At 49.1% G+C, this 232,851-nt stretch overlaps 7 protein-coding genes across 9 annotated transcripts in view; 4 read left to right on the top strand and 3 right to left on the bottom strand.

Moving 5' to 3' along the window:
- The window catches only part of LOC309400320 (lysine-specific demethylase 6B-like), a gene marked incomplete at its 5' end in the record, with an annotated part of 35,155 nt that extends 750 nt beyond the window's left edge, over positions 1-34,405 (top strand). The window contains 18 exons of the mRNA XM_081968733.1: positions 761-989; positions 2,120-2,215; positions 4,342-4,509; positions 4,809-4,958; positions 6,641-6,979; positions 8,440-10,391; positions 11,474-11,600; positions 19,858-19,963; positions 20,325-20,530; positions 20,686-20,750; positions 21,677-21,748; positions 23,070-23,218; positions 24,182-24,296; positions 24,529-24,716; positions 26,355-26,496; positions 27,505-27,631; positions 32,123-32,293; positions 32,837-34,405. Coding sequence (XP_081824859.1) covers positions 761-989; positions 2,120-2,215; positions 4,342-4,509; positions 4,809-4,958; positions 6,641-6,979; positions 8,440-10,391; positions 11,474-11,600; positions 19,858-19,963; positions 20,325-20,530; positions 20,686-20,750; positions 21,677-21,748; positions 23,070-23,218; positions 24,182-24,296; positions 24,529-24,716; positions 26,355-26,496; positions 27,505-27,631; positions 32,123-32,293; positions 32,837-32,860 — 4,426 coding nt within the window. The 3' untranslated portion in view covers positions 32,861-34,405. The remainder of the gene's footprint in view (positions 1-760; positions 990-2,119; positions 2,216-4,341; positions 4,510-4,808; positions 4,959-6,640; positions 6,980-8,439; positions 10,392-11,473; positions 11,601-19,857; positions 19,964-20,324; positions 20,531-20,685; positions 20,751-21,676; positions 21,749-23,069; positions 23,219-24,181; positions 24,297-24,528; positions 24,717-26,354; positions 26,497-27,504; positions 27,632-32,122; positions 32,294-32,836) is intronic.
- Positions 34,406-36,424: 2,019 nt separating this feature from the next.
- Positions 36,425-44,851, top strand: LOC309400820 (transmembrane protein 88-like). The gene is made up of 2 exons (XM_081969511.1): positions 36,425-36,750; positions 44,017-44,851. The coding sequence occupies exons 1-2, from the start codon at positions 36,475-36,477 to the stop codon at positions 44,290-44,292; spliced, it is 552 nt and encodes a 183-aa protein (XP_081825637.1). The 5' UTR covers positions 36,425-36,474; the 3' UTR covers positions 44,293-44,851.
- A 4,800-nt stretch (positions 44,852-49,651) lies between these two features.
- Positions 49,652-55,962, bottom strand: LOC309400511 (N-alpha-acetyltransferase 38, NatC auxiliary subunit-like). The gene is made up of 3 exons (XM_081969045.1): positions 55,783-55,962; positions 51,345-51,528; positions 49,652-50,280 (listed from the first exon to the last, which is right to left on the bottom strand). Exons 1-3 carry the CDS (start codon positions 55,954-55,956, stop codon positions 50,168-50,170), a joined length of 471 nt encoding a protein of 156 aa, XP_081825171.1. The 5' UTR covers positions 55,957-55,962; the 3' UTR covers positions 49,652-50,167.
- Positions 55,963-56,027: 65 nt separating this feature from the next.
- LOC309400510 (cytochrome b5 domain-containing protein 1-like) lies at positions 56,028-59,324 on the top strand. Its single transcript, XM_081969044.1, has 4 exons — positions 56,028-56,219; positions 56,859-56,935; positions 57,523-57,741; positions 58,369-59,324. Exons 1-4 carry the CDS (start codon positions 56,090-56,092, stop codon positions 58,597-58,599), a joined length of 657 nt encoding a protein of 218 aa, XP_081825170.1. The 5' UTR covers positions 56,028-56,089; the 3' UTR covers positions 58,600-59,324.
- A 6,581-nt stretch (positions 59,325-65,905) lies between these two features.
- On the top strand, positions 65,906-176,464 carry LOC309400816 (chromodomain-helicase-DNA-binding protein 3-like). 3 transcript variants are annotated; one of them, XM_081969504.1, is made up of 40 exons: positions 65,906-67,308; positions 85,376-85,494; positions 87,326-87,499; positions 88,548-88,669; positions 98,291-98,559; positions 101,117-101,247; positions 103,288-103,435; positions 106,711-106,886; positions 110,187-110,411; positions 111,532-111,735; positions 114,719-114,930; positions 115,866-115,997; positions 116,808-116,901; positions 117,385-117,576; positions 125,311-125,511; positions 128,165-128,302; positions 128,427-128,548; positions 132,559-132,732; positions 134,754-134,895; positions 135,987-136,118; positions 136,800-136,917; positions 138,109-138,233; positions 139,724-139,955; positions 141,931-142,097; positions 143,593-143,770; positions 144,771-144,836; positions 146,023-146,108; positions 146,982-147,115; positions 153,894-154,038; positions 155,817-155,982; positions 158,780-158,898; positions 160,580-160,733; positions 162,527-162,622; positions 165,397-165,537; positions 166,162-166,270; positions 170,532-170,664; positions 171,504-171,699; positions 173,617-173,780; positions 174,580-174,706; positions 175,430-176,464. In XM_081969504.1, the coding sequence occupies exons 1-40, from the start codon at positions 66,990-66,992 to the stop codon at positions 175,525-175,527; spliced, it is 6,180 nt and encodes a 2,059-aa protein (XP_081825630.1). In that variant the 5' UTR covers positions 65,906-66,989; the 3' UTR covers positions 175,528-176,464. The 3 variants fall into 3 exon arrangements, with proteins under 3 accessions (XP_081825630.1, XP_081825631.1, XP_081825632.1); XM_081969505.1 differs by having other exon boundaries at positions 125,311-125,515; positions 128,169-128,302; XM_081969506.1 differs by having other exon boundaries at positions 65,907-67,308; positions 103,300-103,435.
- A 1,697-nt stretch (positions 176,465-178,161) lies between these two features.
- LOC309400774 (RING finger protein 227-like) lies at positions 178,162-183,436 on the bottom strand. Its single transcript, XM_081969431.1, has 2 exons — positions 182,841-183,436; positions 178,162-179,411 (listed from the first exon to the last, which is right to left on the bottom strand). Exons 1-2 carry the CDS (start codon positions 183,415-183,417, stop codon positions 179,359-179,361), a joined length of 630 nt encoding a protein of 209 aa, XP_081825557.1. The 5' UTR covers positions 183,418-183,436; the 3' UTR covers positions 178,162-179,358.
- Positions 183,437-200,104: 16,668 nt separating this feature from the next.
- LOC309400818 (voltage-gated potassium channel subunit beta-3-like) lies at positions 200,105-226,959 on the bottom strand (the record flags this gene model as incomplete). Its single annotated transcript, XM_081969509.1, is given in 16 exon segments — positions 200,105-201,418; positions 202,605-202,693; positions 205,269-205,389; positions 206,446-206,540; positions 207,639-207,759; positions 207,869-207,954; positions 214,522-214,608; positions 215,414-215,457; positions 215,902-215,946; positions 216,655-216,699; positions 219,953-220,032; positions 221,618-221,655; positions 222,364-222,407; positions 226,706-226,756; positions 226,758-226,828; positions 226,831-226,959. Coding segments are annotated over 16 exon segments (1,236 nt in total). The 3' UTR covers positions 200,105-201,328.
- Between the last annotated feature and the right edge of the window lie 5,892 nt (positions 226,960-232,851).

Raw genomic sequence — 232,851 nt, 5'->3', positions numbered from 1 at the left:
GTCCTGCGGTCTCTTTGCTGCATAGCTCTGTCCTTTTCGGCTTCTCTGCTGCCCTCCTCCCCCCCCTCCATCCCTGGCTCTCCCCTCTCCTTTGCTGGGTCCTTCTTAGATTCCCCCACTCCATATCTGCAGGAAGCCCCCCTTCCTTTGAGACTGCTCCTTGTGGCCCGCCAGAGGCAGCCGATTCGGAGAGTGAGGAGGTTGGGGAGGAGCCTGGGCCGGTCCTGGAGTCTGGGGAAGGCTCGGACGAGGGCTCTGTGTCGGAAGCAGAGATGGGGCCTGGGCTGTTTGCCAGTTATCAGCTGCCTTCAGACATCAGTGGGGCAGAAGAACAGCTGGAGCCTGTTCCCAGGGTGCGCATGCACAGAGTGTCCAGACGAAGGGAACAGCTAAGGAACAAGGGTCGACTTGGGAGTAAGGCCACACGATGAATGGCCCCTCCCAGAGGAAATAAAAAAGGGAGCGCCAGGGGAGTGGAGCTTGCAGGAGACCGTTAGTTCGCTTCATTGGTTTGGAGACTCCTGGCCAAGTTCTGCAGATCTCGGCCTGGCAGCTCTGCCAGCCAGATGAGGTCGGTGACCGTAAATCCTCCCTGGAAAGACTTTGAAGAAGCAGAATTCACAGTCGATTAATAAAAGGACAAGGAATTTGCTCAGGCTCTCGGGAACGCCGCAATTCCCAGGGAGCCCACCGCACCCCCTGTCTTCTTCGCTGCCCTGCTCATTGCGTCCCCCCTCTTATTCCCCCCTCCCCACTCCAGGAACCTTCCGCCCCGCCCCCTGCACGGGAAACTGGAGGCCATCCACGGCTGCGTCCAGGCACTCCTCCGCGACCAGGGCCAGCCTCACCTCTGGGAACAACTGGGGGAGATCTACGAGTCCGAGCAAGACTGCGAGGAAGCCATTCGGTGCTATCAAAATGCCGCCCGGTACCAGCGCGACTACGGGAGCTACGGGGAGATGCACGCACGGATCGGGAGGCTGCAACAGGTAGGAGGGCCGCGGGGCGGGAGGGGGATGCCAGAGGCGAGCGTCAGGCCTCGGGGAGGAGCAGCAGAGGGGGCTGTGTGTGTGTGTGTGTGTGTGTGTGTGGGGAAGCCGAGACGTTCCCATCCTTCTATGCCAAAATTTCAAGGCGGCGAGCTAATTTCGCAGACCTTCCTCCTCCTATTTTCTCCACCACGACAACCCTGCGAGGTGGGTTGGGCTGAGAAAATGACTGGCATAACAAGGTCACCCCAGTGGACTTTGATGCCTAAGATGGGACTAGAACTCACCGTCTCCTGGTGATTGGCCCAAAGTCACCCAGCTGCCCTTGAGGTTTAAGGTGGGACTAGAACTCACCGTCTCCTGGTGATTGGCCCAAAGTCACCCAGCTGTCCTTGATGTTTAAGGTGGGACTAGAACTCACCATCTCCTAGTGATTGGCCCAAAGTTACCAAATTGGCTTTCTTGCCTAAGACTAGAACTCCCAGTCGCCTGGTGATTGGCACAAAACAACCCGGCCGGCTTTTATGCCTAGGGCGGTACTAGAACTCACTATCTCCTGGTGATTAGCCCAAGTCACCCAGCTGGCTTTTATGTGTAACATGGAACTGGAACTCACCATCTCCTGGTGATTGGCCCAAAGTGATTCAGCCAACTTTGATGTCTAAGGTGGGACTAGAACTCCCAGTCTCCTGGTGCCCAAGATCTCCCAATCGACTTTTTTTGCCGAAAATGTGACTAGAACTCCCAGTCTCCTGGTGTTTGGCTCAAAGTCACCCAATTGGCTTTTGTGCCTAGGACAGAACTAGAATTCACCGTTTCCCGGTTTCCTATTTGCTGCCTTAACCATTCCACCAAACTGCCATAAATATTATTGGTCAAAGCAAAGAAGGCTACCTGTTTCTTTCTTAAATCAGCCCCTTCCCCAGATTAAAAAGCCAAGTAAAGAACAGTCTGGCCTGGTCGGTTTGTTTGGATGGGTGACCACCAGGAGATATTACGACGACTCTTCCCAAGAAAAACCCTTCCCCAAACTCTGTGAAGAAAATCTTTTAACTTTTCTTTTTTAACGTGGTTTCCGTCCCTCCTTCTTCCTCTTCCCCCTACCCTTCCCCCCCCCTTTTTTTTTTCAGGCTCAGCTGTGGAATTTCCATTCGGGGGGGTCATCTCATCACCGGCACAAGGTTTTACCCCCTTTGCAACAAGTCTGGAACCTGTTACATCTTGAGGTAAGAAGATGTCCCATGTTCACCTCCAATCCCCACCAAACGGGGGGCTCCATCTGTGCCCCCCCTTAACCCCCGGACCTTAATTCGCCTCCAAAGTCACCCTTTCATCCAGGCAAAGCTGGTTGGCCAAACTTGCGCCATTTGGGACTTACTTAAGCTGAAGGAATATTTGGGGGTTTCTGTTACTTTTTAAAAATTCTATGAGTCATTCGATAGCTTTTCAAAAGAAATGTTTTGGACCGATTTTCTTCCGTTCCGCAGTCTGTCGTGTCAATCACTGTTTCCATTTTTATTTTTTTGAGAACTCCTCTCTGGGGGAAAGTTAATATTTTTCTGAATATTAACGAAGGAATGTAAAAGAGGAAGAGGGTTTTTTCCAGGACTCCTGCGTGAGTTTTTTAAAAAATCTGCATCTTTTATTCAAAGAAAATGGCTGAAACTCCCCTGTATCTGATTGGACAAGATCAATGATGTTTGAGGGGGGGGAACTCCTGCTTGGAAAGGGGCTTCGACTAGATGACCTCCAAGGTCCCTTCCGGCTCTATTGTGATTATATTACATATTTATGTCAAATGGTGCAGGGTCTCCTGCCTGAGCGGGGGGTTGGACTAGATGACCTCCAAGGTCCCTTCCAACTCTGAAAATGCTGCCTTTGCGTCGTTGCTAAAAATAAAGGAATGGCAAAATTGTCCGGGAATACGGATAGTCCTCGACCGTGACGGAGGCCAAAATTTCCGTTGATAAATGAGGCGGCTTTTAAGTGAGCTTTGTCCCATTTTACGACCTTTCTTGTCACCGTGGTTAAGGGAATCCCTGCAATTGTTAAGTGAGTCACACGGCTGTTTAATGAATCCTGCTCCCCTGTTGACTTTGCTGGTCCGAAGGTCGTAAAAGGCGATCAAAGGACCCCGTGAAACTGCAACCATCATAAGTGTGAGTCGGTTGCCAAGCATCTGAATTGTGATCATGGGACTGGCAGCAACGGTCGTAAGTCTGAAAAGCGGTCATTAACAGAGTTGGAAGGGACCTTGGAAGTCAGTTTTTTTCAGTGCCATCGTATCTTCAGACAGTCACTAAACGACTGGTTGTAAGTTGAGGACCTCTTGGGTCTGGATGAGTTTTGTGGACATCTTTTGGCCTTGAAACAAGGAGGAAAACTTGGACGCCTTGTTTATTGCCTCCTTTCCCCGAGGCTGGATGGGGGATTCTGGGAGTTGAAGTCCACATGTTTGGAGAACCCCCTTCCTAAAACAGCGTTTTTCAACCTTTTTAGATGTGTGGACTTCAACTCCCAGAATCCCCCAGTCAAGATGGCTGCCTGAGGGATTCTGGGAGTTGAAGTCCACGAGTCTTAAAAGCAGCCAAAGTTTGATGCTCGTGTCCTAGAACAGCATTTTTCAATCTGCGTATATTTTAAATTGCATGAACTTCAACTCCCAGAATCCCCTGGTCAAGATGGCTGTCCTGAGGGATTCTGGGAGTTGAAGTCCACGCGTCTTAAAATCACTGAGTTTGGAGACTCCAGTTCTACAATGGTGTTGGTTTTTTTTTACCTTCTAAGATGTATGGACTTCAACTCCCAGAATCCCCCAATCAAGATCTGGGGGATTCTGGGAGTTGAAGTCCACAAGTCTAAGAGCAGCCAAGGTTGGACACCCCTGTTCCTAGAACAGCATTTTTCAATCTGTGTCTTTTAAATTGCATGAACTTCAACTCCCAGAATTCCCCTGCTGGCCATCTTGAACTGAGGGATTCTGGGAGTTGAGGTCCACCCACCTTAAAATTGCTAAAGTTGGACTGGCTGAGGAGTTCTGGGAGTTGAAGTCCACGCGCCTTAAAAATCACTAAGTTTGGAGACCCCTGTCCTACAACGATGTTGTTTTTTTACCTTTTAAGATTACCTTTCAACTCCCAGAATCCCCCAGTCAAGATGGCTGGTTGGGTGGGTGGGTGGGTGGGGATTCTGGGAGTTGAAGTCCCCCCCTCTTAAAAGCGTCCCAGATCTTCCCTCGAGATGCCCCGTTTTTGCGGGAAGGCCTTGCGAGTCGTCTCGTTAGCCGAAAAAGCCCATTTTCAAGGTCCAATCCCCTCTCTCTCGCACCTTCCCCTTCCCCCCCCCACCCCAGAAAAGGAATTTCTCGGCGAAGCGCAACCCCCAACTCAAGAGGCCCGGCCCCCCCATGGAGCCCCCCGTGGTCCAGCCCATCCCGCCGGTCCAGCATCCAGCCCACCTGGGCCACAGCGAAGAGATGCCGGCGCCCATGAAGAGACGGCGCAGCACCAGTCCCGATCAGGTAGAGAAGCCCCCCACCCGCCTCCCGCTGGCACTCTGCGCATGCTTCATTCCCTCCCTCCTCTGCGGCCGCTGCTTTCGCCTTCTGCTTGGGGGGCTGCTGGCTTTTTCAAAAGAAAGACGAGGGAGAAATGGCTCTGTAGGTGAGATTCATCTCTTCCTGGGACCTTCCCCCCCCCCCCCCCCTTGATGGGGAAGGATGTGGGGCAGCTGGGAGGGGGGAAGGAGGAGGCGGTGGGGATTTGGAGGCTGTGACCCACTCCTCTTGCTCTCTTTCTGCCCATGCCTGCCGGGGAGCAGAACGGTGTTAATGGGGGAGGCCAGCACCTCTCCGGTCCCGGAGCCCCCGGCAATCCCCACTATCAGCTGCCCAAGCCTGGATTATGGAGCCCCCTGCATGGAGACCCTTGGGTCCAGGAGCGCAAGAACTTGGCCGCCCCAGAGAGACAAGTAAGGCCGACGCCCCACTTCCAGGCCTCCCCACCCACCCCGGAAGGAGGGAAGGGAGGAGGGGGAGAGGGAGGGAGACAGATATTGGGAGGAAGAAGAAAGTGAAGGAAAGGGAGAGAGAGCATGAAAGAGAGGGGAAGAAGAAGGAAGGAAGGAAGGAAGAAAAGGAGGGAGGGGAAGAAAGGAAAGGAAGATAGAAAAGGGAAAGGAAAATAGGAGAGGAAAGGAAAGGAAGAAGAAAGAAAAGGAAAGGGAGAAATAGAAAAAGAAGGGATGGAAGAAAGGGCATGAGGAAGGGAAGAAAGATGGATGGGAATGAATGGAAGGAAAAGGAGAAGGGAGGGAAGGAAGGAAGAAACGAGAGAGAGATGGAGCAAAGAAGAGAGGAAAGGAAAAGGGCAAGGGAAGAAGGGATGGAAGGAAGGAAGGAGAAAAGGAGGGAGGGAGGAAGGAGAGAGAGGTGGAAAAAAGATGAGGGGAGGAAGGAACAAAGAGACGGAGGAAAGAAGAGAGGAAAGAACAAAAGGGAGGAAGGATGGAGGAAGGAGAGTATGACAAAGCTGATAATCCAATGTTTTAAATGGGGGGGGTCCTTGTGGAGGGCGGGGGGGGTCCCTCCTCCCTGTCCTTTGTATTCCCAGGTATACGGCCCGGAGTCCCGGCTTCTTGTGGGATGGGCGGCTGTATACATTTCATCACTATTAGCCCCCCCCCCCCCCCAATCTAGTAACCCACTGTTAGTGTCCCCCCCCCCCCCCCCGGGCGAGGGTGGGCAGCGGAGGCGAACGGGGGGGGGGGGGGAGCTTCCCTGCTCTGCCTGCTGCTGGCTGCCCGCTTGGCTTGGCATTTGCAAAGGCCCGATTCCAGGGGGGCTGGGGCTGGGGGGGGGAATGATTGGGGGGGGGGGTCAGCCCAGATCGCTTCATCTTGCAAGAAGGATCTTAATAGCAAGAACACCTGAATTTATTTATTTATTGTTTTCTTCCTTCCTTTCTTTCTTTCTCCTTCCTTCTTTCCTTTTCTTTCCTTCCTTTCTCCTTTCTTCCTCCTTCCTTCTTTCCTTTCTCCTTCCTACCTCCCTTCCCTCTTCCTTCCTTTCTCCCCCACTTTCTCCTTCCTTCATCCTTCCTTTCATTCTTTCTTTCTTTCTTTCTTTCTTTCTCCTTCCTTCCTTTCTCCTTCCTTCCTTTCTTCCTTCCTCCCTCCCTTCCTTTCTCCTTCCTTCCTTTCTTCCTTCCTCCCTCCCTTCATTTCTCCTTCCTTCCTTTCTTCTTTCCTCCCTCCCTTTCTCCTCCCTCCCTCCCTCCCTTCCTTCCTTTCTCCTTCCTTCCTTCCTTTCTTTCTTTCTTTTTCTTTCTTTCTTTCTTTCTTTCTTTCTTTCTTTCTTTCTTTCTTTCTCCTTCCTTCCTTTCTTCCTTCCTCCGTCCCTTCCTTTCTCCGTCCCTCCCTTCCTTTCTCCTCCCTTCCTTCCTACCTTCCTTTCTTCCTTCCTTCCTTCCTCCTTCCTTCTTTCCTTTCTCCTTCCTACCCCCCTTCCTTCCTTTCTCCCCCACTTTCTCCTTCCTTCCTTCATCCTTCCTTCCTTCCCTTTTACCTTCCTTCCTCCCTTCCTTCCTTCCTCCTCCCTCCCTCCCTCCCTCCCTCCCTTTCTTTCTCTCTCCGTCTTTCTCTTCCTCCCCCAGGAGCAGAGGAATTCAGTGGCTCACCCTTTCCCCTACCCGTCACCCGCCTACAGCTCCCACCCGCCTCCTCACCGCCTGCCGGCCATGGCGCCCCCTCCCCGCACACCGCCAGCACATCGCGCGCCCCTTGAGCCCCACGGCTGCTCAGCCCGGCCCAACGGAAGTGACCTTAGAGACGGCCGAGTCTCCCGGGTGCGTCCAGAGTCCACCACCACACCAGCAACGTCCGCCTGCGTGCCTTATGCCCCGCGCCCGACCCCGGGAGGACCCACCACCACCACCAGCAGCAGCAGCAGCAGCAAGACCACCTCACGGGGGCCCCTGGCCTCGGAAAGCCTTGTAAGTGGCCCCGGGGAGACTCAGGGAACGCTTGGGCACGGTGGGCCGTTTGGGCAGAGTCCTTGAAGAGGAAGGGGGTAGGGATGACCGAGGGAGGGAGGAGAGGAAGGAAGGAAGGAAGGAAGGAGGAAGAGAAAGTGAGAAGGGAGTGAGGAAGGAAGGAAAGAGAGAGGAGGGAGGAAAGGAAGGAAGGAGGGAGGAAGAGAAAGTGAGAAGGGAGTGATGAAGGAAGGAAGGAAGGAAAGAGAGAGGAGGGAGGGAGAGGAAGGAAGGAAGGAGAGAGGAAGAGAAAGTGAGAAGGGAATGATGAAGGAAGGAAAGAGGAGGGAGGGAGGAAAGGAAGGAAGGAAGGAGAGAGGAAGAGAAAGTGAGAAGGGATTGATGAAGGAAGGAAGGAAGGAAAGAGAGGAGGGAGGGAGAGGAAGGAAGGAAGGAGAGAGGAAGAGAAAGTGAGAAGGGAATGATGAAGGAAGGAAAGAGGAGGGAGAGGAAAGGAAGGAAGGAAGGAGGGAGGAAGAGAAAGTGAGAAGGGAGTGATGAAGGAAAGAAAGAGAGGAGGAAGGGAGGAAAGAAAGGAGAGAGGAAGAGAAAGTGAGAAGGGAGTGATGAAGGAAGGAAGGAAGGAAGGAAAGAGGAGGGAGGGAGGAAAGGAAGGAAGGAGAGAGGAAGAGAAAGTGAGAAGGGAGTGATGAAGGAAGGAAGGAAGGAAAGAGGAGGGAGGGAGGAAAGGAAGGAAGGAAGGAGAGAGGAAGAGAAAGTGAGAAGGGAGTGATGAAGGAAGGAAGGAAAGAGGGAAGGAGGGCGGGAGGGGTGAACGAAGGAACAAGAGAAGGGGAGGGAGGAAGGAAAGAAAAGATGGAAAGAGAGAAGGAAGGAGGGAAGGAAAGGAAGGAAAAGAGGAAAGGAAGAAGAGAGGAGGGAGGGAAGAAGGAAGAGAGAAGGGACGAAGGGAGGAAGAGAAGGGATTAAGGAAGGAAAGAGGGAGGAAGGGAAGGAGGGAAGAGAGGAAAGGGAAGGAAGGAGAAAAGAAGGGAAGAAGGAAGGAGAGAGGGGAGGGAGGAAAGGAAGGAAAAAGAGGAAGAGAAAGTCAGAAGGGAGTGATGGAAGGAAGGAAGGAAAGGAGGGAGGGAGGAACGAAGGAACAAGAGAAGGGGAGGGAGGAAGGAAAGAAAAAATGGAAAGAGGGAAGGAAAGGAAGGAAGGAAAAGAGGGAGGAAGGAGGGAGGGAAGAAGGAAGAGAGAAAGGAGGGAGGACGGAAGAGAATCAAGGGTTTAAGGAAGGAAAGGTAGTAAAGAGAGGGAGGAGAGCGGGAAGGAGGGAAGGAATGAGGGAGGAAGGGAAAGGAAGGAGAAGAGAAGGGAAGAAGGAAGGAGAGAGGGGAGGGAGGAAAGGAAGGAAGGAGAGTTTTTGAGAGATTTTATTTATGTTATTTCTCCCCCCCTTCTCCCCCCCCCCATAGGCTTCTTCTAATCATTACCAAACACCCGCTATGGAGTCGTCCAGTCCCACGTCGGAGAACGGTGGACGCAAACGGGCCCCGCCCTCCCGCCCCGCCCCTTGCCTCGCCCCCCGCAACCTGCCCTGTGCGCGCATGCAGCCCCCGCCTCCCAACCTCGCTGGGCCGCCGCCAGCCGCTGCCCCACCCCCTCCCTCAGCTCCCCAGTGCCCCCCAGCCCCGCCCCCTCCTCCCCCTCCCCCTCCGTTGCCCTGGCTGAACAAAGCGGGGGAGGGCAAGGCCGAGGACGAAGACCCCCTGGGGGACATCCTCTTCGGGTGCGGCGGGGAACCCTGCGGGGCCGACCCTCCGTCCTTGGCCAATTGCGACTCGGGGTGCGGCTTCCAGGATTCGGGGCCCAGCAGTCAGCAAGGGAGCTTCTCCCGCCCCCATGAAGGGGCTGGGGAGACTCCCGGGCCGGCCAGCCCCGAGCCTTCGCCGGCCCCCCAATTCTGGCTTTCCGAGAGCAGCCGGGAAGAGAACGGATCCGGGGGTGCCAGGCCCCGGAATCCGAGCCCCTCAATTACCTCAGGAACCTTCAGGTCCCCAGAAAGCCCCCCTCCGTTGCCGGTGCCCCCACCGCCACCGCCACCACCCCCGCTGCCTCCACCGTCCCGGGCCTCGTATCCAAAGACGCCGGAGCCGCCAGGGGTGCCCCCTGCCATGGAGGCATCCTCCGACCGCCTCTTTGGCTTTGCCAGCCCTCCGTTAGAAGATCAGTTCGAGGAACCCCCCGAGTTCTCCAAGATTTTGCCGGACGGGCTGGCCAACATCATGAAAATGCTGGACGAATCCATCCGCCGCGGGGAAGAAGAGCGGGAGGAGAGCTTTCCACCGCCGCCACCCCCTGCCGCCCTCCTCCCTAGCCCCCCTCCCCTGGCAAGGCCCAAGCTGCCCTCGGCCTCCGCTGGTTCCTTCGATTACCCCAAACCACCTGGGCAGGATCCCCCCGAGCCCCCTTGCCTCTATCGCTTCGGCAAGCGGGACACGGAAGAGCAGCGTCCCCCAGCAATGGCTGGCGCAGGCTCCGGCGGGGCGAAGTTCGCCCCCCACAACACCCCGTCCCTTCTCAAGTCTTTGGCCAATGTGCTGGAGGGGCAGAAACACTCCTATCGGCTCAAACCGATAACTCCCCCAGGTGCTAAGATCTCCCCCCCAGCCGGTGCGAGCCAGAGCCCCCTACCCCAATTCACTACCTCAGGCCAAGCGTGGGCTGGGGCCCCCGGCGGTGCCACGGAGGAACGCGCCTGCACGCCGCCACCCCTGCCCACCCCTCGGCCCGTGAAGTCCGAGTCGGAAGTGTTGGAGGAGATCAGCCGCGCCTGCGAGACCCTGGTGGGACGAGCAGGACGGGAGAAGAGCCCCCCGCCTCCTGTCAGTCCCCCACCTGTCCCGGCCTCCCCTCCGCCCGCTCCTCTCCTGGCCACTGTGCCTCCAGCGCCCCCGCCACCGACCCCTCCACGCCCCAAGGATGAATCCCGTAAGCCACACATGGAACACCGCCGGCACCGTCGGTCCAACCGTGACGGCTCGCGGAGACACCGGGACGGTAAAGCTCGCAAGGTTAAGAACCGGCAGATCCTGGGCAGTTTGGACGTGCAGAGCGCCGAGGGCCAAGCCCGGGAGAACGGGGCCAAGCCCCCACCGCCACCCCCACCGCCTCCACCCGAGCGGAGGTCTCCGGTCAAGAAGGAAGAAGGCCCGGTGGGCTCAATGTCCACCATGGTGTGCTCGGCCGACCTGCTGAAGCTGCGCTCCTTCACGGAGGGTCCCCCCAAGGAGCTGAAGATCCGGCTGATCAAGGTAGAGAGCGGGGACAAGGAGACTTTCATCGCCTCCGAAGTCGAGGAGCGACGCATCCCCCTGAGCGAGGTCACCATCAACCACTCGGCCGCGGAGGTCGTGAGGGCCAGCAAGTGAGTTTCCTCCAAGGAATTCCCAGTTGCTCGATACAAAATGCAGATCCACTGAGTAGCCTTCAACTTACATCAGGGGTGTCAAACTCAAGGCCCGTGGGCCGGATCCACCCCGTCGGGTGCTGAGATCTGGCCCGCAAGGCCACCCTCGAAACAGTAAAGGACCGGGCCACGGTGCTGTTCCTAACTGAGGTCCGTTTTCTGCTGCGACGCCTCCCTGCAACTCTCTGCGAGTGAAAATGGAGCTCGAGAGGGGCGCGTGTGAGCCTCCCGAGCTCCGTTTTCGCTGGCAGAATGCTCCGGGGGCCAAAGGGTCCCCCCCCCGACACGAGTGATGTCGAGCTGGCCACGCCCATCCTGGCCACACCCACCTGCACACACCCCGCACCCAAAGTCAAACACAACCCTGATGGGGCCCTCAATGAAATCGAGTTTGACAACCCTGACTTACAACCACAAATTAGGACCAGAATTTCTGTTGCTAAGTGAGACAGTTGTTAAGTGAGTCCTGCCCAATTTTATGACCTTTTTTGCCATGGTTGCTAAGTCAATCCTTTATTTATTATTGGGGTGACACAGTGGCTAAGTGGTTAAGACGCTAGTACTTGGGTTCGAGTCCCGAGCTCTGCGCGACGGGTTGAGTGTTCCTCGCTCCAGCTACTTTCCACCTAGTAGTTTGAAAGCATGTAAATGCAAGCAGATCAATAGGTACCACTTCAGTGGGCAAGTAACAGCACTATGTGATGTCATGCTGGCCACACGACTGCGGAAACGCCCTCGGACAGCGCCGGCTCAACGGCCTTGAAACAGAGGGGTGCACGCCCCCCACTACAATCGGCAACGACTAGCGGACTAACTTATCCACCGTGGTGATTCACTTAACGACCGTGGGAGGAAAGGTCGTAAAACAGGGCAAAACTCACTGAAGAAAGTGTCCCCCTTAGCAGCAGAAATGTTGGGCATGATTGTGGTCGTAAATCGAGGACTTCCTGTACCGAGAAAGGAGATTTTACGCAGCTTTTATCCATGCTCATATCGTCTCCTCTTCTCTCTCCCCCCCCCCCCCCCTGCGCTCTGTCCAGGCACGCCAAGGTGAAAGGGAAATTTAAGGAATCGTATTTATCCCAAAGTCACTCCGTTAAGCCGCAGATCAACATGGACGAAAAGCTGCCCCGGGATAAACTCAACCCACCAACGCCAAGCATCTATGTGAGTGTCCGTTTTGGGGGGTAGCTGGAGAGGGCTCTAAGTGAGGAGGGGGATGTCCACAAACTGTCTTGAGGGGGTTTTGTGTGTAAAAATCAGGGGTCTTAGGGCCTCTTAGTACGCAAACTGGGCCTACTGGCGGTGCTTTTAAAGTACCGATCAAAACAACTGCAAAGTTTCTAGCCCTCATGGCTGAAGAGGTCGATCTTTTTTAAAGAAAGAGAGGGGCAGGTCTTTCCTGGCAGACGTTCGAGAGCCCCAACGGGCAGAGAGGAAGGCCGTGAAATGAGGGAGGGGGAGAAAACCCGACTTAAGAAGGCGACAGTGGTCGTCGTTCATTACTCCGTGTGCACGGGGATTTGGGTCCTTCATTTTGGGGCAGAGGGGGCAGGCAAACAAAATGGCTCCCCAACCCCCCAAAAATGAAAGAATCATGGACTCTGGAGATTGGGGGCGGGGGTACGTTAGGATGCTGGGTCGTTTGACCCGGGGGTCTCCAGCCCAATCCACGAAATGAATGAAGCAAAATCAGTGTTTCTTGATTTTTAGCCACTTAAAGAGGGGTGGACTTCAACTCCCAGAATCCCCCAGCCAGCTCTTTTTTTTCTTCACTTTGCTGAAGTCAAGATATATTACGCTTATTGCATACCCACCGTCTATTAAGAAAGTTACTGGCTAGGGGATTCTGGGAGTTGAAGTCCACACGTCTTAAAGTGGCCCAGGTTGGAGACTCTGCATTTAAGACGTGTGGACTTCAACTCCCAGAATTCCCCAGCCAGCTCTTCTTTTCCCCTCACTTTGCCAAAGTCAAAGATATATTACGCTTCCTGCATACCCACCGTCTATTCAGAAAGTTACCCTATGCGGCTGGCTGGGGAATTCTGGGAGTTGAAGTCCACGCGTCTTAAAGCGGCTAAATATGGAGGAGCATTGAGTCAGATGCTAACTAGGAAAACTTCAGTGCACTCATCAGATTTTTGGAAGAAAAACCACGTTGATTGCTCTCCGTCTCCTGTTCTTGAGTGGATCGCCTCACGCCATCATCCATCTCACCTTCGTTCCTGGGTTTCTTTCTCAGCCCTGTCCTATTTCGTTCTGATTTCCGTTTTTCTTTCTTTCTTTTTATTTCCTCCTTTCTGATTCTTCCAAACCAGAATTCATTTCTTGATTCTTGGCCCAGTTGGGAAAACTAGAGGTGGGGAGGAAAAATAAAAAAAACTTAGATAGACAGCCACGAGATCATCGTGCTGAAAAGGGCCCTTAAGTGGTCATCCAGCCCCAACTCCCGTTAGACCGCAGGATTGGCAGCAGCCACGCCGTTACGCTAAATGACTGTGGAGCCTCAGTTTGAAAACCTCCAGCGAAGGGAAAGGAATGGCTCTGTGTCAAATCAGTTCCTCTGATTGACAGCTCTTCCTGTCCGCACGTCCTTCTTAAAATCTATTGAAATCTCATCTCATTTGGCCTAGTCTGACTCTCTGGAACCGGTGAGAATAAGTTCGGAACTATTATAGCAGTATTTCTCAAGTTTAGGAACTCTTAAGATGCATGGACTTCAACTCCTAGAATTCTGTGATTGAGATCATTAGACTTCAACTCCCAGAAGTCTGTGCTTAAGATGCATGGACTTCAACTCCCAGAATTCCGTGATTGAGAGACTTCGGCTCCCAGAATTCTGTGCTTAAGATAAATGAACTTCAACTCCCAGAATTCTGGGATTGAGATCATTAGACTTCAACTCCCAGAAGTCTGTGCTTAAGATGCATGGACTTCAACTCCCAGAATTCCGTGATTGAGAGACTTCGGCTCCCAGAATTCTGTGCTTAAGATAAATGAACTTCAACTCCCAGAATTCTGGGATTGAGATCATTAGACTTCAACTCCCAGAAGTCTGTGCTTAAGATGCATGGACTTCAACTCCCAGAATTCCGTGATTGAGAGACTTCGGCTCCCAGAATTCTGTGCTTAAGATAAATGAACTTCAACTCCCAGAATTCTGGGATTGAGATCATTAGACTTCAACTCCCAGAAGTCTGTGCTTAAGATGCATGGACTTCAACTCCCAGAATTCCGTGATTGAGAGACTTCGGCTCCCAGAATTCTGTGCTTAAGATAAATGAACTTCAACTCCCAGAATTCTGGGATTGAGATCATTAGACTTCAACTCCCAGAAGTCTGTGCTTAAGATGCATGGACTTCAACTCCCAGAATTCCGTGATTGAGAGACTTCGGCTCCCAGAATTCTGTGCTTAAGATAAATGAACTTCAACTCCCAGAATTCTGGGATTGAGATCATTAGACTTCAACTCCCAGAAGTCTGTGCTTAAGATGCATGGACTTCAACTCCCAGAATTCCGTGATTGAGAGACTTCGGCTCCCAGAATTCTGTGCTTAAGATAAATGAACTTCAACTCCCAGAATTCTGTAATTAACATGAATGGACTTCAATTACCAGAATTCCGTGATTGAGATAATTAGGCTTCAACTCCCAGAATTCTGTTAAGTTATATGGACTTCAACTCCCACAATTCTGTGCTGTGTTGTGTGCACTGTAATTCCCAGAATTCTGTGCTATGTTGGGAATTCTCTTACCTCCGTCTCTATATTGTTGGAAGCTGCTTTTTCCTTTAAAGCAACGTTTCTGCTTGCACAAAACTTAGGGTGGCATTTCCTGGTCATCTCCAAAAGTTCTTAGGTCTCCCTTTCTTTCTTTCTTTCTTTCTTTCTTTCTTTCTTTCTTTCTTTCTTTCTTTCTTTCTTTCTTTCTTTCTTTCTTTCTAAAAAAATCCTGTTTTTGTGGCTCTTAGCACTTTGTTTCTAGGGGTGCAGCTGCCCCAGATCTCCCTTCCTGGAGCCCTGAGATTTTCTCTCTCGTCCAGGAGAAATCTTTTGATCCCCCCCCCCAGAGGGATCCCCCCAAGCCGTTTGTCTTCCTTCCCTTCTGCGCAGCTTCCTTCGTCTTCAGTTTGTCTCCCGTTTGCTATTCAGGGGAAACCTCCCATCTCCTGAAAAGCCAAACAAGAGGGGTTTGTGAGGCTTCCTCCCCCCCCCCCCCCCCGAGACGTTGGCTCTCCTGGTTGCTGGTTCAGGGACCCTGTCTGATGACTCGGTCTCCCTCTTTAGAAAGAAGGAAGGAAGGAAGGAAGGAAGGAAGGAAGGAGGGAGGGAGGGAGGGAGGGAGGGAGGAAGGAAGGAAGGAAGGAAGGAAAGAAAGAAAGAAAGAAAGAAAGAAAGAAAGAAAGAAAGAAAGAAGAAAGGGGGGAGGAAGGAAAGAAGGAAGAAAAGAGACAGAAAAGAAAGGCAGAAAGACAAAGATGGAAAGAAAAACAGACAGGGAAAGAAAGATGGAAAGATAGAAAGAAAGAAAAGAAAAAGAAAGAAGGAAGAAGGAAAGAAAGGGACAGGAATGAAGGAAGAAAGAAATGAAAGAAAGACAGAGAAAAAAAGATGGAAAGACAGAAAGACAAAGAAAGAAAGACAAGGAAAGATAGAAAGAGGAAAGAAAGAAGGAAAGAAAGAGGGGGAGGAAGGAAGGAAGAAATGAAACAAAGGCAGAAAGACAGAGAAAAAAAGAAGGAAAGAAAGGAGAAAGAAAGAAATGAAAGACAGGCAGAAAGACAAAGAAAGATTGACAAGGAAAGATAGAAAGACTAAAGAAAGAAGGAAAGAAAGAAAGGGGGAGGAAGGAAGGAAGAAATGAAAGAAAGACAGAAAGACTAAGACAGAAAGAAAGATGGAAAGACAGACAGAAAGAAGGAAAGACAGCAAGACGGAAAGACAAAGACAAGAAAGACAAAAAAGAAAGAATGGAAAGGAAGGAAGAAAGAAAAAGAAAGAAAGAAAGAAAAAGGAAGGAAGGAAGCTCTATTGTGGGGCACTTTTGACAGCTTCCTTCCTTTCCAGGCAGGGCCCGGCTTTTGTAAGAATTAGTCACACACACACACACACACACACAAATACACACTCTTCCTTGTGTGGCATTGCGCACTCTCTATGCCTCCTCTTGGCATAAGAGGAAGAGCAGAGCCTGGGCTGGTTTGCCAGCCGGGTAAAACCTGGCAGGATTCTTGGCAAAGGTCTCTCCAGATGGGCATAATGCTCGGGAGCCTTCCTCAAGTGAAACATGCCTCTGTGGTTGAGGGTGGAGGATGATGGGTTGACTGGGAAAGGATGAAGCAAGAGGGCCAGGGCAGAATAACAAAACAACTGAGTTGGAAGGGACCTTGGAGGTCTTCTAGTCCAGCCCCCTGCTCAGAATAACAAAACAACTGAGTTGGAAGGGACCTTGGAGGTCTTCTAGTCCAGCCCCCTGCTCAGAATACAGAACAACAGTTGGAAGGGACCTTGGAGGTCTTCTAGTCCAGCCCCCTGCTCAGAATACAGAATAACAGAGGTGGAAGGGACCTTGGAGGTCTTCTAGTCCAGCCCCCTGCTCAGAATAACAAAACAACTGAGTTGGAAGGGACCTTGGAGGTCTTCTAGTCCAGCCCCCTGCTCAGAATACAGAACAACAGTTGGAAGGGACCTTGGAGGTCTTCTAGTCCAGCCCCCTGCTCAGAATACAGAACAACTGTTGGAAGGGACCTTGGAGGTCTTCTAGTCCAGCCCCCTGCTCAGAATACAGAATAACAGAGTTGGAAGGGACCTTGGAGGTCTTCTAGTCCAGCCCCCTGCTCAGAATACAGAACAACAGTTGGAAGGGACCTTGGAGGTCTTCTAGTCCAGCCCCCTGCTCAGAATACAGAATAACAGAGTTGGAAGGGACCTTGGAGGTCTTCTAGTCCAGCCCCCTGCTCAGAATAACAAAACAACTGAGTTGGAAGGGACCTTGGAGGTCTTCTAGTCCAGCCCCCTGCTCAGAATACAGAACAACAGTTGGAAGGGACCTTGGAGGTCTTCTAGTCCAGCCCCCTGCTCAGAATACAGAACAACAGTTGGAAGGGACCTTGGAGGTCTTCTAGTCCAGCCCCCTGCTCAGAATACAGAATAACAGAGTTGGAAGGGACCTTGGAGGTCTTCTAGTCCAGCCCCCTGCTCAGAATAACAAAACAACTGAGTTGGAAGGGACCTTGGAGGTCTTCTAGTCCAGCCCCCTGCTCAGAATACAGAACAACAGTTGGAAAGGACCTTGGAGGTCTTCTAGTCCAGCCCCCTGCTCAGAATACAGAACAACAGTTGGGAGGGACCTTGGAGGTCTTCTAGTCCAGCCCCCTGCCCAAATAGGAAACACTGTACCCTTTCAGTCAAACAGTTGTCCAGTCTCTTCTTGAAAGCCTCCAATGAGGAAGCCCCCACAACTTCTGGTGGCAAGCTGTTCCACTGGTGAATTGTCCTGACTGTCAGGAAATCCCTCCTTAATTCCAGGTTGCTTCTCTTCTAGGTTAGTATTAATGCCCCCCCCCCCCCCAATTTGGCCGGTGCTCCCCTTTATTTCCCGTTCCCCCCCCCCATCCCACCTGGAATCTCGAATGTGGAAAGAAGGTTTGTTCTTAGCTACCATTCCTGGCCAAGCCACGATTGTCCACCCTCGTGAAGAGGCTCTGATATTTTCTTCCTTTCCTTCACTCCCCCCCCTCCCACACAATTCATTCTCATCTTTATTTTTTTTTCCTTCTCTTCTTCTTTTTTTCTCTTAATTTCAATTAATTTGGTGCCATTCCACAAGACCTCTTCCTTGTCCTCTTAAGCCTAACCGCCTTCTGCGTGCTCTTAGCTCAGTCCGGCGTCCCAGAAGATCCCCGCGCGGCTCCTAGCTCCTGAGAACGAACAAAACGCAGCCCCAGAACTCTGACTGATGTACTTGACTGCCACTGGCATGGGGGATGTGCAGAGGAGAATCCCGTCGCCAAGAAAGACACTTTTTCCCCCTCACCGCCGCTCTCTTCCTCCGGTTTATCTTGCGCTTCATGGCAAATGATCCTCAACTCCTAGTGGTCTCCTTTCCGTTTTTTTTTCCTCGGGAGCAAGACGAAAGGAACGGATGTTGGCCCAGTTTTATAGGATGAAGGCATCTCTTCCCTCCCCTCCACCCCCACCCCTCCGTCTGGATTTATGGACCCGTTTTGCACCCCCGCCGTCCGCTTGTCCCCTTTCGAACTCGGAACCGAGGTGTCGTTTCTCCATTTGGATTTTGTTTTTTAAAAAAAATCCCGTCATTGTACTCTTGGGAGCCTCTCTGGACCGTCTTTGGCGATGCGATGGGACTACGGCTGTCCTACGATGATGAGCCAAGCCGGGACGCGAGTCGCGATTAAAAAAAAAATCTCGGAATTTTCTTCGGCAACACGCCTGTCCGTCTTGAATTTTACGCGCCTTGGCGAAGTCCGACGCCTGCATTTCAAGAGAGAGGATCAGGCCTGGATTTGGGGACCCTTTTAAACTGGAAAACAGCCTTGGATATCCTTGATTCTCTCTAGGGGGGCAGTCGCTGGTTGAAAAGGAGGGATTGGACGCAAATTAGAATGGGCTCACCAGCCTCAAACGGGGGGATTTGGAGCAGAGGGGCCCAGTGGCCCCAACTGGGAACCTGTGGTCGTGCGCTAGGCTTGTAAGGGTCCAATCTGGGTCGGTCACCAGGACCGGAGGTTTTGCCTTTCGAGCTTTCGGAGTCGTGCTGGAGGCCATCCTCGGGGAACTTCCGTCGAACGGAGCGTGCACTGTTTGGTGCGTGGTATTTATGCGATGCCCGTTGCGCGTGGCTTTTTAGATGGTGATTGCGGTGTCAAGGGCTGGCTTTTAAGTTGTTGGCGGTTGGCACCTTCTAAGCTGGTGGTAAATGAGCACTCCTGTTGACTGACAAAGAGCCCGTTTCCCAGGTTGCAATCATTTTCCCTGGCTGTTTTTGTCCCTGCTCGGCCAACAATCTTAGTAACTGCATCATTGAATGTTTGTCCTTGTTCATTGCAACACAAGGCTACCAATGAGATCAGGTGTTCTCGTCTGACCGCTCGCTTGTGTTCTTGCAGTCTGGCGGTTAGCTTACTACCTGTCTGTCCTGCATGACAACATACAACAGGCGCCACATAAATACCACACATGGAACAGCGCGCACACACTGCTAATCACTTCCCTGGTTGTTTTGGGGAACATGTAACACGTACAGTGTGTGTGCTGTTTCGTGTGTGGTATTTATGTGGCGGCTTGTTGTATGTGTTACGTAGGACAGATGGGGAGTAAGCTAACCACCAGACTGCAACAAGCGAGCAGTCAGACCAGGAGACCTGAACTCATTGTTAGCCTCGCGTTGCAATGAATAAGGACATACATTCAGTGACGCAGCTATTAAGATTGTTGGCTGAGAAGGGACAAAAACAGCCAGGGAAAATGATTGAAATGTGCGAAACGGGCCCCTCGTCAGTCAAACAGGAGTGCTCCTTTACCACCAGCCCAGAAGGCAAGGGCCAGCTATTGACAACATCTAAAAAGCCACATACGACGCGCACCACATAAATACCACACTCAGAAAAGCGCACACTCCGCTAGGTAGAAGTTCCCTGAAGATGGTCTCCAGCACTTGTCCGAAAACTCTCGTCCCGGTGACCGACCCAGATTGTATCCTGAAAAACGTTATCCTGGGACATGCATATCCACCTTCGTATGGGCATTAGGCCGGTATAATTTAGTAGCATCTTCGTAGGTATGGACCCAAATAAATATCAGTTAGGCCTTTTCCTACTTGGTATTCTAATTACATGCAGTCCTCAACTTACGACCATTCAAAGTTACAACGGCACTAAAAATGTGATTTACGGCCGGTCCTTACTCTTATGATTATTGCGGCATCCACACAGTTACTAATCAATCAAAATTTGGGCGTTTCACAACTGGTGTGTGTTTATGACGGCTGCAGCATCCCGGAGTCACCCTTTTCGACCTTCCCTGCTGGCTTCCGACAAGCAAAATTAACGAGGGAAGCCTGATTTGCTTAACGGCTGCCCGATTTGCTTAACGACTGCGATTCAGTTAGCCAGCACGGCGAAAGAAAATTGGGCACAACTCGCTTCACTGCCTTGCGTCGCCACAGAAATTTTGCCGCGGTCGTAAGTCGAGGATAAGCTGTGTCCTTAATGCTAGTCTGCCGAACGGGGATTTCCCCCGCCGCTGGGGATTTTAGGAGGCGCAATCCAAGACACTCGGGAGGGCAACCGAAATCGTTCTGATTGTTTTTTAAAGATTGGTGGGTGCTTTGTGCTTGGAGGAGATGGGTGGGGGGATCCAGACTGGCCCGGGGTCCTCTGACGGTCTCCTCCTTCTTCTCCAGTTGGAGAGCAAGCGGGATGCTTTCTCTCCCGTCTTGCTGCAGTTCTGCACCGATCCCAAGAATCCCATCACCGTCATCCGTGGCCTGGCCGGATCTCTTCGACTCAGTGAGTATGACTCTGAATCCAATCATTTATTAGGAACAACATGTCGGCCCGTACCCAAGTGAAGCCAGCTCTGACCCCGTGTAATTTAGGGCCCAATCAAGAGCAGGCCAGGAATTCTTTGCGAGTTGACAAAAGATGTTTTTCCTCCCGATTTGGAGAATGGCCGAGGATCTTTGTAGTTCCTTAGGAAGTCGATCTGGGTGGAGAGGAAGCCAACTTTGATTGTAGACGTTCGCCTTTCCAAACGGGGGGATGGAACGAGGAGTGTCGGGCCAAGGGGAACTCGCAACACACCTTTGGTGTGTGTGTATAGTGAGGTTCTCCAGCGTCCGGTTACTTGACTGCTTCCCCTCGCCCGCAGACCTGGGGCTGTTCAGCACGAAGACGCTAGTGGAGGCGAGCGGCGAACACGCGGTGGAAGTCCGCACGCAGGTGCAGCAGCCGTCCGACGAGAACTGGGACCTCTCAGGCACCAAGCAAGTTTGGCCGTGCGAGAGCAGCCGTTCGCACACCACCATCGCCAAGTATGCCCAGTACCAAGCGGCTTCGTTCCAGGAGTCGCTTCAGGTGAGATTGCCAACCTTGGTCTCTCCGTCCTGTCCCGCCCCTTGCGTGGACCAGACCCAATAGATTCCCTGCCCCGCGAGGGCCGCACGCCGAAGGCCCTCGCTTAACTCTCGGCGGGAAGGTCTCCATTTTGACTTCTCTCTCTGTTGAGGCAGGAGGACAAAGAGACCGATGATGAGGAGACCGAGGAGCCGGATAGCACCACAGAGACACCGCCCAGGTAGAGTACCCCTGCCTCTGCCTGCTCATCGGGTGACTTTTGTTTTACTCGATAGAGGAGAATAATTTTACCTCAGAGTTGAAATGAGACGTTCTTAGTGCTCCCTGAACTTGGTGGTTTAATTGCAGATGTTTCACGACCCAACTAGGGAACATCATCAGTGCTAGAAGGGAGGGAGATTTGCAAGCGGGAGGAGGAGGAGGACAGTGGGGTCCTTGTTGGTCTCTGAGCTTAGTTGTTTTCTCCCAGACATCTCATCACCCAACTAGGTAGCATCATCAGTGCTTCTTTTGATCCATTACAGGTTGTCCTCAAACTTACGACCATTCATTTAGTGACCATTCAAAGTTACCACAGCACCGGAAAAAAATGTGACATGACCATTTTTCACTCCCCCCACCCCCACGGCCACGTCATCAAAATGAAGCCCATTTGGCAACCGACTCGTCTTTATGACGATCGCGAGATCCTGGCTTCCCCTCGCGGCGACCTTCTGACGAGCTGCGTCAGCGAGGAAGCCCAGTTCACTTAACGCCCATATTTTTACTCGCTGAAGAAGGCGGCGATTAACTTCGCCTCCATGGCAAGGACGCGCTCTTTCAAAGGGTTCCAAATTCACTTTAACGACGCTCTCGGGGAAACGTTAGGTTTTATGGTGGTCATAGGTTGAGGACTACCCGTATAGTTTGGATTCGGGAGGGTTTTGTTTCGAGAAACGGCGCATAATGGCGAATAAAAGAGAGGAAGGGAGGAACAAGGGAGGGAGGGAGGTCACGTCGGGCCCAGGGATGCACAGGATGCTGGCGGGGGGGGCTCACATTGTCCTCTTTGCTGGGGGGGGGCAGAATTGGGGCATTAATGCGTTCTCCATCTGGGAGGAAACGGGTCATCGCGGCTTCCCGTCCTCAATTTTTCCTTTCCGTTAGCAGCAACCCGGATCAGAAGCCGCACCAAATAATCAAGTTTGGGACCAACATCGACCTCTCGGACGCCAAGCGGTGAGGATTGAGGGAGGGAGGACGGAGTTCCGTGGGCCCCTTTTCTCCCCACCCCTCACTTTCCTCCCACCCCCCTCCCCGATTTTCCATTTCCTGCTGTGGGTGTTTGCAAAGCTACAGCAAGCAGAGAATTTGGGGGCTAGAATCTTCTTGTTTTGGGCTGCCCCCTTCCGGTTGAGACCTGTCACTGCAGGCAAAACGGTTTCGTTTCCTAGAGCGGGCTTCGTCCCAGATCTTTGCGGCCGCCTGGTGGCCGCTCATGGAACTGGGGGACCAGCCATCCCTTCCCCAATCCCGTGGCAGAGCTCTGTTGTTGTCGCTCGCTGTTGCCCCCTGGTGGCGATGCATGAGAATTCCAGAAAGAAAGGGCTCCGGGGGGGATAGGCTGCCTCCTGGTGGCCAGAACTCATCGGTGCAGTTTAAAAGACTTAAAAGGAGAGAAATGGACAATTAGGGCCCCTTTAAGTCCTGTTGGACTTCAATTCCATAATTCCTGGCTAGGAGGGGCAGCGATGTTCTCGGAATTCCAAGCCCCATGTTCAGTAGTACAAATAGTCCTCGACTTATGATGAGTCACTTAGTGACTGTCCAAAGTTGCAACCTGCCTGGAAAAAGGGACTGGGTGTGATCTTCCGACGGTCGTGGGACTGAGACTTGGCAAACCAGTGACAATTACAGTCCTTCCGGTTTTCAGCAAAGCCACACAATAGCGAACAATGGGTTCATTTAACGACCATCACATTTGCTTAACACCTGTGGGGGGGGATTGCCCTTAGAGTCACCACGCTGGCTTAACAATGGCTGCAAACAGCGTCGTAAAATCACAGGTAATTTACAGGCAATCTTCGACTTTCAACAGTTTGTTTATTGACAGTTTTTCACACTTACGACCGTTGCAACCTCTCCGTGGTCACGCGATCAAAACGCTTGGAGAGGGACTCGTATTTATGATGGTCGCGATGTCCCGTGTGTGTGTGTGTGACATGATCCCCTGTTGCAACCTCCCGACAAGCAAAGTCAATGGGGAAGCCTGGTTCGCTTAACGACCGTGTGACTAATGTAACAACTGCTGCAATTTGCTTAACAACTGTGGCAAGGAAGGTGGCAAAATGGGGCAAGCAGACGTCTCACATAGCCACCGAAATTTTGAGTTTGGCTGTGGACGTAAGTCGAGGACTACTGAACTACTGTTGGCGCAAAGCTCCCTTGCGGTCGTAACTTTGAGGAGCAATCCTAGAGGATTTCTATACCGAAGGGTGGTCAGGCTAGTTGATCTCCCAGCCCCTTCTGAGCGTGGCTGACCTGTTGGTTTTTCGGACAGATGGAAACCGCAGCTCCAGGAATTGCTGAAGCTGCCTGCCTTCATGCGAGTTACGTCGACGGGGAACATGTTGAGCCACGTGGGCCATACCATTCTGGGCATGAACACGGTGCAACTCTACATGAAGGTCCCTGGCAGCCGTACTCCAGGTGAGAACCGCCCGGTCTGAGCATGAATGGATTGGGCTCTTTTTCCCGCTAGGAGTCGGCAACCGATGGCTCCGGAGCTGCATGTGGCTCTTTCATTCCTCTGCTGCGGCTCCCTGTCGCCGATCGGCTCCACAATTGATAAGGCTTTCGGTTAGGACAGGTAGAGGAAAAAGGACGCCGAACTAGGAGGAGACTCTATGGTGGGGAAACCAGACTTCCAGTCAGCAGAAGAAAAATGACGCCATGCTAGGAAGAGACTCTATGGTGGGGGAAGTAGAATTCCAGTCAGCAGAAGAAAAATGACGCCATGCTAGGAGGATACTCTATGGTGGGGGGAAGTAGAATTCCAGTCAGCAGAAGAAAAAAGACGCCATGCTAGGAGGAGACTCTATGGTGGGGAAACCAGACTTCCAGTCAGCAGAAGAAAAATGACGCCATGCTAGGAGGAGACTCTATGGTGGGGGAAGTAGAATTCCGGTGGGCTCCAAAATTGAACGGGGGGCTTCCGGTTAGGACCTTTGCGGCTCTTTGAGTGTTTAAGGTATCCGGCCCCTAGCTAGGAGAACAAAACAGAACATGGAGGTGGAACCTCCAGATCTCAGAAGAATCTACCTTTGAATCCCACCTATGGAGGGAGGCAGAGAAAGACTCTTAGGTCCTGCTTATGGGAACAGGTTGATGGACAGGAGGGATGCTGGGTTAGTCTGAAACTGGGCATCCTTGTTGGTGGCTAAGAACCAGAAGAAGGGTCTCCAAATTTGGCCCCTTTTAAGACTTGTGGACTCCCATCTCCCAGAATTCCTCATTCCTGGCTGAGGAATTCTGGAAGTTGAAGTCCACAAGTCTTAAAAGTTGGGCAGGTTTGGAGACCCCTGGATGAGATCTTCTGAGGATCTCTTGGTGCCTTGAAGAGTCTCGACTTGGGCTGAGCTCCTAACTTCTCCTCCCGTGGCTCCTCTGTAGGTCACCAGGAGAACAACAACTTCTGCTCCGTGAACATCAACATTGGACCCGGGGACTGCGAGTGGTTTGCTGTCCACGAACATTACTGGCAGAACATCAGTGCCTTCTGTGACAGGTAGGACTTCTTTGGGGATCTCCAGGAGGGATCTCCTCAGACGTGGGGCAAGGGGGAACTTGGCCAAGAGAAGAACCTTCTGAGGACAGTTGAAGGAGCAGCAAGTGGAGAGGAACCATCTCAGTGGAGGTCCTGAGCATGGGCCACGGTTTGGCGTATGTGAGGGTCAAGTTGTGGTCTTCGGGACTCTTGTATCTTCTGCCCAACGGCCTCAACCTGGGTTTTCTTGTAGGCATGGGGTAGATTATCTCACCGGCTCCTGGTGGCCCATCCTAGAAGACCTCTACCAGTCCAACATCCCCGTCTACCGCTTCATCCAGCGTCCTGGAGACCTGGTGTGGATCAACGCCGGGACGGTGCACTGGGTGCAGGCCACGGGATGGTGCAACAACATTGCGTGGAACGTCGGTCCCCTGACAGGTAGGATGTGGGACGGGGCTGGAGAAGGAAGATGTTATACGGTCCGTAGCGGACTCCGAAGGAGAAGGTTGACCGGTTTTTGGAATAGCTTTGGCCCTTACAGGCCTTAGAAGCTGGCCATCTTCCCACCTTCCAAGTGCCTGGTAGATCTCATGGGACTTTAGAAGATCGAGTGCTCCTCAGTGCTGGATCCATTTTAGTAGAACATCTTTGGTAGGTGATCATCCAGCCTTGGTTGGAACGTGATGGCCTTCAACGAAGGAGAACTCAACACATTGTGAGACAGTTTGTTCCACGGACTGTGATAGATCAAACATTCAGGATGTTCCTCTTGAGAGAACTTCCATTTTTTGTCATTTCAACCCAACGGAGATGACCCTACGCTCTGGGCCAACGGAGAATAGAGGTCCATTCCTCCGTCCTTGTGACCACACCTTTTAGAGCGCTGTGTTTGAACCCTCGGCCCCTTTAATTTAAATTTAATTTGGCGGATTCGTTCTTAAAAGTCTGCCGCTCAAAACTGGACGTGACCCTATTCTGACCCAGTGCCCCGAACATGACAAGCCTTCTGAACCCAAAGATTCCTTTATTATTAGTGCCGGCAGCCTTGGCAAAAAAGGTTCTCACCGCAGGCTAACAAGTCTGTCTGCCACACTTATTCATCTGCGCCCCCTGCTTTTTATCCGCAGAGCTAGGGTGGGGCTTCGCTAGCAGTAGTGGCTCTTTCGTCCCGAGGACCAGCCCATAGATTTCAACTGCTCTCCTCTCCTCTGCCACATCTATTCATCTCTGACCCTTGCCTTTTATCCCCAGAGCTAGGGTGGGGCTTCGCTAGCAATGGTGGCTCTTCGGTCCCGAGGACCGGCCCATAGATTTCCGCTGTTCTCCTCTCCTCTGCTTTCTGCATAGCAGGCACTGGACCCAGCTGTTCCTCCTCTTTCTCATCAGCCACCTCCAGACCTGGGGGCTGTTGACTCTCAATCTGAGGGCTGACAGATGGCCCAGTCTCTGCCTCTCTCTCTGTCTCTCTCTCTCTCTGCCAGCTCCATTGTCAGGGTTCCAAATAGCATCCAAGTCCAAGGCAAAGTATTGCTCAAAGTTCCAATTTATTAAGAGAGCCATGTTGGCACATCGGGGAAAACCTGAATCTGAAAGCTTCCCGGTTTTCCCCACCCAGTTGAAAGTTCAAGATCTTGCCCCCTCATCCACAAAGTCCATCCCATGGTCCAATCTCCCACTGCCATGTTGGCAACTTCCACCCATCCAGTTCCGGTCAGGTGCAGAGATGCAGAGACAAAGGATGACCTTGGTTTTCTAGAAAGAATTTTGTTATGACTACATATCGTCTAACTCCGTACCATCCTCCCTCCCATTTCCCCACAATAGAAAATGCATTGTAGGATAAACGAAAGTGTGGCAGGCCAAAGATCCTAAAGGAAAGATGGCTGCACATCCATTCTCTCTTCCCCCTGAAGCTGACCCTGACCCTCACGCTTCCTCCTCTGATTGGGATGGACGAAATGCAGGATGGACTCTCCCCGTCCACTCGCATCCAGAAGTTTGACCTGGCCCTAATTCCGGAGGTCTTGAATTTGCTGTGGATTATGGAAGTGGCCAACCTGAATTTGTTCCCCGCAGCGTACCAGTACCAGCTGGCACTTGAACGCTACGAATGGAACGAGGTGAAGAACGTCAAGTCCATCGTGCCAATGATCCACGTCTCCTGGAACGTCGCGCGGACGGTCAAGATCAGCGACTCGGACTTGTACAAGATGATCAAGTGAGTTGGTTGTTTGTTTGTTTTTTTACTCTTCCGGGGTCCCACCTGAGCCAAGCTGGCCTTCCCCCGTCCTAGTATGAGAAGTCCTCGTTGTTAGGGTTCCGAATAGCATCCAAAATTAAATCAGAGTCTGAGGCAAAGTATTGCTCAAAGTTCCCATTTATGAAGAGAGCCATGTTGGCACATCTGGGAAAACCCGAATCTGAAAGCTTCCCGGTTTTCCCCACCCAGTTGAAAGTTCAAGATCTTGCAACACCACACCCACAAGTCCATCCCATGGTCCAATCTCCCATTGCCACGAAGACAGAATCCACCCATCAATTTCCGGTCAGGTGCAGAGGTGCAGAGACAAAGGATGACCTTGGCTTTCTAGAAAGAATGGTGTTATGGCTACATAGCATCTAACTCCGTACAATCCCCGCCTCCCATGTTCCCACAATAGAAAATGCATAGAATAATAGAAAGTGTGGCAGGCCAAAGATCCGAAAGAAAAAATGGCTGCAGGCCTGACACTCGTACTTATGATGCCACCTTTGTTAAGCGAACCAGGGCAGCCGTTAAGGTAGTACGACAGTCGTTAAGCGAATCTGGCTTCCCTGTTTACTTAGTTTGCCAGGAGGTCACAAAAGTGGATCACGTGACACCCCCCTCCCCCAGATACTGTGACCGTCATAAATATGAATCATTTGCCAAGCGTCCGAAATCCGATCACGTGACCTACGCAGATGGCTGCAACTGTCGTAAGGGTGAAAAACGGTCGTAAATCCCTCCCCCCCCCCCCCAGTAACTTTGAACGGGCGCTAAATGCACTGATGCAAGTCGAGAATTGTAAATGTGAGGACCGGTCCTCAATCACCTGTTTTCAGTGCCGTCGTACCTTCGGACGAACGCTCGTCACTCGAGGACGGCCTGTACGGGAGCCCAGGATCCTCCTGGCGGGGCCCCGCGTGTGTCGATTGTGTCTCTCTGTGTGTCCCTGTTCGGGCTCACCTCTTCTCCTCTCTTTAGGTACTGCCTCATGCAGTCCATCAAGCACTGTCAGGTCCAGCGGGAAAGCCTCGTCCGATCCGGGAAGAAGATCGCGTACCAAGGGAGAGTGAAGGACGAGCCGGCCTACTACTGCAACGAATGCGATGTAAGAGCCCACCTCGGAGGGCTGAGGGTGTCTCGGCCGCTGTGGTGGCTGCAGATTTGACGCAACGCGGTGTAACCTTCCCTCCGTCTCTCGTTTGAGTCGGCGGGGAAAATATTGGCTGTGGGGTTCGGTCAGCTCTAGGGGGTTGAAGGTTCTTCCTCTTCTCATCCTCTCTTCTCAATTGCTTCTTTTCTGCAGCTGATGATGGATTATGGGTTGGGTGGTCCTTAACTGGTGTCTCTTCTGGGACTAGATCCAATCCATTTGCAATCCAGTTGGGTCCAAGGATGAGCCTTGGTTGTATCTCCTCCCTTTAACAACCCCTACCTGATCTTCTCAGATCCCATCTTAAGAGATCCTATGTGTCCTTCAAGGCTTGGTTGGTTGGATGTAGGGACAAGTTCTCCTGGCCTCTCTCCGGTGTGGCCTCTGAGATGGATCCATAGGTCCTTCGTCATCCTCGTCATCATCTCATTTCCCCCCCCCCACCCCCAAAGGGGTCCCAGCGAAGGCTTTCGACTGTGGGGGGGTGGGGGGGTCTCTTGTGTCTCTAAATTACCTGTATACCTCCTGTCCCATCTCCAGTAAGGGATTTTTTAATCCCCCTCCCCACCTCCTGCCCTGACAGTGGTGGAGACGAGGAACCGTAGCAAGGTGAAGAGGTCAGAAACAGTGAGTATGACTGTTATGTATGGTTTTGTAAGAGGAGAAGATAAGGAAGAAGGAAGGAAGGAAGAACCTCGAACCGAGAAGAAGAAGAAAACGTTGGTCAGGATTATGGTGACCAGGAAAAGAAGTTGGGTCAACACTGGTATGGAACTGGAAGGATTACTGAGGAGAGGAGAAGCTTCCTCGGCGGAGAAGAAGGATTAGAAAGTCTTTGATGTGTCAACACAGCTAAACGAGTAAGAGGAATCTGAGCAGCAATTTTAGTTGAAGAGCCTTGAAAATCAGAAGTAGAGCTACCACCTTAGAAGGCTTAGGAGGTCTACAGAATAGAGGAAGCGCCATGGATGAGCGCGAAGGCTTGATGTGACAACTGAAAGATATCTCAATTGGCCAGGAAGGAATCAAGCAATGATACAGTAGCTTCCCCGCTGGTTGATCGGATGTCCCTTGGAAAGAAAAATCGGAGAATCTCTGGTGTTCGTGGGCATACCTGGATTCGGCAAATGAGGTTGCTGGAATTCTTGGGACCCCATCTCTTTTACTCTCAATCTTACTCAAGAGAATATTATTCTTGAAAAGAAGACATCTCCATTTTGGGCATCTGCTGAAGTAGATGTGGAGAACGGTGGCCCTTTTATGACTTGTGAACTTCAACTCCCAGAATTCTCAAGCTAGAATGAGGAACGGTGTCCCCTTTATGACTTGTGAACTTCAACTCCCAGAATTCCCAAGCTAGAATGAGGAATGGTGTCCCCTTTATGACTTGTGAACTTCAACTCCCAGAATTCCCAAGCCAACATGGGGACCGATGGCTCATTTATGACTTGTGGACTTCAACTCCCAGAATTCCCAAGCTAGAATAAGGAACGGTGTCCCCTTTATGACTTGTGGACTTCAACTCCCAGAATTCCCAAGCCAACATGGAGACCGATGGCTCATTTATGACTTGAGGACTTCAACTCCCAGAATTCCCAAGCCAACATGGGGACCGATGGCTCATTTATGACTTGTGAACTTCAACTCCCAGAATTCCCAAGCTAGAATGAGGAACGGTGTCCCCTTTATGACTTGTGGACTTCAACTCCCAGAATTCCCAAGCCAACATGGGGACCGATGGCTCATTTATGACTTGTGGACTTCAACTCCCAGAATTCCCAAGCCAACATGGGGACCGATGGCTCATTTATGACTTGTGAACTTCAACTCCCAGAATTCCCAAGCTAGAATGAGGAACGGTGTCCCCTTTATGACTTGTGATTTCAACTCCCAGAATTCCCAAGCCAACATGGGGACCGATGGCTCATTTATGACTTGTGAACTTCAACTCCCAGAATTCCCAAGCTAGAATGAGGAACGGTGTCCCCTTTATGACTTGTGGACTTCAACTCCCAGAATTCCCAAGCTAGAATGAGGAACGGTGTCCCCTTTATGACTTGTGGACTTCAACTCCCAGAATTCCCAAGCTAGAATGAGGAACGGTGTCCCCTTTATGACTTGTGGACTTCAACTCCCAGAATTCCCAAGCCAACATGGGGACCGATGGCTCATTTACGACTTGTGGACTTCAACTCCCAGAATTTCCAAGCCAACATGGGGACCGATGGCTCATTTATGACTTGTGAACTTCAACTCCCAGAATTCCCAAGCTAGAATGAGGAATGATGTCCCCTTTATGACTTGTGGACTTCAACTCCCAGAATTCCCAAGCCAACATGGGGACCGATGGCTCATTTATGACTTGTGGACTTCAACTCCCAGAATTCCCAAGCTAGAATGAGGAATGATGTCCCCTTTATGACTTGTGGACTTCAACTCCCAGAATTCCCAAGCCAACATGGGGACCGATGGCTCATTTACGACTTGTGGACTTCAACTCCCAGAATTTCCAAGCCAACATGGGGACCGATGGCTCATTTATGACTTGTGAACTTCAACTCCCAGAATTCCCAAGCTAGAATGAGGAACGGTGTCCCCTTTATGACTTGTGGACTTCAACTCCCAGAATTCCCAAGCTAGAATGAGGAATGATGTCCCCTTTATGACTTGTGGACTTCAACTCCCAGAATTCCCAAGCCAACATGGGGACCGATGGCTCATTTATGACTTGTGAACTTCAACTCCCAGAATTCCCAAGCTAGAATGAGGAACGGTGTCCCCTTTATGACTTGTGGACTTCAACTCCCAGAATTCCCGAGTCAGGGAATTTTAAGGAAGGCTAGTTCAGAAGAGCAAATTCATTTGAACGGCCATTGTCTCTAGCCAAACATCTCATCAATAACTTCCAGGATGGTACCCTCAGTCTAATGCAGGGGTCGGCAGCCTTAAACACTCAAAGAGCCACAAAGGTCCTAACTGGAAGCCCCCCTGTTCAATTCTGGAGCCGACTGGAAGTCCGGTTCCCCCACCATAGTGTCTCCTCCTAGCACGGCATCCTTTTTCCTCTTCCTGTCCTAACCGAAAGCCCTATCAATTGTGGAGCCAACCAGTGACAGGGAGCTGCAGCAGAGGGATGAGAGGGCCACATGCGGCTCCCGAGCCGCAGGTTGCTGGCCTCTGGTCTAGTGGATATGAACAGTTCTGACTTCCTCTCCTTGAAGAAAGTTGTTGAGGAAGAGGGGGAACCACAGTTAATCAAGGTTTATCGTTGTGACCTTGGATTCGGACACGGCCCCAGGAAAGAAACGGCATGTTGATTTTATGAACCAGCGATGGTGACACCTGGATGGAGAGACCGGGCTGTACCTGTTCCCTAAACTTCTCTTGATGTTGGCTTCTGTAAATCCCCCCCCCCCCCAAAAAAAAGCAAGATTGGGAACTGGAAATCCTGTTTAACTAGGTTTCCACTCCTATCTAAGTTTGGAAGGACAACTTCGATCATCAGATGACCCTTTTTGGAGGGCTCAGACCTCGGCGTCCTCCGCTGTCATGTTCGGCTCGTCTCTGAAACCGCAGGGAGAGGTTATCAGCCGAAAATAAAGATACTAAAAAAATAAAAAAAATGTATTTTGTACTATATGTTGTAAGCCACCTGTAGACGATGAATAAAGGAGGGTGAAAAGGGGGGCCGAGTTCTGTCTTTGATCCAAGTGGAGTCAAATCAAGTACCTTGGGACTACAGCACCCATTGTCCTCAGCCAGACCGTGCCCACGGAGAAAAGACGAAGGGAAGCCAAGTGCCAGTGGCCATCTTGGCATTGCAAAGTATAGCGATTTCTTTGGGCGGTGATGGGCAGGGGTCTCGGGGAGGTGGGGGGCTCATTTTCTGGTGTCTTTAAGGGGGTTGCCGGTGGCACAATTCCTTCTCCTGCATGAGGGCAGCGCCCCCCCCCCCTTTGGAATTTTCAAACTCTGGGCTATGGGGCAGGATTAGTGTTGAGGGTTTTTGGAAGGTCTCAATGGGGCAGGGAAGTGGACTTCCGGAGGGAGAGACGGTAGAGAAGATGTTTGTCGGCGTGGTACAGAATAAGAACGTTGAAAGGGATCTTGGAGGTCTTCTAGGCCAACCCTCTGCTCAAGCAGGAATCCCTGTACCGTTTCAGACAAGTGGCCCTCCGGTCTCTTCTTAAAATCCCCCACTGATGGAGGAGCACCCACAGTGATGGTTCAGGGGCTCACCACAACGACCGGAGCCGAGCTAGCGGCCTTTCAAATCCCATCTGCCGATCCGCGGCTTCCATTTTTAAGAGATTCCACCCTGTGAGATTATTTCGAGGAGGGGGGGGGGGATTCCTGGCTGCTGCCCTCCTATCTTGGCTAGGCAAGGAAGGGGGGTCTCCTGCCTCGTAGGAGGAGAACTGACCCCTCCCCATCTCATCCTCGCAGGTGGAGGTGTTCAACATCCTTTTCGTGACCAGCGAAAACGGCAGCAAGAACACATACCTGGTGCACTGCGAGGCCTGCGCCCGGAAACGGAACTCGTCCCTCCACGGCGTTGTGGTACTCGAACAGTACAAAACCGAAGAATTGATCGCCATCTACGACAGCTTCACCCTGGTGAGTGTCTGGGGTGTGTGTATTTGTGTGTTTGTGCGTGTGCATTTATGGAGATTCTCAGCCATCCACGTCACGGTTGCCGCAAACTGGACTTTCTGGGGTTTTTTTTTTCTTTGAGGAGGTTTCGCTTCTCCTCCAAGAAGCTTCTTCAACTCTGCTATATGTCTCTGTGGACCCTTTCGCGGTCGGGATGAAATCGGGAGGATCATTTTACAGGGAAAGGTTTCCTCTCCTCTTCCTCCCCTTTGTATTTCTTTAAATTAATTTTCTCCCTACCCTCTGGACAGAGGTCCCTGCACTTCCGACGGGGCAGAGCTATTCAGACTAATTTAGCCGCACAGGCCGTCCTCGACTTACGACTATTCGCTTGGTGACGTTCTCAGTTACAACGGGACTGGAAAAAAGGGGCTTAGGGCTACATGCTGATTCGGCCCTCGAAGAAATCCAGTTTGACACCCCTGGATTAGAGAAAGAAGGAAAAAAACGAGGATTGGGAAGGGGTCTCTGATTAACACGCGTCCTCTTCTCTCTCTTTTTTGGCAGGCCCCGACGCCGAGTTCAAGATGAGCCATATCACGCCCAGACACCGATGTCTGGGCTCGCTTTCCCATGCTTGTTTCTCCCACTCCTCTGTGAGTGTTTGGGGCAGAAGGTGCTGTAGCCCCCTTCTCTGCCTCCACCCACCCCGAAACCGAGCCACGATTTCCCCTCCGTTGCTTCCTCGCAAGCTGTCCTGAGCCGGAAGGGCACGGAACCGATCACAAGCTTCGTTTCTCTCCCCTCCTCCATCCGGATGGACGCTGTCTTTTTAATTTATTCTTCTTCAAAAAGAGAAAAAAAAAACCACAACAGACCTCCTTATATATATATTTTCTTTTTCTTAATTTTCATGGGTGGTGCTGATTTTTTAAAAAAACAAAACAAAACGAAAAGAGGACAAGAAAAGAAATAGAAGACGATAATAAGTCCTGAGAATTTTAAAAACAAAAATAAAGGGGCGAAGAACAGTTTGATCCAAAAGGATAAGGATGATAATGATGACTCCGTTCCTAGCGGGAGGGGGAAAATCGGGAACTCTGCGAGATCCCGGCTTGCATCGGACTTCCGCGTGCCTTCCCCGCCAACCCCCCCTCCCGTGCCCCCCTCCCCATCCTGAGACGAGCATCATGGGTTTGGAGGAACGGAACAAGACACCGGGAGGGTAGCCCGTTCACACGAGCATTACGGCCCACTCGTGCGCGAGTGGATTTGGTGGAATAGAGACAAGTTGGTGACTTTTGCTGGGGCTGCCCGGCGTGGTGTTTTTGTTGGTTATTATTTGATAATTTTTTGGGGGGGTCGTTTGTTTAATTTACCATGGTTTTTTTTTTCCTGGTTGGAAATTTTGAGAAAGAAAAAAGTTTGGAAAACAGACAAAAAAAAAAAAAGACAAAAAAACCAACGCAAGCAAGCAAAAAAGAAAAAAATTAATACGGGTTTCTTAACACAGGACTTTTTATGGGTTCAGTTCTCTTTGGGTGAATTTCTGGTTTTTGGGGGGCGGGGGGTGGGCGGAAGCAAGAGAGTGTAAATTGATTTATATATATATATATTGGCTGGGCGGGGCCAGGGACGATTGGCGTGTGTGTTTTTTAATTATTCGGATGGACGTTTTGATTTCTTACATCCTTTTATATATTATATATATATAAATATAAGGAGAAAAAAAAAGGTTTGTATTAGAAACTGCTTTTAAAGACGAAAACACAAAACGGACAAAAAATAGAGATTATATATAGAGAGACAAGTGCAGTCGAAAGGACCCCGTCGGCGGGAGGCGGGGGGAAATGGAACCCTGCCAAACGCCTCTGGATAGTGAAAAATATACAACCCGGTGCAAAAAATAAATAAAAGGGTATTACGGTGCTTGCCCCCAATCAAAGACACAACGGACGGGTAGGGATGGAGAAAATTTTGGCACAACAATCTGGACGGACTTCCTTAAATTCAGTGTCCTTTTCCCGCTCCCCGCAATTTGTTCGCCTTTTTGCCGATGTGAATCTATTTAATTGTGGGTTTTTTTTTTCCTTTATCGAATTCATCGCTTCTCTTGATTTTTAATATTTCTCTTTTTTTTTAAAAAAAAAAATAAAGCTAGAGGGTTCTCAGTCCCGGTTCATTGAAAAACTAAAACAGAAGAAAAAAGAAAAAAAACCAAGAATGTCTGAGATTTGGGGGTAATTTTTTCCTCTCTGGTTTTTAATTTCTTTTTTTTTTTACCTCCGCGTGTCAGAAATGTTTTTAACAGTTGATAAATGTTCTCTCTCTCTCTCTTTTTAATTTATACGTCTTCTCTTTTGTTTGTTCGATAATGATTTATCTCTATTTATTGGTCCTTTATTGGGGCGGGCGGGGTGTTGTCGATTAAGCTTTTATTTTTATTTTGTTTTTAAGAAAAATCTTTTTTAAAATGTTGTACCTGTTGTGTGTGTGTGTGTGTGTGTGTGTGTTTTTTTAAAGACACGTCTCTCTTTCTCTTTTTCGTCGTTCCTTTTTTGAGTTTCTGGAATTGTTAATGGCGTTTTTTTTTTTTACAAGTTTTGCTTTTTTGTCAGCCGTTTCCTGGACGTAAATGTTGAGTTTTCTCACGGGGGAGGGGGGGGTGTTAGATGGGGTGGGGTAGGGTGTGGGAAATTGGGGTGGGGTCGGGAGGCGGGCGAGAAAAATACAAGATGGATTCTCATAGCATTGGTTGATTTTCCTCCTGAACAGAATCTCATCCTAATCCGACGCTGTAAAAAAAAATAATTTTTCTTCCGAAACCTGCACTTTTTGAGAAAAAAATTTTTTTCCCCCTTTCTCGGAACACACTGTAATGAAAACAGATGAAGATCTCAAGTTAGCTTTTCTTTTCTTTTTGAGGAAAACACACACACACGCACACACACACACAGACAAACAAATGGATTCTTTAATGTACTGTAGGGGCGGAGGAGAAAGCAAATCTTATTTTGTAAATGTAAAAAAAAAAAGAAAAAAATTAAATTAACTCACAGAGATTGAAATAAACCCACCTGGTTTTTGTTGTTCTTGTTTCTTCCTCCCCCCCCCTTCCCCTTCTTCTTTCTCTTCCTCTCCTTCTCTCCTCCTTCCTCCTCCCCCCTTCTTCCTCTCCCTCTCCTCCTCCCCTTCTTCTCCCTCCTCCTTCTCTTCTCCTCCCCTTCCTCTCCTTTTCCCCTTCTCCGTCCTCCTTCTCCTCCCTCTCCTTTTCCCCTTCTTCCCTTCCCCTTCTTCCTCTTTCTCCTCCCCTTCACCTTCTTCCTTTCCTCGTCCTCTTCCCCTTCCCCCTTCTTCCTCCTCTTCTTCCCTTCACCTTATTATTCTTCCTTTTCTCCTCTCCTTCTCATTCTCCCTCTTCTCCTCCCCTTCCCCTTCTTCCTCCTCTCCTCCTCCTCCTTTTCCTCCTCCTCGTTCTCTTTGTTGGCGTTTTAATCTATCAGTTGGTGATGGCCTGCAGGGCATCCTAACCCCATTGTTAAAAGGGGGGGACACGTTGTGGGGAGGGGTCTTCCAAGGGGAAAGGGAGGCCTTTTCCAACCTGGAAAATCTTGATTTCCAATGCAGTGGGGGGTGTCTCTCTGCTTTGGGAGTCTCACACCCAGATGGCTGGGTTCTAGCCCCCCCCCACTTCCTATTCCTCCAATTAACCCCAGGGCCATGCTTTTGCCCTATAAACCAGCACCCTAAAATTTCAGGACCTCTTTGGAGCCTCTCCGGATGGGCTCTCTATTTCCTCCCCCCCCCAGATTTAAAAATGGGTGGTGGGTTGTCTTTTTTCCTCCCTCCAAGCATCAACATCTGGCCTAGGTGTCCGAGGGGGGGTTCTGTCTGTGCCATTTTGGGCAGAGGGGGTGGGTGGGTGGCCGAGGGAAGCATCTCTGGAATCCAGAGGGGAGGAGAAGACCCTTCCCCTACTGGGAGAGGGGAGGGGGCGTCTGCCTTTTAGGAGCATCCTGGGGAAGGGTCGGATTTTGCAGCTGGAGCTGCACTGGTGCTGCGTGCGTTGCACTGTGTGTGTGTGTGTGTGTGTGTGTGTGTGTGTCTTTGTGCATTCCTAGCTTATCCTGGTTGGGGAGGTGGGGAAGGAGGAGCGACTATAAAAGCCCAGTCTAGCCCAACCAGAGAGTTAAGAAGCCACCAGGATGAGCTTAGACCTCAGCTCCCCCAAGCCTGGGCCGGGGTCCCTGGAATGTGAGGGAGGGGTCCCTGGGACCTCGCCGCTGACCCCCCCTCCTTATGCCGGGGAGGGGGCTCTGGAACTCCGGGGGTCCCTGGATTGCTGGGCTTGTGCCGTGCTGGTCACCTTGCAAAACCTCCTCGTCGGAGCGCTCAACCTCCTCCTAGCCGGAGCGGTCTTCGGCTTGATCCTGCTGCCAGCTGGAGTTCTTTTGGGCTTCGGGTTTCTCTGCCACTCTAAGGTCAGTGGTCCTATGGGGTGGGGAGGGGGCTCAACACTGGGTCCCAATGTAGGTCGGAAAGGCGCAGGATTTGGGGAAGGGGGCGACGAACGCAAAGCAGATTTCCTCTTCTTTTTGCAAACTCCAGTGGGGAAGGGTCGACTCTTCAGGGGGGGGAAGGACTGGGTCTGGGGGTCCTGGGCTTGGAAACACCCCCGCCAAAGGTTTTGGGGGGGGGGGAGGCTTGCAACAGTCCCGCCTGCGGACGTGCGGGCGGAGGTGCCTTGCTTGCCCCAGGTCTGGATCCGTCCGACGTTGGAAACTTTGGGGAAAGTTTAGAAAAGAGCCAATTTAAGATGATTTAAAAGCCTGGAGACTAAAACATACGAAGAACCCTGGGCAGGATTTGGGTTTGGCCAATCTAGAGAAAAGAAGGACTAAGGGGGACATGATAGCAGTCTTCCACTATTTGAAGGGCTGCCCCAAAGAAGGGGGGGTCGTCAAATTATTCTCCAAAGCCCCCGAAGGCAGGACAAGAAGCAACGGATGGAAACTCATCAAGGAGAAATTTCCTGATAGTGAGAAAAATCAATCAGGGCTTGCCTTTTGAAGTTGTGGGGGCTCCATTACGGAAGGTTTTTAAGAAGAGATTGGACAGCCATTTGTTTGAAAAGGTAGAGGGTCTCCTGCTTGAGCAGGGGGTTGGACTAGAAGACCTCCGAGGTCCCTTCCAGCATTATTCTGATTGTGGCAGGCAGTCGCTGCTCCAGATCGTCAACGAATAGAACAGAACATAAAAATAGAATAGAATTCAGAATTAGGCTAGAATTCAGAATAGAGAATTAGAATAGAATTTAGAATATAGAAAATAGAATAGAATTCAGAATTAGAATAGAATTAAGAATAAAATGTAGAATATAATGGAATGGAATAGAATAGAATTCAGAATTAGAATTTAGAATGGAATGGAATAGAATAGAGAATTAGAATAGAATTTAGAATATAGAAAATGGAATAGAATAGAATTCAGAATTAGAATAGAATTAAGAATAGAACTAAGAATAGAATTTAGAATAGAATGGAATGGAATGAATAGAATAGAAATCAGAATTAGAATAGAATTTAGAACGGAATGGAATAGAATAGAGAATTAGAATAGAATTTAGAATATAGAAAATGGAATAGAATAGAATTCAGAATTAGAATAGAATTAAGAATAGAATGGAATAGAATAGAGAATTAGAATAGAATTTAGAATATAGAAAATAGAATAAAATAGAATTAAGAATAGAATTTAGAATAGAATGGAACAGGATAGAATAGAATAGAAAAGAGAATTAGAATAGAATTTAGAATATAGAAAATAGAATAGAAAATAGAATAAAATAGAATTAAGAATAGAATTTAGAATAGAATGGAACAGGATAGAATAGAATAGAAAAGAGAATTAGAATAGAATTTAGAATATAGAAAATAGAATAAAATAGAATTAAGAATAGAATTTAGAATAGAATGGAACAGGATAGACTAGAATAGAGAATTAGAATAGAATTTAGAATATAGAAAATAGAATAGAATAATAGAATAGAATAGAGAATTAGGATAGACTTTAGAATATAGAAAATAGAATAGAATAGAATTATGTGAGTGGATGGAGTTTGTCTTCGGTGTACATAAAAGAGAGAAATCACGATCATAGTCATCATAAAAATACACCATGAATCCTAAGACACAACACTTAGCGATAGTCATAGGATACTAAATAAGCCATCAACATAAATCATGTACTGGGAAGCTAAATAAAACAATACAAATCGTGAAGATGCACGCAACGAAGATACAGTCCTAAGTAGAAAAGGAGGCAGGTAGTAGGAAGGACGAGAAGAAGAATAGTAACACAGCCTTACTAAATACTTTAACAGTGTTGTGGGAATTGGTGGTTGGGGACAGTGATGGCACAGGGGAGGGGAAAAAAAACCTATCCTTCTGTCTAATTGTTCTGGTGTGCAACGCCTTTTCAGCATCGTCTTGATGGTAGAAGTTGAACCGATTCAGGGATCATCCAGGGGAGGCTGGAAACTGTTTTTTTCCCCTGAATCATCCGTTGTGGAATGTTTTTTCCACCTTGGAATGAAATACGAGGGATGTAAAAAGCTGCTTCCAGATTCTTCCTGATTTGGGGCTGGGGTAGATTAACTCATCTCCTTCCCCTTCTCCAAGGTTCAAGCCAGGCCAAATAATGTCGTTCTAATTTGCAGCCTGCTAATTAAAAAAATAAAATAAAAATAAAGCAGGCATCCTTAGGTTTGGGCTGCAGCGATGGGGGGAGAACCTCCAGCTCTCCCAGGTTAGGGATGACACATGGGGAGGGGGCTTCTGAAGGCTTTGATGTGCTCTTAAAAGGGGCTGGGGTAGCCCGGCGTGAAAATTGAGGCTTAGGAGGAGGCACTGATGTGGCCAGCGGTGTCTTTGTGTTGGGGGTGTAAATCTCATTTTGGTACAATGAGGGAAGAGTCACACTTTACATACAGAATAAACAGAGTGGGAAGGGACCTTAGAGGCCTTCTAGTCCAACCCCCTGCTTGGGCAGGAAACCTTACAGCACCTTCAGTGAAGATGGGCAGCGCACAAAATGCAATCAAGAAAATAAAATAAAATTTAAAAATAGGGCATTATCAGTCACTCCAATAAATGTAAACATCTGGCCTCAAAGCAGCCTCCAAAGCCAGAGGTAAGGAAGGAGGGCAGGATCTCCTCCGTCCTGCGTACCCGCCAAAGTTGGCTTGAACCCCTGTGTGTGTGTGTGGGGGGTCTCCCCAGTTCCCTGCCTCGTGCTTCTGACGCTCAAATGCCTTCGCCCCAATCGTGAATTCAACTCTCGAGATTACGTAGAGTGGAATTGCAGCTAGGCAGCAAATATATCAAGCGAATCGATAAAATTCATTTGCAAAAGGGGACAAAAATGGACTTTTGAACAATGGAATAACAGAGTTGGAAGGGACCTTGGAGGTCATCTAGTCCAACCCCCTGTTCAAGCAGGGGGTCCTACACCTATTCAGGCAAACGGCTGCCCAGTCTCTTCTTAAAAACCTCCGGCGAGGGAGCACCCCACAATGTCTGGAGGCAAGCCAGAAGAGTAGCGTTGGAAGGGGCCTCGGAGGTCTTCTAGTCTGACCCCCTGCTCAAGCAGGAGTCCCGATATCATTTCAGACAAAACGCTTGTCCAATCCCTTCTTTAAAAAAACTCCGGTAATGGGGAGGAGCACCCGCAACTTTGGGGGGCCTGAAAAGACCTTAAAGGGTGTAGTAGCGGGATGAGCCGAAGGCACTCTGCACATGCTCCGGTTCCGACAATTGGCAGCGTTAAAAAGAAAACACGCTGCTTTTTTTAAAGAGCGGCTGGAGTTTTTCCAACAAAGCTTCTGGCGAGATTTGGCCAGATCGTATCCAGATCTCCAGACCAGGCCCAACCCTGGAATTTAGGGGTCCTCCTAGCCCCCCTCCCCCCAGAGCCAACCCACCTACCCCTCAATTACGGGAGTCCTGCTCCTTCCCTCCAATGCCCCCTCCAAGGTTGGCGTGGCAACTGCGGGGTGGTCTCTCTCTCCCCCCTCCCCCTGGAGAGCTTTGGGAGTGGGGGAGAGGCAAATGTTTTGGGGATTAAGGCTCCGAGCTTAAGATCTGAGAGGTGGGGGTGGGGGGTGGGGCTGTTGCACATCCCCCTCTGGGTGGAATGCAACATGTGGGCAAGTGGAGGGTCGGTTAGCCCCCTGCTCCTTTTTTTTCTGGGCAGGGGGTGCGAGGGAGGTGTCAGACAATTTATCTGGAGTTGCAAGATCTTATCTCTCTTCTTGGTAATGAAATGAGCATCTGTTGACTAGCACTGCTCGGGGTCTTGACACTCTTAATTCCCCCCCACAACCCCCCCCCCCAAGCGGTTGTGATGGGGGTGGGATGTTCAGGAATGGAGCAGCGTCCTGCTTGTGAGAATAAGACAATCCCCAGGTCATGGGATCGTCGGTGGCACTCAAAATGCCCAGTTTTGCATGGCTAATTCAATGCAAAATGTTAGCATAGGGGCATTCAAGCTTGGTCACTTTTAAGACCCGTGGACTTCAAATCCCAGAATTCCCCAGCCAGCCACGTAATTTTCTTTACAAGTCTTAATTGCGGGGTCTCCAACCTTGGCCACTTTAAGACGTGTGGACTTCAACTCCCAGAATTCCTCAGTCAGTGATGGAGGGTAACTTTCTTAATAGATGGTGGGTATGCAGGAAGCGTAATATATCTTGACTTCAGCAAAGTGAAGGGGGAAAAGAGAGCTGGCTGGGGAATTCTGGGAGTTGAAGTCCACAAGTCTTAAATCAAAGTCTCCACCTTTGGCCACTTTAAGAACTGTGGACTTCAACTCCCAGAATTCCCCAGCCAGCCACGTACAGTAACTTTCTTAATAGACGGTGGGTATGCAGTAAAAGTAATATATCTTGACTTTAGCAAAGTGGGGAAAAAAGAGCTGGCTGGGGAATTCTGGGAGTTGAAGTCCACCAGTCTTAAGGCAACCAAGGTTGGACACCCTTGTACAGGTAGTCCTCAACCTACGACCACAATTGAGGCCAGAATTGATGTCGTTAAGTGAGACATTTGTTAAGTGAGTTTTGCCCCATTTCCTTGCCACATTTGTTAAGCGAATAACTGCCGTTGTTAAATCAGTACCACCGTTGTTAAGTGAATCTGGCTTCCCCCCTTGACTTTGCTTGTCAGAAGGTGACATTGCGACCGTCATAAATGTGAGTTCTCAAGCGTTGGAATGTAAATCACGCGATTAGGGAGATGTTGCAATGGTCATAAGTGTGACAAATGGTCTGAAGTCCCTTTTTTCAGTGATGTGGTAACTTTGAACGGTCACTAAACGAACTGTCATAAGTCGAGGACTCCCTGTATTCATGCACATTCTGGAAGACAAGAGTTGTAAACTAATGAAATCAACGTCCGAATTATTTCAGATATTGATGACAAAGCGGCTTTTAAGCAGCAGTGCAAACCCACCGAGGTTTTGTTTTATTTTCGTATTTATTTCAACAATATGGGTCTCAAATAGGATTATAACTTCTCCAGCCTCACGAAACCTAACCGAAAATTAAAATGTTTAATAACGTTTGAAACTTATTGAGACTTGAACGAAAGATTGCAGATTTGATGTTTGAAAGGATCCTGCAAACGCACCGCTCCAAAGGGAATTATTCTTACCTATCACTCATCGCCTTAAATTTAAATGAATATAAATTGAATTTAAATTTAATCTTTCGAGCCGGAATCGAGTTTTTCTCAATGCAGGAGTGTTTAAAAAAAGATAATTAAACTCGTATTTGCACGAAATTATGTGTGATCGCTTGTGTAAGCTACAACACTACCGAAGATGTGTAAAGAGCAGCTTATAAGTAGAAACGGACCTGTAGGGTTTCCTGCCTGGGCAGGGGGTTGGACTAGAAGACCTCCAAGGTCCCTTCCAACTCGGTTATTCTATTCTATTCCTTCATTTGTGGTAAATGCAGGCAAATTTGACCATTTCTCATTTTTGATTTTAAAAAAGGGATCGAAATTCAGCTTACGTTCCCACCTCACAAAAGTACACTTGACATTTCCCCAACATTCCCGTCGTTAAATGAGACATGGGTGAAGTGAGTTTCGTCCCATTTTACGACCTTTCTTGCCGCCGTTGTTGAGTGAATCCCTGCCGCCGACAAGCTAGCAACCCGGTTGTTAAGTGAATCCGGGTTCCCAACTGTGACTTCGCTGGCCAGAGGGTCGCAAAAGGTTGACCCCGGGGGAACCCTGCGACCGTCCTCAATACGAGTCGGCGGCCGAGCGTCTGAATTTGGATCGCTTGAGCGTGGGGAAGGCTGCGAAGGTCGTAACTGTGACAAAGGGCCCTAAGTCACATTTTTCAGTGCCGTTGTAACTTTGAACGGTCACTAAATGAACTGTCGTAAGTCGAGGACTGCCTATCATTCTGAGAGCCGAAGGTGGTGATTTTTAATGTTGACCCACCTAGAAATCAGCAGAAGGAAAGGTTGTTGAGCTTAGCGAAAAAAAAGACATAAATGATTATTTATCTGCCCGTTGTGGAATATTACGCTGGGCACCAATAGGGCATCGAGTCTCGGGGGGAGGGGTGGAGTCAGAGGGGGGATCCCCCCAAATTTAAGAAAATATTGTGGGGGGGGAATCCAGTTTGCAGCTGGTCACCGCCCTTCCGAAATGGAGCTGGGCCCAGAGTGACTTTCCTGTGATGTGTCTCAGCCAGTCAACAGGAAGCCCCCAGGCCCGCCAGCCGCCAGCCGGGAAGCTGCACCGGTTGGCCTCCCACCTTTCTCCCTGTCCCCGGACGGTGAAGCAAGCCAGATGCCCAGGCTGGGGGCTGATAACCTCGGGGGGGGGGGGGGTGCATTCCAGGCATAACCCCGGCAGCCCCCTCCGCCCCCCTTTGCTGCTGCTCTGTCTAAGGAGAGTGGGAGAGGTGGCCTTTAAGGATTTCTGTCCCTCTTCTGCCTGCCTCCTTCCTCCTCCCCCCTTCCTTCCTTCCTTCCTCTTTCCTATCTCCTGTCTTTTTCTCCCCTTTTCTCCCCTTCTTTCCTTTCCTCCTTTCTTCCTTGCTCTTTTCTCTTTCCCTTCCTTTCCTTCCTCCTTTGTAGTCTCTTTCTCTCTTCCTTCTTTCCTCTCTTCAAATCTCAGAATTCAACCCTCCCTCCTTTTCTCCTTCCTTTTTTCTTTCTCCTTCCTTCCTTCCTTTTTCTTTTTCTCCTTCCTTCCATTTTCTTTCTCCCTTCCTTTTTTCTTCTTTCTTGCGTTCTATCTCCTTCCCTTCTTTTCCTTGCCATCGCTCCCTCCCTCTACTATCTCCATTCCTTCCTTCCTTCCTTCCTTCCTCTTTTCTCTCCCCCTCCTTCTTGTCTATTCCCTTCCCTCGTTTCCTCCTCCCTCCCTTCCTTCCTCCAGGAGCGAGGCTACACCTCCCCTCACCATCTCCTGAGCTGGCCACCCGGATGGCACCTAAAGGAGCCAAAAGGGAAGCGTTGAGGTGTGTGTGTGCTGGGGGGGAAGCTTCCGCTCCTGGGACAGGAAGGAGATGCACCCCTATAATGTGTGCCTTTGCACCCTGAGCAGCCGGCTTCCTTGGCGTGTGTGTGTGTGTGTGTGTGTGTGTGGTGTGCGTGCTTGTGTGCGCGCATCAGAGCCCGGCCTGTGGGGAGATTCCTAACAGATTCCTTTCCCCTTTTCTCTCTGCAGTTCCTGAACACGCAGGAGCACTACTGCACAAACCATTTGCACGACGCGGCCGCCGTGGGCCTGTTGGTGGTGGGCTTCACCCTGCTGGTGCCCCTCCTGGTCCTGGCCCTGGCCGCCTACTGCCGCCTGGCGCGTCGCCTCCAGCTCGGCTACTGCCTGGTGCCCTACAGCAAAGCCATCTACAAGAACCTGCCCGCCAGCCGCTACCACAGCGTGGGCTGCTGTGGCTGCTGCGCGCAGGACCTGGACGCAACCGCGGAAAAAGTGTGGGTGTGAGGAGGGGCAGGGCGAAGTGGGGGGGGGGCTGGGGATGGGGGGGAGAGGAAGCGGAAAGGCCTGGCAAAAACACCTGGGTGGGATGGAAGGGCTTTTCTCGGGCACGGAGGAGCTGGCTGGCACAAATCCCCACAATCCTCGCATCCGTCGAGCGGAAGGAAGACGAAACGGGTTTATTTTCAGCGCCAGGAAAAAGAAAACGGACCGTTTTGATTCGGTCGCCTAAGCGAGGACCTTTGAAGCTTCCCCTTCTCCACCCGGCGAATGGACCTGGAACCGCCTCTCGAACTCAGAACACGCCTGCTTGTTGGTCCCATGTTGCTGCTTTGCTAAGTGGTGTTTGCCCAACTCGCCGACGTTTGAAAAGGGATGGACTTCAATTCCCAGAATCCCCCAGCCAGGCATTCTGGGAGTTGGAAGTTCATCTCTCCGAAAGGGGCGGAGATTGGAAAACACGCCGCTAATGCATTTACGGAAGTTGTTGCTGCGAATGAATTAATCAGAATGTCTTTATTGTTATTATTATTATTATAATTATAATACACTTTGTACTTCGAGACTGCTGGGGCTATACTTTTTCTTTTAGGTGGGGGAAAAAAAGTGAGAAGTTTACTGTCTACAAGAAGAGAATAGTCAGTCCTCGATTTATAACAATTTGTTTAGCGACTGTTTAGAAAAAAGGTGACTCACCATGGGTTGTTGTGCTTACAACCCCCTGGTCACGAGATCAAAATCCAGCTGTTTGGGCAACCGGTGCTCTGGCCCACCAGTAGAGCAGGCAGTAGATTCAGACAGTGAGGAGGGTGGGGAGGAACCTGGGCCAGTCCTGGAGTCTGGGGAAGGCTCGGATGAGGGCTCTGTGTCGGAGGCAGAGAGGGGACCAGGGCCGTCCGACAGTTATCAGCTGCCTTCGAAGTCAGACATCCGTGAGGTAGAAGAACAGCTGGAGCCTGTTCCCAGTGTGCGCATGTGCAGAGCGGCCAGACGAAGAGAGCAGCTAAAGAACAGGGGTTGACTTGGGAGTAAGGCCACAGGTGGACAATGAATGGCCCCTCCCAGAGGAAATAAAAGAGGGAGCGCCAGGGGAGTGGAGCTTGCAGGAGACCATTAGTTCGCTTAGTTGGTTCGTGACTCTCCGAGACTCCTGGTTAACTTTTGCCAATCTCGGCCTGGTAGCTCTCCAAGCCAGATGAGGTCTGTGACCGTAAATCCTCCCTTGAAAGACTTTGCTGGATGTGAAGGAGCAGAATTCATGGGAAATTAATAAAAGGGTTTTTTGTCGGGATGAGGAGTAACAACCAGCACAAATTTTGTGACACCTGCACAATGCAAATGTTGTGATCCACATTTATGAGCCTCCCGGCTGTCTTACGACAAGCCACGTTCACGAGGGAAGCTGGACTTGCTTAACGACTGCATGATTCACTTAACAGCTATGGTAATTTGCTTAACAACGACGACGAAAAAACCCTCAAAACCAGGCATGGTTCGCTGAACATCCGCCTCGCTTAACAACGGAAATTCTTACCCTGATTGTGTCGTTAATTCGTTAAGTTGAATTTTTAGCACAAATTTTCATTTTGCCAAACGTGAAGATGGATTTTGAGGCGGGCTGAAATTCAACCGATGTTGTCCGTTGTGATTTTGTCACAACTGACAATGGACACGGTTGAAACCCTGAATCCCATCCCTCTGGAATTCCCGTCATTCCAGACTGGTGCTGAAGTTTTCCCAGTTTGCGATGCTTGTATTTGACGCTCAGGCGCACCGATGTTTCAGTTTAATGGCCGTTTTGAGTATTCCTGAAACTGAAATTTGAGGGCGTTTCCCCCTTTCACAAACCCCAGAGTTGGTTCCCCAAAGGAAGGTAACTTGGCTCCATTTGGGATTTTCAGGAGAGCCAATAAAAAATAAATCAGTGTTTTTCAATTTTGGAAGTTTGAAAAGTTGAAAATTTTCAAATTTTGAACTTCCAGAATTCCCCAGCCAGTAAAACAAAGCTGGCTAGGGAATTCTGGGACTTGAAGTCCACCCCTCTTAAAGGGGCTAAATTTGAAAACCACTGAATTAGATCGGCCTTCTCCAAACTTGGCCACTTGAAGACTTGTGGACTTCAACTCCCAGAATTCCCCAGCCAGTTTTTTTACCCCTACTTCGCTGAAGTCGAGATATATTACGCTTCCTGCATACCCACCATCTATGAAGAAAGTTACCCTCCATCATTGACTGAGGAATTCTGGGAGTGGGAGTCCACAAGTCTTAAACTGGCCAAGGTTGGAGACCCCTGATTTAAGACTTGTGGACTTCCATTCCCAGAATTCCTCAGCCAGCTCTTTTTCTTCTTCACTTTGCTGAAGTCAACATATATTATACTTACTACATACCCACCATCTATTAAGAAAGTTACCCTATGCGGCTGGCTGGGGAATTTTGGGAGTTGAAGTCCACAAGTCTTAAAAGTGGCCAAGGTTGGAGACCCCTGATTTAGGGATTGTGGACTTCAACTCCCAGAATTCCCCCAGCCAGCTCTTTCTTTCACTTTGCTGAAGTCAAGATATATTACGCTTACTTGCATACCCACCGTCTATTAAGAAAGTTACCCTACGTGGCTGGCTGGGGAATTCTGGGAGTTGAAGTCCACCAGTCTTAAAGTTGCCAAGGTCGGACACTCCTGATTTAAGACTTGTGGACTTCAACTCCCAGAATTCCCCAGCCAGCTCTTTTTTAAAAACTTTGCCGAAGTCAAGATATATTATGTTTACTGCATACCCACCATCTATTAAGAAAGTTACCCCATATGGCTGCCTGGGGAATTCTGGGAGTTGAAGTCCACACATCTTCAAGTGGCCAAAGTTGGAGACCCATGAACGAGCTCATGAAAGGTGACCTCGGAAACCTGGAATTGGCCTACCCGTTGTGTTTACCTGTGCCGAACAAAAAAGGTGACTGCCCTTTTCGGAATTAACTTTTGCACTTGAAACTAGAGATGGTTTAAATCCTGACTTAGCAGCCCAGCTTTCTACATCCGTCCTCTTGGCTGGGGATTTTGCATTCCAGGACTAGAAACATGGCGACCCAGGCTTTTAGGGGGCGGCGGAGACCCCATCCCTTCTTGAGGCTGCCTTGTTTCTTCCCGCGAAAGGGATTCGCCCCTGTGCTACTCCGGATTGTAAGGGGCCCCAAAGCTTCACCCACCAAAGGCACGTAGGCTGGAAGCGAAGGTTATTTGGGAGGTCTTGACTCCTGAGCTGGAAAAAGAGGGCACCTCTCCTTCGATTAAAAAACAGAAATCCAACAAGTTTTTTGCTACGGCCGAAAAGTGCCGGCCAAGGTAAATTTGGCGGCTTCCAAAGGGCATCAAGGGCTGCCAAGGAAAGGGTCAGGAATCCGGTGGACGGCAGGATAAGGAAGAACTGAATCAGCTCCCCAGGCGCCAACGAGCCCAAATGGAAACTCCACATTCTGGGGGAGGAAGGAACCCCCGATTAGATAAGCCAGGATAGCTGCTGGCTTGCACAAGCTCTCCATTGTGCGAGAGGGAAGAGAGAGAGAGAGAGACAGGACACGCACGCACACACATACCGGGGGTCTATCTATAGAGGCCGCTTCCTGCCGATTTGCAAGCCGGATTTGGGAAGACAGCCTGATGCCTCTTCCCAAGGCGGGTGTTTTTTGTTTTTTTGGCAAGGCTGCCGGGGTGGGAAGGCCGGAGAAAGGTGGAGGAGTAGGGTAGGGGGGCTTTCAGGGTCATCCGAGCCTTTTTGGGGGAAGCAAAGCCAAGGAGCATCCCGTCAGCAAGGCCGCAGGATGGGCCGGCTGATGTTTTCACTTCCCTAATTCAGGTTTTAAATGCTGCTTTAGCATGGATTTTGTTGGGAAAATTCAAAGAAGGGGCGGATAGCTCCTCGCTCTCCGGGGCCAAGAAATTTTCTGTAATCATAAAAAAACGAAGCCTGCTGTTTCATGGTGAGGGCTTTAGGCAAAGCCCCCCCCCCCCCCCCCCCCGAGGGCAGGACAAGAAGCAACGGGGGGGCGGGGAACTCACCAAGGAGAGAAGCAACTTATAACTCAGGAGGAATTTCCTGACGGGGAGAAGAATGAATCAGACAATGAATGGCCTCCAGAAATTGTGGGTGATCCAGATTTTCAGAAGACAAACATTTGTTTGAAATGGAGTAGGTAGGGTTTCCAGCCCGAACAGGGGGTTGGACTAGAAGACCTCCAAGGTCCCTTCCAACTCTGCCATTCTACGTTCTGTGCTTTTATGATTACTATGATCATGGTTTATCCTTTATAGCTTTTGTGTGCACTGAGAGCTAATGCACCGGAGATAAAGTGCTTGTGTGTCCAATCACACTTGGCCCATAAAGAATTCTATTCTATTTTTTATTCTATATTCTATTCTATTCTATACTTTATTTTATTCTATTCTATATTCTATTCTATTGTTCTATTCCTGGTTCTGTTGTTTTCTATTCTATTCTATTCTTTTTATTTCTATTATTTTCTATTCAATTCCATTCTTTATTCTATTCCATTCCATTCTATCCCATATTTTCTATTCTATTCTAATTCTGTATTTTATTATTCATCTATTCTATTTCTTCTTGTTGTTTTGTATTCTATTTTTTTCTATTTCTATTCTATTCTATTCTATATTCTATTCTATTCTGTTCTATTCTATATTTTATTCTATTCTATTGTTCTATTCTATTCTCTATTCTACTCTATTCTATTATTCTATTCCTGGTTCTGTTGTTTTTCTATTCTATTTTTTATTTCTATTTTTTCTATTTCTATTATTTTCTATTCTATTCCATATTTTCTATTTTATTCTATTCCTTGTTCTGTTGTTTTCTATTCTATTCTATTTCTATTCTATTTCTATTTCTATTCTATTTCTATTCTATTTCTATTCTATTTCTATTCTATTTCTATTCTATTTCTATTCTATTTCTATTCTATTTCTATTCTATTCTATCCTATCCCTATTTCATTCTATTCTATTCCTTGTTCTGTACTATTTTCTATTCTATCCTATGCCTATTCTACTCTATTCTGTTTTCCAGGAACATTCAAGGCTTCCCTTCTCTGGCTATCTTTGAAAGTTCAGCCTTGCCTTTAACAGGCCAGTTTGGGGAGTGGTCTTTCTCCACACACCCTTTTAAATCGAATATTCTGATTTAAAGCCTTTTTGGGGGATTTATATATATATATTTTTGGGGGGGAAGGGAGAGCATTTGGTGAATTTAAAAACAAAATGGGCGGCGGGAGGAAAATTGGAGCCCGACAAGGCTGGGAAGTGGGAGATTCTTTCTGCAGGAAGCAAGAGAAAGAAGAAAGCTTGTCAGTCATGCCGTTTTTCAGCTTGCTCTAACCTAAAAGGGTGTTTATTCCTTTGAGAAATTCAACGCTCTGCCTCTTTGGGGGCTAACATTCCTCTTTCCCACGCCCCAAACTCTTGTCAACCTAAGCCAGGTTTGAATCATTTTGATCCCTCAATCCTGAAAAGATCCGTGCAAATCATTCCTGGATTCTGCGAAGAGGAAAGTCCTCGGCAGAAGAAGAAGAAGGGAGGATGAGTTTTCCCCGGGGACTGCCAAACACAGCACCGGTGCCGAGTTCGAGATTTATCCAATAACAGAGGCAGATGCAAAGGTCCTTCCAGGTCCTGGATGGTAGGGAATCCTCCCATTTTGAGCGTGTCGTAGGCGGGCAGGAGGGACCTGTTTTTGAGTGCAGCTTTTTGCCCTTCCAGGGTCTTGTCCCGGGGGCGAGAGAGAGCAAGGAGGTGGAAGAAATCCCTCTCTTTTTAAATGAAATCTTCTCCTTGTGTTCGAAAAACGACGCAGCTGCCTTCCAGCGACGGGGCGCTTCAGACGTACTGCAGGGAGTTGAGGCTCTCCAACTCGACTTCGATGGAGATAATGTGATGGCCGGGAACCATGGCCAGGCCCAGGACTCGGGGTTCACCCGCCGAGAAGGAGTCTGAAGGACGAGAAGGGGGGAGAGAGACGGAGAAGGAGGAGAGGATCTCTGACCTTAACCTCCCTGGCTTCCCTTCTCCAGCAAATCCACTTTTTTGTTTTTATTCTCATATATACATTCTCAAATATACAGTCCACCAAGGACCCCGCAAGGTCTTCCTCCTCTCCACAATACCTCCCCTTCTTTTCCCACCTCTCTTCCTCTCCTCCTCCTCCACTCCACACACCCCTCTCCCTTCTAGCCTGGATGATGTTAGCTAGTTGGGTCATGAAATGTCTGCGAGCCAACAACCCGGCTGAGAGAGAGAGAACACGCCTCCTCTTCCTCCTCTCCTCCTCCTCTGCCCTGCAAACCCTTTTAGCGCTGATGACGTTACCCAGTCGGGTCATGAAACGTCTAAAAGAAAACCGCCAAGCTCAAGAGAGCACCAAGGACCCCGCCTGCAGGGGTGAAATCCTCTCGGTTCGTCCTGAACCGGCAGGGCTGATTGGCATCAGTTCTCTGAACCGGTGTCAAAAATCGCTGGTGGCCCTGCCCACGCCCCTGGTCGCCTGTTGCCCCCCACCCAATCCGAACGTTTCTCCCTCCATTCACAGCGGAGCTGCTGCAGCCTTTAAGCTACACCCAGGGAGGGAGGTGGGCCTGGCCGCGGGGAGAAGCCCATAAAGGGAGGAGCATTACCGGGTTCTGTGGGCGTGGCTTGGTGGCATATGACTGAGTGGGCGTGGCCACAAGTGACATCGAGTTGGCCACCCCCACTCAGCCACAGGACCACCACCAAGCCACGCCCACAGAACCCGGTAGTTAAAAAAAAAAACGTGTGAATTTCACCATTGCCCACAAGGCCTCCTCTTCCTCCACTCCACAAACCCCACTCCCTTCTAGCATTGACGACGTTGCGTAGCTGGGTCGTGAAAGGTCTGCGAGGAAACCGCCAAGCACAGAGAGCAGCCCTCATAACAATACTTGACTTTTGAAGAGATGTAGGGCATTTTAGCGGGGCAAACAAGGGCCCGGTTGTCAGAGACCAAGCTAGGGGTGGGGAGGGACAGTGGGGGACTCACCGGTGGGTTTCAGATATTCTTGGGCAGAACCCAAAATGACGTTGCAGTCCCGGTCAGTGCATAAGAAACAGCCAACCAGGGTCCGCCCGTCCGTCATACGAATCCGCAGGCTCTTGTTCAGGAGGTTCTCCAGCTTACGACGGGCGCGCAAGTACGGCGAGTCCGCTGTTTCTTCGACCGTCTCCTGCCAGAAAAGATATCGTCAAAATCCAGGACAACAGTGGACAAAAAATTCAAGTGTGGTTGGAGAAGACGCAGCAACGTATAGATTTGAAAACGGAACTGTTCTTGTTGGGTATCTTGCCAGAAATATATAGTAAAAGAAAATGTATAAATGTATACTCGTGTATATAACGGCGGCTAGAATTGTATTCGCACAAAATTGGAAGGGTGAAGAGATCCCCAAAGGTGGGATTAAGAAAACATTACAAATGTGCAGGAATGAATCGATTAACATTTGCAGTTAAAGGAGAGGAAGAATCTGATTATGTTCCTCTATGGGAGTTATGTTATCAGTGGCGAGAGAATAAATATGAAAATAAGGTATTATATAGTTAAATAAGTTAAGAGAAGTTAAATATTTAACTTATTTAAATTAAGAAATGTTATAATAATAGGTTAAGTTTTAAGTATCAGTATTAAAATAAGAATATATATAAATAATGAATATGGTAATATGGGTGGAAACTAATCAAGGAGAGAAGCAACTTAGAACTGAGGAGGAATTTCCTGACAGTTAGAACAATTCAACAGTGGAACTCCTTGCCTCCATAAGTTGTGAATGCCCCAACACTGGAAGTCTTTAAGAAGATGTTGGATAGCCATTTGTCTGGAACGGTATAGGGTTTCCTGCCTAGGCAGGGGGTTGGACTAGAAGACCTCCAAGATCCCTTCCAACTCTGCTATTGTATTGTATTGTATTGTATTGATAAGCTTTAACTGTTATGACACCATTTTTTTTTACCCACACTGCTTAACGAATGATGAAATGTTTTCATTAAAAGAAAATAAATTTATTTTTAGAAAAGAAAAAAAAAAAAAGCCCAGGAGAGCAGTTTTATTGCTTCTCAATTTTTCCAAAAGGAGATCAAAGCCGCTGGTCCTCATAGAGGCTGGGTGAGTTAATACGATGCACCCAAGGCAGTATCTGGTGTTTTAAGAGCTGTGATATGGATTGCTTTCCATGCAAATACAGATGGTCCTCAGCTTACGACCACAATTGAGCCCCCCCCCAAATTTCTCTTGCTCAGCGAGACAGTGTCGTGATTAATTTTACTCCGTTCTACGGCTTTGCTGGATCCAGTCGTTAAATAAATCAGTGCCGTTGTTAAGTTAGTCACACCGTTGTGAAGCGAATCTGGTGTGTGTGTGTGTGTCCGGTTGGACTTTGCTTTGCTCAGAAGGTCGCAAAAGGAGATCGCGGGACGCCCTCGGGACGCTGCAACCGTCGTAAATACGAGTCAGTTGCCAAGCCCCCGAATTTTGATCACGGGGATGCTGCAGCGCAAGGCGGAAGGGCGAAAAACGAACCTGTCACTTTTTTTAGTGCGGTTGTAAATATGGTCACTAAACGAGCTGTCGTAAGACGAGAACTGCCCGCTATTCCTTTTTTTTTTTTTTTTACATTATTATTATCAGGAGTTCATGGAAAGGCAATGCCCAGATGTGTTAATGACAAAATACGGTATTTTTTGTTTTCTTTTGCTACCCTTGGCGTTTCCATGGCCAGCTTATGCCACAATCTTATTTATTCATTAGATGGGCAGCCTACAAGTTCTAATAAATGACTAAATAAGATTGTGGCATAAGGTGGCCATTCGGTAAGACGAAAAACCATGAAAATGACCGGGAAATTTGGTAAAACCAGGAACCGGTATTCACACCAATGGGAATGTGGTGGGAGGTTCCTCTTAATCCATGATTAATCTTATTAAGCCATTATGAATATATTATATATAATGTTTATTATCATTCACGCCTCTTAACCGCCCATCTCCCTCAGGTATTACAAAACCAAATTATACTACCACACCGTAATGCTATTACTATCGTTTAGTGTTTTTTTTATAAATAAATGAAATACCATAATAGGTATATAAGATAGATTATAACTATGTCATAAAATAATATATATCAACTATAACATAGATTTAGATGCTCTACGTAATATATACGGTATCAGCTTTCATTATGAATTGCATTCATCTATTATAGAACAACTGTCTTAACAACTGTCTCACTTAGCAACAGAAAGTTTGGGCTCAGTTGTGTCTGTACATTGAGGACTACCTGTGCTATAGTATAGTTAGTATAATCTATAGTATAGGGTGTGTGTACACATATATTTAACAATACAATACAATACAATAGCAGAGTTGGAAGGGACCTTGGAGGTCTTCTAGTCCAACACCCTGCCTAGGCAGGAAACCCTATACCGTTTCAGACAAATGGCTATCCAGCATCTTCTTAAAGACTTCCACAACTTCTGGAGGCAACTTCTGTTCCACTGATTAATTGTTCTGTCAGGAAATTCCCCCTCAGTTCTAAGCTGCTTCTCTCCTTGATTAGTTTCCACACATTGCTTCTTGTTCTACCCTCAGGTGCCTTGGAGAATAGCTTGACTCCCTCTTCTTTGGGGCAACCTCTGAGATATAGGAAGACTGCTATCATGTCTCCCCTAGTCCTTCTTTTCATTAAACTAGACATACCCAGTTCCTGCAACCGTTCTTCATATGTTTTAGCCTCCAGTCCCCTAATCATGTCCCCACATCTTTTTTACATTGTGGCGACCAAAACTGAATGCCTTATTCCAAGTGTGGCCTTACCAAGGGATTGTAAAGTGGCATTAACTCTTCACGTGATCTTGATTCTCTCCCTCTGTTGATGCAGCCTAGAACTGTGTTGGCTTTTTTGGCAGCTGCTGCCCACGGCTGGCTCCTATTTAAATGGTTGTCCACTAGGACTCCAAGATCCCTTTCACAGTTACTACTACTGAGCAAAGTACCACCTATACTGTACCTGTGCATTCCGTTTTTCTTGCCTAAATGTGGAACCTTACTCTTTTCACCATTGAATTTCATTTTATTAGATAGTGCCCAATGTTCAAGTTTGTCAAGATCCTTCTGTATCTTAAGCCTGTCTTCTGGAGTGTTGGCTATTCCTGACAGCTTGGTGTCATCTGCAAATTTGATGAGTTCCCCATTTATTCCCTCATCCAAATCATTGATGAAGATGTTGAAGAGTACTGGGCCTAAAACAGAGCCTTGGTGTACTCCACTGCATACTTCCCTCCATGTAGATGCAGTTCCATTGAGGACTACACGTTGAGTGCGGTTGGTCAGCCAGTTACGAATCCATCTGGTGGTGATGCTGTCTAACCCACATTCTTCTACTTTATCTAGTAGTAGGTTATGGTCTACCTTATCAAAAGCCTTACTGAAGTCCAAGTAAACTATATCAACGGCATTCCTCTGGTCCACTAATTTTGTCACATTATCAAAGAAGGCAATAAGATTAGTCTGGCATGATCTGTTTTTGACAAATCCATGTTGGCTTTTGGCTATTACTTTGTTTGCTTCTAGGTGTTCGCTAACATATTTATTTTATAATTTTAATAAGAAAATTTATATTGTCCGCTACTTGCGCATGGGGACTCAAGGCAGCTTACAAGGATGTAAAAACATCATATAAAACAAGTAAAAATAATAAAAATAAAACTAATAAACATTAACATATTATATACATATATATGCATATAATACATATATGTGTGTATATGTATGCATGTATACACACATACATACTTGTATTAAATAGTATATGTGTGTGTGTGTGTGTATGTGTGTTACAACCCCTGGTATGCCTATATATAATGCACACCCACACCCACACCCACCATTGTAACTATTTAATACAATAATATCTATTCACCATAGTAGGCATTTAATGTACTATAGTTAACCTATATTAACTATAATAAAAATTTTATTTGTATTTACTTGTTATATAATAACTGCCTTAATAACTGTCTCGCTTAGTAACAGAGGTTTTGGGCTGTATTGTGGTCGCAATTCGAGCAGTACCTGTATTATAGTGTACTATAATAATGTATACATAATTGTGTTTGTGTGTGTGTGTGTGTATAATATGTTATAAATATTTTAATACAATAATATATATGAACCATAATAATAGACATTTATTTAACACACTATACTTAATTTATATTAACTGCAATAAAATAATTTTTTAAATTGTATTAAGCTATTACACACACAGTATTCTTGAGAGGCCAGAGTTTCCTTGGCAGATGGGCTTTGTAGTCCCAGGTCGATGGGAGGGGCTTGAAGTCCCCCAGCTCTGCCCTCGAGGGGAAGGAAGGCACCTGTGTGTATCCTCCTCCCCCCCGCTCCTTCCCGAGCCCCGGCCCTTCCCTCACCTCGGGGGCGCTGTGTCCGCAGCCGTTTTCGTCCGACTCCCGAGGAAGCGGCGGGGGAGGCGGCGGCGGCGGCGGCGGCTGCCTCACCATCGGCTCTTGGGCCGGCGGGGCCGCCATCTTGCCGAGGGAACTACCCTTCCCACAAAGCCCTGCGGCCCTGGCGGCGTGACGCATGCACGCACGCGCGCCGCGTCCGGCTTCTCCTGGGGGCGTGCGAGCGAGGGAGACTGCGTTTCCCGTGGGGCCTTGCGGCGGCGCGTTGCCAAGGGCAACGAGGGACGCCGCGCATGCGCCACGGGCGAGGATAATGGAAAGCTTCTCCCGGCAGCGTTTCTTCACGCCGCGGGAGGTGTCGGTGCACAACCGGCCGTGGGACCTGTGGGTCTCCTATCTGGGGCAGGTGTACGACCTCAGCTCCCTGTCCGAAGAGTACAGGGGTAAGGGCGGGGGAAGGGGGCGGAGTTTCGGGGGCAGGGCTCCCCCCCTCCCCAAGCGGAGCCTCCAGGTGGAAAGGCAGTCTACCTGAACTGGGGAGGAGGAGGAAGTGGAGGAAGGTGTCCTTGCTGGCAAGGGTGGTTATCCGGGACGGGAGTGGAAAGAAGGGCAGTGAGGGAAGAAAGGAGCTGGAGGGCCAAATTCAAGGCTTGCATAGCTCTGGGGAGGTCAAAAAAGTCAAGATGGCGGCCTCAACCATGCAGTTAAGCCCTATTTTTTTAATTAACGTGCATTAATAAAAAATGCACGTTCTGCACATGTCCATCCCCCAACAAAACTTTAAAAAAAAACCTAAAATCAATAATAAAATAAAAGGGCAGAATTGATGGACCACTAGTCTTTTTTTTTTGCAGTTTTCCATATTTCCGTTGGGTGCTGGTGGCTGCCATGTTGACTCTTTTGACCTGGTGTCTCAGGAGAGGGACGAAAGGATGCTCCTGGGTCGCTGAATGCCCTGAGACACGGGGAAGGCATTTCCAACGCAGTATGCAGGGAGGGGGGGGATTGGGACGCCCCCCCAAAAAAAAGAATGGCGGAAGGGAGGGGCTCTAATGCGGATCCTGGCTTCTCTCTCCGCACAGGGGACCTCCTCATGAAGCCCATCCTGGAAGTGGCAGGGAAAGACATCAGCCACTGGTTCGACCCCAGGACCAGAGATGTGAGTGACCGGTGATGCCAGGCTGGGTGGGCACAGCTTCTGCATAAACCCTTTTGTGAGACCCAGGAAGCGGGCCTTGGGGAATGCCCCCGAGAGACCTATGACTGGTCCCTTAGTGACGGAATCTGGAAAAGGGACTTAACAACCCGGATCTTGCTCTCTATGGAGATTCTCCCGTCATCCAGGTCAATCCCAAAGGTGCTTTTTCAGAAAGCAACGGGATTTTATGGGTTCCTTTTTGAAAAAGCGCCTTTGGGTCCATCCCTCCATCTTCTGGCCCATCGTATTGGTGTATTTCTTCTCCTTCTTTGCCTGGGTTCGGTGACGGTCGTAAATTGAGGACTGCCTGTGTTCCACAGGGCCCGTTTCTTTTTCTTGCTGAGAATTTGAGAATCTTCTGGTCCTAAGCAAATGGTTTGAGAGCTTTCGTCTTTTGTCTTAGGACTTCACTACTCTTCCTTTGATGAGAGAAGATTTGTATTCATTTGGAGGTGGCAATTGGTGGGTTGGTGCCTTGGAGGGAACCATCCTGGTTAGATAGATGGTGGTTGAATCTGGGCTTTCCACCCTGTGCCCGTTCTTTCCAGATACAGACGCACATCAATCCGCTCACGGGCTGCCTCAAGTACTACACACCCCAGGGCCGGTTTGTGCACATCCCGCCGCCTCTTCCTCGCTCGGACTGGGCCAATGATTTTGGGGTGCCCTGGTGGAAACATCCTATCTACGAAATCGGCACCTTGTCTGCGAAAACCCGGAACATTCGGATCATCAACACGCTGACTTCTCAGGAACAGACCCTCGAGGTGAGTCCCATCCTCCCCAGCCCTTGCCTGGCCCCAGGAACCTCCGAGCAATCCAGCTTCTTCCCTGGGCAACTTGAGCAGGGCGGCTGTTAGGTTTAGGCTGGAAATTAGATGAGTGTCAGTTTGGTGTGGTGGTGAAGGCACCGATGCCTTGGGCATGAAAGCCGGCTGGGTGACTTTGGGCCAATCACCAGGAGACTGTGAGTTCTAGTCCTGCCTTAGGCATGAAAACCATCTGGATGACTTTGGGCTGAACACTAGAAGACGGTGAGTTCTAGTCCTGACTTAGGCATGGAAGTTGCCTGTGGGCCAATCACCAGGAGACTGTGAGTCCGAGTTCCGCCTTAGGCATGAAAGCTAGCTTTATGGCCTTGTGCCAGCCACTTTCTCCCAACCCTAGAAAAGAGGCAATGGCAAACCACTTCTGAGGAAACTTGCAGGGACTTGTCCAGGCAGTATTTGAGAATCAGACAAAATTAAACAAATGGAAACCCCCCCCAAAAACCCACCTTATAGCTGTACCACATATGTGCTTAGGGTTAACCATGATTAAGGCCAATATTGGGCTTATTTGGGGAGTATTCAGTTCAACACACAGACTGAGTTAAAGAGTGGCTCCTTCGGCAGGTCTGTTCAGAAGAAACCATGTGGGAGATCTTGAGGCGCTACCTGCCCTACAACGCGCACGCCGCCAGTTACACGTGGAAATACCACGGCGTCTGCCTGGACATGGGCAAGAACCTTGAGGACAACATGATTCCCGACGAAGACGAGGAGTTCTACCGGCTCAACATGGACGCCGACGCCTTCACGTCCGCCATTTTGCTCTACTTCAACGATGACCTCACTGAGCTCTAGAAACCTGCCTAGTTATGGGCCTATTTCCCTCCAGCTGGAAGTCCTCGTTAGGTGCCCCTTCTTCTCAACAGCAGCTGCAGGACAGAGAGCTTGTCTTTAAAGGGACGGCAGCACATTCGGTCCTCGGGCAAACCCATTTTCTCTCCAAGAACAAGACTTGGGAAGGAAGATGCACCACCAAATGATGATGGGTCCCTAAAGAACGATCTCCTGGTCTTGTGAATGTCCACCTGGGCTCTCACTGCTCCCGTTTGCTGCTGTAGCCACTAGGTGTCAGTCGTGGCTCATGGTGCAGCCATTTTGCAGGTCCCTCATTCTTCACATGGTTTTTTTTTTGAAAAAAAGGCATTTTATTATCCTGCAGGCCTTGAGCTGGGAAAGCAGCTTTGCTCCCTTTTATCGGGAGAGGGACCCACACAATTTTTATATTTTGACTTTTAAACGGGTGTCCTCTGGCCTGCACATCCTGCTTAACCTTGAAGGAAATGAAATAATCTCGGAGCAATTATTTGCGCCTGTGTGACTGGTTTCAAAGGCTTGTTTGGAGGAGCGGCTGGAGGTGGAGGAATGAGAATCCCCTTGGAGGATAAGTGGGGTAAAAATAAAATAGCAAAACGTAAGATGTTTGCGGTGAAAAGATATCATTGTCCGGTCCGACTTTTTTTTTTAAAAAAAAATCCCCACCTTGATGCATGCCTTGAAAAGAGCAAATCTTCAATAAAGATTGTCTTTTTATCACGTAACTTTTGATGTTAAGGGGAAAAAATGTGACCCTCAGTATCAAATACCCTCTGGGGGCTTATTCTCTCAGAAGCAAGCCTGCGGCTATCGGTTTAACGAGGGTGATTTTGTAGGAACTCTGTTCAGAATTGATTGCAGCCAAAACTCTTGTTTTCAAAAACTGGCTTTCCCCCCCAAAAAATACGTCAACGGCAAAGTTGTATTGGAGTCAAACTTCATCCTTGGTGTATTTGGGAACACGGACACAGAGAGAGGTCTTTGGCACTGGTACCCTGAGAGGTTTGTCCTTGTTTTCTTCTGGAATGTCTGTGTATTTCCTGGTGGTCTTCTATCCCACATTAACCAGATCCTAGTTTGTGTAGTATTTTGGAAATCAGACAAAATCACTTAGGTGATGCCGTATACCTGAGTACTTTTTAAAATATATATATATTTATTTATTTAAAATATTTACATAGCTGCCCATCTTTCAGCCAACTCTGGGCAACTTCCAATCAAAACTTGAAAGACATGAAGAAATTGTTTTAAAAACCACCAAATGCAACCGGTTGAAAGATAAAAGGAAAAACCTGAGGGGGTTTCAGGTGCGTTTGTGGAAAAGCTGGGTGTTTCCCATGTCCATTTAGTGATGCTTCCTTTGATCGCTCGTAAATCATCTGTTTCTGCCATCAAGCATTATAGATTATGGTGCTTTTTATGATCAGTTCCCAGGATTCACAGCTCCAGTATGTTAGACATACATACATACATACATAATTATACACACACACACATACATACATACAAGTACAATGGAGTCCAACATTGTTCTTGCTGAACAAGACGTTTTGCCCCACGTCATGACTATCCTTGCCGCAGTTGTTAAGTGAATCACTGCACTTGTGAAAAATAGGAAGACGATTGTTACGTGAATCCGTCTCCCCCGTCGACTTTGCTGGTCAGAAAGTTGCAAAAGGTACTCACTTGTCCCCAGGACACTGCAGCCGTCATAAATATGAGTCAGTTGCTGAGCATCTGGATTTTGCTCATGCGACCATGGGGGTGCATCAAGAGTCACAGGTGTTTCAAAGGATCCCAGTGGTCACTATTTTCAGTGTTGTCATAACCTCGGATGATCCCTAAAGGAATGGTCGTCAAAGTCTACCCGTGATAACTCTGGATTCAAAATGCAGGTTAAAACCGCACTAAGAGTTTCTAGTCCATAGTGATCCCGAGATACAGCTTGTGTTAGGAAGGCCTGTGGCTTGAGATGTCTCTATTGGATCTCTAATGTGTTTTAAAACAGTGGGTCCTGCAAGATGAGTCTGGGTCTTCTGCTGATGTGCCCCCTTACGACCTGTTGACCTCAACTCCTGGCAGGCAGTTAGGTTGGCAAAGAGCCACAGTTGCCCACCCCTGCCTTAGAGGTTGGTAGTCGGAGAGAGGCCTCTAGGAGCTGTGGAGATCCAGGACTCAGATGCATGCAGACCCCCGGTCCCACAAGGCGGGGCGTGGGGGAACTTCTGTGGAGGGGCAGCCACTGTAAGAGAGCAGGAAAGACTCAAGGAGAATTAAGTCTTCCCCCGGGGATCAGGGAGTTTAACCCTCCTCCGTAAGTGTACAAGTGTGCTGATTGCAAGAGTGTGGTCTGAGGCTACTGGTGTCTCCCCAAGGGAACACTGGGCTTGCCTTCTGCCTCTGCATCCGTCTTCTTGCTTTCTGAGACCACCATTTACAAAGGGGAAAGTGTGGAAATGTGGTGGTCCAGCGTTGCACACACGACTGCCCACCTTGGGGGGGGGGGGAGAGAACACGTGTTTCTGTTTGCAAAGCAACAGAGCAAACAAGAGTTGCTGGTCTGGACCTGGGGGTCTTCAGGGGTGGCATTCTGCTCTACTAGTCCCCTTTGGGGCCACCCTAGTTTGTTTCCTAATCCACTTCCTGTCGTCTCTTGCTCCAAAAACCAGTCAATCGGGGGCTGTGATTGATTCGGTTCCTAGAGAAAACTGCTGGCTGATTTGTGTTGGGGGGGGGGGCATAGAGAAGGGGGATGTTCTCTGAGCCTGCTAAGAGCAGATTGCCAAAGTCCCATCTGGGGGGATAGGCAGAGAACGCAGGGAAACGTCATCTATTACCCCAAAGAAGAAACGTTCTACTCTGTGACTTTAACAATGGAAGGGGGGGGGGGAGACCTTGACCTGGAAGGCCTGCTCTTGATCTGACTTGGCAGAAGGCTGTGACAGGAGCTTCTGTTCCTTCTCGGGTCAACTTTGGCAGCCGCCCAGCAACGAGGCCTCTGTCTCTGCCCTCTGGGTCTGCCCCCTCCCCCAGCCAGAGAGGGAGAGAGAGAGACAGGTGGGCATGGGTCCATTTCCACATAATGCTGGTAAGGCTGTGGCAACATCAGGCCAGCTGTCCTTTTTTCTCCCTCCTTGTTTGGCTCCTGTCTGCGACAGCTGTTAAAAGGGAAAAGAAGGGGGGGGAATCCTAAGTGTGGGTTGTGAAACAAGACTTGAAGGTCGAATATTATCTACAGTTCTGGCAGGCCCCATCACCCCCAGGGAGATTTTCACTTGTACCGAGAACAGATGGGATTGTTGCCATCCATCTTTTGGGGAGGGGGTGGGGGTGGGGGAATGCAACAATCACCCCTCCTAAGAAAGCCTAGGACCTGCTTTCCTTTTCCTTCCAGGGCTGCCTCTCCTCCCACCTGCTCCTGCCTTTAACCCTAGCAAACCCTTTCTTCTCCCATCGGACAGCTGCTTTGCAGAAGAGAAGCATTGGCTGGGGCTTCCTCCTTTTCTCCCCTCCCTCCTTCTGGCCTTTTGCTCCACAGGGGGAAAACGGGTCTTCCAAAAGGATTGTGCTCTGTGGCAGGTTTTGTCATCATCATCAACAACTAATATCCCCGTTATAAAAGAAAAGTACGTCGTTATTTCTCTGCATAGCAAGCTAATCAGCTAAACCAGGGAAACTGTTGGGCCCAGAAGTTTGTTCCAGGGAGAAAGTATGGTATTTTTACCAGCTGCTTAATAACCACAGAGCGCCTGGGCTTAAGGAGCCTGCTGGCAGTGGCAATTGAGGGATCAGGAATGCCTCGGGTATTTCAGATGCAATTGCACAGGCAGCTTAAGCCGGGCGAGGTCTGCAGGGCTGTGGTAGAGGGAGCTTCTCCAGCCGAGCTGTTAAGCCATGTGGGCCCTTGGAGAGCGTGACCTGGAATCACCGGCTGCAGAAGGCCTGGCGGGAGCGTTTAGCGCACTTAACATCCAACCTTCACAAGCAGCTGGAAAGTTATGGCAAGTTTTAAAGGACTGGGCCAAGAGGTCTGGACCTGGAGGCTAAAATCTGGCAGGAGGTGCTGACCTCACGGGATGGATTTGTGACAAGAGGCTGCTCTCTGTGTGATCTTTTGCACGCTGTGCAAGTGTGTCCCGTTCCTCCAGGTTCTCCTTCCATGCTTGAGCAATTGTCAGGGGGGAGGCCTTTGAACACCCCCATGTGCACAACAGGGCAGCAACAGTTCCCTGAAGGGAAGGGCCGGCCTACGATGTGAAGAGGGCCACGTCTTTGGGCCTTTGGAAAGCCAGCCAAGGGGCAGCGTGCTGGGGATAAACGGGTGAAATAAAGGCCATGCGCCGGATCCCTTGATGGGATTCCTGGCATTTGGGACCTCCAAAGGCAGGTGTGCAAAGGAGGACCTTTTCTCCCTTCTCGTCCCTCGCCTTGGACGGGGAGGACCTAAGGGATTGGGCCGGGTTCAGAAAATTGTGGCTTGAACCGATGGGCGAGATGAAGCTCGGAGCTGGTGAAACATCAAATTCAGATGCTGCCGTGCCGATTCAGGCTCCCCCTCTTTCCAGGAGGAAGGGGAGTGATGGTACGTACACTAGAAAGCACATTTCTCAGTCAAAGACTTTGATAGCGTGAAACCTCAAATGCTCTTCTGGAGCACTGGCTTCCAGCATTGCCAGGGAAATGTTTCAACATGAATGAATGGGATTGGCGCCCACTGGCTCCTGGAGGGCTTCAGAGGGTGTTGCGTTAAATGTAAAAGCCACACGGGGGATAACATTCATTTGGCAAACGGTGTCTCCTGCAGGCACAGTTACTCCTCTGTGGACATTTATAACTGGTCTACAGGGGGGAGAAAGCTTAGACTGAGCTTAAGAGTCATAAAAAGAGACAAGAAAAGGTGCTCTGTGATATTTACAGGGGCCTACCTTTTTTTGTCCAATAAAGAGGCTCTTCCCATCCCAGCCAACCAACTGAAGCGAAGGTCCTAGTCTGGATATCATGAAGGGTGATACGGCAGGAATTTAAATATATATGCATATAAAAAAGCTGTACCAATACTGACAAGGTTTTTTTTTTCTGGGCTGTTTGGCCTCATTTTGTACTTTTAGAAAATTGCAGAGGGGGAAAATCTGCAAACGCATAGTCCTCAGAAGTAAATTTGGAGTGCATTTTTGCCACCGCGTCCAGCACGCTACAAAATACTCTGTGTGCTGAAACAGGACTCTTGCTCTGTGGTCCAGTTTCAATAAAGTTGGAATACTTTGAATAAGCCTCATTGTTTCCAGATTTATTATTCTAAGAATCTCCATTTTACATGGGATTACCCTGAGCGAAGGAACATTGTGCTTGTAGATGATTGTTCTGTAAGATCTCTATCCAGCACCGAGCCCTTCTGGGTTTGGAGTATTTTCTTTTTCTAGCTGGAATCCAAGAACCAGGGAGGCTTGGACAAGGACCCCTCTGCCACAAAGGCTGTTAAAGCAGATTTTAAACATTAACACCAATGTGCACCTCGCAGAAACCCTGAGGCTCATAATAGTAGGATCACTCGGCTGTGTTTGCACAATAGGCTTGCCCTGGTTTACTCAATCGGTCCGGTTTTCTGGGTTGGTACACCAAACTTACCAGAAGGGGCTGGATTAATACACGACAAGCTAAAATGTGGCCAACTGACCTATCATTGACAGCGACACGTGGACCCAGGCATAAAATAATTTGAATTTTACCTATCTGAAAGACTACAGAAACAAAACAGGCATGTTAAATCACACTTAAGTTTTTAAATGACCGCGTGAAACAAATTCAAGTAGGGAGAACGTAGCAAAGTTAGCACTCTTTGTGCTCCACAAGTATACTTGAATTTATAGCAGGTTTCTGCCACATAGAGATGGGCCTATTCATTTAAGATGGTACATTTGGCAGGACCAGAGCCCTAGCACACATTTCACTCAGAATATAAGGTTGACCCAAAGCTTGCCCAACGAAGACGCTTCACAGTTCAGTGTTTACTCAGAAATAAATCCCAGTGGTTGTGGAGAGTTGGTCAATGGCTTTATTTTCCTTTCAGGAACATGGTAAGGTCACAGTCCCCTTGAGATTTGTTTATCTGGTGGTGTGCAGCAGCAGTGCCACTAGAGACTTAGGGGCAGCCCCTGTTCCTTCCGTTTTCCTTTGTGGGGATGGTACTTACTTATAGGCAGTGGCCCAGGGCAAATCTGATGCTGTAATTCTCCGATATGCAGGAGACTTTCCATTCGCTACAATCTAAGAGCCAGACAGGAAGAGATGTAGGCCCTTTGCAACTTTCTTGTGAGGTTGGCGGGTAGATTCTTATTACAGATGGGTCTGTTAGCAGGTAAAGAGAAAGATGGAAAAAAGGCGTTTTAAACTCAAGCACACGTCTATTAGGTTTGACAGTAATAATGATGCTGTGTTCCTATTGTTAACTCATTTTGTCTCCATCTTAATTGTATGGGTTTTAGTTGTTTCCCCTGCTGTAAAAAATAGGGTAAGTGGTTTTCAGCCGTAATGGAACAATATCACAAAACAGTCCCAACAAGGGATGCATCAGAAACAAGGTGCTTTTTTGGGGGGAGAGAACCTTACCTTGGAGGCAAAAGTACATGGTTTAATTTTAGACACTCTTGAGTCACATGCAATAATTTAAGTGCCTCGAACTCCTTCCTGGATTGTGTCATGATCACCCCCAAATCCCTGTCAGTTTGGTGATGGCGGAAAGAAATACTTTGTAGTATTTGATCACATTAATTTAATTATGCCTTATAATTTATTTCTGTGGGGCATATCTAACACACTTAAGAGTAACCTGGCATTCAAATTTTATTAAATCTAATATAGCCTCTTTTAAATGCAAAACCTGACCAAAATCATATGCATGCATATTTGTGTCTGCCTGCCTGTATCAAAAGAATCTCATCTGGGAAAACAATAAAATCCCCTTTGTGAATGTGGACAAAAAAAAAAAGATCTTTTAATGAATTGCAGTAATCAGGGAGGGTTTTTTTCTTCTTCTCTTCTTCCTTTCTTGCCCTAGAGGAAAAGGAGAAAAATAAGCCACTCCCTTCTGAAGTATTTAAAGTTAGAGAGAGAGAGAGAGAAAAGGGGGGAGGAAATAAAACTCCCCTATTCTTTTTTTTTCTCCTCTTGTGCTAGTAAAGCAACCATAAGCACACACCAAAGTCATGGGTCTGACTAGTATGGAACTAGTTAACCTTTAACAATTTTATGCTGATGTCATAACTGAGCATGAGTACTGATTAATCCAACCATTTCTCTCTTTCTCTCTCTTCCCTCTCCCCGTAAAAAATATTTTTATTGAGGGAGGTGGGGGTGGGGGGGGGAGAGCCTAAGGAGAGGAGGGGAAAAAAAAAAGAAAGAAATAATTTAGAGCAGCCATCTTTGTTTTATGCAGAAATCTTGTCAGGTTCCCCCCAGTGCCAGGAATGTCTAAATATTGTTCATGACCACAGATCTTGGGCGATTGAAAAGAAAATATCACCACAGCAAGAAGAGGGGGAGGAAAAAAAACCTGCCTTGATCCTGATTATCTTTTCTTTTTTCTTCTTTTTCTTGGCTATTTTGTGTGCCTTTTCTTAAAAAAAAACTGGAGCTGATTCTGACTGCATTTTTTTAAATTTTTATTTTGAAAAGGAAGGGGGGGCATTTCTCTCTCTCTCTTTTTTTTGGAAGCTTAAGGAAGAGGGGGTTAAAATTAAGCCAGCCATTTTGGGTAAATATTTTTTTTCCTCCCCCCCCTTCTTCCTTTCTTCTCCCTTCCTTTCATGGGGGGCACCCCATTTTATCTTTTTTGTTTTTTACCTGGGGGGGGGTGTTTGATTTTTTTTAAAAAGGAAAATAATTTAGAGGCGGCCATTTTTTGCTGCTTTTTTTTTTTTTTTGCTCGGGTGGCAAAATATGATTTTCAACTCCCCACCTCAGAACTGAGGGACCCCCATTTTTTTTAAATCCCCCTGCCTTGCGCGCGCCCCCATTTTTAAAAAAATATTATTATTTCCTTCCTGAAGAGCGTCTGAGGAAGAAACCTTGAAAAGGAAGAAGAAAAGTTGTGAGGGAAAAGAAGAAGAAGAAGAGTCCCGGCCATCGCATGGGACTTCTCCTCGCGCCCCCCTCCCCAATCACCCCCCATACGCCCACCGCCCCCATTTTGGGGCGATTTTTTGGGGGAGGGCGGGGGGCGATGGTTTGAGGGGGGGTCGCTTTTGAGGGAGGGAGCGCGAGAGGCGGGGAAGGGGGGCCGCCGCCGCCCCCCCCTCCATCCCCACCCCACCCCGCCCGTCGGCTCGGCTCCGGTGTTCCCCCACCCATCGGCCACCCCCTCCTCCGGCACCACCATGGCTTCCCCTCTGAGGGAGGACGAGGAAGAGGAGGAGGAGATGGTGGTGTCCGAGCCGGAGGGGGAGGAAGACGAAGAAGAGGAGGAGGAAGAGGAGGAGGAGGAAGAAGACGAAGACGACGAAGAAGCAGCCGCCTCAGCCGCCGCCGCTAGGAACGACAGCCCGGGCGACATCTTCCCGCCCGCCGCCGCCGCCGCCTCAGCAGCAGCCGCAGTCGCCGTCGCCTCAGCGCAGGCGGAGGCTGCCCCGCTGACCCCCGCCGCCGCCTCCTCCTCCTCCTCCACGCCGGCCGCCGGAGGGACCCAAGCGCCGCCAGGTAAATAAACAAACGGCCATTTCGAGAGCTTTTTCCCGCCGCCGCCCCCCCCTTCGTTTCCCCCGCGTGAGGGAAAAGAGCGAGCCCCCCCCCGAGAGAGGGAGGGGGGAAGAGAGAGAGAGAGGGAGAGAGAGAGGGTGAGGGGGGCGGGGCGGCTGTTGGTAAACAAGCAACGGCTTTCGAACGCCGCGGGGCCGGACGGGATGCCCGCGCGCCCAGCGCTGAGGGACCCCCCCGCGTGCGCGCGCCAACCCCCCTCCCTCCCTCCCGCCTTTTTTCTCTCGCGCGCGCGCTCTCGCTCTTCCTTTTACCTCCCCCCCCCCGCGGCTGGATTCCCGGAACAGCCCCCTCCCCCCCCCGCGCGCTTCTGTCTGTCTAATTCTCTCTGTGTCCATATAGTGGTGGTGGGGGGGGAGGGGAGTGTGGACCTTGTGAGGCCAGCTAGACGCCTCTCGCAGGCGGCGGGTGGAAAAGCCCTCCTCGCTTGTGCGCCTGTGAGGGGGGAAGGGAAGGGAAAGGGAGGGGAGTGAGGGGTCACTGCCCCGTCATGAAGTGTGTGAGGGAAGGGAAGGGGGTGAGGGGATCATGGCCCTCAGGAAGGGGTCTGTGAGGGAGGGGAGAAAGGGGGTGAGGGGTCATTGCGCCCCCATGGGGTGAGGGAATCACTACTTCCCCTCCCCCCAAGGGGGTCTGTGAGGGAGAAGAGAGGGGTCATTGCTACCCCTGGAGTATGGGAAGGAGGGGGAGAAAGGATGAGGAGCCGTTGCCACCACCACCACCCCCATGGTGTGAGGGAGAGGGAGAGGGTGAGGGTATCACTGCCCAGAAGGGGTCTATGAGGGAGAAGAGAGGGGTCATTGCTACCCCTGGAGTATGTGAAGGAGGGGGAGAAAGGATGAGGAGCCGTTGCCACCCCCACCCCCCTATGGTGTGAGGGAGAGGGTGAGGGTATCACTGCCCAGAAGGGGTCTATGAGGGAGAAGAGAGGGGTCATTGCTACCCCTGGAGTATGGGAAGGAGGGGGAGAGGGGGAGGGTATCACTGCCCAGAAGGGGTCTATGAGGGAGGGGAGAGGGTGTCATTGCCCTCCTGATGGGGTCTGTGAGGGAGGGGAGGTGAAAGGGGGAGAGGGGAACATTGCACCCCCCCACACATGGAGTGTGTGAGGGAGGGGAAGGGTGAGGGGATCATTGCTGTCCTGAAGGGATCTGTGAGGGAGGGGGGAAAAGGGGGTGAGTGAGGGGTCATTGCTACTCCCCAATGGTGAGGGAGGAGGTGAGGAGATCACTGCTCCCTCAAGGGATCTGTAAGGCAGGGGAGAGGAGAGGGGGAGAGGGGTCATTGCTCTCCCCATGGAGTGTGTGAGGGAGAGGAGGGGATCATCGCCCCCCAAGGGGTGTGTGAAGGAGGGGAAGTGAATGTGGGAGAGGGAGTCATTGCCCTCCCCCCCATGGTGTCTGGGGGTGTCCCTCCCCATTGAGGGATGGAGAAAAAGGGGTCCCTTGGGGCTATCTGGGGGTCCATTTCCTGGTGGGGAGAGCTCCCCATTGAGAGATGGGGGAAAATGGGTCACAGTGTATACATTGAAAAGTAGTGTGTGTGTGCTGGGATGGCTGGGCACTTTTGAGGGGAGGGCAGAGGATGGAGGGGTGCCTGCTAGGAAATGGGGGCTGAGGTGATCTCTGAGGGAAGAGGGAGAGGCCATGACCGTCCCTCCCCCAGTCAAAGTGTCTGGGGACTCACCTTCAGGGCCCACGTGGAGGTGGCACCCATTGTGGGGTGGGGGGAAAAGGGAGCCATATAAGTAGAAAAGGGGGGGCTGGGGTGACAGGGCACTTGAGAGGCCTGTTTGACATGCCGTAGGAAAGAGGGATGTCAGGGTGGGAGTGTCAGGGTGTCTCTGGTGTTTGAGGGGATCATTGCTCCCCTTCACAGTGTCTGGCAGAAGTGGGGGTACTGGGGTGACTGGGCATTTGAGGGCTCTTGGCCTGGTTTTGACATCCCATAGGTTGCAGGAAAGGTTGCCTCTCAGGGAGGGGGGCTGAGGCTGTCGGAGGGAGGGGTAGGGGGAACCACTGCCCCCAACTCACAGTATCTGGGGGCTCGTCTCCTGGGCCTGATGGGGATAGCTCTCATTGCAGGAGGGGGTTGGCCATCCATGGGGGGAGGGGAGGAAAATCAGAGGTCACCTGGGGTGTATACCTAGAAAAGGGGGTGCTGGAGAGATGGCTGGACATTGGAGATCTCTGGCCATGTTTTGCCACCCCATTGGGCAGGAAGAATCCCACTGCAGGCTGAGATGTGGGGGATGAGCAAGGGGTTTCTTATGGAGCTGTGCCCTACTGAACTTGGCCAGACTTCCCTTGACCTGGGCTGGCTGTCCAGCTTATTATGGGCATCTTTTCCTTGCCAGTCCTGGAGATTTAAGGCCTCTGGCCAAGACTTTGCAGTGACCGTAAGAGGAAGAGTTCCGAAATCCAAACACCAGATAAAAATGAATAAAAACCTACCTCCCATACAGGTGTGTATCCTTAAAAGGCCTAACAGGTGTCCGAATCCAATTCACATGAAAAGAGTTTTGTTTCAAGACTTGGCCAAAAATATATATATAAATATATCCTGTGGTCCATCAGGAGTCAGAAGGCAAGCCCATCTGCTCTTTAGAGTAAAAGAGCCTGCCAAAAGGAAAGATTGAGAGGTTTGGAGCCAAACGGGCAACGCTAGGCCAAGCCTCACATAAAAAGAGTAAAAGTCAGCGTGAAAATAATAACCCTTCGAAAACTTTTAAAGGCCGCAATTTTCAAATTGCGTGTTTGGGTAACTATTTTGCCTGTGAAAAGGGTGCAAAAGGGAAATTAATTGAAATTTGTTCAGACAATGTTAGAAGTGATTTCTGGTAGTTCCACTAAAGATATGAAATATATAGATTATAGAGAGTGTCTTCCCTGCAGATATTTAGCAAGGAAATCTACTTATTCTCTTGCTTCTAGTTTTAAGGATAAAGTCAACTTCATGATGTGGTGGCTCAGTAGCTAAGACCCTGAACTTGTCGATCGGAAAGGTCAGCAGTTTGGCGGTTCAAAGCTGTAGCGCCGCATAACAGAGTGAGCTCCTGTTACTTGTCCCAGCTTCTGCCAACATAGCAGTTCGAAAGCAGGTAAAAAATGCAAGTAAAAAAATAGGAACCCCCGTTGGTGGGAAGGTAACTGTTAGTAACAGTTGTTAAGTGAATCTGGCTTTCTTTTGACCTTGCTTGTCCGAAGGTCGCAAAAGGAGCTCACATGGGTCACTATGGTCATAAATATGAGTTGGCAAGAGCCTGAATTTTGATCACATGACCACGGGGAGGTCCCACTTGGCGACGGTGTGAAAAATGGTCATGTGTCACTTTTTTCAGTGGTGGTGTAACTTTGAATGGTCCCTAAATGAATGATTGTAAGTCGAGGTCTACCTGTATTGTGCGATGTGCTTCTTTATTATCTGTCTGCCGGGGTGGCGTTACACTGTCACGGGTAGGCAGTGCCATTCTCCTCTCCCCCCCTTCTTTTTTTATAACACACGGTTAGCTTACAGAAATGGTTGGCTTATCGATTTGTTGTTTGGTTGATGGCTAGAAAAGTCACCAGGGTAGCTTTCCCGATTACAGCCCCCGCGGAAGGCTAGCGCCTTGATGCGTATCCGTCTGGGTGTGTATATAAATATATATACACACACGCTAATGTGGATGTGCCAGACAACACGTTGATTATTTAATTATCTGTACATTGATGGGCTCTTCCCACGTGGCTTTAGCTGGGCCCTGTGACTGGCAGGCACCCATAGGAGGGGGCTCTTCAAAAGAGGAAAAATGGATTGCCCCTTCCCAGTTGTCCTGCCTTTGATTTAATGGTGGGCCTCCATAGATAATTCGCCACGGGATCCTGTAGACTTACCAGAAGCTGATCTATAGCGTTGTAGTCTCCCCTTCTTTCCTTGGGTTGTTGGGTCATGGATGGCATCCATCGTTCCAGACTCTGGAAGAAAACCTGCGCTCAGAATTTAAAATAAAAATAAAAAATCTGTATTTAGCAGTAGATCTTTTGCTTTTGCGACAAGTTGGTGTTGCGGCTGGCAAGGGCCCCCCTTCCTTGTTGGCGACGTTTCCATTCTACAATCCAGTCTCTATTATGTATTGGGTCTCTCTTGTTTACTGGAATGAAAGCAGAAACTCTTAACGTAACTCCTAAAACACAAATCCGAAACACCGTGTAAATTAGGTAGCAGTTCCGGTAACTGGTGGGATGACTCTGCTGGGTCCCCCATTATCCGGCAGTGTATTGGGCTTCCTTGTTCGTAATGCTTAGCACTTTCCAACCGCTGATCTCGCTGTAGAAGCAAATGATAAATGCAAACTTTTACATTTTGGTCTTTTTTTTAAAAAAAAGAAAGAAACCTCAGTCCTTCGATCATGTTTTATAATGGCTTCTTAGTGGCCTGCCTCTAGGGGAAGTGCGATTATTGCTGAGACCACTCAAGCACAAGGACTGAGAATGGAGGGAGGTAGGATGCAAGCCATAAGAAGGGATGTGTTAGGGTACTAAAGTATAAAGGGACTTAGAAAAAGACTTGAAAAAAAAGGGGGGAGGGATTTTGGCCCTCTCAGGAGGATAAAAAAGGAAGGGGGGGCAGCTGCTGAGAGAAGATGGAAGGATAGGAACAGGCGATGAGGAAAAATAAGAACTTTTTCAGTCTGTAGAGATTCTCCGTCCTCCAGATCATGGTTGTCCCAAAGGTGTTTTTTTTCAGGAGGCAATCTTGTTTTTTTCTTTTGAAGCTTCTCATCCACGAAGCTTCTTCAGCTCTGACAGGATAGTGGATAAAAACTAATAGGACGGATCAACCCTTCCTTTCCCCACCGTCCTGTCAGAAGCTGAAGAAGCTTCTTGGATGAGAAGCGCAACGTCTTCAAAAGAAAAAAAACAACCAAGAGAGTCCAGTGGCCTCCTGAAAAAAAGGCACCACTGGGAGCTTTTCAGTCCCGTCTCTGCCACGGTGTGCAACCTCAGCTGGACAGTTGACCTAAGGAAGGGAGGACGACCTCTATAGCCAGTAAAGCGAGGATTGAGGGCTAGCAGGAATGGCTTTTATGTCTCCAGGCCAGGCCAGTTACATCGATCGAAGAGCCCTTGGAGATCCCATCGCTGTGTTTTGGGGGAAGTCATGGGAGTGGGCATAGCAGCATCAGAGGATTAGACTGGGCAAATGTTATTCTCATTCCCAACACGGGGAAAAAAGAGCCAGCTGTCTCTGCCCTCGTCTGCTTGTTGACACCAGGCGAAACTCAGATTATGAAGGTGTTCAGTTGTGAATATTTAGGAAACAGTGCAGGCATTTATCAAGCTAAATTCTACTAGTTTAGCTGGCCGTAGGGATGGTTCTTAGAAAGAGAGGATGGCAAAAGAAGGATCAAAGTTGGTTGAAAAAAAGTATACCCAGCGAATCCCGGTAATGCTCGATTTAGGGTGCAACAGTTGAGCCCAACATTTCTGAATGTCGCTAATTGAGTTTTGCCCCATTTGACAATGTTGTTAAGTGAATCACTGCAGCGGTTAAGTTAGTAACCCAGTTGTTAAATGAATCCGGCTCCCCCGTGGACTTTGGCTTGTCAGAAGGTCACTAAAGGGGAATCGCGTGACCCCGGGACACAGCAACCGTCATAACTACGAGTCAGTTGCTGAGCGTCTGAATTTTGAGCACGACACCCTGGGGATGCTGCAATGGTCCCAAGTGTGAAAAATGGTTGTAAATCCCTTTTTTCACAGGTGTAGCTTTTGAACGGTCACTAAAGGAGTGGTTGTAAGTCAAGGGCTTACCTGTACAGGTGACTGGATCAGGCTCCAAGGAGGGATTGAGTGGGGCTCGGTCCTAGATTCTTTGCTGCTCAACATATTTGTTGGTGAGTTAGAAAATTCCAAATTTTCAGATGACACAAAACGTGTGTGGGGTGTGTGTGTGTGTGAGGGGGTGGCAAGCATCTTAAAGGACCCCATCGAGATTTGGAAAGGCCTTGTTAAGCAGGAGTAGTGAGACAATCCACCAAGTGAATTTGAACAGGGGCAAACATAAAATCCTACATTTAGGAAAGAGGAAAGGCCCGAGTATGAGTTTATGAAAGTAGAGCTGGTGCCAAAAATGAGTTTTAGGAATCGGATTCTTTTTTGTGAACAGAATCAGGGTGTTAAGAGACTTCTACGCGCAATAGGGGATGCTTTACGCTGCTTAAAAGTTTTCCCTCCCTTTGGTTTATGAAAGTAAAAAAGCTACATTAAGTCTGTAATATTTTGACGTACGGTAGTGTATTCGGAAAGAACGAAATGCCCGTTTTGTGGTGGTTGCGTTATGTGCTTTGCAACTTTGCCCCCGTCACTGCTGTTGGGGCCATGAAATCTTACCTGCTAAGCAGCGAAACTTCTGACTGACTTCTCTAGATTGTGAGATTGTGTCCCTGGCTCCTCTGAAGCTAAGAGAGCTAGTTATTTCTTTGTTAGATTTCGATCCTGCCTTTTTGCTTGTGAGGTGCGCAAGATGTTTCCCCCCCTCCCATTTCCCCCCATCAACAGCAACCTTGTGAAGTAGGATGGGATGAGAGGGAGCGGGATTGCCCCAAAGCCGCTCAGGGAGCTTCCAAAAATTTGTGGAGAGGGGCAGCTTGAGCCTGCATCTATGACATGGCCCATAGAGGGGAAATTGGGGCTTTGAATTTAGCCCCAAAGCTGCGTTTTACTATCTCCCAAGGGAGGAGATGATTTTTAAGGCATTGTCTGCTTCAACTGGAGTCACTTGCTGGCCTCATCCTGGAAACGTCATCGTTTATTTTAGTCGGTTTTTGAAGCTGCCTCTCAGGTGGCAGGTCCCGCGGGCAAATTAGGAGGCTATAGAAATATGCAAAGAGTGGCTAAAACTTTTTGAGGAAGGGGGTGGGATAAGGAAGGCGAGGACAATAGAAAGAAAGGGAAGAGGGAAGGGCAATGGAAAAGAGGAAAGAAAAGGAAAGACGAAAGAGGGAGGGAAAGGAAGAAAAGGAAAAGGGAAATAGGAAAGGGGAAAGGAAAGAGGGAAGGGGGTGGAAGAGGGCCAAGAAGCAGAGCCTCTCTAAGGGATGGCACTTCAGAAGAAAGAAAGTTGGTATAAGAGGAGAGAGAGAAGGCGGAGTAAGGCCCCTGGGCAAAGGGTGGACGGGACCTGAGAGGAGATTTTCTTTTTTAAAAAAGTGCCCGCCAGTGTTTTAAACAAATTGCAGGCGGCCCCAACACAGCCCTAGAGACACTTAAAACTGGCCTCTGCTCCGATTTTTCCCAAGCTGCCACTTAATTCTGGACACTCCTTTTCCCTCTGCGGTCTCTTGCCTCCCCACCCCAGCATGTACATCTCTTCCCCCTCCCTCCTTCGCAATGCCCAAAGGCCTGGGAATCCCGGTGCCCTGACCTCACCCAGCTTGTAAGGGCAGAGTTTGCAAACCGGCGGGGGTGGGAGGGTCTGTCATTCCCCCCCCCCCCCCCCCGGCAGGGCTCCTTGTCAAGGGATGCTCTTGTGGTCTGCTAACCGCCTGGAAGACAAACACCCCCCCTGCTCCCCCCCCCTTTCCTGTTCTCAGCAACAGGCTGGAATTGACAGCTGGCTGTCAGGCTCCTTTCGAAAGCCCCTCGGCTGCTTTCCTCTTCCCCTTCGACGGTGGTGGAGAAGGCGCAGAGTTTAGAAAGGTCCCAGCTCGCTTCCCCCCCCCCCATGCACGCAATGGGACAGATTTTTGAAGACAAAATCGAGCCTTCCCTTCCCCCCTCCATCCATAAATCTTCCCCGTGTCACCAAATAGGCATTTCCCCCCCCCCCCACTTCTCCTTACCCTTCCCTTCCCCTGCACGACTTTTTTTTTTTAAAAAAAATATGTATTTATCCTCACGATTAAGATTTCTCACTAATGGAAATGGCTGTTATTCTCTCCGCCATTAACTGTCATAGATAAAAAAGGGCCCGTTCTTTTATTATTATCATCAGTTATTTTGCTTTTCAAATTGGCTGCCCAGTTTTTCTCCCCCCCCCCCTCTTCCTTTTTAGTATTAACTTGAAACACATAAAACGCTGTTTGTCTAAGTAGGCTTGGTTTATTATAATTTGCAGTTATGGCTACTCATCTGCATTCCTTCTCTCTCTCTCTCTCTCTCCCCTCCCCTTCCCATTTCCTCCCCAAATCCTTTGTTAGCTTTATATAATATATATTTTCAAGGTAGGGAGTAGAAATATCACGTGTGTGGAAAATTCTAGTTGATTGCCTGCCAAATATAAGAATCTTCTGCGCATGTGTGCCAATATTATGATTAGAAATGGGGGGTGGGGGTGGGGGTGGAGAAGCAGGGGGAGCAAGAAAGCGTGGAAGAAGTAGGCAGAAAAAAAAAAGATTGATAGATGAATTAGAAATTGACAAGAGTTGTGAGGGAGGGGGCGTCTGGTTTAAAAACCCTATCCTGATGTATTTCGGGGGCCCCTCCTCTGCTATTTGTCAATCCCATCCCATCAGAAGCGGAAGGAAGGTGGCGTTGTAAGAGGGGGAAATGCAACAAGGTGAAGCTTCTTTGGAGGATTCAAGAGATAAATGTTGTATTGTCAGAAGGAGCTAGGGTTGGGCCAGAGGCAAAAAATAATAATATGTAATATGGGGAAAGGGGGAGGGAGGGGAAGTGGAGGATGGTGGTGGGGTGGAATGTCATCCTTGCACCCCTTATTCATGAAGTTGAACGGGTTTTTTGTTTTCTTTTTTGTTGGAGTCGAGAAGGGGGCGACAAGCTTCCATTTATCTGCAAGATGCTTTGTTGTGTGTGTGCGTGTGTGTGTGTGTGTGTGTGGCTTTTTTTTATAACAGCATAATAATACTTGCTTGGCTGAGCAAGGATTGTATTGTAAATGCTTCCCATGCGTCCTCTCCCCTCCCCCTTTCTCCCTTCCCCATTTGAGAGGATGCCTGCAATGGAGCATTGGTTAAGCCCAATGCCTGCCTGAACCCCTGCTTTTAATCGGGGAGGGGGGGAATAGATTATCCCCCCCCCAATTGCCTTGTGAGCAGAAAAGCAAGCCCCTGTGGCAAGGGGGAGAGCCCACGCGTCGTATCTCGGCTCTTTGACAAAGAGAGGAGGGTGGGCGTGTGTGTGTGGGGGAAAGAGAACCGGGTCTGAAATAGGACCAGGGGATTGGGCACACAATGCCAGTGTCTACCCGCAGGCCCGATTTAGGAGTCTATTTTAGAGTTTGGCAGGCTTTATCGACGGAGGGAGGCTGGCGTTGGTTGGCAGGAGCGAAGCCGTTGGGATATAAAGCGATCAGGTTGGGTCGAAAAAGGCTGGATGGGTACCAAGACCCGTCACTCGCTCTGTTGACCTACCGCGGGTGGGCACAGCCTTCTCTTTCCCCTGCCCCACTCACGCCGCCTTCCTCCTCCCTCCTCCTCCTCCTCCTGCCCGCCTTCCTCCCATCTGTTTAATCTTTTGACCCGAAGGGACTCCCCCTGCGGGAGCACTTTAGCCTCCCGCCGTCCCGTTTAGCCTGCGACCTCTTCGGCAGTGCGGTTGGCGCGGGGAGCCAATTAGTGCCAGCTGTGATTTATACAGGAGCTTCTGTGTGTGTCCTGTGGGTTAGGGAGGCAGGGTGGAAGGAACAGGAGCGGTTGGCGATGGAGGGGCGGGCAAGGGCAAGGCGTAAGACACCCCCCCTCCCCTCCGACAACACATTGTGTTGTAGGTCATCCAGCAGACACGGGGTGGCAGCGACTCCCGGCTGCCCTGATGGGCTCTCTGTCGCAGCGTTGAAGGCTTTTATTTTTGTACTTCCTGTGCCGTCTGTCTGGGCTGGGACTCATCCATCACTGCCAATTGCAGGGATTTATCTGGAAGGGGGCTAGTCTGGGCTGCCAGCGTGGGCCAGATCCAGCCATTAAGCACCGCATGACGTGACTTTGAGACGCCCCCCCCCACCCCCCGGGAAGCGAAGCCAGGAAACGTCCCTGGTGACTTTGTGACAACCCTTTGGGGAGGGAGGACTCTTTTAAATTGCAAAAGACATCGAAAAGTCTGTTTGTGGTGCTTTTTGGGGGTGGGGGTGGGTGGGAGAGTGACTTTGGAGCCTCGATGTATTGATCCTCGCGGGGGTCTGCTGTGCGAGGGGAACGGTGACGGCGGCCTCCTTCCAACCGAACGGATCAGGAAGCCGCCCCACGCGCTCATTTTTCTCTGAGGGGGGTTGTAAGTTAAGGATGAAAATACTTAAAGAAGTTGATATAGGGTCCCTCCTGCTTGAGCAGGGGGTTGGACTAGAAGACCTCCAAGATCCCTTCGATCCCTTCCAGCTCTATTCTGATTGCATATTTGTCTGAAATAGTATATAGGGCCTCCTGCTTGAGCAGGGGGTTGGACTAGAAGACCTCCAAGGTTCCTTCCAGGTCTATTCTGATTACATATTTGTCTGAAATAGTATATAGGGCCTCCTGCTTGAGCAGGGGGTTGGACTAGAAGACCTCCAAGGTTCCTTCCAGCTCTATTCTGATTGCATATTTGTCTGAAATAGTATACAGGGCCTCCTGCTTGAGCAGGGGGTTGGACTAGAAGACCTCCAAGATCCCTTTTCAGTTACATATTTGTTTGAAATGGCCTAGGGCCTCCTGCTTGAGCAGGGGGTTAGACTGTAAGGTCCCTTCCAGCTCTATTCTGATTGAGTCATTGATTGAAATAGAGGCAGTCCTTGACTTACAACGTTGGTTTAGTGACCGGAATTAACAACGGCACTGAGAAAAGTGGCTTTTATGACCGTTCTCCCACACCTGCGATCCTTGCAGTGTCCCCACAGTCCTGTGACCATAATTGAGGCAGCTGGCAACTGGCTCCGGTTTCGGACGGTTGTAGCGTTTCCTGGGGGGGGTCACGGGATCCCCTTTTGCAAGCTCCTGACCCACAAAGTCAATGGGGAAGCCAGATTCACTTAGCGACCGTGTGACTAACTTCACTTAACCACCGTGGCAAGAAAGCTTGTAAAAAGAGGCAAAATCTGCTTAGCAATGTTCTTGCTGAACAATGGAAATGTTTGATTCCAATGAGGTCGTAAGTCGAGGACTGCATGTGTCTTTATGTCAAATAGATTCTTTTACTACCAGGCAACACAATGGGGACAGAACTGGTTTTTCTTTCTTTCTTGATAGTTGGTGGTAACTCAGATTGCCGGGATTCAGTGCTGAATTTTGGGGCCACGATCCCCAATATTTTGGGGGCTGCAGGAGAAGAGTTTGATCACCTTGACAAGGTGATCAGTTCCTGATTCAAAGAACGGGACGTGCAATTTAAAATGCGAAATAAAAGTTGGGACTTTTGAGCCTTCCTGGTACGTAACTTTCTGGGTTTGAATTAGAGTTAAAATTAGAATCACAGAGTTGGAAGGGGCCTTGCAGGTCTTCTAGTCCAACCCCCTTGTCAGGGAGGAAACCCTAGACCATTCCAGACAAATGGTTCTCCAAACTCTTCTTAAAACCTTCCAGTGATGAAGCACCCACAACCTCTGGTGGCAGGCTGTTCCACTGGTTAATTATCCTCACTGTTAGGAAGTTTCTCCTTCATTCCAGCTTGCTTCTCTTTGGAGAATAGCTCGACTCCCTCTTCTTTGGGGCAGCTCCTTAAATATTGGAAGACTGCTATAATGTCACCCTGAGTCCTTCTCTTCATTAAACTAGACAGCCCCAGTTCCATCAACCATGGTTTCCTGCCTAAGCAGGGGGTTGGACTAGAAGACCTCCAAGGTCCCTTCTAACTCATTCTATTCCATTCTGTTCCGTTCCGTTCTATTATATGGGCATTAAGATCTCTTTTATGCTCAACTGATGGAGTAGAGATGAGATGGGATCCTTCTCATTTTGGGCTGATTACAGATGGGTCTTTGCTTCGTTTAGATTCTAGATCGGGATCTCCAAACTTGGCAACTTGTGGACTTCAACTCCCAGAATTCCCCAGCCGGCATGGGGGAAGCCTGGGAATTGAAGTCCACAAGTCTTTCAAAGTTTGCCAAGTTTGGAAACCCCTATTCTAAATTAAGACTTGTGTAGTAATTTTACACGAGATATATAAATAGAATATATCTGCTGAACAAAACTCTGCATTAGCAACAGGAAGAGCATCCGGCCATTAAAACACTGCTAGCTCTGCTCAGTTGCCCAGACTCCATCCCGCAAGGGATTATGGCGTCGTTAAATGAAGATGATGATGATATAAATAGTCCTCAATTTATGACTGGTTGTTTAATGAACGTTTGGGTTCATGGCTCAGAAAGGATGATTTTAGGCTTGTAAAGCGTTCCTCATCCTTAAAATCACACACACACACACACACACACACACACACACACACACACACGGACATGACCCCATGTTTGTTGCTTGGCGACCAGTTTCACATTTACGATTTTTGCAGTATCCCACAGCCCCGTAACTCCCATTTGTGATGCTCTTTTGCCAGTTTCTGACATTTCGGAGAATAGGTTCACACTTAACGACTGTGTGATTTGCTTAACTACTCTGTGCCTCGGACTTATGACTTTTGATTCTCTTAACGACCTCTGTAAAAAAAATGGGTCCAGTCATATGGTCGCCTCAACTTTTAAATGCCTTTGCCATGACGGCTTATGGCAGGATCTCCGGTCCCAACGGTAGTCATAAGTCAAGAACTACCTGTAGAAAGAATTCTGGCCGGCGTGTAATGGAGACCAGCGGTCATATTTCTCCTGTATATAATGTCATATTCCCCGCAGGCGGTGAATTAGCACATCAGGGCTTAGTCGTAATTTATCTTGCGTTCCAGTTTAACGCGGGAGATACCCAGGACTGTGATCAGCCGGTCCCTTGCTTTAAATCACTTAGGTAAATTAAATACAGCGTGATCTCATCCGTGGGTCGATTTCAACTCCCAGAATTCCCCAGCCGGCTTTCAAAACTCACTTTAACAACTTCTCTCGCTTAGCAATGGACATTTTGCGCTTGATTCTGGGTCGTAAGTCAAAGGGTTCTCCCCCCCCCCCCCCCCCCGAGGTAACTGGACTTGGTTTTTCCTTGAAGATGTTTCTCTTCTCATCCAAGAAGCTTCTTCAGCTCTGTCCTAAGTCAATGGAGATTCTCCATCATCCAGGGGATGGTGGTTCCAAAGATGCTTTTTCCAAAGGCAACTGAACTTTCGTGGGTTTTTTTTTTTGCTTGAAGAGGTTTCGCTTCTCATCCAAGAAGCGTCCTCGGTTCTGAATGAATGGTGGAGAATGGAAGGATTTATATTTATATAGGATGACGGCAAGGAATATAAATCCTTCCATTCTCCACCATTCGTTCAGAACTGAGGAAGCTTCTTGAATGAGAAGTGAAACCTCTTCAAGCAAAAACTTTAAAAAGTCCAGTTGCCTCTTGAAAAAGCACCTGATCACCAGCTGGACCATGAAAGGAGAAGGAGAGAACTAAAAGAAAAGTTAATTTTTATCTAGCATGCCATATTTGATTTTTAAAAAATTAATCTAGGTTTATTTACAGGTAGTCCTCGACTTAGCAACAGCTCATTTAGTGACCGTTCAAAGTTACAATAGTTATTATATTCACTCTCCTAGATATATATCTCTTATGAAATAATATCAGATTTCATTGTTTTTCTGGCTTTACCTTGTCTTTGTCCTGGCCAGGCTTTTTGGGAACACAGGCAGTCCTCGACTTACAACAGCTCACTTAGTGACCGTTCAAAGTGACAACAGCACTGAAAAAAAGGGACTTACAACCGTTTTCCCCACTTACGACCGTTGCAGCATCCTCTGTGGTCACGTGATCAAAATTGAGATGCTTGGCAACTGGTTCCTATTTATGACGGTCGCAGCATTCTGGGGTCACGCAATCCTCCTTTGTGACCAGCAAAGTCCATGGGGAAGCTGGATTCACTTAACAGCCGGGTTACTGATTAGTGTACATTCAAAGTGACAAATATTCTATTTTCTATTCTGTTCTATTTTCTATTCAGTGCTGTTCTATTAATATTCTATTCTGTTCTATTCATTTTCTATTCTATTCTATTCATTTTCTATTCTATTCTGCTCTGTTCTATTCATTTTCTATTCTGTTCTATTTTATATTCTGTTCTATTCTATTCTGCTCTTCTTTTCTATTCTTCCTCATTCTGTTCTGTTCTATTCTATTCCATTCTATTTTTCCTCATTCTATCCTGTCCTGTTCTATTCCAATTCTATTAATTCTGTTCGATTCTATATTCTGTTCTATTCCACTCCACGCCATTCTGTTCTATTCTGTTCTAAATTCGAACTGTGGTCCTATGTGAAGGACTGCCCTGTATTTCCAACGGATCAAAGCAGTGCCTGTGTCATGCCTGGTGATGGTGAACTCAGCCGTCGGCTTTTAAGAGTGTGTCACCTGGCTGTGCTCCCTTTGAACCTCGCCTCGAACCTGTCATGGGAATCGAACCTGAAAGACCCATCATGCAGAGAGAAGCCGTTTACCTTTGCGTGACTTTTCTGACTGCATGAAAAGCCAGACGTTCAGCCAAGGCAGCATGCGTGGTTTTCAGAGGTCTTGTTTGGATGGGTGGATAGGTAGGCAAAAAGATTGAATGGAGGCTTAAAGGTTTTCGGAGAAAGTCGCGGGCGCAAAACAGCACTTTAAAATCCAGCAATCATTTGTCTAAAACCGACGCGCCCCCTAAATGCCCGCGGGATGGTCAGCTGTCCCGTAAGGATCACGGTTGACTCGGCTGTTGAACCCAAATGGGAAAAGGGCCCCTGTCTGTCTCCCAGGAATTTGGAACATAGAATCCTAGGGCTAGAAGGGGCCTCAGAGGTCCTGTAGTCCAACCCCCTGTACAAGCCGGAGAACCTACGGGAGTATTCCTCAACTTACGACCACGATTGAGCCCCCTATTTCTGTCCCTAAGTGAGACAGCTGTTAGGTGAATTTTCCCTCATTTTACAACCTTTCCTGCCCAAGGTGTTAAATGAATCTCTGCCGTTGTCAGATGAGTGAAAAGGGTGTGAAGTGAACCTGTCTTCCTTTTGCTTGTCCGAAGGTTACAAAAGGGGATGATCACATGACCCCAGAACATCATAAACACGAGTCAGTTGCCAAGCGGCTGAATTTTGATCACGTGACCATGGGGACACCATGGTAGTTGCAAGTGCGAAATACGGTCATAAGTCACTTTTTTTCAGTGCCGTTGTAACGGTCATTGTCTATGGAGCTTCTCAGTCATCCAGGTCATGGATGTCCCAAAGGTGCTTTTTTCAAGAGGCAACTGGGCTTTCCGGGTTTTTTTTCCCTGGAAGACGTTTCTCTTCCCATCCAAGAAGCTTCTTCAGTTCTGACTGCATGGTGAGGAAGGATTGATACTCCTGGCAGACAGCTGGTCATTTGCATCCTTTTTAGAGGGTCATTAAGGCCACTTGGAGTCCCAAAGGTGCTTTTTTCAAGAGGCAAGTGGACTTTCTGTTTTTTTTCTTTTCCTTTGAGGACGTTTCGCTTTTCATCCGAGGAGCTTCTTTGACTCTTGACTGGACGGTGGTGGGGAAGGGAAGGATTTCATTTCCTTTCAGCTTGCAGACAGCTGGTCATTTGCATCCTTTTTGGAGAGTCGTTGAAGCCACTTGGAGTCCCAAGTGCCGCTTTTTTCACGAGGCAACTGGACTTTCTGGGGTTTTTTTCTTTGAGGACGTTTCGCTTTTCATCCGAGAAGCTTCTTAGGCTCTGACAGGATGGTGGGGAAGGATTGATACTCCTTGCAGACAGCTGGTCATTTGGATCCTTTTTAGAGGGTCCTTGAGGCCACTTGGAGGTTTGTCTGTGTCCTCAGGGTCCCCTGAGTGATGCAAAGGGGTGTGGAGCCGCCTTGGAACTGCTGAAAGGATACAGACAAACCTCCAAGTGGCCTCGAGGACTCTCTCAAAGGATGCAAATGACCAGGTGTCCGCAAGGAGTATAATATATAAATCCTTCCTTTCCCCACCACTGTCCAGTCAGAGCCGAAGAAGATTCTCGGATGAGAAGCAAAACGTCCCCAAAGAAAAAAAACAAACCAGAAAGTCCAGTTGCCTCTTGGGAAAAAAAGCACCTTTGGGACTCCAAGTGGCCTCAATGACCCTCTAAAAAGAACGCAAATGACCAGCTGCCTGCAGGGCGCATAAATCCTTCCCTTTGGTTTTGTTAAGCGGTGACAGCAGGTGATGGATGGGCGCTTCCGATTTTGGGGGTGTGGGGGAAAACCTTCCCAATGTTGACACTCGGCTGGGGGACGCCCCACATTAATCACAGCCGGGTTAACGGCCGAGGCTCCCTTGCCCATTTTGTCTTGTTGAGGCGGCTGAGAAATCGCTCGAGGGGGCTCCGAGAGTCTCTGGAGCATCTAATTACCGCCGAGGTAGAGGTAGCTGTCCTGCGATATTAATCGAGTCGGTTCGGCTGCCCGTCGATACAGAGCTTCCCTCCGTCCACGGAGGGGAAGAGCGGGAGGTTACAAACTTCTTGGAGGAACCCCTTCGGGGGAGGGGGGGAGGGATTAATGGCCTCTCCTCCTCCTCCTCCTCCGTCTTTAATACGGCAAAGTCATTTCGGCAGCTGTGAGGTGGAGTTGCTTCTGATTTACAACGATGGGGAACGAGAGGGGAGCTGGTCCCGGTGACTCCTATTAAGGAGTTACATTGCGTTGCCGTACCTGCAGCATCAAAGGGACTAGTGCCGCTCGTGGCTCTCACACTTGTACCAGGCCTTGGGAAATTGGGAGCCTGACCCCTTTTTAGGAATGGTTGTGTTGTTAACTACATGTTTTCTCCCCCCCCCCCCTCTACTACTTCTGGAAGGGGAGGGGAGGTTCTAGTGCACTCTGGCCATAATAAGCCTAGGAGACGTAGGAGAAGGAGCCTGGGGCCTCCTTCAAACCTTACAGAGTAGGGTTGAGAGTAAAAAGACCCGTTAAAAAGGTGGGAATAGTAATTGAACTTGTCTGGATTAGGCTGGCGATGCAGGATTCGAATAGAGGAGAATGCTTGTAATTCAGGGTTGGATGGTGGGAGTTCTCGGCGCTCTTGAGCTGGGTTGTTTCCTTGCATGGCCCGGCTATGAAGCATCATTTGGGGGTGGGGGGGGGAGAAGGGTTTGTGGAATGGAGAAAGGGAAAGGATAACTACGAGGTCCATGGTGCTGTGTGAAGTTGGTGGCTTTCTTGTGGACGTTTCATGACCTAACTAGGGAACATCATCAGTGCTAGAAGGGAGTGGGGTTTGCGGAGAGGAGGAGTAGGTGAAGGACTGTTGGGTCCTTGGTGGTCTCTGAGCTTGGTGGTTTTCTCACAGACGTTTCATGACCCAACTAGGGAACATCATCAGTGCTAGCAGGGAGTGGGGTTTGCAGAGAGGAGGAGGAGGGAGAGGAGGAGGAGGAGAAAAGGGAGATGAAGGAAGAGGGGAGGAGGAAGAGCAAGTGGCCCTTGGTGGTCTCTGAGCTTGGTGGTTTTCTCACAGACGTTTCATGACCCAACTAGGGAACATCATCAGTGCTACGAGAGATTGGGGTTTGGGAGGAGGAAGAAGAGGACTGAAGGGTCCTTGGTGCTCTCTGAGCTGGGTGGTTTTCCTGCAGACGTTTCATGACCCAACTAGTGAACATCATCAGTGCTAGAAGGAAGTTAATCAGCACTGATGATGTTCCCTCGCTGGGTCGTGAAACATCTGCAAGGAACCCCCAAACTCAAGAGACCGCCAAGGACCACCCAGCGGAGCTTTCGACGTTCCCTTGCTGCTCTTCCCTGCCTGGCCCTTTCCTCTCTGTGGTCTGCCCTTGCTGGCAGAGAGTGCAGCCGGAGGGTTGGCGGCAAGGCTCCAAGAGGACCACCTCTTGTCCCTCGCCATTGAGCTCGGAAGTGGCACTGAAGTGGTCTCAAAGCAGGCGGTCTCCTTCTGTCGTCTGCCCGTCTGTCTCTCTTTCTCTCTTTTTCCTTTTGACGCCTGGGGATCCTTTCCCCCCTGTTTTGTATTCCAGACGACGAAGAGGAGGATTTGTGCAGCTTAGAGAGTCCCCTCGTCGTCAAGAAGAAGAAACGAGGGCCGAGGAAGCAGAAGGAGAACAAGCCGGGGAAACCCAGGAAGCGCAAAAAATTAGTAAGTCGCCCCAACCGAAGCCTTTTCCTCTCTCTCTCTCTCCCACGCGGACCCGTATCCCGTATCGTTGGTGCTTGTGTACTTTTGCGTCAAGCCAATTCGCCAACAGAAGGAGGACTTCTTTAGCGGCATCCGTTCCTGACCTTAGGTAGAGGAGAACCAGTTTTGGGGTGTGTGTGTGTGTGGGGGGAATGGAAGCTTGACGTGGCCCCGTGGCAGGATTTCTCGCCTTGGTTCTCCCCCTCACAGGGGAGTTGGACCTCCTGTAGTCCTAACGATGCCTCAATCGGTTCAGAATGGTGTCGGCCGAGATTTGAACACCTCTCTTGTGGGTAACTGCACCGGCAGCCAGTTTCCTTCCAAATATTGGTGGTCCCTGGGAAAAGAGGGTCCTTCCCAGAGGTAGGGATTCAGCCGGTTCGGATCGGTTTGGCCGAACCGGTAGCGAAAATGGCAGGTGGCCCCGTCCGTCCACCCCGGCTCTATGGCATCCCAATTAGGCACTTTTTTTTAAAGCCCAAAGCGCACGTGCGAAAGGCGCCTGGGGCCACATTTGCAAACCGGTAGGGAGGTGAATGCCACCCCCTGGCCCTTCCAATAACCCTGGTGCCAGGCCACGTAGCGCCCAGAGCCCAGTTATTTGAAGGACCGCCTTTTTCCCAGTGACATCTATGTGACTCACCAGAGCAGGGAGGCAGGAGATGTTAGGGGTCTCCTTCCTTGAGTGGGACCCAAAAGAAGGGCCTTCTCCCTGGTGCCTATAGATAAGATTCCTCTCCCCCCCCCCCACTTTGATGCTCTCTTCCAAGGCTTGGAGACCCCAGAATTAGCCCATCAAGGGGTTGGTACAATTTCTGTTTGCCAGGAGGATTTATTGGGGGAGGGGGTGTTGTACCGGGGTTTTATATTTGCCAGCCGCCTCCTGGAGTCACCAAGAGTGAGTTGGGCAGCTTATATACATGTTCTTAATAAATAATAAAAATTGCTGTGCGTGAAAAGGTTCTGCCTGGGTCAGAGGCGTAGCGGATGGATGAAAAAGCAAAAAAAAAAATTCACTTTTAATCACACAATGGCCCGAAGTAAAGAACGACGCACGTTTTTTTTATTGTTGTAAAAGATTGCCATTGTAATCTACCGTGTTTCCCCCCAAAATAAGACAGGGTCTTATTTTCTTTGGATTCCCCCCACCCGAAATAAGCCCTTGGCCTTATTTTTCGGGTGGTCTTATTACTTTTGACGTGCAGGAAGCAGCGAGCGCGGTCACCTCATGGCTGCTGGTGTGTTGCAATATTTTGGGGGAGGGCTTATTTTTGCGCATGTGCTCGAAAGCCAAATTGGGTTTATTATCCAGGGAGGTCTTATTTTCAGGGAAACATGCTGTTTCTGACTTAGGAGCCACCCAGAATCATTGGCTGAGATGGGTGGCTATAGAAATCAAACAAAATAAATGTGTAAATCAGAGGTGGGGAAAGTTGCCCCCTTTACCACCTGCGGATTTCGACTACCCAGAATTCCTCGAGCATGGCTGGCTCAGGAATTCTGGGAGTTGAAGTCCACAGGTCATAAAGGGACCATCTTTCCCCACCCCTGGTGTAAAGCGATGGAAGCTTTTCTGCATCTCCTCTTCGCGTTGACAAAAAAAATCCCCCGGGCTGTTTTATTCGTTTGCCAAGTCGTTATGTCACAATGAAATGGGAGGGGTGGGAGGGGGAGACTGTGGTCCTGGCAGGGGGGGCTTCTCCGTGCTCAGCAGGGAGGCTGGTCTCTTAATTAATGCTAACGATCTCACTCGCCTTGGGCTCTGGGTTTTTTTCTTTTCCCCTCTTGGCAGGTCAGTGAGGATGAGTTTGAGTCCGACCGAGAGGAGTATCGGGCCAAGTCAGAGAGCGGGGGCAGCGACTATGGAGGCGTGGGGAAGAAGAAGCGGCGCAAACACCGGGAGAAGAAAGAGAAGAAGACCAAGCGGCGGAAAAAGACGGAGGAAGACGGAATGCAAAAGCCAAAGGTGAGAAGGAGCCTCGGCCTCCTCCTCCTCCTCCTCCTCCTTCGTGGCTGATGGGGTGGTGATGGAGTTGCCGGATGGTGAAAGGTCCAGCTCCACAGCTGTGTTGGCTGCTGCTTGTAGTAGAAGAGTCTCCCCAGACAGCTCAGCTTCCCCTGGGAACAGACAGACAGGGTTTCATGGGGCTTAGGCGTTGGGAGGTCAGGCTAACGGCTCTAGCCACTACGCAAGGCTTCAAGGCTACTTCCCCACTTGACTCCGCCTTGCCTTGCGTTTCCCAATTTCCCAACATGTACAAGAGCAATTAGCTTCAGGCTGAAAGCGGGGTGGGGTGGGGGGTGGGAGGGTGGGAGCTGATAAGACTCCCCCTCTGCTGATCCCCTATTTTTCTCCTGTGCTGCAAAAGAAAAGAGGCTGAAGCCCTTTCTCTCCCTCCCTCTCTCTCTCTCTCTCTCTCTTTCTTTTTTTCTTTCTTTCTCTCTCTCTCTCTCTCTCTCTTTCTTTTCTTCTTTCTTTTCTTTCCTTTATTTTCTTTCTCCTTCTTTCTTTCCTAACTTTCTTGTCTTTTTCCTTCCTCCCTCCCACTTTCTTTCTTTCTCTCTCTTTCTTTCTCTTTCCTATCTTTCTCGTCTTTTTCCTCCCCCCCTTTCTCTCTCTCTCTCTCTCTCTCTCTTTCCTATCCAACTTTCTTAATTATTTGTCTTTTTCCTCCCCTCCCTCTTTCTCTCTTTCCTCTTTCTTGTCTTTTCCCTTCCTTCCTTCCCTTTTCTTTCTTTCTTTTTCTTTCTTTCTTTCTTTCTTTCTTTCTTTCTCTCTCTCTCTCTCTCTCTCTCTCTCTCTCTCTCTCTCTCTCTCTCTGTCTCTTTCTTTCCTATCTTTCTTTCCTATCTTGTCTTTTTCATTCCTTCCTCCCTCTTTCTTTTTTTCTTTCTTTCCTATCCATCTTTCTTGTCTTTTTGTCTCCATCCTTCCTACCTTTCTTCTGTCTCTCTCTGTCTCTACTTTGCTCTTGGGGGGATGTCCTGAGACTTTCTGTCCCCTTCCTTCAAAGGTGGAGCAGAAGTCCTCGGCCCAGCTGCTCATGACTTGGGGCCTGGAAGACGTTGACCATGTTTTCACCGAGGAAGACTACCACACCTTGACAAACTACAAAGCCTTCAGCCAGTTCATGAGGTGAGTTCTTATATCAGCCGGTGGGCGAGGTGGGCGGGCAAGGGAAACGCGACCCAGCAGGTTTTCAAGTTGATGGTTGAAATTTCTCGCGGTCAAGTGATTACCATTTGCAATTTTCCCAGCTGGCTTCCGACAAACAAAGTCAATGGGGGAAGTCGGATTCGCTTAATGACCGAATGATTCATTTAATAACGGCAGTGGTTTGCTTAACTGTGGCAAAAAGAGGTCAGGAAATGGGGGTAAACTCACTTAACAACTGCCTGGCCTCCATTGTGGCCGTAAGTGGAGGGCTACCTGTATCTATCATCTACCTATCATTATCTGTCTATCATCTACCTATCACCTATCATCATCTTTGCATCTCTCTCTCTCTATCTCTATCTCTGTCTATCCATCCATCCATTATCTATCTTCTATCTATCATTGTCAACCTATCATCTATCATTGTGTGTGTTCATCCATCCATCTGTCCATTATCATCTATTTAACATTATCATCTACCTATCTTTTATCATTATCTTTCTGTGTCCGTCTATCTATCTACCTATCTACCTACCTACCTACCTACCTATCTGTCTATCTATCTGTCTATCATCTCTCTCTCTCCTCTATCATCATTCTCTGTGTCTGTCTATCTATCTATCATCTCTCTATCTATCTATCTATCTATCTATCTATCTATCTATCTATCTATCATCATTCTCTCTGTCTGTCTGTTTATCATTCTCTGTCTGTCTATCTATCTATCTATCATCTATCTATCTATCTATCTATCTATCTATCTATCTATCTATCTATCTATCTATCATCTATCTATCTATCATCTATCTATCTTTCTTTCTTTCTTTCTTTCTATTATTCTACCTATATCTATCTATCTACCTACCTACCTATCTATCTATCTATCTATCTATCTATCTATCTATCTATCTATCTATCTTTCATATTGCCATTTCCTTCTGTGGAGTTTTAATTTGATGAGACCTTGAGAGGGGCAGCCAGATAAAACGAAGGATGCGTCTCTTGGCCCACACGCCCACAATGCACAATTCTCCGCAAAAAGGGTGGCTGCTCAAAGAAACCCCAGGTCCCCTTTCTCCGTCCCCCCCACTCCTCCCCCCCATCCCTTTCTAATGCGATCCTACTCGGGGTGGCCTTAAGAACCCCAACGAGCCTTTTGAGAGGAGAAGGGTTCCTTCTGCTGATCGTCGTCGTCTTCTCTCTGGGGAGACGTCTGCTGGAGGAATTGAAATTCCCGACTTGTGCCAGGGGAGCTTCTCATCCCCGTCTCGGCCTCCCTGAGCGGCAAAAGACTCTGGGAAAGGAGGGGAGGGGGGGGGGAGGCGAGACACCTGCCTGGAGAACAGGAAGGGTTTATCACTCGCTCCTAAGCCAGCTGGCCTCAGTTGGATGCAAATCCTGCAACCTCTGGCGGTTCTCCGGCGCGTCCCGAGACGTTTCCTCTGGCTGCCAGCCTGCACTTCTCGCCAGGCGAGGCTGAGCTCATGTCAGCGACAGGGAAGCAGCCCGTGGCCTTGGCAGCCCCCGTGGTCTCTCCCGGCTTCAGCCTGGTGGGCAGAGGCGCGCTCGGCTGCCAACCGACTGCTCTGTGACCGATGGGAGGGAATCTGGCACCAGCAATCGCCAGGCCACCTGGGTCTTCTTTTTTCTTAATAAAGGCAGTGATTTATCCCAGCTTGCCCAAGAGGTTGGGGGAGAACAGGCCTGCTGAAGTGGGGCGGAAGGGATTTGTGGGGAGGAAACCCTCCGCCTGACTCTAATTAGCTGTGAATTGTTGGGCACTTGCCTGGGCGGGAGGCAGATCGTCTGCCTGCAGCCGCCTTCCCTGCGGCTGGCGGCTGCCGTGGCTGGAATTGGCCGAACGCTCCCTTGATGGAGAGGGAATTCCTTCTGGGGAAAGCCCTGTGGGGCCCTTTGATGCCTCCTTCTTGGCTCTCGGAGGGCTTCGAGGACTCTCACGCCTCTCTCGCTGGGCTTTGGGGAGGGGCTGCGCTCCTAAAATACCTTAACAAGGCTCTGGGGGGAGAGCTGTGCGATATCTCCCATTTCCTGGGCTGCAGGAAGCCAGGGGCCACCGTCCCTTCAGAGAACTGGGGGCTGTGATGTCCCTCGTGGCAACCCTGGAATTGGAGAGGGCGGGGGGGGGGAATAAAACTGGTATTGAACCTTGGGGTGATTTGGGGTTTGCCTAAAGTCGTGGGGACAAACGGGGGGCTGCTAAGGCTTGTGTGGGTCTTGCCCCAATGTGATCGGGCGAGTTGGAAGGGACCTCGGAGGTCTTCTAGTCCAACCCCCTGCTCAGGCAGGAAACCCTATAGTACCGTTTCAGACAAATACCTGTCTAATCTCTTCTTAAAAACCTGACAACGGCACCGCGGGGCGGAAAAAATGGGGGGATTTATGACCGTTTCCCACCCTTACGGCCGTTGCAGGGTTCCCCGTGGCCGCACGGTCAGAATTCAGACGCCTGGCAGCGGACTCCGTCTTTATGGCGGCCGCGGTGTCCTGGGGCTCCTGCGATGATCCCCTCTTGCGAAGGCAAACGAGGAAGCCGGATTTGTTGAACGACTGTGTTCCTCGCTTAAGAACTGCATAGAACAGAGGTGGCAAAGCTCATGGAGGTTGGGGGCTTACGATGGTGGTCGTAAGTCGAGGAATACCCTGTATTGCAGGGCTACGTTCCTCTTTCTCTGCAGAGGGGACAGGAAGTGTAGCTAACAGTTGGGTTGGTTCATTGATTCTGCTGTCTTTCGCCCATGCTACATTTCATCTTGGAAGGGGCCTTTGGAGGTCATCTAGTCCAGCAGTCTACGGCCTTTGCGGCTCGGTGGCCCGGCTGGAAAGGGGGCCACAGCCTTGGAGATTGGGGACCCCTGTTCTAGTCCAACCCCCTGCTCAGGCAGGAAGCCCTCTACCCTTTCACACAAATGGCTGCCCAGTCTCTTCTTAAAAACCTCCAGGGATGGAGCAATTACACCTTCTAGTGGCAAGCTGTCCCAAGGGTTCATTGTTCTTACTGTCGGGAAATTCCTCCTCAATTCCAGGTTGCTTCTCTCCGTGATGAGTTTCCATCCATTGTTTCTTGTCCTGCCTTCAGGTGCTTTGGAGAATAGGTTGGCCCCTTCCTCTTCTTTGGGGCAGCCCCTCAAAGATTGGAAGATACCCTCGTGTTTCCCCTAGTCCTTCTCTTTGTTAGAATTGCACAGTGGGAAGGGACCTTGGAGGTCTTCTAGTCCAACCCCCTGCTCAAGCAGGAGATCTTATACACCATTTCAGACAAATGGCTGTCCAGTCTGTTCTTGAAAACCTCCAGCGATGGAGTGCCTACAACCTCTGGTGGCAAGCAGTTCCACTGGTTAATTGTTCTAACTGTCAGGAAATTCCTCCTCGGTTGTAAATTGTTTCTCTCCTTGAATGGTTTCCATCGGTTGCTTCTTCTCTATTGGAGAATAGGTGGACCCCCTCTTCTTTGGGGGAGCCCCTCAAATATTGGAAGACTGCTATCATGTCCCCCCCTACTCCTTCTTTTCTCTAGACTGGCCAAAGCCAGTTCCAGCAACCGTTCTTCGTTATGTTTTATCTTCCAGTCCCCTCATCGTCCCCCACCTTCTATTTCCTCGATCTGTTTTTAATATTCTACCTCTGGTTTTATTTTTCTTCTTCTTCTTCTTCTTCTTTTCCTTTTAACCCCCTGGATGCAGAATTATTCCCATCTGGCTACGGCAAACAACCAACGGTATAGGCTGGGCTTTTCTTTTATCTTGTGGTTATCCTTGTGTGTTTGCCTCCCCCATCCCTCCCCTCCCCTTGCCACATTCTTCACACACACACATTCTTCACACACACACACACACACACACGGCCAGACCGACTGTGTCTTTTTTTTTTTGTTCAGGCCTGCCTTTGTTTCTGCGACACGCCTATTTCTGGAAACCATTTTGAAATTAAATAAATTCAGATCCCTCCCTCTGTTGAGCTGGCTGCATTTTTTTTAATTTTCAATCTCTCTCTCTCTCTCTCTCCTCCCCCCCTTTTAAAAGCCCCGAGCTCGTATTTCTTTAATGGCATCCCTTCTTTTCTTCCTTTTAATCGCCCATCCGCAGTGCATTGTGGGAGGTATCGACCATCAATAATTAAACAAGCCTGATCCACTCGTCCAAATGAGATCATAGAGCGCCCGGCGGCCATAAGGAAGGTGGCTTCGTGGGGATAAATTTTCGAAATGGTTGGAAGCAAAGCCTCCCCCAGGCTGGAAAAATGTGCCCCCCCCCCGAATTTTTTTCTTTTTAATGTAATAGAAGAGAGAGAAAAATTATTATTGCATTCATTCTCCTATGAGATAGAGAGGCCTCACATTAAATCGTATCAAATTTCTTTTTTGTTGTTGTTGAGGCTTTACCTCGTCTTTGTCCTGGCTGTGCTTTTTGTAAGTCCTCGACTTACAGCGTCCTCGTGATCCCCTGATCAAAATTCGGACGCTCGGCCAATTGACTCCGGTTTATGATGGTCGTAGTGTCCCGAGGGCAGGTGAAATCCCCTTTTGCGACCTCCTGACCAGCAAACTCCATGAAGGAGCCAGAATCGCTTAACAACCAGGTTACTAACTGATCAACCACGGTGTTTCATTGAACGACGGTAGCCAGAAAGCTCGTAAAATGGGGCAAAATGTCACAAATGCCTCGCTTAACAACTGAGGTTTTGGGCTCCATTGTGGTCATAAGTCGAGGACTACCTGCATAGCTCCTTGCATGTCATTCAAGGTCCAAGGTTCAGAATTTTGGCCTGAAAAAAATGTATACTGGGCATTTCTGATTTAAGGAACGTGGGCATATATTTTCCCGCACATCACTTTCCCAATCTATTTTCCTGAATTTAAATGTGGCTTTATGATTTCTACAGTGCGGTTGCAAGTAATCTTCCAAACCGTGGTTTGTAAAAGCATCTCAGTTTCTGTTTAGCTCTGATCAACTGCATAACCGTAGTTTGTCATTACGCAAGCAAGTATAAAAAGTGGAAAGAGGGGGCAAATAACTAAGGCGGAACTATTCTCCAAGGCACCTGAGGGTAGAACAAGAAGCAATGGGTGGAAACTAATCAAGGAGAGAAGCAACTTAGAACTGAGGAGAAACTTCCTGACAGTTAGAACAATTCATCAGTGGAACAGAAGTTGCCTCCAGAAGTTGTGAATGCCCCAACACTGGAAGTCTTGAAGAAGATGTTGGATAGCCATTTGTCTGAAGTGGTGTAGGGTTTCCTGCCTAGTCAGGGGGTTGGACTAGAAGACCTCCAAGGTCCCTTCCAACTCTGCTATTGTATTATTGTATCAGCAAATAGCCCGAGCCTGTAAAAGAGGACATGAGGAAAGCTGAGACTCACAATGAAGAAAGGCTTGCGACAAAAGTAAAACAATAATAATAAAAAAAGCTTCTTCCAACATGTTAAAAACTAGAAAAAAAATCAAGGAAACAATTGGTCCATTGCTGGGAGAAAGTGGCAAGAAGATGACAAGCAGCAGGGAGAAAGCAGAGCTACTTAACTGGTTTTTTGCACCTGTCTTTACGCAGAGGGAAAAAACAGTCCAACCTATCAAAAACAGCACCACAAAAAAAAAAAAAAAAACAGATTAGGAACACAAGTTGTAGCAGTCTTCCAATATCTCAGGGATTGCCCCAAAGAAGAGGGAGTCAAGCAATTCTCCAAAGCACCTGAGGGTAGAACAAGAAGCAATGGGTGGAAACTAATCAAGGAGAGAAGCAACTTAGAACTGGGGAGAAACTTCCTGACAGTGAGAACAATGAATCAGTGGAACAGAAGTTGCCTCCAGAAGTTGTGAATGCTCCAACACTGGAGGTTTATAAGGAGAGAATGGATAGCCATTTGTCTGAAGTGGTGTAGGATTTCCTGCCTAAGCAGGGGGTTGAACTAGAAGACCTCCAAGGTCCCTTCCAACTCTGCTATTCTATTCTGCTCTACTCTACTCTTATTTCTATTTCTATTTCTATTTCTATCTCTATTTCCTATTCTATTCTATTCTATTCTATTCTATTCTATTCTATGCCGTGTCTGAGTAAAAACCAAAGTGATTCAAAGAAAGGAGAGACAGATCCTCGTAGATGGGACATTCATCCAGACTTTTTAAAGAAACCTGCCGTTATTAACCTGGTCGTTAAGCGAATCCGGCTTCCCCATGGACTTTGCTTGTCGGGAAGTCACCCAAAAAACCAACCCAGAGATCGCGTGATCCGGGACGCTGCAACCGTCATAAATAAGAACCAGTTGCCAAGCATCTGAATCTTGGTTACGTGATATGGGGGAATGCTGCAACGGTCATAAGTGTGAAAAACTCTCCTAAGTCACTTTTTTTCAGTGCCGTTGTGACTTCGAACGGTCACTAAATGAAGTCAAGGATTACCTGTGCAGACCAAAGCTAGGTTGATCCTGCCGTGATTTTCTGCCAGCCCAAATCCAAGGGATCCATACACCAAAGAATAATAGAGTCGGAAGGGACCTTGGAGGTCCTCTAGTCCAACCCCCTGGTCTCAGGGTTCCTTATACTCATGATGGCGAACCTACCTACCTACCTTCCTTCCTTCCTTCCTTCCTTCCTTCCTTCCTCCCTTCCTCCCTTCCTCCCTCCCTCCCCCTCCCTCCCCCCCCCCCAACTTCTGGAGGCAAGCTATTCAGCAACACAGAGTTGGAAGGGACCTCGGAGGTCTTCTAGTCCAACCCCCTGCTCAGGCAGGAAACCCTGTACTACCATTTCAGACAAATAGTTGTCTAATCTCTTCTTAAAAATCTGACAACGGCACCGGCGGGATTAAAAAAAAGGGGGATTTATGACCGTTTTTCACCCTTACGGCCGTTGCAGCGTTCCCTGTGGCCGCGCAGTCAGAATTCCGACCTCTGGCAGAGAACTTCATATTTATGATGGCCGCAGTGTCCCGGGCTCCTGTGATGACCCCGTCTTGTGACCATCCAACACTGAACAACCGTGTTACTCGCCCTTACCCAGACCCCATCCCCTTTTGAACCAATGCTCTTAGTAGGCCGAAGCCCCTCTCCCACGTGGTCGGGTCAGACACGGGCTCTTAGCCTTGACAGCCGATGAAGTCCTAAAATGCCCAGGCAGGGTGTGTGTAAGTGCGTGTGTGGGTGTCTGCAGGGAGCAAGATCCAGAGACATGCAGCCCCCTTTGGCCAGCAGAACGATTGCAAATGATGGATGTCTTCTGCTTGGAGGGGGGGGGGGAGTTCCTTGTGGCTGTGGGCTGTGGGGGTGTTGAGTTGTGGGGAGGAGATGAAGGCTGGTTGTGGGAGGCGGGGGAGAGCATCAAGAAGCTTGTGCCTCTCTGGGCTTGCTCTGCCAAGATTTGAGCCTTGTTCCTCCTGCTCGCTCGCTCACTCGAGCACCCCGTCGGCTTCGGTCGGATTAAATGGAGCGTTGGCCTGTTCCAGTTTGGCAGTTCTCCATCTTCCCTGGAGACTGATAAGAGCCCCTTTAATCCTCCGCTTTGGTGCGTGCTGTGTGTGTGTGTGTGATTCCTGGGGGAGGAGGAAACGGAAGCAATCGCTGTGATGTTGCAGCTCGCTGGAGGGGCAGACTCGCTCTCATCTCCAAACACGTCACATCAGACGCTCGGGAAGAGCTCCTTTCTCACGTTCCCCGTTTAGAACCTGATAAAAATGTTTCTCTTAGCCCTCTCTGTGGGATCCTGCAGGAAGCACAACTCCACAATGCAGCTCCTTTCAGCAGGCCCAAGAAGGCTCCACAGCCAGAGGTGGGCTGCTGCCGGTTCGGATGAACCAGTAGTTCCGGCCAGTAGTTGCGCCCACCTGCCTGGCGCTATCCCATCGTATATACCGTATTTTTTGGAGTATAAGACCCACTCCCCCCAAAAAAAGAGTGTGAAAATTTGGGTGCATCTTATACACCAAATGTAGCCCCACCGGCCCACACCCTTTGGCCACTGCCTCCTAGCAATTTGCCTCCTTGCAGCAAGCAGCAAATAACCTCTTTCGGTTTCAACTGCAGCACAGCCTGATTAGCACAAGCAGCTGATCGGCCTTCCGACCATCAGCTGATTCAGTCTGCAGGGATTGCTATTGCCTATTGCCGCTTCTGTACCCCCTTTTCCACCCATTCCGATCCCCGCCGCCCGGAATGGGTGCAGAATGGGGTGCACGGAGCCCGAAAGCGGAGGCAGCAACAGGCGATGGCAATCCCTGCAGCCTGAAACAGCTGATGTTTCGGGGGCCGATCCAACCGACAATCAGCTGCTTGTGCTAATCACGCTGTGCGAAGCTGAAATGGGCTGTTTGCTGCAAGGAGGCAGAGGCAGATTTTTTTTCTTGTTGCTAATCAGGCTGTGCTGAAATTGACATTGAAGCAGAAACAGGCTGTTTGCTGCAAGGAGGCAAATTGCTGGGAGGCAGAGGCAGCTTTTTTTTCTTGTTTTCTTCCCCAAAAGATGCCTAGGTGCGTCCTATACTTCGGAGAGTCTTATACTCCGAAAAATAAGGTAATCGTGTTTTTGCTGCCGCGCACATGTGTGGAAGGCACACACTCACATTTTCGGTTCTGGACGAACCGGTTGTTACATTGTGTGACACCCACCTCTGCTCCACCCACATTGCACCACTCAGGGGACTCCAAGGTCACAGACAAACCTCCAACTGGCCTCAGGATCTCTCTAAAAGAATTGCAAATGACCAACTGCCTGCAAGGAGTATAAATCCTTCCCTTCCTCCACCATTCAGTCAGAGCCGAAGAAGCTTCTTGGATGAGGAGCGAAATGTCTTCAAAGAAAAAACGAGTCCAGTTGCCGCTTGAAAAAAAGCGCCTGGGGGATATTCTGTTGTGGGTCTTTTAATCTTGGTGTTGTGGCCTCTCTAACTGCCTGCAGAGCAGATTCGGACAGTGAGGAGGTTGGGGAGGAAGATGGGCCAGTCCTGGAGTCTGGGGAAGTCTCTGATGAGGGCTCTGTATCGAAGGCCAGGACCGTATGCCAGTTATCAGCTGCCTTCGGAGTCAGACATCAGTGAGGCAGAAGAACAGCTGGAGCCTGTTCCCAGTGTGCTCATGCGCAGAGTTGCCAGGAGAAGGGAACAGCTAAAGAACAGGGATCGACTCGGGAGTAAAGCCACAGGTGGACGGCGAATGGTCCCTCCCAGAAGAAATAAAAGAGGAGCGACAGGGGAGTGGAGTTTGCAGGAGGCCATTAGTTCCATTCATTAGGGTGAAGAACTGTTGCTGACTTCTTGCCAAGGAATTGCTGCTACAGCGTGGAGTTTAGAAGATATCGGCCTGGCAGCTCTCCAAGCCTGATCAAGGTCCGTAGTGGTGAAATCTCATGAAAGATTGTTGGCCGGGACTTTTCTGGAGAGGAATTCCCTTTAATCTAAATAAAAGGGGTTTCATCGGGACGAGGAGTCGGTTTCGTGCTCTTGGGAAGCCCAGGGCAAAACACTTGGTCATGAATGCGAGGGAACATTGGCCTGGCCATCCAGGTGTCCTTTAGGTCAGAATTCAAGGCAGCGCGTCGGCTTCCTTTCCCACGCGGAATTAACACGACTCTTTTTTTTCCCCCTCTCCTCCCTCCAGGCCTCTCATTGCCAAAAAGAACCCCAAGATCCCCATGTCCAAAATGATGACCATCATGGGAGCCAAGTGGCGGGAGTTCAGTGCCAACAACCCCTTCAAAGGATCGACGGCCGCTGTGGCCGCTGCGGCTGCTGCGGCTGCGGCCGCCGTAGCAGAACAAGTCTCGGCTGCCGTCTCGGCCGTGATCCCTTCACCTGAGCCCCCACACCTGCTGCAGCCCCCGCCTCAGCCTCTTCCCATCCGCAAAGCCAAAACCAAAGAGGGCAAAGGTGAGTAGCGGGCCTTTCTCTGGAGGATGAGGATGGTGCAAAGAACAGAGGGGAGGGGGGAACACGGGGAGGGGCGGTTTCTGGCTGGATCGGAGTCAGCCGTTCGGTGCGCTGAGGCCGGTATCACCAATAGGAAATTGTAATGCTAAGAAAGAAAAGCTGGGAAGAGAATATTTGTGGGTTGAAATGAAGGGTCCTGGGTGCTCTTTGAACTGGGTGGGTTTCTTGCAGACGTTTCATGACCCAACCAGGGGATGGAATCAGTGGGAGGAGGAGGGGTTGTGGAGAGGAGAAAGATGGGGTGGAGGAGGACTATGGGGTCCTTCATGCTCTCTCAACTTGGTGGTTTTCTTGCAGACGTTTCATGGACCAGCTAGGGAACATCATCAGTGCTAGAAGGGAGGAGGGTTTGTGGAGTGGAGGAGGGTTTGGAGGAGGAGAGGAAGCACTTTGAGGTCTTTGCTGGTCTCTGAGCTTGGTGGTTTTCTTGCAGACGTCTCATGAACCAGCTAGGGAACATCATCAGTGCTAGAGGGTTTGTGGAGAGGAGGAGGAGAACTGTGAGGTCCTTGGTGCTCTCTGAACTTGGTGGGTTTCTTGCAGACGTCGCATGGACTAACTAGGGAATGTCATCAGTGCTAGAAGTGGAATTGGAGAGAGGAGGAGGAGGAGGAAAGAGAGGAAGAGGAAAAGGAGAAATACTGTGGGGTCCTTGGTGCTCTCTGAGCTGGGTGGGTTTCTTGCAGACGTTTCATGGACCAGCTAGGGAACATCATCAGTGCTAGAAGGGAGTGGAGATTGCAGAGGAGAGGACTGAGAGGTCCTTGGTGCTTTCTGAGCTTGATGGTTTTCTTGCAGACTTTTCATGACCCAACCAGGGAACACTCTCAGTATTGGAAGAGTGGGGGGATTGCAGACAGGAAGAGGGGGGGGCGGAGGGAGGAAGGAGGTGACAACTTTGGAGGCCATCATCAGTGCTAGGAGGGAGGGGTGTGTTTGGAGAGGAGGAGGAGGAGGTTTGGTGCTCTATGCGCTTGATGGTTTTCTGTGTGGACCGGGCTGACCTCAGAATCTGTCCCTTCGACATTTCATGACCCGTCTAGATCATATCATCAGTGCTACAAACAACAACAACAACAACCCCAGAATACAGAACTCTTCCAACAGCTCAGACACCCAGATAAGCAGGGATGAAACCCAGACAAACAATGAAGCTGAAAGCAATACCTCAATAAAAGAACAACCGAGGAGGCTACGACACTCCCCCCAACGGATGATGTTACCTAGTTGGGTCACGAAACCTCAGCAAGAAAACCACCAAGCTCAGAGAGCACCAAGGACCCCCCAAATAGGGGAGTGTGCCTATATTTCAGGGTTGAGTCGGCTCTAGGCTGAAGCTCCTGAGTCATCCTAGACTTAAAAGCAGAAGACCTGAGGTTTTACCTGCCTCTCAGACTTGAGAAGTCAAGCATGGGATGTTACTATATAAAGTGGCCACTTGCATCCTGGGACAAATGTTGACTTTTAAGTTGTTCACGCTTCCTCCGGGCAAGCTCCAACCTTCCCGGAGAACAGAAAAGAGCCATCTTTGAATGGACTCTACCCCTCCCCTCCCGCCGCCCTCCATCACGCCACCCTCCCCCCTCCGGTTTGATTCTTTGCAAGTGATGTTCTGACCGAGGCTTCCCAAGAGCCTGGCGCAAACTCCTTGTCCTGACAAAAACCCCTTTTTATTCATTGACTCTGAATTCTGCTCCTTCCCATCCAGCAAAGTCTTTCCAGGGAGGATTTACAGTCACAGACCTTCTCTGGCTTGGAGAGCTGCCAGGGTGATATCTGTCAAACTTGGCCAGGAGTCTCAGAGAGTCCCGAACCAATGAAGCGAACTCCTGCAAGCTCCACTCCCCTGGCGCTCCCTCTTTTATTCCCTCTGGGAGGGGCCGTTCCCCGTCCACCTGTGGCCTTCCTCCCAAGTCCATCCCTGTCCTTTAGCTGCTCCCTTCATCTGGCAACTCTGCGCATGTGCACACTGGGAACAGGCTCCAGCTGTTCTTCTGCCTCACGGATGTCTGACTCTGAAGGCAGCTGATAACTGTCAGACGGCCCTGGCCCCCTCTCTGCCTCCGACCCAGAGCCCTCATCAGAGCCTTCCCCAGACTCCAGTTTATAGTTATAGTTATAGTTTATAGTTTATTTAATTTATAGACCGCCCCCTCTCCCCGTAGGGACTCGGGGGGACTCCAGGACTGGCCCAGGTTCCTCCCCAACCCTCCTCACTCTCTGATTCTGCTGCCAGCTCCCCTGACCAGTAAGCGGTCCACAACAAGTGAGCCGAGCAGAGAGGAGGGCAGCCAAGATGCTTGTGTTTTTTCTGCAAGCATCTGGTTGGGATGCGATTATGCCCGGGCATCTCTTACCAAGGGTTCGCCATCTGCTCTGCTGCTTCGGAGCGTCCCCCAGAACAACCCCGCACGGCTCTTTCCGACCAGGGGCCAAATGTTGACTGTTCACCTGAGAGGTCCTTTCTCCCCCCCACCCACCCCTCTCCCTCTCCAAGGACCAGGCCACAAGAAAAGGAGCAAAAGCCCTCGCATCCCCGAGATGAAGAGGAAGGTGAAGGGGAAGAAGATGATGCCCCTGAAGATCAAGCTGGGCGTGATCGGCGGGAAGCGCAAAAAGAGCAGCTCAGTAAGGCACACTTCAATTGCCGTTATGCGTGTGAATGTGGGCCCTGAGCCGAGCTTGGCATTTCTGCACAAAATTAGCCAGGAGGAAGAGCTTTTAGCTTTTTTTTTTTTAAGAAAGCGACCGCCAGTCCACCTCAAAGCGAGCTAATTCCCGTGACTGGTGGCTGTTCTGCAATTTTAGCTCTTTAATTTAAATTTTGCACGCCAGGCGGGTTACCACCAGCCACAGGGTGTGACTCTAAGCCAGGGGTGACTCCAACCTTGGCAGCTTTTAAGACCAGGGCACTTCAACTCCTTACAGCTGGGGAATTTTGGCAGTTGGGAGTCCACGGATCTTAAAAGTTGAAGACGGTTGAGTTCTGTGAGTTGAAGACTTTTGAGTCCAATTCTGGGAGTTGAAGACTTTTGAGTCCAATTCTGGGAGTTGAAGACTTTTGAGTCCAATTCTGGGAGTTGAAGACTTTTGAGTCCAATTCTGGGAGTTGAAGACTTTTGAGTCCAATTCTGGGAGTTGAAGACTTTTGAGTCCAATTCTGGGAGTTGATGACTTTTGAGTCCAATTCTGGGAGTTGAAGACTTTTGAGTTCAATTCTGGGAGTTGAAGACTTTTGAGTTCAATTCTGGGAGTTGAAGACTTTTGAGTTCAATTCTGGGAGTTGAAGACTTTTGAGTCTAATTCTGGGAGTTGATGACTTTTGAGTCCAATTCTGGGAGTTGAAGACTTTTGAGTTCAATTCTGGGAGTTGAAGACTTTTGAGTCCAATTCTGGGAGTTGAAGACTTTTGAGTCCAATTCTGGGAGTTGAAGACTTTTGAGTTCAATTCTGGGAGTTGAAGACTTTTGAGTCCAATTCTGGGAGTTGAAGACTTTTGAGTTCAATTCTGGGAGTTGAAGACTTTTGAGTCCAATTCTGGGAGTTGAAGACTTTTGAGTCCAATTCTGGGAGTTGAAGACTTTTGAGTCCAGTTCTGGGAGTTGAAGACTTTTGAGTCCAATTCTGGGAGTTGAAGACTTTTGAGTCCAATTCTGGGAGTTGAAGACTTTTGAGTCCAATTCTGGGAGTTGAAGACTTTTGAGTCCAATTCTGGGAGTTGAAGACTTTTGAGTCCAATTCTGGGAGTTGAAGACTTTTGAGTCCAATTCTGGGAGTTGAAGACTTTTGAGTCCAATTCTGGGAGTTGAAGACTTTTGAGTTCAATTCTGGGAGTTGAAGACTTTTGAGTCCAATTCTGGGAGTTGAAGACTTTTGAGTTCAATTCTGGGAGTTGAAGACTTTTGAGTCCAATTCTGGGAGTTGAAGACTTTTGAGTCCAATTCTGGGAGTTGAAGACTTTTGAGTCCAATTCTGGGAGTTGAAGACTTTTCAGTTCAATTCTGGGAGTTGAAGACTTTTGAGTCCAATTCTGGGAGTTGAAGACTTTTGAGTCCAATTCTGGGAGTTGAAGACTTTTGAGTCCAATTCGGGGAGTTGAAGATTTTGAATTCAATTCTCGAAGTTGAACATTTTGATTTTAATTCGGGGAGTTGAAGATTTTCAATTGTGGGAGTTGAAGACTTTTGAGTTCAATTCTGGGAATTGAAGTCCACAAGTCTTAAAGTTGCCACGGTTGGACCCCCTTGCTCTAAGCCCAGTGCCCCTTCCCAACAGCATCATTAGCTTGAGATTCCTTTTAGGAACTGGTGCAGCACATTCAGGTGGCATGTTTGCGACTGCTTGCTTGTTTATAGCACCATCTCCATCTCCTCCTTCCTTCCCGCCCTTCAGCCTTTGCCGTGTGACCTAGATCTGCATGCCGTCCCCCCAAATCCAACTGCTAGTAGCTGAACCGGGTCAATTCCATAGTTGGTCGAACCTCCTGTAGCTGGACCCGGGGGGTCGGGTGGAAAACCTCCTCCTTGCTTCTTTCTGCTGGCTTTTTGGACATAGCTCCGAAGTTGGGGTAACCCCGCGGCCCTTTCCTTTCCCTTCCCATCGTTCCTCTTCATCTCTGCCTGTTTTGTGGCCTTTTTCCTAATGGAGGGCCGCTCCGGTTATGTACAGCATTTGTTTCAGAGTGACGAGGTGGCCGAACCGGAGGAAGAATCCGACCTGGATAACTCCAGCGTCCACAGTTCTTCCGTGCGTTCGGACAGTTCAGGAAGGGTCAAGAAGGTCAGGCGAGGCCGACCTGGGCGAAAGAAGAAAAAAGGTGAGGTTAAAAAAGGTGACGGGGAAGGCCTTCTCGATAGCTAAGGAGAGGCTACCTTATTAACTTCTAATTAAGTTTGTAGAGATTCTCCATCATCCAGGTTACGGTTGTCCCAAAGATGCTCGTTATCTGGACTTCTCTTGTTTTTTTCTTGGATGAGATGCAAAGCATCTTCCAAAGGGGGAAAAAACCCAACCATTGCAGGAAATGGGACCATGCACCAGGCCCCTTCTACCATATGTGGTGGTTGTGCCAAAAAGCAAAAGCGTATCAGCAGAATATCCAAAAGTGGTTGATAGAGATAACTGAAGAGGAAATAAAATTCACACCGGAACTATTTCTCTTGGGAATTATAAACAAGAAATACAACAATACATATTATCACGGCGGCAAGAATGATCGTTGCCCAAAATTGGAAAAACAAGGAAACCCCCCAAGAAGGGGAAATATAATTAGGAAAATTCTGACTTGTGCTGAAATGGATAAATTGACGTGGGAATTGAAGAATAAAGGTGAATCAGAATATTATAAGATCTGGGATAGATTTTATCGATAAAAGAGAAAGCCCGAAATAGGCTTAGGACTAAGATTCATAGAATGGAGGCTAGAATTACATATGAAATGATAAATGTGAGAATGCACAAGATAAACACTATCCAGCAGGGCTGTGAATAAGATACTCTATAATTTGTAAGTACGGTATGGATCAAACGTTAAAAAACAGGGTGGCTACGATGTATAACTTGATATCTTAGCATGTATGGCATAGATTTCGGCAGGACGGTTTACACGGTGTCCAGCCTTTTAATTTGTGTGTTTAATAAAAAAAACTTTTTATAAAAAGAAAAGGAAAAAAACAACAACAACCAGAAAGTCCAGTTGCCTCCTGGAAAAAAACAACAACATCTCTGGGACAACCGTGACTTGGATGGCGGAGAGTCTCTACAGACTTTATAATAATAAGTTTGAATTTATTAGCCGCTCCCTTTCCAAGTAGGACTCGGGGCGGCGTACAATGGGGCATATAAAACACAGAAAATATATAAAAACACATAGGCGTACATACAGAACATACATACAGATACACAAACACGGACTCGAACTCGGAGGAGGTAGACAATTTACATCATATAGACAGTTAAAAAACCCGCATTAAGATACCCCAATTATAAAAACCCCATATAGAATTAAAATTTAACGTTTAAAATACAATTTAAAACCAGTTAGGAGGAATAAGAATAATTACGATTGAGCCAGGCCAGATAATTGAAAGAGGTGGGTCTTCAGCTGTACACGGAAGGAGCGGAGATCGGAAGTAATCCTGATGTCACGGGGGAGGTCATTCCACAGGGCTGGGCCCACCACAGAGAAGGCTCTGCTCCTGGGTGTCGCCCCCCGGCACTGTTTGGCGGACGGCACCCGGAGAAGTCCCTCTCTGTGTGAGCGAATTGGTCGTAGGGATGTGTGAGGCAGGATGCGATCCTGCATATAACTAGGCCCTGTGCCATGGAGCGCTTTAAAGATCATAATCAAAACCTTGAAACGCACTCGGTAGACCACAGGAAGCCAGTGCAGCTCGCGCAGGAGAGGTGTTACAGGGGAGTATCTAGTCCTCCCCATAATCACCCGCGCGGCCGCGTTCTGGACCAACTGTAGTCTCCGAGTGCATCTCAAGGGAAGCCCCATGTAGAGAGCATTGCAGTAATCCAGGCGAGACGTCACTAGCGCATGGGTGACTGTGCGTAGGGCATCCCGGTCCAATAAGGGGCGCAATTGGCGCATCAGGCGAACCTGATGGAACGCCCCCCTTGCCACGGCTGTTACATGGTTATCCATGGACAGCCGGGCATCCAGGAGGACGCCCAAATTGCGCACCTGTTCCATGGGGGCTAGTTGGACGCCCCCGATGGCCAGAGATGGAAGCACCTGGTTGAACCGGGAGGCCGGAAGCCACAGCCACTCCGTCTTGGAAGGGTTGAGTTTTAGTCGGTTGCCATCCATCCAGACCCGTACGGCCTCCAGACACCGGGACATCATTTCGACGGCCTCATTGGGGTGGTTCGGAGTGGAAATGTATAGCTGAGTATCATCAGCATACAGATGATATCCCACTCCAAAACCACGGATGATCTCGCCCAGCGGTTTCATATATGTGTTGAACAGGAGAGGCGAGAGCACCGATCCCTGTGGCACTCCACATGTGAGTGGCCTCCGGGTCGAACTCTGCTCCCCTGTCAACACACGTTGCGTCCGACCAGAGAGGTAGGAGCCAAACCACCGTAAAACGGTGCCTCTGACTCCCAGCCCCTCTAGCCGGTGCAACAGGATACCATGGTCGATGGTATCGAACGCCGCCGAGAGATCTAATAGGACCAGGATAGAGGAACAACCCCTATCTCTGGCCCTCCAGAGATCATCAACCAATGCGACCAAGGCCGTCTCCGTGCTGTGACCGGGTCGGAAGCCGGACTGGCGCGGGTCTAGATAATCATTTTCCTCCAGGTGACGTGGGAACTGCTGTGCTACCACACTCTCTACAACCTTCGCCAAAAAAGGAAGGTTGGAGACTGGACGATAATTGGCTAGGTCCGTTGGGTCCAGGGAAGGCTTCTTGAGCAGGGGCCTCACCACCGCCTCTTTCAAGGCGGCCGGTAGAGACCCCTCACCCAGCGAGGCGTTCACCAGGCCCAGGAGCCAGTCACGCGTGACCTCCCAGGATGCCAGTACAAGCCAGGAGGGACACGGGTCCAATAAACATGTGGTGGGTCGCAGACGTCCACGCAACCTGTCCAAATCCTCGATGGCAACCGAGTCAAACTCCTCCCAAAGCGGTCCCTCAAGACTCGCAACGGGCGTCTCTACTTTTTAGGGATACAATTGGGGATGAAGACCCTTGGGATGGTAGTGGGAGTAGGAATGGATTTCCAGAGGAAAGAGAAATTGCAGACTGTAGGAACCATTAAGCACCATTCAGGTGACCCTGAGGACACAGATAAGACTCCGAGTGCTTCAAGGACCCTCTACGACAAGGGTGCCCAACCCGAGGGCCGCATCAGGGTTGTGTGTGACCTTGGGGGAGAGGGGGGGAGGTGTGGCCCGATCTCCGTTTTCACTGGTAGAGGCACTGCAGGCTGGTCCTTTGCTGTTTCCAGCCCGGCCCACGGGCCTTGAGTTTGACACCCCTGGTCTAGAGCAGGCAGCAGGTGTCTCGGGACACCAGGGAGACCCTCACCCTTTTTCTTTTCTCTCTCTCTTCCCCCTCCCCGGGTTGGCAGTTGCCGGTGAAGAAGAGGCAGATGGCTACGAGACCGACCACCAAGACTATTGCGAGGTGTGTCAGCAGGGCGGGGAGATCATCCTGTGCGACTCCTGTCCCAGAGCTTATCACCTGGTGTGCCTGGATCCGGAGCTAGACAAGGCCCCCCAGGGCAAATGGAGCTGCCCTCACTGCGTAAGACACTCACCTTTCTTCCTTGCCTCTCTGCTGCACACTGGCAACCTCCCAGTAGGCACAACACCCCCCCCCCCCCAGTTGGACGTGGGCATCTTGTGGCCCGCCAGAGGCAGCAGATTCGGACATTGAGGAGGTTGGGGAGGAGCATGGGCCAGTCCTGGAGTCTGGGGAAGGCTCGGATGAGGGCTCTGTGTCGGAGGCAGAGAGGGAGCCAGGGCCGTCTGACAGTTCTCAGCTGCCTTCGGAGACAGACATCCGTGAGGTAGAAGAACAGCTGGAGCCTCTTCCCAGTGTGCGCATGCGCAGAGCTGCCAGACGAAGGGAGCAGCTAAAGAACAGGGGTTGACTTGGGAGTAAGGCCACAGGTGGACAATGAATGGCCCCTCCCAGAGGAAATAAAAGAGGGAGCGCCAGGGGAGTGGAGTTTGCAGGAGGCAATTAGTTTGCTTCATTGGTTCGGGACTCTCCGAGACTCCTGGCTAAGTTTTGCCAGAGCTCTCCAAGCCAGAGAAGGCCTCTGACCGCAAATCCTCCTTTGAAAGACTTTGCTGGAGGGGAGGGAGCAGAATTGGCAGTAAAATTAATAAAAGGGGTTTTTTTGTCAGGCGAAGGAGTTTGCTTCGTGGTTTGGGGAAGCCGAAGTCAGAACAACACCCAGCCTTCCTTCCCTGCTTTGCCAAGAGATGCATCCGCCTACCCTCCTGGGGAATTCGGATTGCTACCCAATGAACTGAATCAGTTTGTTCGAACGGATTCCTGTGGGTCCAGCTGCAAAGCATGTGTGGGGCTGGTTCCTTCGGGAACATTTTGGGGTGGATCGGAGGGGGGGTCAGAAGGGAAGGGACTGGACTGGGTGGGTGTGTGCACAGGGACGGACTGGGGTTTAAGGAAGGACCCTTGTCTGCTCAGGTGCCTTGTGATTTCCCGCCTTTGAGGGGTTGGACTAGAAGATCTCCAAGGTTCCTTCCAGCTCTGTTCTTCTGTTGGCTTCTGGAGTCGTGGAGGCTTTTAAGAAAGGCCTGGAAAGCCATTTGTCTGAAGTGGTGTAGGGCCATAATGGCAAACCTTTGGCACCTGTGCCCGAAGTGTGCCCACGGAGCCATGTCGCCTGGCAGGCGCGGAGTTGCCCGTTCCTCTTCTGGGTTTCTGGAGCGCATGTGCGCGCAATGATCAGCTGGCATTTGTGTGTGTGGCAGTGCCAGAAACTGGAAGAGTGGTCTTCCGTTTTCCAGCGTGGTGGCCTGCTGATCATTGTGCACGCATGCGTGCCAGTAACAGAAGGCTAGCTGGCTGGTGTGCATGCATGCGCCAGAAACCGGACATTCATTTTCTGGTGTGCGCATGCCCTCTGGGCAGCTCCCCTTCTGGGTTTTGGCCATGACTTGGTGCCGAAAAGGTTTGCCGTCACTGGTATAGGGTCTCCTGCTTAAGCAGGGGGTTGGACTAGAGGACCTCCAAGGTCCCTTCCAACTCTATTATTCTGGTTATTCTATAATCCTAAATCAATTAACCAGTGAAACAGCTTGCCACCAGAATTTGTGGGTGCTCCATCACTGGACATTTTAAAGAAGAAACTGGATGGTCACTTGTCTCCTCCTTGAGCAGCGGGTTGGACTAGAAGACCTTCAAGGTCCCCTTCCAGTTGTGTTGCTCTGGTCTATTTCTTCACTCCAAAGGCTAAAAATCAGCTCTCTAGAACAGTACGGGTAGTCCTCGACTTAACAACCGTTCATTTAGTGACTGAGGTTATAAAGGCAGTGGAAAAAAAGTGACTTGCGGCCCTTTTTCACACTCAACGACCGTTGCAGCATCCCCGTGGTCACATGACCAAAACCTGGACACTTGGCGACGGACTCGTATTTACAACCGTCACAGTGTCCCCGGGATTGAGTGTCTCACGTGATTCCCCCTTTGGCGACCTTCGGAGAAGCGAAATCAGAAGGGGGAAAGCCAGTGATTCACTGAACGACTGCGGGAACTAACTTAACCACTGTGGCGATTTCGCTGGAACGACCGTGGTGGGAAAGGTCGTAGAAATTGGGGCAAAGCTGACTTCCCCGCTGCCTTGCTTCGCGGTGGAAATCAGGCCGAACGGTGGTTGTAAGTCGAGGATACCTGCAGAAGTGGGATTCACAGCCGTTCACCACCGGTTCGCGAATGTGAGTGCGCTGGCCTTCCGTACCTTGTGCGTGGGCCTTCCACGCATGCGCTTTGCTCTTGTGCGTTGTCGAAAACGAGGCTACTTTGGACGTCATGGAGCCGGGGCGGGTGGGTGGCTGCAGGTCTCCGCTACTGGTTCGGCCGAACCGATCCGAACCGTCTGAGTACCCCCTCTTGTAAACAGGGAGAGTCAGGCTGGGGATCTGCGAAGATCGGGAACCAGATCTCTCTACTGAATCCTAAATTCTACCAAGCGATTCTGTACAAACCCCCCACCCCCCAATGCTTAAAGCTCCCCCTACCCCAGGGGTGGGTCCCTGCCGGAACTACTACCGGTTCAGCGGCCGAAAAATTTTGCAGGCCCATGCTCACTTTGCTTGAGTGCACATTTGCACTTAAAAAGGTCTGCGCAGGTGCACTGTATTAAAAAGGGTTTAAGGTTTAAGGTTTATTTGGATTTATATGCCGCCCTTCTCCAAAAGGACTCAGGGCGGCGTACAACATTAAAAACACACATCACAAAAGTTAAAAAAAGATTAAACCCAATTCCAAAAAGACCAAACCGATTTTTTTTTAAAAAAAGAGAAACAGTACATTTAAAATAAATTCACATTAACAGGCCAGGCCGGCTTGCTGGAAAAGCCAACTTTTTAGGGCGCGTCGGAAGGACCGGAGGTAGGGGATTATGCGAAGCTCCGGGGGCAGCTCATTCCAGAGGGAAGGCGCTCCCACAGAGAAGGCTCTCCCCCTGGGGGTCACCAGCTGACACTGTCTGGCCGACGGCACCCTGAGGAGGCCAACTCTGTGGGATCGTACTGGACGGTGGGAGGCTACTGGTGGCAAAAAGGAAACAAAATGTACATTTTTTCCATGAATCAAGATGGCGGCGCTGAGGATAAAACCGGTACGGTCACACGTCCGGCCGAGTTACTACCTATTCGGCCGAACCGGTACGAACCGGGAGGGACCCACCTCTGCCCCACCTCCTTTTTCAAAATTCTTGCATGGGGTCGCCGGAGTCGCTCTGGCTTTGCTTCCTCTTTCGAACTCCCCAGCCCTGCTGTGTGCTGACCCCTCCTTCATAATCCAGCTCTTCTTTGTGTGTGTGTGTGTGTGTGGCGGTGTCGTATCCTACAGGAGAAAGAAGGGGTGCAGTGGGAGCCGAAGGAGGAGGAGGACGAATACGAAGGGGAGCTGGACGAGAAGGAAGAGGAGGACGACCACATGGAATACTGCCGGGTCTGCAAGGACGGCGGGGAGCTCCTGTGCTGCGACGCCTGCATCTCTTCCTACCACATCCACTGCCTCAACCCGCCTCTCCCGGAGATCCCCAACGGGGAGTGGCTGTGTCCCCGCTGCACGGTGAGGGTGCTGGGGGAAGGACTTCGGAGGGAGCGGTTGGATGACAAGGGAGGCTGGGAGGGAGGGTGGATCCTCACCCTCATCGTCCCTATACTTCTGGCGGGACCCAGAAGGAGGGCCTTCTCCATGGTGGCTCCTTCCCTGTTATTTGGAGGACCCTCTTTTCCCAGTGACATCCATGTGACCCGCCAGAGCAGGGAGGCGGAGAATGTTAGGGGTCCCCTCTTTTGAGGAGCGCCATCTGGTGGGACCCAGAAGAACTGGGACTCTGTGGTGGCTCTCCCTCCCTCTTACAGGTTGCCCTCCACTTACAAAAGTTCATTTAGTGACCGTTCAAAGTTACAACTCCATCCCAAAAATGGGACTGTTTTTCACTCTTATGACCGGTGCCTCATCCCCATGGTTTATATTCAGATAGCTTGACCTCCGACTCACATTTGTGACGGTCGCAGCGTGTCGGGAGTCAACGCGATTCCTCTTTGGTGACCTTCTCTGACCAGCAAAGCCGGTGGTGGTGGTGGGAATCCAAATTCACTGAACAACTGTCTGACTCTTTTAAAGACGGCCGTGATTTTGATCCCGCGGCCGTGGGGATGGCTGCGACGGTCGTGAAACTGTGGTCAAAAAAAGTCCCTCTCCCCCCCCCCCCCGGTGCCGTTGTAACTTTGGTCACTAGCAAGGAAAGAACAGGACAATGAGGAAAGAATGGAATCACGGACCACTTCTTCAGTGGCCAGCTGCGCAGGCATTAAATTCGGCTTATTTTGGGGAGGGGGAGGTAGGGCTTATTATTACCATGTTTCCCCCAAAATAAGACAGGGTCTAATTTTCTTTTGACCCCCCCAAAATAAGCGCTTGGCCTTATTTTTGGGGAGGTCTCATTATTTTTGAGGTGCAGGAGGCGGCGAGCGTGGTCACTTCATGGCTGCTGCTGTGTTGCAATATTTTGGGGGAGGGCTTATTTCAGCGCCTGCGCTCCAAAGCCCGATTGGGCTTATTATCCGGGGAGGGTCTTATTTTCGGGGGAAACCGGGTAGGCGCAGGCGTAAAAACATGCTAGGTTTTAACCTTCAAGAGAGAAGCGTCCCGATTTCTGACGGTTCCTCCTTCCCGCCCGCAGTGCCCCATGCTGAAGGGCCGGGTCCAGAAGATTCTCCACTGGCGATGGGGCGAGCCCCCCACGCCGGTGGCGGTCCCCCTGCCCTCCGACGGCAACCCTGACGACCCACCCCCCAAGTTGCTCCAGGGACGTTCGGAGCGCGAGTTCTTCGTCAAATGGGTCGGCCTCTCGTACTGGCATTGCTCCTGGATAAAGGAACTGCAGGTACCCCCTTTGGCACGGCGGGCGAGGGCAGCAGGGAGGTAGAGTGGAGGGGAGGGGGCAGAGGTCTTCAAAGGGGGGCTGGGAGGGCAGTCAGACCCTCTAACCGAATGTGGGGTTTCTGAGGGTCAGCCCTGGCTGCGTGGAGCTCGGGGCTTTGAACTGGGAGCTCTGCTTTGCCGGTCCCGGCTGTTTTTGTTTTCTCAGTGGGCCTTTTTGGATATACGGTTGTATGTAACGATGACTATACATTTTATTTACCGCTGAACAAAAAATGAAAGGGAGTATTTATAGGTCAGGGTTAAAGAGGTCAGGAGAGAGGACTCGGGGGTCCCTGGGGGTCCCTGAGCTTGGTGGTTTCCTTGCAGACGTTTCGTGACCCAACTAGGGAACGTCATCCGTGTTAGAAGGGAGTGGGGTTTGCAGAGAAGAAGAGGAGGGGAAGGTAGAAGGAGGACTGTGGGGTCCTTGGTGCTCTCTGAGCTTGGTTGTTTTCTTATTGACGTTTTATGACCCAACGATGGAACGTCATCAGTGCTAGAAGGGGGTGTGGTTTCTGGGGTGGAGGAATGAGAGGAGAAGGAGAAAGACAGTGGGGTCCTTGGTGCTCTCTGAGCTTGGTACTTTTCTTGCAGACGTTTCATGACCCAACTAGGGAGCATCTTCAGTGCTACAAGGGAGTGGAGTTTGCAAAGAAGAAAGGAGGAGGAGGAGGAGGAGGAGGAGGAAGAAAAGGACAGGGAAACCCTTTTGCTCCCTGAGCTGGGTAGCTGGGTGTTTTTTTTTTTTGCAGACCTTTCATGACCAAACTAGGGAACGTCATCAGTGTTAGAAGGGAGTGGGGTTTTTGGAGTAGAGAAGAAGGAGAAGTGGGGGGGGGGAGAGGAGGAGGAAGAGAACTGTGGGATCCTTGGAACTTGGAGATTTTCTTGCAGACGTTTTGTGACCGAACTAGGAACGTCATCAGTGCTAGAAGGGAGGGGGGATTTGTGGAGGGGAGGGAGGAGATGGGGGAGGAGGAGAGGAGGCGGAGGGGAGGAAGAAGAGGAAGAGGAAGACTGTGGGATCCTCGGTGATCTCGGAGCTTGGCTGATTCCTTGGAAACATTTCATGACCCAACTAGGGAACCTCATCAGTGCTAGAAGGGCGTGGGGTTTGCTCTCAGGGCATTCCCTACCATGGCATGCGCTGCCTGTGTTGGTGGGAGGGTTGTTTTCTTCCTGGTAATTCCTCAATTAGGCTGTTGTGGCTGTTTGTTTGTCTGTGTTGGTCGTTCCTTGATTGGGAAATTGTTTACTTCTTGATTGTTGGTCTAATATTAATCTTGGTGCTAATCATTGCTTATCTGGCTGTTGATTGCTGGCAAGGAGGGGTTTGGGTCGTTATCTATCTATCTATCTATCTATCTATCTATCTATCTATCTATCTATCTATCATCTATCCTATCTATCTATCTATCATCTATCTATCTATCATCTATCTATCTATCTGTCTATCTATCTATCTATCTAACTATCTATCTATCTATCTATCTATCTAACTATCTAACTATCTATCAATCATCTATCCTATCTATCATCTATCTATCTATCTATCTATCTATCTATCTATCTATCAACTCTCAATTTACCTATCAATCATCTCTCTAATCTCCCTCCCTCCCTCCCTCTCTCTCTCTCTGTCTCTATCTATCTATCTATCTATCTATCTATCTATCTATCTATCTATCTATCTATCTATCTATCTATAATCTATCCTATCTATCTATCTATCTACTGTATCTATCTATCTATCTATCTATCTATCTATCTATCTATCTATCTATCCATCCATCCATCCATCCATCTATCTATCAACCAACTCTCCATTTACCTATCAATCATCTCTCTCTAATCTCCCCCCTCCCTCCCTGCCTATCTATCATCTATCTATCATCTATCTATCTCTATCAACCTCTATCTAGCTATCTATAAACTGTCTTCTGTCTGTCCGTCTGTCCATACATCCATTTACCTATCAAATATCTCTCTCTTTATCTCTCTCTCTCTCTCTCTACCTACCTACCCACCGATCAATCATCTCTCTCTAATCTCTCTCTATATATATCTATCGATCTATCGATCTATCTATCTATCATCTATCTCTATCAACCTCTATCTAGCTATCTATAAACTATCTTCTGTCTGTCTGTCCATCCATCCATCCATCCATCCATCCATCCATCCATTTACCTATCAATCATCTCTCTCTAATCTCCATCTTTCTTTATCTATCTATCTATCTATCTATCTATCTATCTATCTATCTATCTATCTATCATCTCTCTCTCTCTCTCTCTCTCCCTCCCTCCCTCCCTTCCTACCCACCCACCCACATACATACATACATACATACATACCCACCCAGCTATCAATCATCTCTCTCTAATCTCCCTCTCTTTATCTATTTCTATCTATCCATCCATCCATCCATCCATTCATCTACCTATCAATCATCTCTCCCTCTAATCTCTCTCTCTTCTATCTATCTATAATCTCTCTCATTTGTCTGCCTGCCTACCTACCAACCTACCAATATCTTATCTATCTATCGATCTCTCTCTCTGTCTCTCTCTTGTCTGTCTCTGTCTCTGTCTCTGTCTCTCTCTCTCTCTCTCTCTCTCATCTATCTTATAGTTTTTGTATTTGAGGTTTTATTTCTGTAAACTGGCTGGAGCCACCCTGAGTGAGTTGGATGGCCATGTAAATTTTATTAATAAAAAAAATTAATAGTAATATCAAAATCAAGGTTTTTAAATCGGGAGAGAAAACCAGGCTTTTCAAACGTGGAGAAAAAACAGCCTATCCGCGATTGATTGGTGGTGATAGCCGAAACCTCAGTCTTTGTATCTGTAGTGTGGGCGCATCCTTGCTCGGATGCTTTGGATTCACACGGTCCAAAATCCTCCGGGCTGACGCCTCCCTTCTGCCCTCCCTTCCAATCCCAGCTGGAGATTTTCCACTTGGTGATGTACAGAAATTACCAGCGGAAGAACGACATGGACGAGCCTCCCCCGTTTGACTACGGCTCCGGCGACGATGACGGGAAGAGCGAGAAAAGGAAGAGCAAGGACCCCCTCTACGCCGAGATGGAAGAGAGCTACTACCGCTACGGCATCAAGCCCGACTGGATGACCATCCATCGGGTGATAAACCACAGGTCACTTTCCATTGGACTGGAAGCCTTGGCGGTTTGGGGGGGGGGTTAGATTTTTTTTTAATCCCACCTTTATTTTACTTTATAATTAGTTCAAGGTGGAGAATATGCATCGTGTTCCTTTCTATTTTCCCTGCAACAAGAACCCTGGGAGGTGGGTTAGGGTGAGAGGGAATGACTGGCTTAACATCACTCAAATGGCTTTCATGCCTAAGGCGGAATTAGAACTCACCGTCTCCTGGTGATTGGCCCAAAGTCACCCAGCTGGTTTCATACTTAAAGTGGGACTAGAACTCACCGTCTCCTGATTGGCTCAATCACCCAGCCTCCTTTCATGCTTAAGGCAGGACTAGAATTCCCTGTCTCCTGGTGATTGGCCCATAGTCACCCAGCTGCCTTTCATGCTTAAGGCAGGATTAGAACTCCCTGTCTCCTGGTGTTTGGCTCAAAGTCACCCATCCAACTTTCATGCCTAAGATAGGACTGGAACTCACCATCCCCTCGTGATTGGCTCAAAGTCACCCAGCTGGCTTTCAGCCTAAGGCGGAACTAGAACTCACCGTCTCCTGGTAATTGGGCCAAAGTCACCCAGATGGCTTTTAGGCTAAGGTGGAACTGGAACTCACCATCTCCTGCTGATTGGCTTTCTTGCTTAAGGCAGGACTAGAATTCCCTGTTCTCCTGATTTCTACCCTGGTGCCTTTCCCTGCAGTCCGAATTCTCAGATTCTTATACAGTGGCATTTTTTGTTCGTTTGTTGCATTCAGATTCACAAATGAGAAGCGTTGAACTGTGGGTTGATTTCCTGATTCCATCAGCTGCTTTGTAATCTTAGCAACCATTGCTGATACGGAGCACAATCAATAAACCCTGATATGTGTCCTTCTTTTCTGCTCCGCTCTTTCCCTGCGCCCCCCTCCTGGATTGACCGCCTGCAGCATTGACAAAAAGGGCATCTATCACTACCTGGTGAAGTGGCGGGACCTCTCCTACGACCAGTCCACCTGGGAAGAAGACGAAATGGCCATCCCCGAATATGAGTACCACAAGCAGGCCTACTGGTCACACAGGTAAGGAGGGCTGTAATAGGGGAGAACGTAAAGGCCTGGAGGCTAAAACATATGAAGGACGGTTGCAGGAATTGGGTATGGCCAGTCTAGAGAAAAGAAGGACTGTTGTGGCCTGCCCAGCAGCCGAATCAGAGGAGGAGGAGGAGGAGGCAGCGTGGGAGTCAGGGTCCCCATTCGAGGGGGAAGAGGGAATGGAGCTTGGAGGGGGGGGGCGCGGAGCCTGGGCTGTCCATCAGCCCTCAGAGGGACAGTCAACACCTCCAGGTCTGGAGGTGGCTGATGAGGAAGAGGAGGAACAGCTGGGTCCAGTGCCTGATGCGCAGATGCACAGAAGACAGAGGAGAGACCATGGGATGGACTTGTGGGTGTTGGGGGCAAGATCTTGAACTTTCAACTAGATGGGGAGAACCAGGAAGCATTCAGATTCGGGTTTTCCCAGATGTGCCAACATGGCTCTCTTCATAAATTGGAACTTTGAGCAAGACAGAGGAGAGGAGAACAGTGGAAATCTAGGGGCCGGTCCTCGGGGTGGAAGAGCCACCGCTGCTAGGGAAGATCCACCCTATCTCTGGAGATAAAAGTCAGGGGGCAGGGATGAATAAATGAGGCAGACAACTATTCATCTCCCCTGCCGGACAGACATGTGAGAAAGAAACTCTTTGCTGAGAAACTCCTGTCTCCTGCCTGAGCGGGGGGGTTGGACTAGAGGACCTCCGAGGTCCCTTCTGATTCTAGTCGTGTCAGCTCAGCTTAGCAGCAGCCTCTGCAGGGGGACCTAAGATCATTTTTTTCCCTCTCTTCCTGACCCAGAGAATTAATTATGGGGGAAGATCCTGTCCAGCCCAGGAAGTACAAGAAAAAAAAGAAGGAGTTGGATGACCCACCCACGTCCCCCACCACCGACGTGAGTCACTCCTGTGCGGTAGTCGGGCGGGGGGCCTGCAGGCAGTCCTCGCCTTACGACCATGACGGAGCCCCCCCTCTCTGCTGTGAAGCGAGACCTTTCTTAAGCAGATTTTGCCCCACTTTTACCACGATTTCTTGCCGGTGTCGTTGAGTGAATCACGGCCGTTGTTAAGCGAGTCCCATGGTTGTTAAGCGAATCCGGTCCCCCCCCCTTGACTTGGCTCGTCAGAAGGACACTGCGACCGTCATAAATATGAGTCCTTTGCCAAGTGTCTGAATTTGGAGCACAGGGGAGGATGCAACGGTCGTTAAGTGTGAAAAACGGGCCCAAGTCATTTTTCCCCCCGGTGCCGTTGTCCCTTTGAACGGTTGCTAAGCGAACGGTCGTAAGTCGAGGGCTGCAGCTAAGGGAGCGGGAGCACAGCTCTCTGGGTTCAGGTGTGTAAGCGGGCCACCTGGTGGTGCCCTTTCCTCCCCGTAGCCCACGGTGAAGTACGAGAGCCAGCCGCGCTTCGTCACGTCGACCGGAGGGACCCTTCACATGTACCAGCTGGAAGGGCTGAACTGGCTGCGCTTCTCCTGGGCGCAAAGCACGGACACCATCCTGGCAGACGAGATGGGCCTCGGCAAGACCATCCAGACCATCGTCTTCCTCTACTCGCTCTACAGGGAGGTAAGGACCCCCCCCCATCCCCCCGCCCACAGGCCTCATTTAAAGGCAGGAGGACGCTTGGCTTCTCTCTTTCTCTCTCTCCCCCTTTCTTTCTTTCTTTCCTTCCTTCCTCCTTTCTCTCTCTCTTTCTCTGTCTTTCTCCCTTGCTCTCTCTTACTTTCTTCTTTCTCTCTCTCGCCTTTCTTTCTCTCTGTTTCTTAGTTTCTCTCTCTTTCTTTCTCCCCTTTTCTCTCTTTCTCTTTCTGTCTTTCTCCCTCACTCTTTCTCTCCTACTCTCTCTTCTCTCTCTTTCTCTCTGTCATCTTTCTTTCTCTGTTTCTCCCTTTCTTTCTCCCCTTTTCTCTCTTTGTCTTTCTCCCTCTCTTTTTCTCTCTTCTCTATCTTCTCTCTCTTTCGTCTTCCCCTGAGTTTCTTAGTTTCTTTCTTTCTCTTTCTCCCTCTCTTTCTCTTTCTATCTGTCTGTCTTTCTCCCTCGCTTTTTCTCTTACTCTTTCTCTCTTTTCTCTTTTCTCTCTCTCGCCTTTTCTTTTGCTTATCTCTTCCTTTTATCTCTCTCTCCCTCTCTCTCTGTTTCTCTCTCATTCCCTTAGGTTTTTCTCTCTCTCTCTCTTTCTCCCCTTCTCTCTCTCTTACTTTTTCATTCTCTTAGTCTCTTTCTCTCTTTTTGTTCTGCTCTGTCTCTCTCTCTCTCTCTCTCTTTCACACACACACACACTCACAGGTGCACTCATGGAGTTCCTTGGGAGTCCAGCTTGTGCCCCTTCCTGCCCTTTCCTCTCTGATTTCCCCCTCCCTCTTCTTTTCCATTTCCAAATTGTGGCTGCTTGCACAGACAGGCCAACCTGTTTTGCGTCCTCTTCTCCTCTCCCTCTCCCTCTCCGTTTATTTTACACCGGAAGAGAAGGGGTTTTTTCTCCCTTTCTTTTCTCCCACTCTTGCGTTGGAAGAAACGTCCCTCTGGGTTCATTTCCAAGCGAGGGGAAAAAACCCTGGAAACGTGGAGGCTGCTTGGAAGGGAGATTCTTAATGGCAAAGCTGTGTAATTCTGGGCCGTGGCTGACCACCTGGTTTGGATGAGCCCCTGGCTTTTCCTACACTTTGTTCTACACAGGCTTTGGTCATTTAGAGGCTCGTTTTGCATCTCTTGTTATTCGATTGTCACGGGAGTTTGTCGCAGGACGGCCGGCCATGAGTTGGGTTTTTTATTAAAAAAAAAATCTCGGTTTAACAAACGTCGTTAATCTTGGATGCCGGTTCCTTGGGGTTTTTAAATCCTGTCTTGAATTTGGATGACCAAATCTGCATTTCTAGAAGCTGGAGCCCCTTCGGTTCGACATGGGGCAGAGGGCGGAGGCTCTTCTTGGGTTTCTGTCTTTTTATTAAATTATTATTCACGAACGTTTTGAAGACAGGGTATCGTCTGGGTATATAATTTACAAAAAAAGAACAGGGGGGGGGGGAGGTGAAAACTATTAACACAATAGTAATAGTAATAATATAACAGAATGGTTTTGCCAAAGTTTCTTTTCATATTAGCTTATTTATAATTCCGTTAAATATATTGGCGTATTTATAATTATAGACCCGTGATGGCGAAACTATGGCATGTGTGCCATAGGCGGCAGGCAGACCAACACTTGAGGGCACGCAAGGCGTTGCCCTATGTCAGCTGCAGCGCTCATCCACGTCCTGCCCAGCTGATTTTCAGCCTTCTGCATGGCGGGGGAGGCCGTTTCCCCCATCCCCAGGCTTTGGAAACAAACTCCCGGGGAGGCCTGTTGGGCTTTTTCCCCCCATCCACAGGCTCCGGAGTCTTTCCTGAGGCCTGGGCAGGGTGAAAAATGGCCCAACGGGTGTACCAGAAGTCTGGGGGCTTCAGTGAGGCCGGTGGGCATGCGCCGGGTGGGAGGGCATTGCATTATGGGTGTGGGGATGCACCTGTGTTGCTGTTGTGCGTGCATGTGCCCTTTTGGCACTCGAGCAGAAAAACGTTCGCCATCACCGTCATAGACCATCTTTACGTTTAGTTCATACATAGCCTTTTTTAGACAGACAGATACATACATACATACATACATACATACATACATACATACATATATGATAGATAGATACATACATACATAGATACAGGATAGATAGATAGATAGATAGATAGATAGATAGATAGATAGATAGATAGATAGATGATAGATAGATGATAGATAGATAGATATAGATAGATGATAGATAGATAGATAGATAGATAGATAGATAGATAGATAGATAGATAGATAGATGATAGATACAGTAGATAGATAGATATAGATAGATGGAGATAGATAGATACAGGATAGATAGATAGATAGATAGATAGATAGATAGATAGATAGATAGATAGATAGATAGATAGATACAGTAGATAGATGATAGATAGATAGATAGATAGATAGATAGATAGATAGATGCAGTAGATAGATAGATAGATGCAGTAGATAGATAGATAGATAGATAGATAGATAGATAGATAGATATAGATAGATACAGTTGATAGATAGATAGATAGATAGATAGATAGATAAATAGATAGATAGATAGATACAGTAGATAGATATACAGTTGATAGATAGATTGATAGATACAGTAGATAGATAGATAGATAGATAGATAGATAGATAGATAGATGATAGATAGATAGATATAGATAGATACAGTTGATAGATAGATAGATAGATATAGATAGATAGATAGATAGATAGATAGATGGATGATAGATACAGTTGATAGATAGATAGATACAGTTGATAGATAGATAGATAGATAGATAGATAGATAGATAGATAGATAGATAGATAAATAGATAGATAGATAGATACAGTAGATAGATATACAGTTGATAGATAGATTGATAGATACAGTAGATAGATAGATAGATAGATAGATAGATAGATAGATAGATAGATAGATAGATATAGATAGATACAGTTGATAGATAGATAGATAGATAGATAGATAGATATAGATAGATAGATAGATAGATAGATAGATAGATAGATAGATAGATGGATGATAGATACAGTTGATAGATAGATAGATACAGTTGATAGATAGATAGATAGATAGATAGATAGATAGATAGATAGATAGATAGATACAGTAGATAGATGATAGATAGATAGATAGATAGATAGATAGATAGATAGATAGATACAGTTGATAGATAGATAGATAGATAGATAGATAGATAGATAGATAGAGATAGATAGCTAGATAGATAGATAGATAGATGGATGATAGATACAGTTGATAGATAGATAGATAGATAGATAGATAGATGATAGATGATAGATAGATAGATAGATAGATAGATACAGTAGATAGATAGATAGATATAGATAGATGTAGATAGATAGATAGATAGATAGATAGATAGATAGATAGATAGATACAGTGCATAGATAGATAAAGATAAATAGATAGACAGACAGACAGAGATAGAAAGATAGAATGATAGAGTAATTTAAGTAATATTCTGTCATCTTTAGCTTTTATTTTTAAAGTCAGTCTGTCCATCTCAGTGCAGTCGAATATTTTCCTAATTACATCCTCATCTGGTGGTGTAGTCTCATTCTTCCAGTATTTTGCAAATATACTTTATTTTTTGGAGCATAAGACGCACCTTCCCCCCCCCCTCCTAAAAGAGCGTGGAAATGTAGGTGCGTCTTATACACCGAATAAAGCCATTTGGGGCCTCCTGAACCCTGCTCCCGCATCCAGTTTTGGGGGAAAAGGAGCTGTGTTCCACAAAAAGCCAGATCTTTTTGCCTTCCCCCAGCCCCCAGCAGCACTCTGCAGGCTTCAGCAGGGCTGGGGGAAGGCAAAAAGGCCTCCGTTTTTGTGGGAAATGGCGTTTTTGCCCTGCTGAAGCCTGCAGAGTGCTGCTGGGGACCGCGGAGGACCAAAACTTTTTTTTTCTTACTGACCTCTTCGAAATCTGGGTGCGCCTTATAATCCGAAAAATACGGTACTCCTGGCTGCTGTCAGTAGTCCCTTGATCCTAAAAGCCTTTCTGTCTTTAGAAGCAAGGTTTCTCCTTTAGGGAAAAGGTCATATTCTGCCTTTGGAATATTCCCTAGGATATTTCATTCCTCTAGGAGGGGGGGCGGCTGCTGACTTTCTTCACTTGATTACGCCTCTCCCCCAATCCCCCCCCCCCCCGTAGCCCCCTGCCCTCTTGGGCCCTTCAGAGTTTCCATCTCAGTGTTCAGATTCTTCCTGCCTGCCTGAGCCACATCTGGAGAGGCCTTGGGACGCCTCCTTTGCCCCCTCTTGGTTCCTCTGGCCAGAACAGCCGTCCATGTGTGTGTGTGTGTGTGTGTGTGTGTGTGTGTGTTCTCCTTCCTTTGCCAGCACACTTGGCTGAAGCCCTCGAGTTGCAGGCTCTTTTTACGAAGATGAAAAGGGTGTGTGTGATTTCTCTCTCTCTCTCTCTCTCTCTCTCTCTCTCTCTCTCCGTGTCTCTCTCTCTGTCTCTCTCTCTTTCTTTCTCTGTCTCTCTTTCTTTCTTTCTCTTCCTCTCTCTTCCTTTCTCTCTCTCTTCTCTCACTCTCTATCTTTCTCTGTCTCTCTTTCTCCTTTCTCTTTCTCTCTCTCTCCCTTTCTTTCTCTCTCTCTTTCTCTCTTTCTTTCTCTTTCTCTCTGTCTTTCTCTCTCTTTTTCTCTCTCTCTCTTTCTCTCTCTTTCTCTCTCTCTCTCTCTCTCTTGCTTTCTTTCTCTTTCTTTCTCTCTCTCTCTTTCCCTCTCTGCCTCTCTCTTGCTTTCTTTCTCTTTCTGTCTCTGTCTCTCTGTCACTCCCTTTCTTTCTCTCTCTCTGTCTCTGTCTCCCTCTTTCTCTCTGTGTCTCTGTCTCTGTCTTTCTCTCTCTCACTGTGTCTCTCTTTCTCTGTCTGTCTGTCTCTCTGTCTCTGTCTGTCTGTCTGTCTCTCTCTCTCTCTCTCTCTGTGTCTCTCTCTTTCTCTGTCTCTCTGTGTCTCCGCGCTCTCTCTCTCTCTCTGCTGGAGCCCAGCAGCTGATAACTTCTAAGAGCTCCAGCTGCTGTTTTCTTTAGCCCAACATCAATGGGCTTTTCCTCTCTTCCTTTCCCTCTAGAGAAAAGGACCAGACTCTCAAGGGGAGGTGGGGGGAGAATCACATTTGCACCAAGAAAGCCTTGGCTCACCCCCCCCCTTTTAGTCATGGCTGCCTGGGGAGGAAACAAAACGTCTTTCCTTAGTGGGGATGCGCCTGGCTGCACCATGTGCCCTTGTCTCCGTTGCCGCGCGGTGCAGAGGTTTCCCCCGCCACCCTCTCCGCCGTGATCGCGATGTTGATTTGGACTGTCTTAGGACTCTTGCGGCGACGTACTTGTCCCCCCGCGTTCCGGCAACAAGACCGCATCCTGGGTAGGGAGCGCGTGTCAGCTGCAGGCGCAAGGGCCCTTCTGCGAACAGCTGTTCTTTCCGTGCGAACAGCTGGCGCGGCTGGCGGTGTGTCAGTGATCCCGGTTGAGGCACAGGGGAGCCTGGCTCCTTCTGGCTTTTTTTTTTTAAATTTTATTTTCATTTTTTTATGAATGGAGCTCTCTCTTGGCCTAAGAGGGCTCCCGGGAGTCCAAAATAAAAATTGCACACAGGCAGAGAATGGCTGCGTGGAGCTGAGTCAGGGAAAGGGGGGGGGGCACACGTGGTCACGTTACCCATATAGATGGGCAAGTTTATTTCTTTATATATGTCAGCCTTTTGAAACACACACACACACACTCACTGGTTTCTCTCAACAAAGGGTCTCTGGGTGGGGCCCAACTGAATCCATACAATCCTATCCATTTACTTTATTGTCATTGCACCTCGTATAACTGAATTAAAATGCCATTTTCGGTGTACCTTATAACTATAAAAATAAAGACACTTCCTTCACCTTCTATGCAATGGAATTGAAAAACCCCTGATACTGCATTTGTTGTCGTGAGTTGCGAAGTTGTGTCTGACCTTCCTGTCCTCTACCATCCTCCGGAGTCCATTGAAGCTCACACCTACTGCTTCAGGGACTCCATCCAGCCCCCTCCTTCTTCTTCTTCTGCCCTCCATCCTTCCCAGCATGAGGCTCTTCTCCAGTGAGTCCTTCCTTCTCATTAGGTGGCCAAAGTCTTTGAGTTCCTTCTTCAGGATCTGGCCTTCTCAACAGCAATCAGGGTTGATCTCCTCTAGGACTGACCGGTTGGATGGCCTTGCAGTCCAAGGGACTCAATGCAGGAGTCTTCTTCTCCAGCACCAGAGTTCAAAGGCCTCCATTCTTTGGCGCTCAGCCTTCCTTAAGGTCCAACTTTCACAGCCATCCATTGCAACTGGGAGAACCATAAACCTTGACTATACGTACTTTTGTTGGCAGGGTGATGTCTCTGCTTTTTAGGATGCTGTGTAGATTTGCCATCGCTTTCCTCCCCAGGAACGAGCCTCTTTTCATTTCGTGGCTGCTGTCATCCTCTGCGGTGATCTTGGAGCCCAGGGAAATAAAATCTGTCACTCCCTCCATTTCTTCCCTCATCGATTTGCCAGGAATGGAGAGGGCCGGATGCCATGGTCTTAGTTTTCTAATACTGCATTAATATTGTACTATACAGCAGAATCTGATATAGTTTCTGCCCTGGGATAGAAGCCTATTTGTCCTTGTTTTTATTGTCCTGTACCGTCTGCCAGATGATAATAGTTTTTTTTAAAAAAAGGATGAGATGGATTTTTAAGAATCTTTTGAACTTTCTTAAAGCAGCGGGAGCTATAAAGCTCTTCCAGGGAGGGGAGAGGGCAACCCATCTTTCTCTCTCAGGTTTTGCATATTTCTAACCCATATGGTCCCGAGCTTTCCTTGGCCAATTGGGCCCGCCGTATTTGCTGATGGCCAATCGATCGATCCATCTTGTTTGAGGTCTCCTTTGGGGGATGCTTTCGATCGAGCGGGATCCATCCGTTCAATACAATAAAGCATGGTGGAACGGTGGTTAGAATGCGGTCTTGCAGGTTAATTCTGCCCGATTGCCTGCAGTTCGATCCTGATTGGCTCAAAGTTGACTTCTGTCCTTCCTTCCCGAGGTCGGTAAAATGAGGAGCCAGATTGTTGGGGCGGCGGGGTAGTTGGGGGGGGGGGTAAGAGGCTGACTCTGTAAACTGCTTAGAGAGGGCTGTTAAACACTGAAGCGGCATATAAGTCTCAGTGCTGTTGCTATTAAAACTGGAATAATATAACACATTATTACAATTGCAATATTGTAATACAGGTAGTCCTCGACTTATGGCCATAGTTGAGCTCGACGTTTCTGCTCTTAAAATACAAGCTTTGTTCAGTGAGTTTTGCCCCCTTTTACGACCTTTCTTGCTACAGTTGTGTGAATCGCTGCGGTTGTTAAGTTAGTAATCCAGTCATTAAGTGAATCTGGCTTCCCCGTGGGCTTTGCTTGTCAGGTGGTTGCAAAAAGGGCATCACCTGACCCCCGGGGGGACGCTGCAACCGTCTTAAATACGAGTCAGTTGCTGAGCATCTGAATTTTGATCATGTGAATACGGGGATGCTACAACAGTCGTAAGTGTGGAAAACGATCATCAATCACTATCCCGTTGTCCCTCCGAATGGTCACTAAACGAACTGCTGTATAAGTCGAGGACTGCCTGTCATTCATCCCTGATCCACTCCCCTCCCCCTTTTTTTGTCCCCTCTCGTATCCAGGGCCACACCAAGGGGCCCTTCCTAGTCAGCGCCCCTCTGTCCACCATCATCAACTGGGAACGGGAGTTTCAGATGTGGGCGCCGAATTTCTACGTGGTAACGTACACGGGAGACAAGGACAGCCGTTCGATCATCCGGGAGAACGAGTTTTCCTTCGAGGACAACGCCATCAAAGGCGGGAAGAAAGCCTTTAAAATGAAGGCAAGTGAAGGAGAATCTCTATCTATCTATCTACCATTCTATCTATCATTCTATCTATCTATGTCTGTCTGTCTGTCTGTCTGTCTATGTATCTGTCTTTATCTATCTATCTATCTCTATCTATCTATCTATCTATCTATCTCTATCTATCTATCTATCTATCTCTATCTATCTATCTATCTATCTATCTATCTATCTATCTATCTATCTCTATCTATCTCTATCTATCTCTATCTATCTATCTATCTATCTATCTCTATCTATCTATCTATCTATCTATCTATCTCTATCTATCTCTATCTATCTATCTATCTATCTATCTCTATCTATCTATCTATCTATCTATCTATCTCTATCTATCTCTATCTATCTATCTATCTATCTATCTATCTATCATCTATCTTTCTTTCTTTCTTTCTTTCTTTCTTTCTTTCTTTCTTTCTTTCTATTATTCTACCTATATCTATCTATCTATCTATCTATCTATCTATCTATCTATCTATCTATCTATCTATCATCTATCTATCTTTCTTTCTTTCTATTATTCTACCTATATCTATCTATCTATCTATCTATCTATCTATCTATCTATCTATCTATCTATCATCTATCTATCTATCTATCATCCATCCACCCACCCATATCTATCTGTCTATCTATCTATCTATCTATCTATCTATCTATCTATCTATCTATCTATCTCTGTCTGTCTGTCTGTCTGTCTGTCTGTCTGTCTGTCTATGTATCTATCCTTATCTATCTATATCTATCTATCTATCTATCTATCTATCTATCTATCTATCATCTATCTATCTTTCTTTCTTTCTTTCTATTATTCTACCTATATCTATCTATCTATCTATCTATCTATCTATCTATCTATCTATCTATCTATCTATCTATCTATCTATCTATCATCTATCTATCTTTCTTTCTTTCTATTATTCTACCTCTATCTATCTATCTATCTATCTATCTATCTATCTATCTATCTATCTATCTATCATCCACCCACCCACCCATATCTATCTGTCTGTCTGTCTGTCTATCTGTCCATCATTCTATCTCTCTCTCTCTCTCTCTCTCTCTCTCTCTCTGTCTATCTATCTATCTATCTATCTATCTATCTATCTATCTATCTATCTATCTATCTATCTATCTATCTATCTATCTATCTATGTATCATCCATCCACCCACCCACCCATATCTATCTGTCTGTCTGTCTGTCTGTCTATCTGTCCATCATTCTATCTCTATCTATCTGTCTATCTATCTATCTTATCTATCTATCTATCATCCATCCATCCATCCATCCATCCATCCACCCACCCACCCACCCACCCACCCACCCATATCTAAATATCTATCTATCTATCTATCTATCTATCTATCTATCTATCTATCTATCTATCTATCTATCTATCTATCATCATCTAATCTAAAAAAGACTGCATGTATGTATGTATGTTCCAGCATAACTCTGGAATGCCTCGAGCAATTTCAACCAAACTTGGTACACAGATGACTTACTCTCTGGAAACAAATATGGGGGGAAGGGGTTTAAGACACCCCAGGTGTGTGTGTCTGTGCGTGTGTGTGCGCGCGCACACGTGTGTATATTCCAGCATAACTCTGGAAAGCCTCGCCCATTAAGGAGAGCTAGTCCTACAGCGGCCATTGTTCGCCCTCCAGTGGACCGATGGGGAAGTGCCTGATGCATTTGGAACAAAGTGCCAGGATCGTAGAAAGGGTGGGAAAGAGGAGCAGGGGTGGGGGGAGAGGGCAGGGGTGATGGGGCAGGGGGATGAAAGGCCCCTATCAGTGGCTCCCTGTCAGACAAACACTTCGATTGTTGTCTTTATCTAAGCCTTGAAAGGCTCCAATGTTGAGTCTTTAACGGGGGGGATTCCAATTGGGCCATCTTGACGGCTTTCCTTAAAACCGGCAATAGGTGTCAACTTCAAAACGACAACGGGACTCTGCACTTTCGCCCAAGACATAGGGCTCTGTTTAACTGAGCTAACGGTTTGTGTTGATTTTCTGGATCAGCAACAGTGCTAGGAAACTAAGGTCAAGGGAAATAAGCTCTTAATTGAGGCCACATCTCTCTCCCCCCCCCCCCCTTTATTGAGAGGAGCGTGAAACATTTAAGCCCATTCTGGGTTTATTTATTTAGTTTTAAAGCGTATTTATTTACGTGGATCCCACTTTTATTATTTTTGACAAGGAAGTCCTCCCTCCTACTTTCCCCACCACGACAACCCTGTGAAGTGTGTTAGGCTGTGAGAGAGGCCACCCAACAGCTTTCATGCTTAAGATAGGACTAGAACTCACAATCTCCTGGTGATTGGCCCAAAGTCACCCAGCTGGCTTTCATGCTTAAGACAGGACTAGATCTCACTGATACCCGATGATTGGCCCAAAATCACCCAGCCGGCTTTCATGCCTGTGCCAGGACTAGAACTCCCAGTCTCCCACTTTCTAGTCTGATGCCTTAACCCCTAGACCGAACTGGCTCTCAGCAGGGGAGGGTTTGTGAAACGCACATTAAACATTTGAGTTTGGCCTCTTGCTGAGGTCACTGTCCGTTCATCCTAGACAAGTGAGTGGCACCGGTGACAGCCTCCTCCTCCTCTCTTTCTTCCCCCCCAGAGAGAAGCTCAGGTGAAGTTTCACGTCCTCCTGACATCCTACGAGCTGGTCACCATCGACCAGGCTGCCTTGGCCTCCATCCGGTGGGCCTGCCTCGTGGTGGATGAAGCTCACCGGCTCAAGAATAATCAGTCCAAGGTGAGAATGACAGCAAACCAGCAGGTTTGTGGCAGGCCAAGGTGGGGGGGGAGGGGGATGAGGGAGGAAGAGGAGGGGAAAAAGCGGCTACGGGCCCTTGATCGCCCTCCGCGCTCGATTTCAGTTCTTCAGGGTGCTGAACGGTTACAAGATCGACCACAAGCTGCTCCTGACGGGGACTCCTCTGCAGAACAACCTGGAGGAGCTCTTCCACCTGCTGAACTTCCTCACGCCAGAGAGATTCAAGTACGCTCCGCTTCCCCCCACCCCTCTGCTTTCGAACTGACAGAACAATTAACCAGGGGAACCCCTTGCCTCCAGAAGTTGTGAACGCTCCCAACCCTGGAGGTTTTTAAGAAGAGATTGGACAACCGTTTGTCTGAGATGGTCTAGGGCTGTGATGGCGAAACTATGGCACGCCTGCCACAAGGGCCACACGGAGCCATTTCTGAGGGCACGCCAGGCATTGCCCTGTCAGCTCCAGCATGCATGGGTGCGCTGGCCAGCTGATTTTCGGCCTTGATTTTCAGCCGTTTTTCGCCCTCCGGAGGAATTTCCATTCTCGAAATTCCTGTTCGCACGTTGAGCCATTTTCCGCCCTCCCCAGGCTCCTAGAAAGCCTCTGGAGGCTGGGGAGGGCGGAAAACGGACGTACTGGGCTCACCGGAAATCAGAAAATGGCCCTTTTCCAACCTCCAAAAGGCCTCCAGGGGTGGGGAAGGCCCATTTTGCCCTCCCCAGGATCCAAGAAAGCCATACATGCATGTGTGTGTGTGTGGGGAAATAGGGGGGGCATTAAATTATGGGTGGCACATGTGGGCATGCTTTTGGTACCCGAGGTGAAAAAGGTTGGCGATCAATGTTATAGGGTTTTCTGCCTAAGCAGGGGGTTGGACTAGAAGACCTCCAAGGTCCCTTCCAACTCTGTTATTCTATTCTGTTCTGTTCTGTTCTATTCTATGTTCTGTTCTATTCTATGTTCTATTCTATTCTTCTATTCTATGTTCTGTTCTATTTTATGTTCTGTTCTATTCTATGTTCTATTCTATTCTATGTTCTATTCTATGTTCTGTTCTATTCTATGTTCTGTTCTATTCTATGTTCTGTTCTATTCTATTCTATGTTCTATTCTATTCTATGTTCTATTCTATGTTCTGTTCTATTCTATGTTCTGTTCTATTCTATGTTCTGTTCTATTCTATTCTATGTTCTATTCTATGTTCTATTCTATTTTATGTTCTATTCTATTCTATGTTCTTCTATTCTATGTTCTATTCTATTCTATTCTATTCTATGTTCTGTTCTATTCTATGTTCTGTTCTATTCTATGTTCTGTTCTATTTTATGTTCTATTCTATTCTATGTTCTATTCTATTCTATGTTCTATTCTATTTTATGTTCTATTCTATTCTATGTTCTATTCTATTCTATGTTCTTCTATTCTATGTTCTATTCTATTCTGTGTTCTATTCTGTGTTCTATTCTGTGTTCTATTCTATTCTATTCTATGTTCTGTTCTATTCTATGTTCTGTTCTATTCTATGTTCTGTTCTATTCTATGTTCTGTTCTATTCTATTCTATGTTCTATTCTATTTTATGTTCTATTCTATTCTATGTTCTGTTCTATTCTATTCTATGTTCTATTCTATTCTATGTTCTATTCTGTGTTCTATTCTATTCTATTCTATCTTCTGTTCTATTCTATGTTCTGTTCTATTCTATGTTCTATTCTATTTTATGTTCTATGTTCTGTTCTATTCTATTCTATTCTTGTGGCAAGCTGTTCCACTGGTTAATTGTCCTCACTCTTAGGAAGTTTCTCCTTAGTTCTAGGTTGCTTCTCCTCTTGATTAGTTTCCACCCGTTGCTTCTTGTCCTACCCCCTGGTGCTTTGGAGAATAGGTGGATCCCCTCCTCTCTGTGGCAACCCCTCAAATCCTGGAAGGCTGCTATCATGTCCCCCCCTGGTCTTTCTTTTCATGAAACTAGACACACTCAAATCCTGCAAACGTTCTTCGTAGGTTTCTAGAAGCAAACAGGATTTGATGCAGTGTTGAGGCGGGAACGATGGGCTACCAGCGCTGAGGGTGGTTTTTTTCATATGTTTTGTCCTCCAGTCCCCTAATCCTCTTGGTTGCTCTTCTCTGCCCTCTTTCCAGAGTCTCCACACCTATTTTTACGTTGTGATGACCTGGGAGTTAAAGTCCACAAATATTAAAAGTTGCCCAGGTTGTACCCTCTTGCATTCTAGAGGAAGGTGGACAAGATACCTTTGCAACACCTGACGGGTGACCCACAAGAGCCCATCTCCTTTGTTGTGGGTCTGTGTGCAATGCGGAGGTGACTTGGGGACACTTCACAGTTGTTTCTCAGTTTCACAAAGTTTTGTGTCTGGCAAAAGGGCTCCCTCTCCTGGCCAGATTGGGTATTGCCAACACTCCGGTTCCCCTTCCCCACTTCACTTGCTTTTGCATTGTTGATGGTCCTTTTTCGTCTGAGAAGATTTGGGGATGACTCCTCCCGTCCCACTGACATTGCAATGGAGGCATTGCAACAATTTGCTTAACAACCAAGGAGGTTTGGTTGTTGGACTGGAGGATTAACCCTAACCCTATCTAACAAAAGGAAATTAAACGTAGAGAAAAGTCAAGTCTTACACTTAGGCCAGAAAAACCCAAAAGCACACCTATAAACTGGGTGAAACCTGGCTTAATGGCGGTCACTGGGAGAGGGATCTTGGAGTCTTAGTGGACAACCAGCTAAATAGGAGCCAGTTATGTGCAGCGGCAGCCAAAAAAACCAATGCAATCCTAAATTGCATTAACAGAAGGATACAATCAAGAACAAGGGAGGTGGTAATACTACTCTATAAAGCCTTAGTAAGAGCACAGCATCCAGTTTTGGTCCCCACACTATAAAAAAGGATGTTGAGACTCTGGAAAGAGTGCAGAGAAGAGCAACCAGGATAATTTATTTTTATTTATTATTCATGCTTCTAGACCGCCCCCTCTCCCAAAAAGGGACTCGGGGCGGTGTACAGTCCATGCCAAATATTTCAAAATACAATAAAAATTGAATATGTACAGTTGGAATGGAGGAGGTTAAAAATGGAATTAAAAGAACTGTACAAAGCAATATATATAAATATAGGATTTTGAACCCCTAAAACACACACAATAAGTTAAAAACAATACCCCTAAAATAACCAGTTAATACATTTGCCAGGAGGGACAGTTGTAATTATGCCAGGCCTGCTAATCGGAACAGGTGAGTCTTCAATTTTTGCCGGAAGGAGCGGAGGTCAGTAGTGGTTCTAATGTCGGGGGGGAGGTCATTCCAGAGGGTTGGGCCCATCACAGAGAAGGCCCTACTCCTTGGTGTCGCCCGTTGGCATTGCCTAGTGGACGGCACCAGGAGAAGTCCCTCTCTGTGTGAGCGAATTGGCCGCAGGGATGTATGTGGGAGGATGCGATCCCGCAAGTAACTAGGTCCCGTGCCATGGAGCGCTTTAAAGATGGTAATCAGCACCTTGAAACGCACCCGAAAAACCACAGGTAGCCAGTGCAGCTCGCACAGGAGAGGTGTTATGTGGGAGTACCTTGTACTCCCCATCACAGCCCGCGCGGCTGCGTTCTGAACTAACTGCAGTCTCCGGGCGCGTCCCAAGGGCAGCCCCATGTAGAGAGCGTTGCAGTAATCCAGGCGGGACGTCACCAACGCATGAGTGACCGTGCGTAGGGCATCCCGGTCCAGTAGGGGGCGCAATTGGCGCACCAGGCGAACCTGGTGGAACGCCCCCCTTGCCACGGCTGCCACATGGTCATCCATTGACAGCCGGGCATCAAGGAGGACGCCCAAATTGCGCGCCCGTTCCACAGGGGGCAATAATGAGGGGACGGGAGGCTCAAACCTACGATGAACGGTTGCAGGAACTGGGCCTGGCTAGTCTAGGGAAGAGAAGGACCAGGAGGAGACATGAGGACAGTCTTCCAATATTTGAGGGGCTGCCCCAGAGAGGAGGAAGGGCTCAAGCATTTTCAAGTTTAAAAAGAAGAGTAAAATACAAAGACAAATACAAAACAAATGAAAACACAAAAAAACATAATATAATATACTTTTATAGCTGTAAATTTATGGCATTTGATTCTCTCTCTCTCTCTCTTTTCTCTCATTCTGTCTCATTCTCTCTTTCTCTCTCTTTTTCTCTCCCTCTCTTTCTCTCTCATTTTATCTCATTCTCTCTCTCTCCCCCCAGCAACCTGGAAGGATTCCTGGAGGAATTTGCGGACATCTCCAAGGAGGATCAAATTAAGAAACTCCATGACCTCCTGGGTCCTCACATGTTACGTCGCCTCAAAGCCGACGTCTTCAAGAACATGCCAGCCAAGACGGAGCTGATCGTTCGGGTGGAGCTCAGCCCCATGCAGAAGTACGGGGCAGCGTTGGGGGTGGCGGGCTTGTTTGGGGGCAGAGGAGCCTCGAGTCCTTTCCGTGGGTTGAGGGTTTTTTAGGTCTCTGTGGAGATGATTCTCCATCCAGGTTACGGTTGTCCCCAAAGGGGCTTTTTTTTCTTTCTTTCTTTCTTTCTTTCTTTCTTTCTTTCTTTCTTTCTTTCTCTCTCTCTCTCTCTCTCTCTCTCTCTCTCTCTCTCTCTCTCTTCAAACGGCAACTGGACTTCCTCGTGTCATCCCCCCTTTCCTCTTTCTCTCTATCTCTCTCTTTTTTTTTCTCTCTCCCTCTATTTTCTCTCCCTCTTTCTGTTCCTTTTTTTCTCTTTCTATGTCTCTCTCTTTTTCTCTTTCTCTTTTTTCTCTCCCTCTTTTTTTCTCTTTTTCTCTTCATCTCTCTTTCTCGCTTTCTTTCCCTCTCCTTCTATCTCTTTCTCTCTCTCATCATCTCTTTCTCTTTCTTCTTTATCTCTTTTTCTCTCTCCCTCTTTTTATCTCCTTTCATCTCTCTCTTTCTTGCTTGCTTTCTCTCTCTTTCTGTCTCTCCGTCTTTCTTTCTCTCTTTTCTCTCTCCCTCTTTCTATTTCTCCTTTCTCTTTCTTTTTATCTCCTTCTCTCTCTCCCTCTTTCTATCTCTTTCTCACTTTCTCAATCTTTCTGTCTCTTTCACACTCTCTCCATCTTTCTCTTTTTTCTCTCCCTTTCTATTTCTTTCTCTTTTTTATCACTTTTTCTTCTCTCTTCCCATCTCTTTCTTTCTCTTTCTTGCTTTCTCTCTTTCTTTCTGTCTCTTTTTCTCTCTCTCCATCTTTCTCTTTTTAATCTATTTTTCTCCCTCTCTCCTCTCTCTCTCTCCCCCTCCCTCCCTCTTTTTGTCTGGATGGGAACCCAGTTCTTGTATGGTTTTCAGAGGCCTCACGGGCAACCGCGTGTCAGCGAAAGTGCCATGGTGTGCCACCTGTCATAGGTTTGCCACCAGAGCTGAGTGAGTCAGCTTTGAAACCGTTAAGGTTTTAGCTTTTGGGACTCGTCTAGAAATTGCTGTCATGGAGGGATTCATTGGACATAACTCTTTCCGTGCGTTTGCACAATCTTGTTTTAACCAAGCCGGCTGGAGACCTAGCACAGTGATGGCAAACCTTTTCAGCACTGAGTGGCCAAACCGGGACACGCATGCATGCACACGTCTTCAGAAACCCAAAGACCAGCTCATCGGCACACGCCTGCCTGTTTTTGGACCGTTTTTCTGGCTGTTTTCAGGCCATTTTTGGGGGCCATTTTCAGGCTTTTTTCTGGACCGTTTTTGGTCTGAAAAACTGCCTGACAACAGCCCGAAAAAAATGGCCTGGATTTTGGGCGTTTTTGACTATTTTGGGGGGCATTTTCTGTTGCTCCAGTGCCCACGAAGACCAGCTGGTGACGGCACGCATGCCCACAGAGAGGGCTCTGCGTGCCACCTCTGGCCCGCATCCATAGGTTTGCCATCACGGACCTAGCAGCTATAAGCACATTTATAGCCACAGCCCTTAGAGTTATATACCGCTTCACTGTGCTTTCCAGCCCTCTCTAAGCGGTTTACAGAGTCAGCCTCTTGCCCCCCCCCCCCCCAAACAATCTGGGTTTTCATTTTGCCCACCTCGGAAGGACGGAAGGCTGAGTCAACCTTGAGCCTGGTGAGATTCGAACTGCCAAACTGCTGGCAGCCGGTGATCAGCAGAAGTAGCCGGCAATACTGCACTCTAACCACTGCGCCACTGAGGTTCATATATCCGTGACATAGCAGCTGGGGTTCAGCCTATTTAATGAACGCCCCCCAAATGGATCAACTCAGCAACTGGGTGAACGATGTCCCCATCTAGTTATGGGATTCCCCCCCTCCCTCCTTCCATAAAGTTATTAGATGTGCTTCTGTGAATATGTATATTATAGCACCTTTTCTTACGTAATTCCCCTTCCCTTCTTATTTCCCCCCCCTCTAACTCTCCCTTTTCCCCCAAATCAGGAAATATTATAAATATATCTTGACTCGCAACTTCGAAGCCCTGAACTCCCGCGGGGGAGGGAACCAGGTCTCCTTGCTCAACATCATGATGGACTTGAAGAAATGCTGCAATCACCCCTACCTCTTCCCCGTCGCGGCGATGGTACGTTTGCCAGCCCACTGGGTGCCAGGGGAGTTTAGAACTTGGCACTTAGTCTTGCATCAATAGAAGGGAATCCTTGCAGCTCAGGGTTGGGCCCCTTGGGGGACTCTGAGCTTGGTGATTTTCTTGCAGACGTTTCATAACCCAACTAGGTAACATCATCAGTTCTAGAAGGGAGGGGGTTCGTGAAGTGGAGGGGGGAGGAGGAGGAGGAGGAAGACTATAGGGGTCCTTGGTGTTTTCTGAGCTTGCTTGTTTTCTTGCAGATGTTTCGTGACCCTGCTAGGGAACGTCGTCAGTGCTAGAAGGGAGGATTTATGAAGTGGAGGGAGAGGGGAGAGGAGGAGGACTGTGTGGTCCTTGGTGTTCTCTGAGCTTGGTGGTTTTCTTATACACGTTTCATGACCCAGCTAGGGAACATTGTCAGTGCTAGAAGGGAGTGGGGTCTGTGGAGAGGAGGAGGAAGGGGAGGAGCGTGGGATCCTTCGTGCTCTCTGAGTTGGGTTGCTTTCTTGCAGATGTTTCGTGACTCAACTAGGGAACATCAGTGCTGGAAGGGAGTGGGATGTGTGCAGTGGGGGAAAGATAAGGGAGGGGGAGGAGGAGGAGATGGAAGAGGAGGACGACGCTGGGGTCCTTGGTGAAACATCTGTAAGAAAACCACCCAGTTAAGAGACCACCAAGGACCCCAGAGGAGTCATCGTCCTCCTTCCTTCCTTCCTTCTCCTCCTCCTCCTCCTTCTTTTCCCCTCCTTCTTCCTCCTCCTCCTCCTCCTCCTCCTCCTCTTCCTCCTCCTCCTCCTCCTCCTCCTCCTCCTCCTCCTCCTCCTCCTCCTCCTCCTCCTCCTCCTCCTCCTCCTCCTCCTCCTCCTCCTCCTCCTCCTCCTCCTCCTCCTCCAAGAGATCCCCAAGTACTCCACGTTTAACCTTGGGAAGAGCCTTGGTTGGCCAATCAGCTCCTTTGTCCAGTTCTCCGGGCCTTCCCCCCCCTCCTCATCCAAAAACTTAGGACCACAGACACGGACACACACACACACATCGGTGTTATTTTCCATAGGAAGACTGACCGCTGCTGTCTTTTGTCCCGGCAGGAATCTCCCAAGCTGCCAAGCGGTGCCTACGAAGGGGGGGGGCTCATCAAGGCCTCTGGGAAACTGATGCTTCTGCAGAAGATGCTGAGGAAGCTGAAGGAGCAGGGCCACCGAGTGCTCATCTTCTCCCAGGTAAAAAAGGGGGGCTCAGGTGCGGACTGCCTAGAGAGAGAGTGAGTGTGTGTGTGTGTGTGTGTGTGTGTGTGTGTAACAGCCTTGCCAGAAAAATCACAGCAGGCTCACTGATGCAGTAGAGTGCTTGAGATCCTAGAAAGAGTGCAGAGAAGAAGGACCAGGGGAGACATGACAGCAGTCATGGAGGAGGAGGGGAGGGAGAGGAGGAGGAGGAATGGAGGAGGAGGACTGTGAGGTCCTTGGTGCTCTCTGAACTTTAAAGTTTTTTTGCAGACTTTTCACGACCCAACTAAGGAACTTCATCAGTGCTAGGAGGGAGCGGGCTTTGCAGACAGGAGGAGGAAGAGGAGGAAGTGGGGGAGGTGGAGGACTGTGGGGTCCTTGGTGGTTCCATTGCTAAGCGCCTGGATTCTGATCACGTGACCGCTGGGGATGCTGCAAGGGCCCTAAGTGTGAAAAACGGTCGCGAGTCCCTTTTTCCAGAGCTGTTGCCACTTTGAACGGTCACTAAGCCAGCCGTTGTAAGTGGAGGACCGAGGGTGCCTTCATTTTCCTCGAGACGTTCGACTTTTTGAGAAGCCAAAACGGGGCCGTATTCTCCTGACCGTGAGGTTTCACACCGGCCTTCTTCCCCTTCTCACTTGAGTCTCGCTGACGGGTGTGTCTTTTTTCCCCCAGATGACCAAAATGCTGGACCTGCTTGAGGACTTCCTTGACTACGAGGGCTACAAGTACGAACGGATAGATGGTGGCATTACCGGAGCCTTGCGCCAAGAAGCCATAGATAGATTTAACGGTGAGTACAGAGGCCACAAAGTACAAAAAGGGACTTGGTATCAGGGGCTAAGACGCCGAGCTTGTCGATCAGAAGTTCGGTAGTTCGGCGGTTCGAATCCCTAGCACCGCGTAACCGAGGGAGCTCCCGTGACTTGTCCCAGCTTCTGCCAACCTAGCCATTCGAAAGCAGGTAAAAAAATGCAGGAAGAAAAAAATAGGAACCACCTTTGGTGGGAAGGGAACAGTGTTCTGTGCACCTTCGACATTGAGTCACGCCGGCCACATGACCACAGAGCCGTCTTTGGACAGCGCTGGCTCTTCGGCTTTGAAACGGAGATCAGCAGCACCGCCTAGATTTGGGAAGGACTAGCACAGATGTTTACCTTTACTTGAGGTGATTACCTGTGTTTTCCCCAAAATAAATCCCAGGTCTTCTTTTATTTTGGGCCCCAAAATAAGCACTAAGAGGGAGTGTCCTATTTTGCCCATGTACCCACTTCTTCTGCTTGTTCACAGTGGGGCAGGAGGCCCTGCAGTGCAGGAGGGGATAGAGCTGCCAGCAGGACCCTGCGTGGCTGTTGGCCCACTTCTACTTGCTCGCAGCTGCAACGGAGCAGGAGGCCGAGCGACATGCTGGTTCCGCCAGGTGAGGTGGGGGGCAGTGCAGCTGCCTCGCGTGCCCCTCACCAGCCTACCTCAGAGGCCATCCACGCCCCAACATCTGCCTCGCGGATGTGGCACCCAACACACCGCTTAGCCTCCTGCTCCGTTACGGCCACAAGCAAGCAGGAGTGGGCTGGTGGCCAAGTGGACTCCTGCACATGGCCGCAAGGCAGGCGTCGAGGCTTGGATAGCCTGATTGTGGGGGCCCTGAGGTAGGTGTGGGGCACGTGGGACGGCTCCACCGCCCAGCGTCACCTCGTGGCCGTGTCACTGCGAGCAACCAAGTGGAATGGGCAGGCAGTGGCACAGGTTCTTAAGTATGGCTTATTTTGGAGGTAGGGCATGCAAAACACAAATGCTAAGGCTTATTTTTGGGGGATAGGGCTTATTTTCAGGGAAACTGCAGATATGGAGGCAGGAGATGGCCCTTGTGGTTTGAAATTCCTCTCCCTTTCTTGGCTGCAGCAAGCAAGCAATTTCCAAGAGCGTTCCAAATATTCAATGTTTCACTTTCCTCTCAGTTACTCACCCAACCGTTCCTTTCCAGCCCCAGGAGCTCAGCAGTTCTGCTTCCTGCTCTCGACGCGAGCTGGCGGCTTAGGGATCAATTTGGCCACGGCAGACACGGTGATCATCTTCGATTCCGACTGGAATCCCCACAATGATATCCAGGCGAGTATCTTTCTCTGTCAGGAAGACTCAGGCAAACACGAGGAGTGATCCTTTGGGGAGGATTCTACCCTCTGGTCCTTCACAAGGAGCCCTGCTCATCCAAAGCAAGCCATGCCATCCGTTGCTTTATTTATTTAGGATTAGGATTTAAGAGATGTGTGAAGGTGTTGTAAGCCTCAGTTGGACACTGTCTAACCTCTCTGCCTTTCATTAATGTCTTCAGGCAGCCCCAAATATATTGGGAAGCCCACCCTCAATTCTCCCTCCATCTCGAGCGTCCTTGATTCATTTCCTATCGATCTGGATGTAGGGATGTTCTGTAAGATGCCCAGAATTACCTGATGATAAGATGGACGGCCAATAAATTGGATAGATGATAGATAGGTAGGTAGATAGAGAGAGAGAGAGAGACAGACAGACAGACAGACAGACAGACAGACAGACAGACAGACGCAGACAGACACTGGATGGATGGATGGATGGATGGACAGGCAGACAGATAGATTGATAGATAGATACAGAAAAATAAACACACAGACAGACCTTGATGGACGGACGGACGCAGATAAACACTAGATAGATGGATGCATGGACAGACAGACCTGGATGGATGGATGGATGGATGGATAGACAGACTGACAGACAGACAGACAGATAAACACACAGAAAGACCTGGATTAGTGGATAGACAGGCAGGCAGGCAGACAGACAGACAGACATCAGACATACTAAGATAGGTAGAGACAGACAGACAAATAGATGATAGATTGATATACTGTAGATAGACAGACTGGAAGATGGATGGACAGACAGATACAATAGATAATAATAATAATAATAATAATAATAATAATAATAATAATAATAATAATAATAATAATAATAATAATAATAATAATAATAATAATAATAATAATATTATTATTTATTAAATTTCTAGACCGCCCCTCTCCCCGGGTAATAGATGATGGATAGATAGATAGATAGATAGATAGATAGATAGATGATAGATAGATAGATAGATAGATAGATAGATAGATAGATAGATGATAGATAGATAGATGATAGATAGATGATAGATAGATGATAGATAGATAGATAGATAGATAGATAGATAGATAGATAGATAGAGAAAGAGATAGAGATAGAGAGAGAGAGAGAGAGAGAGAGAGACAGAGAGAGATAGATAGATGATAGATGGATAGTTAGAGATTAACATAATGGCCTTGCAATCAAGTGACCATTGGTTCTAGCCCACCATAGGTATGAAAGCTGGGTGGGTGACTTTGGGCCAATCTCTCAGTCTAGCTCGCCTCACAGGGTTGTTGTGGGGAAAATAAGAGGAGGAAGGAATCACTGATATATTCGCCCCCTTGAGTTATTTACAAACAATAATAAAGGCGGGCTAAAAAAAGATTCCAATACATACATAATAAATACATAATTTGGGGTTCTTTTCCTTCCTTCCTCACTCCCCATCCCCCCTTCAGGCCTTCAGCAGAGCTCATCGGATTGGCCAGGCGAACAAGGTGATGATCTACCGCTTCGTCACACGGGCCTCCGTGGAGGAACGGATCACCCAGGTGGCCAAACGCAAGATGATGCTGACTCACCTGGTCGTCCGTCCAGGGCTGGGCTCCAAGTCGGGGAGCATGTCCAAGCAGGAACTGGACGACATCCTCAAATTTGGCACAGAGGAACTCTTCAAAGACGAAAATGAGGGTGAGAGACTGGACCGTGTGTGTGCGCCTGTGTGTGTGCGTGATCCCTCTAAGCAAGAGGTTTAATTGCAGTAATCTAACTGGATTCCAAGCAACACGTCCATAGCAAGCAAAATTGAGATTCCTCAAAAGAATAGCTTTATTGGATATATCATATTGGCATACATCTGGTGAAAACCAACTCCGAATTTTTCCGCCGTTTTCACCTAATTAAAAGTAAAAGTTTGTCACTCTCTCAAAACAATCGGTCACATGGTTCAATCAAAGCGCTGCCTGGTTACCTGATGGCTTCACTCCTCCTTCCCCTGATCAGGTGTTGGAATGTCCTTGGTTCTCAAGAGAAAGTACCGTATGTTTTGGAGTATAAGATGCACCTAGCTTTTGGGGAGGAAAATAAGAAAAAAAAATCTGCCTCTGCCTCCCAGCACTTTGCCTCCTTGCAACAAACAGCAAACAGCTTGTTTCAGTTTGAGTTTCAGCACAGCCTGATTAGCACAAGGGGAAAAAAATCTGCCTCTGCCCCCCAGCAATTTGCTTTCTTGCAGCAAACAGCACATTTCGGTTTCTGTTTCAGTACAGCCTGATTAGCACAAGCAGCTGATCGTTGGGAGGCCCAACGATCAGCTGTTTCAGGCTGCAGGGATTGCCATACCTATTGCCGCCTCTGAGCGCCCCATTTTCAGCCTACGCACATCCCATTTTTGGCCTCCACATGCCCCATTTTCCGCCCATTCCGGACGGTGGGGATCAGAATGGACGGAAAATGGGGCGTGCAGAGGCCAAAAACGGCAAGCGGGGACTGAAAATGGGGTGCGCGGAGGCGACAATAGGCAATGGCAATCCTTGCAGACTAAAACAGCTGATCCTCGGGAGGGAGGCTGATCTAACCAACAATCAGCTGCTTGTGCTAATCAGGCTGTGCTGAAACTGAAACAGTCTGTTTGCTGTTTGTGACAAGGAGGCAAATTGCTGGGAGGCAAAGACCAAAGGGTGGGGAGGCGGTGGGGGGCCGGGGCTACATTTGGTGTATAAGACACACACAAATTTTCACCCTCTTTTAGGGTGGGGGAAAGTGCGTCTTATACTCCCAAAAATATGGTATTTTGTTTTGGCTACAAAACCCCAGCTATCTCTATTCCCCCTTTTCCTATCCCTTAGCTCCAGTGTAGCAGCATGGTTGACACTAACCTTGTTGGTCCTTTGGAAACTTTGAAAGACCAAATTGTCTGGAGTACAGAGAGTCCTCAACTCACAACCATTCGTTTAGTGTCCGTTCAGTGCCCTGACTTCATCAGCCTGGTGGCTGGATTTTTTGTCACCGGCTTGAAGACTTTCTCTTGGATCGATCAGGGACTTTGCGATGTCCCTGAGATCAGCAAGACGTATTCTTCCTGTTCACTGTCTCTGCGGGACGGTTTAGGTCCGATTGGCCCCCCCAGCGGCAAAAGTATCGGCTGCGGTCTCGGAGCATCGAGACCGCACGTCCGTGTCGTCGCGACGTTGGCTCCTCCTCTGAGCCCAAAATTTCTGTTGCTAAGCGAGACATTTGTTAAGGGAACTTTGTCCCATTTTACGGCCTCTTGGGCCACAGTTATTAAGTGAACCACTGCAGTTGTTAAATTAATGACACGGTTGTTAAGGGAATCTGGCTTCCCCGTGGAATTTGCTTCTCAGAAGATCGCAAAAGGGGATCGCCCGGTAAGCTGCAACCGTCGTAAATACAAGTCAAGCATCCGAATTTTGACCACGGAGAGGCTGCAAAGGTTGCAAGTGTGAAAAAAAGTCATAAGTCGGTTTTTTCAGTGCCCTTGTAATTTCGAACGGTCACTTAAATGGACTGTTGTAATTTGGACTACCTGCATCTATAACCATTCTGGGCTGATTCACAGGGAAATCCAGTTCTCCTCATCAGTTTGTTTACTGACCGAACGTCATCAAATCAGCTGTGATATTTTACCCTCCCCATCCTCTTCCAGGCGAGAACAAGGAGGAAGACAGCAGCGTTATCCACTATGATAATGAGGCCATCGCCCGTCTCCTGGACCGTAACCAGGACGCCACTGACGATGCCGACGTCCAGAACATGAACGAATACCTCAGCTCCTTCAAGGTGGCGCAGTACGTGGTTCGGGAAGAGGATAAGGTCAGTTGTGGGGTCGTGGCTGTTTTGGGTCTTAGCTGGTGCAAAGGGGTTTACCAGCAAGGGTTTACCAGCGTCCCTGGCCTGCTCTCGAGTTGCCATAGGAAAGGGTGAGGGACGGGAAACCAATGAAACGGCACAGCAGCAGACTTGTCTCTCTCAAGGCTGTCTCCCAGGGTTACTCACAGCAGCCGGAGAACCCCCGAAAGTGCCCTGTTGGCGAATGTGATTGATGACACGCCTTGGGAGGAGTGGGGAAACAGGGTCATTACTGGGCCGTAAATGACGTGGGGTCAGAGCTGGCTTCACTTGGGAACTTGCGACATGAATCTCCTGATAAATAACTGGATTTCTTTTGAAGCTTGGCTGGAGGCTCATGATTTAATTAGGGCATTCGCCAGAACCCGGATAGCAAGCCAGCTCTCTCAAAACTAATCAAAATTACCTGACACATTCAGCATGAATATGACAAAGTCATAGAACATCAGAGTTGGAAGGGATCTTGGAGGTCTTCTAGTCCAACCCCCTGCTCAAGCAGGAGACACCGTACCGTTTCAGACAAATGTTTGTCCAAGCTCTTCTTAAAAACCTCGAGTGATGGAGAACCCACAACTTCTGGTGGCACGCAGTTCCGCTGGTTAATTGTTCTAATTGTGAAGGCGTTTCTCTTCAGTGCTAGGTTGTTCCTCTCCTCCATCCGTTGCTTCTTGTCCTGCCTTCTGGACTCTTGGGGTATCGGTTGACCCCCTCTTCTTTGGGGCGGCCTCTCAAATATTGGAACGGGTGTATCTGGACTACCTTTTCCACATTTCTTTGCAACTGTCTTAATACATACCGTATTTTTCAGAGTATAAGACGCACCAAGATTTTGAAGAGGTAAATTAAAAAAAAGCTTTTGCACTCTGAGACCTCCCCCCCAAACCTCTGCACGCCTCATTTTTTGTGAAAATGTTTTGGGGGAAACCAAAAATGAGAAAAAACTGTCCTGTTTCTGGCAAATAGGCCCGTTTTTTGCGTAGCCTTCAGGAAGCTTGTAGAGTATTCCTGGGGGCTGGAGGGGGGGAGCGCAAAAACGAGCAAAAACCGGCCCATTTTCTGCTCGTTTTTGCCCTCCCCAGTCCCCAGGAGCACTTTGCAGGCCTCTCAAACCCTCTGCATGTCCATTTTTGCAAAGGGGTGGGGTTTCAGGAGGCCAAAAATGCTGTATTCAGTGTATAAGACACACCCATATTTTCACCCTCTTTTTTGGGGGGAAAAGATGCGTCTTATACTCTGAAAAATACGGTAAGTAACTTTCTTAATAGACGGTGGGAATGCAGTAGACATAATATATCTTTGACTTCAGCAAAGTGGGTGGGAAAATTGCTGGCTGCGGAGTTCAGAGAGTTGAAGTCCACCCACGTTAAGGTGGCCAAGGTTGAGACATTTTGCTCTGTGTGTAGTTGTGTGTTCCAATCTCTCTCTCTCTTTCTCTCTCTCTCTCTCTCTCCACCGATAGATTGAAGAGATTGAACGGGAGATTATTAAGCAGGAAGAAAACGTCGACCCCGATTACTGGGAGAAACTGCTGAGGCATCATTACGAGCAGCAGCAGGAGGACTTGGCTCGCAATCTGGGCAAAGGGAAGCGGGTGCGAAAGCAAGTTAACTACAACGACGCTGCCCAAGAGGACCAAGGTCAGTGCTTCAGAAACGAAAAACGGTACCCCTCTGGCCAGCCCCTGGACATTACCTCGACTAAAACCCAAATGGGCTTCAGGTTTTGAGTCCGACACGTAGTTTGCTGAAAAACTCCTCCTCCTCCTCCTCTTTTAATGACCCCATAATCCCTTGCGGGGTGGAGTCTGGGCAGTTGAATGGAGCTGGGTGTTTACTGGCCGGATGCCCTTCCCTGTCGCCAATGCGGAGTTATATTCGGCATATCTATTCTCATTGTGCCCAGAGAGAGAAATATCTGCCTCTACCTAGGATCAAACCCACAGCCTCCTGATTGTGAGGCGAGAGCTCCACCTCTAGGCCACCACACCACTCTCCAACTACATTTAGTCATCATCTTCTTTTAACGATCTTATAATCCCTTGCACGGTTGGAATCTGGGCAACTGAATGGAGCTGAGTGATTTACTGGCCCGATGCCCTTCCCTGTTGCCAATGCGGAGTTTTGTTCAGCAGATACATTACGTAAAAAATGCAAGGGGAAACATAGGGACCATGCTCCTTCGTTCCATGCTCCTTCGGCCTTCCATGCTCCTTCGGCCTTCAGTCATGCCGTCCACATGACCATGGAGACGTCTTCGGCTTTGTAACGGAGATGAGCATCGCCCCCTAGAGGTTGGAAGGACTAGCATATATCTGCGAGGGGAACCTTCACCTTTACCTTTTTATTTATTTTTATTTATGAATCCCCCAGTCAGCGTGCTTTAAGATGGGTGGACTTCGACTCCCAGAATCCCCCAGCCAGTGTGATTACAATGGGTGGACTTCATGGCTGGCTGGAGAATTCTGGGAGTTGGAGTCCAACCTGTCCTAAAGTGGACAAGCTTGAGAAAAATAAAAGACTTGGCTTTATTCTTCTGGACTTCAGTTTTGGGAACTAATCCCCCAAATCCCCGCCTTGTATCGCTTGCAAATCGGCATTATGTTTTTCTTTTTTCTTCTTCTCTCTTATTTGTTTTCAGACAATCAGTCTGAATATTCCGTCGGCTCCGAAGAGGAGGATGAAGATTTTGACGAGAGGCCAGAAGGTAATGATGGCTGGTCGGGTCTTCGTGCTGAAGGTTCTGGAAAGGCTCTGAGGCCTTCTTTAAGACTCCCAAGCGTCCGATCTAGAACGCTCCCTTCCTTGTACGGCCTTCGGTCCGAACAGAATGAAATGTGTGGCCCCTTGCTCAACAGTAGTAACTGTGAGAGGGACCATTTAAATAGGAGCCAGCCGTGTGCAGCAGCTGCCAAAAAAGCCAACTCAGTTCTAGGCTGCATCAACAGAGGGAGAGAATCAAGATCACGTTAAAAGTGTTAATACCACTTTACAATCCCTTGGTAAGACTCCAGAATTCCCCAGCCAGCCATGCCTGTTTTATTTTTCCTCCTCCCCCCTAAAGTGGAGAGATTGCAGAGGAAGGGATGAGAAGAGAGTAAGCGAACCACGTAACACGTAAAGTGTTAGTACCACTTTATAAAGCCTTGCTAAGGCCCCCAAATTCCCCATGCTTGGTTTTTTTCCCCTCCAATCCCCTAGAATGGAGAGATTGCAGAAGGAGGGATTAGAAGAGAGTAAGCGAACCACAATGGGGATGCGTATCACGTGAAGTAATAATACTTTTTTATAAGGCCTTGGTAAGGCCACACTTGGAATACTGCATTCAGTTTTGGTCGCCATGATGTAGAAAAGATGTGGAGACTCTAGAAAGAGTGCAGAGAAGAGCAACAAAGATGATTAGGGGACTGGAGGATAAAACATATAAAGAACGGTTGCAGGAACTGGGTATGTTTAGCTTAAGAGAAAGAAGGACTAGGGGAGACATGATAGCAGTCTTCCAATATCTCAGGGATTGCCACAGAGAAGAGGGAGTCAAGCTATTCTCCAAAGCACCTGAGGGTAGAACAAGAAGCAATGGGTGGAAACTAATCAAGGAGAGAAGCAACTTGGAACTGAGGATAAATTTCCTGACAGTGAGGAGAATTAATCAGTGGAACTCCTTGCCACCAGAGGTTGTGAATGCCTGGTTCCAGTGACTATCCAGTGTTGGATAAACCACCTTTGGGAAATTTGGCTATGTGTGAAGGGTGAATCATGGACGCTGGACGGATTCTTTTTTGTTTGCTTGAGACTTGGCCACCTCCTTTGTGGAGAGAAGGGGAGGCCTTTTGGGGGCTCCTGAGCATCCCTCCCTCCAATTGCTTGTCTTCTTCCTCCCTCTGCCAATCAAGGCCGCCGGCAGTCCAGGAGGCAGCTTCGGAATGAGAAGGACAAGCCTCTTCCCCCCCTTCTGGCACGGGTTGGGGGCAACATTGAGGTGAGATTCAAGCTCGGTGGCAATGCAGTGGGAATGGAGGGGGAGGAGAGAAGCGAGACAGAGAGGAGAGAAAGAGAGAAGGGAGAGGAGGAGAGACAGATGAGAGAGAAGAGAAGGGAGAGAGTGAGGGGCAGAAGAGAGGGAGAAGGGTGAGGAGAGAGGGGAGAAGAGACAGAGAAGAGAAGAGGAGGAGAAGAGAGGAGAGAGACGGGAGGAGAGAGAGAAGGGAGAGGGGAGAAGAGACAGAGAAGAGGAAGAGGAGGAGAAGAGAGGAGAGAGACGGGAGGAGAGAGAGAAGGGAGAGGGGAGAAGAGACAGAGAAGAGGAGGAGGAGGAGGAGGAGGAGAAGAGAGGAGAGAGACGGGAGGGGAGAGAGAAGGGGGAGGAGAGGGGAGAAGAGACAGAAGAGAAGAGAGAAGGGAGGGAGTTGGGGGAGAGAAGAGAAAGAAGAGACAGAGAGAAAAGGAGGGAGAGGAGGAGAGAGAGAGAGAAGAGGAGAGGAGAGAGAAAGAGAAGGAGGAGAGAGGGGAGAAGAGACAGAAAAGAGAAAAGGAGAGGAGAGAGAAGGGAGGGAGAGGAGAGGGGGAGAAGAGAGACAAAAGGGGAGAAGAGAGAAAGAGAGAGAAAAGGGGAGGAGAGAGGAGAGAGAAGAGACAGCAGAGAAAAGAGGAGAGGAGAGAGAGAAGGGAGGGAGAGGAGAGGGGGAGAAGAGAGAGAAGAGAAACAGAGACTATCAGAACTTGGATTGTAAGAGACCCCAGGTAGCTCCGTTGGAGCGTCGGATCTGTTGCCAAAACGACCGGTCGTAATCCGAAGATGCCCCGCGCTGGGTGGAGACCTTGGCAGGGCTGACCTCTGGGCCTCTTCCTGCAGGTGCTGGGATTCAACACCCGTCAGCGCAAGGCCTTCCTGAACGCCGTCATGCGCTGGGGCATGCCTCCCCAGGACGCCTTCACTTCCCAGTGGCTGGTTCGGGACCTGCGAGGCAAGACGGAGAAGGAATTTAAGTAGGTGCCCTCTCCTCTGCGGGGTTAGGAACTGACAAGTCGGGCGGGGGAGACGGACGGACGGACGGACAAGCCGCAGAATTTGCCATTTTTGTAAAAAAAAAAAGGGGGGGGGGATTAATTAAAGCAGCTATTTTCAGGCTCTGGGATCCGAAAGGTGACCTTTGTTGAGGATTTGGGGGCCGGTTGTTGCGAGGGTCTCCCTGCTTGTACGGAATCCAATGTGCTCGGCTCAAATCTTTCCAGGAAGCAGCAGTCTATCTGACTCTCCCGTTTTGGAAGGCCTGTTGAGGAAGGGTTTCTGGGATTCCCTACAAATCAACCTCCTTGCCCCTTTTGAAGCCAATTGTTCTTTTCCTGCCTTTTGGAACGATGCCGAACATTTCGGCCTCGTCTTCATCACGAAAGCCTTCCCGGGGGCTCAGAAGCAGGCGCTGATGGCGTTACCTAGTTGGGTCATGAAACGTCTGCAAGATTGCCACACACTGAGTGAGCACCAAGGAGCCCACTGTCGTCATTGTCATCCTCCTCCTCTCCACAAACCCTTCTGGCACTGATAATGTTACCTAGCAGGGTCTTGAAACGTCTGGGTTTTGATCGCATCCAGAACAGGGTCTCTTAGGAAAGGCAGAGAGCCGCCTTCTCTGGACAGACCAGCCACCCATTCACTCTCAGGGGGGGAGCCTCTGATCTTGCCTGGGGTCAGAGGCAGGAAGCCTTCCTTTGTCGTTGCCTCTGTGTGTGCATGTGTGTCCATCCTTGGCCTTTGAAGGTTGTGGCAGCCGCTGCTCATCTGCCAGCGGCCAGCAGAGCTGGCAGCCAATTTGGGCAATGAGGAGGTTGGGGAGGAAGATGGGCCAGTCCTGGAGTCTGGGGAAGGCTCTGATGAGGGCTCTGTGTCGGAGGCAGAGAGGGGGCCAGGGCTGTCTGACAGTTATCAGCTGCCTTCAGAGTCAGACATCAGTGAGGTAGAAGAACAGCTGGAGCCTGTTCCCAGTGTGCGCATGCGCAGAGCTGCCAGACGAAGGGAACCGCTAAAGAACAGGGGTCGACTTGGGAGGAAGGCCACAGGTGGACAGTGAATGGCCCCCCCCCCAGAGGGAATAAAAGAGGGAGCGCCAGGGGAGTGGAGTTTGCAGGAGGCCAATGAAGTTCCCTTCATTGTTTGTGACTCTCCGAGACTCCTTGCAAAGGTTTTGCAGATATCACCCTGGCAGCTCTCCAAGCCAGAGAAGGTCTGTGACCGTAAATCCTCCCTTGAAAGACTTTGCTGGATGGGAAGGAGCAGAATTCAGAGTCAGTTAATAAAAAAGGTTGTTTTTTTGGTCGGGAGAAGGAGTTTGCTTGAGGCTCTCGGGAAGCCTCGGTCCGTACAATCTGGAGGTCCCAAAAAACCACCATCGGTGGAGCCCGCTGGAGCCTTGGGAAGCTTCATGAGCTGTGCATGACAGGCCGTGTCACACGCCTTTTACCTTGTCTCTCGCTAATGTTGTCGCTCCGCCGGGGCTTTCCTGTTTTTGTATCTCCCGTGATACGCCGGGAAGGTGACAGTTTTGCCTCTGGCTCTTCCATCTTCCTTTTGAAGAGGGCTTTTGTAGCCCGCTTGTCTTCGGGGAGAGGGGGGGGGGGGAAAGGCGCATCGCCCAAAGATTAATGCCAGCGGTTTGTATCACAAGTAACAAAGGACAGATGGGGGAAACTCGGTCTCCCTGCCAAAGTCTGTTTGCTTGTTCGGTGAGCTCTCTCTCTCTCTGGGGAAGTGGCTTAGCCCCTGAAGCTGCCTCGGCTACTCCAGTAGTAAGTGGTACTCCAGGCAATACACGATAGACCATTGGTGGCACTCGAGAAGCACTTGCAGCTTTCCCAAGAGCCTGAAGCAAACTCCCCCTATCTGGGGGATCCTGACTGCTTTCTTGGGGGGTTTTCTTACAGACGTTTCATGACCCAACTAACTAACATCATCAGTCATCCTCCTCCTCCTCTTTTAATGACCCCAGAATCCCTTGCGGAGGTGGAGTCAGGCCAACTGAATGGAACTAGCAGAGAGTTTTTTAATGGCCGGATGCCCTTCCCTGTTTGCCGATGCAGAGTTTTGTTCGGCAGATGTATTCTCAGCGTGCCCAGAGAGAGAAATACCTGCCTCGACCTAGGATCGAACTAACTAACATCATCAGTGCTAGAAGATATTTGGCTTTGCAGAGAGGAGGAGGAAGAGGACGACTGTGGGGTCCTTGGATGCTCTCTGACCTTGGTTGCTTTCTTGCAGGCATTTCATGACCCAACTAGGTGATGTCATCAGGACTAGAAGGGAGAGAGGGGTTTGTGGAGAGGAGGAGGAGAACTGTGAGGTCCTTGGTGCTGTCTGAGCTTGGTGGGTTTCTTGCAGACGTTTCATGGACTAACTAGGGAATGTCATCAGTGGTAGAAGTGGGGACTGAAGAGAGGAAGAGGAGGAGGAGGACGGTGAGGTCCTTGGTGCTCTCTGAGCTTGGTGGGTTTCTTGCAGACGTTTCATGATCCATCTAGCTAACAGTGCTAGAAGGGAGGAGGAAGAAGAAGTTGCTTTCTTTGTGGGGGAGGGGGTTGTCTTGCAAACGTTTTATGACCCAACTAAGTAACCTCATCAGTGCTAGAAGATAACGGGGTTTGCAGAAAGGAGGAGGAGGAGGACTAGGGGGTCCTTGGTTGCTTTCTTGCAGGTGTCTCATGACTCTACTGAGTGACATTATCAGGGGCCCGAAGGAGTGGGCTTTGCTCCCTGTTTACATACAAGGGTCTTGCCCTGTCAGTAGCCGCGGGAGGGCTCTTGGGAACGCCACTGAATATCCTCTTCTGCGTTGAAGCCCCTTGCCCAAATCCTCGTGACCCTCCCTCTTTGCTTGCCTTGGCTTCGCCAGTGTCTCTCCTGAGATTTCCAGACCCGATGAAGCAAAGTTAAAAGAACCTGGTTTTCTTTATTCTTGTGTGCCAGGCTGTGTTTTGGTCTGTCGGGGATGTGGGCGTACGCGGAATAATTCTGTTCTTTCTTGACTTGACTTCTTCCCGCTTTATTATTTTGTTTACAAATCATTCAAGCCGGTGAACATAATCCAACATATCTTTTTCCTCCTTTGCCCACAACAACAACAACAACCCTGTGGGGTAGGTTGGGCTGAGAAAGGGGATGTCAGCGTTCCAAATATCATCCAGAATTAAATCAAGAGTTCAAGGCATAATAGCTTTCCTCAAGGTTCCAATTTAATCAGAGAGAAGTGTTGGTACCAACTGTGGAAACCCGAATCTGGAAGCTTCCTGGGGTTCCCACCCAGTTGAAAGTTCAAAGGTCCCCACACCCACAAGCCCATCCCATGGTCCAATCTTCCTCTGCCACATCTGGCATTTCCACCCATCTAGTTCCGGTCAGATGCAGAGGTGCGGAGACAAAGGATGCGCTTGGGCTTCTAGAAAGGAATGTTTTATTACGACGACAACGCATTCTGCTCCTTACTATCCCCCCCCCCCTATTCCCCACTCATGAAACAGCCTAGAAAAAATAATAGAAAGTGTGGCAGGCCAAAGATCCTAAAAGGAAGATGACTGTAGGCCGGACAGAGGAACTGACCCAAAGCCACTCACTCACTTTTCATGCCTAAGGCAGGACTAGAACTCCTATCTCCTGGTGATTGGCCCAGAGTCACCTAGCTGGCTTTCATGGCTAAGGTGGGACTAGAACTCCCGGTCTCCTGGTCTGCATTTGTGTCAGAAGCATTGGCCCAAAGTTACCCAGTTAGCTTTCGTGCCCAAGGCGGGACTAGAACTCCCAGTCTCTGGCTTTCTAACCTGGCGCCTTCACCACCAGACCAAACCCAACCCTTTTTTTTAAAATTAAAGTTTCAATAAGTTTTACAATTGTTTTCTCCCTCCCCTCCCTCCCCCCCCCCACCCTACCCCGTCTCCATCCCTCCCTCCCCCCGACCTCCCAGAGCAAAGTTCAGGGTATGATCATTTGACAAACATATGCTAACATAAGCTAACTAATTTTAACATTCAGCCATTCTTTGTGCTTTTAACTCCCCCTTTCTCCAGCTAACTTTGAATAATTTGTAATATTGCTTATGCCTTCATTCATAAGCTAATTGAAGCTTTTTAGTCTGGTATTTCTTTTGAATATAATCAATCCATTTTTCCCGGTCCAGCTTGTATTTCTCATCTGAGTGGTCCTTCAAATACGCTGATATTTTGGCCATCTCAGCTAGGTTTACTACTTTTAATGTCCATTCTTGTATAGTAAACCCAATGTGTTTGTTTGCCAAGTGATGATGGCTCTTACTCATCTGACATCCGCTCCTAACCGGTATCTGTCTGTGTTTTCCTGGAGGCTGAGGCGAAGGGACGCCCTCCTCTCCCTCAAGCAGACACAGAGCAAGGGAAGGCTGTGGCCAGGCGCATTGGCAGGTCTAAGGCGTGACTTCTGCCAAGCTGGCCCACAGCGACAGAGCCCCGATGCTAACTTGAAGGTTGAAGACCTACTACGAGACTCTGATGGCAAACGGGTGGAATGGAAAGTTCCAGAAGCATAGAGGGGTGTGGGTGGAGTATTGGTTTTAGGATCCGTACCTAGACATTTCCACTCCCTGCTCCTAGGATGGTGTGCCTTAGCAACCTTTAGATGTGTGGACTTCAACTCCCAGAATTCCCCAGCCATCATGGCACCCTTAAGATATGTGGACTTCAACTCCCAGAATTCCCCAGCCATCATGGCACCCTTAAGATATGTGGACTTCAACTCCCAGGATTCCCCAACCATCATGGCGCCCTTAGGATATGTGGACTTCAACTCCCAGAATTCCCCAGCCATCATGGCACCCTTAAGATATGTGGACTTCAACTCCCAGAATTCCCCAACCATCATGGCGCCCTTAGGATATGTGGACTTCAACTCCCAGAATTCCCCAGCCATCATGGCAGCCTTAAGATATGTGGACTTCAACTCCCAGAATTCCCCAGCCATCATGGCACCCTTAAGATATGTGGACTTCAACTCCCAGAATTCCCCAACCATCATGGCGCCCTTAGGATATGTGGACTTCAACTCCCAGAATTCCCCAGCCATCATGGCGCCCTTAGGATATGTGGACTTCAATTCCCAGAATTCCCCAGCCATCATGGCACCCTTAGGATATGTGGACTTCAACTCCCAGAATTCCCTAGCCATCATGGCGCCCTTAAGATATGTGGACTTCAACTCCCAGAATTCCCCAGCCATCATGGCACCCTTAGGATATGTGGACTTCAACTCCCAGAATTCCTCAGCCATCATGGCAGCCTTAAGATGTGTGCAGATCCCAGGCTTCCTCAGCCAACCAATAGCTTTAAAACATGTGAACTTCAACTCCCAGAATTCTCCAGGCACCTTACAGTTGCTGTGATACTGGCGGAAGGGATTGTGGGAATTGAAGTCCACACACTTTAAAAATTGGCAAGCTTGAGAAACCCTGTCCAACAAGCTTCCGCCATCCTCCCCCCCCCCCCATCCTCTCATTTGTGTTTTGGGGTTGTACGTAGTTGCCTGTTGCTCCGGAACATTCCTGCCATTCAACCAATCAAACTACCTTAAGCCAAAGATTTGAGGTTTGGCATCCTTTCCCTGGACTAGAATCGCCCAAAAATCACATCCTCTTTCCCCCAATTGTTTTTCTTCTTGTGTCATATCCGTCATCGGATGTTGGCAATCCTATTTTTATTAATAGCCGCAGGAGAAAGTGCTGCTGAGCTTTCTCCAAAGTTGGTCCCTTATGTAACTTTCGCTTTTGAATGGCCTTGATGATTTCCCTTGGCTTTCCCAGGCGGCTTATCCCCTCCTCCTTTCTGATGTTGTCAAGCCAGCTTATACGTAGAACAGCCGCCTGTCAATCCACAGTTCAAATGCTTCTAGTTTCTTCAAGGAGTTTTCTCTCCGAGGCCAACTCTCCACTTCGTAGAGCAGGAAGGAAAAGATGTAACATCTGACAAGTATCTGATTTTTCAGTCTTAGGCTGATGTCGTGACTGCAGAAGGCTTTATTCATTTTGAAGAATGTGTCAGGGTTCCAAATAGCATCCCAAAGTAAATCAGAGTCCGAGGCAAAGTATTGCTCAAAGTTCCAATTTATGAAGAGAGCCATGTTGGCACATCTGGGAAAACCCGAATCTGAAAGCTTCCCGGTTTTCCCCACCCAGTTGAAAGTTTAAGATCTTGCCCCCACACCCACAAGTCCATCCCAGGGTCCCATCTCCCACTGCCACGAAGACAGAATCCACCCATCAATTTCCGGTCAGGTGCAGAGGTGCAAAGACAAAGGATGACCTTGGCTTTCTAGAAAGAATGTTGTTATGGCTACCTATCATCTAAACTCCATACAATCCATTTTCCCACAATAGAAAATGCACCGTAGAAACATAGAAAGTGTGGCAGGCCAAAGAGCCGAAAGAAAACCGCAGGCCTGAACCAAATGCTGTTCGAGCTTCCTCGATCCTTGTCTTTACTTCACTGGCCATGTCCCAGCTTTCATGGAAATTAAAACCGAGGTTGCATGATCCTTTCAACCTTTTCCAGTGGTATTACACTAGAAAATTTCCCTAACACTCTTTTCCCCCCAAGCCAGGGCAGCTGATGGCATTCAGGCTCTGTCATGGCCCTGAATTCCACTGAGAGCTTAAATCCATCCATACGGAGCAATCTTAAACTTCGTGAGAGGTTGTTGCTCCGGCTTTCTCCAAACAGGCACCGATGGAAGATTTGGACGTTTCTGTCTCCGCAGGGCTTACGTTTCTCTGTTCATGAGGCATCTCTGCGAACCCGGGGCGGACGGTTCGGAGACCTTTGCCGACGGGGTGCCGAGGGAGGGTCTCTCCAGGCAGCAGGTCCTGACACGGATAGGAGTCATGTCTCTGGTTAAAAAAAAGGTACGGGCAGCAAGGATGGATGGACCAAGAGGAAACGCCCATCATTCAGGGCCCTTCTAATTACTCCGCATTGGTGTGAGCAGGGCTTCCTTCCCCAAGGGAAAAACGAAGGACATGTTGGTTTAAATCAGGGGTGTCAAACACAAGGCCCGCGGGCCGAAACCTGCCTGCAGGGCTGTCCTGGAAAATGTAAGGAGCCGGCCAGCGTGGCTTCAACCCGGTTTACCCAATCCGAAGAGGAAACATGCCAGCAGTTTGGGGAGTGGTGTCAAGCTGCCCACAGCCACCCAGTCGGCCACGCCCAGGGATGGGATTCAGCTGGTTCGGACCGGTTTGGGCGAACCGGATGCTATTTTTACATCTGGTTCGCCAAAGTGGTAGTTGAAAGGACTGGCTGGCCCGGCCCACCCTCCCCTCCTCTCCCAGGAGTCTCCACACGGCCTGTTCATCATGCAAGGTAAGGGCAGGGCCCTCGTGGAGGCTCTGGGAGGGCATAAAATGGGCCTCCCGGAAGTCTCCGGAGGGCCTCCGAAGCTGGGGGAAGGCCATTTTCGCCCTCCCAAAGGCTCGAAAAAATTCTCCAGAGCCTGAGGAGGGTGAAAACATGTAGTTCAGGAGGCAGAGTAGGTTAGGGTTAAAGAGGTTGGGTTGAAAGAGAGGGACTGCCCCCAAAGTCACCCATCTGGCTTTCATGGTTAAAGTGGAACTAAAACTCCCCGCCTCCTGGTGATTGGCCCAAAGTCACCCAGTTGGCTTTCATGCCCAAGATGGGACTAGAACTTCCAGACTCCTGGGGATTGGCCCAAATTCACCCATCTGGTTTTCATGGTTAAAATGGAACTAGAACTCACCATCTCCTGGTGATTGGCCCAGAGTCACCTAGCTGGCTTTCACGGCTAAGGTGGGACTAGAACTCTCGATCTCCTGGTCTGTATTTGTGTCAGAAGCATTGGCCCAAAGTTACCCAGTTAGCTTTCGTGCCCAAGGCGGGACTAGAACTCCCAGTCTCTGGCTTTATAACCTGGCGCCTTCACCACGAGACCAAACCCAACGCTTTTGTTTGCCAAGTGATGATGGCTCTTACTCATCTGACCTGTATCTGTCTGTGTTTTCCTGGAGGCTGAGGCGAAGGGACGCCCTCCTCTCCCTCAAGCAGACACAGAGCAAGGGAAGGCTGTGGCCAGGCGCATTGGCGAGCCTAAGGCGTGACTTCTGCCAAGCTGGCCCACAGCGACAGAGCCCCGATGCTATCTTGAAGGTTGAAGACGTACGAAGAGAATCTGATGGCAAACGGGTGGAACGGAAAGGTCCAGAAGCATAGAGGGTGTGTGTGTGTGGAGTATTGGTTTTAGGATCCGTACCTAGACATTTCCACTCCCTGCTCCTAGGACGGTGTGCCTTAGCAACCTTTAGATGTGTGGACTTCAACTCCCAAAGTCACTTAGCCAGCTTTCATGTTTAAAGCGGGACTAGAACTTCCCGTCTCCTGGTGACTGGCTTAAAGTCGCCCAACTGGCTTTCATACCTAAGGCAGAACTAGAACTCACCATCTCCTGGGTTCTAACCCGGCACTTTTAACCTTGACCCCAGAGTATCTCTCTAAACAACGTGCTTCTTAGTTTGGACGTTCTCTTAAATTTCCCACCCAGAATTTATTTGCTAAGGTAGACTTCTTCTACCGTGGAATGGTTTTATTTTGTGACCATTGTCATTGCAGAGTAAAAATTGCTCATGGAGGTGTGTGTGTGTGTGTCTGTGTGTGTGTGTTTGCATGACAGGTACAAGAGTTTGAACATATTAACGGCCGCTGGAGCATGCCTGAATTGATGCCCGACCCCAGCGCGGACTCCAAAAAGTCTTCCCGAGCCTCGTCCCCCACCATCAAAACCTCCACCACCACCCCAGAACCCAGCTGCACCAACACGCCCTGCACCTCCAAACCAGGTAGGCATCTGTCACGAGGAGGGAGCCGAACCTCAAATCCCTTCCCCTGAAGTTGTCAGAATCCACCCTGTTGTAGTCCGCTGGTGGCCTGCGAAGTTGGCAGCAGATTCTGGCAGTGAGGAGGTTTGTGGGGAACATGGGCCAGTCCTGGAGTCTGGGGAAGGCTCGGACGAAGGCTCTGCGTCGGAGGCAGAGAGGGGGCCAGGGCCATCTGGGAGTTATGTGCTGCTTCCGGAGCCTCCAGAGTGGGACAGCAGCGAGGCAGAGAAACAGGCTCCCCCTGTTCCCAGTGTGCGCATGCGCAGAGCTGCCAGAAGGCAAGAACAGTTAAGACAGGAGGGACGATTTGGGAGTAAGGCTTGGAGGTGATTGGCCCCTCCCATAGGACATAAAGGAGGAGCAAAGGCCCGTGAGCCTTTGCAGGAGTCAACTTTGTTCATGCTGGTCAGTTTACCTTCTGAAACGCCCTTTTTACTCTTTGCTCCATGTAGTGTTGCCAAGCTAATTGCCAATTAAGTCTTTGGCTGCGTTTCAAGGGAGGTGCTTATCAGCCTTATCCCGAAAGATTTTGGCAGACTTCGGTGGGACTCTTTACAAACTATTTGAGACTCAATACAGGCTGTGAATGAACATAATTCACAGCCTTTGAAATAAAAAGAGGATTTTTGGGATAAAGCGTCTGTTTTTACTGTCTCAGGAATCCCAGATCAGAACACACCCTGCCCCGTTCAAGGCAGGCAAAATGGACAAAGCTGAATCTTGGCGGTATGATTTCTGTGCGGGATTTCAAATTTCTGCCTTTTTTAAGAGGCTGCTTCACATAAAATGAATTATGCTAGTATCATCATCATCATCTTCATTTAACGACCTCATAATCCCTTGCATCGGGCTGGAGTCCAGGCAACTGAATGGAGCTAGCAGAGTGGTTTTTTAATGGCCGGATGCCTTTCCCTGTCGCCAATGTGGAGTTTTGTTCAGCAGATAGATTTCCATCGTGCCCGGAGAGAGAAATATCTGCCTCTCCTTAGGATCGAACTCACAGCCTCCTGACTGTGGGGCGAGAACTCCACCTCTAGGCCACCGTATCACTCCATTCACATTGCTAGTATCCTGGAGTGAATTGCTCTTAAATTAGCACCTGTGCAAAGAAATTAATTCTAATAATTTCTAGAATAATGGCCAGGGGATTTCAGGTGGAATCCTTAGTAAGTGAAACAGCGAGCTTACTAAGGGGGCCGTAGTCTTCGACGTATGACCACAATGGACCCTGAAATTTCTGCTGTTAAAGGGAGACGTATGTTAAGTGAGTTGTGACTAAATCAATAGTCGAAAGCTGCCTCTCTCCGTAGCAAACATTAAACTGAATTTTGATTGATTAAACTGAAAACACTCTAGGGTTTTAATATGTATATTTCCGTAAGGTGCCCCAGCCACTTGGTGCAGTGATCTTGATCCTTGTAAAAGGAGTCCTCGTCTTACGACCACAATTGATCCCAACAATTTTTTTATTTTTTGTTACATATTTAAAATTCTTTTGTAAACTAAGTATTGTCCGGTTTCCCCCCTTTCACATTCTCACATATGCATAATTCATGTTACATTATATTTCCATTTTCAATTTTAGCCGTATTTTCTTCTTCCTGCATTTTCCACCCTAGACTTAATTTTTTTCTTCACATAAACCTTGTCATTATTTATCCCTTCAGAAAGAAACCAAATTTCTCATTTCATTTTCCATCTATTTTTTTTATAGGCAACATATCTCTTCAAATTCAGCTTTTTATATAACAAGCATTTTACTCAATTAGTTTCCACAATTAATGTTAATGCTCTAGGAGGTTGGGGGGGAGGGAGGGTTGGAGGGGGGTAGGGAAAGGAGTAATATTTGTAAAATTTATTAAAACTTTTAATAAAAAAAAAACTCCCCCCCCAAAAAAAAATGTTAATATAATTCCCTTACATCTTAATTAGCTACATATCATTACCAGGATTAACATATTTCCATTTTATTCTACTAATCCCCTGTTTCTCGATTCTTGTTTTTTTCTTGGTTTTTCTTTTCTTTTTATATTTATTATGCCTTTTCTTCTTAATCTTTTCTATCACTTTTCGATAGACTGTTTGGATAACCCTCTCCAGGATTTCTCCTTTTCACTTCCCACTATTTTTCTCTTTATTGTTGGCTGATTCCCTTTTTTGGGTACCATGTCCCTTTTGCCCAACATTTCTGCGGTGAAGCAAGACATTTGTTAAGTAAATTTTTGCCCCACTTTACGTCATTTCTCGCCGCGGTTGCTAAGCGAATGACTGCGGTTGTTAAACAAGTCACACCGTTGTAAAGGGACTTCCCCCTTGACTTGGCTTATCCGAAGGTCGAAAAAAGGACATTGCGTGACCCACCCACCCCCACGACATTCCAAACCGTCATAAATACAAACCCAAGAACCTGAATGGCCCATGGGGGAATGCTACAAAAGTCACGGTGAAAAATCCCGTTTTTCTTCAGTGCCGTCGTAACTTTGAATGGTCACTAAACGAAGTGTTGTAAAGTCGAGGACCGCCTGCACCTTCGTGAAATAAAACACAGACCGTTAAATTGATTTTGAAGTGACAGGCGGGCGGTTGAGCTCGGAGGGAAGGCGGGCAGCTAGATCTCTGGGGAAGGAAAGGCGGGTCCCAGAATCCTGAAAGGGACCTCGGAGGTCTTCTAGCCCAACCCCCAAGGCAGGAGTGCGGACAATTGGTTGTCGGGATGATAAAATCAAAGGCAGGTGATCATGTCCTCTTGTTCCTTCAGCAACTCCGGCCCCCAGTGATAAAGGAGACGGGGCCCCCTCGGCCGAAAAGGAGGATGTGGAGACCAAGGATGAGAAGTTGGAGAAGGAAGCCAAAGGCAGCGAGAAAATGGAGACGGAGGTTCGTAATTTCAGAGAAATTATTTGCATTTTTTAATATTGCACTAAATCCGGGGTCCTCAAACCTACAGCCCGCGGGATGGATACGTGCAATGAACGCTTGTGTTGCTGCAGAGAGTCTCCCCCTTCGGGGTCTTTTTGTGCGGGTCGGAAGGGGGCAGAAATCCCGACTTGGGGTCTGCTTTGGCTTCTTGGTGGGGGGCTTTGGGCGAAGGCTGGAGGGAAGCGTTGCTGGTGGCGAAGAGCCGGAGGGCCTCGTTCCAGTGGGATTTCATCACGGCCTGGAACTGGCTGACCATCTCAGCCCACTGAGCCTCCAGGCGCCGGTCCCTGGCCTTGCACTCCTGCAGGTCTTCCCTCTGCTTGGAAAGCCCATGCTCCTAGTCCTCAGTGAGGTGCTTCTGCTGAGCCTCCTTCTCGGTCAGATCCAATTTGAACTGAGCTGTTTCGCCAACTCTTTCTCCTGGGGGCTGCTTAGCTCCAGCAACGGCTTCCTGTTGGGGCCCTAAGGAGCCCGGGCGGGCAGGCGAGAAGTGGCTGGGAGGGGAGGGGCGAATAGAGGCCGGCGAGGCCCCCTCGACGTGAGTGACATCCAATTAGCCACGCCCACCAGTCACACGCCCACCTAGCCGGTCATTAGGCCGATCATATTAGTGGTCTGGAAGATTTAAAATTATGAATTTAGTGGTCCCCGAGGTCCGAAAGGGAAAGAATGATTTCACCTGTAGGATACTTATGACGTCTCTCGAGTAGCATTTGAGTGGTTTGATTTTTCATTTTTTTATTGATCTGTATTTCCTTTTTCTTTATTAAACGTGTATTGTACCTATTCTATTTATAGTATAACTGTTCTCCAAAGCACCTGAAGGCAGGACAAGAAGCAATGGATGGAAACTAACCAAGGAGAGAAGCAACCTGGAATTAAGGAGAAACTTCCTAACCGTGAGGACAATTCACCAGGGGAACTCCTTGCCACCAGAGGTTGTGGGAGCTCCATCACGCTTTGAAGAAGAGACTGGGTAGCCACTTGTCTGAAATGGGATATGGTCTCCTGCTGAACAGGGAGTTGGACTAGACCAGAATCACAGAGTTGGACGGGACCTTGGAGGTCTTCTAGTTCAACCCCCTACCCAAGCAAGAGACCCTAACCCATCGCAGATAAGTGGCTGTCCATTCTCTTCTTAAAAGCCTCCAGTGAGGGAGCATCCACAACTTCTGGTGGCAAGCTGTTCCACTGATTAATTGTTCTTACTATCAGGAAATTTCTCCTTAATTCCAGGTTGCTTCTCTCCTTGATTAGTTTCCATATGTTGCTTTTTCTCCTGCCTTCTGGTGCTTTGCAGAATATTTTGACCCACCCTCTTCTTTTGTGGCGGCCCCTTAAATATTGGAACGCTGCTATCATGTCCCCCCTAGTCCTTCATTTCACTAGACTAGACAAACCCAATTCCTGCGACCGTTCTTCATATATTTCTAGAAGCAAACTGAATTCAATGCAGTGTTAAGGCCGGAACGATGGGCTACCGTCTCCGAGGGTGGTGGGGAAAAAAATGCCCCGGGGTCTTCCGCCTCTATGACCTGGCTACTTCTTGGGGGGGTGGTGTTCTCCCTGATGGGAGCTGCCTCTGATCCCCTGCCCTCTCGGTGGTCTTATGTGGAGTTCTCTGCCTTGCATTTCCCAGCCTTCCGCGCCCGAACCGCCCCTTCCGGCCACCTTCGCAGGGGATAAAATGGAGCTGGAGCCTTCGAAGAAGCCGGAGGACGAGGGCCCGGTGGGGGCCAAGGAAAAGGAGTCGGAGGCCGAGCCGGCGGTCAAGGACGAAAAGGAGAAATTGGGTAAGGAAGGTTGATCAGGAAGGTCACTTTCAAAAGAAGGCGAGAAGGCTCACATTGGAGCATTAAAATTGCATTTTAAAAGTCTGTGGAGATTCTCCGTCATCCAGGTCTTGGTTGTTCCAAAGGTGCTTTTATTATTTTAAATTTTTTTTTTTTGAGTTGGGAAAAAAAAACTTTATTGAGAATTTAAAACATTAAATACAAATACCTTTAAAAATAGTTTTGTGTAAGTTACAATCCTTTTTGACAGTACTAACATAGCCATTTACTGTTCAAATACATTTGTGTACATTCCTAATTATTCCTCTATCTATAAATCTACGTTTCTAAGCTATACATTTCATGTTCCTATTATTTATCCATTGATACCAGTTTTCCCAAACTGCTTAATATTCTGAGTCTTCCTTAACTCCAAGGTGAGTTTATCCATCTCTGCACAATCAAAAATCTTTTTGGATTATCAAACAGTCCGTCGGCATGGTATCACTTTTCCAACATTGTGTGAGCGCTATTCTCGCTGCTGTAATGATGTGCAAAATTAAATAGTTTATCTCTCGTATACTTTCGTATGCAATTTTCTTCATTTTATATCGGTGTTCATCTTTACAACACATCAGTATTTCTCCTATATACATGCAAGTTTTTTCTTTCTTTATACCTATTCATTTATATATACTAAATATAAACATATACTAATATGTACACAATGTGTAATTATTACAGTTATATAAATGTGTCTATTACATTTTATCGCATCATACTATAATGTTACATATTCTGTAACTATCCTTATATTTATACTTATTTCTATTATCTAGTTCGTTCATCATCTTTCTTTGTTGATTTCCTAATCTGTGCTTCTATTCTCTAACCAGTGGTACCATATATTCCAAATCAAATAGTATTCCATTTCCCTTCTATCTTTTATTTCCATTGTCAACCTGTCCACCTCTGCACACTCTAGCACACCAAAGGTGCTTTCTTTTCAGGAGACAACTGGACTTTCTGGTTTTTGCTTTTGAAGACGTTTCGCTTCTCATCCGAGAGTCTTCTTCGGTTCTGAAGAATTGATCTCTTTTGCTCTAAAGAACTGACGAAGCTTCTTGAGTGAGAAGCGAAACATCTTCAAAAGAAAAAAACAAATCTAGTTGCCTCCTGAAAAAAGCACCTTTGGGACAACTGTGACCTGGATGATGGACAATCTCTACAAATTTTTAGCTATACAATTTGGGATGAAGACCCTTGGAATGGTGTGGGAGAAGGAATGGATTTCCAGAGGGAAAATTGCAGGCTACAGGAACCATTTGCACCACTCAGGGGACCCTGAGGACACAGACAAACCTCCAAGGGGCCTCAAGGACCCTCTTAAAAGGATGCAAATGACCCGCTGTCTACAAGGAATATAAATCCTTCCATTCCCCCACCATCCAGTCAGAGCTGAAGAAGCTTCTTGGATGAGAAGTGCAACATCTTCAAAAGAAAAAAAGATTTCAGTCCAGTTGCCTCTTGAAAAAAGCACCTTTGGGACAAAATTGTATTTAGTTTTGGGTTTTTTTTTTACAATTTTTATTTTATTCAGAAGATGAAACCAACATCCACAAGGAAAAAAACGTAACCGAGACAAAACAAGACAAAGAACATTTTAAATAAAGGTTTCAATATAAAAAGGTGTTAGAAGAAACGCAGCAACACTTCCCCCTCCCCCCCCCAACCTGTGCAAATCACTGTGGCCTCAAAGTGGGATTTTTCTGTCCCCTTTCCCTCCCCTCATTTGTTCCTCCCCTTGTTTCCAGATGCTGACTTGGAGAAGCTGGTGGCGGAGGAAAAATCCACGGAGAGCGATGACAGCAAGGAAAAGGTGGAGGGAGAAACTCAGGAGCCCAAGAAAGGTAACGTGCCCTGGAGGAAGGATTGGCAGACGTGCGAGGGAGGAATTCCTGCAAGGGCAGGATTTGCACCAGGGGCTGTTGTAGCTGTTGGGTGAGCAATCCTGCGCCCTGGCTGGGAAGAGGTGGTGAGACAAGCGTCTAGGTTAGGCGTCCAATCTTGGGGATTTTAAGACCTGTGGACTTCAACTCCCAGAATTCCCCAGCCAGCTCTTTTTCCCCCCACTTTGCTGAAGTCAAGATATATTACACTTACTGCATACCCACCATCTGTTAAGAAAGTTATCCTATCACAAAAAATGCAATAAAGTGTTCTTGTCCTGTCCATGCTGAATTCTGGGAAACCCCTTCCTGGCTGGGGGATTCTGGGAGTTGAAGTCCACAAGTCTTCAAAGTTGCCAAGGTTGGATACCCCTGATTTAGTTTTAGTTGGTCTTGGGTTCTCCATGAGACACCCCAAAGCTGGGCAGGGGTAGTCACAACGGTTTTGATAGGTAGGACAAGACTGTTTTGACCTGGGCTTTCCAAGATCATGAAGCTGAATCATTGTCCAGATTAAACCTCTTTTATTTAATTTAAAAAGAATTCCTCTCCAGCAAAGTCCCGACAAATAAGTCTCTCACGAGATTTCACAACTATGGACCTTGATCAGGCTTGGAGAGCTGCCAGGCCGATATCTTCTAAACTCCACGCTGTAGCAGCAATTCCTTGGCAAGAAGTCAGCAGCAGTTCTTCACCCTAATGAATGGAACTAATATGGCCTCCTGCAAACTCCACTCCCCTGTCGCTCCTCTTTTATTTCTTCTGGGAGGGACCATTGAATGTCCACCTGTGGCTTTACTCCCGAGTCCGCCGTGGTTTCTTAGCTGTTGCCTTCTCCTGGCAGTTCTGCGCATGAGCACATTGGGAACAGGCTGTTCTTCTGCCTCACAGATGTCTGACTATGAAAGCAGCTGATCACTGTCAGACGGCCTCGGCCCCGTCTCTGCCTCCGACACAGAGCCCTCCTCAGAGCCTTCCCCAGACTCCAGGACTGACCCAGGTTCCTCCCCAACCTCCTCACTGTCTGAATCTGCCACCAGCTCCTTTGGCCGCTGGCGGGCCATAACAAAGAGAACCAATCGCGCCATCTGGCCCTTCCATCCTTTCCCCTCTCGCCATTGGCTGCCTTCTGCAGGGGGCATCCCATGTAGTCCACACTCCCAGCAGACTACAGCTTTGGGGGGGTGGGAGAATCTGGGTGGGGCTTTCTCTGCAGGCAACCCTGAAAAAGAGGTGGGAACCGAGGAACGGAAAAGCAGATCCTATAAAAAAACACTATATATATGTGTGTAGATATATACCGTGTTTCCCCGAAAATACGCCAGGGGCTTATATTTTTTTGACCCACGAAATATGGCCTTGGGCTTATTAAAGGGGAGGGTTTATTATTTTTGGGTTGCCGGGCGGCTGCTCCCTTGTGACTGGGTTCCCGAAGAGCCGGGCACAGCCTCAGGGTCGAATGGCTGTGTTGCGCTGTCGCAGCAGCAACGCAGCAGCCATGAGGTGACCAAGCTTATGAGCAGCCGCCCGGCAACCCCCCTTTCCAGCCGGGTACAGCGCCGCTGACCGACCTAGCAGTACCCGGAAGGCACCAAGCAACGCGAGCGCCTGTTCACCGCCCTCCGCGTCCCGTGGCTCGGTGCCTTCGGAATGCCCCTAGGTGCGTGAATGGGGCTCTGCATGGCTGGAGGGGAGTTTCGCAGCGGCTTTTCCTCTCCCCGCTCGCGCGAAGGGCATCTGCGCTGCTGGCGCCGTCCGCCGCTTGGTTTTTTTTTTCAAAGCACGGAGGATGGATGCCGCTCTGGAAGTACGCTCTATGGTTGTACAATCCACAACCATAGAGCGTACTTCCAGAGCGGCATCCATCCTCCAGCCATGCAGAGCCCCATTCACGCACCTAGGGGCATTCCGAAGGCACCGAGCCACGGGACGCGGAGGGCGGTGAACAGGCGCTCGCGTTGCTTGGTGCCTTCCGGGTACTGCTAGGTCGGTCAGCGGCGCTGTACCCGGCTGGAAAGGGGGGTTGCCGGGCGGCTGCTCATAAGCTTGGTCACCTCATGGCTGCTGCGTTGCTGCTGCGACAGCGCAACACAGCCATTCGACCCTGAGGCTGTGCCCGGCTCTTCAGGAGCCCGCTCGCAAGAGAGCAGCTGCCCAGCAACCCCCCCTTCTTCAGCTGGGCACAGCGCCGCTGACTGACCTAGCGGTACCCCGAAAGCACCAAGCAACGCAAGCGCCTTTGCCCCCACCTCATTCCCGTTGCTTGGTGCCTTCGGGATACCGCTAGGTCGGCGAGCGGTGCTCTGCCTGGTCGGAGGGGGGGGGATTGTCCAGAGGGTTTATTTTCGAGGGTGGGCTTATATTTTTGCGCACGCGAAAAATGTCGCAAGGGTTTAGTTTCAGGACATGGTGTATTTTCGGGGAAACACGGTATATATACACACACACACACACACACACACACACACACACACACACGTATGTACGTAGGTATGGTGTCACAACCCCTGGTATGCCCAAATATGGGAGGGAGCATACTGTTTCCCTTTTCTGTCTTTCGGCTCACGCTAGGAGCCATCCAGGCAGAAAGCCATTTCTTTTATGTTGCCTTGTTACGTTTGTGTTGCATTTGTGCTGATAAATAAATAAATAAATAAAGGGAGACTAGTATAGATCTAGTTCAAGCTATTTAGCTCTCATCATATATATATATATATATATATTTGTCTTCAAAGGAGATGTGAAAGCTGAGCGAGAGACGGCCAAGGAATCGAAAATTGGCAGTCTCCGCGACGAGAGCCGGAATAACGGGAAGAGGGAAGACCGGATGGAGAAACCCCGGTTTATGTTCAACATTGCGGACGGTGGCTTCACAGGTAGGATGTCGGCTGGGCGCTGCAGAGATCCGATCGTGGTTTTCTTGTTTCTCTCATGGTTTATTCCCTTGTTCCATCGCTTGGCTACTATGTTGTCTTTAGACATTTCTTTTCGTTCTTCTCCTTTCTCCGTTTTTCTTGCTTTTAGCAACCTTAAGAGTAAGTGACTTAGGGCCGTGTTTCGCATTTACGACCGTCACAGCGTCCCCGTGGTCAGGTGATCAAAATTCAGGTGGTTGTCAACCACCTATTTACGACGGTCTCCGTATCCCAGGGTCACAGGGTCCTTCTGACGCGCAAAATCAATGGGGATAGTCGGAGTCCCTTAGCGACCGTTATGCGAACGGCAACGATTTGCTTAACAACGGCAGCAAGAAAGGTGGTCAGACAGGCCAAAGCTCGCTTAACGACTGTCTCGCTTAGCGACAGAAACTTGAGGGCTCCACTGTGGCCCTACATCGAGGACTAGCTGTCAACGTGGGCAAAATGCAGTCTTGGTGGGGAAAGAATGCAGATTGTTGGACATGTCACCTGTCCATCAACCTCCTGGGGAGAAACGGAGGCTTTAGCGGGTTTCTCTGACCGACGGGTGAAGATTTTTCTCCCATCTCTCTTTCCGGCTAGAACTCCACACCCTCTGGCAGAACGAAGAGCGAGCTGCCATCTCCTCCAGCAAGCTCAACGAAATTTGGCACCGCCGACATGACTACTGGCTCCTGGCAGGCATCGTCCTGTACCCTTTGGGAAAAAAGGGGCAGGGGTCATGAGTGAGAGTGTGTGTGCGTGTGTGCCCACGACTTGGGATGAAGATGGAGAACAGACCATGGTGGGGAAGTGAGAGGGGGCAAGGATACCACCTTGAGAGAGAACTGGGCGACAGCTTGCAAATCGCCCTGACCCAAAGACACCCAGCCGGCTTTCATGTGTAAGGTGGGACTAGAACTCCCTGTCTCCTGGTGATTGGCTCAAAGTCACCCAGTCGGCTTTCATGATTCAGGCAGGACTAGAACTCCCTGTCTCCTGGTGATTGGCTCAAAGTCACCCAGCCAGCTTTCATGCATAAGGCAGGACTAGAATTCCCTGTCTCCTGGTGACTGGCTCAAAGTCACCCAGCCAGTTTTCATGCATAAGGCAGGACTAGAACTCCCTGTCTCCTGGTGATTGGCTCAAAGTCACCCAGTCGGCTTTCATGATTCAGGCAGGACTAGAACTCCCTGTCTCCTGGTGATTGGCTCAAAGTCACCCAGCTAGCTTTCATGCATAAGGCAGGGCTAGAACTCCCTGTCTCCTGGTGATTGGCTCAAAGTCACCCAACCAGCTTTCATGCATAAGGCAGGACTAGAACTCCCTGTCTCCTGGTGACTGGCTCAAAGTCACCCAGCCAGCTTTCATGCATAAGGCAGGGCTAGAACTCCCTGTCTCCTGGTGATTGGCTCAAAGTCACCCAGCCAGCTTTCATGCATAAGGCAGGACTAGAACTCCCTGTCTCCTGGTGACTGGCTCAAAGTCACCCAGCCAGCTTTCATGCATAAGGCAGGACTAGAACTCCCTGTCTCCTGGTGATTGGCTCAAAGTCACCCAGTCGGCTTTCATGATTCAGGCAGGACTAGAACTCCCTGTCTCCTGGTGACTGGCTCAAAGTCACCCAGTCGGCTTTCATGATTCAGGCAGGACTAGAACTCAGTGTCTCCTGGTGATTGGCTCAAAGTCACCCAGCCAGCTTTCATGCATAAGGCAGGACTAGAATTCCCTGTCTCCTGGTGACTGGCTCAAAGTCACCCAGCCAGCTTTCATGCATAAGGCAGGACTAGAACTCCCTGTCTCCTGGTGATTGGCTCAAAGTCACCCAGTCGGCTTTCATGATTCAGGCAGGACTAGAACTCCCTGTCTCCTGGTGATTGGCTCAAAGTCACCCAGCTAGCTTTCATGCATAAGGCAGGGCTAGAACTCCCTGTCTCCTGGTGATTGGCTCAAAGTCACCCAACCAGCTTTCATGCATAAGGCAGGACTAGAACTCCCTGTCTCCTGGTGACTGGCTCAAAGTCACCCAGCCAGCTTTCATGCATAAGGCAGGGCTAGAACTCCCTGTCTCCTGGTGATTGGCTCAAAGTCACCCAGCCAGCTTTCATGCATAAGGCAGGACTAGAACTCCCTGTCTCCTGGTGACTGGCTCAAAGTCACCCAGCCAGCTTTCATGCATAAGGCAGGACTAGAACTCCCTGTCTCCTGGTGATTGGCTCAAAGTCACCCAGTCGGCTTTCATGATTCAGGCAGGACTAGAACTCCCTGTCTCCTGGTGACTGGCTCAAAGTCACCCAGCCAGCTTTCATGCATAAGGCAGGGCTAGAACTCCCTGTCTCCTGGTGATTGGCTCAAAGTCTCCCAGCCAGCTTTCATGCATAAGGCAGGACTAGAACTCCCAGTCTCCTGGTGACTGGCTCAAAGTCACCCAGCCAGCTTTCATGCCTAAGGCAGGACTAGAACTCCCTGTCTCCTGGTGATTGGCTCAAAGTCACCCAGTCGGCTTTCATGCATAAGGCAGGACTAGAACTCCCTGTCTCCTGGTGATTGGCTCAAAGTCACCCAGCCAGCTTTCATGCCTAAGGCAGGACTAGAACTCCCCGTCTCCTGGTGATTGGCTCAAAGTCTCCCAGCCAGCTTTCATGCATAAGGCAGGACTAGAACTCCCTGTCTCCTGGTGATTGGCTCAAAGTCACCCAGTCGGCTTTCATGCATAAGGCAGGACTAGAACTCCCTGTCACCTGGTGATTGGCTCAAAGTCACCCAGTCGGCTTTCATGCATAAGGCAGGACTAGAACTCCCAGTCTCCTGGTGATTGACCCAAAGTCTCCCAGCCAGCTTTCATGCATAAGGCAGGACTAGAACTCCCCGTCTCCTGGTGATTGGCTCAAAGTCACCCAGCCAGCTTTCATGCATAAGGCAGGACTAGAACTCCCCGTCTCCTGGTGATTGGCTCAAAGTCTCCCAGCCAGCTTTCATGCCTAAGGCAGGACTAGAACTCCCAGTCTCCTGGTGATTGGCTCAAAGTCACCCAGCCAGCTTTCATGCATAAGGCAGGACTAGAACTCCCCGTCTCCTGGTGATTGGCTCAAAGTCTCCCAGCCAGCTTTCATGCCTAAGGCAGGACTAGAACTCCCAGTCTCCTGGTGATTGGCCCAAAGTCACCCAGCCAGCTTTCATGCCTAAGGCAGGACTAGAACTCCCCGTCTCCTGGTGATTGGCTCAAAGTCACCCAGCCAGCTTTCATGCATAAGGTAGGACTAGAACTCCCAGTCTCCTGGTGATTGACCCAAAGTCTCCCAGCCAGCTTTCATGCATAAGGCAGGACTAGAACTCCCTGTCTCCTGGTGATTGGCTCAAAGTCACCCAGCCAGCTTTCATGCATAAGGCAGGACTAGAACTCCCCATCTCCTGGTGATTGGCTCAAAGTCTCCCAGCCAGCTTTCATGCCTAAGGCAGGACTAGAACTCCCAGTCTCCTGGTGATTGGCTCAAAGTCACCCAGCCAGCTTTCATGCATAAGGCAGGACTAGAACTCCCCGTCTCCTGGTGATTGGCTCAAAGTCTCCCAGCCAGCTTTCATGCCTAAGGCAGGACTAGAACTCCCAGTCTCCTGGTGATTGGCCCAAAGTCACCCAGCCAGCTTTCATGCCTAAGGCAGGACTAGAACTCCCCGTCTCCTGGTGATTGGCTCAAAGTCACCCAGCCAGCTTTCATGCATAAGGTAGGACTAGAACTCCCTGTCTCCTGGTGATTGACCCAAAGTCACCCAGCCAGCTTTCATGCCTAAGGCAGGACTAGAACTCCCCGTCTCCTGGTGATTGGCTCAAAGTCACCCAGCCAGCTTTCATGCCTAAGGCAGGACTAGAACTCCCAGTCTCCTGGTGATTGACCCAAAGTCTCCCAGCCAGCTTTCATGCATAAGGCAGGACTAGAACTCCCCGTCTCCTGGTGATTGGCTCAAAGTCACCCAGCCAGCTTTCATGCATAAGGCAGGACTAGAACTCCCCGTCTCCTGGTGATTGACCCAAAGTCTCCCAGCCAGCTTTCATGCATAAGGCAGGACTAGAACTCCCCGTCTCCTGGTGATTGGCTCAAAGTCACCCAGCCAGCTTTCATGCCTAAGGCAGGACTAGAACTCCCCGTCTCCTGGTGATTGGCTCAAAGTCTCCCAGCCAGCTTTCATGCTCCCGGCATAGTAGACCCTGCTGGTGGCTGGTCTACTTATTTCCTGCCAGAAGCCGAGCTCTTTAGAAAGTGTCTGGAGTGGGAGTGGGCCGCATCCCCTGGGTCTCAGGTGCCAGTTTCCGCTCCAGAGGTGCCTGACACAAGAGAACCTCCGTAGCTCAGTGTTGAAGTGTGGGGTCCTTGGTGCTCTCTGAGCTGGGTGGTTTTCTTGCAGACGTTTCATGATCCAGCTAGGGAACATCCTCAGTGCTGCAAGGGATTGAGGTTAGCTAGCTCTGATGATGTTCCCTAGTTGGGTCATGAAACGTCTGCAAGAAAACCCCCAAGCTCAGAAAGCACGAAGGACCCCCGCCATAGCTGCCCTTCCCCTGAGGCAGGAATTCAGCCTCCTCCCCTCCCTCTCCACTGTTCAGACATGCACACCGTCCACAGTCATTTCTGCCCATCCACCTGGATCGGGCAACAGGTGCCTAAGGGATTAATTTGCCCCTCCCTCCCTCCCCCCCCCATTTTCCTTTTCCAAAGTTGTAGATTCTTCAGATTATCCGTCCAGCAGGTAGACAGGTGTGTGTGTATGTGAGGGAGAGAGAATAAGGGAGATGGGAGAATAGGATGGGAGGTTTCGCTGGGGAAAAATGGATTTGGCCTTCAGGGGCCGGGTGAAAAAGGAAATAGGAGTCATCCTTGAGGTGCTCGGATGCAACTCGGATCCCCCCACCTCTGAGCTCCTGGGGTCTCTCTCCTGCTTGCCACAAGGGGACCACTCCTTAACCCCACCGCCCGCAGACACGGCTACGCTCGCTGGCAGGACATCCAGAACGACAATCAGTTTGCCATCATCAACGAGCCTTTCAAAAGCGAAGCCAACAAGGGGAACTTCTTGGAGATGAAGAACAAGTTCCTGGCCAGACGGTTCAAGGTGCGAATCCCTTAAGGGGAGGGGGGAGGGGGGTAGCAGAGGAGAAAGCAGGACCTCCCCTTCAGCTTTAGAGGGAGGGATTATTTCTGCCTTCTCCCCGTTTCCTCCTATTCCTCACCTATTCGTTTCTTAGAATAGAATAGAAAATATGGCATGGCATGGAATATAAATAAGAATATAATACAATAGAAATTTAACGGGATAGGATAGGATATGAATAGATTAGAATAGAATTCAGAATAGAATAGAATTCAGAATAGAATAGGAATAGAATAGAATAACAGTGTTGGAAAGGACCTTGGAGGTCTTCTAGTCCAACCACCTGCTGAATAGAATAGACTTGATTTAGAATTAACAGAATAAAATTAGAATAGAAATAGAATAGAATAAAAAAGAATAGAAACAATGGAATAGAAATAGAAAATAATAGAATTATAAAATGGAAATAGAAAAATAGAATTAATATAGAATAGAATAGAAAAGAATAGAAAGAATAAGAATAGAAGTGGAATAGAAATAGAATAGAGAATAGAATAGAAATATAATAAAAATAGAAGAGAAGAGAATTAATAGAATAGAAAAGAATAGAAATAGAAGGAATAGAATTAATATAGAATAGAATAGAAAGAATAAGAATAAGAAGTGTTATAGAAATAGAGTAGAAATAGAATAGAATTAATATAGAATTGAATAGAATAACTTTATTTATTTAACTCTACTATTGTATTGTATTGTATTGTATTGTATTTATTCTCACTTTGAATGTACCCTAATCGGCCTACATTCAAATGACACGTCAAAACACGGAAGTCATTCAAATGCCAATAAAACCATTGCAGCTGCTGGAACAGGCCTTGGTGATCGAAGAGCAGCTCCGCCGGGCCGCCTACCTGAACATGACACAGGACCCCAGCCACCCGGCCATGGCCCTCAACACCCGCTTTGCCGAGGTGGAGTGTCTGGCCGAGAGCCACCAGCACTTGTCCAAGGAGTCTCTGGCCGGCAACAAGCCCGCCAACGCCGTCCTGCACAAGGGTAAGAGGCGGGCGGGTAGGCGGGCGCGGCGAGGACGGTCCACGTGACTCCCCCTTCCCACCCACTACCACAATCCCCCCCCCCGGCCTCCGTGCGTGGTCCTTCTGTATCCCCCTTCTCCTCTGAATCCATTAAAGTGCGGTTGTGCTGAGCAAAGCCACGGTGTGTGGTTGTCTCCTTGGTCCTCCTCTGTGTATCTTTGCTCTCTCTTTCTCTGCTTCCGTCTGTCCGCCGAGTATCCCACAAGTATCTCAGGAGAATTATCTGGTTTTTTTTGAAGGGCTCTCAAATCTACTCCCCATTTTTTCTCCTCCTCCTCCCTCGCTTGCTGAATGCCACTCTCCCTCCCGCCCACCAACCCAAAATAACTCTGGAATGAGCATCTCGGGGTAGAAAACAAAACACATTTGCTGTCAAACATAAAACAGCCAGAAAATATCATTGGGTTAGAAACCAGGTGCTTCTGGGATATCTAGCTTGGCGCCCTTCAAGTCTGCCTTGCATCCGTTTCACCGAGTATTGTGAGTTGTCCTGATTTCACTGTTGTCCCCATCAAAATGTCATGCCTCATATATATATGTATACGTATGTATATGTATCATCATCATTTAACGACCCCATATTCCCTCGCGGGATGAAATCTTGGTCAAGTGAATGGAACTGTGTGTTTACTGGCCAGATGCCTTTCCCTGTTGCCAATGCAGAGTTTTGTTCATCAGATATATTCTCATTGTGCCCAGAAAGAGAAATATCTGCCTCTACCTAGGATCCAACTCCTGAGTGTGAGGCAAGAGCTCCACATCTAGGCCACTGCATCACTCTACACACACAAACCTATGCACGCACGCATCATAGATCTAGATACATATCAGCGGCTGCATAAAATTCGGGTGCATTTCTCGAAAATCTCGTGATTTTGTTTCCCTGTCAAATTTCTCTCGTCAATTTCATCACGTGAGTATCACCTGTGGTTTAGCCTTGGGGCCTTTTAATTCTCTTCGAACAAAACCCCTGGTAGTCCTTGACTTACAACATTCCATTTGGTGACCGTTCCAAGTTACAACGGTGCGGAGAAAAGGGACTGTTTTTCATGCTTACGACCGTTGCTGCTTTCCCTAGGGTCGAGTGCTCGAAATTCAAGATTGCTTGCCAACCGACTCATGTTTATGACGGTTGCAGTGTCCCCGGGTGTGTGTGTGTGTGTCATGCGATCCCCTTTGGGGAACTTCTGACAGGCAGTGTCAAATGGGGGAAGCCAGATTCACTTAGCGACTGTATTGTATTAACTGAACAACGGCAGGGATTCGCTTAACGCCGATTGGCAAGAAAGGCAGTCAAATGGGGCAAAATGCGCTTAACAGATGTCTCGCTTAGCAAGAGGCTCGATTATGGTCGTAAGTTGAGGACCGCCTGTATCTCCTGCTTTCTGGCTTGTTTTTGGTCACTCCTTACAGCTTGGTGGATGATGGGCTTTCAGGTTCAAGCCCCTTCCCCGGAAAAACACTTAGCCAAGGGCTCCATCACTGGTGGTTTTTAAGAAGAGAGTGAACAGGGATAGGATCTCCTGCTTGAGCAAGGGGTTGGACTAGAAGACCTCCAAGGTCCCTTCCAACCCTGTGGTTCTATAGAATATAGAACTGAGATTAATCAGTGGAACCGCCTGCCTCCAGAAGTTGGGGGAGCTCCAACACTGGGCGTTTTTAAGAAGAGACTAGAAACACCTGTTTGTCTGACATGGGATCTCCTGCCTGAGCAGGGGGTTGGGCTAGAGGACCTCCAAGGTCCCCTTCCAGCTCTATTCCCGATTGAGATTGGGAAGGAAGGTCATGTCCAGGGAGTTTTAGCCAGCCAGGAAAGGTCATCTGATGGATTTTGCTTTCTCTTCTGTCTCCTTCTTCTTTTGGGCGGCTGGGCCAGTGCTGAACCAGCTGGAGGAGCTGCTCAGCGACATGAAGGCCGACGTGACCCGCCTGCCGGCCACGCTTTCCCGCATCCCTCCGATCGCCGCCCGGCTTCAGATGTCCGAGCGCAGCATCCTGAGCCGCTTAGCAAGCAAGGGGAACGAAACCCAGACTGTTCCGGTAAATGCCAACCTTCGTTCTCTCTCTCTCTCTCCACCCTCCCCACAACCTCTGTTCCCCTGAAATTAACAGACGGCGTGTCCACATGATATCACCTTGTTTTGTGGGGTGCTCTCCGAGGAGGGTGCTTTTTCTTACAGACGTTTCGTGACCCAACTAAGGAACCTCATCAGTGCTAGAAGGGAGTGAGGTCTGTGGAGAGGAGGAGAAGGGAGAAGAGGACTTGTGGAGTTCTGTGTGCTCTCTGAGCTGCATGGTTTTTTTGCAGACGTTTCATGACCAAACTAGGGAACCTCATCCGTGCAGGCTTGCAGGAGAGGATGGTTGGGGGAGTCCCTCTTGCTCGTTTTCCGCTAGCTTTTCATCTGCAGGGCGATTGGAACAAAATTTGTTTTATTATTTTACTAGAGATAACCCGGCCTTGCCCGGGTATGTATTTATCCCAATCCTGTATGAGAGGTAGCCCCTCTGTGGAGTACTGTGAAGCCGTTACCATAGTAACTCTACTGTGCTGTACAGCAGAAGCCATATTAAGGCACAACAGGCTGTATCTTAACAGAACTTGAATGCAAAATGCACTCTATCACTGTCAAAAGTACTGTGATTTGACACTATAGATTTAATTCAGTCCTTGTCATTTCAGCAGCCCAGGCGTTCCAGAGTTATGCTGGAACACACACACACACAGAGCCATTTTTATATAGATAGATTTTACTTTATTTTTGCCGCCCATCTCGTAAGGCAGTGACTCGGGATGGCTAATGAGGTTTCCCTCTTCCTTCTTTTCTTTCTTTCCCAGGCCTTCCCTCCGGGACCCTACGCCACCCCACCTAGTTTTGGGGTCTCCTTTGGTGCCACCCCCGGCGGGGGCCTGCCCACCTTGGGGGCCAACTACAGCCAAATGCCAACCGGCTCCTTCATAACAGGTCAGTTGGGTGTGTGTGTGTGTGCGTGTGAAGAGGCAGGGGCATGGCTGGGGGTTGCACAAAAACCCCCAATGGTTCTGAAAACACTCAAAACACCATTGTGCAGGAAGGGAGTCCTCGCCGAGTCCAACACTTCCATTTCCTAAGCAAGACAGTTGTTAACTGAGTTTCGCCCCGTTTTACCACCTTTCTGGCCGCAGTTGTGACGTGACTTCACTGCAAATGTAAAGTTAGAGGCACGGTTGTTAAGTGAATCTGGCTTCCCCATTGACATTGCTTGTCAGGAGGTCGCAAAAGGGATCAAGTGACCCCAGGATGCTGCAACTGTCACAAATTCAAGTCTGTTGCCAGGCGCCCAAATTTTGATCACGTAAGCCAGGGTATGGCTGCAACGGTCGTTAAGTGTGAAAAATGATCCTAAGCTCCTTTTTACAGTGCCGTTGTAACTTCAAAACGGTCACTCAATGAAAAGTTGTAAGTCGAGGACTACCTGAAATAAAGGCAGGATATAAAATCTAATAAATAAATCTGAATTACTAAGAGATTTGGAAGAGATAAAACTTTTGCCTTATGTTTTTCTCCTCCTCCCTCTTTCTCTTCCTATTTTTCTCTTTCTCCCCTTCTTGCTGTTCCTTTTTCCACCCATTTCTTTCTCCCTCTTTTTCTTTCTTTCTTTCTTTTCTCTCTCTATCCCCCCACCCCCCCCCCAAACTATTGTTGCAGCCAATGGGCCTCCCGTGATTGTGAAGAAGGAGAAGGAAGGCGAAGGCTTGGAGAAGAAAGAAGCCAAAAGCGGGGAGGTGATTTGCATAGATGACTGAGGGGGGGGGGCAAATGGGCCACCTGGCAGCCGGACCCCCCCTCCTGCACCAGCCCCGCCTCTGCCCCAGGGCCCACCCCCCACGGCCCTCCAGCCTCTCCTTTTTTGATTTCCGGATTATGTGACGGCTTTGGGGCCTGCTGGTGATTCCTGCCCCAGCGGGGACTCCCCACCTCGGATTCGAATTCCTCCTCCTGAGCCCCTCCCCTTCCTGCTGGGGGGGAGCAGCGGCCGTCTGTCCCCGGCGGACTTAAGACTGACCAAGAGGTACTCAGGACGGAGCTGGTTTGTATCCCCGGCTTGCGGTTCCGGGACGGGGGCCAACTTAAAAGAAGAGCTAGGATCCAGGCCGCGTGGGGCTTGGAGGGGGAGGGGGGCAGCCTGCTCTTGGGGTCTCTACTGCCCCCTCCCCAGTGTCGAAACTTTCGAGAAGCACTGCAAAAGGACTCTTATAAATATGAATATATATATAATGTATACACACTCATGCTGTATGTTTAATCCCCTTTTCCCCTCTTTTGGGCCTGGCTTCCCATGGGGCTGGGGGGGGGGGGGGGGGAGGGAGAGAACGCAGAGACTCTCCTCCCCGTACCACGGTCTGTTTGGGGAGCCCCCCCACCCCACCCCTCTAGCCAGAACTTTGGGGGAGCCTGCCCGGATATGCCCCTGCTTTGGGAGGGCAGGCCTGTTTCTCCCCGTCGCCCACCCTCCCCCTGTGAAAGCGAGCCAGTTTTGGGGGAGGGGGGAAAATTGGGGAGTGGGGGGGGGGAAGAGGCCAAGCTGCACTCCTGGACGGGTTGCCGAAATTTTGAGTCACTTGTTTAAATCTTGCAGAATAAAGGCACTGTTTCCTTGGCTACATAAGCCCTGTTGCACCCGCCTCTTCTGTCTAGGGCAGGGGTCAGCAAATCGCGGTTCTGGAGCCGCACGTGGCTCTTTTATCCCTCTGCTGTGGCTCCATCTCCAGTCAGCACAATTTTGAGAGGAGCTTCCGGTTAGGGGCGGGGCAAGCAGAGCACGCCAGGAGGAGACTCTATGGCAAGGGACGGCTTTTCCAGTCAGCTCCACAATTGAACCCTCCCCCCCAGTGACATCCATGTGACCCACCAGAGCAGGGATGCAGGGGACGGTAGGGGTCTCCTCTTGAGGAGCTCCCTCTGGTGAGACCCAGAAGGGCTTTTTCTGGTGGCTCCATTATTTGAAGGACTGAGTCAAAGCCAGAATCTGCCAAAATGGGGTGGGGGTGAGATGAGCTGGAACCTGAGCCTGTTGGAAAATGGGGAAGGGCAGGGCCAGTTAGGATTAGAACCGCTTGTAGACAGGGAGGAACAGGGGCAGGATGAACAAGAGAGACAGAGCTCAGGTGAGGAGCAAGGACCATCTCCTCCTGATCGGAGAGTGGAGAGAAGGTGGGAACAACGCAGACTGAGCAGACTACTCAGGAGGAGAGCGCTGCGCCCCTCTTCAGAAGGCACACCTGCTGAATGAGACATAGGGAGGGGCCTTTGTTGGGAACAAATACAGAGTCCCAGAAGTGTTGAGTGCCGACCTTTGAACTTTCTGGACCAATTAATTGGATCCTTTGCTTCCTGAACTCCTTGGTTTGCCCCACTGAGCAGCCTTGGTGTAGCCAGTGCTGGGCTGCACTATTTGCAGCCAGAGGCTGCTTGAGGGGTGTGTGTGTGTATAGGTGTGTTATCACTTTGCTCTGGGACCTGGCCAGAAACGAGGGAGCATTTAGGGAAATTTGGAGCAATAAAGGGACAGTTTGAACTGATGTAGCACATTATGGGGCCAGCCTATGGTGACAATTTTTAAAAATTAGCCGGGAAAACTGGTTGAGCGTGGTTAAAGTGTCCTACAGCCACAGCCCACAGATTAATCGCTTTAAAAGTTTCCATCTTGATGTGTAAAGCTAATTGCAAGCCCAGGAAGGAAGGTGGGGACTCATGCAGCTCTATGTTTTGCACTCTGAAAATAGGAATGGCTGCTTTTAGGACACGTTCCTCAGCCCCGAATTTCTACCCAAATTGTCAATTTCATGTCTCTTCTTCGGAAATCTGGGGGCCGATTGTCCAATTAGCTTCACCCGTAAGGCGTTTTCCCAATTGGCTGTTTGGAAATGAGAGCCTCTTTTTAGCCTCCAAAAGCTTGAGTCACACATCCCGCCGTGCTCGGTCGGGGTTGGCAAAAAAGTGGCCCGTCACAAAGCCCCAGGGCCAGGGTGTCATCTCACGTTGAGTGACTCCGTGGCCTCCCACACAGTCCATACCCGAAGTAGCACCTCCATTGCAGGTAGGTCACGCGAGGCGAGGAAGATTATAGGTCCAGAGTGGTGAACAAACAGGATATGGCTGGAGGAAGCATGCCGCAATCTTTTCTATGGAGAAATCAGGACTGAATGCCTGCCGGGCTTCTCCACCTGAATCAACCTAGAAGGTGCAGGAAGATGGTGGCAATTCCAACATTCTATATAGTTCCTTTCTTCGCCTGTTGTTAAAGGAGGAGGAGACCCATCGTGGCACGGGGCCTGGGGAATTTTATCGATGCCAACTATGGAAAGCAAGAACGCCAGCTGGTGTGTTTCTACCTCGGCCGCAGAGGGAATCCCTTTCAATCATGTCGCCAGCACACCTTTAAAATCCTACGTCTTTTATTTAACATCAAATAACTTAACAACTGCCAAACGGTGACAGCAGAATATAAATATTAAGTTAGGAAGGGTTTCAAAACACATTTCACAGAAATGGATTCTTTTAAAAATATATAGATACAGCATTTGAAACTCGACGCCTGACAAGGTCGCGCGATCTCTGTCTCCAGAGGCAAAAACCCTTCATGTACAGAAAAAGGATCGGGTTTTTTTAGTTCATAATCCGTACAACCAAAGAAAAGGATCTCCTGACAAAAGACACAACTCGGAGTGACCTTGTCGAAAACAATCACAAGGGTACATTTATCTTCGAAAAGGACGTTACTTTCTCGGGAGATGCTGTGACTTTGGACCTATTTCATTTCAGTTCCTCATCTAAGAAACCAAACAAAAGATCCTCCTCCAACAAACCAGAAACATTGCTAAAAGTCAGATTTGATCGGGTTTTTTTTCATTTCAGGTCTCTGGATGCGAAGGAGGTTCCAATCCAACCAGAAAAATAAATAAAATTCCTAGCAGAAACGTCCATTCCACTTCAGGGGCAGACGGCCCATTGTCCTGTCGTTCCAGAGGCGACAATTAATATAAATTAATCTTCATGATGTTTTAAACATTCATCGGGTTCTCTGTGGGTTGGAAAGATGCCGGGCAAAACATTTCAGCCTCGGATGGGAAGAAAAAACACTGTAAACTAGGATGATAATAGATTGCCCAGTACTCCTTTGTCCTCCTTCTCCAAGGAATCAATGACCCGTGTCAAGTCGTATAAAAAGGGATTCATTTAATATATGCATATATTTAGTCACGTGGATTGTTATCATTTTGCCAGGGTATCTGAGGGAGAAGCACTTCCAGAGAATAATGTCCGAGTTTGTCTAAATTATGAACACATTTAAGGGGAGGCAAACAACATCTTCGAAGAATTTTTTTAAAAAAATCAGCCCTTTTAACTTTTCCAAAAGGGGAAGAGTTCTTTCCTCGGCTGTAACTTCTGTCACCATCTTCATTTCACCGTGAGAAGGCGAAATAATTTATGTCGATACTTCTTGGGCCACTGTCGACGATAACGCAAAAAAACTATTTCAAAGGGAGAGGGCACCGCCGCCTTCCCCAGATAGCCGGTCCCCTTGATGCAACCGACCACAAAATAGTTCATCCGTTCAGAGGGACCGTTGGTCTTCAGATGACGTAGCAAGTCACGAGGGCCAGGTCCTTCGTCTCAGAACCGTAGGCTGTGGGGGAGAAGAATGGCGGACGTTAGCAGAGAAGTCAAGCCTACTCGAAAGCTAGGTGTTTAAATTCTCACCTTTGCAGAAAAATGTGTATTTTTAACAGATGATTGTCAGTCGCAAATGTGTTCAAAACCCTCATCTTGGCCTAACTCCATCACATGTTCAATTCCTGACACCGAATGCCTTTCTAAACCCCGGAGATACCAGGTTTTCCAGCCCCAAAATGTAGGCTTACCTGCGCTTCCCTGATTTTAGCCTGTTAAGCCAAATCTCTCCCAAATAAATATACGCGGGAAATCTCTTTAGCTGCCAAAGAATTGCTTGCATGGGAGCTCGATCAGCATTCCCCGATTGGCCTTTCTTTCCCTCCAGGGCCTTTCATTTTCCCCACCAAATGCAGAAATCAAAACAAGGGCTAACAATTACAAGCGGCTGCAATTTTTCTTATGGATCAAATGAAGTGATTGCTCTGGCACTTAAAGAGAAGGCGTCAGGCTGTTTCTAACTGGGCTTTGGGTGTGGGGGAGGGGATTTTGTGTCCAGTTGCAAAGTTAAAGACATTTCGACACTTATGTCTTTATACAACACAATGCACCGAATTGCCTAATGGGACTGACGTCTTTTCTTCAACAGTTGCAAGTGGCCAAGAGATAGAAGTTGACTCTGGCTTGGGAGAACGAGAGTTGCCTTCCTTCTGGAAAAGTTTTTGTGGTGTCCTTGAGGCTCTCGGAGTTTGGTTGTTTTCTTGCCGCGCACTGATGATGTTACCTAGTTTGATTGTGAAATGTCTGCAAGAAAACAACAAAGCTCAGAGGGCACCAATTTGAGACCCTCAATTTCAACCCTCAGCTACAAATATTTTCCTTTATTGAACACTTTTTTTCTGTCAAACAAAGCAGAAGGGAGCCTCCATTCCTTGCCTTTTCGCCAGTCTTGTTTAAATAGAATAGAACAGGATAACAGAATTGGAAGGGACCTTGGAGATCTTCTAGTCCAATCGCCTGCTGAGGCAGGAAACCCTGCATTATTTCAGAAAAATTGTTATCCAATCTTTTCTCAAAAGCTTCCAGTGTTGGAGCATTCACGATTTCTGGAGGTCAGTTGTTCTACCGAGTAATTGTTATTTATCACTTTATTCCTGACATCAGTCACTGTTACTGAGGTGGGATAAAATAGCAGCAAAAAGCTTTCTGGCTTTTATGCCGCATCAGTCATGCAATTAAGCAACTTTCATATTTTATCGCAACAAATTCACAAAAATGCATTGCCTTAATCCATAGTTACATGCCCACTAATTCTTATTAAAGTTGAGACCACCACTCCAGATGCTTTTTTTTGGGGGGGGGGGGGGGGAACAGCCATATTTTCAACAGCTTGCTTAAAAGTCAGGAATGTTTTTTTTTTTTTGATGTTGTAAGTCAATAAAGGTTTGTTGGGAGAGACATCCTGCTTAAGAGGTGCAGGCTGCTTCCAGAGCGTTCAGCTCATTGCAAGTTTATGAATCACCCCTGACGATTAAAAAGCAGGAGGACACAGATCTAAATACCCAGCACCCTCGAATATTTTAATTAAAACCCCAAGCATTGCATGTGTTAAATAAAAGTACATGTTTAGAACCAGTGAGTCAAGAATTTTTTAAAAAAATACACAGAAAGCTAACTGAATCATCTTGATTTTTGCTGAGGGAAGCTTGATGTCTCAAGATCACTTATAAAACAGGTGCAACTGAGAGGAAAACATGGGTGTATAATCAGAAGGGGGGAACAGACAGGACAGCCATGCAATGAGAGTGAGAGAAATGGAATAAACCGGGAGGAGACCAAGGGGAAAATGTCAACAGGCAGGTCTCCAATAGGAAGAGAACTCTGCCCCAGCTTTGTGGAACATCCTACCCCACAAATGATAGCCCCCCCCCTCTCTTGGCCTTCCACAAAGGGGTCCCAAATTGTGACCTTGTGTGTAGGGGCACAGAGGACCAAGCAACCAAAGTGGGTGGCCACTCTCTTCCCCACCTGTAACAATCCAAGATTAAATGGCCACCTTAGAATTTCTCTCCCCTTCTGATGTCTCCTCGGTCTATCATTTTGAAATTTCTATCCCTAATTTTTTTATTGTAATATTAAATTTTTATTTCTATTATATATTTTATCGTACAGAGCCCCTCTTTGAGGAAGATGGGCAGTTTGGAAATATGAAATACAAAATATATTGTAAAATGTTTATGTAGTTAAACATAGATATATAGACTATATAAAGCAGGTTGAATGACACTCGCCGACGCAAACTAAATTTACATTTACAGGCCTCCGTCTCATTTCAAGCAACCGTGGGCAGCTTACCATCCTCAATTATAATTGACATGCTTTCCAGTATCACTGAAATATTGAGACAGGCTGCAGGTAAATCCTAACAGAATTTGTTGCACTTGAGGGTCTCACCGCCTACGCTGGGCTCTCCCACTTTCTTCAAGCATTTCATCCCACCTGTTCCAGGGTGGCCACCCAGGATTCCCCCTCCCAACTATTTTGAATGTGATGAACACCCCCCCCCCCAAGTGATCCAGGGACACCCCCTCCCCCCAGCCTTTTTCCAATCCTGGGCTTCCTTAAGGCATTCTCCCGAATGAAGGCAGAATTTAGCATGGATAGGGAAAGAACAAATAAGGGCCAGCGTACCTTTACAGAATTCGTTGAATAACTTTCTTAATAGACGGTGGGTATGCAGTAAGCGTAAAGTATCTTGACTTCAGCAAACGGAAAAAAGGAGCTGGCTGGGGAATTCTGGGAGTTGAACTCCACCAGTCTTAAATCAGGGGTCTCCAACCATGGCCACTTTAAGACTTGTGGACTTCAACTCCCAGAATTCCTCAATCAGTGATGGAGGGTAACTTTCTTAATAGACGGTGGGTATGCAGTAAGTGTAATATATATCTTGGCTTCAGCAAAGTGGGAGGGGGGGCAAAGCTGGGGAATTCTGGGAGTTGAAGTCCATATACCTTAAAGTTGTTTGTTTGGCTGAAGAATCCCGGGAGCTGCACACAAAAACTCTGCCAGCCCCAACGCTTGAGCCAAATTCAGCAGGCTAAGACGCTGAGCTTGTCGATCAGAAAGGTCGGCGGTTCGAATCCCTAGAACAGGGTCTCCTGCGTGAGCAGAGGGTTGGACTAGATGACCTCCAAGGTCCCTTCTAGCTGTTAATACAGCAGGGGGCAAAGCCAGACTCGAAGGCTTAAAACAAGTGCTGCTGCACCCTCTTGCCTTGGGGAGGGGGGGCTATTGAGGCCACGACCCTCCCCAAAACACGCGTCCCCCCCCCCCAACCGCCTGTCAATCTTTTGCGAGCCAGTGTTATTCCCCCTGCCAATAAAGCAGAAAGAGGCTGTAGTCTCTCTGGGACTTCAATTCCCATCACCCCTCGCAGGACACTCACGGTTGATTGGTTGCCGCCTCCGCCACGTGGGGCCGGAGCCGCTGCGGGCCCGCCTTCTCCCATCCCGCGCATGCGCTTGGCCGCCTCCCTTGAGGAGTCTCTTCAGCGTCCGCCAGGGGCGCCATTGCACGTCCTCGCCGCTCTCTTGCTCCTCCTCCTCGTCTTCTTCCAGGTCTTCGTCGCCGGCTAAGCGCTGCACGCGGCCGGCCTGCTCCGGTTCCCGCTCCCGGAGCACGACCCGCTGCCAGAGCTCGGCGTCGATAGGCGGCAGGACCAGGCGGCGCCTCCAGCCGCCGCTGCTCCGCCTGACGCCGGCCGCCAGCAGGTTGCCGCGCTCGCGGAGGGAGGTCACGGCCCGGCAGTAGGGGCACGTGACCTCCTCCCACCAGCCCTCGCGCGCCAGCTGGCAGACGCAGGCGCTGCAGATCACGTGGCGGCAGCGCGAGGGCTTCCAGGAGCCGCGCGCGCCGCCCAGCCGCCGGGGCGCGCGGCCGCAGCGGTCGTAAGGCATGCAGCAGATGCCGCACTCCAGCTCCGACGCCCCTGCGCTCTCGGCCTCCTCTTCCACCGCCGACATTGCCTCCTTTCTCCCGCCGACGCAGGCCGGGCGCGTTTCGCTACTGCCTCTATTTATATAGTCGCGTGGAGCCCTCCCGAGTCACGCCTCTGAACTCTCCATCCAATGAGGAGCGGGCCGCGTGGAGACCGAGCCCCGCCCCCAGCTCTACTCTCCAATCAGGAATGGGGCGCGCGGAGACGAGGACACGCCTCCTCTTTGCTCGCGCGCGCGCGCGCTCTCTCTCTAGGCGGGAAAAGCGATTGCCGCCGTTTATGGGCGGTGAAAGCAAAAAGGGGGGGCGGAGCTTGAGCTGAGGCGAATGAAATGGCTGAGGTTTGGGTCAGGCAGAAGTCGGTCTGGTGAAGCTCCCTAATGGGGAAAGCTCGAGAGACGTTTTTAGGTGTGCCTCTAATTTAGCAGAGGACAAATAGATAAAGAGAAAGAAGGACCAGGGGAGACATGTTAGGAGTGTTCCAATATCTCAGGGGTTGCCCCAAAGAAGAGGGAGTCAGACTATTCTCCAAGGCACCTGAGGGCAGAACAAGAAGCAATGGGTGGAAACTAATCAAGGAGAGAAGCAACTTAGAACTGAGGAAGAATTTCCTGACAGTGAGGAGAATTAATCAGTGGAACTCCTTGCCACCAGAGGTTGTGAATGCCCCAATACTGGAAGTCTTTAAGAAGATGTTGGATAGCCATCTGTCTGAAACGGTTCAGGGTTTCCTGCCTAGACGGGGTTGGACTAGAAGACCTCCAAGGTCCCTTCCAACTCTGCTATTGTATTGTATTGTATTATTAAATAATGCAGGTAGTCCTCTATGCATTGTGGGAAGCCCCCCCCCCCAAGAATGAAATGTATTGGGAAATATTTTTTTAAAAAGGCAGAATATTATGTTTCCCTAAAGGAGAAATGGAGAAACATGTTTTTAGGAGGCAGGTAGCAGCCCCCAAGTCTCTGTGTCTGTCTGTCTGTCCATCCATCCATCCAACCATCGATCTCTGTCTTTCTATATCCATCTATCCATCCATCTCTGTCTTTCTACATACATACATACATCTATCTCTCTTTCTATATCCATCCATCCATCTCTGTCTTTCTACATCCATCCATCCATCCATCCATCCATCCATCCATCTCTTTCTATATCCATCCATCCATCTCTGTCTTTCTACATCCATCCATCAATCTCTATCATTCTACATCCATCCATCTCTGTCTTTCTACATCCATCCATCCATCTCTCAGTGGTCCCAACTGTGGTCGTAACTGGAGGACTCCCCATATACTATTCAACATAACCAGTATAAATAACCATTTGTGGTTGTTACATTTAACCATAAATGTAACCAGTTATGTTACATTTGCAGTAACATAATGCAAAAATCCAAACAGCATTTCTTACTGTTATATAGCTGTACCAGGTTCATTCTCGGCTCATTATACTTCCCAGAGTTCCCAGTCAACTGAGGGTGGGAATAATGGGGGGTGGTGTTCCCCAGCTGCATGTGACTGCTGGTCCCCTACACTGCTCTGTGGCACTGCTTCTATTTTTTATTTAAAATTAGCTTAGACGACTGCAGTTGTTCGCCTAGGAACATGGTTGTTAAGTGAATCTGGATTCCCCATTGATTCTGCTTGTCAGAAGGTCCCAGAAGACAATCACATAACACTGGGACACTGCAAACATCATAAATACGAGTCAGGGGGCGCTCAAAATCCATTCAATTTTTTGACGTTTTTTGGATTCGGTTCCGAACATAATTTGCAATTCTGTCTAATTTTGTACCCCAGAAGCCCTTAAATTGCTCCAGAAAGTTGCTGCTGCAGATTTAAAGATGCATGAACTTCAATTCCCAGAATTAAGTATGTTGGCTGGGACATTGTGGGAATAGAATAGAATAAAGAATAAAGAATTTGAATAGATTCAGAATTAAAATTAGAATAGAATAGAATTCAGAATTTCAAATAGAATAAAATTTTGAATAGAATAGAATTCAGAATAGAATTTTGAATAGAATAGAATTCAGAATTTGAATAGAATTCAGAATTTGAATAGAATTCAGAATTCAAATTTGAATAGAATTCAGAATTCAAATAGAATAGAATTCAGAATTCAAATAGAATAGAATTCAGAATAGAATTGAATGCAGAATAGAATTGAATGCAGAATTCAAATAGAATACAATTCAGAATAGAATAGAATTTTGAATAGAATAGAATTCAGAATTTTGAATAGAATAGAATTTTGAATAGAATAGAATTCAGAATTTGTATAGAATTCAGAATTAAAATTGGAATAGAATTCAAAATTAAAATAGAATTGAATTCAGAATAGAATTGAATTCAGAACTCAAATAGAATTGAATTCAGAATAGAATAGAATTGAATTCAGAATTCGAATAGAATAGGTTGGAAGGGACCTTGTAGCAGAGGTGGGCAGAAACCGTGCACGAGCGCGCCCGAACCGATAGTAAAAAAAATTGGCAACCACCACTGCCTTGTAGGTCATCTAGTCCAACCCCCTGCTCAAGCAGGAGATATTCTTGGATGACAAACACGGATTTAGCAAATTAAAGCCAATTCACTTTGTGCTGACTCTGGCTAGCTGGGAAAAGATGATTTTCTGCCCTGCTACTTGAGTTCTGCTTTCGAAGGGGCAGAAGCCAGGTACCTGGAACAAGACAGCAGCAGCCCCATCAGTCAGGTAAACAGGAAGCCATCAAACCGGTTGAGCACAGAAGCTCATGCCAGTTTCATTCCTGGAAGCTGGAATGATCGCTGACAAAGGAGTTAAACACCCAGCGTATCACGAGGGCTTTTGAAATAGCGGGGAATGGCTGGAAGGTGAGGTCTCCTTTTCTGGATCAGATGTCGGTGTGTGCATTTGTGATGAACAATTGCATATTTTGTTCTTGGGGGGGTTGTGAAATCTGCAAACATACCTACTAATAACCCATCTTGTGAGTGCATTTCTGAACCTTGGGCATTTTAAGATGGGTGACTTCAACTCCCAGAATTCCCCCCTCCAGAATACTTTAAGACGTGTGGACAGATTCCCAGAATTCCCCAGCCAGGATGCTTTAAGATGAGTCCCCTCATTAAGAAGGTATATAGCTTCTTACTAAATTTAAAAATGGAGGGCGAAGAAATAAAAGACACAATGGCAAAAGGGGGGCGGGAACTTTGGCTATATAACATAGAATTAGAGCAGAGGTCAGCAACCTTAAACACTCAAAGAGCCACAAATGTCCTAAATGTTCAAATCTGGAGCTGACTGGAAACCCAGTTCCCCCACCATAGAGTCTCTTCCTAGCGCGGCGTCCTTTTCCCTCTACCTGTCCTAACCAAAAGCCCTATCAATTGTGAGGCTGACCAGCGACAGGGAGCCACAGCAGGGGGATGAAAGAGCCACATGCGGCTCCAGAGCCACATCCGACTCCGGAGCTGCGGGTTGCCAACCCCTGAGCTAGAGAAATGGGAAAGGAACTAGAGATTAACAATGGCAACCTCTTATAAAGAAGATTTATATAAAGTGTTTTACAGGTGGCATTTACCACCTGCTGGGTTAGCTAAAATGTTTAAAAATACGTTTAGCAAATGTAATCTAAAAACGGGCACATTTTATCATACGTGGTGGACTTGTGTTAAAGCAAAATAAAAATGGGCAAAAATACACAGATAGCTAGAAAAGATAATAGGGAAATGTGTAGATTTTAAACCTGAACTGTTTTTATTAGGGATGATATCAGAAAAAATTGATAAGAAAAATATGTAATTAGTATTACACGTCTTAACACCAGCAAGGATTACCTTGCACAACATTGGAAAAATGAAGAAACACAGCAAGACGAAGAGATAATTAAGAAGTCCTTTTTTGTTGTATTAAACTACTAGACATACCCAGTTCCTGCAACCGTTCTTCCTATGTTTTAGCCCCCAGTCCTCTAATCCTCTTGGTTGCTCTTCTCTGTACTCATTCTAGAGTCTCCACATCTTTTTTATATCGTGGTGACCAAAAATAGATGCAGGATTCCAAGTATGGTACTTTACCTAATCTTGATGCTATCCCTCTGTTGATTCAGGCTAGGATTACATTGGCTTTTTTTGACACTGATGGCTCATATTTAAGTGATTATGCATTACTTCTCCCAGAACACTCAAAGAGCCACAAATGTACTCACTGGAAGCCCCCTCCCTCCCGATTCAATTCTGCAGCCAACCGGTTCCCCCACCATAGAGTCTCCTCCTAGTTTGGCATCCATTTTCCTCTACCTGTCCTAACCGAAAGCCCTATCAATTGTGGAGACGACCGGCGACAGGGAGCTGCAGTAGAGTGATGAAAGAGCCACATGCGGCTCTGGAGCTGCAGGTGGCCAACTCCTGTCCTAGATCCCTTTCACAGTCCCTGCTGTTGAGGCGGGTACCACCTATTTTATCCCTGTGCATTTGTTGTTGTTTTTTCTTTCCTTGCCATCCTCCTCATTCTGTTCCCCTCTCGTTTGTAGGATCGGCTGCTTTAACGGAAAAGATACAAAATAGGAAGGGAAAAAAAATTGAGAGAAGGAAGGAAAGAAAGGCCAGTTTTGCAAGGCAGTTAAGCAGGACCAGGTGTTGCTACCAGCAGGACAAAGTTGGGTGAGTCAACCTCTTTCTAAAGAAGAAGAGAAGGTTTATGAAACCTGTATATTGCCAATCAGTGCATGCCAGTCCCATGACTGTTTATTTATTAAATGTGTAAGTTTACAATTTACATGTCAAATTACCGACAAGGCATTTTAAAGTTTGTCTGCGCTTCTTATTCCTAAACTTAGACAACATTGGATAAAGTTAATATCATGAATTCCGTACTGCACAGTTTGCCACCACAATCTCAGTTGTTATTCCTCATGGGAGGCGGTGGGTGGGTGGGTAGACCGAAATTCTGATTGGGGGGGGGTGATTTCTGAGCTTGAGAACCCACATTAAAGTCGTCTTGTTCCCCCGCTGTAGGAAGCGAGCTATGTTAGCCTGTGGTTTGCCAGAAATCCAATACAGATAGTCATACTACTTACGACCACAATTGAGCCCAGAATGTATGATGCTAAGCGAGAAATTTGTTTAGTGAGTTTTGCCCCGTTTTGTGTTTTTTCTTGCCACAGTTCTTAAGTGAATCACTGCAGTTGTTAAATTAGTAACATGGTTATTAAGCGAATCAGGCTTCCCTGTTGTCTTTGCTGGTCAGAAGGTCGCAAAACGGGGTCATGTGACTCCAGGACATGCAATCGTCATAAATAGGAACCCCCTCTCAAGCATCCAAATGTAAACCACGTGTCCGTGGGGACCCTGCAACGGTCATAAAGGGAGAAAAATGGTCTGAAGTCTCTTTTGCCAGTGCCGTTGTAACTTTGAACGGTCACTAAGCGAACTGTTGTAAGTCGAGAACTACCTGTAGCACCTTTCTGACAACTACTTTTATGAACAGACATAAGCAGCAGCTGTTTAAAACCTCCGGTTTTGGTGGTCGGTGATTGAAACACATAAGGTAATAGCACTCCCGCCGCCTTGAGTCTGGAAGCAGTTCCATAGGTGGAAGGGGTGGACATTTTGGTGAGGTACTGACGTTTCGTAGTGTAAGGAGCCCCAGACCGCACCTGAGGGAAGGACTGCAATGTCTGCAAGTTTGAACTGAGGTAACAGAATGTGAGGCAACTGGCAGTTGGAACAGAGTTATTTTCAGGTGGGGAGAGGGAGTAGAATGTCTTTACTCCTTAGCATCAGAGCGTGTTAATTATTGTATACGAATTACTAATGATCTGATGGTCATTTTGAAAAAAAATCCTTTCTTAGCAAGCACCTAGAAGCCAAGAGGAACATACGTGCTAAATTTCAAGTTTGTAGGCTTTATGGTTCTGGAGATTTTGTGATGATGCGTGAGTGGTATTTGGCATAAACAAACAAACAAACAATCAATCAAACAAACAAACACAGGTAGTCCTCAACTTACAATTGTTTTGTATAGTGACCATTTGAGGTTACAACAGCACTGAAAAAAGTGACTTATGACCGTTTTTTCACACTTATAACTGTTGCAGCCTCCCTGTGGCCATGTGAGCAAAATCGGGATACTGGGCAGCAGGCACATATTTAACAATAGTACCGAATTTGGAAGGGGCCTTGGAGGTTTTCTAGTCCAACTCTGTGCTCAGACAGGAGACCCTATGCCCTTTTCAGCAAAAATCAAGTGGGAAGCCAGATTGGCTTAATGACTGTGTGATTCACCTAACAACAGTGGCAAAAGTTGTGCAATTGGACCAAACTCGCTTAACCGCTGCCTGGTGTATCAGTGGAAACCATGGGCTCTACAGTTGTCGTTAAGTCAAGGACTAATAAAAATCCATATTATCATCATTAATAATAATGGGGAAAAAACGACGTATGTCGGCCCGAGTGCATAAACGAAGTTAGTTTTATGCATCTCAATACGAAGCTGGCATTGTGATTCTGGGCAGCTGATAAAAGTGGGTGGCTTGTAATACCGTCTTTGGGTTTCGCTCTGGAGCTTCCTGTTCCTGTGCAAGAACATGTATTCTATTGGCTGTTGTCAGATTCCTATGGGGTCATGTAGGGGTCATATCTGGCTCCATACGCAAAGAGGAAATGCAAATCCCAGGTCAGTGATGGCGAACCTTTTCAGCACCTAGTGCCCAAACCGGAACACCCATGCATGCCCGTGCATGGGCATGCGCACTAAAACACCAGCATGCACGCCAGACAACTGGTCTTCATACGCACCGCAGCACTTAAAACCCGAAGACCAGTTGGTGCGCACATCCCCGTTTTTTGGGCGTTGTTGTGGCCGTTTTTGGGCCGTTTTTAGAAATGCATCCTCAGTTTCTGCTTGGGGGGCTATTAAGAAAAACTGCTTTCTGTCTTTTAAGAACATGTTTCTCCATTTCTCCTTTTGGGAAATATAACATTCTGCCTTTTTAATATTTCATTCGTCTGGGGGTGGGGTAGATGCTGACTTTCTCCCAAAGTTTTAGAATGAACACAGGCAGGCGGAGGACACGCAGAATCAGGTTTTGGACATCGAAGTGGTTTTATTGAACCCAAGTGGTTTAACCAGTTGAAGGAAGACCATTCAGCTGGATGAGTCATCCCTTACACAGACACACCCTCGAGTGAAAACAAGCACGCCACGTGCGCTGGCTTTGCTTATTTTCTGCTTAGATGGGTCTGGTTAAAAAGCAAAATCCTGAAGCAAGAGCTTATGGTTTTGGGTGTGGTTTGGCACGCTTTTGGCTCGCCTTCATTTTCCTTCTCATCACATTGTTTCTGAGACATTTCCTCTGGTTTCTTCCAATAAACTAAGCATCTTGGTGTCTCTTTGTGACTTTCTCTGCTAGGATCTAGCCAACCGTTTTTGGATGGCTAGTTTTGAATAGTGATGAAAGCAGCAGGCTAGAAACTAGGAGATGAGGAGTTCTAGTCCTGCCTTAGGCAGGAAAGCGAGTTTGGTGTCTTTGAGCCAATCACCAGGAGATGGTGAGTTCTAGTCCTTCTTTAGCAGGAAAGTTGGCTGGGTGACTTTGGGCCAATCACCAGGAGACTGGGAGTTCTAGTCCCACTTTAGGCATGAAACCTAGTTGAGTGTCTTTGAGCCAATCACCGAGAGACTGGGAGTTCTAGTCCCTGCACAAGCATGAAAGTTGCCTGGATGACTTTGGGCCAGTCACCAGGAGATGGTGAGTTCTAGTCCCACTTTAGGCATGAAAGCCAGCTGGGTTCAGTCCTCAGGAGACAGTGAGTTCTAGTCCCACTTTAGGCATGAATGCTAGTTGAGTGTCTGAGCCAATCTCCAGGAGAAGGTGAGTTCTAGTCCCTGCACAAGCATGAAAGTTGACTGGGTGACCTTGAGCCAATCTCTCTCTCTCAGACTAACCTACCTTACAGGGTTGTTGTGGGGAAAATAGGAAGAGAAAGAAATAAAAGTGGGATCAAGACTTTTCCTGTCCTGTCGTGTCTAATTCCAGGGGCTGGTGCTCATCTCCATTTCTTAGCCGAGGGAGCCAGAGGGAGCATTCCTGTGCTCATGTGGCCGGCATGACTATATGTGGAGGCCCACAGAATGCTGTCACCTTCCCACCAAAGGGGTACCTATTTATCTACTCACATTCGAACTGCTAGCTGGGCAGGAGCTGGGGCAAGACAGGAGCTCACCCCATTGTCTCAAACCCAGGCGAACAGATGTCCATTTCTGACTGCCATTTGGTCCCAGGAGGCTTCACGGAAGCCTGCTAGGCGCTAAACAGGGCACGGGAGGGGGGGGTCACGTGCATTGCATCATGGGTGTGGCCATGCACGTGTGCCCTGTTCCGCGAACGCTTTTGGCCCACGACGACAAAAAGGTTAGCCATCATTGGTGTAGGGTCTCCTGCTTGAGCAGGGGGTTGGACTAGATGACCTATAAGGTCCCTTCCAACTCTGTTAATCTGTTAAATTTCCAGCTGACAAGCTAGGCGTTTTTAACTACTAAGGCATCACACCCCTTACAAAGGTGGGATTAAAGGGAGGGAGGGAGGGAGGAAGGAAGGGACAAGTGGAAGGATGGAAGAGAAAGGACAAGAGGGAAGAAAGGAAATAAGGAAGGAGGGAGGGAGGAAGGAAGGAAGGAAGGAAGGGTGGCTGTTTGGATTACAAATTGTGCTATCCTGGCTGGCGACCTAGCTCCCATCATCCCCAGTGTATAGGCTGCCACCAAGCATCCCCGCCCCTCTAACTTTGCAATTTCTTCTTCCAACCTCTTTCTCCCCTCCCCCCCCCGCTCCTCCACTTTCCAGGATTAACAGGGTCTCTGCAAAGACTGTACCCAGGGTATGCTAATCTTTTTTGGGGGGGGCAAGTTCCTCTCTCTCAGCCCAAATCCACCTCACAAGATTGTTGTGGGGAGAATAAAAGGAGGAAGGAGACTCTGTTTGCCACCTCGAGTTCTTTATACCAATTTTTTAAAAAATGGTTGAAACAAGCAAGGAAGTTGGAATCAGGTTTGCTGGGCTTTAGTCAGCGGGAGAAGACTTTCTCTACCAGGCTGTGGTGGACATTGTGTGGCTACTCCAAACAGTTTCCTTTCCACTGGGGTTGTGGCCCGCCAGTGGAGCTGGCAGCAGATTTGGAGAGTGAGGAGGTTGGTGAGGGACACGGGCCAGTCCTGGAATCTGGGGAAGGCTCTGATGAGGGCTCTGTGTCGGAGGCAGAGAGGGGGCCAGGGCCGTCCGACAGTTATCAGCTGCCTTCGGAATCAGACATCAGTGAGGCAGAAGAACAGCTAGAGCCTCTTCCCAGTGTGCGCATGCGCAGAGTTGCCAGATGAAGAGAAGAGCTAAGGAACAGGGGTCGACTTGGGAGGAAGGCCACAGGTGGACAGTGAATGGCCCCTCCCAGAGGAAATAAAAGAGCAGTGCCAGGGGAGTGGAGTTTGCAGGAGACAGTTAGTTTGCTTAATTGGTTTGGAGACTCATTGCCAGGTTTTGCAGATATCGTCCTGGCAGCTCTCCAAGCCAGATGACTTCTGTGACTATAAATCCTCCCTCAAAAGACTTTGCTGGGTGTGAAGGAGCAGAATTCACAGTCAATTAATAAAAGGGTTTTTTGTCAGGACAAGGAGTTTGCTTCAGCCTCTTGGGAAGCCTCGGTCAGAACAACTGGTCACCAACGCCAGCCACCTTTTCCCTACAATCAGCAGAGCCTGAGTGTGGCCACGTCTTCCTCCCGCTTGCAAAACCAGCCTCCTCCACCTCCTCTTCACGCTCCAGGTGAGAGAGACACCTGCTTCCACCGTGCCTCGCAGGAACGGCCCAAACGGGCCAATAGCAAAACGTCTTCTGTTGAAGGCATCCAATTTGGGCCCGAGATGCTTGCAGCAGCTTTCTTTTGAATAATGTTAATTGCACGGTGCCAGAGAGGAAGTGCCAGTTGCCCTTAGAGGATACTCGGCACGTGCGCCGCCCACTCTGCTTCTCCAGCCCAGGAGGAAGTCGAGCATCACATGAAGATTCTTGTTACGACACGAACGATCCAGAAACGCGCCCAGGAATCCGAACGCCAGAGCTGCCTTAGGGCTGCGTAACGGAGCGTAGAGCCCAAAATTCAGCTTCACATGCTAAACAGGGTAAGGATCAGTTTAATGCCGGCTTAGAGATTCCAGGCAGTCCTCGTCTTACGACCGCAACTGAGCCCAACATTTCTGGGGCTCAGCGAGACGTTTGTCAAGCGTGTTACGTCCCATTTTATGAGCTTCCTTGCTGCATTTAGAATAGAATCGCAGAGTTGGAAGGGACCTTGGAGGTCTTCTAGTCCAACCCCCTGCTTAGGCGGGAAACCCTACACCACTTCAGACAAACGGCTATCCAACCTCTTCTTAAAGACTTCCAGTGTTGGGAGCATTCACAACTTCTGGAGGCAAGGAGTTCCACTGGTTAATTGTTCTCACTGTCATTAGGTGAATAGCGCGGTTGTGAAGTGAATCCAGCTTCCCCTCTGACTTCGCTTATCAGAACGTCGCAAAAAGGGGATCGCGTGACCCCCCGTGATGCTGAAGACCGTCATAAATACGAGTCAGTTACCAAGAGTCTGAATTTTGATCACATGACCACAGGGAGGCGGCCAAGGTTGTAAGTGTGAAAAATGACCATTTTTCACACTTAACAACCGTTGCCGCCACCCCCGTGGTCACATGATCAATGTCCGGCCACTAAAGGAATGCTTGTGAGCAGGAGTGGTATTCACTTCCTTTCCCTACCGGTTCGCAAAGGTGAGCTTGGCCTTCCACGCGTGTGCTTTGATTGCATGCACCGCTAGTACACCTGCGCGTGGCTTGAAAACGTGCCTAAATAGGACGGCGTAGAACCGGGGCACCCGCAATTTCCACTACCGGTTTGGGGGAACCGCTCCGAACTGGCTGAATATTACCTCTGGTTGTAAGTCAAGGACTACCTGTATTCATCTGGTCAAGCGAGGGGGAAAAGCAGACCGCATGGGGGTTTTAAAAGGTGTCCCCCACTCGTCCTATGGAAAAGGCAGCAATAAGCCGGTATGGTCAGCGTCACCTTGAGAGGCTAAATTTGCCACGATGCTCCTAACCGCTTTGGCTTTGGTCGTTTTTCAGGAGAGTTTCCGAGGAATTTTCCAGTCTGCGGTTACCCTTCCTTTTTATTTTGTATTTTTTTTTGCCTCCTTTCTCTAAGCAGAGCTTGGAAGCTTTTCCGTTTTAAGGATCCCGTTGGAGGCTGGTAATTTGCACTTTGTCCGGGAGATACTTCCAAGAAAACAGAAGAAGTGGTGCACTCAGAAAGCTGGTGGAGGGACACCGCAGTGTTTTAGTACAACTCTCCGGAGGAAAGGGGAGGATAGGAGTTTTTCTTGGTTCAAACAACTTCACATCTTTCCTTTCCTCCCCTCCTTTTCCTTTCCTTTCCATTCCTTTCCTCTCTTTTCCTTTCCTTTCCTCCCTTCCTTCATTTCTTTTCCTTTCCTCTCTTCCCCTCCCCTCCCCTCTTTCTTTTCCTTCCCTTCCCTTTTCATTCCTCTCCTCCCCTTCCCTCTTTCCTCTTTATTTTTATCTGCTCAATTGTGCCTGATACTTAGAAATTGCCTGGATAAAAGTAGTCCTTGCAGTTTGTAGGGTTTTTTTTCTTTCAAAAGTGGCTTGCCATTGCCTCCTTCCTAGGGTTGATAGAAAATGACTGGCTCATGGTCACCCAGCCGTCTTCCATGCCTAAGGCGGGACTAGAACTCCCAGTCTCCTGGTGATTGGCCCAGAGTCACCCAGACAGCTGTCATGCCTAAGGTGGGACTAGTACTCTGAGTCTCCTGGCGATTGGTCCAAAATCACCCAGCCTCCTTTCCTGCTTAAGATAACACTAGAACTCTCGGTCTCCTGGTGATTGGACCAGAATCACACAGCTGTCTTCCATGCCTAGGGTGGGACTAGAACTCTCAGTTTCCTAGTGATTGGGCCAGTCACCCAGCCTCCTTTCAGATAGGACTAGAACTCCCTGTCTCCTGATGATTGGTCTGAAGTCACCCAGCCTCCTTTCATGGCTAAGATAGGACTAGAACTCACAGCCTCCCGGTGTTCTACACCAAACCGCCTCTCTATAATTGCATTGATCCCAAGAACGTGGGAACAGCCCCAGGCTAAATCAACTTCCCCGCCTCTTCAGAAGGGACGCGAGAACGAGGAATAACACGCCGTATCTGGTTCCATCATCTGCTGTTTATTTCAACGGTTCAGATATTCCCGCCCATCCCGACAATCCAGAAGAAAAAGAAAGAAAGAACCTAGAAGTAGCTAGATGGGTCCATTCTATTGATATCAAGCATGTCTTCCCCACCCCCAAAGCGGTCTTTGCGGAGGGCGGCAGAGCCATCCCTAACTCAGCCCCGGACTACGGTGCCCATCACCCCCACCCCAAGGTACAACCAGGCAGGTAGAGTTGGCCAGGTTGCAGAAGCAGCTGGGGCGGTGGGGGGGAGGAGGTAGAGCTGGAATGAGAAGAAGGCTGTTTGGCTTGACGGAAGAAGAGGAGGAGGAGGAAGAGGAAGGATGACTGACATTTTCTTTTTTATTCCTCCCTTCATGCTTTTAACTCATCGCAAGCTTGGTTGCTCCAAGGCTAACGTTTCACTGGGAGAGGCCCCAGAAGTGCTTTTTCAATGGGCCAACTGGACTTAACTATGTTTTTCCTTGAAGAGGTTTCACTTCTCACCCCGAGAAGCTTCTTCAGTTCTGCCCGAAGGGCAGGGGATGGAAGGATTTCTATTCCTTGCAGTCCTCTGGTCGTTAGTCCTCTCTCTGGGAGTCGTTGAGGCCACTTGGAGGTCCATCTGTGTCCTTAGGGTCACCTGAGTGGTGCAAATGATTCTTGTAGTCTGGAAAATTGGTAGTGCAAATGAGTGTGGAACAGCTGCAGGATTTGGCTTTTGCCGGTCTGGAGAAAATAAGGACGATGGGTGACAGGATTTGAGGGGCTGCCCCAAAGAAGAAGGGGGGTCAAATTATTCTCCAAAGCACCTGAAGGCAGGACAAGAAACAATGGTTGGAAACTAATCAAGGAGAGAAGCAACCTGGAATTCAGGAGAGACGTCCTAAGAGTAGTATTCAGCTGCTTTGCACCGGTTCGTCCGAATGGGTAGTGGCAAACTGTGGGTGCCCGACTCCAAAATGTCCTCTGTAGCCTCGTTTTTGACGCCGCGCGCACATGCATAGGCATGGGCTCACAGTTGCGGACCAGTGGTAAATCTAAGTGAATCCCACTGCTGAAGCCGAGATACTGTAAACCTCCAAGTGGCCTCAGTGACTCTTAGAGAGAGTACTAACAACCAGATGACTGCAAGGAACAGAAGCCCTCCCATCGTTGAATCCAAACGGAAGAAGCTTCTCGGATGAGGAGCGAAACACCTTCAAGGAAAAACCTAGGAAGTCCACTTGAAAAAGCACTTTTGAGGCAACCACAACTTGGATGACTGAGAATCTTCATAGAGAGCTGGCAGAGATATTCACACACGCCTCTTTCTTCCCCCGAGCCAAATAAACCTCTCAAAATCCTTAATTTTCCTCCTCACCGGAGCCTGTTAGTGCTTCAGTTTTTAATCGGGCTTCGGTTGTTTGGTTCCAAGTGAACAATTTCCCCTGAAAACGGAACACATCCCATTTTATTCCCTTCAAATCTCCCCTCTCCTCCTGCCGCACGCGAAATAAATCAATATATCCCCCCCTTTTCAAACAGTAAAAAGTGCATCGTCCTGGGCTTTCGGCAGGTACAAATCTGGATCAGGTATTTTTAAAAGTTTAAACTCTTTTTGTAAAAACACATTCCCCCCCCCCCCAAAACAAAGCCAGCCACATTTCTCTCTGTTTTATAGGTAGAAATGCCGCTGGTGCTGGTTTTATTTTTTTCAGTTTTAATAGCTCTACGCTGAGCTATCTCCTGAACTTGCCGGAACTCTTCTTAGCTATCAAAAAATCGAATGCTCCAAGAAAATGGGGAGCGGTCTTGCAAAGGGCGGCCAGCCACCACAATCTTGGGGTGAGAAAGAGGAGCAGAAGTGGTTTGGGAAGCAGGCGCGGTGGGTCTTGCCTGGAAAATGTTTGGGGGTGGGGGTGCATGCAAATTAGGCTGGAGATTTCAGAGATTAAAAACAAAGATTTCTCTGCAGGGTTTTTCACCCGGTCGACTCCATCTTTCCCCCCCCCCCAAACTTTGTCACTTTAAGACAGGTGGACTTCAACTCCCAGAATTCCCCAGTCAACATGGAGGTCAATAATCTCAGCAACTTTTAAGACTTGTGGACTTCAACTCCCAGAATTCCCCAGCCAGCCTTTCCCCCCCTTCACTTTGCTGAAGTGAAGATATATTACGTTTACTGTATACCCACCGTCTATTAAGAAAGTTACCCTACGCAGCTGGCTGTGGAATTCTGGGAGTTGAAGTCCACGTGTCTTAAAATGACCAAGGTTAAGAAAAGAAATCTGCTTTTTTAACATTTCTGGTGCAATATGGCTCTTCCAGAGTGATGCACCAGACAGAAAATCTACCCAAATGCAGGAAGCCAAACAAGATTTAACCAAGTGGCATCTTTTGCCAGTTCAAAATGGGCAGCTGTGAATTTTATTGCCATTTCCCAAGATGAAAAAAAATGGAGCTTCTGGTATGGACAGTTTTGTCGGCTGCATGCAAGGGGGATGGAGTGGACGCCGTGGTTTTTTTGTGACATAACCCACTGTTGTTGCCTCCATTCTGACCAGCAGATGCCCAACCCCGTTGCTGCCTTCCGCAGAGACCCAGGGAAGAGGCACGGGTGCTACGCTAGAATAAATTTCACAGCCAGCGCAAGACCCAAAGCAAAAAAAAAAAAGAGGGGGACATCAGGCATCCCCGAGCGAAGCAGTGGGGTAGGGTGGGGAACGCAGTAGCTGTCCTTCCTTTCTCCCCCACTGCCCCACGTGACCCCTGACCCTGAGGGCCACTTTTATTATTGCTTTTAAAAGAGATGGCTCGTTCCTTAAGAATAGATGGGAGATGGTTGGAAAAGGGAGAGTAGGAAAGAGAGGGAGGGAGGGTGGGAGGGAGGGAGAAAGGAAGGAAAGGAGAGGAGAGGAAAGGAGATGAAGAATAGACAAGAGGAAGAACAAAAAAGCAAGGACAAGAGGGAGGAAAGGAAATAGGAAGGAAGGAAGTAGACGACGAGGAAGAACAAAAAAGAAAGGACAACAGGGAGGAAAGGAAATAAGAAGGAAGAAAAGGAAAGAAGGAAGGAGTGCACAAGAGGAAGAACAAAAAAGAAAGGACAAGAGGGAGGAAAGGAAATAGGAAGGAAGGAAGTAGACGACGAGGAAGAACAAAAAAGAAAAGACAACAGGGAGGAAAGGAAATAAGAAGGAAGAAAAGGAAAGAAGGAAGGAGTGCACAAGAGGAAGAACAAAAAAGAAAGGACAAGAGGGAGGAAAGGAAATAGGAAGGAAGGAAGTAGACGACGAGGAAGAACAAAAAAGAAAGGACAACAGGGAGGAAAGGAAATAAGAAGGAAGAAAAGGAAAGAAGGAAGGAGTGCACAAGAGGAAGAACAAAAAAGAAAGGACAAGAGGGAGGAAAGGAAATAGGAAGGAAGGAAAGAAGGAAGGAGTAGACAAGAAGAAGAACAAAAAAGAGGACAAGAGGCAGGTAAGGAAATAGGAAGAGAGGAGGGAAGGAAGGAAGGGGAAAGGGTAAAAGGAAGGAAAGGACAGGAAATACTAATAATGGAATATATTTGCAGTTCATAGTTGGAACGAGGAATCCATGGTGCTCTCTGAACTTGGTTGTTTTTTTGCAGACGTTTCATGACCAAACTAGGTAACATCATCAGTGCTAGTCCTGATACACTGATGATGTTATCTAGTTTCGGTAATGAAATGTCTGCAAGAAAACAACCAAGCACCAAGAGTACTGAGGACAGGAAATAGGGAGGGAGGAAAGGAAGGAAGGATAGATAGATAAAGAGGGCGGAAGGAAGGGAGAAAGGGAAGGAAGGAAGGAGAAAGGGAGGGAGGGAAAAAATAGGAAGAAGGAAAGGAAGGATGGAAGGAAAAAAAGAAGGGAAGAAGGAAGACTCGATCTGAGCACCAGAACTGTTTCCCCACCCTTAGGGGTCCTCCTGACCCACAGCAGACTTTGGGGGGGGGGGGGCATGTGGATCCCAGGAGGAAGGGAGAAGCTCTCTTCCCTCTCAATCCATCACAGGGGAGCCATTTTTCCTTCCCTGGCAATGATGCCGGCCGAGGGAATCCAAATCCATCACGAACCGGCGGTCGTTTCCGAACCTGCCCACTTTCAGACGGGTGAACCTCAACTCCCAGGACCCGAAGATGGCGACGTCCTTTGAGTCCCGACAAGCCCCATGGAAAGCCCCTCAACCCTTTTCTCTTGGGATGGCTTTCCCCTCCCTGATCGAGTCCCCTGCCTTGAGATACCTGGTGGCCTTTCATCTCTTTGGCTTCTGAAGATCGGCTGCAACCAGCAGGCAATGATTGACCCGATCAAGACCGGTCAGCCGACATGGCCCCCATTCCTCCTTGAGAAATTGTGGGGAGGGGGAGAAATCAAACCAAAGGAAAGACGCTGGCTGCTGTGCTACGAGCGAAGAGTCCTCCCCCCCCATTTTTTTGGTAATACACATCCTATCACAGCCAGCTTCTTGACCTTGCATGGGTCACAGTAAGTTTTGCTCCCCCCTATTTTGGGGGGAGGGGGCAGGAAACAATTAAGAATGAAAAGAAGAAATCCCGAAGCACTGCCGGAGAAAATTATATTGGTGAGCAACGGAAGGAAGAATGAGAAAGACCAAAAGGAACGGAGAAGAAAAAGGCAAACTTGGGGAAAAAATTAAAACTGGGGTTTTAAGGCGAGGGGGTCCATTTTGTGCTTCCATAGGTGTGTTTCCCCCCCCCCCACTTGGGTCCAGATCTAGGCCAATCTAACTCGTGGGCAAAGGCTCTCTGTGATTTCTTTACAACAATGCTGGTGTTCGTCCTGGACCGTATTGCAAATTGTGACGGTTTCTTTTGTCGGTGGGTTGCTGCCGGCGTTACGGCTGGTTCGGTGCGTGCACACAGTTGCCTGTAAATAGGTCTGCGCACGCGCAGAACATTAAAAAATGCCCCTCAAAACCATACTGCGGCGAACGAGGAACCAGTTCGGAGACCCAGGCAACATTTCACAACCGCTTCGTACAAACCGGCACGAACCGGTAGCAACCCACCTCTGGTTGAGACGACGACCTCCAGGATTCTCCCCCGGCATATCCAGAAAGGAGACCTTGATTGGGGAAAGCATCTTGCCCCAGAAGGAAAACCAAGCCACGGGGGGGAAAAAAGAGAGAGAAATGGGGTGCAAGGTCCCCCGCACAAGGGACAGAGGGTCGTCATGAAACCGAGGTTATCTTACACCCCAGACACATCCAGGTTCTCTCCGACCGAGATTGTGCTTATTTCTTTAGGTTATTCCCAACCCTCCCCACTCCCTTCCGACAACCCCCACTGGAGGAAGCCAGGCCTCCCCCGGTACGGAAAGGGGTTGCAGCAGCCCTGGGCACCGGCCCAGCCAGGCCAAGGCATTGGGGCGGGGGTCAGCCCGCCAAGCGCGATTGCTCATGCTGTTAGATTTGAACTCGAGACTAAGCAGCCGCCCCGGGGAGGGGTGGAGGGGCAGGATGAAACTTTCTGCTTCACCTGTCTTGGAAGAATACGGATATTTTGGTTCATGCGCAAAGCGGCTCTTCTTGACCACCACCACCCGCCCTTGTCAAAGGCAGCAGCTGGTGGGTGGCGGGCGGGCGGGAGACGCATGGGAGACGGGGGTCCACGGAGGAGCAGGAGGGAGGCAAGTCTGGTGGGGCCGCACGCCGGCCCTCCTACGCCCGGGACTCCTTCTTGGCGTTGGGCTTGTTCCCCAGTATGGCGTCGATTTCCTGGATGACTTGAGGGGTCAGCTGGGTGAGGACCTGTCGGAGGAGGAAGAGGGGAGGGGGTTGTCAGCATGAAAAATGTGGTGCATGCCCTCCCCCACACCCCAGGGTCATATCTGTAATTGTTACGGCTGCCTTCTTGGGTGATTTGAGGTAGGGTCTCTTAAAATGTCACTGATGATGTTATCTAGTTTGGGTAAAGAAACGTCTGCAGGAAAACGACTAAGCACCAAGAGTACCCACGACAGGAAATAGGGAAGGGAGGAAGGGAGGAAGGAAGGAAGGAGAAGAGGGAGGGAGGAAGAGAAAGGACAAAAGGGAGTAAAAGAATTAGGGAGGGAGGGAGGAAAAAGGGAGGAATGAGTAAGGGAAGGAAGGAAAGATAAAGAGGGAGGAAAGGAGAGAAGGCAGATGGAAGGAAGGGAGGGAGGATAGAAAAGGGAGGAGGAACAGAAAGGGCAAGAGAGAGTAAAGGAATTAGGAAGGAAGGAAGCAAGCAAGCAAGCAAGCTTCCTCCCCCCCCCGGAACCCCCAAGGTTGCAGCCCCCTTACGTTGAATTTCTCTGTTGGGGGGTTGGGGGGGGGCTCCATGGATGGTTGGAAGCTACTGGTTCCCCCCCCCTCCCCAGCTTTTTAAACCAGTCTTCATTCAAACCACCTTGCTTGGTGGGAAAAACTACAGGTGAATTGAAAACATAGATAGCGGGGGGGGGGGGCTGCCCTCACCCAGAGCCTCCACCTTGATGGGGTTACATGCAGCCCCCTCCCCCACTGAGTGACTGGTCACCAGATCTCTGGCCTCCTCCTCTTTCCCTTCCCATCTCCACAAACCCCACTCCCTCCTAGCACTGATAGTGTTACCTAGCGGGGTCATAAAATGTCTGCAAAAAACTAGCAAGCTCAGAGAGCAGCAAGGATCTCACACTCCTCCTCCTCCTCCTCCTCCTGTCTGCAAACCCCACTCCCTTCTAGCACTGACGATGTTACTTAGTTGGGTCATGAAACATCTGCAAGAAAACTCAGCTGAGAGCACCAAAGACCTCACCGTCATCCTCCTCCTCCTCCTCCTTTTCACGCATACCACTCCCTCCTAGCATTGATAGTGTTACCTAGGTGGGTCACGAAATGTCTGCAAAAAACTACCAAGCTCAGAGAGCACCAAGGACCTCACCCTCCTCCTCCTCCTCCTCCTCCTCCTCCTCCTCCTCCTCCTCCTCCTCACCTGAATGGATCCCAGGTTCTCGATGAGCTGCTCAGCACTAGAGACCCCCAGGAGCACGGAACTGACCCCTTCTGAGCGAAGACACCAGGCTGTTGGGAAGATAGGATTCCCACCCCACCCCATCCCGAAATAGGTCAGAAAGGAACAAGTTTAGCCTCTTCTCCCCACCTTTCTAAAATTGGTGCTTGCGCGTGGGTGGGAGTGTGATCATTGCCTCTCTTCTCTGGTGCATTCAGGGACAGCTTTCTGCAGGTCCCCCCTCCCCGCTTGCTGTGAATCTGCTCCAGGGGCTGCCCTGATTTCTCAACGTGAGAGGGTCACAGCAAAAGCATCAGAAGCCGGGAAAAAATATGTTTCTGATATAATCTTATCTGTTCACACCTCATCTCGGAAGCTTTTTGGAATCACCATTCTGACCGATTTTCCACTTCTCTGGTCTGGTGGAAGGGACCTTGGAGGTCCTCTAGCCCAACCCCCTGCTCAAGCAGGAGACACTCCTTCTCCTTCTCCAAACAGCACTTGGGAGGGACCTTGGAGGTCCTCTAAGCAGGAGACACTCCTTCTCCTTCTCCAAATGGCACTTGGGAGGGACCTTGGAGGTCCTCTAGTCCAACCCCCTGCTCAAGCAGGAGACATTACACCGGGGGCAGTGTGTGTGTGTCAAACATCGTCATGTCGTCATCATGTGACATATTGGGCTGGGCCAGCCCGTGACGTATCCGACCTCACACCGTTTCAGACAAATGGGTGTCCGATCTCTTCTTCAAAATCTCCAGGGATGGAGCACTTGAAACTTCTGGTGGCAGGCATTTCCCCTGGTTCGTTGTCCTCCCTGTCAGGTAATTTCTCCCGAGCTCAAGGAGAGCCAAAATCCTTAGGGAGAGACGCGGACGCGGGGCTCGCTAGGTTAACAGCATGGAAGTTGTTTGCTACCGCCCGTGTTGGGATTTCCCCCACGCCCCCAATTTTCTGGTCTCCCCACCGTGCTGATTTCCTCATGGTCCCCCATCCATATAACCCACCAGCTGCCCCCAGCCCAGGAATTAAGAAACATCATCCCAACTTCTATCCCATGAGCTGTTGATTCTTCTCTCCATGAACAATCTGCCCCACTTCCTCTCTCCCAGGTTTATTATTACTCCTGTAGTTGTGACTACTCTGCACCAGAGCCGTGCGACCCCTTCAGTTTCAAGGAAGAAAGTCTTCAGAGCGTGCCACGCCCAAAATGCATCCCTGGCACCAGGGGTGAGATTCAAACACGTTAGCAACCGGTTCTCTGCCTGGTTGATGGGTGGCCGTGGCCATGGTGGGTGTGGCCTACTCGGCCTCCTGCACCACGGGTGGGGAGGGATTTTCGCCCTCCCCAGGCTCCGGAGACAATGAGAGGGCGAAAACGGCCTTCCCCCGGGGTCCGGAAGCCCTCCGGAGGCCAAAAACGGGCCCGTTTCCAGACTTCTAGAACTTCCGGGAGGTCCGTTTGTCCTCCTGCCAGAGCCTCAGGGGGGGCCTTGCACTTACTTGGCATCCAAAACAGGCCGAGTGGAGACTCCTCGGAGGGGAGGGGTGGGCGGGGCCATCCAATCCTTGCAAGTACTGGTTTGGTGAACCAGATGTAAAATTAGCATCCAGTTCGTCCGAACTGGTCTGAACCGCCTGAATCCCACCCCCTGCCTGGCTCCATCTCCCTAGACATTGTGGTTTAAGGAGCTGCAAAGAGCTGCTGATTCGATTCTGGGGACTGTATTTTTCATTCTGCTGTCCCCCAAAAAAGTCTAGAGGGACAGAACAACAGAGTTGGAAGGGACCTCGGAGGTCTTCTAGTCCAACCCCCTGCCCAAGCAGGAGACTCTCTACCATTTCAGACAAATGACTGTCCCGTCTCTTCTGAAAACCCCCCGATGTTGGAGCAACTGAAACTCATTGCAAAAGAATCCCAACACAACCGTTGAGAAACACAATGATCAAAATGGACGCGGAAGGGAATCCGTGTTCTGAGCCAGCTCCCCGAATACGACAAACCCTCTGAAGTGAAACTCAAAAGATTCCCTTACTAGGAATGCCGGCAGCCCTGGCAAAAAGTTTCTTTCTCACCGCAAGCTAACAAGTCTGTCCAGCTGGAAGATGAGTAGTTGTCTGCCACATCTATTTCTCTCCGCCCCCCTGCCTTTTATCCCCATAGCTGGGAGGGCTTCGCTAGCAGCAGTGGCTCTTCCATCCCAAGGACCGGCCCATAGATTTCCACTGTTCTCCTCTCTTCTGTCTTCTGCTCATCCACGTGTCAGGCACTGGACCCAGCTGTCCCTCCTCTTCCTCATCAGCCACCTCTGGACCTGGCGGCTGTTGACTCTCCATCTGAAGACTGACGGACAGCCCAGGCTCCGCCTCTGTCTCTCTGTCTCTCTGCCAGCTCCATTCCCTCTTCCCCCTCGGATGCTGACCCGGACTCCCACGCCGCCTCCTCCTCCTGTGATTTGGCTGCTGGAGGGGCTACCCTGAAAAAGCTAGGTCTGGGCCTCATTACGCACACAGAAGGTTTTGCCTGAATCCCCTGATAGGGAGGGACGACGCCTGCCTTAGGGCACTGTTACAAAAAGACACACACGCAGAGACATGCACACACACACACACACACACACACACACACACACCCTCCAGCGTCCTCACCAATAGCCAGCTGTGCCACGGTACAGCCCAGGCGTTCAGCGATGGGTTGCAATGCTTTCACCTTGCTTTGCTGCTTCTTCCCGTCTTCGCTCTGCAGCTTCTCCTTCAGCCACTGGTACCCCTGAAAGAGGAGGAGAGGGCCAAGACCGTCACCGAAGGTCCTCATGGACCAGCAAGCCATAAGCCTCAGCTCAGCCCACCGAGCATCGGTTTGGAGCAAAGTGCTCCCACCCTCCCTTTCAAGGACCTTCTACGTTAATGAATAAGTTGTGAGACTTGGAGCGATGATGAAGTCTCGGCCGAAGACTAAATTTGGGTTAGGGGGAAGGAGCGCTTAAGAGAGGTTTTCACAAGGTAGCACTTACCGCCGGCAAGACTAGCCAAAACGTTTAAAAACGCATCCGTTAAATGTTGGAAATGTACCGTATTTTTCGGAGTATAAGACGCACCAAGATTTTGAAGAGGCAAATTAAAAATAAAAGTTTTTGCACTCGGCAGACCTCCCAAAAATGGCCCGGTTTTTCCCCCCCAAAAAGGGCATGCATAGCCTTTAGGAGGCTTGTAGAGTGCTCCTGGGGCGGGGCGGCAAAAATAAGCAAAACAAGGCCCGTTTTTCGCCAAAATGGGTCCGTTTTTTGTCAAAAAAAAGAGGGCATGCAAAGCCTTTAGGAGGCTTATAGAGTGCTCCTGGGGGCTGGGTGGGGGGAAATTGAGCAAAAAACGGGCCTCTTTTTTGCTCATTTCTGCCCTCCCCAGCCCCCAGGGGCACTCTATAAGCCTCCTAAAGTCTATGCACGGCCATTTTAGTGAAGGGGGCGGGGTTTCGGGAGGCGAAAAATGCTGTGTTCAGTGTATAAGACGCACCCAGATTTTCAGCCTCTTTTTTGAGGGAAAAAGGTGCATTTTATACTCCAAAAAATACGGTAATCAATTTGGGGAACATACCACCACATGTGGTGGACATGTCCAAAAGCAAAAAAAATATCTGGACGAAAGCATCATAAGAATTATTATTTTTAGGCATCATCATTAATTAATTATTTTTCTTATGCCTTCCTAGGCATAATACCAGAAAAAAAAGGGGAATGTATATTTAATATTACATGTTTTGACAGTGGCAATAATTCGATTTGAGATTGTGCTGCATTTCGGCGGTCAAGAACAGTTGGGATCCTACCTTCATGGCTGCCCGGCAGTTCTCCGGCACGCATTCCTCATATTTTCCCGTGATGAGTCCACACGCCAGTGGAGACCAAGTTATGGCTCCTACACCTGAAGAAGGTAAATGGAGCAGGTGGGGTCAGGACGGACAGCAGTTCCTCTTCCTCCTCTCACTGAATTTTCAGGTATCACCCACAGCTTCCCTCAAACTTACTTTGACCTTAAAGCAAGGGACCTCTAGATCCTTCAAGCATCAGCTGATTGGGTGCTTAGCCCATTAACCTTAGGCGAATATACGCCACCTTCACTTCTGCAATGTCCTGTGTTTAGGAATCATGGTTTGTCTCTTAGTTAGGAAAACCCATAAAAACACAACTGAACTCCTTTTGTGTTCATCTCTAGGTCAATGTTTCCCAACTCTGACAACTGTAAGGTGGGTGGACTTCAACTCCCAGAATTCCCCAATCAACATGGAGGTCAATAACCTCAGCAACTTTTAAGATGGGTGGGCTTCAATTCCCAGAATTCCGCAGCCAGCTCTTTTTTTTTTTTACTTTGCTGAATGAAGTCAAGATATATTACGCTTACTGCATACCCACCGTCTATTAAGAAAGTTACCCTATGTGGCTGGCTGGGGAATTCTGGGAGTTGATGTCCACAAGTCTTAAAGTAGCCAAGATTGGAGACCCCTGTTTTAAGACTGGTGGATTTCAACTCCCAGAATTCCCCAGCCAGCCCTTTGTTTCACTTTGCTGAATGAAGTCAAGATATATTACTGCATACCCACCATCTGTTAAGAAAGTTACTCTACATGGCTGGCTGGGGAATTCTGGGAGTTGAAGTCCACAGGTCTTAAAGTGGCCAAGATTGGGGACCCCATATTTAAGACTTGTGGACTTTCAGAATTCCCCAGACAGCTCTCCCCCTCCCCAACTTGGCTGAAATCAAGGTATATTACGCTTCCTGCATACCCACCGTCTATTAAGAAAGTCACCCTACATGTCTGGCTGGGGAATTCTGGGAGTTGAAGTCCACCAGTCTTTAAAGTTGCCAAGTTAGAAAGCCACTGATCTTGGTCAAAGCAGGGTTGCAATGAATAGATGGAGAGGAGGGCAAGGAAGAACGTTATCATGCAGGAGGGGAAAATAGGGAGGGAGGGCTCCCTTCCTGAGACCCCCTCCCAAGCCCTCCTTCCTCCTTCCTTCATACCTATCTTGTGATACAACTCTGGAAGCTGGGTCTCCACCTTTTCTCTCTGGAACATATGATATTCCGCCTGTTCGCACACGGGAGGGATGAGGTTGAATTGCCGGGCCACCGAGTAGGCTTCCTACATTGCAGAGAAGAAAGGGGGGGGGGAGAAGAGATTGAGGAGTGGGGGAAAGAGAGGAACCAACTTCTATACTGTTTCCCCCCCCCAAAAAAAAATCGGAATTTACCATAATCTCCATGGCGCTCCAGCGAGAAGTCCCCCAGTACATGGCCATGCCTTGGTTGATCACGTACGTCATGGCTCGGACAATCTCTGGAGGGAAGAATGAAAATAGAAAGAGAGATCAGCCCTGAAGTACCTTCTCCCTCCGTTTCTTCCTCGCGTTTCAAAGATGGGGAGTCTTTCGTATTCAGAAAAAAAGTTGTGGCCCGCCAGCAGGAGAGAGCCGGACAGTGAGGAGGTTGGGGGAGGAACATGGGCCAGTCCTGGGGGGCTGAGGAAAGCTGAGACGAGGGCTCTGCATCAGAGGCCGAGAGGGAGCTAGACAGCAGCGAGGCAGAGGAACAGCTGGAGCCTGTTCCCAGTGCGCGCATGCGCAGAGCTGCCAGAAGACAAGAGAAAGCAGGGTCGACTTGGGAGTCAAACGACATCTGGGAGGTGATTGGCCCCTCCCACAGGAACGGGGAGGGGGCTTTTGCAGGAAACCCTTCCTTCGGTTGGTTCAAGAGTGGAAAGTTATATTTGGGACTATACGACTACACACGGCCCTGCCATGTGTTGGGAAACTAGCTCTCTGGCAGCTCGCCAAGCGAGATAAGGTTCGTGTGGATAAGCATTCCATGGAAAGACTGTTTGCTGACTTTGAATGAAAGGAACTCGGTCGTGGAAAACAAAAGTGGTTTCGCCGGGACCAAGACTCCGCTCCTTGCTTTTAAAGGAAGCCTGGCTCAGAATAAGAGGGAACAGTAGGTATTCACTTACTTTCCCTACCAGGTCACAAATGTGAGCGCGCTCCACACGTGGCCGGCCATCTGCAGCATGCGCTTTGGCTTGAAAAAGTGCAAAATAGAATGGCACAGAGCTGGGGCAGGCAGGGCGGAGTGGGCCCATGGCCCCACCCACGATTTCCATGACCCGTTTCTGTGAACCGGTCCGAACTGGTTGAATACCAGCTCTGGTTGGAAGGGACCTTGGAGGTCTTCTAGTCCAACCCCCTGCTCAAGCAGGAGACCAGCCTAGACTATTCCAGACAAGGGCCTGTCCAGTCTCTTCTTGAAAGCCTGCAGTGTCAGAGCACCCGCAACTTCTGGAGGCAGTGAGTTCCACTGACTAATTGTCCTCACTGTCAGGAAACGTCTCCTTAGTTCTAAGGTTGCTTCTCTCTTTGGTTAGTTTCCATCCGTTGCTTCTTGTCCTGCTTTCTGGGGCTTTGGAAAAATAGGTCGGACTTCAGCTTCCAGGAATCTTCAAGTTGCCAAGTTGGAAAAGACCCCGATAGGGATCTTAACTTTGATACTAATGTTAACATGCAGGCTGTGGATTTTGAAGGGAAGGGACAGCTTCAAAATCCACAGCCTGCATGTTAACATCAGTATCAAAGTTAAGTTACAAAACACAACCACGAATCCATCTTTATGTTTCCGAGCAACTTTTGTGGACTTCTCTACTTTTAGCAAACTCTAGGAAATTGGAAAACCAATAGGAGTGGGGAGGGAATGGGGATTTTGCAGTATCCTTCCCCTGGAGTGGGGAGGGAATGGAGATTTTGCAGTCTCCTTCCCCTGGAGTGGGGAGGGAATGGAGATTTTGCAGTCTCCTTCCCCTGGAGTGGGGAGGGAATGGGGATTTTGCAGTCTCCTTCCCCTGGAGTGGGGAGGGAATGGGGATTTTGCAGTTTCCTTCCCTAGGAGTGGGGAGGGAATGGGGATTTTGCAGTATCCTTCCCCAGGAGTGGGGAGGGAATGGGGATTTTGCAGTATCCTTCCCTTGCCACGCCCACCAAGTCATGCCACACCCATGTTGTCAAGCCACACACATGTGGGCAAGCCACCCGCGTGAGCAAAGGACATTCACGGCCAGCCGTGCGCTTGCGTTGACAGGATGCAGGTGAGCGAAGCAAGAGTGTGCTCACATTTGCGAACTGGTAGGGAAAGTAAGTGAATACCACCCCTGGGGTTGCTTCAACAAACCACAGTTTGGACAAACAAACCACGCACACACACACACACACACACACACACACAAACAAACACCTGAGTTTAATGCAAATAATGCATACGTCCATCCATTGCCACCTTAGATTTTCAATTTAGCACCACCTCGCTGAAAAATGGGCTAGAGGGTTATTTCTAAATCACTTTCCGTAAGGAATATTCATCACCACCTCTTTTTAATCATTTTTCCTTCAGGAAAATGGAGAAAGTGGAGGAGGAAGTGCGAAATACATTTCAAAGAAATCTTCGCAAAGAACATGGCAAAATGTAGGTGAGTCCACTATAAAAAAAAAAAGCACTGAGAATAAAAGGTTTGCGCTTAAACGCAGTCAGCAAAATGCCCTATAAAGCTGCCAATTCTTTTAACTCTCCCATTTTTAATCACTGCTTGATTTTAACCCTAAAATACAACAGGGTTATATTTTTTTTACTGATTTTTCATTTATTATTACCGGTAGTCCTCCACTTACAACCACAATGGAAGCCCAAATTACTGTCGCTAAGCATTTCTTAAGTGAATTTGGCGAGAGTGCTCTCCGCTGCTGTCGAGCGAATCCTTGCCGTTGCTAAGCGAGTCCCCCGCGGGTTAAGCGAATCTGGCTTCCCTATTGACCTCGGCTCGTCGGAAGGTCGCAAAAGGGGACCGCAGGACACTGCAACCGTCATAAATGTGAATCGGAGGCCAAGAATTTTGATTGCGTTATGCCAGTGGTGTCCAAACTTGGGAACTTTCAGACTTGTGGACTTCAACTCCCAGAATTCCCCAGCCAGCCGGCTGGGGAATTCTGAGAGTTGAAGTCCACAAGTCTTAAAGTTCCCAAGTTTGGACACCCCTGCGTTGTGCAGATACTTGACAAGGTCGTAAGTAACCGTAAAAAAAAAGGCTCGTAAGTCAGTTTTTTTCAGTGCCGCCGTAACTTGGAATGGTCACTAAGAGAGCTGTTGTAAGCGGAGGAGCAACTGTATTTATTTCACAAGAAGGTACCGTGTTTTCCCCGAAAATAAGACATAAAAAAATAAGATTTTCGGGGAGGTCTTATTTTCGGGGAAATAACGTTTTTTGCAATCAGGATTTCTGGATTATTGAAATAGTGGCCGAAACGATAAGACAGCAGCTAAACCGGAGGTGTCTCTTCTTGTCCTTGGCAGCACAAGCCACACACAACTTCGGATGGGGTGGGGAGGGACACAAAGCTTGCAACTACACACTACACACGTCTGCCTCCTATGCAGAAGTACGGCGAGAATGAAACCTAGAGGAGTAAGATGGAAGTAAGCCCCACTGAAGTCAGTTGGGTTTCCTCCTTGGGAAAACACCCAGAGGCTTTCTCTGCCCTGGTCCCTTTAAGAGGGGCGGACTTCAACTCCCAGAATTCCCCAGCAGCCCTCCTGGGAGTTGAAGTCCACCCGTCTTAAAGGGGACAAGATCGGTGAATTAAGTGAATTAAGGGGTTTAGAGACTAGGGCTGGTTAGAGTTAGGAGGCTACTATAGGCAGCAAAGAGGATTCAGGACAAGAAGAAAAGGCAGGAGACAAACTCTCCCATATCTAGTGTGTAGGCAGGCTGGGGAATTCTGGGAGTTGAAGTCCACCTGTCTTAAAAGGAGCCAAGATTGAGAAACAGTGAATTAAGGGGTTAGAGCAGGGGTCAGCAACCTTAAACACCCAAAGAGCCGCAAATGTCCTAACCGGAAGCTGGCCGGAAGTTCAATTCTGGAGCCGACGGGAAGTCCGGTTCCCCCACCATAGAGTCTCCTCCTAGCACGGCATCCTTTTTCCTCTACCTGTCCTACCCGAGAGCCCTATCAATGGTGGAGCCGCAGCAGAGGGATAAAAGAGCCACATGAGGCTCCGGAGCCGCAGGTTGCCAACCCCTGGGTTAGAGACTAGGGCTGGTTAGTATTAGGAGGCTATGATGGGCAGCCAAGAGGAGTTCTGGGTTCAAGACAAGAGGGAAAGGCAGGAGAGACCTCTCAAGCCAGATTCTACCGCAGGTAGTCCTCGACTTACGAAACAACGAAGCTAGTGAAACAGGAATAGGTTTGATTGCACCCACGTCTCCCATTTTGATTTTTTTGAATGCACCTTAAAGCCCTAATTATAGTACGAGGGTCTTCCTCAACACTGGACGTTTTTCAGAAGAGATTGGACAACCATTTGTCTGAAATGGTTTATGGGGTTGGACTAGAAGACCTCCAAGGTCCCTTCCAACTCTATTCTATTCTCTATTCTATTCTCTATTCTCTATTCTCTATTCTCTATTCTCTATTATTCTATATTCTATATTCTATATTCTATATTCTATATTCTATATTCTATTCTATTCATTCTATTCTATTTATTCTATTCTATTTATTCTATTCTATTCTATTCTATTCTATATTCTTCTATTCTATTCTCTATATTCTGAATCCTATTCTATTCTCTATTCTATTCCATTCCATATTTTCTATTCTATTTTATTCCATTCCATTCCATATTTTCTATTCTATTCTATTCCATATTTTCTACTGTATTCTATTCTATTCTATTCTTCCATTCCATCCCATCCATATTTTCTATTCTATTCTATTCTATTCTATTCTATTCTATTCTATTCTACTGTACTCTGCTCTGCTCTATTCCAGTTACCTTAGATTCAGCCTGAATTCAGATAGCAGACAAATAAATTAAAAAAAATTAAAAAAAGAAATCGGGCACTTTTTAAAATTGCTGTCTGGAATGTAAACCTAACACATTAAATCCGACCCATTGAATTTAACCCCTTTCGACTAAAGGTGGTGGGGAAAATCCACATTGAGAGGCAACCCCAAAAGACCCCCATCTAACTAGCCCTTCCTAAAACCTGGGGTCTCCTCACTGGAAGCGCGACAAGGACAATGAGGGTCACACAATTACCCCCCCACCCCGAAAATGTCATTCGCTCTTGGGGGGAAAATGCAGATTTAAAAGCCTCTGCAAACTTGTCTTCCACCAGCCTCTGCCCCTTTAAGACGGGTGGACTTCAACTCCCAGAATTCCCTAGCCGGCTATGAATTCTGGGAGCTGAAGTCCACCCATCTTAAAGGGGCAGAGGCCGAGAAAGACTGATCTATACACCTAACGTTGTAGGTGGTTTTTTGTTGGTGCCCCTCCCCTTTCTAAAGGCTTGAGAGGTCCGGGGTGCGAGAGACAACAGGAGAAGCAGGAAATTGGGGAGGGGGCTCACAGGGAGGGGGATCTATAGTACCTTCCAGCAAGAACACTCGGAAATTCAGGTCGCCCTCTGGAGGAAGGAGAAAACCAATGAGACGGGCTGGAGTTTTCAGAGCTAAGCCTGGTTGGCTGGGCACCAGAATTTGGGTCTGGGGGTGTCATATAGGCCCCTGGGGCAGCTCACCCCTTCCCCTGCACCCCCTCCCTAGAAAAAAAAGGGGGAACAGAGGCCGTTGCCTTCACTAGGGAAAAACATCTCCGCACATTAAGGGAGTCACGTCTGATTTGACGACCATTTCCCCGACGGTTGTTAAGCAAGTCGGGGCAGTTGTTAAGCGAACCGTACATTTTATGTTAAGCACATCTGGCTTCCGGCCCAGGAGGTCATAAATGGTGATGCCGGGACCTGTCGTTAGATACCAGCCCCCAAATTTCGATGACGTGGCCCTGGGGATGGTCGTTAAGTACGAGGACTGGTCATAAGTCGCAGATCTAGCCCCTTTTCCCTTTCTTCTTTCTTCCTTTGCCACGAAGCGCTTGGCTCTCCTATTTCTTATCTTTTTCCTGCATGTTATTCCCTTGAAAGAAAGCAGCGTCGAGGGGGACAGATGTGCAAGATGTGCTCAAGAAAAGTCAAGATGGCTGCCACTGTTGCCGCCATCTTGACTGGTTTTTTTTACTACCGCCCGCAAAATATTGTCTCTGGAATATTTGTTTAAACTCTGCCGAAGATCCAAAGTGTTCTATAATGACAGAGGAACGAGTGTGTGTGTGTGTGTCTGTGTGTGTGTGTGTGTGTGTGTGTGTATGCGCCTCTGTGTGTTGTCTGTTGTAGTTTTCCTAGAGCAGAGGTCTTCAAACTTGGCAACTTGAAGATTTATGGACTTCAACTCCCAGAATTCCCCAGCCAGTTCTTTTCTTCACTTTGCTGAAGTTGAGATATATTACGCTTACTGCATACCCACCGTCTATTAAGAAAGTTAACCTACGTGGCTGCCTGGGGCATTCTGGGAGTTGAAGTCCACAAGTCTTCAAGTCGTCAAGGTTGGAGATCCCACATTTAAGACTTGTGGACTTCAACTCTCAGATTTCCCCAACCAGCTCTTTTCCCCCCACTTTGCTGAAGTCAAGATATATTACATTTACTGCATACCCACCGTCTATTAAGAAAGTTACTCTACGCAGCTGGTTGGGGAATTCTGGGAATTGAAGTCCACCAGTCTTAAAAGTAGCCAAGTTTGGAGACCCCTGTCGTAGAGAGACACTCATTAAATGGTTTAAAAAATAAGAATAATTGTGGCGAGATTATCCTGGCAAGTGGTAAAAAGGTATTTTCTTCCGGGTAGACACGGGAGGCAGCTCTTACTCGAAATGGAAAGGCTGGGAAATTGGGGGTCCCTTAATCCTGACCCCTAAAGTTAGAGGGCGTGGGGGGGGAGAAGACGAGAAGAGAGGAAGCAAGCCCACCCACCTTCCATGGGGCTGTTAGCATCCATCCGGTTAGCGAAGACGATGTCCACGTATCCCAGCTGGAGTCTCTGCAGGGAGCCTTTTAGCCCTGGGAAATGGAAATGGGTGGGGGGTGGGGGGGGAAATGTGGAATTAGAAGTGCCAAAGTGGGAGGGCTGGGGATGATGGGAGCTGGGGGGGGGGTCATCATTGAGGAGCTTGTAGTCCATCCTTCCATCTATCCATTCGCTCTTCCACCTACCCATCCCTCCGTCCTTCTGTTCCTTAATCCGTCCTTCTACTCATCCTTCTTTCCTTCCATCCCTCCATCATTTCATCCATCCATCCCTTCCATCCACCCATTTTTCCGTACTTAAATCCATCCTTTCATCCATCTACTCACCCTCCCTTCCTTTCTCTCCCTTCTATTTATCTTCTCCCTCCTTCCCTTCCTCTTATATATTTTTCACCCTTCTTCCTTCTATTTCTCTTCTCCCTCCATATCTATTTTTCTCCTCCCTTCCTTTCTCTCCCTTCTATTTCTCTTCTCCCTCCCTCCCTTCCTCATATATTTTTCATCTTTCTTCCTTCTATTTCTTCTCCCTCCATATCTATTTTTCTCCTTCCTTCCTCTCCCTCCCTCATCTTTTTCCTTCCTTCCTTTCCCTCTCATCTTTTTTCCTTCCTTCCTTCCTCTCCCTCCCTCTTCTTTTTCCTTCCCTCCTTCTTCTCCCTTCTATTTCACTTCTCTCTTCCTCTTATCTATTTCCCTCCCTCTCTCTCCTACTTAAAGCTGATCCCGCTTTCCATGAATTGTCCCCCGTCTCCCCTCCCTTGAGACTCAGTTCCCATCCAGGCCTCAACCCTCCAGCCCCCTCCCCTCTTTCCCCATTCCCCTGCCACCCCCTTCTTACCCTCAATGATGTGTTTCCGGGACAAGCCCCTTTCGGTCTCCGCCCTTTGAAGAAAAGAAAAGAAAAAAAAAGAGGGTGAAAGGTCACCTCCAGGCCCAGCTGCCCCTCCCACCCACCCCCATTCCCCAAAGGGCAGTTAGATGGGTTTTTTTTGGGGGGGCACCCAAGATAAAAAGTCCTATGGGAGAGGGTGTCAGTTCCTGTTTTCCACAGCATCACAATAAAAAAAACCACAGCCCTATGCACATGCAGTGACATTTCCCCCCCCCCACCCCCCAAAGTGTCACCCTGCCGGGGAGGATGGTCCTTGTAGTCCAATGCCATCGGAAGCCACTTTGGAAAAGGCGACACTGAAGAAGGGGGGGGGGGATCTGATTTTCCTGCAATTCTGGGAGACTGGGGGTGGGGTATGTGTGGGGGTCCCTCCCTGCTTCCCACTGCACAGTGGAGCCCCCATTTCCTCCCAGTTTCCCCCTCGGGCCACTTACTGGCCTCCCCAGTAAATTTTGGTGGTGACCACGTAGCTGGAACGCCTGCAAAAGGAAAGCAAAAAAAAATAAGTCCAAGGGGGAAAAGTCGTCAGGCAGAAGCCCCCACAACCCCACAGCCAGAAATGCAGGCAGTCCTCGACTTACGACATTTCATTTAGCGACTGTTCGAAGTTACGTCCCGGAGAAAAGGGGACATAGGACTGTTTTTCACACACACACACACACACACACACACACACACACACACACACACACATACGGGGTCAAATGCCCGTGAGCGGAAACTCAAAGACAGTTGGCGACGGACTCGTATTTATGATGGTGGCCATTTCCGCCAAGCCAAGTCCAAGGGGGGGAGCTGGATTCGCTTAACGACCGCGTGACACGCTTAACAATGGCAGGGATTCGCTTAAGAGCGGTGGAAAAAGAAAGGTTGTGAAATGGAGCCTCTTAACGTCCGTCTCCCTTATCAGATAAGCGTCGAGCTCCATTGTGGTCGTAAATCGAGGACTAGCTGTATGCAATTTTGCAAAAGGTTTCACTGAAGGTAGGAAGAATGAAGGGGAATCCCCCTAAATTAGCCAAGGATCCAGATGCTGAGACTCCGCCCCCTTCGATGACCTCACAGCCCCACCCACTCTCAGCCTCTGCCCTTCCAGGAAAGGACCCAGCTGTCAATCAGGGTTATTTGGGGGGAGGGGGCATCATGGGTGCCAGCAGGGACCGAGGCGGGGTCTGTGTGTGCCTTACCTCCATCCTTTGCTCTTCAAGATATTCCCCAAAGTTTTCTCTGCTCTGGAAGAGAAAAAAGGTAGAAGGAAGGATATAGAAAAGAGGAAAGAAAGAAGGAAAGCCAATATAAAAGAGGAGGAGGAAAGAAAGAAGGGAGGGAGGGAGGAAGGAAAAAGAATGATGAGGCAGGGAGAGGGGGGAAAGGAAAGAAGTGAGGGAGGGAGAGGAAGGAAGGAAGGAATAAAACAGGGATCATCATGAGAAGAAGTGAGAGAGGGAAGGAAGGAAGGAAGGAAAAAAGGGATGATGAGGAAGGGAGGGGGAGAATGAGGGGAAAAGGGGGAAGGGAGGAAAGGAAGGGAGGGAGGGGAGAAGAGGAGTGACAGAGGGACGGAGGAAGAAGGAAGGAAAGAAGGAAGGGAGAGAGGGAGGGAGGAAAATGGATGATGAGGGAGGAAGAGGAGGCAAAGGAAAGAAGGGAGGGAGGGAAGGAGGGAAGGAAAAAAGGGATGATAATGAGGAAGGGAGAACACACACACACACAGAGTCCTCGGCATGGAAATATCATTCCACCCTCCTTTACAGCCCCCCTCATCGTTGATGCCCCCCTCCCCCTTTGCGCCCTCCCCTCTTGAGGGACGGGAGCTTTTCACGGCTGTAAGAATATCACTTGGTGGCCTCCCTACCTCCCAAGATGCTTGCTTCCTTGTTCAGCCACTGTGTTGGGAAATTGTGTGTTGCTTCCAGAAACAACAACAACAACAACAACAACACACACACACCAAGAAAGCCCTACATAATCTCTCTCTTCCCACCCCCACTATTGACTCCCACCATAACCCTGTCTTTCTGCCTAAGCAGGGGGCTGGACTAGATGACCTCCGGGGTGCCTTCCGACTCTTGTCTTAGTCAGGAGGAACTGGGATGGAGGCTCCTTTTCTGACAACCGATGTTATTCCGGGACAGAAGCCTTTGTGGGCAAAGGTGCTGCCGGCATCCTGATTTTGATTGTCGTTGTTGTCGTTGTTTTAGCACGACAAAGGAACACAATTCTCCTCTTACAACATGACGTTTTTGCAGCAATTGGGAAGCGGATGAAATGGCAATCCCATAATAAGCCTTCCAGTTGAGCGAGGCCCATTTGTGCATTGGTGTGTGCACGTGTGTGCAAGTGCACAATTTGTGTGTGTGTGTGTGTGTATGCCCTGTGGGCTACGATTTGTGCAAAGGCCCCGTCTGTCTGCTTGTCGCTGATGTGATTGTGTGCAGTTCAGCTCCACCTGAATTCACCCCTTCTAAATTTTCCATCATCCTTGGAAAAAAATATTTCTCTTTCTTTCTCTCTTTCTTCCTCTTTTTTCTCTCTCCTTCTTTCTTTCTCTTTTCTCCCTCTCTTTTTCTTTTTCTTTCTCTCTTTCTTTCTCTCTTTCTTCCTCTTTCTCTCTCATTTTCTTTCTTTTCTCTCTCTTTCTCTCTCATTTTCTTTCTCTATCTCTTTCTTTTTCTCCTTTCTCTTTCTTTTTTTCTCTCTTTTCACTCATTCTCTCCCACTTTCTCTTTCTCTGTCTTTTTCTTTCTTTCTATTCTTTCTCTCTCTTTTCTTTCTCTCTTTTCTTTCTCTCTCCCTTTCTCTCTTTCTCTTCTCTTTTTCTTTCTCTTCTTTCTTGATCTCTTTCTTCCTCTTTTTCTCTTTCTTTCACTCTCTTTCTCTCTTTTCTCTCTTTCTCTCCTTTCTTTTTCTCTTTCTCTCTTTTTCTTCCTTTCTCTCTTCTCTTTCTCTTCCTCTCTTCCTCTCTTCCTCTTTTTCTCTTTCTTTCTTTCTCTCTTTCTCTGTCTCCCTCCCTCTTTCATTCTCTCTTTTTTTCAGACACACACACACACACACACCGTTTGGACGGATCCCCAAATACAGAATGACAGAATCGTGTCACCGACTCTGAAACTGGCCTGATTCGAGAGGGAAACGCTCCCAGCCAATGCTTGGCTTGCGAAGCGACAGGCGAAGAGAAGAAAAAAACACACCAAGGGCCGTCTCATGGAAAGGAAGGACATCTCCAGCAGGGATAAAGCCTCTGGATTAGAACAGAGCGGTTAGAAGAGAAGAGGGCTCCTGAGCATGCAAGAAAAGCACCCCTTTCTCCCTGCAAAAAACGTCCCAGACTGTTTTCTGAGATTGGAAAAAAAAAAAAGACTCTCTCTGCAAAAGCACCCAATGAGGTTTCTGAGCATGGGAAAGAAAAGCGCCTTTCTCTCTCTGCAAAATGCTCGAGGGGGCCCCTGAGCGTAGAAAAGTGCCCTTTTTTCTCCCTGCGAAGAGGCCAAGAGAGTCTCTGAGCATGGACAAAGTGCCTTTTTCTCCCTGCAGCGGGCAAGAAAGTTTCTAAGCCTGGAAAAAGCCATTTCCCCCCCTCCGTGCACGGTGCATAAGTGGGCTCCTGGGCATAGAATTTCCCCCCTATCAGTGCAGAGTGCCTGCACAGCTGGGCAGCCTGTGAAATGCAGGGGGGGCTGTTTGATAGATCTGCCCTAATGCACAGAACAGCCACAGGGGGAGTTAAAAGATTTTGTCTTTTTTTTACTTTGATTATTCAATTGATAGGCTTGGCAGGACAGGCACAGAGTGGGGTTGGCGCCCAGGACGCCACGTGGGGGGCTGCGGTTGAGGTGACCCTTGGCCATGCCAACGAGAGCTAAGGGAACTTGGCAGCGGTAGGGCAGGGCCTAGACCAGTCATCGGCAACCTTGGCCTCTCAAAGAGCCACAAATGTTCTCACTGGAAGCCCCCCTGTTCAATTCTGGAGCCGACGGGAAGTCCGCTTCCCCCACCATAGTGCGGCGTCCATTTTCCTCTACCTGTCCTAACCGAAAGCCCTATCAATGGTGGAGCCGACCGGCGACAGGGAGCCACAGCAGAGGGATGAGAGAGCCACATGTGGCTCCGGAGCCGGAGTTTTGCTGATCCCTGGCCTAGACAATTCAATTCCTTTTGCAACGGAGAAATATTCCCTTTTCTTTCTGGATCAGGAGAGAACGCAGAACGCAGAATCCCAGGGCCGGAAGGGACCTCAGAGGTCCTCCAGTCCAACCCCCTATTCGATTCTGGGCAGAGCTTGCTGGACGGCAAACCACACAGCCTTACTGCCCCCAATCTCCCAATTAAAAGAGAATCTACGCCTGTTGAATCTCTTCCCGGCCCAGGTGACACAGCTGCAGCTCAGTCTGCAAACACTCTGGATCCTGTCCATCTGTCCCCCCCCCCCCCGTCCTCATTTTCCCCCCACCCCAAGAAAGCCAAGAGTGCGACAGCCCAACCTACTTGCCAGAAGCATAGACTTCGGCCGTGTCAAAGAGGTTGACCCCGTTTTCGTAAGCGATGGTGAGCACGTTTTCAGCCACCTAGAAGCAGAAAAAGAAAAGGGGGAGGGGTTTTTTGAGAAAAGAGGAAGGGGGCTTTTTAAATCTGAGAGGCTTCACTCTACACAGACACACACACCCCACACACAAAGCCTCTCTTGCACAGTTAGAAAAATCTGCCACCAACCGCTCAACTCCTGCCTGTTAATCAATCAGAAGAAAGGGGGGAAAAACCCTTAGAAACTTTTCTATCTATCTTGGCTTTCGGGGGGACACAAGTGTGCATGTGTGTGTGTGCATGCTAGGAAGAGGGGGTCTTTTCAATTTTGAGACTTGGAGAGGAAGCTGAGGTCAATCTACATCTCTTTTTAAAAAGGAAAGCTCGGAACTTTAAGATGTTTGGACTTCAACTCCCAGAATTCCCCAGCCAGCTCTTTCCCCCCCACTTTGCTGAAGTCAAGATATATTACGCTTCCTGCATACCCACCATCTATTAAGGAAGTTACCCTCCATCACTGATTGAGGAATTCTGGGAGTTGAAGTCCACACATCTTAAAGTGGCCAAAGTTGGAGACCCCTGATTTAAGACCTGTGGACTTCAACTCCCAGAATTCCCCAGCCAGCTCTCCCCCCCCCCCTGCTGAAGTCAAGATATATTACGCTTCCTGCATACCCACCATCTATTAAGAAAGTTACCCTATGCGCCTGGCTGGGGAATTCTGGGAGTTGAAGTCCTCAAGGCTTAAAGTGGCCAAGGTTGGAGACCCCTGATTTAAGACCTGTGAACTTCAACTTCCAGAATTCCCCAGCCAGCTCTCTTTTTTCCCCACTTTGCTGAAGTGAAGATATATTATGCTTACTGCATACCCACCGTCCATTAAGAAAGTTACGCTATGGGGCTGGCTGGGGAATTCTGGGAGTTGAAGTCCACCCATGTTAAACGTTGCCAGCTTTTGAGAAACACTGCTCCAGTCTGATATCGTGTCCGGTTCTGACACCCCATTTTAGGAAAATCAGAAGAAATTCAGCGAAGGGCGAGGAGAGGACCTGGAGTGTGTAGCCCACACAACTTTAATTTTTCTTAATTCCGTCAAATCAAAATAGATTCCTCCTGGGAATCTCCCTGCTGCAAGATCCCAACAAGGTAGACCAGAGTAAAAACCCCAATTTATAGAAACCAGGTTTTGTTTTTAATGGTCGTAGTTAAGGAATCTTGCACGACTGAATGCGCTGTATGGTTGTCGGAACGAGAGCTTCGCTGAGAGGGTTTTTTTCTCCTGTTATGTTCTTGGCTGGGACTGGAGACTCTCTCCTCTGTCCACTACCTTGGTGGCCAGATCTCCTTCCTGTCCTTTGGACCGTTACATCTTTCCTCCACAGTCACGAAATGAGTAGGCGGCAGAGGTGGGTTCCTACCGGTACGGTACGGTATGACTGAGTAGGTAGTATCTTGCCGGGCCACGCCCCCGAACTGGTTATATCAGCGGCGGCATCTTTTTTGCTTTTGCATGCGCAGAAGCAATTTTTAAATTACTGCGTATGCGCCCAAAGCGCGTCCCTGAGCGAACCGGCAGTAGAAGAAGCCAGAACCCACCCCTGGACTAAGCGGGCAAAGTTTGAGACTCACCTCATCAGAGATCTGGGATCCAAACGTCACCCAAGTACCTATGAGGGAAAAACAGGCTTTTGAAATAGGATGATCGATTGAGTCGCTTGCTCCTCCTGCTAAGATTAGCAACAGTCGGAAGGGGCTTCGGAGGTCCTCTAGTCCAACCCCCTGCTCAAGCAGGAGACCCTATATAGCAGTGATGGCTAACTGTTTTCTGCTCGTATGCCAAAATCGCGTTCACATGCATGAAAGCGCGCCCACGGCCACACCCATAATGCAATGCTCCCCCCCTCTGTGCATGCATGCGTGCGTGACCCCCCCTGCTCCCCCCATCCCCCTTGCACGTGCCCTCCCCCAGCACATATGCGTCACCCCCCCTCAAGCCCCTGCGACCAAAAATAAGTTGCGGGGTGTGTGCGCACCCTCCCACAACCCACTTTGTTCCACTGGTTAATTAATGGAATAAGAGATCGAAGAGAATTAGAAGGGACCTCGGCGGCTGGCTGGGGAATTCTAGAAATTGAAGTCCACAAGCCTTAAAGTTGCCACGGTTGGAGACCCCCTGATAGACCTTATAGTCTCCTTAACATTGAACCATCTGGTTACAGACTCCGTGGTGGACCAGGAATCCGATTGGCGAAGGAGGAAGCAACGAAGGAAGAAGCAACAAACACACCCAAGAAAGTTTCCCAAAATTGAGGGAACCTACCACCCTTCGGAAGTATTCTGCACCACCGAAGCCCACCCAACTCAGGGAAACTCACCGAGGCCAAGACAGGAGACGCGCAGACCAGACTTCCCAAGGTTCCTGAAACGGGGAAAAAAATGGGAAGGTGAAATTGGGGTGGGGGGAGCAACTATCAGTTAAGCCTTTGGGCCCTGGGGGTGGCAACGGGGGTCTGTGGAAATGGCTTTGGGAGGCAGGAAGAAGACCTGCCGATGAAGCAAGAGAAGAGGCAGCTGAGCCCTAAGAAGGAAGGTGGACGTGGCAAAAAAGAAGGCACCCTCCCAAGTCTCTTCAGCTGTAAAACTAAGAGGGGGGGAAACATACTTTCAGGAGTGATGTCAGTCTTGGGAGGGATAGGAAAAACGCCTGGAAGTACACATTCTACTTTATTGTAAGGTTACATTAGCCGAATCTTACAAGGCTCAAAATTCATCTTTCTCCCCCCCCCCCCTTTACAGTCTAAGACACTAGTGAGAGTGTCTTCCGAGATCGCTTCTTCCCATGTCCTCATTCCTTCTGTGGGCGCAGCTGCCTTTTACCTGCCTCTTGCCTCGTCTTCAGCTCTTCCTGTTCCACCCCCCTCCCAAGATCATTCGCACATGCCATTGCAGGTAGTTCTCAATTTACGACCACGATTGAGCCCCAAATTTCTGTTGCTAAAGGGAGTCATCTGTTAAGTGAATGTGGTCCTGTTTTTTTCTTGGCTTTTTATTCATTAAGTGAATCACTGCGGTTGCTACGTTAGTGACATGGTCGTTAAGTGAATCTGGCTTCCCCAATGGCCGTTGCTCCTCAGAAGGTCGCAAAAGGGGATCACGTGACCGCAGGACGCTGCAATGGTCATAAATACGAGTCAGTGGCCAAGCCTCTGAATTTTTATCACGTGACCTTGGGGTAGCCGCAAACGTCATAAGTGTGAAAATGATCCTAAGTCCCTTTTTTCAGTTATAACTTTCAATGGTCACTAAACGAACGGCCATAAGTCGAGGACTACCTATACAAGGTTCCTGCTTTCCGACGCGAGGTGTTCACCACCAACGGAACAATTGTGTTTCACGTACGCTTTCTTTGAAGTATAGCGTGCCCCCCCCCCATACACTATGCAACAGTGTTCTGGCGCTGCCCAGCATGCTGGGAGTTGTAGTCCAACACATTTAGAGGAGAAAATGCAGGCCAGAAAAACCCTCCAGGGGTGAGCAAGCCGCGTTTCCATCGCTGCTCCTTCTGGGCCGTGTTCCTCCCTGCTTAGTGCCCAGGGTGACTCTCTCTCTCTCTCTCTCTCACCCGTCGGATTAGGGAGTTACCCTTTTGAGCAATAACAAAGTTAAAAATAGATGGTTTGCGCTTTGGAGAAGCGAGTCACTCCCCGCTTCTAATTGCTGGGAGGAAAACAGGCCACGAACCACCCCAGTTTCATGTGGGCAGCTATTTCCAACAAATATTAATCCTCTGAAAAAGGGGGGGCGGACGACAACCCACAGACCACTGCTGGGGATTTAAATGTGGGCCCGAAATCCCATTTCTTCCCCCCCCCTCCTTGCTCTCTTCCGTCTTTAAGAGAAACGAGACGAGAGTTTGCAGGACGTTGAGCGAGTCTCAGCCTCTCGGTCGGATTTGGATCTCGCTGCCGGTTTCCGTGAAGCGACCGTCGTCTGCCCCATCTGCTGGACGTGGCCACCCCGCTCCCCACCCGGCCCAGAGCCCAACGTGGCCACCCGCGTCAAAAGTTTGTCCGCCCCGGATTTTAATCTGCCCGCCTGGATTAGCAACGTACCGCTAGGATTAGGATAAAATTGGGAAGGGGGTTTGGAAGAGAGCCAGATCCCAAGAAGGATCTGATTTGGGGGAGGGGGGAGCAAGAAGGAGTTGGATCTCCCAGCTGGGATGGTGGCTGGCCAGCCCCCAACCCCTCCCCCCAGGCCTGATTCGAACCCCCCCCCCTTATCCTCTGTTCTCCTGGCATGATGCCATCTGCCTCTTAATCCTTTTAGAGGTGCCCATCACGCCCCCCTCCTCTTCCTCACCGCATGCCAAGCGCCTCTCCTCCCCCTCCTCCTTTTCCTCACCCCAGTTGCACCTCTCGCAAACACACACACAGCACACAAGGACACAATCTCACCACACCTCTGCAGCCCGCAAAGCTTCCTTATGAATATTCTTTGGGGCACGCAGGGTGTTTTTTTTTTTCGGCGAAGGGAAATCTTTCCTTTGGAACGGAGCAGAAGGCAAACCTCGACCCTTTTAGAACACAAACACACACAAACACACCCACACCCTTCGCTGCCTCTTTCACAGGGCAGGCTGAAACTCAGTCCATCTGGATTTCATACCTGACCAGGTGGGAAAAAGTGTGTGTGTGTGGGGGGGGGGTTGTTTTCCACCAGCTGTCCAAGTCACACAACACTTTAGTGGAACAGTAGGGGGGTTTCCCACCCCCTCCCAGCCCCCTTCTTTTTACAAGGGGACCCCCAAAGTCTTGCATCATTCTTCCCCCCACGACTTCCCATCTGCAAGAACCCCAAATTTTTTTTCTGAAAAGGAGTCAATTAACTTTCGGGTTCATCCCCCATCGAACTTGAATTAAAATGGCAAAAATGAAGCAGGAGGGATTTGGGAAATTGGAGGGGAAGCTGGGAGGAATGTGGGGGGTTATTTTTTTGGGGGGGGGGCTTTGCAAGGACCCTTTGGGACTCCTGGATAATGTTTTCCCCTTCTGAAATATCCGTATGGGCTGCTTTGAGATCTGCTAGGCTGCATCTGGGAGGATTCACGTGGGTTTCTATTTTGGGGAGGGGGGGTTCGGCTCCCTCGACCCCCTTTTTAATGCCCTATTCTAGAAAGTACGAACCCCAGAATCTTGATGGTCACTCCATGACCCCGCTCTCCAAATTGTCAAGAAAATAAGAAACCACTTTCATTCATTCCTCGTCCCCTGTCCCCCCCCCGCCCTCTGACAAGAGGGGACACAACGCCCCTCCCTCTTTCCCTGCTGTCAAAGTGTCCCAGAAATCCGCTGGACTGGAACACAGCACCCGCCCGCCCCCCCTTTTACACATACTGGTTTCCATCTCCCCCCCCCCGAAAACGCATCGCTGCCAACCTCCGTCCCAGCAGACAATGGGACACCCCCTCCCCCAATCTTCCACTGCAATCTTCCGACTGCGTGGCTGATGGGATTTGTAGTCAGGCAGCATCCCCGGGCGACTGGCGCAACACGGCTCCCTTCTTCCCACTTTAAGGGCCCCCCAATGAGACTGCAAAAGCAGGTACTCAGCGGCCGATGGGATGTGTAGTCCTGCATCCCCTTGGGGAGGGGCTCTTCAGCACAGTCCCATCCCTCCCCCCTCACTTCTCTCCCTCCCTCCCCCCCCCCCGATCAATTTTCTCCCCGCAATCCGCTCCTCCCCCTGGACCTTAGTCCGTGCAACCTTCAGCAACACCAGCCGGTGGTGAAGTCCTGCACGGCCAATGGGCTTTGTAGTCCGCTACCCTTGGGGAGGGGTGTTCCCTTGGGGAGTGGGGGGGTCATTACACCTTGACCCCCACCCTGATGTAATCAGCCCCCCCCCCGTCCCCACAGGCACAGACTCCAAGCTTCAGCATCACCGGCTGCTGGTCAAGTCCTGCGTGGCCGATGGGCTTTGTAGTCCGGCCCCTCTGGGGAGGGATGTTCCCCAGCCTGCTCTAATCAACCCCCCTCCCTCCCCCCAAGAACAGACTCCAACCTTCAGCATCAATGACCCCTGGTCAAGTCCTGCGTGGCCAATGGGTTTTGTAGTCTGGCACTCTTGGGGAGGGGTGTTCCCTTGGGGAGGGGGCAGCTCATTACATGTAATCAGCCCCCGCTCCCCACAAACAGACCCCAAACTTCAGCATCACCAGCCGCTGGTCAAGCACTGCGTGGCCAATGGGCTTTGTAGTCCTTGGGGAGAGGTGTTCCCCAGCTCGACCGTCCCCCTGCCCACCCTAATCAACCCCCTCCGCCCCACAAGAACAGACTTCAACCTTTAGCATCACCGGCTGCTGGTCAAGCTCTGCCCAGCCGATAGGTTTTGTAGTCCAGCACCCTTGGGGAGGGATGTTCCCCAGCTTCACACTCCCCCGCCCGCCCTAATCAACCCCCCTCTCCCTCCACAAGCACAGATTTCAACCTTCAGCATCACTTGTCAAGTCCTGAGCGGCCAATGGGCTTTGTAGTCCGGCACTCTTGGGGAGGGGTGTTTCCCAGTTCCATCCTCCCCCCTGCTGTAATGAGCCCCCCCACCCCTCACAAGCACAGACTTCAACCTTCAGCATCACCTGCCGCTGGTCGAGTCCCGCGCGGGCGATGGGCTTTGTAGTCCGGCTCCCCCTCCTCCCAGCCCCTGAAGCCCGCTTACCGATAGTTCATGCCGGTGGCTCGTCCGGTGGACTCCCGCAGGAGGAAGGCGAGCTGGTGGGGCAGGGTTTGCCCGGACGCCCGGACGCCCCCCGCCAGCCGGGTCCCCTTGCCCGGGGCTTGGAAAGCGCCGTTGTTCCCCTGGCCGGGACCCCCGCCCGCCGTGCCCGCCGCCCGCCCGCCGCCCCCGCACAGTCGGTCATCGCTGCTGCGGCTCCGCAGGTTCTGCTCGGTGCAAGCGATGGAGATCTGCATGGTCGGCTCCGGAGCCGGGCAGAAGGAGCCGCAAAACTAGCCCGGCTCTGGGCTCTGGCGGGCCCCCACGGAGCGGCACGGGACGGAGCCCTGGCAGCCGCTGCCGCGCTTCGGGATGCCGGGCGCCCCCCGCCCGCGCTGCGCCTCCGACCAGCCTCATTTGCATCCCGGCTCCGCCCACAGTGTGTGTGGGGGAAAGACAAGATAAGCTGTTGGGGGGGGGGGGAGGACCAGAGGGCGCTGATCCCGACCAGCAGTTGCTGCGAGGACTCAAAGACCCCCCCGACCCACATCTGGACTTTGAATGGATGGATGGATGGATGGAGAGGGAGGGGGGAGGGAGGGGCAAGACCTGGGAGTGGGCGCGCAGGGGGAGAACAGCTGTGGGAACCCCCCCCTCTTCCAAAAAGGGGAAGGGGACACACACACACAGAGAGAGAGAGAGACATCAATTCCATCCCCCCTTTCTTGGAAAATCCACCGGATTGCAAGTTATACGCACATCTGGGGAAGGGTGGGGGGGTGGGGAACAGGCATTTCTGGGGAGGGGGAGAAAAAGGATTAAGTGGGTGGTGCGTGGAGAAGATGAAGGGGGGGGGGAGGACGGCTCTCTAAGCGCAGGATTGGAATCGCGAGTCTGCGCTGCCCTCTGTTGGCGGCCGGTGGGAAGGGCTGCACCGTCCCTGCTCCCCCCTCCCCTCTTCCTTCTGGGGGGGGGTCTCCTTCCTCCTTCCCAAGTAAAAGGGGGTGATTCCCCCATATCCCTCCCCCTTTCACTCCTGAGTCCCTCCCTCTCTTCAACTGCGGAGGGCATCCTTGGCAGGGAAGGTGAGAGTATTTTTTTCAGGTCCAGATCCCCCCGCCCAGGTGGGCAATTGAGCAGAGAGACCCCCCTGTTTGAGGGTCATACCCCGCCCACTGCCCCGTGCAGGATAAGGGCGGAGGAGGAAGCCTCACATACAGGTGAAAAGGGAGAGCTTTAAAGGTAAAGGTTCCCCTCACACAGGTGTGCTAGTCGTTCCCGACTCTAGGGGGCAGTGCTCATTTCCTTTTCAAAGCCCAAGAGCCGGCGCTGTCCGAAGACGTCTCCGTGGTCATGTGGCCGACATAACTCAACGCCAAAGGCGCACGGAACACTGTGACCTTCCCACCAAAGGTGGTCCCTATTTTTCTCCTTGCATTTTTTACCTGCTTTCGAACGGCTAGGTTGGCAGAAGCTGGGACAAGTCATGGGAGCTCACTCCGTTACACGGCGCTAGGGATTCGAACCGCCGAACGGCTGATCTTTCTGATCGACAAGCTCAACGTCTTAGCCCCTGAGCCACCACGCCGCTCTAGAGAAAGCTTTTCCTGTTCCATTTTCAGCCTGAATCTCAGTTGCTCAAAAATAGCACACGCTTCAATGGGTGTGTGAGTTTGTGTGTGTGAGTCTGTGTGTGTGTTGTGTGTCTATGTGTTGTGTATGGGCAGGTGGAGGACAAAATATACAAGGAAGTAATCCTTGACTTACCAACAGTTCATTTAGTGAACGTTCAAAGTTACGATGGCACTGAAAAAAGCGATTTAGGACTGTTTGTCACACTTAACGACCGTTGCGGCGTCCTTGCGGTCACAGGATCAAAATTCAGACGCTTGGCAAAGGAATCGCATTGATGACGTTTGCTGTGTCCCAACATCAGGTGATCCCCTTTTTGTGACTTTCTGACAAAGTCAAGGGGGAAAGCCACTCACCAGGAGACAGTGAGTTCTAGTCCCACTATAGGCACAAAAAATGGCTGGGTGACTTTGGGCCAATCACCTGGTGACAGTGAGTTCTAGCCCCACCTTAGACACGCAAGCCAACTGGGTGACTTGGGGCCAGTCCCTCCCTCTCTCTCTTTTGGCCCAGCCCACCTCACTGGGTTGTCGTTGTGGGGGAAATCGGTGGAGGAACTCCTGTCTTATGTCCGCTGCCTTGATTCACTTGTCAGAACTCATCTAAAGTCAGGATCGAAATAAAAGCAGAATTTAAAAACCGCCGCATCGGCGAATCCGCCAGCGACAGAGCGCCTGCTTAAAACCCAGACCCAACGGGGCCTTTTCCTCGCTCCATGGCACTGCTTGCCTTGATCCCCCCCCGAAGGAAGTTGCCTTCCCTGGTCACAACTCAGTGGGAAAAAAGAGAGTTGTAGCTCCATTAGGCGCCTTGATTAAGCTTTGCAAAGGGAGCCAACGGCTCCCCGGGGACAGCTAAAGCGGGAATTAAACTTTCCCTCCTCTGGAAAATAAATGACTCCGCTTAATCACTCGTCTGGAAGAATTCCCCTCCGCTCGGCTTTCGGAAATGAAAAACAGCAGACCCATGGGGGGGGGGGGGTGTCTCTGGGTGGCCTAATCAGCCTAATCCTTTCCCTGCTCTTAATGAAATCAAATCGGGAAATGGGTCCTTAAGGACGGGAAACGGGGCTGCCAGAAGTCCCCGCATCCCACTCATTTCCTCCAACACCCCCACCCCCCCAAATGGCATGAAAAGAACAGAGGCCGGATCTGAATAGAAGAGAGGAGAGGAGAGGGGATAGGAGAGGAGAGAATAGAATAATAGAGTTGGAAGGGACTTTGGAGGTCTTCTAGTCCAACCCCCTGCAGAATAGAAGAGAATAGAATAGAAGATAGAAGTGGGGATAGGATAGGATAGAAAATAAGGATAGGATAGGGTAGAATAGAATAGAATAATAATTGGAAGGGACTTTGGAGGTCTTCTAGTCCAACCCCCTGCAGAATAGAAGAGAAGATAGAAGAGGAGAAGAGGGGATAGGATAGAAAATAAGGATAGGATAGGATAGCATAGAATAGAATAACAGAGTTGGAAGGGACTTTGGAGGTCTTCTAGTCCAATCCCCTGTAGAATAGAATAGAATGGAAGATGGAAGACGAAAGGAGAGGAGATGAAGGGATAGGATGGAAGAGAAGAGAAGAAAAGAACAGAGAAAAGAGGAGAGGAGAGGAAAAGAGGGGATAGGATAGGATAGAAAATAAGGAAAGGATAGGATAGAATAGAATAACAGAGTTGGAAGGGACCTTGAAGGTCATTTAGTCCAGCCCCCTGCTCAGGTAGGAGACCCTACCCCATTCCAGACAAAGGGCTGCCCAATCTCTTCTTCAAAACCTCCAGTGATGGAGCACCCACTACTCCTGGTGGCAAGCTGTTCCCCTGGTTAACTGGTCCAAGACATTTCAAAACTTTTTGGCTCTATTGGCATGGAGGCGGACTCAAGAGCTAAAGGCTGAGTGAAGCCTGTGATCCAAACATAAGTCTAACACACACACACACACACACACACACACACACACACACCCCTGTGCCTACAGGTGACTCCTCCCGCCCTTGGACCTCTTGGGAGGGTTCAGGGTTGCCACATAGCAATGGGAGGGGGGAAATAGATGGTATTTTGTAGCCAAAACAAGGAAGTTTTCTTGTGGGAACCAAGGTCATTCTCACAGGTGGCTGGCCAGAAGAGGAGCCGGTAACTCAGCAACCAGTCAGCACCTGGATTGGACAGCGTGACCCGTGATTGGAGGGGAAGGAGGAGACTCGATTCCCCATAGATGGCCATGTGAAATGGCCACCGATAGCTGCTTGCGCCCCGCAGCGCAGACCCCGAATTTCACGCAACGCTCCCCTCTTTGGGAATCCGTTCGACCCCGGCTCTCCCCAGTGTACGTCCCCCTCCCCTAAACCACGCCCCAAGCCCCTTCCTCACTTCCCCAAAGCTTCCTTTCCTGAACGGGAATGAATGAATATTCAGGCCAGTCCGTGGGAGATTAATTCAGGCGGCCTTTCCAAATCGGAGCCGGCCTTCCCGGGATTTTAATCTGTCCGGTTAAGCCTCTTTCCCTGGCTTTTGGGATGCAACGGAAGCTGGAGAAGGACGCCGCGTGAATTTCCACACACACCCCGCCCGCCACGACTGTTTGCCTGCCTTTTGCAGTCCTCGGATCGCAGGTTGACGGAGTCCCACGGCAGAGGACAAATCCGGATTATCGGCCGGACGGACCGTTTGGGTGTCGCCAAGGCCATTGGTTGCCAGCCTTTGGATTGGGAGCAGACACAGCTGTCAGACGCATGTGTGAATCACACAGGCTGTTCACACACACACAGCCTGTGCTTGTCAACCTTGGCAAGTTGGAGATGGGCGGACTTCAATTCCCAGAATTCCCCAGCCAGCGTATGTAGCAGGCACCTCTCTGTGATGGCCCAGGGCACGACAGCGCTCTGTCCTAGGCTTCCCAAGAGCACGAAACCGACCCCTCGTCCCGATAAAACCCCTTTTATTTAGATTAAAGGGAATGCCTCTCCAGCAAAGTCCCGGCCAATAGTCTTTCATGAGATTTCACCACTACGGACCTTGATCAGGCTTGGAGAGCGGCCAGGCCGATATCTTCTAAACTCCACGCTGTAGCAGCAATTCCTTGGCAAGAAGTCAGCAGCAGTTCTTCACCCGAATGAATGGAACGAATGGCCTCCTGCAAACTCCACTCCCCTGTCGCTCCTCTTTTATTTCTTCTGGGAGGGACCATTCGCCGTCCACCTGTGGCTTTACTCCCGAGTCGATCCCTGTTCTTTAGCTGTTCCCTTCTCCTGGCAACTCTGCACATGAGCACACTGGGAACAGGCTCCAGCTGTTCTTCTGCCTCACTGATGTCCGATTCCGAAGGCAGTTGATAACTGTCGGACGGGCCTGGCTCCATCTCTGCCTCCGACACAGAGCCCTCCTCCGAGCCTCCCCAGTTCCTCCCCAACCTCCTCACTCTCCGAATCTGCCGCCAGCTCCACTGGCGGGCCAGAACAATCACAAAGGCAGCACAGATAGTCTCCCTCCAAGGTTAGAGGATGCAATCCATCTTTAGCAGGCCTCCCCATCTTTCTAGTCCCTATGGGCCCTCCGCGACTTAACAACCATTCGTTTTAACCACTGTTTGAAGTGACGACGGCCCTGAAAAAGGTGATTTGTAACCGGTCCTCGTGTTTACGACCGTTACAACATCCTTTCATGCCATCAAAACTCAGGTGCCTGCACCGTTTCTGACCGATGGCAGTCCAGTCTTTTCTTGAAAGCTTCCATTGATGAAGCTCCCACAATTTCTGAATAACAGTATAATAACAGAGCTGGAAGGGACCTTGGAGGTCATCTAGTTCAACCCCCCCTACGCCCAAGCAGGAGACCCTACGCCATTTCTGACAGAGGGCAGTCCAGTCTCTTCTGGAAAGCTTCCAGGGATGAAGCTCCCACAACTTCTGACCAAACAGCATCGTGGCTTGAAAGGAAACTTGGTTTGTCTTGAGAGAATGTTGGCTTGTCACTGTCAAAGCCTGAATGAATTTGAACCATGCCCCATGCTGGTTCCCTCCCCCTTTCTTTAAAAAATGCCTTTGCGTTTCTGTTGCTGCTGAATTCACAAGGTCGTCTGATTCGTTGTGCGATTGTCGTTACTTATTTCTTGCAAGCTCCTTTTTTTGTGGCAACTGCTGAACGGGTTTTTTAACTCTTGCAATTTCTCCTCTTGTATCTTCAGACATATAACTCTTCAAGGTTACCCAAATAACGGCCTCCATTTATTTCAATCATACAGAAATTAGAAGAGAAGAGAATTCAGAATTAGAAGAGAAGGGAGTAGAATTCAGGGGGGGGAAAGCCTGCCCCTACATTTGGTTGGAAATGTCGTCGTCCAAATTAATAGTTTGCAGGCGAAGGCTGAGATTTCTAAGTCTTGTTTGCCTTCTCAACGTATATTACTTGTTGATTCCTCGCTATATCTATCCACTTATCCCCCCTCTCATCTGTCTGTCTGATCTATCTCTGTCTCTCTATTCATCGATCCATCCTCTCTTTCTCATCTCTCTATCCACCCATC

The sequence above is a fragment of the Natrix helvetica genome (genome assembly GCF_964273705.1).
Source record: "Natrix helvetica genome assembly, chromosome: W".
Classification (NCBI taxonomy): Eukaryota; Metazoa; Chordata; class Lepidosauria; order Squamata; family Natricidae; genus Natrix; species Natrix helvetica.
The sequence above is the reverse complement of the archived record's forward strand: the minus strand, read 5'-3'. Positions and strand labels throughout refer to the sequence as shown.

Excerpts from the sequence above, each read along its gene's own strand:
- LOC309400510 (XM_081969044.1), top strand. The coding sequence starts at position 56,090 with ATGGAAAGCTTCTCCCGGCAGCGTTTCTTCACGCCGCGGGAGGTGTCG. Across the intron at positions 56,936-57,522 it reads TCGACCCCAGGACCAGAGAT|ATACAGACGCACATCAATCC; the intron begins GTGAGTGACCGG and ends CGTTCTTTCCAG. Across the intron at positions 57,742-58,368 it reads CTCAGGAACAGACCCTCGAG|GTCTGTTCAGAAGAAACCAT; the intron begins GTGAGTCCCATC and ends CTCCTTCGGCAG.
- LOC309400816 (XM_081969504.1), top strand. The coding sequence starts at position 66,990 with ATGGCTTCCCCTCTGAGGGAGGACGAGGAAGAGGAGGAGGAGATGGTG. Across the intron at positions 155,983-158,779 it reads GCCCTGCACCTCCAAACCAG|CAACTCCGGCCCCCAGTGAT; the intron begins GTAGGCATCTGT and ends TTGTTCCTTCAG. Across the intron at positions 171,700-173,616 it reads CAACGCCGTCCTGCACAAGG|TGCTGAACCAGCTGGAGGAG; the intron begins GTAAGAGGCGGG and ends CGGCTGGGCCAG.
- LOC309400774 (XM_081969431.1), bottom strand. The coding sequence starts at position 183,417 with ATGTCGGCGGTGGAAGAGGAGGCCGAGAGCGCAGGGGCGTCGGAGCTG. Across the intron at positions 179,412-182,840 it reads GAGGCGGCAACCAATCAACC|CCTACGGTTCTGAGACGAAG; the intron begins GTGAGTGTCCTG and ends TCTCCCCCACAG.
- LOC309400820 (XM_081969511.1), top strand. The coding sequence starts at position 36,475 with ATGAGCTTAGACCTCAGCTCCCCCAAGCCTGGGCCGGGGTCCCTGGAA. Across the intron at positions 36,751-44,016 it reads GGTTTCTCTGCCACTCTAAG|TTCCTGAACACGCAGGAGCA; the intron begins GTCAGTGGTCCT and ends TTCTCTCTGCAG.
- LOC309400511 (XM_081969045.1), bottom strand. The coding sequence starts at position 55,956 with ATGCGTCACGCCGCCAGGGCCGCAGGGCTTTGTGGGAAGGGTAGTTCC. Across the intron at positions 51,529-55,782 it reads GCGGACACAGCGCCCCCGAG|GAGACGGTCGAAGAAACAGC; the intron begins GTGAGGGAAGGG and ends CTTTTCTGGCAG. Across the intron at positions 50,281-51,344 it reads AGAATATCTGAAACCCACCG|ACTCCTTCTCGGCGGGTGAA; the intron begins GTGAGTCCCCCA and ends CTCGTCCTTCAG.